At 42.9% G+C, this 243089-nt stretch overlaps 10 protein-coding genes across 21 annotated transcripts in view; 5 read left to right on the forward strand and 5 right to left on the reverse strand.

The window, feature by feature from the left end:
• Positions 1 to 15185: 15185 nt before the first annotated feature.
• LOC129860657 (adipolin-like) lies at positions 15186 to 43335 on the reverse strand. 2 transcript variants are annotated; one of them, XM_055931277.1, is made up of 8 exons: positions 42135 to 43335; positions 27175 to 27279; positions 26669 to 26780; positions 26147 to 26334; positions 25011 to 25119; positions 24682 to 24775; positions 18273 to 18351; positions 15186 to 16525 (listed from the first exon to the last, which is right to left on the reverse strand). In XM_055931277.1, exons 1-8 carry the CDS (start codon positions 42306 to 42308, stop codon positions 16427 to 16429), a joined length of 960 nt encoding a protein of 319 aa, XP_055787252.1. In that variant the 5' UTR covers positions 42309 to 43335; the 3' UTR covers positions 15186 to 16426. The 2 variants fall into 2 exon arrangements, with proteins under 2 accessions (XP_055787252.1, XP_055787251.1); XM_055931276.1 differs by having other exon boundaries at positions 26147 to 26337.
• A 2723-nt stretch (positions 43336 to 46058) lies between these two features.
• Positions 46059 to 61219, forward strand: LOC129860659 (45 kDa calcium-binding protein-like). 2 transcript variants are annotated; one of them, XM_055931286.1, is made up of 7 exons: positions 46059 to 46253; positions 55913 to 56287; positions 57169 to 57305; positions 58119 to 58232; positions 58466 to 58624; positions 58856 to 59031; positions 59576 to 61219. In XM_055931286.1, the coding sequence occupies exons 2-7, from the start codon at positions 55968 to 55970 to the stop codon at positions 59750 to 59752; spliced, it is 1083 nt and encodes a 360-aa protein (XP_055787261.1). In that variant the 5' UTR covers positions 46059 to 46253; positions 55913 to 55967; the 3' UTR covers positions 59753 to 61219. The 2 variants fall into 2 exon arrangements, with proteins under 2 accessions (XP_055787261.1, XP_055787260.1); XM_055931285.1 differs by lacking the exon at positions 46059 to 46253 and adding an exon at positions 46852 to 47188.
• Positions 61220 to 61996: 777 nt separating this feature from the next.
• On the forward strand, positions 61997 to 63865 carry LOC129860660 (coiled-coil domain-containing protein 42-like). The gene is made up of 3 exons (XM_055931287.1): positions 61997 to 62184; positions 62302 to 62502; positions 63145 to 63865. Exons 1-3 carry the CDS (start codon positions 62047 to 62049, stop codon positions 63316 to 63318), a joined length of 513 nt encoding a protein of 170 aa, XP_055787262.1. The 5' UTR covers positions 61997 to 62046; the 3' UTR covers positions 63319 to 63865.
• Positions 63866 to 63910: 45 nt separating this feature from the next.
• On the reverse strand, positions 63911 to 87599 carry LOC129860658 (homeodomain-interacting protein kinase 1-like). 7 transcript variants are annotated; one of them, XM_055931284.1, is made up of 18 exons: positions 87285 to 87599; positions 86033 to 86799; positions 85713 to 85904; positions 82266 to 82447; positions 81923 to 82046; positions 81605 to 81724; positions 81296 to 81382; positions 80909 to 81090; positions 70686 to 70836; positions 70360 to 70564; positions 69931 to 70049; positions 69548 to 69676; positions 68437 to 68603; positions 67850 to 67987; positions 67509 to 67670; positions 67076 to 67278; positions 66781 to 66914; positions 63911 to 66495 (listed from the first exon to the last, which is right to left on the reverse strand). In XM_055931284.1, exons 2-18 carry the CDS (start codon positions 86795 to 86797, stop codon positions 66112 to 66114), a joined length of 3444 nt encoding a protein of 1147 aa, XP_055787259.1. In that variant the 5' UTR covers positions 86798 to 86799; positions 87285 to 87599; the 3' UTR covers positions 63911 to 66111. The 7 variants fall into 7 exon arrangements, with proteins under 7 accessions (XP_055787259.1, XP_055787255.1, XP_055787254.1 ...); XM_055931280.1 differs by having other exon boundaries at positions 68437 to 68606; XM_055931279.1 differs by having other exon boundaries at positions 81290 to 81382.
• A 7477-nt stretch (positions 87600 to 95076) lies between these two features.
• On the reverse strand, positions 95077 to 163486 carry LOC129860661 (arf-GAP with coiled-coil, ANK repeat and PH domain-containing protein 3-like). Its single transcript, XM_055931288.1, has 23 exons — positions 163278 to 163486; positions 130941 to 130998; positions 125285 to 125404; positions 124183 to 124236; positions 115648 to 115706; positions 114377 to 114560; positions 113487 to 113531; positions 113265 to 113360; positions 112589 to 112663; positions 110362 to 110373; positions 103344 to 103459; positions 102945 to 102996; positions 102387 to 102487; positions 102032 to 102143; positions 101608 to 101816; positions 100062 to 100226; positions 99640 to 99857; positions 99389 to 99490; positions 99159 to 99251; positions 98714 to 98943; positions 98194 to 98303; positions 97801 to 97911; positions 95077 to 97596 (listed from the first exon to the last, which is right to left on the reverse strand). The coding sequence occupies exons 1-23, from the start codon at positions 163322 to 163324 to the stop codon at positions 97449 to 97451; spliced, it is 2517 nt and encodes an 838-aa protein (XP_055787263.1). The 5' UTR covers positions 163325 to 163486; the 3' UTR covers positions 95077 to 97448.
• Positions 163487 to 205312: 41826 nt separating this feature from the next.
• LOC129860663 (lysophosphatidic acid receptor 6-like) lies at positions 205313 to 209332 on the forward strand. Its single transcript, XM_055931291.1, has one exon. It carries the CDS (start codon positions 205950 to 205952, stop codon positions 207084 to 207086), a length of 1137 nt encoding a protein of 378 aa, XP_055787266.1. The 5' UTR covers positions 205313 to 205949; the 3' UTR covers positions 207087 to 209332.
• Positions 209333 to 212939: 3607 nt separating this feature from the next.
• Positions 212940 to 231632, reverse strand: LOC129860667 (uncharacterized). 2 transcript variants are annotated; one of them, XM_055931295.1, is made up of 5 exons: positions 231491 to 231632; positions 227155 to 227247; positions 213672 to 213817; positions 213518 to 213582; positions 212941 to 213367 (listed from the first exon to the last, which is right to left on the reverse strand). In XM_055931295.1, the coding sequence occupies exons 1-5, from the start codon at positions 231580 to 231582 to the stop codon at positions 213122 to 213124; spliced, it is 642 nt and encodes a 213-aa protein (XP_055787270.1). In that variant the 5' UTR covers positions 231583 to 231632; the 3' UTR covers positions 212941 to 213121. The 2 variants fall into 2 exon arrangements, with proteins under 2 accessions (XP_055787271.1, XP_055787270.1); XM_055931296.1 differs by lacking the exon at positions 227155 to 227247 and having other exon boundaries at positions 212940 to 213367.
• Positions 230231 to 236708, forward strand: LOC129860665 (ceramide-1-phosphate transfer protein-like). 2 transcript variants are annotated; one of them, XM_055931294.1, is made up of 3 exons: positions 230231 to 230348; positions 231156 to 231291; positions 232980 to 236708. In XM_055931294.1, exons 2-3 carry the CDS (start codon positions 231158 to 231160, stop codon positions 233500 to 233502), a joined length of 657 nt encoding a protein of 218 aa, XP_055787269.1. In that variant the 5' UTR covers positions 230231 to 230348; positions 231156 to 231157; the 3' UTR covers positions 233503 to 236708. The 2 variants fall into 2 exon arrangements, with proteins under 2 accessions (XP_055787269.1, XP_055787268.1); XM_055931293.1 differs by lacking the exon at positions 230231 to 230348 and adding an exon at positions 230356 to 230996.
• Positions 236709 to 236791: 83 nt separating this feature from the next.
• LOC129860664 (UBX domain-containing protein 10-like) lies at positions 236792 to 238820 on the forward strand. The gene is made up of 2 exons (XM_055931292.1): positions 236792 to 237251; positions 237694 to 238820. Exon 2 carries the CDS (start codon positions 237735 to 237737, stop codon positions 238584 to 238586), a length of 852 nt encoding a protein of 283 aa, XP_055787267.1. The 5' UTR covers positions 236792 to 237251; positions 237694 to 237734; the 3' UTR covers positions 238587 to 238820.
• Positions 238797 to 243089, reverse strand: part of LOC129860662 (ATP-dependent RNA helicase DDX19B-like) — a 4941-nt gene continuing 648 nt past the window's right edge. Inside the window, exons 2-12 of one of the 2 annotated variants that reach the window (XM_055931289.1) lie at positions 243082 to 243089; positions 242929 to 242979; positions 242697 to 242832; positions 242405 to 242497; positions 242051 to 242177; positions 241703 to 241817; positions 241267 to 241444; positions 240796 to 241033; positions 240524 to 240686; positions 240179 to 240370; positions 238797 to 240086 (exon numbers count right to left, since the gene is read on the reverse strand). The exon at positions 243082 to 243089 is cut by the window's right edge and continues 59 nt beyond it. In XM_055931289.1, coding sequence (XP_055787264.1) covers positions 240025 to 240086; positions 240179 to 240370; positions 240524 to 240686; positions 240796 to 241033; positions 241267 to 241444; positions 241703 to 241817; positions 242051 to 242177; positions 242405 to 242497; positions 242697 to 242832; positions 242929 to 242979; positions 243082 to 243089 — 1363 coding nt within the window. In that variant the 3' untranslated portion in view covers positions 238797 to 240024. The remainder of the gene's footprint in view (positions 240087 to 240178; positions 240371 to 240523; positions 240687 to 240795; positions 241034 to 241266; positions 241445 to 241702; positions 241818 to 242050; positions 242178 to 242404; positions 242498 to 242696; positions 242833 to 242928; positions 242980 to 243081) is intronic. The other variant, XM_055931290.1, reaches the window with a different exon arrangement.

The raw sequence follows: 243089 nt of genomic DNA on the forward strand, positions 1-243089 counted from the left end.
TTAACAGGGTTGTATATTTATGGGCAAGGCTGCCTCTTCCTGTAAGCAGAATGTTACGTGCAGAAAGGTCTTGAGAGGTCCAAATCCTGAGAGAGGTTAGTCTTGCTTGCCAGACTGCATGTTGTCAATGTCTTTCTCCTGAGCTACGGCTGGGCCTAGGTAGGAATCTCTTATCTGAACACCAGTGTCACAACAACAGCATCCCTGTAGACTGGTCTGGAGTAGAAGACGCGGCGAGAGAGAGACTTGTCAGCAGCTGCTTTAGCCTGTTGGACAGTGTGGAATACCTCTGTCATAGCCTACCTAATGGTAATTGCCAGGAGCGCTAAGAGCCCAGTGTCTTGTCTGTCTTGTCTGTTTATAGGGGACAGATCATCTCTATAGGGGACACATCATCCTTAAAGGGGACACATATTTATAGGGGACACATCATCTCTATAGGGGACACATTCCTTAAAGGGGACACATATTTATAGGGGACACATCATCTCAACGATGGGTGTGATTGTGGAGAGACAGACAGAAGCTTGGTTTCTCCTGCTAGGGTTCAGACTGCTTTAGCATATGGGAGCTACGTAGATCAGAGTGCTGCAAACTAAGTGAGCAAAAGAGAGAGAGAGAGAGAGAGAGAGAGAGAGAGAGAGACTGGGAAAGAGAGAGAGAGTCGGGGAGAAAGAGAGAGAGAGAAAGTGTTAGGGAGAGATGCCGCCCGCCCGCCACAGCCAGTCAGACTGTCTGGCTGCACAAGGATCTCCAGCACTCAGCGTCATATGATTCCCGGGTCAAAGGTTATCCCTACTGATGAATATCGGTCTGAAGCCAGTCTCTTGCTCCTCGCACACAAAAGAAAGGGAGTTGTTTTCACTCCCAGGGTCTGGAAAGTTTATTTCAGGAATTCATTCTGCCAGCATGAGACTGTAAACCTGTCTGAAGCTAGGAGAGTTATGTCCACAAATATTATATTATTTTCTAAAGTTTTATCATCCTGCCAAGAGATCTAGACAGTCTTTTTCATATAAATACATCGATTTATATCCAAAAGGATTCATCCCACACCCTATTGCACTAGAGTTCATGTCTTAGCCATACAGATACTGTATGTAAACCGCTACGAACAGAATAATCACAAGGGTATTTAAAAAACACTGTCAATAGGATTTCAACTAAAAGCTTCTGAAAGATTACAGCGTCTCCGCAAGTGACTTCTGATGTATGGGATAAGACATGTAAAAATGGATGGTAGAGCAGCTAGGGCATTTATGGGGCTAGATCAGACTCAGGTTGGACATACAGTATATACAATCACGACAACTTTGATTTTTAGGACTGAAATAGTATTGCTGATTCATTACCCCCTCTGGACTAGAGTGAAAATGGTGGTATTCATTTGGGCAAACGTATCAACATTTTGTGCAACGGAAAACAAGTGTTTCTTAATGGACAAGTTCAGATAGTACCTCCATGTTTCAGCCCATTTTCTTCTGTTTCGTGCCTAGTGAACACAACCCTGTTCTCTTCCGACTCTAGGCCCAGGATGATGGGAGCTCCCTATGGACTAGTTTCAGATTCCCCCATCTCCATCTCTCCATTCCTTCTCCCATCCCATTAGAGGCAGAAGCATCGCCATCACATAGCATAGGTTAGCCTTTCCCCCCGGCCCAAAATCAAACCTGAGAAGGAATGAATGGTGCTCACAAATTTTAACGAGGCAGAGTGTTGCCAGGTTTAACGTTTGTAGTTTATTAACACGGTAACAAGGAGAGGAGTGAGTGATGGCGGGTTGAGGGAGATGGCAGGAAGGCTGTACAAATCCACGCCAAGCCCAGTCCACATTCCATCACCATCCGGAGAAGGAGAACTCTAGTTGGATTGTTGACAGTGAACTTTCTGGAGGAGTGTAGTGGCAACATATCAACCAGCTCATATAACTTTCACTCACTTTTGCCCTCTTTCCTGTAGCTGCTCAGTGATTCTGTCATTTACACCAAAATATAATAGGAAATCGGCCCAATATAGGTACTATATTGTGTATTGTGTATTATAGGTATTGTGTATTATGTATTATAGGTAAAGAACAGAAATACCTTATTTACATAAGTATTCAGATTTTCGAACTTGAGCTCAGGTGCATCCTGTTTCCATTGATCATCCTTGAGATGTTTTCAAAAACTTGATTGGAGTCCACCTGTGGTAAATTCAATTGATTGGACTGGATTTGGAAAGGCACACACCTGTCTATATAAGGTCCCACAATTGACAGTGCATGTCAGAGGAAAAACGAAGCCACGAGGTCAAAGGAATTGTCCGTAAAGCTCTGAGACAGGATTGTGTCGAGGCACAAATCTGGAGAAGGGTCCGAAAAAAAGTCTGCAGAATTGAAGGTCCCCAAGAACACAGTGGCCTCCATCGTTCTTAATTGGAAGAAGTTTGAGAGCTGGCCGCCCGCCCAAACTGAGGGAGGTGACCAAGAACCCGATGGTCACTCTGAAAGAGCTCCAGAGTTCCTCTGTGGAGATGAGGGAACCTTCCAAAAGGAAAACCATCTATCTCTGCAGCACACCACCAATCAGGCCTTTATGGTAGACTGTCCAGATGGAAGCCACTCCTCAGTAAAAGGCACATAACAGTCTACTTGGAGTTTCTCCTAGTCTGAGAGCACCTAAAGGACTCTCAGACCAGGAGAAACAAGAGTCTCTGGTCTGATGAAACAAAGATTGAACTATTTGGCCTGAATGCCAAGTGTCACATCTGGAGGAAACCTGGCACCATCCCTATGCTGAAGCATGCTGGTGGCATCATCATGCTGTGGGGATGTTTTTCAGTGGCAGGGACTGGCAGACTAGATGAACAGAGAAAAGTACAGCGATATCCTTGATGAAAACCTTCTCCAGAGCGCTCAGGACCTAAGACTGGGGCGGAGGTTCACTTTCCAACAGGACAACGACACTAAGCACACAACCAAGACAATACAGGAGTGTCTTCGAGACAAGTCTCTGAATGTCCTTGACTAGCCCAGCCAGAGCCCAGACTTGAATCCGATCGAACAAATAGCTGTGCATCAACGCTCCCCATCCAACCTGATAGAGCTTGAGAGGATCTGCAGAGAAGAATGGAAGATACTCCCCAAATACAGGTGTGCCAAGCTTGTAGTGTCATACCCAAGAAGACTTGAGTCTGTAATCGCTGCCAAAGGTGCTTCAACAAAGTACTGAGTAAAGGGTCTGAATACTTACTTTTTAATTTAATACATTTGCAAACATTTCTAAAAACCAGTTTTTGCTTTGTCATTATAGGGTATTGTGTGTATATTGCTGAGGGTAAAAAAACAATTTAATCCATTTTCGAAGAAGGCTGTAAAGTAAAAAAATGTGGAAAAAGTCAAGGGGTCTGAATACTTTGCAAATGCACTGTACATGAGTACATTGTGCATGTTCATTTGTACAGTACGTATTATTCAACATGTTCTCACCTTTGATTTGAACTCACAGCCTCTTGGTTCATGGTTGCAATCTTCCTGCTACACCACCAGGCCCGTGTCAATGCCTGAGCGCACCTGTACTGCTACACTTTGGAATTGAACTCAGTTCTGTTACAAATACACCCAAGAAAAACAATGTTATTGATCATAGTGATTAAGGAGTAACATAAAAACAGAGTAAAATGCCCCACCAACGTTAGACAACTATACAGAAAAGCCTCAAATTGCTGGGATAATGATGAGAGAATAGTCAGATTAACTGATAAATAGAATAGCAGTACCGACAGCACTATTTTTCTAAGGGCAGATATATATTCTAGGTAATAAATGTGTTGGGGACTTCTGAGAACGCTACAGACTATGTGGCACTGCAGAACGATCAGCATTCAGTTCAAAGCCCATGTGAGGGTCATATTAAAAAGTCAGTATTAAAAAAGTGTCATTGTCCCACCTACCTAAAACCCCCAATTCCATTCTATTACTTATAAAACAAATGTCCCGAGAATGTCTTAAAAATGTCCTGACATTGTCCTCAACGACGTCCTGGAAACGTACAGTGAACTAGACAAAGCTCCCCCAGAGAATCTTCCCAGAGGACCATCATGCGATGATGTCCTGATGACTGGTAAAACAAATGTCATGAAAACGGCTTAAAGATGTCCTCACATGGTCTTCATCAACATCCTGGTAACTTACAGGGAAGTAGACAAAGGTACCCCAGAGAACGTTCCCTTGGGACTAGAAACATTTATGTCCTGAGAGTTCCCCTTGAGAATCATGACAGAACATCCTGGCTAAAGCAAACTAGGACATGTCTGGAACATCCTTTTGTGCTCGTTGAATGACATGAGGAGAACGTCCTGTCAAAGCCAAACAGTGTCTTGGCCTCCCGAGTGGTGCAGTGGTCTAAGGTACTGCATCGCAGTGCTAGCTGTGCCACTAGAGATTCTGGGTTCGAGTCCAGGCTCTGTTGCAGCTGGCCGCGACCGGGAGACCATTGCAGCGGCGCACAATTGCAGCGTTGTCCTGGTTAGGTGAGCGTTTGGCCGGCAGGGATGTTCTTGTCCAATCGTGCACTATTGACTCCTGTGGGCGTGTACGGGAGTGCACGCGGACACGGTCGCCAGGTGTACCGTGTTTCCTCCGACACATTGGTGCTGCTGGCTTCCGGGTTAAGTGGGCTTTGTTTCAAGAAGCAGTGCGCCTGGTTGGGTTGTGTTTCTGAGGACGCACGGCTCTCGACCTTCGCCTCTCCCGAGTCTGTACGGGAGTTGCAACGATGAGACAAGATTGCAACTACCAATTGGATACCATAAAATTGGGGAGAAAAAAGAGGTAAAAAAAAGTTAAACAGGGTCGTTCCCTAACGGTCATTCAAAAACCTTATTGTACCATACTGCCAGTAGTAAACCAGGACCTGTACTGGTAGTCCCCTTGTGTTTGCTGAATGTCCTGTCTAAAACATCTCCTTGTGATCAATGAGGACAACTTTATGTCAAATCTACCAAGTTTCAATACCAGGAATAATTTGTATTTGTCCAGAGAGTACCAGGAAATAGAGCAAAAATTGGCAGCTCTCTAGGCCCTCTAATCTTTTATTAGGGATCCTAATAAATCAAAATCAAATTAAAGTGTTTCAAACCAAGATATGGTCACTCTGCCAGGGTTCTACCTAAATAAGAAGCCGCTGCGCCACTATGTAAAGATTTCAGAGCAAATTAAACTGATACTTAGTAATAATAAAGTAACTATCTTCGAAAAAATACATATTTATCAAAAACGACTGCTTTCAGCACCTAAAGAATAGTAGGCCACAATTACACAGAACAATGTCGTATTTTTTATAAAACGTAATTTTATCTGACGTCGGAGCTCCAGTCTGCCCACACTCGTCGCCACTCAACTCCATCGTAAATCGTGGAGTATAGCGTTGTCGAATCATACAAACTTTGTAAACGCAGTTAAAGAAAAGTCAAGTGACCAAAGTCGCTAAGCTTGCTAGATAACCTCCTTCAACAAATGACAGAATATGTCCTATATTTGGCTAAATTGAATGGATGATTATAGGCCTATAGATAGCAGACCAGCGCATGGATAACATTCAGGGAGATGAAGAGTCTAAATAGTTTAAATATCAAAGTATCTTAACTGGGACCAACACTGTTAAAAATATCCATATCTATTCTCATACCGTTTGTTAATCACACATTCTCTAATGAAGCTCTCATATGGGCAGCAAGTACGAGACAGCACAGAGAAGCAGAGGAAATGGTATAGCGGTATTTTGACATGCATAAGATGTGCTTTGATAATGCAATCTATGGATCACAGAATTTTCATGTGAGACAGGAGTTGGGATTTTGGGTTTCAGTGGGATTGGGACTGGATAGGAAAATAACCTAGGCTCTAGGACAGGAGAAAATCCATTTTCCCCTCATGCATCTCTGAATTGTTAACAGACTTCATGTCTGTGACAGACATGCCTCTGTAGTGAATTGTGCATTGGCCTATCAAATTACAGCTCAAAGAGGCACAAGTTATTTTATAGGCTAAACTTTATGGGTTTCCTGTAGGGTTTATTAACTGCATTCGGGTCGCGTGTGCAGTCCGGCAGTGTCAATTATGCGTGTGCTTTGAATTCATGGCGACTTTGTGTGCAGTAAATAAGCTAGGCTAGAAGCTTCCATCCAACAACCTGTTTGGATTTTTTGCTAATCTGCTGCTGTGCATGTTGTGTATTTTGTGGAATTGGGAATTTTGTTTGTAATTTTCAGTGTCTTCTCATTTTATTTCAAACATTCACTAGTGAACATCAAAATACTTTATCATAGCGTTTTACTGCGACTAAACCGGGACCTGTACTGAACGTTCCTTTATGGTCCTGAGGTGAACGTGTTATTTTAATTATCCTAGAACATTCTCAGAACAGTGGGATAACATATTGCCACAACCATAAAAGGGACATAATGGGAATGTTGCCTAATGTTCTTAGGACATCCCCTGTTTGCTGGGGGAGCACCTATGCTTCCATGTCTGTTTTTCATGGCCAGGGATTATCACTGAGTCTGTAAACTCATCTTGGTCCAGACGAGGTCCAGACCAGGACACTTCCATCCACACCAGCCCAGCCCCTCTCTACTGCTACCCCAGTCCCACTCCCTATTCCCAGCCACCCAGCCCCCCTACCACATAACATAATCCCAACCCCCTACCCAAGTCTCAGTCCCAGCCTCTCTACCCCCAGCCCCTCTACATCCCTTATCAGTCAGGGGAGACATAATGAGGGGGAGATTTAGCCTTTTTAGTGCCATTAGTTCTATTCCCTGTCTAGTCATAATCAGACCAGTGAAGATGCTTGACATGTTTTTCATTACGACATAGCTTAGTGGCGCTGTCGAATTAGGTAATCAGCTGGTGCCAGGCACACAGGTACACCACACATGCACGCATGCACATACTGTATAAACACACACACACACACTGAGCGAGGGTGAACAAAAACTCAGCCCAGCCAGGTTCCAAACAGGGCACATTGTCTCATGTCTGTGTGCTGCGTCTGCAATTGTCTCTAATTCAGAAATTCTGACATTGATTCAAGGAACTCTACATTCCATTGGCTCTTATGGTTTTTCCCGCTATGTGTCTTGGAGCCTTGGCCCCCATTAACACGATACCAATCTCACCAATGGCTCCAGTCAGTACGGGTCTCTAGCTCTCCCATGGGCTCCTCAATGCAACCTTTCCAACTACAGTCTAGGAGGATCCAAACATCCCCCACCATCCCCTTCCACTCCCCAAGGAGGTGGGCATCAGAACAAACAATCAATGTCAGTGACAGATCCACGTCAGACAGATGAGATGGAGGGTAGGAGGATAATTATGGCAATGTTCTGAAAGACACTCTCTGTGTCATTATGACATTGTCCACCGTCTCCAGTCTAAACCCAGGACAGGAACTTTGTCTCGACCTGGGTTAAGAGAGTCGGGGACAAATTACCTTGTTTTGTTGTGCTTCTGTAATATATTTGGCTTTGTGTCCCACAATTTGTGGATAGTTAAACCCAGAACCATAGTGTAGAGAAGCTGGGAGCTGGGAGCTGGGACGGATGGTTTGATTTGTTGTGCTGTTGTAATGTCTTACAATACAGATGGGGATGATTTCGAGATTGTTTTGTGTCCTTCCACTGTTTAGTACATAGTAGTGGCATGTTGCATTTGAAAAAATATAAGGAGACTGAAGATAATTTGATGTGGGAAGGCCAGAAACAGGCACGGATGGAGCATGTGTGTGAAAGTACGAAACTATAAATGCACTTGACAGCTGTGTAATTTTAGAATAAAATGACAGGAAATTACTCTATTATTGCTGTCTGCTCATAAAGAAAACATTTCCTCAGAAAGGCCGATGTAAAACAGATTAGCTAAATGAAGATACGAGAGATAGGATGGACAGTTTGAATTGACTATATCATGGAGGGGATGAGTGTGCAGTTTGCAAATATTTTGCAGGTATGAGTGGCCAGATATAATTACCAGTACTTCCCCTAATAAGCCACATAAACCTTTGGAAAAGCAAAGGACAAGAATGAATGATAATGAACTTGCAGTTAGTTGGGTAGGTTTCTTTGACAGACTGTAAAAAGAAGTGTAACCTAGGCAAGGTATCTATATCTATCTAGGAGCTATGGTTACTGTAAATAAGTGACCAACATGTACACCAACAATCTCTACCTTTCTGTCTAACTCTTTACATGGACTGATATGGACAGACAGGGGGGGTTGGGTACTGTTAGCGGAAAAACGTCTCCCACTCCTCCTGGCAAGGTGTGGATGCTTTCTTGGAGCCTCCAGGTATGAAAAACAACCCCTGCTTCTGCATCTAGAGCACAATTTATAGAAAAATCTAGTGTTGCTCACTGGCTGTGTACTTTGATCATTCCAAATCTTCACTGAGCTGCATGTCGTAATGTAAGCTTTGACTAGGGGATAATTTACCAGCCCGTCCGACTAAAGAGAAAGAAAGAAGTGACGGGGGAGAGAGAGAGAGAGACTCCCCAAAGAGAAAGATAGTAGAAAAGCTTAAGGAATGCCACACATGACCCCTCCGTTGCATTTTCTTTCACCTTCTTTCTTTTCCGACAGAGAGTCAAAAGAAAGGACTTAGATACCAAGCTGGTATCACAGCAACAGTTGTGTTTAGAGCACAGGAGGTTGGTGGCACCTAAATTAAGGAGGACAGGCTCATGATAATGGCTGCAGTGGAATTAGTGGAATGGTATCAAATAACTCATTACGTAGGGAAGACCCGTAGAATCCTTAAGACCCAGATCAGTAAGCACCACAGCAATATACGGACAGGTGAAACACAACATCTGGGTCTTAAATTGTCAAAATGATTGTGCTTTTTATCCTAATTGAATAATGTGTGTATATACATTACCAGTCAAAAGTTTGGACACACATACTCATTCAAGGGTTTTTATTTATTTGTACTATTCTCTACATTGTAGAATAATTGTTGGCTGCTTTTCCTTTACTCTGCGGTCCAACTCATCCCAAACCCTCTCAATTTGGTTGAGGTCAGGTGATTTTGGAGGACAGGTCATCTGATGCAGCACTCCATCACTCTCCTTCTTGGTAAAATAGCCCTTACACAGCCTGGAGGTGTGTTGGGTCATTGTCCTGTTGAAAAACCAATGATAGTCCCACTAAGCGCAAACCAGATGGGATGGCGTATTGCTGCAAAATGCTGTGGTAGCAATGCTGGTTAAGTGTGCCTTCAATTGTAAATAAATCACAGACAGTGTCACCAGCAAAGCACCCCCACACCATCACACCTTCTCCTCCATGCTTCACGTTGGGAATCACACATGCGGAGATCATCCGTTCACCTACCCAGTGTCTCACAAAGACACGGTGGTTGGAACCAGAAATCTATAATTTGGACTCATCAGACCAAAGGACAGATTTCCACTGGTCTAATGTCCATTGCTCATGTTTCTTGGCCAAAGCATGTCTCTTCTTATTAATGGTGTCCTTTAGTAGTGTTTTTTTGCAGCAATTCGACCATGAAGGCCTGATTCACGCAGTTTCCTCTGTACAGTTGATGTTGATGTGTCTGTTACTTGAACTCTGTGAAGCTGCAATCTGAGGTGTAGTTAACTCTAATGAACTTATCCTCTGCAGCAGAGGTAACTCTGCTTCTTCCTTTCCTGTAGCGGTCCTCATGAGAGCCAATTTCATCATAGCGCTTGATGGTTTATGCGACTGCACTTGAATAAACTTTCAAAGTTCCTGAAACTTTACTGATTGACTGACCTTCGTGTCTTAAAGTAACGATGGACTGTCATTTCTCTTTGCTTATTTGAGCTGTTCTTACCATAATATGGACTTAGTATTTTACCAAATAGGGCTATCTTCTGTATAAAACCCCTACCTTGTCACAACACAACTGTTTGGCTCAAACGCATTTGGAAGGAAAGAAATACCACAAATTGACTTTTAACAAGGCACACCTGTTAATTGAAATGCCTTCCAGGTGACTACCTCATGAAGCTGGTTGAGAGAATGCCAAGAGTGTGCAAAGCTGTCATCAAGGCAAAGGGTGGCTACTTTGAAGAATCTCAAATAAAATGTATTTTGATTTGTTTTACACTTTTTGGTTACTACATGATTCCATATGTGTTATTTCATAGTTTGATGTCTTCACTATTATTCTACAATGTAGAAAATAGTAAAAAAGAAAGAATCAGTAGGTGTGTCCAAACTTTTGATTGAGATACAGCTTACTGTATATTACTGTAAATACTGATCACATTTCTTGTGTATGATCATATATTTTGATACACTGAATGTCAAATAATATTGTTAATATTATTTGTACCTCCTGTTTCAGGAAGTGATGTCACTGAGTACTGCCCCTATATACAGTGGCTTGCAAAAGTATTCACCCCCCGTGGCATTTTTCCTATTTTGTTGCCTTACAACCTGGAATTAAAATAGATTTTTGGGGGGTTTGTATCATTTGATTTGCACAACATGCCTACCACTTTGAAGATGCAAAATATTTTTTATTGTGAAACAAACAGGAAATAAGACAAAAAACAGAAAACATGAGCATGCATAACTATTCAACCCCCCCCCCCCCCCAAAAAAAAAGTCAATATTTTGTAGAGCCACCTTTTGCAGAATTTACAGCTGCACGTCTCTTGGATATGCCTCTAGCCTCTAGCCTCTAGCCACTGGGATTTTTGCCCATTCTTCAAGGCAAATCTGCTCCAGCTCCTTCAAGTTGGATGGGTTCTGTTGGTGTACAGCAATCTTTAAGTCATACCACAGATTCTCAATTGGATTGAGGTCTGGGCTTTGACTAGGCCATTCCAAGACATTTAAATGTTTCCCCTTAAACCACTCGAGTGTTGTTTAGCAGTATGCTTAGGGTCATTGTCCTGCTGGAAGGGGAACCTCTGTCCCAGTCTCAAATCTCTGGAAGACTGAAACAGGTTTCCCTCAAGAATTTCCCTGTATTTAGTGTCATCCATCAATCCTTCAATTCTGACCAGTTTCCCAGTCCCTGCCGATGAAAAACATCCCCACAACATGAAGCTACCACCACCATGCTTCACTGTGGTGTGATGAGGGTGATGAGTGGTGTTGGGTTTGCGCCAGACATAGCGTTTTCCTTGATGGCCAAAAAGCTCAATTTTAGTCTCATCTGACCAGAGTACCTTCTTCCATATGTTTGGGGAGTCTCCCACATGCCTTTTGGCGAACACCAAAAGTGTTTGCTTATTTTTTTCTTTTAGCAATAGCTTTTTTTTTTCTGGCCACTCTTACGTAAAGCCCAGCTTTGTGGAGTGTACGGCTTAAAGTGGTCTTATGGACAGATACTTCAATCTCCGCAGTGGAGCTTTGCAGCTCGTTCAGGCTGGATTTAATGGTGCTCCGTGGGATGTTCAAAGTTTCAGATATTTGTTTAGAATCCAACCCTGATCTGTACTTCTCCACAACTTTATCCCTGACCTGTTTGGAGAGCTCCTTGGTCTGCATGATGGCGCTTGCTTGGTGGTGCCTCTTGCTTAGTGGTGTTGCAGACTCTGGGGCCTTTCAGAACAGGTGTATATATACTGAGATCATGCGACAGATCATGTGACACTTAGATTGCACACATGTGGACTTCATTTAACTAATGATATGACTCCTGAAGGTAATTGGTTGCACCAGATCTTATTTAGGGGCTTCATAGCAAAGGGAGTGAATACATATACACACACCACTTTTCCATTTCAAAAAAACATTTTTTAAGAAGTTATTTTCTTCATTTCACTTGTCCAATTTGGACTATTTTGTGTATGTCCATTCAAATAAAAATCCATTTAAATTGCAGGCTGTAATGCAATAAAATATGAAAAACGCCAAGGGGGATGAATACTTTTGCAAGGCACTGTATAGGACCTTCCACCCCCATCTGGGATATGGATGCCTGATGAAGACCTAAGGGTCGAAACGTTGTTATAAATAAAATCCCCTCGGAGCATGAGTAACAGCGTTTTCCTTTCTGTTTTCCATCAAATACATCAAACTCATGGTTTCCTTGTGTTTGATGCCATCCCATTTGCACCATTCTGGACATTATTATGAGCCGTCCTCCCCTCAGCAGCCTCCTGTAGTTTAGAGTACCCTGCCTAGGTATCAGTGGGTCTTGGGCTGAGTAACTGTTTGGAGAAACTTGGGTTGCTATGAAAAAAATCAAAGCATGCGCAAAACATAATATACAGGAGCTTGGCGTGCTTCTCCAAGGGAGAGACAGTCTCTCTGACTGTGTCCCAAATGGAACCCTACGCCCTTTCTATATGTAGAGAAGTGGGTGACATTTAGGACACAGGCTCTGTCTGCTCTGCTCTCTGCAGGTAGCCTTGTTTGGAAGTGCTGACAAATAGGAGAGCGAGACAGAAAGCCACCTCTCATCCAAACAACATCCCCTCTTTATTGTTCAGCTGCAATCTAGTTTTTGAAAAATTCCTATCTGTATTGTATGATTGGGAGAAAAAAGGTTTTACTGCATTGTATGTTACAATGAAGGGAGAACAGAGGAAGCACTCTGTCTAAAAAGCAGGTTGGCTTTTATTGGGATGATTCATGTACTAGGGGCAGCTCTGCAGAGTAGTCCCTTCCCTAGCTTGCACAGTCAAGAAATCATAAAATTGTATTTTAAACCTAACCCTAACCTAAACCCTAACTTTAACCACACTGCTAACATTATGCCTAACCCTAACCCTAACCCTCACCTTAAAATAAGACCAAAAGCAATGGTTTGTTGTCAAGAATTTTTACGATATATAGGGGGCTCCCGAGTGAACGGGGCTCCCGTGTGGCACAGGTCTAAGGTACTGTATCTCGGTGCTAGAGGCGTCACTACAGGCCCTGGTTCGATTCCAGGCTGTATCACAACCGACTGTGATTGGGAGTCCCATAGGGCGGGGCACAGTTGGTCCAGCATCGTCCGGGGTTTGGCCGGGGTAGGCCATCAGTTAAAAAATCATTTGTTCTTAACTAACTTGCCTAGTTAAATAACTCTGCCTCCAGGACAGGATTCATCCCAATAAACATCAACCTGTGTTTTAAAAAGGCAAGCTACTTCACCAGATAAGACACAACCCATTAGTGCTTCGCTTCTACAAAACCTGTCTTGATTTATTCCTTGCAGAGACAATAATGCACAACACTGATAATGTTGCATTTGTACTTGGCACAAGAGTAGGTAACCATTGTCACGAGCTGCCATAGCCTTCTGGTGGGAATCATTGCCCACTATGGGAGGTACTCTGCTAAAGCCGTCACACCATCACCCCACAGACCCCAGTAAGTTTCTAAACAGGGAGGAATCGTGCTAGCTAACTAAAGCCTCATTAAAGCTATACAGGCTTGTTTACATAACCCTGAACCAGTCAGACAGCCAGACAGAAAGACAGAAACCTCACAATTTCACAATGGGCCCATTCATAAACTCAACCTCTCCTCTCTGGGATAGGATAGGAGGTGGAAAAGGAGGAAAAACGGTTGCTCTTAGCATTTGGGCAGATGTAATTGCGATCACTCAGCTCGTCTGATGCTGATAATGGGGCGATGGGAAATTCCTGTCAGGGAGTCTCAGTCGAAGACGTGGTTTTGCAACCGCTTTGGCAGGCAGGCTCTTTCGGGGGGGGGTTTGTGTGTGTGTGTGTGTGTGTGCGTGCGTGCGTGCGTGTGTGCGTGCGTGCGTGCGTGCGTGCCGTGCGTGTGTGCGTATGTTAGATGCCAGGACAGAGAATGAGTCGCGGCATGCTCACAAAGCTGTCATTAAACACATTTTAGGGAAACATAAGACAATCAAAACTCTCAAGTATGTGCCTGGCATGGCCTTCAACTCTCAAGCAATAAGGAGGAAATGTATTGTTGAAATAGAGTGCCTTTCTCTTGCCCCATTTCTTGGAACCCTATGGTATGGTAGTTAAAAGATGTATGAGTTTTGGGAATTGTCCCTCCCTCTCGTGACATCATTTTAAATACGGTAAGTCATTTGTATACCGATCCAGTCTTCATTCCTGTCCCAAACACACTAAAAGTAATGTCTGATTCACCTGTATAAGAAATGACAGGTTAGTGGTTAGTCTAACACAATTAACACAGGCAGTATAAATACTGGTAGAAGGGTCTGATACAGTCCAAATCCAGGCTTTAGATGCAGCCGAAATGGAATTTAAAGGGCTTTCCCTTGGATCAGCAGATTACTGTTGTAGTTTGACTGGTGTAGATAAAGTCTTTGTGTTTGGTGTGTGTGGGTACAGTGTATGGCACTTTGGGCTCAACAATGCTTCCATGAGCAGAACTCTCTTATTAAGGCATTCATGACTTGATGCTAACAAGCTCGTACAAGTGGCTGGACTGACATTTGTGCAATGGAGGCTAAAAGCTGCTTATTAGGGCCTTGTGATACACAGACCACCCAAGATATTTATATTTTAAAGAATTATTCATACCCCCATTATAACTCCATTATATGACTGGTCGAGGCGGTAAAAAGGCTCGCAATCCTCTGTAAAATGCATTGATTATTGATACTTTTAGTCTTTGCCAATATACACTGAGTGTACAAAACTTTAGGAACACCTGCTCTTTCCATGACATAGACTGACAATGTGAATCCAGGTGAAACCTATGATCCTTTATTGATGTCACTTGTTAAATTCACTTCAATCAGTGTAGATGAAGGGGAGGAGACAGGTTAAAGAAAGATTTTGAAGCCTTGAGACAATTGAGACATGGAATGTGAATGGGCAGAGGGTGAATGGGCAAGACAAAATATTTAAGTGCCTTTGAACAGGGTATGGTAGTAGGTGCCAGGCGAACTGGTTTGAGTTTGTTAAGAACTGTAACACTGCTGGGTTTTTCCCTCTCAACAGTTTCCTGTGTGTATCAAGAATGGTCCACCACCCAAAGGATATCCAGCCAACTTGACACAACTGTGGAGAGCATTGGAGTCAACATGGGCCCCCCATCCCTGTGGAACGCTTTAGACACATTGTAGAGTCCATCCCCCTGGCGAATTGAGGCGGTTCTGAGGGCAAAACAGGATGCAACTCAATATCTGGAAGATCTTTACACTCAGTGTAAATGTTAAGCTTTTTTCAGCACTAATATGTATTTAGTAAAGACAGAAATAACATAATATTTGACCATAGTTTAATTTTGATCTCATTACAATCTATCATACTGTATTAGTTATTAAAAAGCAAATCAGTATAAAACATAATGGTACTCCAATCTGTGCTAGTCTTGAAACTTTATATAAGGGTGAGAAAAAATATGAATATCCATTTGTGGTTACATTTGAACATAAACTCCATGTACGTCCAAATTCAATTCTTAACAATGTGTATTAATTAAATATTATAATAATTTACAGAAAACTTAATCAGCTATATGACGAAAAAAACGTATAGATACACAACACAAATCTATATGTGAGTATTTTCTAATTGAATAGATAACATGATCAGTCTCTTTTGCTGAAACAACTGGCATTTTATAAAACAATATTTAACATCTTTTCTGCTTGACCGTGGCAGTTATATAATTTGGCATAAGCGTAACTTGGAAACACTGTATATTAAATACATCGGTATAAAACAGAATGGCCAACACACTCGCATTTCATTTAAACCCTCTAACCAAATAGGTTAGTTTGGATTTGAATCCCACAAAATAGTTCCAGACAGAAACTATTCTCTGTTAACCCAAGTAAAATGTTGTGTAAATTTGGTCAGCTGCGTGATTAACTTTTGTGTTCATACGTGTTAGAAATTGAGAGTTACAGCAAAAATGAAGTCTCCACCCTCACAAAAGGAAACCCTCAGCCAACCCTCCCCCCCTTTCTGATCCATGTGGGCACACGCACGAAGCACTCGAGGCGAAACAGTTTAAGCACCGCCTTCGCCCAATCGTGATAAGTCCAAATAACCAGTGACGAAAACCCCAAAACCGGAACTAATGTTGCTCTCATGCATCTCGTACAATGCATCTGAGCATCTTTGCAACATCCAGTGTATATACACACTCACAGGTCTATGTACTGTACTTACTTACTGCCATACAAATGAATAGATTGACATAAAAACCTTTCAAATAAAAACATTTCATTGAGTGATTTGAAGTCTTGTCTATTAGGATTTGTCTGTTGGAATGTACTTAATGTCTTTCTTGGCCCATGGGAGTGCTTGCTTTCATGGTGTCTGTGGAGAGACAAAGTCCTAAAGCTTTCAAAACGGTCCTTTCTCCTCCATGGATGGTGATAGGCCAGAAGCATCTGTTAGTAGTCCAATTAGATACAGATGCCTTGCGTGGCCAGGGCCCTGGTGTCCAATGGGAAGAGGTAAGGTATACCCCCAGCTCCAAGGCCAGGACGTAAGGCTATACACCCAGCAACATGCCCATGAAGTCAGAGCCATTCTGTATTATGATGGATGCCCCAGCTCCATTGTCCACAAATATTGAGGTGTACTGTCCAACCTGAGGAGATACAATAACATTTTAAATACAATAATATGATTACTATTTGTTTTGTTATAGTGATAATACAACTCATTATACAGTCGTGGCCAAAAGTTTTGAGAATGACACAACTATACATTTTCTGTCTGCTGCCTTAATTTGTATGATGGCAATTTGCATATACTCCAGAATGTTATGAAGAGTGATTAGATGAATTGCAATTAATTGCAAAGTCCCTCTTTGCCATGCAAAGGAACTGAATCCCCAAAAAACATTTCCACTGCATTTCAGCCCTGCCACAAAAGGACCAGCTGACATCATGTCAGTGATTCTCTCGTTAACACAGGTGTGTGTTGACTAGGACAAGGCTGGAGATCACTCTGTCATGCTGATTGAGTTCAAATAACAGACTGGAAGCTTCAAAAGGAGAGTGGTGCTTAGAATCATTGTTCTTCCTCTGTCAACCATGGTTACCTGCAAGGAAACACGTGCCGCCGTCATCATTGCTTTGCACAAAAAGGGCTTCACAGGCAAGGATATTGCTGCCAGTAAGAGTGCACCTAAATCAACCATTTATCGGATCATCAAGAACTTCAAGGAGAGCGGTTCAATGGTTTTGAAGAAGGCTTCAGGGTGCCCAAGAAAGTCCAGCAAGCGCCAGGACCATCTCCTAAAGTTGATTCAGCTGCGGGATCGGGGCACCACCAGTACAGAGCTTGCTCAGGAATGCCAGCAGGCAGGTGTGAGTGCATCTGCACGCACAGTGAGGCGAAGACATTTGGAGGATGGCCTGGTGTCAAGAAGGGCAGCAAAGAAGCCACTTCTCTCCAGGAAAAACATCAGGGGCAGACTGATATTCTGCAAAAGGTACAGGGATTGGACTGCTGAGGACTAAGGTAAAGTCATTTTCTCTGATGAATCCCCTTTCCGATTGTTTGGGGCATCCAGAAAAAAGCTTGTCCGAAGAAGACAAGGTGAGCGCTACCATCAGTCCTGTGTCATGCCAACAGTAAAGCATCCTGAGACCATTCATGTGTGGGGTTGCTTCTCAGCCAAGGGAGTGGGCTCACTCACAATTTTGCCTAAGAACACAGACACGAATAAAGAATGGTACCAACACATCCTCCGATAGCAACTTCTCCCAACCATCCAGGAACAGTTTGGTGACGAACAATGCCTTTTCAAGCATGATGGAGCACCTTGCCATAAGGCAAAAGTGATATCTAAGTGGCTCGGGAACAAAACATCGATATTTTGGATCCATGGCCTGGAAACTCCCCAGACCTTAATCCCATTGAAAACTTGTGGTCAATCCTCAAGAGGCGGGTGGACAAACAAAACCCCACAAATTCTGATAAACTCCAAGCATTGATCATGCAAGAATGGGCTGCCATCAGTCAGAATGTGGCCCAGAAGTTAATTGACAGCATGCCTGTCCGGATTGCAGAGGTCTTGAAAAATTAGGGTCAACACTGCAAATATTGACTCTTGCATCAACTTCATGGAATTGTCAATAAAAGCTTTTGACACTTATGAAATGCTTGTAAATATACTTCAGTATTCCATAGTAACATTTGACAAAAATATCTAAAGACACTGAAGCAATCAACTTTGCGGAAATTAATATTTGTGTCATTCTCAAAACTTTTGGCCATGACTGTACAATAGTAATTATACTTCTCAACCCTTCTTAAAGGCGTTTTATTCAGCTCAACCCTACTGGAGAATCTAAATGGTGAGCGTGGTTTGATAAATATGAGCCTACCTGTAGCTCTAGTAACCCTTGCACATTCACTGTGAAGATCTTGCTGTTACTTTCCAATCCAACAATCATCTCTAATGACCTGCAATGACAAAGAAAACAAAAAATGATTGACAATTAATCATCATCTTTTTTCCTGAACTTTATATTTGTTCTAAATAACTTCACTTAATCTATGCACACCTAACATGTTCTGAAACTAAATCATCTAATTGCATGATACTTCACGCAAAATGTGTTTTTGTACACATTAAATTAACATGCCATTGCTTCATTTTGAGTCTTGAATCATCATAATCATTACAGTGAGTCTTTAATGAAGTCTGCAGTGCAGAGAGTAATATGTAATATAGCAGGCGTGGAGTCTAGTCGTACAACGCTTGCTGAGACCACTGGCTCCTGTTTAGTGGAAAACGCAACATTTTTATGGTGAATCAATCATGTTTGTCTTCACTTTAACTGCCATCGCAATGAGCCTCATTTCACATTCTCTGCATTTTCATGTGTGGGAGAGCGAGACAGGCTGGAGGCATAGGGGTGGAAAGGCAAAAGAAATGAGCCCACTTTTTCGGATAACAATATTATTTATACATTTCTTTCATAATACCAGGTTGTGAAGCAAGGTTGTTGGCCTGTATATATGGAGGAAATCTTGGGTACCGTTTGTTTCAACATTTCAGATTTTGCTTACTTTATATAAACAAAAAAGGCCAAAGTATGTGAACAACAGTACTCATATCACCGAAAATGGGTGTGTAATATTCTGGTATTTACAAATGAGTGTGTAAAATTCATCCTTCACACTTCCCAAAAAGGGCATTTCTCTATTCAGGGTCATATTCAATAGGCAACTAATTAAAAAAAAAATAGGACTGAAACAGGGAGGGACTACCTGAACCTTTCCAATATGACATTTTCCTTTTCTTCATTGCAAAATGTTTTGCTATGATGATAAACGACCCTGGCCTGTGGTGTTGGTAGCAGCAGCAGGGTTTCTCAGGTGTCAAAGGTGAGTCTAGAACGATTTTGGAGGCGAAAGGGACCAAGGGAAGAAGTGAGAGGACATTTCATATAAAGACGTTCTTCACTTTTACACAGGAAATGCCTAACTTGCTCCACACAACGTGTTTAACAGCTCATAAAACTGGCATTAAACTCTGATTATCACGCATGGATTCAATGACTGCTGTCAATATAGAGCCTCATGAACACAACAAGAAAGGCTGCCCTGGCAGACAATAGAATGGATTAGCTAACTCTTTTGGGGGTGAAGCAAAAATAGTTTTGATGTTGTTTTGTTTTTACTACACTCCAAGTATGTTGCAAAAGCCAGAACAAATCAGAACCATATGGTCATATGTTGAAAGGGTTTGGAGTGGGATGACTAGATATTGAAGGCATTTTCAATCAGGATTTCAGCGATCACTGCCTCATTGCCTATATCCGCTATGGGTCCACGGTCAAACGACCACCCCTCATCACTGTCAAACGCTCCCTAAAACACTTCTGCGAGCAGGCCTTTCTAATCGACCTGGACCGGGGATCCTGGAAGGATATTGGTTCACCAACTACTTCGCAGACAGAGTTCAGTGTGTCAAATCGGAGGGCCTGTTGTCCGGACCTCGGGCAGTCTCTATGGGGGTACCGCAGGGTTCAATTCTCGGGCCAACTCTTTTCTCTGTATATATCAATGATGTTGCTCTTGCTGCGGGTGATTCCCTGATCCACCTCTACGCAGACGACGCCATTCTGTATACATCTGGCCCAACAAGCTTCAATGCCCTACAACACTCCTTCCGTGGCCTCCAACTGCTCTTAAATGCTAGTAAAACCAAATGCATGCTTTTCAACCGTTCGCTGCCCGCACCCGCCCACCCGACTAGCATCACTACCCTGGAAGGTTCTGACCTAGAATATGTGGATATTTACAAATACCTAGGTGTCTGGCTAGACTGTAAACTCTCCTTCCAGACTCATATTAAACATCTCCAATACAAAATCAAATCTAGAATCAGCTTTCTATTTTGCAACAAAGTCTCCTTCACTCACGCAGCCAAACTTACCCTAGTAAAACTGACTATCCTATCAATCCTCGACTTCGGCGATGTCATCTACAAAATAGCTTCCAATACAGTAATCCCTCGTTTATCGCGGGGGTTACGTTCCGAAAATGACCCGCGATAAGTGAAATCCGCGAAATAGAAAACTTTTTTTTTTTTACAATTAGCAACTATTACATGTATACAAATACAGTGACTCACGTGTAGGCCGTTTCACTGCTCTTCAGAGCGTTTCGTCGACATTATGGGTTAAGGAGATGTTCGAAATTACAAGATAATTTGGCCAATTTAATGTAAATTTGCCAAGCTGTTTTATGTACGTACACATAACTGCACGAGACGACAAAATGATAGCACAATTCGTAGCATGTTTTGATACAAGAAGCGGGAGTGAGTTTTTAGCGAATCAGAATGCAGAGCACAATGCACCAAAAAAAAAAAAAAAATGCATTATGAAAATCCGCGAAATAGCGAATCCGCGATAAGTGAACCGCGAAGTGGCGAGGGATCACTGTACTCTACTCAGCAAACTGGATGCAGTCTATCACAGTGCCATCCGTTTTGTCACCAAAGCCGCTTATACCTCCCACCACTGCGACCTGTATGCTCTAGTCGGCTGGCCCTCACTACATATTTATCGCCAGACCCACTGGCTCCAGGTCATCTATAAGTCTATGCTAGGTAAAGCTTCGCCTTATCTCAGCTCATTGGTCACGATAACAACACCCACACGTAGCACGCGCTCCAGCAGGTATATCTCACTGGTCATCCCCAAAGCCAACACCTCCTTTGGTCGCCTTTCCTTCCAGTTCTCTGCTGCCAGTGACTGGAACGAATTGCAAAAATCGCTGAAGCTGGAGACTTATATTTCCCTCTCTAACTTTAAACATCAGCTATCTGAGCAGCTAACCGATCGCTGCAGCTGTACGTAGTCCATCTGTATATAACCCACCCAATCTACCTACCTCATCCCCATATTGTTTTTATTAACTTTTCTGCTCTTTTTCACACCAGTATCTCTACTTGCACATCATCATCTGCTCATTTATCACTCCAGTGTTAATCTGCTAAATTGTAATTACTTCGCTACTATGGCCTATTTATTGCCTACCTCCTCACGCCATTTGCACACACTGTATGTAGACTTTTTTTCTATTGTGTTATTGACTGTATGCTTGTTTATTCCATGTGCAACTCTGTGTCATTGTTTGTGTCGCTCTGCTTTGCTTTATCTTGGCCAGGTCGCAGTTGTAAATGAGAACTTGTTCTCAACTAGCTTACCTGGTTAAATAAAGGTGAAATAAATAAAATAAAATAAACTTTATCATACTGATTTGTTGATAGATGATCAACAGACTGAGACGGTAACAATTCACTGTAGGTGTCCTTATGAATGCATTCATAAAGCCTTTACAACAGCTATATAGCACATACCATTTGTCCATAAGCTTCCATAAGTAGTTCTAAATAGTTATGAGTAACGGCATAAGCTGTAATTAAACTATTTTTAATGGGTGTTAGAGATGACTGTTCATCCTGTTGTCATATACTCTGTCAACTGTTAATAACAATTGCTTTTACACCATCTGCATGACAACTTATGTCATATGTTATTGCATGCTACATAAGAGTCTACATACCATGTGTTATAACAGGGTGTTATGTAATTTACCAACCTCTGTGTACCATTATTACATTTCATGGAATGATCGATGTCATAACCATGTGATCTGCCCTTAATACAATGTGCAAAGAAACCATAAGTAAAGTGACATTAATTTGAAGTGTTTGACAATGAGACAATAAACTGGTCTGAGCTGTACAAAATGGACCACGTCCTGGTATAAAAAATATAAAATGTAACATGCAACAATTTCAAAGATTTTACTTAGTTTCAGTTCAAATAAGGAAATCGGTCAATTTAAATAAATGTGTTAGGCCCTAATCTATGGATTCCACATGACTGGGAATGCAGATATGCATCTGTTGGTCACAGGTATATTAGAAAAAAAGATAGAGGCGTGGATCAGAAAACCAGTCAGTGTCTGGTGTGACCACCATTTACCTCATGCAGCGCGACACATCTCCTTCACATAGAGTTGATCAGGCTGTAGATTGTGGCCTTTTGAACGTTTTCTCACTCCTCTTCAATGGCTGTGCGAAGTTGCTGGATATTGGCGAGAACTGGAACACGCTGTCGTATACGTCAATCCAGAGCATCCCAAACATGCTCAATGGGTGATACGTCTGGTGAGTATGCAGGTCATGGAAGAACTGGGACATTTTCAGCTTCCAGGAATTGTGTACAGATCCTTGTGACATGGGGCTGTGCATTATCATGCTGAAACATGATAATGATGGCGGCGGATGAATGGCACGACAATGCACCTCAGGATCTCATCACAGTATCTCTGTGCATTAAAATTGCCATCAATAAAATGCAATTGTGTTCGTTGTCCGTAGCTTATGCCTGCCAATACCATAACCCCACCGCCACCATGGGGCACTCTGTTTACAAGGTTGACATCAGCAAACCGCTCACCCACACAACGCCATACATGTGGTTTGCGGTTGTGAGGCCGGTTGGACGTCCTGCCAAAGTCAAGGGGTATGAATACTTTCTGAAGGCACTGTATATTATGAAAAAATGGCTTGTTAGTTAAAGTAACTAAGTAATAAGTAGTTGACGTTGCAATTGCGTTACTTTTACGACCCACGGATGGCAGTGGGGAACCGTCAAGGCAATCTATACGTTCAGAGAAGGCCCAATTATAAAATAATTGTTGTATTTTTTAAATATAAATGTCGTTTTAATTTAAATTTGATCTTTTGAATAATATTTCAATGGTATTCTGATTATATTCTTCTTTACAATTACATTCTGATTTAATCTCTTCCGTTTGTGTTGGAAAGGGTTAAAACTGAGGAGAAAAAATATCTAATCAGGATTTTTCTTTGGTGGTTTCTGTTGAGATAAATCTAGCTAGATAGCTCACCAGGCGCTAAGCCCTCAGAAGCTTGATAGAAGACATCTGCCATTCAACTGAGCAGAATTTTATAGTGACAGTGGAATCAACCAATCACATTTTGACTTGTAATGGGTGGGAACAGTTTTTTTATTGCAGCTCACTTGCTGTTGTTAGCTATCTCTGAAAATAATGCATTATGTGTGTGAAACGTTGTTTCATTTAAACTTTAGATCACTGGTTACTTTATGTTCTGAACTGTTGTCACTTTTGGTAATAGTGTTATATTGATGGCGTTAGGTGGGTTACCATAAGTTAATGTAAGCAATGTGGTTGTTGTTACTGGTAATGTTAGTGCGGGTTCTGTCTCTGTGATTTTCTTGATTATTTAATTTGGTACAAAGAAATTTCCCCCACTGAAAGGCAAGGTTCAATAGCCACGGTTCGAAGCTGACGGACGGCTTTAGCTATCTAGCTAACGTTAGCTATCTGCTAGCACTAGCTAGCTAACTTCACTAGCTACAGGTGGAATAAAAAAAACATACTCTTTGTCACGTTACACATTTACATCCTATTTTACTTGCACAATTACCTTTTCATCTTAACAAATCTTCTTTAACTCAACATAACTGGGTCGTTATTACTCAGATTATTTACTGAATCCTGCTGTGCCCCAGCAACCTTGATTTTGTTGTAAAAATTCTATTTGATTCCATTTCGTTTAAAAGTGTTTGTGTATTTTTTTGCAAGTTGATGGCATTATAATGTGTCCTTTTCATACCAGGACGTGGTCTAATTTGTTCAACTCAGAGCTGTTTATTGTCTCTTTGTCAAAAGAAAGAAAATCCTAAGTACATATGTGCTCCCATTTGCCCATGTTTGTTGGAGATCCTTTGAATTGTAAAGTTTTATGATAGTTTCAACTCATCTTGTGGTATAAGCACACTCATAACTGTTTTATAACATTTCAAATTAATGTCACTTTATTAAGTGCATATGACATGGTTATGACATCAGTCATTCCATGAAATGTAATAATGTGACACAGAGGTTGGTAAATGACATAACACCCTGCTCTAACACATGGTATGTAGACTCTTATGTAGCATGCAATAACATATGGCATAAGTTGTCATGTAGACTGTTTAATAGCAGTTGTTATTAACAGTTGACATTAGAGCATATGACAACAGGATGAACAGTTATCTGTAACACTCATCAAAACAAGTTTAATTACATATTATGCCGTTACAACTATTTAAAACTACTTACGACAGCTTATGACAAATGGTAGATTGTGCTATATAGCTGTAATAAATGCTTTATGAATACATTCCAAAGGACACTTACAGTAAAGTGTTACTGACTGAGACTGATGGTACTCACGTATATCGATGACACAGGGATTCGATGCAGATCAGCACTCGCACATTGTCCCTGGCTCTCAGCTGACTCTTACTCCTCTTCACCTCATTGTGGTCTTCAGGGAGAAAACAGGGAGAAAACATCTGAGGTCAGACATTATCCTGCTTAGAAACACCTCTGAATAAAAGGTCACAGAGTCCTCTGAAAATATAGCATATTTTAGCAAAATATCTGTATAAATGGGGCCTCATTCATTGTCTTGATATTGAATTCCAACTTCCAAATCAATATATTTCCCAAGATGATTCCCTGTTAATTAGATTTCCTTATTGTAGAGAAGCATTCCCTACCGATATGAACATTAGCAGAGAACTGGTAGATCCCTGTGACGGGAGCCGTGAATCGTCCTGTGGATTGGTCCATTCCTGTCCCTCTGAGGAAGGCACCTTTAGCAAGAGGCTGGAAGGAGAAATACAATGTGACATGTGGAATGGAGTTATACAATGACTGACAGATAAAAAATACCAAATTTTACATCTCAATTTTGGGCTCAATTGATATCTGTACGTCTGCCAAAGTGAACACCCGAGCAATCAATCCAAACTTTTCCAACTGACATTTCTTTAACTTGGTATATGTCTACTCTTAAAGGACCAATCAGCAGTTGAAACAATAACAAAGCGTATCCCTGCCCCTGTTTTGGTAAAATGCTGAGGGATGGGGCTGGAGAAATGTAATCACTCTCAAATTCATAGATAGAGCTATGGATTCAAGGACTGACCATCCATGGTATCAAAGTTATAGTTTTAACCATGTTTTGAGGCTATACAGTGTTTGTTTACATTTACTTTGTTAACAAACATTGGAGTAAAACAAGCTTATACTTTGGGTTCTGATGGGGTACGACAGTTAAACTAAGCTCATGAGAACTGTATAAGATATATTCTTCAAGAATCAATGGGTACATATCATTCATTTATAAATCCAAAAATGGATGTAGCAACTGCTGATTGCCCCTTTAACCTCCCGCCTCAGAATGTCCCTGGGCATAGTTCTTCCACTACAGCATGCTAATTTAAACAGAGTATAAATTTGTCCTCTCCACACCATATTCCAAGTCACAGACAGAGTGCCTTTTGTGTGCCGACCCAGAAAGTGATGTGGAGCATTGCATTTTTGACTAAGGAGCCAGTCTGAGCTCCAGCCTGGTACTGCTTTGTCAGACTCTAGGGAAGGAGTGATTCTTATACATCAAGTGGTTATAACCAGAATCATTGCTAGTTCAAATCCAATATTCAAACATGGCTAAAAGAAAGAAAATTGAAAGATAGAAACCTGATTGTGAATATTAACATGGACTTGATATTGTGTACTGAATGGTTTAGAGTAAGACAAGAGGATACAAAAGATGTTCAAGGGGGTGACCAAATACTTCACAAGCGTCTACATCCTTTACAAACTTCTCGATTGTTCCTCCAAAACGTACCGTCTGAAAGTTCTGTAACTCCATCAGTGTCTTCTTGTCGATAACCACAGGTCCTTTGAGTTTACAGTGGAAGGCTTCCTCTATCCTCCTGTAAGAGGTCATTCCTTCCAGGGTGATGTGGGCCGTGGGTATCTGACTAGGACTGGTACTGGTCTGCCTATCCACTGCAGCAGTTCTCCTCTCTGTAGCTTCTGATTAAAACACAGAAGGAATATGAGATAATCTAAAGAAATAATAAAGAAAGATGACACGAATATGGACTTAACTTTAAACTATAAAAAAAACTTTCTCTGGCACTACAGTACACCAATAGAGTAGTGAGCTTGCTGACCCAATATCTACCGTGGATGGTCAGGTACTTATGAAATACTTCCGCCTTCACTGAGACAATGATCCATCAGTAGTAACAATCAATCACCAATGTCTTGAAATCAAGTCCTCCTATACACAGCGAAGGACCAGATGCGACTTTATCACATGTTGTGTCTTTATATGACATTTTAAGACTTTATATGATGTCACCTTTTATCATCTTTTTGAACTCCTGGAGGAGGACTTCCTGGGTGACCTCTGCCCCGGGAGATCCAGGTGGTCCCTGGGGGCCTGGGGGGCCAGGAGGACCTGGTGGCCCGGGCTGACAGAGACCAGGAAATAATAACACATTACATAATAATATAGGATCATATGAATAAGAAGATAATCTACTGTACAGCAGTGGAGGCTGCTGAGGGGAGGAAGGCTCATAATAATGGCTGGAATGGAGTCAATGGAACGGTATCAAACATGTGGTTTCCATGTGGTTGATAACATTCCATTGACTCCATTCCAGCCATTATTATGAGCCGTCCTCCACTCAGCAGCCTCCACTGCTGTGAACACGATTTGAAACAGAAACTTGTTTCAATATTCAAACAACCAATATTCTACTTATGTATCGTACTAGATGCTTCGTGACCAATGTAATGAACAAACCAGTGCTTGATCAGCTAGCTTCTTTGAACCACCACTGAAGCCATTGTTATATTTACCAGTGGCCTTTTGCGTTTGCGGCACTTCCCAGGGAAGTTGCCTACAGGTCGTTTCACAAAGTCCATCCATGATCCCAGGGGATCCACTCTCTGGTTGTCAGGATTCTATAGGATACATGAGACAGAGAAACCCATGAGACATTTTTCATTCAACATCAATAGGTAAGTAGGTAGGTACACATACATTTATGTAGGTACACACATTTATGTGTACCTACATAAACCTGGCTGATTGATGGTGAGCATTAAACAAGTGCCCAGTGAAATAAAGTATGATTAAGGGTTTTGCCAGAATGTACTTACAATCAAGCTAGTCCCAAACTGTTGCATTTTGTTCTTATTCCTCAATCAAAATGGCTCTTTAAGGAGAACAGTGCTAATTGCAAGATTCATCAGATATTTCAGTCTGGAATCATTTCGCCCACTGGCACACAATGCAAAGTATTGTAACTATGTAACTGAATCCAATGAGTCATAATTTCTGCTTACCCTCCATTGGAAAATCTTGCTTTAAGATACTATTAAATGGTGCCAGACATCAAGGCAGGTCACACTGTTAAGCGAACTCTCTTTCATTCTTTCTCTCTCTCTCCGTGTCTCCTTGCCGATCTACTGCCATTCCAGAGAGAGGGAAGAAGGCTTTTTGTGTCGTATCTTTCACTTTGCCAATTATGTTCAGTCACTTTTTCTTTCCAAGACTCTCCCTGTTTGCTTGTTTTTTCTCTCCAGATAACTCACTCAGGTGCCACGTCAATTCTTATTTGCCTAATAGGGTCAAAGGAAAGTAAACAAGACTTCTGAAGTGATTTTTTTCAACACAAACATTTCCATGAGCATACTGTGCATTCAGGACTCCCTGAAAAATTACTCTATCCATAGGATATTTTAGTGACCAATTAGACTACGACAAGATTTCTAAACATCCAACAACACTTTCACCTATACCTAGCTACAAACATACCAGCAATGAAATGTTTTTTTGGCCCACAATTGAAAATGTAAGCTATAACAGGAAGAAAATGACCGAAACGAACTTGATGAACATAATAATAGATATGGTGGCATACCATAAAAGTCAACAGAGGCTGTTGAAGAAGTGCATGGACGTACATGATTTCTAAGCGGAAACTCCCTCATGATACTCATGATACTACTTCCGGCGCCGACCGAGATGGCCGCCTCGCTTCGCGTTCTTAGCAAACTATGCAGTATTTTATTTTTTATGTGTTATTCCTTACATTGGTACCCCAGGTAATCTTAGGTTTCATTACATACAGTCGGGAGGAACTACTGAATATAAGAGCAACATCAACTCACCATCGTTACAACCAGGAATATGACTCTCCCGAAGCGGATCTTGTGTTTTGCCTTCCACCCAATACAATGGATCTGATCCCAGCCGGTGACCCTAAACAACGACGCCGTAAAAGGGGCAAAGGAAGCGGTCTCCTGGTCAGACTTCGGAGACACATCGCGCTCCACTCCCTAGCATACTACTCGCCAATGTCCAGTCTCTTGACAATAAGGTTGATGAAATCCGAGCAAGGGTAACATTCCAGAGAGACATCAGGGATTGTAACGTTCTTTGCTTCACGGAAACATGGCTCACTTGAGAGACGCTAACGGAGTCGGTGCAGCCAGCTGGTTTCTTCACGCATCGCGCCGACAGAAACAAACATCTTTCTGGTAAGAAGAGGGGAGGGGGTGTATGCCTTATGATCAACGAGACGTGGTGTGATCATAACAACATACAGGAACTCAAGTCATTCTGTTCACCAGATTTAGAATTCCTCACAATCAAATGTCGACCGCATTATCTACCAAGGGAATTCTCTTCGATTATAATCACAGCCGTATAAATTCCCCCCCAAGCAGACACATCGATGGCCCTGAACGAACTTTATCTGACTCTTTGTAAACTTGAAACCACACACCCTGAGGCTGCATTCATCGTAGCTGGGGATTTTAACAAGGCTAATCTGAAAACAAAACTCCCTAAATTCTATCAGCATATCGATTGTGCTACCAGGGCTGGTAAAACCTTGGATCATTGTTATACTAACTTCCGCGACGCATATAAGGCCCTCCCCCGCCCTCCTTTCGGAAAAGCTGACCACGACTCCATTTTGTTGCTTCCAGCCTACAAACAGAAACTAAAACAACAAGCTCCCGTGCTCAGGTCTGTTCAACGCTGGTCCGACCAATCTGATTCCACGCTTCAAGACTGCTTCGATCACGTGGATTGGGATATGTTCCGCATTGCGTCCAACAACAACATTGACGAATACGCTGATTCGGTGAGCGAGTTCATTAGAAAGTGCATTGACGATGTCGTACCCACAGCAACGATTAAAACATTACCAAACCAGAAACCGTGGATTGATGGCAACATTCGCGTGAAACTGAAAGCGCGAACCACTGATTTTAACCAGGGCAAGGTGACCGGAAACATGACCGAATACAAACAGTGTAGCTATTCCCTCCGCAAGGCAATCAAACAAGCTAAGTCCCAGTATAGAGACAAAATAGAGTCGCAATTCAACAGCTCAGACACAAGAGGTATGTGGCAGGGTCTACAGTCAATCGCGGATTACAAAAAGAAAACCAGCCCCGTCGCGGACCAGGATGTCTTGCTCCCAGACAGACTAAATAACTTTTTTGCTCGCTTTGAGGACAATACAGTGCCACTGACACGGCCCGCTACCAAAACCTGCGGGCTCTCCTTCACTGCAGTCGAGGTGAGTAAAACATTTGAACGTGTTAACCCTCGCAGGGCTGCAGGCCCAGACGGCATTCCCAGCCGCGTCCTCAGAGCATGCGCAGACCAGCTGGCTGGTGTGTTTAAGGACATATTCAATCAATCCTTATCCCAGTATGCTGTTCCCACATGCTTCAAGAGGGCCACCATTGTTCCTGTTCCCAAGAAAGCTAAGTTAACTGAGCTAAACGACTACCGCCCCGTAGCACTCACTTCCGTCATCATGAAGTGCTTTGAGAGACTAGTCAAGGACCATATCACCTCCACCCTACCTGACACCCTAGACCCACTCCAATTTGCTTACCGACCCAATAGGTCCACAGACGACGCAATCGTAACCACACTGCACACTGCCCTAACTCATCTGGACAAGAGGATTACCTATGTGAGAATGCTGTTCATCGACTACAGCTCAGCATTTAACACCATAGTACCCTCCAAACTCGTCATCAAGCTCGAGACCCTGGGTCTCGACCCCGCCCTGTGCAACTGGGTCCTGGACTTCCTGACGGGCCGCCCCCAGGTGGTGAGGGTAGGTAACAACATCTCCACCCCGCTGATCCTCAACACTGGGGCCCCACAAGGGTGCGTTCTGAGCCCTCTCCTGTACTCCCTGTTCACCCACGACTGCGTGGCCATGCACGCCTCCAACTCAATCATCAAGTTTGCAGACGACACTACAGTGGTAGGCTTGATTACCAACAACGACGAGACGGCCTACAGGTAGGAGGGGAGGGCCCTCGGAGTGTGGTGTCAGGAAAATAACCTCACACTCAACGTCAACAAAACAGAGGAGATGATTGTGGACTTCAGGAAACAGCAGAAGGAGCACCCCCCTATCCACATCGACGGGACAGTAGTGGAGAAGGTGGAGGCTCAGGAGGCTGAAGAAATTCGTCTTGTCACCAAAAGCACTCACAAACTTCTACAGATGCACAATCGAGAGCATCCTGTCGGGCTGTATCACCGCCTGGTACGGCAACTGCTCCGCCCACAACCATAAGGCTCTCCAGAGGGTAGTGAGGTCTGCACAACACATCACCGGGGGCAAACTACCTGCCCTCCAGGACACCTACACCCCCCGATGTCACAGGAAGGCCATAAAGATCATCAAGGACAACAACCACCCGAGCCACTGCCTGTTCACCCCGCTATCATCCAGAAGGCGAGGTCAGTACAGGTGCATCAAAGCAGGGACCGAGAGACTGAAAAACAGCTTCTATCTCGAGGCCATCAGACTGTTAAACAGCCACCACTAACATTTAGTGGCCGCTGCCAACATACTGACTCAACTCCAGCCACTTTAATAATGGGAATTGATGGAAATTATGTAAAAATGTATCACTAGCCACTTTAAACAATGCCACTTAATATAATGTTTACATACCCTACATTACTCATCTCATATGTATATGTATATACTGTATATCATCCACTGCATCTTGCCATCTTTATGTAATACATGTATCACTAGCCACTTTAAACTATGCCACTTTATGTTTACATACCCTACATTACTCATCTCATATGTATAGACTGTACACTATACCATCTACTGCATCTTGCCTATGCCGTTCTGTACCATCACTCATTCATATATCTTTATGTACATATTCTTTATCCCTTTACACTTGTGTGTATAAAGTAGTAGTTGTGGAATTGTTAGGTTAGATTACTTGTTGGTTATTACTGCATTGTCGGAACTAGAAGCACAAGCATTTCGCTACACTCGCATTAACATCTGCTAACCATGTGTATGTGACAAATAACATTTGATTTGATTTGATAGTGGTGATGATTGTAGACCTTTGATTGACATGCAAGGATTCTGGATGTGTGGTGATGTTATACTTTTGTTGAAGAAAAACACCCTCACATATCTCATTTATCAAAATGAAAGGCCTCTGCCACCAAATAATTCTAACCCTAACCCACCCTGGCTGACGTTATTTCATTTGGGTGAAAAGCGATGCTGTATGAATTCCAATAACCACAAAATGCCTTGAATCCTCCCCAAGCAAAGGCCTTCTTCCTCCTCCCAAAACATCAAGTGACTGTGGTGGAGATAAAAGAGGAGATTAAGACGAGCCATGAAGGTGAGCTGTCTGAAATGTTATTTATTTAGGTTTGGCAGGAGGACACGGATCACTTATCTGCATAACTAACATGCCTCCTTTTCTTGACAGAAAGAGAGAATCGCCTCTTGTTCTGTTCAAAAGCAACAAAGTAACCCCTTGTTTGTCTTGTCTTCAATATACTGGAATAAAAAAAGGTTTTATATTTGGGGTTTGTTTTTCTCTCCGTCTTCTCTCTTCTCTCTTTTCTTGTGACGGCAGACAAAATAAACAAGTTAAGTAACACAGTGGCTTGTGCATGTTAGACGTCTGTGGGTTTTTGTTGTGTTTTTGAAGCCTGGAGACAGATAAACGGCAGACAGATTTTGTCAAGCCTAAGATATTGTTACTGCATAATCCACCACATCTTTTCCATAACACTGCAACACTGCCCGGGCCATTTAATTGGTTATACTGAACCTTTTTTTCTTTCTACAGCTCATGCTGCATAGGAATTATCTCTAATTATACCTCTCACTTTCATACCAACCTTAAAAGCTCCTAGGAAAAATTATTTGCGCTTGAGACGCCGAAAAAATCTGAAAGAGCTGCCTGCAACTCTATTCCTAAACCACACGTTTGATTTAAACACCGACAATAATCACTGAGGACCCTCTCTGACAACTCTGTTTGATTGAAGTGATGCACACTGAACATTGACAGCAGGTGAAAGGCAAAACAAGGACCTTAACGCGACGCCTGACGGTTCATCCTGCACGTCTCAAAATAACTGCACCTCTCCTCTCACATTGATGTCATACATAGATCATCATACTGTATGTCAGATGTTTTTAGACCACCTCAAGTCAGCCCACACATGCAACTTATAATTATATATGCTACCATAGCTATTCCCTGCATAATAATAGCACTGCTAGGACAGGAGGCCTCTCTTTCTGCTTGTTATCGTCTTGTATTGTTAGCACACGCATTTGTAATTAAACGCGTAAAACTGTGCCCTAAAGGATTTTCGATATTTTAGGAAGTTGGCCTGTAACCAAGGTAATTATAACTGTTATTCAAACTGCAAAATGGGGCAAATCACTTTTTGACACTTTTATACCATGTGTAACACAACATATCATGAGAATTGCTATTTGGTGTCAGGAGTGCATCAATCAAACATTAAGTCATGAGGATTTTAAGATCTGTTCAAGTCTTTTATCTTTCTAGTATGGACACACATTACTCACTTTCATTGATCGTGCTGTACATCACTCAGCATAATATTTTTGCTACCATGACATCCAATAGTGATAGATGGTGGCGCTTCCCATAGCTGGCAAGAAATTATGATTCAATGCACCTCAGTGAAACTATCTTCAATATTCCCCAGATGAAGGACTGAGTCCATACACAGAGAACTTAAAATCCCATTGCATGACGAAATAGAAAAAATGTCAGTTACTGTATGTTTAATTCAGTTCCTATTGAGTGTGGCGCAAATTAAACAATGTTCTCACTCACATACCTTTATATCAGCGCGTACAGCACATGAACAAAGTGAACAGAGGATAGATACAGGTATCAATCTGTATTCCCTTTGATCCCGGCTGTTGTATGAGTGCCATCCAATGGCCGTGTCTTTCAACAGCTGTGAGAGCACACCACTCCAGTGGTGATTTGGAAAATGTGTCAGACATTCTTAAGGTGTCAAACTAAAAGGTATCCCTCAGAACATCAAACACTGTTTGTTTGGCTCATCGGTGGGGGCTTTATTCATACTGAAGGGATGGTGTATATTGCTACATGCCCCGATCCTTATAGTGCAATGAACTTTACTTACAAATATGTGACCACTATATATGATGGACATCCCAGTTTGTATGCATGATGTACAATATCATGACACTTTTGCAACACTATGTTGTTGAACATTGCATGTAAGGTTGCAAATATGTAATAGCCTACCTACAATGTATGCGATTCACCAATTTAATTACTGCTTCATTATATCCATGATCATTCAGGAAACAGTTGCTAGAGTCGTGATGAATAATCCCTTTACATGCATCTCTTTATTAAAGTGACTAGTGTTCCGTTATTAAAGTGGCCAGTCATTTCAAGTCTATGTATATGCTGCCCTATATACATAGACTTGAAGTCACTGGCCACTTTAATAATGGAACACTAGTCACTTTAATAATGTTTACATATTTTTGCTTTACTCATCTCTCATGTATATACTGTATTCTATTCTACTGTATTTAGTCTATACCACTCCGACATTGTTCATCCTAATATTTATATATTCCTTAATTCCCTTATTTTACTTGTAGGTTGTGTGTATTGTGTGTATTGTTGTGAATTGTTAGAAATTACTGCACTGTTGGAGCTAGAAACACAAGCATTTCGCTACACCCGCAAAAACATCTGCTAAACACGTGTATGTGACAAATACAATTTGATTTGATTTGTATGTTTGGGGAAATTAGGTAGAATTATATTTGAAGCAATAAAGGGAGGGAAATATGTCCCTGGGGCAGCATGCCATCAAAAACACATGTGCGTTCCAAATGACCAGAGTTGGTCAAAAGTAGTACACTATGTAGGGAATAGGGTGCCATATGGCCATGGATCCTGATTAAAAGTAGTACACTATGTAGGGAATAGGGTGTCATTTGGAATGCAACCACAGACATAACTGTTAAAACTTGTCTATTTGGCTGCAATAGATACTCAACCAGAACAGCACTCTACATAGCAGGTAGTTTCTGAATCATTAAGAATAAGAAGCATTGCCGCCTCCTCTGTAGACATAACAGTATAGCCCATAACTCTTAGCTTGTTTTAATTGAAATGTCCTTATTAACTTGTTACTAAGTATCCATAATTTACTGCTTAAAATGCACCAACTAGTACAGAAAAAATACCTACACCGTGCAAACAATATCTTGTAATGTTAACTGACTGGTCCGTGACAAAGCTCTTAAAATAAAATGTTTGGAATGGACTTTTGTTTGGTAAAAACAGTAGGATAAAAACACATGTAAACGTGAGAGCAGGGTGCACCAGCCACACCAAAAAATAAGCTTGTAAGATTATGTCTAATGTATGTTTTGTGAACAGGTACATATTTAGTTTGACGTGGGATAGGATGATGTAGAGGCGTCCCTAATCCCTTGTTTTTATATCGTTATAGTCCTTTCGCAGTCATCCATGCATGCGTGTAGGAGGCTAACTAAGGGAGGGCCTATCGCATCCTGGGAGGCAGGGATCCCCAGGCTACAGTAGGGCTGGGCTAGGGGGTACCCACATGCTTCCCCACCGTCACGCATCCACCCGTTCCCCCCTAATGAGCGTCCAATCCACCGCAGTTCTCCCCCGATGCACCTCATAGACAGAGGATTTACCACCACAACACTAAATATGGTGAGACATGCAACCTGTGCAACTGGTGCACCCTGCACGCAACGCTGCACTTTAACTTTGTAGAGATGTCACATAAAAGTTGTTGAGGATATGAGAAAAGTGTAGGCCTTCGCATATTAACCACATGAAACATAGACACCATTTTAATCTCTAGAGTGCTAACAAATTATCAACTGATATGACTGTAAAGGATCAAGCCAGTTTCAAGTCACACTATTTGTGGGTATGCTGCACGTACACATATTCCTATGGTGTAGCCGTCATATCTTCTTTCTTTTCTTTCCACAAAACAACTGCTGCAGTGTCAACATGCCGTAGATATTTATGCAAACATTGAATGTGCATTCCTTTCCAGTGAAGACATGTAAGAGCTACTAAAGCAATCAAATGTATTCATGAAACCTCCTAGGGAATAATAACTGTGCTTTAGTCAAAAAATCTGCAGAGAGTCTGATTGCTGACACACCTGCTTTGTGTTCAAATTATAGTCTTCAAATTGCTCAAATGGGGCCTATTTCCCCCTGTATCTGTGGTAGGTAAGAGGATCCATTAAAAATGACTCTGGCTCCACTTCCATATCAAACTGAAAACTCGACAGTTTTTCCAAACCTAGTTTCAAAAACTATTTGATATACTTAATTTGTAGAGCACAAAGTTCTGAAAAACTTTTTGTGCTTGATTGAACTTGCAATGGTGTCACGACTTCCACCGAAGTCGGTCCCTCTCCTTGTTCGGGTGGCGTTCAGCGGTCGACGTCACCGGTCTTCTAGCCATCGCCGATCCAACTTTCATTTTCCATTTTTTTTGTCTTGTCTTCCCACACACCTGGTTTCAATTCCATCATTACATGTTGTGTATTTTACCCTCTGTTCCCCCCATGTCCTTGTCCGGGAATTGTTTATTGTAATGCTTGTGCACGTTATGCTGGTGTGTAACGGGTTTTGTTTACCCATTGATTTATTGTTCTGTTTACAGTGGTTTTATTTATTAAACTGCGCCGTTGTAAATCAGTTTTTGCTCTTCTGCGCCTGACTTCTCTGCCGCCAGTACGCACCCCCTACAAATGGAACTAATAGAGAAGTCCCAAGCATGCAAATCATGCCCACCAGGCACTCCAGACAGGGTAAAGCAAACACTCAAAGTATTTTAAAATTGTTCAAATAGTATTTGATCCCAGGTCTGAGTTATGCTCCATGGTTTTATTCACTGTGGAATGCACCAGGTAGATACTGTAGACACTCATGAGATCTTTTCTTCTCTTATGTGCTCCATAGCCTCCATTTGTGGTTCCACTCTACCACATAAGTGCAGAGTCCTCCGTTCTGTTAGGTTTAAGCACTTTTATTGTGTAAGTACTGTGCTCACTTACTTTATGAGGTATTAAAAACATGTTGTAAGTAGAAAAGCACAAAATATAAGAGGGAAATAAAAATTTAATTCATCGTTCATCTGAAAGGCAAATTTGAATACATGCCAAATTCTCCCTGGCTTCAACACCCATCAAATGCAGGTCTGATATAAATATCACAGCAAAAAAAGAAATACATAACTCTTTTCTACAAACAACAATGGCTCTGAAAACGATTCAAGGATTGCCAACATTTTAACAATCATTTGCACGGCAGTAGGCGTATACACCCCCATATTATTCTTTACTTTCAAGACTCCAGTCCAATGTGAATCTGAGGTAGAGGAACATGACCAGCACATGATACGTATCAGGCAAGATTAAGGGATTTCTATAAATCTGGCATCAATTAGAAGTTACTAAAATAAGAGGTAATCCAAATAAAACAGGACCTCTTTGCCTAATATATATATAAAAAAAAGTTTTATTTCAAGGGGAATATCGTCCTAACAGTTTATTTTACTTGTAGATTGTAGATATAATGACAAAGGGCTGCTTATTGTTATTAAAGCGGTCTGTCAGGATTTCAATGAGTGCATAAATTGATTGTGCAATGTGTAACTAAACAATGGTCATTACGACATGTTATAAATGTCATACTCTCACTATGGCATCCTTGTTCTCACTGTTTCCAATCTTTTGGTTGGATATGTTGATGGGCAAGCTTAGTGGGCTATACTTCCTTTACCTGTGTGTGTGTGTGTGTGTGTGTGTGTGTGTGTGTGTGTGTGTGTGTGTGTGTGTGTGTGTGTGCGTGCGTGCGTGCGTGCGTGCATTCCCAGCCCGGTCCCCTGTCTGTGGGGCGATTCAAACAGTGCCACACACCCCTTCATTAATCATGGTGTTGGGATAAGAGAGGGGAAACTCAAGCCCTCCCCCAGGGCACTGCTTAGCCATTACTCAACACGCTAGGTGTGATGTTCGATTTGACTGCCTCAATTACTGACTTCACTGACCGAGCCCTTTGCTGCTCAACACTGACAGATTTCACTGCACTTTGGAAAGAAATGAAATACAAATGTATATATTGTTGTTTATATTGGGCAGTTCTGCCCTCACAGTGTATTTACGGTGCTAGTCAGTGAAATCATGATAGAATGGACTGTGAATCATTACCCATCTATGTTATTACTTTGACACATGCCCAGAAAGAATGGTAGAAGAAAATAAATGTGTAGTGCTGTCAGCGATTTTAGCAGACATAATGTTGATTTTGGTGCAAAAAAAATTACTGCTTGGTACAAAAGGTTACTGCTTTGTATCATCTCACCAAATTTCACAAAGTGCACCACTCCACACCTCAATTGTGATCAATTTCAAATGGAAAATCTCTGATGGAATGTGGTCTGCTGCACCCTGCCAACAGCTCTCACTGGGGTTGGGCCAGATACGAAATGAATGCCATCACAAGAAGACTTTCCACTGCTTGAGCGAAAAGAAAAACATGCAAATGTATAAACTGTTTGGCTTGTTTGAAGATACAAGCCGGTGTTCTCCTGCCAACATCACTTTAATAAGGAGGTTGTTTTCTCCAAAACATTACAGGTAGGGGAGAGTGGGGCAAGTTGAACCAAAGGGGTTAGTTGAGCCAACCATACACAAAATTAATCATTTGACCAAATATTTAGGAAGAGGTCATCATTTCATGAAGTCTGTGAAGGAAGAAACCACATGGAAAAAGTGGTTAGCAAGTTAGGTCCAAAAAACTGATTTTCACAAAGTCAAATGAATGTATTGTGTTAGAGGTTTCATCTAAACCAAAGTAGATAGTTTTAAGACTCTTCTATACATCGGTTGAGGTTTCTATAAGCTTCAATATGAGGTCCTAAACCCAGCATGAAATTGTGTCCTTGTAGCTGTGTGCTAATATGGTCTAAATGTTTGCCTTAGTATAAGTTGAGCCAATGGTTGAGCAGATGTAAGTGTTTTCTTCCCAGTTGTAATGCAAGGCATTATCGCTGGGATATGAGGTAACAACAGAGCCTGTGATAAAAGTGTTTAAAAAGTACAAAGTCTGTGTTAAGGTGTAAATCCTGTGTTAAATGATTCAAAAGATGGAAAAAAAAGTGATTGTGGTTGTGGTGAATTGTGTTTGGGAAATAAAGATAGGCGTGGTTTTAAAATGGTAGTGGTAATATTTCATTCAGTACAGAAATGTGTAGGCGGCTTAACTTACCCTGTCCCTCTGCTTAACTTACCCTGTCCCGCAGCTCAACTTACCCCATACCCGGGGGAAGTTGTGCTAAGAGACCCCTTTTTTTGGACAAGCTATGTTTTCAAAAACTGTAATGCTTATATGAATTTGGATTATCTCCAGGGATACACCGCATCCTGAAATATATGTAGATATCTTTGTGAGAAAGAATTCTATATTTCCCTTGACTGTTTGAATGTAAAAATGCTGAATGTAAAAAATGGCTCAACTTACCCCACTCTCCCCTACAGGTGTGAGGATTAAGTGATAAAACCTGAACAAACTAAAATTCCATCATGAAATAAAGCTACCAAGCACTGCTTGCAGACATTATCTGTTTTTTACTGGATACATTTTCATTGAACTCTGGATGATATAGCATTCCATTTTGCTGTGGTATTGTCCATATAAAATGCATAGTAAGCAGCCTGGCCTCAGAGCCAATACGAAATATACTTTACGTATTTCTGAGCATCCCCAAGACATATGATACCTACTAATGGTCTAGTTACTTCAGACAGAAACTAATGTAGGGAGGTTGGTCGGCGAGGATGGGTGGGCATAATCCGCAACACTCTAGCAATCTAAAGGCACACTCTAGCAATCCAAAGGTTGAATGTTTGAGTCGTGTCGGGGAAAACTGAACCTTTTAGCTAACGCTTCAGTTAACCCTTATTCTAAAAGTAAATTCACCTAACCTTTGTCATTTTAGTTCTCCTAATCTTTGTTCTTAGTTCCCATAACCGCCAACGTAAATTCTCCCAGTAATTCTCCGTTGTTGTTACAGCGCAACAAGCAACCTGGTATCAGATAAAGATGTGCAATACTATACGTCCTCCAGGATGTATGATGTCACATCATTCAATTCATATGCTATTGTACGACCAGGTAAGATGTATGATACTATACATCCTACGACCAATATTGCATTCATTATGTAACATAATATAACGTAACCTAACGTAATGTAATTTATCATACCAAATTGAATGTCACAGATTTACGTACAGAATTAGACAAATATCCCTGAGACCACGTTACAATAAGAAGTGCTCAATTTCTGTAGCCTTAATGAGTCTTCTGTTGCCTAAATGAGTCTTATGTAGCCTAAATTAGTTTTGTTGCATTGTCTAACCTTCAACATCTCCACTCTTTAACTGTAGCTGTAAAGTCTAAACCCCAGGGTCCTCAACTAGAGGTGACAGTATTTGGGCGAGACACTATCTGCCATAACACAGGGTCTTAGGAGTGATTATGTCATTACCCTCAGATTGTGGGAGACAAGATGAAAAGAATGTAAGTGAGGGGGGCACAGGGGGCTAATCCTTGTCGAGGTGTCCTCTTTCAGGACCCTTTCTATGGGGCTTTGTGAGGGGCTTACACGGCACGCTGCCCCAGTTTTTCTGGGCCGCACCGCCCCTATCGGATGTCCCAGACACAGCGGAGTCAGACTGGCCCTGTGAATGACAGCATCAATGGGCTGGGAACAGTACTGCCAAAGCTCTTTAAATATCTGCCCACCTAACTTTCCCAGGAATTACATCATGGCAGTCTGCCTGTGGCCTGTTGCTGGACCATGGGGGGAGATGGAGGGGGGCGGAGGGGGGCTACGGAGACAGAGACACCCTGGGCTCAGTGAGATAGATGGGAGAGAGAACTGAACAGATATATCCCAGTGGGGTGCAGAAATCCTCAGTCTTCAGCAACCTGGGGGTTGACACAAGGTCATCCTTCAGAGCCTTCTGCTTTTACAGGGCAAACCAAGTCAAATAAACACAGCCAGATCACAATGAGACAGGCTAGGGCTGAATAATGTGTTCTTCTTCTTGAGAATACAGAAACAAATCCTCACTCTATCTATGGCAAATAAAAATCATACGCTAACCAACCAACAGGGCAGAGAGGCCACCTGGTAGAGCTTGGACTGGGAGGAAGGGCTGGTATTGAGCGGATGGGGCAGCGAGGGTTATTTCAGAATGCCAACACAATGGGTGGGCTCAAGGCAAAACAAATACCTCATTGGAAACTCCAGGAAATATGTAATACCAGCAATAAACCAATAAATAAGAATGTGAAAGGTCAAATGCTGTTTTTGGACAGGGAAACATAAATGAAAAGTAGATGTATGAATCAGTGGCAACGGAGCATTTTGTGTTTACCCGAGTACCACATGGTGTATTTTCAACAGAAAACAACTTTTACTACACTTTTTTCATATTGTACTTTTGGTGTAAAAATACAAGTTTCTATCTGTTTGCCAATTACTGTCCATATTTTATATTTAAATAAATACTATACTTTGGCTACACATTTAGAGAATGTAGACTAAACTGTCACATCTTCTTATCCCTAATTCACGTTGATTCAAACCCTCTTGAGCCCCGATTTGTCAATATACAATCCTTAAATCTGATAGGCTGGGAAATCGGTGTTAGCCCCCCATAGTGAGAACTAATTGGTGCATTGATCATCCCACATTCCACACATTCTTCAGGAAGTCATCCATTTAGGTTTGCACACATTTCAGACACAACTCACTTTCTCAGGCTTGACCCAGTAGGGCAAACCTGTTCTATGCGGTCTATTGCCACTACACCACTACACCACTACACTAATTCTCTCTATAAAACACTTTGACATGAATTATACATTCATAAAGCCTGAATCAAGTCCAGATAAATTTGTCAGAGCATGTTACCTGCCATAGCCAGTCATTGCAATTCATAATTGAACAAGTTAATTATCAGCTCAAGTATATATCTCAGAATAGATTCCAAGGTTAAGAGAATGCGATCAGATAATTGAGCAGGTTGTTTGAATTTAGGTGGCACTACCACAATGTTATTTTCTATGAGGTTTGTACTTTGATATTCATCAGATAAGGTTATCAAAATCAAAAGTCACAATCCAAATCCGCTAATAAAGTTCATTACATATTCCACATACTAATCGTAAACATTCTTCTGATGTTCAGCACTCGTAGGATCAGACCAAATATACACATTTCAGACATAAAGTTTGAAATACACCAGCAGATCAACAGAGCAAAGAGGTTGGAGGCAGCCGCTGGTGACTTCAAAACCACATTTTAGTCAGTTTCAAATCAAACATTACCTTGGTGCTCCCGCCGACCTCTTCGCTGTTGGAGAGGGTAGTGTTGTATGCCTCTGTGTGCTGTGGGGGGGTCTCCTGCGTCCTCTTCCGCTCCTTCTTGGCATCCACCCCTTCCAGCAGAACAAACTGGGTCCAGAACACCACAGCCATCACGGCCAGCGGCCCACACCACATCTTCAACAAACACTAAATCAACCCAAAGATCCCTGAAACTTCGATCAACTGTCCCAGTGGTCTGTCCAAACTGTCCAACGATTAGGAAGAATAAAGTTATTGCCCGGTTTCAAAAATGCAAGGACCCCAACCAAGATGATTGGACCTCAGACTGGAGGACTACAACAACTCTGACTCCTGGTTTGGCTGCCTGCTGCTGCTCTCTTCCTGATGATCTTTGAGCCAGACAGCAGTGTGTTGCATGAGCTGGAGCACAGCTAACTCTAGCCAGAAAGCCAGGCGGCTTACTCAACTATGAAATGTGGTCCCGGGGAATGACAGATCGGCACAGATCTGACAGCAAATAAACCCATTAGTGAGATTTTTCACGCTTTCTGCTCTGTGGGGGGGAGGAGGGGGATGCAGGGGGCAAGAGAGGCAGAGAGGAGGGGTGATTGAAGCTGGGGGAGGGAGGGAACCCTTGGGTAGAAGTGGATGGTAGAGTTCTTTATCACTCTCTTTCTTGCTCTTTTTCTCACACTGAGCAATGGATCTTCCTCATAGTATTTCGATAGTTGAGTAAAGTAGAAGTCCCATAATAGCTGGGATTTTCTTCAGAGAATACGGCTTGGCATTCAATCCCTCAGTCCTCCTCACACGTGCTTCCCTCAGGAGTAGACAGAGAATGAAAAAAAGTCCAAGGGGAGTTGGAGATGGTCCAATTTTTTTAGCCTTTGGCCTTCCTTCTTCTTTTCTCCTTAAAGGGTATAAAATTGGTCCCCCGCAGCAGCAAATCCAGAGAGAAAACTTCAAAGTGGTGTTAAAAACACTTTGAGGGTTATTAGCAACACAGTCTCTGCTGTCCAGTACACCCAGCTGTACATAACTCACTACTGCTCATTCATCAACCCAGTCCGTCTGCTCTGGGGTGACAAAAACATGTGCAATTTCACCTCAGAGAGCACTGTGTTTGTGTCTGTGTGTGTGGTAGGTCCCTGTTGCTTGCTTGCCTCGTTACACACTCTCACTCTCTCTCCTTCTCTGTTGCTCTCTGTGACTGAGCTTACAGGAGTGCTCACAGTGGAGTTTTATCGTCACTCTCCCTCCCTCTCTCTCTTCTTCCTTCCCCTAGCTGCCTCTATTTTTCTCATCAGTGAATTGGCAACCCCACTGGTTTGTTCAGTCTCTGTTTTATCTCATAGATGAAATGCTTGACTCCTTTTTGGAAAACTGAGGAGGTTCTTTGGCAGACAAACTACAGTGTGTGTGTAGCTCTGTGTTTGGATCCAAATCATATTTAGGAATTTATATACGTACCTTGTGTAATCTGTTGTTTGACAAATTGCCAAATCTGACTGCCCCATGTTGGTGGGGGGCACATAGGCTACATGTACTTGTTCTCATGTTTTTAATAAGTGTTGAAATAGGATCTGCTTTTACAAGGAGTCGCCTCATACAATAGCCTGTCTGGAATGTTCTGGGATGTATTGTTCCTCACTTACATTTGATTGTTACAAAAACAAATACAGTATATAAAGAGTAAGACATGGTTTATAGTAAATCTCTTGATGCTGAACCCTTTTTCAAACAAATTTATGTGGAGACCAGTTCAAATAAGGAATTATTCTCTTGAGAGCAATGTTAAATGTTTACAAAAGAAATGTTTATTTTTATGCCAAGAGCAGAAATGTTTTAATTTCAAACAAATTCATCTCATGCATGGGATTCACACATACCTACTGTACATGCATTAAAGCTAGAATCCTTAATTGAAACAATAACAAATCGGACACCCTGCCTCAGTTTTGGTAAAAAGCTGATGGATGGGCCTGGAGAAATTTAACCACTCTCAAATTCGTAGACAGAGGTATGGATGCAAGGACTGACCATCCATGATCTCAAAATGATCGTTCTAACCATGTTTTGAGGCTATAGGCCTACAGTGTTTGTTTACATTTACATTGTTTGCAAATATTGGAGTAAAATAAGCTTAAATGTTGGGTTCTGTTGTGGTACGGCAATTGAACTAAGCTCATGAGGCATTTATAAGTTACATTCTTCAAGAATCAATGGGTATACAGTGAGCTCCAAACGTATTGGGACAGTGACACATTTTTTATTGCTTTTGCCCTGTACTCCAGCACTTTCGATTTGAAATGATACAATAGTACTATGAGGTTAAAGTGCAGACTGCTTTAATTTGAGGGTAATTTCATCCATATCGAGTGAACTGTTTAGAAATTAAAGCAATTTTTGTACATAGTCCCCCCCATTTTAGGGGACCAAAAGTATTGTGACAAATTCACTTATATGTGTATTTAAGTAGTAAACAGTTAAGTATTTGGTCCTACATTGATAGCACGCAATGACTACATCAAGCTTGTGACTCTACACATTTGTTGGATGCATTTGCTGTTTGTTTAAGGTTGTGTTTCAGACTATTTTGTGCGCAATAGAAATGAATGGTGAATAATATTGTGTCATTTTGGAGTCACTTTTATTGGAAATAAGACTAGAATATTGTTCTAAACACTTCTACATTAATGTGATTCATGTGGATGCTGCCATGACTGGATAATGGATAATCCTGAATGAATCATGAATAATGCTGAATGAGAAGGTTTTCACAACTTCAATAAACATAAGTGAATTTGTCCCAATACTTTTGGTCCCCTAAAATGGAGGGACTATGTACAAAATGTACTGTAATTTCTAAACAGTTCACCCGATATGAATGAAATGAAAGTTGACAGTCTGCACGTTAACCTCATATTTACTGTATAATTTCAAATCCAAAGTGCTGGAGTACAGAGCCAAAACAACAACAACAAATGTGTCACTGTCCCAATACTTTTGAAACTGACTGTATATCATTAAAGGTAGACTCAGCGAAATGATGTTGCCGCGAGCAGCACAGCAAATATTGAGATGAGCGAGATGTGAGACATCGCTCTCACATAGTCCCACACAGTATCTGAGCATGTGCATGGGTTAGCTTCATGCTGTTCACAGCTTGGTAGCCAGGACACCAAAATAGTGGTGAAGCTTCGCGCTTCAATGCTCTTAGTTGTTGCAGAAATGGACCCACTATGCTGTTTACTTTCTGTATCTATGTCATATCGCTGAGTCTACCTTTAATTTACAAGTCCAAAAATGTATGTAGCAACTAAGGATTTTATTGCTTGTTTAATATTTCTATATTTCTTCATTTCTTTATTTTAATTTGGGGGGTTTGTGTGTATTGTTAGGTATTACTGCACTGTTGGACCTAGGGACATAAGCATTTCGCAATAACATCTGCAAAATATGTGAACCCTACCAATACATTTTCAAAAATAACATTTCTCAGAATTTCTTATTAACCACTGAGTGGTCAAAGTCTGCCTAAATAAAATCTGCATAGCCTAGTTACAGTTACACATACTGTACTTTAGAGGTGATGATATGGATGGAGCCTCATCACTTATGTTTTGTGTAGAAATATAACTTTTGTGCACAGTGCCACCCAGAGGTGAAGTTCTTGTTTTAAAGTGCACCAAACAATCGTACCTCCAAAATCAGTATTGTTGTCCTCCTAACTTAAGCATTACAGATTTATAGTAATCAAGCATTATTTGCATGTGAAATGTAATTGGGTGCATTACATTTTATTAGTGACCAACTTGCACATCGACAATGTGGCTTTAAATGTGACAACTTCTAACTCCCCCGCTAGTGGTCAGTCTACTGTAGAATGGTGGTTTTCAAATGCCATCTTTGTAGACTGGGTAACGCTCGTTATGCCTCGGCCGGTTCCCCTGATGCGTGGAGAATTCTTTGTAGAATGGCCGTGAGTAAAGTCAATACCCCAGGGCACCGAGCGATACAAAAACGAACGGCCCCAATTTCATCAGGAAGGACGAAATCACAACAGAGAGAAATAGGAAGAGAGGCCAACTAGGCAGAACATTTGTCTCCCTCCAGCAGGTAGCGTTTGTTCGTTGTTCCGCCGCCAAGCAAGGAGTTTTTGTATGGAGATCAATGAGAGTTTTGAATTGGGGCAACAGAAAAAATAATGGCTTATTTACTGCGTGAGATATAAGTAGGGCACGTGACATCCCGGCAACTCTTTAATATAACACTTATTATCGGTTGTAAGATGGCTATGCATATTCATGAGATGAGGCTAGTCGCGTAGCCTCTCTCTCAAATCAATTTAAAGGGCTTTATTGGCATAGGAAACATATGTTTACATTGCCAAAGCAAGTGAAATAGATTATAAACAATACAAAATTAAGATTAAAAAGTACACTCACAAGTTTTAAAGTAATAGACATTTCAAGTGTTATATTATGGCTATGTATAGCGTTCTCTCTCGCTCCCTCAACATTGAATACAGGCGGTTGACGTCAACAACCCTCATCGAATATATAAAATAAAAAAAGGATTAGAATGATGACACGTATCCACCAGGATAGGCGAGAGTTAGACATCCTGCCGTGCCGCTTTGTGCACAACGACTGCCATGGTAAGGGCGGAGACATGTGTCTTGTCAGTATATCCATAATCTTTGGTCAAATGTACCGCACGGCAACGTGATGACGCAATCTGTGTACACACTGCGTGAGTGGCAGCTTGTTTCCTGAGAATAGAAATCCCCCCCAAGTCATCTAATCAAACATTTTCTGTGTATGCGGATTGATTCAGTTACAGTTAGACGTTTGCTCCTGCGTGAAGTTCGTAGTGGCAGCCACGTGTACATGAAATATAACCTAGCTAACAGTTTTGTTTTGCTCGTACGACGATGTATTCTCACCATTGCTAGGTGGGCTAGCTAACTAGTCAGTGCCTTATCTCTTCAATTTCCTGCTATTTATTTTGAGCAGCGTTCCAGATTTTGTGTCGTTGGAGCTCAACACTAGGTAGGTCATCAAGCCTTGTCCTCTCATCGGCTAACGTTGCCGGCTTGTTAGATATGCTGGGGTGTATTCATTAGTCGGATTCCGTTGCAAAACGTTTAGTTTGTTGTGAAATATTTTGCAACTGAAACCGTTTACTCCAAACGAAAACGAGAGTTTCTATTGGACAAATTCAGGTAGGACCCTCCCCGTTTCGTTCATTTTTTTTCCTAGAGTAAAAGGTTTAGTTGTATTTATTTAATCAGGTACGTTGACCGAGAACACGTTCTCATTTACAGCAATGACCTGGGGAATAGTTACAGGGGATGAATGAGCCAATTGTAAGCTGGTGATGATTAGGTGACCATGATGGTATGAGGGACAGCTTGGGAATTTAGCCAGGACACCGGGGTTAACACCCCTACTCTTACGATAAGTGCCATGGGCTCTTTAGTGACCACAGAGAGTCAGGACACCTGTTTAACACCCCACCCGAAAGACAGCACCCTACACAGGGCAGTGTCCCAATATCACTGCCCTGGGGCATTGGAATATATATATATATATATATATTAAGACCAGAGGAAAGAGTGCTGGCCCTCCAACACCACTTCCAGTAGCATCTGGTCTCCCATCCAGGGACTGACCAGGACCAACCCTGCTTAGCTTCAGAAGCAAGCAGGGTGGTATGCTGCTGGCTCGTATAATGTTTTGAAGCTATACAGAGTTGGTTACGATTCCAATTTCATCCTCCAGGTGGCTAAACTCCAATGTACTGATAGAGGAAAGACCAATTTTCTTAGAAAAAATGTATAAGGAAGGTATCATGTTTAAGGCTGCAATATGTGACTTTTTGGGCAACCTGACCAAATTCACATAGACATGTGAGTTCTAGATGTAATTTTATTGAATGCAGTTCTGAGTGGTAGATGTGGTCTATGTGCACTATTTCTATGTTTCCCGTTAAGTTTAGTTTTTGCTTCTTACTTTTGGTTTTGTACACCAGCTGAAAATACAATATTTTTGGTTATTGAAAATATATTTTACATCAGTTTAGATGGTACAATGATTCGCTACACTTAACATTGCTTGTTTTGTCACAAACTGAAACTGTTACAATTTTAGCAACCAGGAAATGGTAGTGCGATTTCTGCATTTTGCACCTTTTTAATATAATGCAACTTTGGATTTTACCCCCATCTCAAAAGCAAATAGTTTAGACCATTTGGCATTTTAGAGAGCTTGGTCCTTGTAACGCTTATCAGTCTAATGATCTAATACACTTGTTCAACTTGAATAATAGAATATAAGTATCAAATTCTGAAGTTCTACATTTTCTGATCCACTCATGCAGGGTGGATTAGTGTTGCCTACACTATAAAATAAAGTGGTGTATTTAATGTGGTCCTTGGAGGCACACACTCACACACACACCAGATATCCCCAAAGCAATGCTATACCATTCTAACAGCCATGGTGCATTGTCAGGACACCTAATGGAGTTAACTCTCTTGGTACTGTCACAGACCGCAAAGACATGGAGTTGTGCGCATCAGACCCTGCAGGCTGCCCTTCAAATTCGCTACAACGTTATCCTCAATCCCCTGCGTATGGCAACACCTTGCATAGATTCTAACAGCTAGCCTATATGTCGAATGTCCAGTGGCGACCCGTCATTTTTTGGGGGGTGCCTGTTTTACATGTTATTTTGGAATTAATACGTGTCACATATTAGTTTGCAGACAATGTATATATCTTTTTTAATTAAGTTAATAAATCTGCATATAAACTTGATCTCTCTTTTGCTTTCTTGAGTAAGGCAGCTCCAAAATGCAGGTGTTTCAGCCTAGCTCAGTGCCATCAGACTGTTAAATAGCCTTCACTAACACAGAGAGGCTGCTGCCTACATACAGACTCAAATCATTGGCCACTTTAATAAATGGATCATGAGTCACTTTAAATAATGCCACTTTAATAATGTTTACATATCTAACATTACTCATCTCACATGTGTATATACTGTATTTTATACCATCTATTGCATCTTGCCTATGCCGCTCGGTCATCGTGCATCCATATATTTATATGTACATATTCTTATTCCATCACTTTAGATTTGTGTGTATTAGGTAGTTGTTGTGGAATTGTTAGATAATACTGCACTGTCGGAACTAGAAGCAAAAGCATTTCGCAACACTCGCATTAACATCTGCTAACCATGTGTATGTGACCGATAACATTTTATTTGGGGTTGGTAATGTTTTCTAGTTGTGCCGTGATTGGCTCAGTGTTCTATCACTCATAGGGACTCTACGTCACCGCCAAATGGTAGAGCTCAAAAATTCAAGCCCCTTGGGTGCTGCCACATTAGAAATGCCCATCCAAGAAAGGTCATTGGCCACAGATAAAATGACGTCAAATCACGTTATATCTTCCGCAGCTTTGATTGGACTGATAATTCTTTCAAAATATTAGCTAGCAAGCTAGCAGTCATCATCATGAATCAAGTCGACAATCTACTGGCAAGTCCTTTTTAATTCTTGTCATATGACGAGAAATAATGAAGAGAAATTATAGATAAAACGTATCGGTGCTCATCGGCCATTGGACATAAACATTACACAACAAGTTGGAAATCGCAAATTTAACAATGAGTGGTTTGGAAGGAATCAGTGGCTAACTGCAAGCATTGCAAAGCAATCACTAGCCTGCTATTCAGTGGACTGGGTGTGTGGTCCCAGGTCTGGGTTTAAGGGTCTTTTTTCCAAGCTTGAAAGGATAAACATTCTACATTGGTCATGGGGACAATCCAGCATTACTTCTGCCGCACTCAAAACATCTGGGAAATCTGATTTTAATGAGTTCAAGATAGAGGTCGACCGATTATGATTTTTCAACGCCGATACTGATTATTGGATGACCAAAAAAAGCCGATACCGATTATTGGAGGACCAAAAAAAGCCGATACCGATTAATCGGACGATTTTATTTATTTGTAATAATGACAATTACAACAATACTGAACGAACACTTATTTTAACTTAATATAATACATCAATAAAATCAATTTAGTCTCAAATAAATAATGAAACATGTTCAATTTGGTTTAAATAATGCAACAAAGTGTTGGAGAAGAAAGTAAAAGTGCAATATGTGCCATGTAAAAAAGATACGGTTTTAGTTCCTTGCTCAGCACATGAGAACATATGAAAGCTGGTGGTTCCTTTTTAACACGAGTCTTCAATATTCCCAGGTAAGAAGTTTTAGGTTATAGTTATTATAGGACTATTTCTCTCTATACCGTTTGTATTTCATATACCTTTGACTATTGGATGTTCTGATAGGTACTTTAGTATTGCCAGCCTAATCTCGGGAGTTGATAGGCTTGAAGTCATAAACAGCGCAATGCTTGAAGCACAGTGAAGAGCTGCTGGCAAATGCAGGAAAGTGCTGTTTGAATGAATGCTTACGAGCCTGCTGCTGCCTACCACCGCTCAGTCAGACTCCTCTATCAAATCATAGACTTAATTATAATATAATAACACACAGAAATAAGAGCCTTAGGTCATTAATATGGTCAAATCCGGAAACTATCATTTAAAAAACAAAACGTTTATTCTTTCAATGAAATACGGAACCGTTCTGTATTTTATCCAAAGGGTGGCATCCATAAGTCTAAATATTGCTGTTTCATTGCACAACCTTCAATGTTATGTCATAATTATGTAAAATTCTGGCAAATTAATTACGGTTTTTGTTAGGAAGAAATGGTCTTCACGCAGTTCGCAACGAGCCAGGCGGCCCAAACTGCTGCATATACCCTGACTCTGCTGCTTGCACAGAACACAAGAAAAGTGACACAATTTCCCTAGTTAAAAGAAATTCATGTTAGCAGGCAATATTAACTAAATATGCAGGTTTAAATATATATACTTGTGTATTGATTTTAAGAATGGCATTGATGTTTATGGTTAGGTACACATTGATGCAACGACAGTGCTTTTTTTTCGCAAATGCGCTTGTTAAATCATCACCCGTTTGGCGAAGTAGGCTGTGATTCAATGACAAATTAACAGGCACGACATCGATTATATGCAACACAGGACAAGCTAGATAAACTAGTAATATCATCAACCGTGTGTAGTTAACTAGTGATTGTTAAGATGTATTGTTTTTTATAAGATAAGTTTAATGCTAGCTAGCACCTTACCTTGGCTCCTTGCTGCACTTGCATAACAGGTAGTCAGCCTGCCACGCAGTCTCCTCATGGAGTGCAATGTAATCGGCCATAATCGGTGTCCAAAAATGCAGATTACCGATTGTTATGAAAACTTGAAATCGGGCCTAATTAATCAGCCATTCAGATTAATCGGTCGACCTCTAGTTCAAGACAACTGGGTACTGGGAAAATACATTTTGAACAGTCATCCAACTCGGAATTTCTCTTTCTAGAGCTACGACTTGAAGATCACTGTTGTCTTGAAAGCACCATAAATCCAGAGAATGCCAGACTTTTATGACAAAGTTTGATGACAAAATTTTCCCACGAAGGACCGCCACACCACCTTCCTGTTCAAGTGAGCAGAGCACAACAAGGGAGAGTCCAAAAATGTATTGTATGCTGCTGCATAAATTATGTAATATGCCAGGGAGATATGTATACTGTAGCTAAGAAGGTAATGCTAAGTGAATGTTGTGTAGTAAGCTTGCCTTTAAGATTGCCTTTTATCCACGTATCGTCCCCTTTTGCCATAGTTTGTACATCTCAATTGTCAGTAGAAACCACATTTGTTTAAGAAAGTCAGCCATATCAGCTATGTATTTTTTTTTTTAAAGGCAGTAAATGAGGCAGAATTAAGTATTTTGCTCCATGACGGGGCTCCCATAATAGCCAGGTGTAGCGGTGGTAAGGTGTCAGGACTGCTGTTAGGGCAGCTTTATGTAGGCCTTAACAGTTTGTGGGCACTGTTTGCCACCGTTATAGTGCAATTCATGTATTGTGTTGTGTAGTGGGTTTGCTGGCCTGCATCTTAAGACATTTTCTTTTGCCCCACCAAGATTTACATGCTAAAATCGCCACTGTGAATGTCGAAACCCAAGGTTAACTTACAAATCAGTGTGTAATGGCATGGTGCTTTATGTACACTTATCTTGTGAATGTAGGCTAATGCACGGCTTGCGTGTCCCTGTCGGGCTCATAGGCTTCCCCCGAACACCTGTGATGGATGTGGCGTGGGGTCGGTTAAAGCGCTATCTTGAGACAGCAATTTTAAGGTCGATTATTCTAACCTATTACAGGTCTAGATTAGACACTAGCCTCTATGTTGAACAAGTAACCGTTAGCAGTATAGCACAAACAAATGCATAACCGATGCCCCTGTTTTGGGATAATCTATGCATCCTTCATTCCTCCCATCCTTGAAGACATCACCGACGGATGTGTGAAAGGAGATTTTACACTAGGCAACCAAGTCATGTCAGTTTAGTGAAAATGTCTATAGCCTATGATTATTGATCTAATATCAAATCAAAGTTTATTTGTCTCGTGAAATGCTTACTTACAGGCTCTAACCAATAGTGCAAAAAAGGTGTTAGGTGAACAATGCCTGTTATATGTGCACAGTGGAGATTTTAGCTTGTAAATCTTGGAGGGGCAAACTCAACATATTTATATTTTATGCATGCCAGCAAACCCACAACACTAAACAATACATTAATAGCACTATAACGGTGACAAACGGTGCCCATAAACTGTTAGGGCCTACATAAAGCTGTCCCAACAGCAGAGCTTTCTTTTCAACACCATGGAGGGAATCCTTACCACAGCTACACCTGGCTATCAGCGGAGCTTTGTCTGGCAGCAAACCAGTTCATTCAACCTCATTTACTGTGTTTTTAAAAAAGATAGCTGATATGGCTGACTTGCTTCAACAAATGTGGAGTCTACTGACAATTGAGATGTACAAACTATAGCACAAGGGAACGATGAGCGGATAAGAGGCAAATCCGTCATTTCGATTAAGACATCTTAATCTTTTTAAATTTTACCTTTATTTAGCTAGGCAAGTCAGTTAAGAACAAATTCTTATTTTCAATAATGGCCTAGGAACAGCGGGTTAATTGACTTGTTCAGGGGCAGAACGACACATTTGTACCTTGTCTGCTCGGCGATTTGAACTTGCAACCTTTCAGTTACTAGTCCAACGCTCTAACCACTAGGCTACGCTGACGAGTGAGCTAACACGGACGTAGTCAATATAACTAACTGGATTGTCATTTCTCTTTGCTTATTTGAGCTATTCTTGCCATATAATGGACTTGGTCTATCTTCTGTATAACACCCCTACCGTGTCACAAAACAACTGATTGGCTTAAACGCATTAAGAAGGAAAGAAATTCCACAAATTAACTTTTAACAAGGCCCACCTGTTAATTTAAATGTATTCCAGGTGACTACCTAATGAAGCTGGTTGAGAGAATGCCAAGCGTGTGCAAAGCTGTCATCAAGGCAAAGGGTGGCTACTTTGAAGAAGTTTATATTTTAGATTCTTCAAAGTAGCCACCCTTTGCCTTGATGACAGCTTTGCACACTCTTGGCATTCTCTCAAACAGCTTCACCTGGAATGCTTTTCCAACAGTCTTGAAGAAGTTCCCACATATGCTAAGCATTTATTGGCTGCTTTTCCTTCACTCTGCGGTCCAACTCATCCTAAACCACCTCAATTGGGTTGAGGTCGAGTGATTGTGGAGGCCAGTTCATCTGATGCAGCACTCCATCACTTTCCTTCTTGGTCAAATAACCCGTGCACAGCCTGGAGATGTGTTAGGTCATTGTCCTGTTGAAAAACAAATGATAGTCCCACTAAGCCCAAACCAGATGGGATGGCGTATCGCTGCAGAATGCTGTGGTAGCCATGCTGGATAAGTGTGCCTTAAATTATAAATAAATCACGACAGTGTCACCAGCAAAGCACCATCACACCACCACTATGCTTCACGTTGGGAACTACACATGCAGAGATCATCTGTTTACCTACTCTGCATCTCACAAAGACAGGCAGTTGGAACCAAAAATCTCAAATTGATGAAATTAGCCTGTTCATGTAAAAATGGCCAAATACACCGTTTACACTAAAACTACCAAAACTAGTTATTATGGTGAACCTGAAAAAATAGAATCTGAATGATTTGAAAACCCCAATCAGCAGTTGGATGCGAGTTGTGCGTCTCCTCCGGTAAAACACCAGCGCATTTGGTAACAATGAACCAGCTAATTACATTGGCTTTCACTCAACTAATAAAGCCTATGCTTTACTAATGAAGCCTACGCAAAGCTATGCATGGCAAAGGCCATTTTACAAGCATATGAATGATGAAGGTGAATATCCTATAATATGGATAGATAGGCCTTGTAGACTAAACTCCACTCCATGGTGAAGGAAGTTAACCAAAGGCATACAGCCAAGACCAGGCTTTGTGGAATCTAGCTCCGACTACATCGATTCGCCCAAGGTTAATACTTTAAAATTAAAATAAATAATGAAATGCCAACCGTGTACCTATATTTGTCCTCTGTAGTTGGGTGCTTTTCTTTGCTGAAATCCGTACTTTTTCAATAAATGTTAATAAAATACACTCACTGACTGGTTGCTCGTTGCTGTTGCTCGGTAGTGGTATTTAAAATAACACGGTGGGCGTTTTCATGATTCACATTATTTAAATATTGGTCTTCTGCAAATCGACGTAGTCGGAGCTAGATTCCACAAAGCCTGGTGTCGGCTCCAGCCTTTGGTAAAGTTCATCAGAAACTTCCTTCACCATGAAGTGGAGTTTAGTCCGCTAGGATAGGCCTACCTCTCGTGTCTCCCGCACTGTTGTTATCTGACAGTCGTAGTCATTTACATGCATAAAAGTTCAATAGGCAATGAGCTGGACGTATCAATTCAGACACAACAGAGAAGGTATTTTCGGAATAAAACCATAAGTAAAAAAAACATTACTGAATGGTTATTCTTAACGGTTTAATCGGTTTTCTGACCGACGCTTGCTTAATTTGAATCAGTTTGGGCTCCCTCGGACTGATGCTCTCGTATCTTAGGCACCAGTCCCCGGTTTAAATGTTTATTGGTGAACGTTACATCCCTAATGTGCATCTTTCCCTTTCAAGAAGATTTGATATGTATCTAGATATATGGGGTCCATATGTCACATAAACACATTTTCCATTCAAAATGTAAATAGCTGCTGATGGAGCTCATGAGCTGGGCCTCTCTGAGCTGTGTGTGTGTGTGTGTGTGTGTGTGTGTGTGTGTGTGTGTGTGTGTGTGTGCGCACAAATGATGTATGTGTCTATGGTATACGGAGGCACCTGAGCTGAATCATAAGGGAAACTAGGCAATTACCCCCCCCCCTCCCCCCCAACACACACATATTTGATCTAAAATCAGCATCACCCGTTAATTAATTGTTATAACTAGTAATGATCAATATTTATCTTTTAAAAAATTTGCTATGACATAGCCAATGAATAGGCACAACTTTTGATTTCACCTCAGTCTCATAATCAAATGGTTTAAACCGTTTGGAAGTTTTGATGGACTCCAAGTGAGCTCCTCTTCTTCTCCCACTTCGACCATGCCGTGCTGGTGGCAAAAATTATTGCTGTTCTTGTTATGACTAGCTAGCCAAGAACAACACTATTATAGTCAGTGATGAGGCTATCCACCTTACCCAGTGTTGTTGTTGTAGACAGGTGTGTTCATCAGTCCGTGAGCAAGCAAGGACACTGAACTTGGAAGAAGCCATGGCTAACTACTGGAGAACGGCTTGGTGCAGACACCTTCTGGCTGTGTCCATGGCCCTGTTCTGCCTGCTCCACAACACCATGGACGTCCATGCCCGACCAGCTAACATGTCATCCCTGAAGGACAAGAACAACCCCACCAGTAAAGAGGAGAATGAGATCCTTCCCCCAGACCATCTGAACGGGATGAAGCTGGAGATGGATGGTCACATCAACAAGGACTTCCATCAGGAGGTGTTCCTGGGTAAGGAGATGGAGGAGTTTGAAGAGGACTCTGAGCCCAGGAGGAACAGGAACAAGCTCATTGACATCTTCAGCAAGTAAGTGGGGATGACTGGCTTTCAATTTCTTGACTCATGAGTCGTATACATACTCTCTGTGTTGAGTACATCCACCAAATGTTTCCAGTTTTAGCTTTGTAGAGTGTCTGCGTTGTATTTCTATCATTTTGTGTGGGCCAAATTGTGAAATGGTGTGTAGATGCAAGGTTGTAATTACGATAAATCCACATTTCTTAGTTGGGTGTTTGGATCATGTCTATGTAGCCTATACCCATCCAGTTAATGTGTACACCGTTCATGGTCCGGTTCCTATTTTAAAGAATAGGGGGCATGAACAAATGAGGCTAGATTATCTCTTATGATAAACAAAGCAGTGTTCCTGAGAATGGAGACGTGAGTGCATCGAATAGGTCAACCACAGCAGTCTAAGTAAATATCTGGCCTTATCCACCCCATACTGGGTAAGCTAGGTGTCAAGTAGTAAAAGCTAGGAGTCTGATTTTATAAATACCGTTGAAGCAAAACAGTCCAGATATTTTAGTCCTACTTGTCACCCTTGCCAAATGTCAAGGTTCCTTGACAAATCCTCACTACCGTTCCATTATTTTGACCCTATATGGCGAAGGAATGACTGTGTTGGAAAAGCATGAAAGCTGAAACATTTTAAAAGCATATTTTGAGCTAAGGTTACATCTTACTTAGTTAGAAAACTATCCAAAATAATCTGGGTTTATGGCTAAAGCAGATATATGATAGTGGATTTGAATAAACTACTTGAACTTGATATTCCATTTGAGTGTTTGTTTGAAAATGCTGACTGTAAGTCGCTGTGGATAAGAGCGTCTTCTAGCTAAATGACCTAAATGTAAAACTGTAGATCGACAAGGTCTTAACACTAGCCCCCCCCTCTTCGTCTTCAGGGTGGACTTTAATAAAGATAAGAGCGTCAGTGCCAAGGAGATGCAGCGCTGGATCGTGGAGAAGACAGAGGAACACTTCCAGGAGGCTGTGAGAGAGAACAAGATGAGCTTCCATGCTGTGGACCCAGATGGAGATGGTAAGCGAGAGGACAGTCGTATCTGGATGAAAACAGACTGAAACAAGCAGGGACTACCTCGACTTGTCCAACAATAACCAATATATTTCATTTTCTGTAGCTGTGGACTAATGAATACAACCCTGATACATATCCATGATGGTGACCTATTCATTGAGAGCAATGCGTTTGTTACCGACACTGATGTCCTACTGTTAGGCCTCAGACCTGAAATGTGTGGGCCACAATACATCTCAGACCTGAAATGTGTGGGCCACAATACATCCCAGACCTGAAATGTGTGGGCCACAATACATCCCAGACCTGAAATGTGTGGGCCACAATACATCTCAGACCTGAAATGTGTGGGCCACAATACATCTCAGACCTGAAATGTGTGGGCCACAATACATCTCAGACCTGAAATGTGTGGGCCACAATACATCTCAGACCTGAAATGTGTGGGCCACAATACATCTCAGACCTGAAATGTGTGGGCCACAATACATCTCAGACCTGAAATGTGTGGGCCACAATACATCTCAGACCTGAAATGTGTGGGCCACAATATATCTCAGACCTGAAATGTGTGGGCCACAATATATCTCAGACCTGGAATGTGTGGGCCACAATACATCTCAGACCTGGAATGTGTGAGCCACAATATATCTCAGACCTGAAATGTGTGAGCCACAATACATCTCAGACCTGGAATGTGTGAGCCACAATATATCTCAGACCTGATGACAATACAGCACTGTTTACCAAAACTGCCTCAAAATCCTTCCTAAACGGTCTAGCCCCAATCCCTAAACCGTTATATTCTCTTCATAGGCCATGTGACATGGGATGAATACCGGGTAAAGTTTCTGGCCAGCAAAGGATTCAACAAGAAGGAAATGGCTGACAAGATAAAGAACAGTGAAGAACTGAAGGTAGACGAGGAGAGTAAGTTCATCCACAGTAATACAACCTGCACAACACTATTTTGGTTGTAGTCCGTGCATTTCTACTGATTAATCAGGAATTCTGGCTTTTCTGACTATCCTTTTTTCATACACATTGAAACTGACCAAACCAATATCATTTTTTCCCCCCTAAGTTTTCCTGATCACATCCCCGATAGTAGCCTATTGCCCCTAGCTCTGCCAGTAATGCTTGTACTTACTGTCTCTTTGCAGCCCAGGAGGTGCTGGAGAGTCTGAAGGACCGCTGGTTCCAGGCTGATAACCCCCCAGCTGACCAGCTGCTGAACGAGGAAGAGTTCCTCTCCTTCCTGCACCCGGAGCACAGCAAAGGAATGCTCAAATACATGGTCAAGGAGATTGTTCGCGACCTAGGTATGGTCTTCTCTACTCGCTCACATTTAGTTTTGATTTGAATTCAGTTTATTGTTTCTATGTATCATGCTATACGTTTTAGTGTAAGTGATAGTTAGAGTATGAAAACGTGAATGAATTAAAGGACAAACATGCAGAATGAATACATAACTTGTGGATGACCATGATCAATCATGAAAAGTGTTACAATAAAGCTATCTGTGTGATGTGTATTTTGTGTTGTTTTTACAGACCAGGACAGTGACAAGAAGCTGACTCTTTCAGAGTTCATCTCCCTTCCAATGGGCACTGTGGAGAACCAGCAGGCTCAGGACATCGATGATGACTGGGTACGAGAGAGGAAGAAGGAGTTTGAGGAGGTCATCGATGGCAACCATGACGGCATCGTAACCATGGAGGAACTACAGGTGGGTGCCGTGTGTGCTGGTTATACTGCAGGACCTGATGGCATGGTCTTTCTAATAAAAAAGGGGTTTGGGTGGGCGTGGCGACATTTTACAGAACCCGCACCATCTTGGCACTGTAGAATCTTTTTATACACTTTTTTTTCTGAAGTTCTACACATTTTTCCATGGAGCTGAGAGAAACTTTAGCAACTTTTGCAGTTTTAAAAGCAAATTTCCTACAAACAACACATTGCCTCCCATTCCATGCATTTTGCCATGGCTACTGCTGGGTTTTTTTAAATAACAAACAAATACTACTAAATTCATTGTTTTTGGAAATCTCAATTCTCCCTCACTGTGTAGTTCATATTTTGGTGCTTGTTAGTTCTCAAAGATATTATTAAAAAATAGATATGTATATAGCTCCATTATCCATACTTTGTATATGATTTTAGTAGTTTAAGTTTACACAAAGTGTTTTTCCATCCCGAAAATGTATTACATTTTTTTTTACACTGTTTCCTTCTTCCCCCGTCTTTCCCCCCGTGCTCTCTCTGCTCTCCAGGAGTACATGGACCCGATGAATGAGTACAACGCGCTGAACGAGGCTAAGCAGATGATTGCTGTGGCCGACGAGAACCAGAACCACAACTTGGAACTGGAGGAGATTCTCAAGTACAGTGAATACTTCACTGGCAGCAAGCTCATGGACTATGCCCGGAATGTTCACGAGGAGTTCTAAGCTCTAAAGACAAACTGTCCTACAAAATCCTTCCCTTTCCCTTCTAATGGGGGCGTCCTGGTAAGTCTGCTCTAACGACAGGTCTGTCTTAAAAAAAAAGCTTAATGTTGGGATGTTTTAGTGTGCAATTGTGTTTAAATCCTAGTCCCAGCCGACTGACCCGCCCTGGCCTCCTCTACTGACTCTTAAAGTAAGGCCTAAAACATCCTTCATTTCTGGACTGTCTGCCTCTTCTAAACATCCAATCAGAATTAACCATAGCCGAGGTCTGCCTTCTGTCTACAGTGGTACTCAAGTTGCATTGTCTTACCTATATGTATTGGTCTTTTTCAGTGCATTCTAGACACTACGTCACCTTCATGGTTCATTTGTGTGGATGCTATATTGTGAAATGTATGTATATGAGGGATTCAAACAAGATTCCTTTTTTTTAATCCCCTCTATCGAAGTAGTCTAAGTTGAGGAGGATTACACAATCAAACCTATTATTTGTAGCAGGGTCTCTAATTTTACTCCAAACATGTTGATTTTAAACTCGCACAACAATGGTAAATCCAAATAAAGAAGGTATTTACATCACGTATTTTCATTGCCATTTCAAAATGAGTTATAGCCTACGTACGTACCACAATGTTGCTTGGGAGTAACTGGTCTTTACGAAGTTAGCAATCATGTTGATGATTGAGCTGAACCACAGTAACCATTCTCCACACTCACTGACTCCATAATGTGCTTGCTGCCCTTGTGAACAGTTATTTTACATTTTTCTATTTGGTAATGGGAGTACTAAGGGTTACACTGGTACATTTTTAATAGGTGTTTATGATTCTCTGTCCTGTTCTTTACAACTAGTGCTTATGTGTGATAATTATGTTTTAACTCCCTGCTGCAATAGGTCATATTGTTTTCCATACATTTGTTTGCTTTTGTATCTATAATTCCAAATGGGATTGTGCATTTAAGCATCTCCAAAATGCTAGAGTCAATCGTCAACATCTCAGTTTAATGTTTGAAACTGGTGTAAGAAATTAACTTATTTATTTATTTGTTGTTGGTCTGCATTTTTGTTTTTGTTTTCTCTTAAAGCAATTATATAAATCTGTAAAAATAATATTCAGTATTTCCCCAGTGTTGTACTTTGTTGTTCAATACTTATGTTTTATTCAGGTTATGCTAATTACATATTTTCCATACATTTCTGATGAATATGACTTAATTGTCATTAAGAAATCCCATATTACCCCTTGTCATGCTTTGCCAAAGCTCTATAATATATGTATAATATGCATTCATCAATTGTTTTCCTGCTTCAAGGACAATATCCTGTGGAAATATCAGTAATTTGAATCCCTCTGAGCTCCTGTCATCTCATTAAATTTATTAAAGAGCTCATACTATCAGAATGTGACAAAGCTTTATACATTGTATTCCCGATTTACTTGTAAACCAATAAATATTTCTCATCAATCTCTGACCATACTTTGTACCCTAATGTGTTATGCATCCATAAATGTTTCATCATTTTAGCACACTAACATGATGGCCAATAGTTTTCCACTAGGCTTTTTAAATTGTACTTTTTAGAGCTTGCCATGAGTGGAGCTTGCCAGAACAGGCAATTCATGTCCCTCATTCTGTTTTTATTTGTAGTAGTTGCTATGAGACCATTGTTATTTTCTGACTCAAAATTCTGTGAACCGCATTGGCTTTCTACAGCCACCCACAGAAATAGTAAAAACAATAACATTAGGCCTTGAATGATCAATTATCTTATTTATGACCAAATATTATTAGTAGATTATAAACATGTCTGTAAATTTGTCAGACTATTTCAAAAGCTATTTTGGCGAGAACCTTCGAGACCAGCTATTGTGAGTAGAAATATGACATTTAACCTTGACGTTAGGAACTTTTTGTCCTAAAATGTTAGCAGCTTCTATCTGTTCCATTAATGTATTACTTTCCTCTCCCTACCCAAACACAACATTATCAGTAGCAGAAGGCTCATGGTTTATGTTAAGAAGAAATAAGATAGTCAATCCCCACTGACCATTTTGACAGGAAGGCCACGTCCGCAGCAGATGAGATGCTGGCCCCTTCCTCCCGTCTCCTGCAGAAGAGACGGGAGGCCATGGAGGTCAACAATGCTATGACGCTGCAAAGAGAGGTGAAATACATATGTATTTTTTTAATTGTCTCATTGTACCTCAAACCAACAATTCCTGGCAATAAAATTAAATGACGAATTAGTACAATCCTCTTAGTCAAGTCTCCACACAATCCTCCTGTATGATATGGTCTCACTTTACATTCTGTTTGGGTTTCAGGATTTTGAGTCAACTCTCAGAGCCCTGAGAATCCGCAAGGATGAGCTCATAGAGAAGAAGGGCCAGATGAAGGAATATCTGCAGAAATTTGACAACTTTCTGAAGGTACCGTCATAGCTTCTGAACATCACTTTAGACTAAACTATTGACCCCGTCCTGTAGTCTGCCCATCAGTCAGACTTTGAGATGAATTGCTCATGCTCTTTCGTGACCTCATTTCAGGAGAACGAGGTGAAACGATGTCGAGCTGTTAGGAAGGCCGGCCGAGAGAAGGAACTGACCAATCAGAAGCAGGTGGACCTGCTCACTCTCCAGGAGGAGATGAAAGCTCTCGTCAAAGAGAGGGACCGTCTGGAGAAACGAGTGCAGAAGAATGCCATATATCCCCATTACCTTGATAAAGTGGTACAGGCCAGTGAACAGGTAGGTCATAGTGAGGATTAGAACTCTGAGGTAGTGTGTGATTTGACTGGCCTTCACAGACAAACCAATCCCTAGCCACTTGTATCTGACCAGATTGGATAGCTCTAAGCAATATATTGGTGGCGTCATCTTGCTGACACCTGTCCCATCCTCTTAGGTCTACACAAGAGCCTAAACCGTAGGGGTTAGGGGTTGATTTGGAATTCCTATTGTGCATCTCAGTTTCAGGAGGCCAGACAGGTGATGTCTCGCTACGACACGTTGATGCTGACCCGGGAGGACCTGGTGCGGACCACCCAGCAGAACCAGGACAGCACGGAGAACGCCCGAGCCCAGCTGGCCCGCTTCACAGAGCAGAGCAATGACACCCTGCTGCACTACAACAACACTCTGGCCCAGCTACAGAGCCAGCTGGACAAGGCCCGCGCTGAGGGCATGACCTGGGTGAGACATGAGATGATCACGCTCCCTATGGGTATTTTACAGTGATTGATCTCTGAGGGACAGTTTCCCAGACACAGCTTAATAAAGCTAGTCCTGGACCTCCCATGTTCAGTTTGTGTTCGGGACACCAGCCCTGAGTGTCCTCAAAGGGAACTAAGAGTCTGATCAAAGGATGACCATTTCTCTCTTGATATACAGGAATCGAGATGGGCCCACATTCAGAACACAGCTGCAAAGAAGACACTGCTGTTGGGCACAATCAAGATGGCCACTCTTAATCTGTACCAGTGTGTGTGCAAGAGGGCGAAAGACACTGGAGAATCACCTATTTCCCCAGAGGACACTGTTAAGCAGCTGGAGAAGGTACTTTAGGGTACTGTTAACTCACGACTCATTACTCATGAAATCACAGCACATAGTGCATCATAGGGCATAAATCATAGGGGGGTAGAAATGATTCGCATCCTGATATGTGACCATTGTGCTCTGATGCATAATTTACCGGTCTCTGATCACAGGGATTTCTTTCATCTGCCAGAATATATAGCGGATATCATATCATATTGACTAGACATTTGCATAAATTGTGAATCCTCTATTACTCATTCATCAACTCTGTCAGGTATTCAGAGGGCATTTCCACTAGACCAGCGTGTTCATATAACTAATATGACTTATTTTGACAGATCCAGACCTTCCTAGCTGATCTGATCTGCATTTGGGAGGAGGTGAACAAGCCAGATCAGCCAGGGCCAACCGGACACAAATAGATGATCCGCATCAATCAATATAGCTGTTTTTGAAAGTTTAGATGCTATACTATATTGTCATTGCCCTTTGCTTGTCAACAAAAAGTATTATTGCACTGATCAGATCAAAAATAAAGATCTTTTGAGACACGGATAGTGTATTTTGGGGGGGGGGGGGGGGGGGGTGATTTGGGATTGACCAGTTGGCAATAATACAATATCCATCTAAATATATTGATTAAAGTGTGTTCCATGTAGCACTTCACATAGTAAGATTGTATGAACGACCATGTCACAAACCATTCACTCTTATATCCAACAGCTATTCATATACTCATGTCTCATCATTGGATTCAACACAATTCAAGGTTGACTGAATATCAACATTTGCAATGCGGTCTAATGGACTGGGGTTACTTAGTGTGAGATACCCAGTCGGATTTCTACTTTACACATTAACAAGTTCACATACACCATCATTCCACATGACAAGATCCTAACTATCAACAACACTATTGACTTATAAGGCCTAGACAGCCTACTTAACGGATCCTTAAGAATGACTTAAACACATAGGGCTGGTTTCCTGGACGTGGAGGCGTTCTCCATTGAACATACTTTTCAGTCCAAGAGTAAGCTTAACCAGGTTACAGGGGCCTATCAATAGGCCTAAAGTGGTGATGAGATGAACACGTGATTGGTGTGTGGAATCGCGTGTTAAAGGGCCTTTGACAAGCGCTTCGGTGACATGCTGGAGAAAATGCACTCCTCCACGTCTTTATATGGACAGTGAAGCTGACACTTTTAATATGGCTTTATTCTCTAGCATTTTGGATTTGATCAAATGTTTATCAGGCAACATTGTCACCTTTTATTTGAGAGTATTTTCATACATCTGTTTTTCTGTTTAGAAATGAAAGCACTTTATATATGTAGTCCCATTTGAACAAAGATAATGCCCCCAAACCACAGAGGAATAGCATTTTTTTGGGGGGGGGGGGTATGATTTTACGCCTCAACTTCACTTGTCATTATTCACAATTCATTAATGATTGTCCTTAATCACGGTAGCATCCACATTACTGTAGAAGTGTTCAGAAACATTCTATTATTTACAATAAAAGTGACTCAAATGGCACAATACATTACTTACCATTCATTTCTATTGAGGGCACAACATAACACAATACATTATTTACCATTCATTTCTATTGGTTGTACAACATAACACAATACATTATTTACCATTCATTTCTATTGGGTGCACAACATAACACAATACATTATTTACCATTCATTTCTATTGGGTGCACAACATAACCAAAACAAACTGCAAATGCATACAAGGTTGATGTAATCATTGTGTGCTAGAAATACGGGACCAAATACTAAACTTGACATGTAATTTGAACCTTTATTTAACTAGGCAAGTCAGTTAATAACAAATTTTTATTTACAATGACGGCGTAGGAAAACTGGGTTAACTGCCTTGTTCAACGGCAGAACGACAGATTTAACCTTGTCAGCTAGGGGATTTGATCTAGCAACCTTTTGGCTACTGGCCCAACACTAACCACTAGGGTAACTGCCGCCCATTAATACACTTATGACATCTTCAAATGGGGGGGGGACTAGATATATAAAGTGCATTCATTTCTAAAGAGTTAAACAGATATGAAAATACCCTGGTGACGTTCTGTACTGTCACCTCATATACAACATTTGATCTCAAATGCTGGAGTATAGAACCAAAGCAACAGTTTTAGCTTCACTGACCAAATAAATGCGTAGAGGAGTGTACATGTGTAGGGAAGTGTTTCAGGTAAGGTGACATTTAGTCGACAAACTTATTATTTTATCTGTATTCTTTTACAACAGACACGGGAAACAGAGAAACTCTGTTCAGCGTTATTTGCAATACGTAGACATTCAAAATAATGATAAAAACAAATAAATAAAAAGGGACCATCTTATAATTCTAGTACAATTTGATTAGCTGCAGTACATGGAAATAAAATGTCATGATAACGACAAAGGACACACGGTTAGTGCTTTTATAAGCTTAATATTCTAAAAACAAAGATAGCAAAATACTGGCTTTACATAGGAGAAATGTTTAAAGGACTTTCTTGCACATAAGCGCATTTCATTTAAGTAACAGGGAATGAAAAATATTTACCACTTCAAATCAGGACATTGCGAACAAAGCTATTAAAATAATTCTAAACGAGGCCTTACTAAATTGCACATTTAAAAATATCAGTGGTATTTAAGTATCATAGTGCCTGTGCTAAACTTGTGCAGTGCTGTGCCTTTATAGTCTTGGTCTCCATTTGGTCTTCCGCTGGACTAGATGGCTGTTCTTTCCACAGAAATAGAATCTAGGATATTCTATTTCTATGGCAGCCTCTATTCCTCACAGGTAGGGGTACTGACTGAGCTTCCTCTGGCTGAGCTGGTAGGCCGCTGTGCTGGACCGGGGGATGGGGTAAGGCTGGGCCGCCAGCTGCTGCTGCTGGTGGTACTGTCCCTGGGCATGAAGGAGCCCCAGGGAGGAGTAGGGCCCGCTGGGCCGGGCGTGTCTAGAAGAGCCCCCGGCGTGGAGCTGGTCCATGGCCTGAGAGACAGAAGCCAGGGCGGCAGAGGCAGGGTAGGCGTACAGGTTAGGGGTAGAGGTGAAGATGGAGGAAGCCTCTTGCAAGCGGTAGGAGGAGACTGGAGGAGGGTAGGTGGGCTGACGACGCAAGGAGCTGCTGTTGCCTCCTGTTCTGTCTTGTGATGATATCATTGACTGCTGCACCTGGGGAGGAATATATGACATCAGAGACTGCTGCACCTGGGGAGGAATATATGACATCAGAGACTGCTGCACCTGGGGAGGAATATATGACATCAGAGACTGCTGCACCTGGGGAGGAATATATGACATCAGAGACTGCTGCACCTGGGGAGGAATATAATTCTACATTATAATACGCTCCTCGCATTTAGATCCTTTCTGCCCCCGAGACTAAACTTGAAATAACAAGAGGATAAACAAAAACCCTAAGACATGACAAGTGAGGTCAACCATATCGCTTTATACCTGACTCAGGTTGAGAGGTTGAGATCTGCTAGTTGTGGCCCTCTGATGGCGATCAGAGCTGGAGGCCCCTCCTGCCCTGCTGGACTGCTGAGCTGTCACCTTCTTGGACTTACCAGAAACATTAACATGTTGATCTGAGAAACAAAAACAAATTAAAAAAAACATCCCACATACTTAATGCTGTGAGAATAGTTTAGTGTGAGACGTTGCAGGATAGTTCCCAAAGCAACAAAGCTAGAGGCCGTCCCACCTATACAATAGTAGGGGAAACACTAGGCTGGAGGTGTGTGCCAACCTGATTTGTGGGTCCCGCTCTCCCCAGACTGAGTCTTCACTGAGGGCAGGATGATGGCAAGGGACTTGGAGGAGGACTGGGACGAGGAGGAGTTGGTGGCAAGGCGCTTGGGGCTCAGGGGACTGCTGATCGACGAGTCAGAGTCATGCGAGTCGTGCACCGTCACACAGCTGATCACATTGGCTCGCTGGTTAACACCAGAGCTGTGACAGAAAAGAGAAAGATTACTTTAGAATTGTATTTTCAGAAAACAAATATTCATCTTTTGCTTTCAACCCAAAACCCCTTGAGAGACAAGACACACATACCCGAAGGGGTTGAAAGCCAGGGTCATACACAGTGCTGGTTTCAGCTACTCAAAACAGCAGCGTCTCATGAATTAGATGGATGCACATTAGATGGATGCATGAGATTACACAGGACGTGACCTCACCCGGCAGCAGGGAACTTCCTGTCATCTTCATCCTCTGTGTCGCTGTGGATGGTGATAATGCTGGCAGCGGGGCTGGGAGTATCGGAGATGACGATTGGATCACCATTGAAGGCAGGGGTGTTGTAGACCACAGAGGCAGCTTGCTCCAGTGACAACACAGGCCTGCAAAGGGGCAGCACTCCTTTTTCATGTAAAGTATACTGAGATGTTTCAATGTAATTAAAACATGTAAAGATTTAAAAGTGGTCAATCATAAAGCTCTCACTGATTCACATAAATTACATACATGGTGAGGAAGGGAACAATACAGTATAAAAGTGTCTTTTGGGTTTGAAAGTTACCTGGCCCTACTGTCAGCATGTCGAGCCTTACACCCTTTCCCCTGCTGGGGTCTTGCTTGGGAGAGGGCCGTGGGTGCTTGACGCCCCAGTGCAAGGTCCTGCTGCGTGATGCCATCGTAATGACTGCCATGACGACCCCTGGCATCACAACAAGTTGGAATTAGCTTCCCTAGCATATTGGAATCAGTACAACACACTGGCATAAGTGGGTAGTTATCTGAACCAACTAATGTCTCCACATACTGTAACCTAGATACCAAAAAAATGGCCTAAATATCAAATAATGGCTTCCTCTGAAATTACTCTAACTGTCTGCTGTTTGGTCAGTGATATGGTGCGGCAGGAAGCCTAGTGGTTAGAGCATTGGACTAGTAACCGAAAGGTTGCAAGATCGAATCCCCAAGCTGACCAGGTACAAATCTGTCGTTCTGCCCCTGAAAAAGGCAGTTAACCCACTGTTTCTAGGCTGTCATTGAAAATAAGAATTTGTTCTTAACTGACTTGCCTAGTTAAATAAAGGTTAAAAAAAAAATCTGTAAATTTGTCCTTAGTGACTGAGCCCAGAGGGACAGCACTGCACTACTCACCTCCGGTGTGAGGCCTGTTGTCCTGAGCTGTCTCCACCAGAGAGAGGGGCTCCCATGGGAGAGTCAGGGACCAGTGTCTGGTTCTGGCTGGGATTGTGAAGGGCCATGCCTGGCATCTGCTGCCACGTGGAGGGGATAAGGATCTGCTGGGTCCCTGCTGGCCAGCCCTGCTGTACACACACACACGTACAGACATTAACAGAGTTATTGTAGGTTTGCTTCTCGAACAACTAATACTGAAATCAATTGCAAGTTGAACAGTCTGTTTTGAGAGAAATTGAAAAATGCTGTGCTAAACGTGAGTATGACAGTCAGACCACCACAGAATGCAGGTGCATGACGAGCACATGCAGTTTGTAGACAGACATGATTCGGTGTCTGCTCCTGTCACACCTGAAAAGTTATAGGCATCCAGCACGCCCCCACTGAGTCAAGATCAAATTCAGAATAGAAAGATACACTGAAAAAAATATAATAAACATCCATTGACCGGTCTCTGTTCCCCAGACTTCCAAAGCATGACCTAAACAATAGTTACTGCCGAGGAAAGAAATAGGATTGAAAATCAAAACACTATTAAAATGGGAACTCCAACTGGCAGAGGAGAAAACAGTTCATGCTCTCAAGCCAAGCACACATGTCCTGGAAGGCAGTCCTGTAGAACTGAGAAAGTACGTTCAAAACACTGGTTTAAGACCTGGAACTCAGACGAATCTATTAAGAGAAACATGACAGATAAGCAAGCGGCAGCATTCCAGCTGGCATTTCTCATGTCTGCTGCACGATTCCAGGACCAAAGCAACGGCATTAATAATTTGAATCAACAGCAGGTTCCCAAGGTTGCAGCGATGAAGGGCACATTTACATTTGGTTGAATTTATTTACATTTCAGCAAAACTTCCGGAAACTTCAGCTGTCACTGTATAATAATGCAAAAGCCTTATTTTTGGAAAGGGAAGAGAAAGGGAGAGATGAGACGCTGCAAGCAAAAGCGCAGACTATAGTAAGCAACAGCACATGCATCCCATGCTCTGCACACCCCTGAAATGTGTCAGGGGGAGAAAGGGGTACAGGGAAGACGGGGGCAACAGGAGTGGTGTTGGTGCTTTACCAGCATGGTGGAGCTCTGATCCAGCAGGCCAGGCCTTCCAGCCCCACAGCCCAGGGGCAGCGAATACAGAGGGGCCATTCCTGCCACAGGGGTGTGCAGAGTGGCTACCATCAAAGGATTGCAGGAGGCCTGGTGGGGAGGAGGTTTGAGGGACGGGTGTAGGGGTTAGATAACTAGACATGGGGGACAGATCTGATCGCCACATCCCTTCACCAGAGTCTGAGATTGATTCCCAAAGAAAGGAGAGGACGTTAAAACAGGTTTAACACGTCGTGATGAATCCTGTCTTTACTCTGGTGAGATACACCTAAGTTACTCATAGGATTCCAAACATGGAGTCAGGCTGTGGGTGGGTGGTCATGCAGCAGTCAGTCTTGCTGTACCTGTGTGAGCATTCCAGGCTGGAGATGTAGAGGCTGAGTGGACTGGGTCTGGGGCCCCATGGGAACAGCGTTGTCCATCCTCACTGGGAAACCAGAGTGTTTACCGGACGTCTGGAGGCCTACAAAGAAATGAAGGAGGTAGATTAGTTACAATGTAATGAATATACAGCTTTGCAGAAGCAGATTACAGACATTACAGCTAATTTAAGACAATTGGGCGGAATCAAAATTATGAAGTTCAGATCATCCCGTGTTAATAGATCACATAAGGCTACGACAACATGTTCCACTGAAAGTTGTCTCCCACATTACAACATATTTACTTAGCTGCGACATGAATTTGGTCTTCATACGAGCGCAACAAGAGAGGCAAACAAACTATTGTTCTAACATTGTAACCCTGCTCCATACGGTTCCTTCTCTGCTCACCCTGGATGGTGGGTGGGCAGACGATGAGAGTCTGCTGGAAAGGCTCAGCCTGGCCACATAGCTGGGTGGGTCTGGTCTGCAGAGGGACACTCTGCTGGGGGAGACCTGGGATGTTGATAGTAGCCTGCTGATACAGGCCCGGCTGGTAGTTCAGCAGAGGGACGTTGCTGCTCACTGACAGTGACTGGCCACCGGTGGACGCCATCTGACACGGTGGGGATAACACGACATAACCAACCATTCATCACAATGTATTGTCCAATATTATTTACGTGTTGAAAGGACATCCTGAGAAAGTCTGACAATACAAGGCATTCGTTTCTCACCTGGTTATGCTGGTTGAGCTGGCTGCTAAATGTAACAGTGAGGTTTGTAGCTGCACTGGGATTGTTGTTGCTAGAAAACAGATTCTTTCCACTCTCGAAAGCGCTGACCCTGCGCTTGCATATGTCCATGTTCTGGAAGCATGACTTCACACTGAAAAATAATAATATTTATCAAGGCACATGTAACTCTAAAGGAGCAAGGTAAACAGGAGGCCTGGAAAAATCATAAAAGAGAACAAGATTTGCAAAGCTGCCCTAATCCTGGACTGTTGTGTGTAAGAGCTCTATGCCAAAATGTTTTATATTAAATCAAATAGAACGTAAAGGTTGAGTAAGTTAGAATGTTGTCCACAAATGTACCCACATTTATATTGGCTGAAATCTTTTCTTTATTTTCACAGCCATTTTAACGTTGTCATTAGTTACCACAGCCACAAAGTCAAAATTATGGCTTAACCCCCCCCTTCTAAAATGTATCTTAAAAATCTGATTTTAAACCTAACCAAAACCTTAACCACACTGCTAACATTATGCCTAGTCTCACGTTGCAATACCTCCAAAATCAAGTTGTTGTCACGTCTCCCTTGGAGGTCTAGAGAATTTTGTATCGCAAAAACAGTTTGAATGGTCCACTGGAAGAGGAAGATTTAGATTGGATCTTACATTTCAAGAACCCTCCCCCAAAACGCTTATAGAAGGGGTGCTGTGCGTAATGTGCGTCACTGTTTTCTGTCCAGGTAGTTGTTGCTATGCTAGTTTCAAGTGGTCGTTTTCAAGTTAGCAAGTGTTGCCAACAGTCTGCGATTTATATTTATTGAAAGTAGATGACGCAGGTAAAGTCAAACGTCACAACATGTTCTAAAATGTTCTGGTGACAAACCCTTTTTTCCTTGTCTCCATTCAGGACGTCCACATGGCTGCTGGCTGTGCTTTGCTACCACTGAAGATATCTTGAAGAGGGGTAGAGCACCTTTAATACTGCAGATAGATTGTAGCTTCCATCAATGTAATTGTCTGCCTCATTTCCAATCCCCCTTTTTTTTTTACATTTTCCTTTATTACCTTCCCCTAACCCCTTGTTATTGGAGTAAACTAATGGACAACACCACTTATGTTTATAATGTGTCGAGAAGTCTTTTACGGACACAATGTATTTTACAATAGTTGTTTTTAAATGCCACCCTTCGGCTACCCTCAACCCATCCCATTTATCTCTGAAGATCATCCAGTTCTATTTGCCATATATAATTTTAACTGTGCTGTTTCACAAAAGGTATGAACCTATATACACTTTACGGACACAGTATTGTACATTAGTTGTTGTTTTTAGTCGAACTTTGTATAATAATTTACATGGCTCAAAACACTCTAGTGACTCCTGACCTCGGGTCGTCAGTTGAACGGTGTTTCCTCAGACACATTGGTGCGGCTGGCTTCCGGGTCATAAAGCATGGTTTGGCGGGTTTCGGAGGATGCATGACTCGACCTTCGCCTCCCAAGCCCGTTGGGGAGTTGCAGCGATGAGACAAGATCGAAAAAGGGGGTAAAAATATATACACACTAATTGATAAAAAAATACATTTGAGTTTGAGCATAATATGTTGTAGTAAGATTTGTTCTGTCTTTTCTGGTAGATTAAACTGCAACCAACTTCCTATGGTTTGTTTTAAAATTGTGATATTTTGGAGATTTCATTTTCAAATAACCAGAGCTTGTAATCAGAACAAAGGGAAAAAAAACATTCTTGAACATGGGGTGAGGCATTCTAACTAATCTGCTAGAGAACAAGTTTGGATTTAAGTATAACTTTTGAATGACTGATGCCTTTAGTGAGAGGTCTAATGCTTTAATATTGAATCATTTCTGCCCTCCGAATTCATATTTATCATATAAATATGCACGTTTAATTTTGTCTGGCTTGCCGTTCCTAATAAAAGGGAATATTGTTTGCTCATATAATTTAAAAAACACAAGTCGCTAGGTGTAGACAAGGCCATAAGCAAATAGGTAAACTGGGATATGACTGAAGAGTTGAATCACAAATAAACAGGTATTTTCCTTTCCACGGTAGCAAGATCTTATCGATTTTTGCTAACTTTCTATAAAAATGTATTGTAATGAGATCATGTCTTTCTTTCGGGATATGAATACAGAGTATGTCCACATCACCGTCAGACCATTTTACTGGTAAACTACACAACAATATAAAAGTTATTGATCCAACATGTAATATAGTACACATCATCATTTGGTATTCTAAAATAGATTTTTTTAAATGATATGCAATCTACACACAATACCTCAATGACAAAGCGAAAACAGGGTTTTCAAAATGTTTGCAAATTTATTACAAATAATTTGGAAAGGCACAGACCCGTCTATGTAAGGTCCCACAGTTGACAGTGCATGTCAGAGCAAAAACCAAGCCATGAAACCAAAAAGGAATTGTCCGTAGAGCGCCGAGACAGGATTGTGTCGAGGCACAGATATGGGGAAGGGTACCAAAAAATGTATGCAGCATTGAAGGTCCCCAAAAACAATCATTCTTTAATGAAAGAAGTTTGGTACCAACAAGACTCTTCCGAGAGCTGGCCACCCAGCAAAACTCTGCTAGACACTAACAAAAGACCCATCATATCTGGCCCTGTGCCTTCTTTGAATCGTGTCATAGAATCCTGCTAAAGCGTTCATTCTCTTCACAGCTGGCTACGGGACAATTGCAGCTCAATGGGTTTAACTTTTGTTGACAATCTTTCGATACCTTTTGGAAACAAAACACGTTATATAAAGAGGATGGGATCCACTCAAATAATGCGGGTTCCTGGATCCTTTCAAAGCCCAGCTCAGCTAATCCCTACCATTGTGACGCAGAGTTGTCATAATGCTTCAGCAAATGTACATTACACCAGGGGCGTTGGTAGACACAAAGTAAGTAACCTAAATCATGTCCCTCTAACTGCCCTGAATGCCTCTGCTGATCCTGTATGTAGTAATCATGTGCCTATGAACCATATTTATACTGTTAGCACTGAGGCAGTGTGCCCTAGGAGGAAGTCCACTGTGTGCAGCTCACCCTGCAATAACATGAGCATATCTTCTTCTGCTAAGCTTCCCAGTATAGCAATGTAAACAAGTAAGCATCCCAGAAGAAAAGTGCTCAAAATTACTTGGAGTAACCCTGGATTGTACACAGGCAAAACATATTTCGATACAACAGTAGCTAAGATGGGGAGAAGTATGCCCATAATAAAGTGCTGTGCTACCTTCTTAACAGCACTATCAACAAGGCAGGTCCTACAGGCCCTTTGTTTTGTTGCACCAGGACTACTGTTAAGTTGTGTGGTCAGGTGTCACAAAAAGGGACTTGACCACATTGCAATTGGCTCAGAACAGGGCAGCGCAGCTGACACTTGGATGTACAAAGAGAGCTAATATTAATAATACGCATGTCAATCTCTCCTGGCTCAAAGTGGAGGAGAGATTGACTTCATCACTACTTGTATGTGTGAGAGGTATTAACATGTTGAATGCACCGAGCTGTCTCTTTGAACTACTGGCACACAGCTCGGACACCCACGCATACCCCACAAGACATGCCACAAGAGGTCTCTTCACAGTCCCCAAGTCCAAACCAGACTATGGGAGGCGCACAGTACTAAATAGAGCCATGACTACATGGAACTCTATTCCACATCAAGTAACTGATGCAAGTAGTAAAATTGGATTCAAAAAAAAAAAAGATAAAAATGCACCTTATGGAACAGCGGGGACTGTGAAGCAACACAAACATAGGCACAGACACATGCATACACATGGATTTTGTACTGTAGATATGTGGTAGTGGTGGAGTAGGGGCCTAAGGTCACACAGTGTGTTGTGAAATCTGTGAATGTATTGTAAAGTTTAAAAAAATATAAACTGCCTTAATTTTGCTGGACCCCAGGAAGAGTAGCTGCTTCCTTGACAGCAGCTAATGGGGATCCATAATAAATACAAATGAGCTATGTGAATCCATTTTGCAGCTTATCTAATGGCATGCATCGCCAATGCATCCGGAGGCCTACAGTATGATGGCATTACTGGCCATCTGTCATCTAAAGCAGAGAACAGCTAAACTCACGTTGTTTACATGTTGAGCTATACACGAAGTGAACAAAACATTAACGACATCTGCTCTTTCCATGACATAGCCTTCACCTTGTCAGCCTATAATCCCGTATTGATGTCACTTGTTAAATCCACTTCAAATCAGTGTAGATTAAGGTGAGGAGACAGGTTAAAGAAAGATTTTTAAGCCTGGAGACGATTGAGACATGGACTGTGTAAGTATGCCATTCAGACAAAATATTTAAGTGCCTTAGAACAGGGCATGGTAGTAGATGCCAGTCGCAACAGTTTGCTTCAAGAACTGCAATGCTGCTGGGTTTTTCACACTCAACAGTTTCCCGTGTGTATCAAGAATGGTCCACCACCCAAAGGACATCCAGCCAACTTGACAACTGTTGGAAGCATTGGAGTCAACATGGGCCAGCATCCCTGTCCAACGCTTTGACACCTCGTAAAAGTCCATGCACCGACGAATTGAGACTGTTCTTAATGTTTTACACACTCAGTATGTTCTCAATAGAAAATGATACCAGTAGACACTGTATGACGCAAAGCATATACAGTGGCAAGAAAAAGTATGTGAACCCTTTGGAATTACCTGGATTTCTGCATAAATTGGTCATAAAATTGTATCTGATCTTCATCTAAGTCGCAACAAAAAATTATTGTATTTTTCTTGTCTATATTGAATACATAATTTAAACAATCAGTGTAGGTTGGAAAAACGATGTGAACCCCTAGGCTAATGACTTCTCGGAAAGCTATTTGGAGTCAGCTAACCTGGAGTCCAATCAATGAGACGAGATTGGAGATGTTGGTTAGAGCTGCCTTGCCCTATAAAAACACTCACAAAATATGAGTTTGCTATTCACAAGAAACATTGCCTGATGTGAACAATGCCTCGAACAAAAGAGATAGAAGACTTAAGCTTACCAAATGTTGACTTGCATAAAGCTGGAAAGGGTTACAAAAGTACCTTGAAAAGCCTTGATGTTAATCAGTCCACAGTAAGACCCATTGTCTATAAATGGAAAAAGTTCAGCACTGTTGCTACTCTCCCTAGGAGTGGCCATCCTGCAAAGATGACTGCAAGAGCACAGTGCAGAATCCTCAGTGAGGTTAAGAAGAATCCTAGACTGTCAGCTAAAGACTTACAGAAATCTCTGGAACATGCTAACATCGGTGTTGATGAGTCTACGATACGTAAAACACTAAACAAGAATGGTGTTCATGGGAGGACACCACAGCAGAAGCCACTGCTGTCCCGAAAAAACATTGCTGCTCGTCTGAAGTTTGCAAAAGTGCACCTGGATGTTCCACAGCGCTTCTGGCAAAATATTCTGTGGACAGATTAAACTACAGTTGAGTTGTCTGGGAGGTTCACACAAAACTATATGGTGGGGGAAAAAGAAACATCCCACGAACATCAAAATCTCATCCCAAATGTAAAGTATGGTGGAGGGAGCATCATGGTTTGGGGCTGCTTTGCTGCCTCGGGGCCTGGACAGCTTGCTATCATCGACGGAAAAATGAACTCAAATTTATCAAGACATTTTTCAGGAGAATGTTATGCTATCTGTCGGACAACGACCCAAAACACAGAAGTAAATCAACAACAGAATGGCTTCAACAGAAGAAAATACACCTTCTGGAGTGGCCCGGTCAGAGTCCTGACCTCAACCCAATTGAGATGCTGTGGCATGACCTCAGAGAGCGGTTTACACCAGACATCCCATGAATATTGCTGAACTGAAACAGTTTTGTAAAGATGAATGGTCCAAAATGCCTCCTGACCGTTGTGCAGGTCTGATCCGCAATTCCAGAAAACGTTTGGTTGAGGTTATTGCTGCCAAAGGAGGGTCAACCAGTTATTAAAGCCAAGGGTTCACATACTTTTCCCACCCTGCACTGTGAATGTTTACACGGTGTACTTCAATAAAGACATATAATGAAAACATAATTGTTGGTGTGTTATTAGTTTAAGCAGACTGTTTGTCTATTGTTGTGACCTAGATGAAGATCAGATCAAATGTTATGACCAATTTATGCAGAAATACAGGCATTTCCAAAGAGTTCACATACTTTTTCTTGCCACTGTACCAGATTTTGAACATGCCTTTTAAGTGCTGACGTACAATTCTGCACAAATCCAACCCTTGTAAATTAGGTACAGTATGAAAATAAGGAGATGACAATTAGGCTACAGGAGATGCCCAATACAGGTAACATTTTATTTCATTCATTCTAGCAATGTTAGCAACATTATTGCAGTTCCCATAGATAGAGACATATAGAGCAAGCCTGTGCTGTATCACAGACCCTGGATAAGATAGCGACAGGGCTAACATGGCTAACCTTTTAGGTCAATAATATGCTAGCTAGTTAGTTATACCTAGGTAGCTAACAAGGTTAGCTGACTTTTCTCAAAACAAACCTCATTGTGGATAGCTACTTGTCCCTCGTGCTACCCTTTACAGCCAAATATCAATTCATAAACGTCAAAATAAACAATATCGATAGGGCCAACATTGTAGACCATTTCTCCGCTCTTGCTGCAGCTCATCTCTAAATAATACAGAAATGCTGTGAAAACCAATGTGCTGCAAACATTCTAAAATGTTTTTTCACATCCTTGTTTTGTTTACATTTTTAGTCTCACGTACTGTTGCTCCTACAGCACTAATCTGGTGAGCACCTTTGGAGCTCCACCCAAGCAAGGCATTTGAATGGTTGTTGCGAGGCATCACTGATTTACATCGGGATCGGACTGATTGCTGATGATTTCTGCCATTGAACTTCCCCAGGCTTCCTGTTTTAGGGAAGCCTGGTTCGCAACGAGGCCACCTTATGCCTAACCTTAAATTGAGACAACAAAAATGTGCTTTTTGTTCATAAATGTTTATTGTATGGTCATTGACTTTCTGGCTGTGGTAACTAGTGACAGGCCCATTTTAGCTGTCGCACTAGCTGTTTGGTCCGAACCTAGCATTGAATCATGGGAATTTCAATGCAGACATTGCCTCCCTCAGAGGCACGTGTTGCTAGGGAATCCCCTGGACTTTCCCGGGCAGGCCTGTAGGTAACTTGCTTGAAAACGTTTGTGCTACGAAACTAAAATACTGCACTCTGACCCTCAAAACTTCTTTGCCAGATTCATGATAGTGTTGTTAGACAAAGCTAGCTTCAAAAAGTAATGTAGTTTTATTGGGATTTTCAGCTGTTGGTAAGTAATGAATCTTACAGCTTCTGAAGTAAAATTGCATTTGAAATAAATGCCTTTTGCGGCGCGGAGTGCTGCGTTGTGCCCTTCTCCCTGAGTGTGCTGCGCAATCGAAGTGTCTCTCACTCACACGGCTCTCCATCACGTGATCGGGTCTTTCTCACAGGCTACAAGTTAAGACAGACACATCGGGGACGCAACTGCGCTCATCCTTATCTAATTCCGAGGTGCATATTGAAGATATTGGATGAACTGTCCACATTTACTTTTCGTCAGCCAACAATATGAGTCGGCCTAACAAACAGCAAAAGCACTAGTCTATGTCAATCTACTATTCCCCATAGTACAAAAGTCAACCTATTCTATTCTGTGCAAGAAATAAATATTCCAAACAGCCTGGGCCAGTTGTGGGATGCGATAGATCCCAAATGAATACAATCAATAGCATTCCCCCAAAAATGTTTATGCAATGTGGCTGACGCAACAGATCAGAACATTTAGCTTAAAATGTTGATAAACTATTAAGCTATTTCTTCACATTATAAGCGCAGCAATGCGCACATGGTAGTAGGCTATAAGTGCAAATGTTCCAATAGCAGGAAAACACCATTATCAAAAGTGACCACAAATGCAATTATGCATGTAATGATTTTATTATAAACGTGTATTTTTATAGTTTAAATTAGCTTCCCCAAACCTGAAACTCACGCGCTGCTTATAACTCAGTAAAAAAAGAAACATCCCTTTTTCAGGACCCTGTCTTGCAAAGATAATTTGTAAAAATCCAAATAACTTCCAAAGACCCTCTTTGTAAAGGGTTTAAACACTGTTTTCCATTCTTGTTCAATTAACCATAAACAAACAATTAATGAACATGCACCTTTGGAGACGGTCGTTAAGACACTAACAGCTTACAGACGGTAGGCAATTAAGGTCACAGTTATGAATACTTAGGCCACTAAAGAGGCCTTTCTAGTGACTCTGAAAAACACCAAAAGAAAGATGCCCAGGGTCTGTGCTCATCTGCGTGAACGTGCCTTAGGCATGCTGCAAGGAGGCATGAGGACTGCAGATGTGGCCAGGGCAATACATTGCAATGTCCGTACTGTGAGACACCCAAGACAGCGCTACAGGGAGACAGGACGAACAGCTGATCGTCCTCGCAGTGGCAGACCACGTGTAACAACACCTGCACAGGATCGGTACATCCGAACATCACACCTGCGGGACAGGTACAGGATGGCAACAACAACTGTTCGCAATAGGCCTACAAGCCCTCAGACCAGCCTGTTGTAAGGCAGGTCCTCACCAGACATCACCGGCAACAACGTCACCTATGGGCACAAACCCACTGTCGCTGGACCAGACAGGACTTGCAAAAAGTGCTCTTCACTGACAAGTCTCAGTTTTGTCTCACCAGGGGTGACGGTTGGATTCACGTTTATCGTGGAAGGAATGAGCATTACACCGAGGCCTGTACTCTGGAGCGGGATCGAGGTGGAGAGTCTGTCATGGTCTGGGGCGGTGTGTCACAGCATCATCGGACTGAGCTTGTTGTCATTGCAGACAATCTAAACGCAGTGCGTTACAGGGAAGACATCTTCCTCCCTCATGTGGTACCCTTCAGCATGACAATGCCACCAGCCATACCGCTCGTTTTGTGCATGATTTCATGCAAGACAGGAATGTCAGTGTTCTGCCGTGGCCAGCGAAGAGCCCGGATCTCAATCCCACTGAGGTTGGATTAGAGGGTGAGAGCTAGGGCCATTCCCCCCAGAAATGTCCGGGAACTTGCAGGTGCCTTGGTGGAAAAGTGGGGTAACATCTCACAGCAAGAACTGGCAAATCTGGTACAGTCCATGAGGAGATGCACTGCAGTACTTAATGCAGCTGGTGGCCACACCATATACTGATTGTTACTTTTGATTTTGACCCCCCCCCCTTGTTCAGGGACACATTATTCCATTTCTGGTAGTCACATGTCTGTGGAACTTGTTCAGTTTATGTCTCAGTTGTTGAATATTGTTATGTTCATACAAGTATTTACACATGTTAAGTATGCTGAAAATAAACGCAGTTGACAGTGAGAGGATGTTTCTTTTTTTGCTGAGTTTATATGCCAGTTAGGATCTACACCGGTTGTAAAGCGGATTAATGTGCTTAATTTTAAGAAGTTATTTTGCCATTTTAGTTGTGATACAAACCTTATTAAAACATATAGGCCTATGGGCTAGGTGTGCAACTATAATTCAAACAATATATATATTTTTTTAAAGGCATTGTTTCTTATGCTGGGCATCATTCACAAGTGATAATATATAATTCACAAGTCTTAGGCTAATAGTCCCCCATCAGACTATTTTATTTAAAATGTTGTCATTACATATACTAAATAATATGTGTGTGATATTTGTTTTGATTTAGAAGACCATTATCATGCACCTGTATCAAAATAGGGGCAGCGTGGAAAAAAAATGCATGTTATCTATGCACTTAAATAGCGAATGGAGGACGCTTTTCCCCGTGGTTTATTTTCATGCCAACCAGGTGGGCTATACTCCTGTTGTAAATAAGCAATGTGCTTAATATTAGGAAAGTTGAGAAATAAATATAGTAGGCCTAGCCAATAGAAGGCTGATGGGATCCTCCTCTTTTTATTAGCGGCCATCACTCGGTTTTCTCCCGCAATTGCATAGCCTATAGAAATATAGCACATGCGCTCATGGGCTCTCATTAAGTGTTTGATTAGATTTTCGAATACATTTGCATTGATGTCAGAGTGATTAGAGGGAAAATAGAGTGCTGAATACCAGAATTTGACTGCCTTCATGACTCGTGACCACCGGTGTGGCGGTAATACGGTCACCGCAACAGCCCTAGTTCTGACTCTACTTACTGTGAGCTGTGAGGGAAGTGCAGCAGGTGTGTCATGGTGACGAAGGGGTGGTTGAGGGTCTTCATGGGGGTAATGCGTTTGTCTGCGTCCAGCGTTAGCATTTTCTTTAGCAGATCAATAAACTCTCTCCGGTCAGACTTCTCTGCCAGGACGTCAGTCCCCACCAGACTAGTCATGTTCACCTGCAACAAAACACAGAAAGTTGCCTTCTCTGGCTAAGAATGTCTGCTAAATTACTCAAATTTAAACATTAAGTCTCCTCTGAAGAAATCAAATACATTTATGACATGAAACAAACCAATTTATTAGCATAATACGAAAACATTAAGACATCAAATACAGGAGTGAGTTATTTAATAGAATGAATGGTAACCTGCTCACCCTCACCTGCATCATGTCATCCAAACAGTTGAAAATGTATTTCCTCGCCTCCTTTGACTTTATCCCCAGCTCTGCCTCATGCTCTGAAGGTGTCTACAGACAAAAGCAAAATACAGCAGAAAACTATTATGTACAGTAGCACTACACATTACTGCACGGAATAAGGGAGTAATAATATGGTAATAAATTGGAAACTAGTTACAACCAGTAATAACATGCAACTAAAAGTACAGTATCATACAGGCCTAGCTACACTCATGAACAAAGTATGTACATATCAACAACCCTGAGATGTTCTGTTGCCATATACTGTACCTTGAGCCTCCAGAGGGGGTAACTGGAGTCAGGGCCTCTGTTGAAAAAGCGGCTGGTCTTAGTGCCTGCACTCAGGAGGTACTCAGCAGGCAGGCCCTGGGTCTGGGAAATGTACCGGATCTGATGCAACCAAGGGAAATGCAAATCAGAGATTGTATTATGAGCGCTGCTTTTTTAATACAAACAATCGCACATTGCATTAAAGACAATACTGTATAAAATGCTAGATACTATAACTACAAAATGAAAGAAACAAATACATGTCAACGATGGATGACAGTGTATTGTCTCACTGACAGTAGAATAATTGCTGCTGACCTGACCATACTCTGAGGCACCGGGATAAAGGGGCCAACCCAAGAACAGCTCAGCCATGACACAGCCCAGAGACCACATGTCGATCGCTTCACAGAAGGGAAGGCCCAGGATGATCTCTGGCGCCCTGTAATAACACACACAAACCATTGGACATGTCCATAGTTGTACATTGAGCCTGCAATACATCCTCCAGGGCTACTGGGACTCAGATTGTGCCCATAGAAATATAATTACTAAAACTAATATCCCCATTTAAGTAAATTGCAGTGGTCTGATGGGCTTTGCCTGTTCCAGTAATTCTATTTCTATGCTTGTGCCTCCCATGAGACAGTCAGACACTCACCGGTAGTAGCGGGACTGCAGGTAGGTGGAACACACGGCCTTGGAGACGTGGCTGGCAGAGCCAAAGTCGATGACCTTGACCCTGTAGGGCTGTCTGAGAGGATCTACAAGCATGATGTTCTCTGGCTTCAGGTCAGCATGGATCAGACCTAGGCTCTTCAGCTTCATCAGGGCCGTGGCCACCTGATGACACACAAGAGAGTAAAATATACACTCCCTACATATTTATTCCAGGCTGCATGACATCCGGCTGTGATTGAGACTCCCATAGGGCGGCGCACAATTGGTCCAGCGTCGTCCGGGTTTGGCCAGGGTAGGCCGTCATTGTAAAGAATTTGTTCTTAACTGACTTGCCTAGTAAAATAAAGGTTAAATAAAAAGAAATATTCAGACAGTGAAGCATAACTTTTTATTTGGCTCTATACTCCAGCATCTTGGATTTGAGACAAAATGTTTCATAGGAGGCGGCAGTACAGAATGACACCTTTTATTTAGGGTATTTTCATACATATCTGTTTAACTTTTAGAAATGAACGCACTTTATATATCTAGTCATTGCTGAACTGTTCTTGGGTTGGCCTCATTATATACCTGCAGTCCCGTGTGTAAGAATGGCGCCGGAGGGGATGGCTGCCGTTTTATGTGCTCCTAACCAACTGTGCTATTTTGTGATTTTTTTCACGTTGTTTGTAACTTATTTTGTACATAATGTTGCCGCTACCGTCACTTATGACCGAAAATAACTTCTGGACATAAGGACAGTGATTACTCACTTCGAAATGGATGAAGATTTTTTCTTTAACGAGTCCGACACGAAGGATATACTGTTTCTCGGGAACGGGCCCGAATCCCCATCATTTGTGTGAAGAAAAGACGGAGAAAAGGGGGGCGGGGTGCATTCTGAAAATTCGTAGGCGAGTGAGTAAACCCCCTCTAGCATCAGTCGTATTAGCCAAGGTGCAATCCTTGGATAACAAAATGGATGAGCTCCGATCAAGGATATTCTACCAACGGGACATTAAAAACTGTAATAACTTATGTTTCACTGAGTTGTGGCTGAACGACGACATGGATAACATACAGCTGGCTGGGTTTTCGGTCCATCTGCAAGATAGAACAGCTGCCTCCGGTAAGACAAGGGTGATTTGAAAAGCCCTAGTCAATCAATCAATAATATAATTATTATTTTAGCAAAAATGTTTATTTTTAAATGTACAATCTGTAGAAGCTATGAGAATAGAAAGGTTCAGGACTTTTGTGATACATCACAGCACAGTTGAATAAAAATATATGGCAAATAGAAATCCAAAATAGATGATGTTGAGAAATAGATGGGAGGTGTTGAATGGAGCTGAAGGGTGGGACTAATAACAAGATAACCAATGTAAAACATACGGGGTCTGTAAAATGTATATAGGTTCAGAGATTTTGTGAAATAGCACAGTTACAAATAGAAATCAAAGTGGATGGACATCAGAAATAGGACTAAAAACAAACAAAATGTAACTATTGTAAAATAGATTGTGTCTGTAAAATGTGTATAAGATGTATAAACTGAAGGTAGAAGCCTAAGTGTTTATTAGTTTACTCCAATTGGGGGAAGGGTGGTAGGGTTTGCAGGGAATAATAAAGGTATATTCTTTAAAAGTATGTATGTCTATATAAGTATGTGTATTTATATTTTTTATTTATTTATTTTTATTTTACCGTTATTTTACCAGGTAAGTTGACTGAGAACACGTTCTCATTTGCAGCAACGACCTGGGGAATAGTTACAGGGGAGAGGAGAGGGATGAATGAGCCAATTGTAAACTGTGGGGAGTGCACAATGCAGTTTTAAGACATATATAATAAAAAAAATATATATCTTAAAACTGCATTGTGCATTGTTGGTTAAGGGCTTGTAAGCATTTCACTGTAAGGCCTACACCGGTTGTATTCGGCGCATGTGACAAATACAATTTGATTTGGTCCCATATTCCCATCTCGCAATGACTACATCAAGCTTGTGACTCTACAAACTTTTTGGATGCTTAAAGTTTGTTTTGTTTGTTTCGGATTATGTTGTGGCCAATAGAAATGAATAACATATAATGCATTGTGTCATTTCGGAGTCACTTCTACTTTAAATAAGAACACAATATATATTTCTGAACAGTTCTACATTAATGTGGATGCTACCATTATTATGTATAATCCTGAATAAACTGCAAATGCATCCAAGCGTCACAAGCTTGATGTAGTCATTGCGTGCTATAAAATACAAATACTAAACTTTTATTTTGTATTTTTTTATGATAGCAAATTGGAAGCTAGTCTTGTCCCATCGCAGCAACTCCCGTACGGACACGGGAGAGGCGAAAGTCGAGAGCCATGCGTCCTCCGAAACACAACCCTGCCAAGCCGCACTCCTTCTTGACACACTGCTCGCTTAACCCGGAAGCCTGCCGCAACAATGTGTTGAAGGAAACACCGTACAATTGGCTGTAGTGACGCCTTAAGCACTGCAATTCGCCACTTGGGAGGAAAAATACAAAACTTTTGACGAAATTTAATACACTTTAAGTGAATTTGTCCAAATACTTATGACACCTTCAAATGGGGGGGACTAGATACCTAAAGTGCACTCATTTTTAAACACTAAAACAGGTATGGGAAAAAAATGGGGGAAAAGGGGGTAACATTCTGTACTGTAGCCTCCTATAAAAACACTAAATCTAAAATGCTGAAGTATAGAGCCAAATTAAAATGTATAGCTTCACTGCATACCACTGCTGGCTTGCTTCTGAAGCTAAGCAGGGTTGGTCCTGGTCAGTCCCTGGATGGGAGACCAGATGCTGCTGGAAGTGGTGTTGGAGGGCCAGTAGGAGGCACTCTTTCCTCTGGTCTAAAAAATATCCCAATGCCCCAGGGCAGTGATTGGGGACACTGCCCTGTGTAGGGTGCCGTCTTTCGGATGGGACGTTAAACGGGTGTCCTGACTCTCTGAGGTCATTAAAGATCCCATGGCACTTATCGTAAGAGTAGGGGTGTTAACCCCGGTGTCCTGGCTAAATTCCCAATCTGGCCCTCAAACCATCATGGTCACCTAATAATCCCCAGTTTACAATTGGCTCATTCATCCCCCTCCTCTCCCCTGTAACTATTCCCCAGGTCGTTGCTGCAAATGAGAACGTTTTCTCAGTCAACTTACCTGGTAAAATAACGGTAAAATAAATAAATAAAAACTGTCAAAATAAATACATAGGAGAGTGTATATATTATGTATGTGGCTGTATGATAGATGTATGATATGGGTAACGTGCAATATATGTATCAATGTGTGTGTCAAGTGGGTAATGCAAAATGTATTGTGTTATTTTGCATACAGTCAACAGCAGTACTGAAAAAGTGTTCAAGACTATTTTCCCCATATGGATAATAAAGCATATAATGGACTGTATGGTACCTGCTGCAGCACAGGCCGGATGGACTTGAGTAGCAGCGGGCTGAACTTGCTGTGCTTCAGGAAGTCATAGAGGTTCTGCTCCAGCATCTCAAACACCAGGCAGGTGTGGTTCTTGTGTTGGAAACACTCGTAGGAACGCACAAAGTTGAACTCGTCTGCATTCTCTGTGCTCAGTCTGCTCAGGATACTCACCTGGCGAGTGGAGAAGGGCAGATGTGTTCTATTATATTTCTAATTATTCTTTCTCCTCCCAAACTTTTACAAAATGTTTGGTTAAAGCTTACAAGAAAGTCACTTTTGCTTAGTGATACAACACTAACCTCAATTTGACCTTGCCGGACATATGAGGGATGATTCTTCAAGATCTTGATGGCCACAATCTCATTAGTGCCACGCTTCCAGCATTTAGCCACCTGACCAAATGTACCTCTCCCTAGGAACTCCAGCACCTCATAACTGTTGGACACAGAGCACAGGATCTCATGCTGCACTAGCTGGTAGTCCCCCTCACTGTGGGAGGTACTACTCTTAGTGGTGGAGGTGGAATGTGCTATGGACTGGGCTGTGGTGGTCCCCCCGCCAGCAGCTGTGCGGTTGGAGAGCACAGGGGCCGAGAGCTCCTCCAGGATCTGAACACTGTCACTGCTGTCTACCTCCTCACTCTTCCTCTTCAGGCTGTTACCGTACTGATTTTGGTATAGGTCGCCTGGCTGGGAGGATGATGCGGCATCTTTGACAAGGCAACTGGTGGAAGAGGAGGAAGATGAAGAGGAAGGTGGTCCTCGGACGCTGCCGGTGCTGTCTGCCGCCCGTACGACCGTCTGCTCCCGGGAGCCTGCCCCCGTTGATGGATACCCCTGGTTGGAGTTGGAGGAGTTGTATGCTGGGTTGAAACTTGATAAAGAGGGGGAGGATGTGTTTCCATTGCCCTGGCTGGGGCCCTGCTGCTGGTAGTAACTGTTGTTGTTGTCTCCCACTTGGCTGCTCACATCCCACACACTGTTCTCTACCTTCAGTTTCTTGGAGCGAGTGTAGGCGCTGGAGGAGATTGAGGGAGAGGAGAACACCTGGAGCTCGGAAGACATGTCTACACAAAATGGGAGGCAAATAGAGATGATTGCATTTTACATTTACATTTTAGTCATTTGACAGACGCTCTTATCCAGAGTGAATTACAGTAGTGAGTGCATAAATGTGTCATGCTGGTCCCCCGTGTGAATCGAACCCACAACCCTGGCGTTGTAAGCGTCTTGCTCTACCAACTGAACCACACGGGACAATCACCATAAACTGACAGCTGGTGTTAAGTAGCTAGTTGTCTTACATAGTTGTAATAGATCAAACAGTTGAAATCAATTTAAATGAAATCACCTTGACAACTCATACCAAGTGAACTACATTTACAAACTGTAGTAGAGCATCAGTATTCTGCTAGCGGCGCCAGCCATTTTATTGCGGAACAAAGCAGCAGCCAAGCAGCCTAGGAAGCTATAGCTAGCTAAATGTTATGGAAAACTGGTTGTCAACAGCCGGAAAATAACATAATGTAAAACAAAAACAGATTAACGTCACCTGTGTTTGGTTTAGTCCCACAGTTCCGATCGTTTTCCCGAAACAGCAGGCCACATTGTTCTTGGTCTAATGAAGTGTTAGCTAGCTGCAGCTACGGCGAGATTCATGCAGAAGATCTCTCCTCTGACGCGACATCATTCACACCATCAACCGGAACATCATAGTTACATTAGCTACGGAGATATCACACGACATCATATAATTTGGAGGTACCTAGCTAGCTAGAAAATGACAAACTAATTCCAAAAACACCAGGAGAGACCATGATCCATCACTAGTATTACTATGCCAGCAGCACAAATGATGACGCCACTTTGTATAGTAATGAGGAAACCTTCAAAATAAAAGCCCACATTCTTTAGTCCAAATCAAAGAAAACCTTTCTCTAACTCTGCCAAATCACGAGGTTTCGGCTTTGTGACACGCTGCACACATGCTCTGATGTTGCTCAGTAATCATGTTCCCATCCTTTTTATGAGCGTAAAGTAACTTTTATGTCGGTTCTACAGTTTCATACCTTTCAGACCGTCAGTGTGGTTGAAAGTATGGATTATTGCCGCGTTCTATACAACTGCGAACTCAGAAAAAAACGAGTTCAAATTATGACGTCAGTGATTTTCAGGTCGGAAAGTCGTTGCTCTAGAAAGAGGTTTTAGTTGGATGACTGTTCAAATAGATTTTTCCCAGTTGGAGCAAAAATTTTCCCAATTGTTTTAAACGCTCGGAAGTCGGAGATTTCCGGTTCCCAGCTGTGAGTTCCCCGTTTTGAACGAGGGATATGTCCCTCACGCTCCTCGCAGGTTGAGTAATAATAAAAGCAAAGTCATGCCGCCATGGTTCATATAAAACCTTAGGTCAGACCATGTCTCCTATTTCTACTTGCAAGATACACTACATGACCAAAAGGATGTGGACACCTGCTCTCGAACATCATTCCAAAATCATTGGCATTAATCTGGAGTTGGTCCCCCCTTTGCTGATATAACAGCCTCCACTCTTCTGGGAAGGCTTTCCACTAGATGCTGGAACATTGCTGCGGGGACTTGCTTCCATTCAGCCACAAGAGCATTAGTGAGGGGGCAGAAACTGAATGGCAGGGGTCGGCCATTGGCCAGTTTACCCAGCAGAACCTGGCCTACTGTGCATCATACTCCTCAGACCCATGGTGAGGACCCTCTCACAAGGGTACAAGCTGCAGTTCTGACGCCAATCCCCACCATTCTCAGGGGTAAGAATGACCTCAGTCACAGACCCCCTGAAAGTTTTCACCCTCAGCCAGGAAATTACATATCTCTTAGAGAAGGGCGTGATCACTAGAGTAAAAGCATCAGAACAGCAAGATGTCTTTTACTCAACCTATTTCCTGGTTCTGAAGAAAGACTGAGGCATCCATCCAGTTCTCCTCTTTCATATGTTTCGGAAAGTCAACGTTCTCCAGACTAGCTACAAGGGAATGGTTCACGTCCCTGGACTTATTAAAGGACACTTACTTCCACGTCCCTGTGTTACCTGAACACAGACGTTTTCTTGCGGTTCACCTTCGAAGGCCAGGCATACCAGTTTGTAGTATTACCCTAGCCTCTCCCTGGCTCCTCCGGTCTTCACAAGATGCATGAATGCAGCCCTGAGCTTCCTCCACCTACAGGGGATTAAGATCCTTTCTTACCTTGACGACTGGCTCATCTGCGCCCCCTCTCACGAACGTGTGGCCGAGAGCACAGCACTGACCCACATCAATACACTGGGTCTTACTGTGATCAACGAAAAGTGCAACTTCACACCAAACCAAAAGGTCACCTTTAACTCCTCAGTGCTTGGACAGCATTCTTCTTCTCCTGCAACAATTCCAGTTGAAAGCATTGGTGAAAGTATGAACATTCCAACAACTGATGGGCATGCTCGCAACAGCCTCCGGGGTGACACAGTAAGGCCTGCTGTCTGTAAGACCACTTCAAGTGTGGTTCAACAAAATCCGCTTGGACCCCAAGCAGGACAGAAACACCAAAATCCGAGTGACAAGGGCGTGCTACTCTACTCTGTGGCCGTGGAAAAAGAGAACCTACCTGACTACAGGTATCCCTCTCAGATCAATTCCATCAAGGCGGGAAGTAGTAACGACCGATGTTTCACTAACAGGCTGGGGAGCAGTGTGGCAACACAGGACTGTACGTGGAGAGGGGTTCCCCCGCTGGAGGAAAGAGCATACCAACATGCTAGAACATCGGATAGTTTACCTAGCTTTGAAACACTTTCTGCCTGTTCTCAAACACAAACATGTCTTGATGCGATCAGAGATAGGTCTGTACGGTCCCTACAGGTGGCCCAACAACTCCTGACATGGGCCCTACCACAACTGGCCAACCTACGAGACATTCATCTGCCAGGCAAGGTGAACGAGGTGGCGTATTTCTTGTTGGGACAGAAACCGCCCCCGGGGGAATGGAGATTTCACCCACAAGTAGTGAAGATGATATGGCAGCAGTTAAGAACAGCAGATATGTACCTGTTCGCCTCAGAGCAAACATCCCACTGCTCACTCTGGTTCTCCATGGCAGAGACAAACAGCCCCCTGGGCATGGATGCCTTAGCGCACACATGGCCAGAGGGCCTGCTGTATGCTTTCCCTCCGACTACCCATGATCTTAGAAACCCTGCACAGGCCCTGGTTTCCAACCCTCCTCAGTCTTCTGGAGGGAGAGCCCTGGCAGCTGCCACCTAGACAATACTTGCTCTCAAAGTTGGACCACAGGATATGGCATCCCAGCCCAGACCAACTACATCTATGGTTGTAGCCTCTGAAGAGCCCAACCCTCTACTGATCGGCTGCAATCCCACTGTCATCGAGACTTTACAGAACGCCAGAGCACTATCAACCAGGATGATGTATGCTGGTCCCTGGAACCTGTTTACCAAATGGAGCTCTACCAGGGCGGAGGACCCGGTGTCTTGCTCCGTACCTGTCATACTGAGCTCCCTCCAGTCACTATTGGCCACAGGTAGCTCTAATTCTACCTTGAAGGTGAATGTCTCAGTCATACCGGCAAACCATTTACGCATCAATGGTAAAGCGACGGGTCCACGGCCTCATCGGCAAATTCTTACAAGGTGTTTCCCTGGGCTTCAGTGGGAAATCAAAAGGCCTTGTATTGTCCAAGCAGAGGCTTTCACATTGGATTGTTGATGTCCCCTGCACGTTCTCAAGATTTTACAAGGTCAACGTCGCATCCTGCCAAACAATGGTGTCTACCATTCTCCCAGTGGCATCGGCGCATTAATCAGAGATTAGTGGTTCTATTCCTCGAGACCTTGTTGGTATGAGTCCTCCATACTTTCAACTGTACTGATGGTCTGAAAGGTATGAAATAGAACGGAAAGTTATGAATGTAACTATGCTTCAGCGAATACCTGGTAGACCATCAGTACTTTCCTGTTGCGCTGAGTCTTATTGATGTATGGTTTTATATGAAAAGCAGAGGCACATCCTCCCAATCTGTCACATCACCGGCATGACTTTGTTGTTATTATTGCTCAACCTTGTGCACTTTAGCCAACAGCCTGCAGATACAGTGTGGGTATAGCCTACATGTAACGGCAGTCCTCCTCCTCTTCATCTGAAGAGGAGGAGTATTGAGGGAACCAAGGCGCAGCGTAGTGAAATGACATATTTTATTTACGAAAACACGAACTTGACTAAACTAACAAAAACAACAAACGGTGTAGACAGACCTAGACGACATACTTACATAAAACAAGAAGAATGCACGAATAGGAAACATTGGCTACACAAACCGAACAAACCGTAAACAGTCCCGCGTGGTGTACAGCCACAGACACGGAAGACATTCACCCACCACGAACACTGTGACAACGCCTACCTAAATATGACTCTTAATTAGAGGAACGCCAAACATCTGCCTCTAATTAAGAGCCATACCAGGCAACCCAATAAACCAACACAGAAACAGAAAACATAGAATGCCCACCCAAACTCACGTCCTGACCAACTAACACATATAACAAACTAACAGAAAATAGGTCAGGAACGTGACACTACATGATGAGATTATTATTGGCAAAAGAGCAAGATCATTTTTATTTGTCAAATGGCAGCCAAGCATTGATCATCATATTACCAGAATAAGAGTTTAAGACCCTCAATATTTATTGGAAAGGAGCATCAAGCGCATCACCGTGTACTTTCACCACACTGTGAAGTTCATTATAATTTATTACTGAGTCGTAGTGGGAGGATCACACAGCATATCATCACGTAACCACAAGTTTACTTCGATATGATGGTTAGGCTATATCAATATATGTGCATCGGGGCATTTCCACTGCTATTTCTTGCATAATTTATTTTACTGTCACAAAAAGATCCCTCCACGTTGAACTAAATAATGATCTATCGGCATTTATAAAATTGTACCAACACTTCCAGTTTCTATCACAGCTGTCATGATTTTTTAAATATGGTATGGTACTCGCATAAAAACTGTGGATGGAAACATGGTTAGTATCTCAAACTGCCTTTCTATGCCGTGTTCTTCTGACTCTCAATCTCATCAGAGTGCTGCCAGCCAATGGTCATATTTTTAAGAATCATATTATATATACTTTTACCAGTTGAATATAGACACATCTAATTATTTTTGGAATAAAAGAAACTGAAATATTTTATTAAAATATGCAAATGAGGAAATACTTCATTAAATATGTGCATATTTGCGTATTGCGTAAATCAATTTTTCTGGACAATGTATGAAGCCAGTCACAATATTTTGGTTTCGGACTTATCCAGAGCAGATTGTGGATAAATACTTTTATCATCTTTCTATTTGTAAAATAGTAAAGACATGCTTGTAAAATTTTTGGCAAATTCTTCCAAAGAAAATGTTATCTAGAAAAAAGAATTGACAACATATCAACAATTCCATCTGGGCAAGTCTGGAGAATATTTCTAAGGATAACCATGCACAATTTGGTGAATGCAGATGTGTCTGAAGCTGAGAAAATGTTTCAGGAAATGGCAGTTAGACAAGTACACTGAATTTAAACTACTGAACTAGACCCAATCACCATCTCTTCAAAATAAGTTACTAAATATATTCCAGTTTGTAACATTCTCTCTGAAATGGGCTTTTAAATTATGTGTAATTTAATGTCATGAGCTTTGAAATGATTGAACATTGATGACGGTAGTATGATGAACTAAAGAAAATATATACATTTTCATCAAGTTTTTAAAAATTGTATGTTTACTTTTTGAAAAAACTAATATTGATGGACCAAAATACCATAAAATCGCAAAATTGGTAGGTAGGTAGATGCAAAAATGTAATTTCAGCCTGTGGCGTCTGGCCTTAAATATAATTAGTTTCAGAAATATGGACACATCAGTCTTGTGTAATTTGATTAACTGCCAGTCAGGCAACAAACCATTGGATCAACAAAAAAACAGTCAGATTTAAGAGACTTTCTTTATTTTCACCCTTCAAGAGGCATACATCTTCCAAAAATATTCATGACAAAATAACTTTCCTTTCAGATATATTAGCATTTTGCCTCTACAGCGTTTATATACAATATCTGCATTGAAATTCATAGTGGTATGAATATAAAGAGATTTTTCATTACATTTCATCAAAAATTAAGACTATACCAGCATAGTCAAAATCAAAAATCACCTTCCATATAGTTCCAGGATAAAAACAAAATGTATTTTAAAAATAAAACTGACATTATAACACATTTTAAAGAACTGGATGGTATACACAGTAAACAACCCTATCCATTTAGCCTATAGGCTGTAGTGTAGAGGCATTGTTGCTTAATTCAAGTTTGTTTATGTGTAAGAAATATAAAATGGACCAAAGGCATGCATTACACACACAGCGGAATACAAAAAAACTAAACATTTTGCAATGTAAATAATATGCTTATATTCCTTCTATAGTGAGTCAGGTACATTGAACAAAATAATAAAGCTGATCTGAGCACACAAATAAGAAAACGTATAATGCTTAAAGACTCTTAACATCTATCTAGAACACAGGATGAGAAACTGTTAAGTGCTTGGATTTATCTAAAGTTAACGTTTAACAACAACACTTAAAAACGATGTCATACGGCAAATAAGAGAGGACAAGTCCAGCAAATCCTCATAAAGCGAGTACAGGCTACATTACAAAAAGTTATCAAAACAAAGGATTGATTTGATAACAGAATATGCATCTCACACATTTGTAACATACAGCATTCTCCAACAACATACACTTCTCAATTGCTGAAAAGCATCAGCATCTTCTGTCAAAGAAGTAATACATGAACATCATCTAAGAATCGACAGATGTTTGTAGCACAGTGACAATAATTCTTGATAGCATCTCCCTATGTTTTCAGAGGCAACATTTCTAGGCATCTTCCATATACTGTAGTGCATGTTGACAAAAGTGGTTTTACCATTAAGATGATCAGAGTAATTTAGTGTGAGGTGGTATTGGGATTATCAGTAGAGATAATAGCTGTTGTGGGGCAATTTGGAAGAGGGCAATAGTGGTTCTCATTTGTGAAGAACATTTATGAGTTGAGGATCGGAGAGGATTAGTGAAGTCAGGTTCTGAATATGAGGGGGCTTGATTCACTATGCAAATCTGTAATGATGTAAGGAAAGTGACTGTTGCACTCTTCAAGTATGACTTCCCAAACATCTCATCCCTCCGTGGGCTACCTGAAAGAGTGTCTGAAATGCACACTCCTCCGCTTCAGTTTCTCTGGGTTGTGTGAGGCCATGTGAGAAAACTCTCGGAAGATATCCAGGTAAGTAGTGTCTCCTGAAAAAGGATAGCAATGTAACAGAACATTATCATCAAAAATTGCATTACATGTAAATCGATCTGGTAAATAACAGTAGGCCTACCATACAATAATGTTGAATTTGTGTAAAAAAAAAAACATGAAATCGATTGTTCAAAACCTGAAATGATTTTCAAAAACGACAGAGCCTCTAATCTAGATAAATCAACAGAGGAACAAAACCAGTCTAGGCACCAAGATGCTCGGCTTCACTCTATTTCTAAATTCTCAAGCTTTAGTTTTCTGGTGACCATGGTTACAGTCTGTCGAACTCCTTTCGACCTCCTGAGAAATTCTCAGCTTGACTAATTAAAAATAACATTCCAGTCTCTTCCTGTGTGTGTCTATGATCAATGGCTCATACGAGAGAAGACATCCTTCCGAGTTATGACATCGCCAGTATTGAAATCTGACATGATAGATGTTTTCGCGATCTAAAAGTCATATTCCTATTAACTTCCAGTGTAATGAGAGCGGCTTTGTCATGGTGCTACGTCATATCAGCCAGATCTCTGCCTACTTGAACGCCAATAACTCAGATACACATGAAATGACCCCGGGAATCAATAGAACATCCCTCAGAGATGCACAAAAACAATATAACATTCAAAATGGGGGACCCTTTTCTCTAAGCAGCACACCACCTACAAGTGAGAAATTGAAAACAAAGTGCTGAAACAAGTAGGGTTTTGTAAATCATTAATGTTATAGGGGCAAACTGGATTCATCATATAACTCATTTGAATCCATACTCGAGTTAAATGTCAGAGGACAACGTTTCTTAATCTCTGAAAATGTGTTGACAAAAAAAACGTGTTGACTAATAGGTACAGTGCCAGTTCAGGTTAATGCGGTTAGTTGTAGTGACAGAGGGAAAGTGTTATAACGGTGATATATAAAAGAACAGAATAAATGAAGCAAGAAGCAGTGGGAGAAGTCAGGCTTTGAATCACATCTTTCATTTATTTTCAGTATTTTCTCATGTTAGAAGATATTAGGAAAAGGAAATGAACAGAAACGGTAGCAGTAGTGTAACTTGCACAAAGATATTCAGAGACACGTGTTCTCTCACAATATACAAAGAAAATGTACACATTTAAGTCAGAAACACAAAAATGAAAATACAGAAGATAGAAGCAAGAAGTTTTAAGTGTTAATAGTTTTTAGCATATTTACAGCATAACAGTCACCTAGTCAACCTATGGTTTAATCAATCCACTGACTCATACACTGTACAACATGTAAACCTTTAGTGGCTTGATGCAAATCATCGGCATTGTTTAGTCATAACATTGTTTCCCAGATATTTCATTAGAGTCACTACTCTTGGTCTCGTCTTCTTTTTTACTCATTATTTTCTCCTCAAATGACTTGAACTTTGTGTGGTCTTTGGCTTGAAGTAAACTCAAGCAACACAAACGCAATGCCAAACATAAGTTGTTACTAGCCTTAAGCGAGGACAACTAATTACATTTCCTGTTTAAGATTATTTCAAAATGGCAGTAAGCAACTGCACAGTATCAAATTAAACCTGGGCACTGTGGTCACCCTCTCACTATGTACACACGGCATGTATAGTGTGTACACAGGCAGTGATTACAGAGAAGGGGGTATTCTGTTGGTATTCAGAGGAGCTAGAGGGAAAGCTGGCATATTTACATGGACCAAGCTTTCTCTCCTGTTCTCATAGGCCTGTAGAAGTCAATGGGAAACTATGCCTGTATATTATGGGGTATTCTATCCAATATATCTGTTTTAGTTTGATTATAGACCACAGATCTAACTGATCTGTAATGTATTTTTATGTACAGTTCTCATGATTTGGCAGCACATCACGCAGTTATTTTCTTTTAACAATATATAAAATATTACCATACACAGATTAATGAAGTAAACAAAACCAACATGGCTTTGAAAGACCTGGGCACCGGCAACCCATGCACTATTTAACCAAGAAACCCAGAACTAATCTAATACTGTATAGCCATGATACATCAGAATACCATAAGAAGTCAATATGTTCGACAAACATATACAAATACTGTACCCAATACATTTTAGTTTTCATATTATATAAAAAAACTTCCATCTCATCGCAGTTTAAGGTAAATCCCGGTCATTTTCTATTATAAGATTGTGAGTTGTGGTTGTCTTTTCCAAGAAGAGAGGTGAAGAAATGACAGTAAAGGTTAACTGTGCTCAGGAAAATAAAAATCTAACAAAATATATCCAGTTAAAAAAATACCATCTGCATCGTATTGATAAAATTAATACAAAAAAATACAGAGTATCTGTATTTAAATTATCATTGCACTATTGCTCTGGGCAGTTCATCATAAATTAAGGTGAAAACCTACACTACTAAATGAAAATACCGAAAAGTAACTAAATTAAATTCAAATCATTGTTGGTAGGAAAAGTGCATAATGTTGCTTTAAAATCTATGAAATGATAAATAATCCACATCATCTACACTCAATCACAGTTTTCCTTAGCTTCATTGTTATCCTGTCTAATCACCATAATGAGATTCATAAGTACCTGCCTCTTTTCACACAACGTGCGTGTACTAAAGAACCACCTCATGCCACAACACAACACAGCTGGAGCAGAACTGACAAGATATAAAGACAACAACTTACAGGCCTTGAAATGGTCTGTTTTTATACCCTTGACAAGACTACCGTATGCTGCTTTGTTATTGTTACATGAGCAGGTAGAGTAGCTTGATGAAAGTATTGTGCAGCATATTGGTCTGATCTGGTCTTTGGTTCGGAGCACACTACCCTACCTTGAAAACCACAAGCAAACACCTGTCCCCTCTCCAAATGAATAAAGAGCAGCTGAATTAATTCACTTGACATGGTTATTAGGTAGGGTACATTATGATTTAAATTAACTTAGAAAGTCGATTATAAAGTTGGTCCCTAACCATTTGTTGACAAATGATCTAACTCTGAACTAATGTTGCCAGTCCAAGTCAACAGTACAGTTTGACATCATGATAAGAGTTAACGATACTGACATCCTATACCGTTGATAAGGAATAGTAGTTGGCATATTCTGGTCTGGTCTCGTTTGAACAATGTTAGTCTACAGCACTGGGTTAAACAGGTCTTTAAGAGAAGAACCATAAATCTGGGAGGGACAGCAGCGTGTAGGGAATCTGGTAGAGAAATGTGTGTATTGGACTACGTTCCTTCCTGCACAAGATTCCCGACAGGCCTGTCCTGCCACAGTCCTGGTATGCTATTGGCTTCCCCTCCAACCATGACCAGAAGGGAAAGCCTGAACTAGTGTGACTGACTTCTAGCACTCAGCTATGTTGAGACAGATAAACTCTTGTATGCATTTCTTATACTGCTGTTCAGTGGGGCTGCTGGTGGGGTATTGACCTGGCTGGCCGAACGGTCCCTCAGACTCCCGCATCTCCTCGTTCATCCTGGCCAGACGCAACCTTGGGGGAAAAAGGGAGGTGGGAGAGAGAAGGAAAGAGGGAGGGATGGAACATAACATGTTAGATGAATCCACTCATACTTGCCAGAAGTGAGGAGCTACAGTAGTCTAGCAAGCTAACCCCCGGTCATAACATGTATTTCAAAGGATCGTGTGAGGCTGAGTAAGTTGAGGGACAAGGGTGTTGTGTCCCACTGAAACTCACAAGGTGACGATGTCTGCGTTGGCTGCCTGCACAGCGATACTCAGAGGGTCCTGGCCATCCTCGTCCCCGTCGTTCTGCGTGGCTCCTCTCTTCAGGAACAGACACACCTGCCTGTAGAGGGCAGCATGGAGACAGATCAGACGGGAACATGTACTGAACGCTCCCACATCGAATCAGCGTAAAAAGAACTGGACCCAGCAGCTTTGTCCCTTATGCCATCTAGTCCGAGGAACAATATGAATGTAAAAAAGAACTGAACAATAATCTGCTTTGCAAGCTGCATCATTGTCCATGAAAACTATTCTTTAAACATTTTCACTAGTGACTCAAAAAGAACATTTGACAATAGTAAGCAAAGAAACAGGGAACGTGTTATGCCTTGGCACTACTCACCCTGTGTGTCCCAGATATGTGGCGTGGTGTAGTGGCCCCCTCCCCTTTGCGTCTCTTTGGTTGACGTCAGCTGCATTCTGGAGCAGGAACTCACAGGCTATCAAAGAGCCCTGGAATGGAACACACACACACGTTGTGAGGCTCTCTCCATGTGGCCAAATAAAGCGCATATAAAATGTGACAGAATATTGTGGTCAGTAAAAAGCACAAGCTGACGCACACCCAAAAATGTTCGTAGAGGTGCTGACTAACGGAAGGTAAACTGTATAAAAATAATTACATAAAGTCGCACACTCTAAATATGCTCCCAATACGTTGTGCATATTTAGAATGTTGTGATCATGCATAGACATGCTGTATGGATAGATGCACACATTCATGTATGTTGCAGTGCTGTCAGTTGAGGCTACTGAAGAAGAATATTTCAGCAAGATGCCTCCAGCACTATTCATCGTGAATGACAAGGACTGCCTTTGCCAGTGTACTAAGAACAAGCCTGCCTGTTATTACAATGGCTCACCCCAATCACAGCCTGTATGAGTGGGCTCTTGCCATCATCCTCGTCGTTGACGGAGTTGACGTCAGCCCCGTGGGCCAGCGCCTCGGCCATGACGGGCAGGTTGCGTGCCTGGGAGGCCTTGTAGAGCAGCGCCCCAGGGTGGAGCTCACGCCTATCCTCTGGGTCAGACTGGGTCTCAGGCTCCGGCTCCATCTCAGCCTCTCCGCTAGAGTCCTCTGACACCTCACGCTCTGCAGAGAGACAGAAGCAGCAGAGTTACAAAACCAGAACAACAACCGTGACAACTAGGATTCAATACAACTTTATTTATCCCCTCAAGGGCAATTAAGGATAATTGAGATCAATTGTCAGGTTTTCTGAAAATGGCATTTCAAAACGATGGCTGAACATGTATGTTGCACATTTTATTACCATTCCATCAGTTACCCGTATGCGTTTCTCTTACCCTCCTCTGTGACACTGTCCACCACTGAGCCGAACACCAGGATGTCGGTGCTGCCGTCTGTACTGCCGCCCAGGCCACTGTCACTGCTCAGACCTGCAGGGCCAATAGGAGCCAAGCCATGGGCACGTTAGTGTTGCTTCTAGTTATTTCACTTCACTCACCACAATGGATTCAAGTATCTCTGTAGTTTAGGGTGTCGTGTTTCTATATTAGATGGGTAGGTAACTTACTACGAGGCCCAGATCCTGTGTCGAAGTAAGAGAAGAGATTGTCCAGCTCATCTGGACAAAACAGTGACTCCCGTCGGAACTTCCTCTCTAGAGCTGATGCCGCTGTTAAGCACAAGGAGGAAATGTGTAAATGTTAAATGTCTTATGTACTGGGTTGTCATTGTCAACTGATGGTTTAACACCATTGGGAATATGAATACAAAGGTAAATAAGGGGTCCTTTCTCTAGTGGCAGGAGAGCAATTAGAGTACCCGAGGAGAGGGTGGCAGGGGAGGCGCTACCCAGCTCCTGGCGATATTTCCGTCGGGTCTTGGGCACTGTGGTGGCACTGTTGTGTCTCCGGCACTTCTTCACACTCCACCGGCGCGCTGACTTTCGCCCGCCGTTCACCAGCACCTCGGTGGCCCCCAACTTCTTCAGGAACTTCTTCTCCACGTACTTAGATTTGATCCACGCCTCCTTCTCTTGCCTGCAGAAGATGGCATGGAATATTGATTGATGACAATGACCCTAGCATCTAACCATCAAATATACACAGTTGCTCAGAGGACATTCCCAGTCTCCACCAATAATCTGGGGGGAAATAATTGATCATCTAAATATTCAAAGGGGGATTTTTTTAAATATTTTAAAATCAGGTAGAGGCATTTGAATAGGGTGTGGCAGTTCTTACCTGGAACTTGAGGGCCCTGGTTTCTTCAGGCCCTGCTCCTCACATGCTCCCTCATAGATGTGGTTGATGACACTGTTTCCCAGCTCGCACATTAACTTGAGTAACTCAGGTTCCCATGAGTCCAACGTTAGAGAGCGCACCTTGGAGCAGTGAACCCCCAAACTCCTGCAACAGAGACCGAGACACAACAAGACTTAAAGTGATGGCATTTGAATCCTGCATGTCTTCAAGTTCCGTGGCTAGAATTATTATTGGGCAAGAAGCATTTGAAGTTAGTGTTGCTAACAATATGACGCACATATTTTTTTCCTTGCTTTGCTTATAACAACATTAAGAAGGCAGACGTAATAGCCTCCCCTAATAAGCAACACAGGAAGCTCTATGACAGTTGAAAAGCTGCAGTAGAGGTTTCAAATCACACGGGCGTTATCCCCTTGGAAACAGAGTAGCTGCCCTCAATGTCATGCAAATCTCCACTCCACCAACAAAACCTTTTGGTATCTAGGCAACTGCTGCGCGGCATGCCAAAATAAAAACTGTGTGAGATAGTGTCTCTGTATCCCTCCGCCACACTAATGGGAAACCTCATGTGATCTCATCTCAACACTGTGAGAAGACAGGCTCTAAGAGAAACAGATCATGAATATTCAGCAGATGGTCCAGAGGAGGTGGTGATTACATAAGCAATGATAATTGCTGCATCTCTGCAGTAAACCGTAAATGGAGGAGAACTTTCCCCATCTAGCCTAATGCTTGACAAATACCCTAGCGGGGTACAGCTCCGATGAATGCAGTTCTAGAGTCAACAGAGCTACAGTATTAAGAACAGACAGGTATTAGACAGGAATCTTCGGCTTGCTTTGGCCTGGTTAGTCAACAATTGGGTACTTTCACCATTAAAGGGATGCCATTATATTCAGAGTGTCTCAGTGCTGTGGTGCTTATCGTCTAACTCCCACCCTGTCTACTCACTCAATGAGCTCTCCCAATCAAACACAGCATGATCCCATAAGTAGAGTTAAGCAGCCCAGCCGCATAGTAAACCCAGCGGGGGGTGTGGCAGAACGTTCCCTATACTAGCAGATGACAAGGTAAGTCTAAGGCACCCTTTTGGTCATTGGGACTCGTTCATATTCTCAGAGCCAAGAGACCAGCACAAAGTAAGAAACATGGTCTGAAACAGTCACAAGTGACCCCTTAAAAATCACCCCTCGCTACAATCTGCTGCTACTACATTACATCCATTGATCTACAACCAAAAGTAGCTTAGGTCTAGAGTAGACCATACAACAGTATGCGTGGCCAGTGTAGTATGCCTTTATGTAGTCGCTCTCGGCAGGCCAAGCTAGCTATGCTAAACTTATACTAGCTAATATATAGCTATACTTTTTCGAGCTAATATATTTTGAATATAACTCTACTAAGACTATAGCTTTAATTATGCTCTATATAAACTGATGTGACCCAGATGTCTCCAGTCCATCCAGACACAGGTCCTGTGGATGCCAGAGCAGGATGCCCTGGCCAAAATACAAACTGACATTACCTGTGGATGCCGGAGCACTCGATGCAAAGCAGGATGCCCAGGTTGATGGAAGCCCAGCGCGGGTCAGCCTGGCCACAGTCACAGCAATACTCATTGCCCGGGAGACACTGGATGCGGTGCAGAATACTCTCCCCCCTCACGCTACGCTCCCGAGGCTCACTGGCCGAGTCGATACTGCTGACAGACGGCGAGGCGGTCCTGTCCAGGCGCTAGTGGTGAGAAGAGACACGCGCACATGGTAAACAGCATAACCAGAGGCATGCATTATTCTCTGAGGCATGAGACTCTTGATTTTAGATATCTCACAAATGACTATCACTTCATGCAAGCATATAAGCTTATAAATGACGTGTCGTGATGAAAAAGTGAAGAGAATATCATTGTTTGTTTGACAGTTATGTTTAAGATAGATGGACCAACTGACCTCGACATAATGGTAGTCTGGGCTCTCCCTGTATGCTGAGGCAATGCTGGCCTGCACTGCTTGAATCCAGGCTAGCCGAAGCTTCTCTGACTCCGCCTGGAGCATACAGCTTCTGTAGAATGGAAAGACAGCCCCATATTACAACACGCAGTCTCTCAACAGTACAAAACTATAGCCCATTGGCCCTCTTAGAAGAAGGAGAAAGATTTAGAAGAAATCTTATTGGACATTTTCTTAAAATTTCACCTCAAGGGATTTAAATAAATTGAATGCATGTGTAAGACAAATCCCTTGGAACAATGGTGAATTGAGTTACAGTTCATTCCTTAATATAAGGGCACTAAGAAGAACATACTTGCTGGGGGAGACAACCTCGAAGCAGAACCTCCTCTCGATGTCCTCACAGGGCTTGACAGAGCAAAGCCTGAGGTCCTCCACCACCACCGTCAGGGAATCCTATTGGTCAGTAACAGTGAAAAAGGCCCGGTCAGTCAATCAGTTCAATTATTCATCACACCAACATGATGTCCAATGTGTCCTGGAGTAAGTAAGACATGTCGTTTGGATTCCCAAGTTGAGCACCTTTTCCCTTTTAAACCAATGTGCACATGGGTACACTGAAGCTCCCATTCTATATTCCACTATGGATTAATGTGAGGGTCTATGTAAGGCCATAGGATGGGGTTAACAAACACAGCCATCCATCGTAGTCTTTGGACAGGACTCTGAGGAGTATGTTGTAACGGTCCATCGCCCTAATGCAGTCAGTGTTAAATGAGGGAGGGTTGCATTTCGCCAATGTAGATCACTGTGACTTTCAGAGCAGCTCTATACACCATTAAAGTTGCACTTAACCCCCCCCCCCCTCCCCAGGGACCTATAGAGATGATAGCTGGTGGTTATGTGGACTAGCCTTCAGCTTCTTCTGATAGACCAGCTGACTGTTCTGGATTGAAAACCACCGCCTGAAAAACAAGAAATGAATAACAGATGGATGTTAAATGGATTTGTTTCTACAGGCAGTATATATTATAGATCTCCACTATTTCCTACGATGTGAACTCACTGGAAATGGGGGTCTCTCTCTAACCAAGGTAACTCAATGCTAGCAAGTATGGCCATTGGTTTCCTAGCGAGTAGACTATTTCTTTAGTTCCCTATGGTATGTCTTGATATCCTATACAATATCCACAAAACATACCATTGCCACGGTAGAGATCAAATCAACAGGACTACTGTAATACTGCATATATAGATTTGAAGCCAGAGTGTGGCTGGTTTAGTGATGGCTACTTGTCAGTCATCTAGTTACCTGTTCCAGGTCTTGAAAGCATTGCTGGCCCTCTTGAACAGGTACCCCTCCATCACCACGCCATTGGGAGCGTCCACATTGAACAACTCCACCTTTGAGTCGTCATACGAGAAGTCCTGTCAGAGTTGAGAGAGACAAAAGGGGACCCCAAGTTAACCCTGTTGCCACTCGACATAGGAAAAAATGAGGGTATTTCACTGGTCAGTGAGGTAACACATTTGAGAGGGACAGTGACTGAAGCAGTGGTTCTCAAACTCGTCCTCGGGGACCCTAGCCATTCCATGTATTTGATTATTCCAGAGCTGGTACACCTGATTCAATTCGTCAACTATTCAACAATCCTTTTATAAAAGGGGAATCAGGTGAGATAGTTCAGGGCTACAACAACATTGTGAAAAGTCTGGGGGTCCAAAGGAGAGGTTTGAGAACCACTAAAGTGGAGTCTCTTCTGCGCTTTGTTGAACTATGACATCACATAAGATCAGCATGTGATATAAGCCCTCCATGAAAGATGCATAGATTGTGCAGTCATGTTAAGACAATTCACGTGTGTGCGCATGTGATGGGAAAAGTGTGCCGTGCATCCTCACAGAGCGATTCACTGTGCCCTTTAGGAACTCCCATCTGAGATGTTCACTGTGACGCAAATGGTTGTGTAAGCATCTTCTGGCTGAAGAGAATTACTACCCCCCCTACCCTTTTCACAGATTCTTCATTCACACCAACTACACAGTGAAAGGCAGCTACTTGAGGTTCAGTGTCCTAGTGCAGTCCGTCGGTTCAAGTCTCAGCTGAATCATGAATCATTGTGCCAAGTCAGACAGTAATTTGGTTTCATTTAGATAGTAGTAGCTATGATGTGCATCATTCTTGAAAAAAAGGCATCTCACACAACACAGACCAACATGTACAAAACAGTTACCATGCCGTCAACAGAAATACAGAAACATTTGTGCCTGTGTTTTGTCTGGCCCATTTACCACATTACATCACAGTGGTAAAGCTTCCTCTGCCAAGACACAATTGTCTCAATAGTGAATAGAGTCTTGATGAAAGAGTTCTCAGAGGCGGTCCTTTGTGAGACGAACGTTAAGAAAGAATCTAAGTATTAGATTAGAATCATTTGATGTCCTGAAACTTTGCCTGTGACACTCACCCATGGACAGGTGAATAGGTACAGAACATTAATCTAGCTTCAGTTTGGGTTATTTTTCATGACAAATACACAAACAACCTATTGAACACAATCTTCCCATCGTGGTCAAGTTCCATCTGAATAATGAGTTCTCTAATGAAATGCAATAAAACGGTGAAGGTTTGACGACTCTGTCCAATCTGTCATTTCTTTATTTTAGGATGATTCAGAATAGCTCCATAGCTGACCTAGATAAACGAACGCCAGTGACGGTGCACACAGTCAGATCCCATCAGACACTGTGATCAGTTGAGTTTCATAACGGGGTATTAGCAGCACTGAGCAGGGCAGCACGCCATTAACTACTAGTCACTCCATGTTTGAATAATACAACTACTTCTTAAAAATCGCTCATTTTGACATGCACAAATATGCGTTGTACAATTTGTTGTTACAGTCTGAGCTGCAAAGTGTTGCTGTTTACTATAAACTAGGTTATTTCTAATATGCTGTTTAATACTCCCAAGTCATGACACAAATGAAAAACATTCATATTTTTATGACACACAAAAATATCCGTATTCAAATGATGAGTCTCCTCTCTTCACAAAAGGTCAACTCTCCATAAAGCAACATCATGCAAATGCAATCAAAACAATACAAAGTAGAAGTGAAATAAATGATTAATAGACCACAAAATAAAGCTCAACCCACCAGAGTGTGGTCCAACCTTCCAAATATCTTCATTTTCAAACGTTTTAAATTATCCAGCATTGGACATGTAAATAGGCAAACAGAAATATAACAGGAAATGTAGGAACTCTAATCAAATGCTCAGTGAATAGGCATCTCTGTTGAGCTGCAAACGAAACGTCCGTTAAGTCCTCTGATCGCTGAACACTGAACAATTCTGGGACTGTTAGTACCGCATCGTGAATAACTACCCTATACAGACATGTGCGCTCCACAATAGCACCTGCCTGCTGCCGTCGCTGTGTGGGTCTTTGGATTAGATCTTATTATCATACAGCTGCCAGTTTATTCGCGGAACCCCGAACTTCCAAACCAGAGTTGCCTTCAGTCGCTCAAGACCCAAAGACGTGCAGTTTGTTAAAGTGACACCAGAATCCACGCTGCGCTGTTTGGACACTTTTACGACTCCTCAACACTCGGACCCCGTGAGTGTTCTGCAGCGCGCAATAAATGGAGCCCGGCCCACGTCCCCATGATTCCATCTGGCAACCAGCCCAGTTAATCAAGCAATCACCACTGAGAAGCTATGAGACTTTGCCATCGACCCGAACAAAGAGTAAACTAACTAAATGCAAGCCACTACAGAAAACATGTCAGTAGAAGCACATTTACCACATAGTGTAGTCTACACAAATATGCACTTATCAATTAGTCCAGTACCCTCCAAGAATGTTTATCCTTACTATAAACATAATGCCCTTAGAGTAACCCAACACATGTTATGAAAAAGGGAAGCAAATATTTCCTGTATGCAGGCTAACCCGAACAATAAAGGCCATTCATTATTCATGATCTGGCATCATGCAGAGGGGAAATGACTGGCAGTAAATAATTCAACAAGAATAGAAACAGAGCATCTTGTTAGCAATGTAGTCAGGTGGGCCACCGTGTTAAAAAACCAAGAGACACCAAATGGTTCACAATAAAGGCTACTTTAACTTCATTTTATTTATTTATTTACTGTTAGAGCTTTGTTGTGTCCCCTAACTTAGCACCCTAAACTTAGGTTATATGAGCTGAACCTTGCCTGGCTGCTAGCAGCAGCGGAGCTGTGCCAGATGAGGGGAATTGGAAGCTGTGGAATGTGATAGGACATCCAAGGGGCAACGGCAGCCTGTGAGATAGTCAGACATAGAGTTGTGTATCATGGCTCTGGTCAGACATATTACACCAATTAGTAGGCGCAGAGAACTCAAAACGAATCTAACTATTTACTGGTGCAATCCCATTTGTGCTTTATTTGATAAGTCAATTATTGAAAGGAGACTAGAATGGATGTTGCATGGATGTTGCAATCCATGATGGTGAAAACCGTTAATTCCAGCAGCCATGTTCCCCAGAGGACAGAGGTCAGAGGCTACTGAGTACAGAGCTGTGGAGGGCTTATGACGATGTTTTGCTCTCCATTCTAAGAAGTTATAGGACAAACTAAGGACATATTTATGTAACTTTGAGAAGGAACCCCTCAACACTCCAATATCAAAGACCTGGGTCTCCATCGGTCAGAGCAAAGCAACGTGGGTGTCTGACTCTCCACAGGCTTTCCTCCCGACCGACAACAAGGCCCACTATTGATGTACTCTGCCATTACCACTCCCTTGGATATTGGATAGAGAGAGACTCTGCTTGGCTGAAATGTGAGTGTGTAAGATATTAAGATCTCATTCTCATCATGAGCATCCTAGGGTCTGTTGGTTAAGTATGTGCTAAGTTCCCTTGGAAAACCCCTCTCTGATATTGTTCCAAATATGACTAAAGGGGAGAGAATTTCAGGACGATCAAGGAGTGGCAGTTAGCGGCTGAATGGGTAATAAAATGTGCCCTTAAGCCTCCTGAGTGTGTTCTTGCCCTAAGCCATTTGAGACAGTTTACACAGAAATAAGTTGCCACTTTTATCAACGGTTATTTATTCATGTCCAAGTACTCATTCACCTCAGCAGTATATATGCCATTTAACGGTCCAGTCTCAACAGCAATCACAGCAGTGTGTGTGGCCTACATCATGCAGCTGATAAAAAATACACATAGATACTACAAGATGGAGATTTTGATCAGGATCAGCCGAAGCTCATGTCAAATGAGGCAAGAACACACTAAAGTCGACTACACTAAACTAAACAGACTGGGGAGGAATGTCCTGATATCTCATCCACCTGGTAAAGGGAAAGGGGGATTCCTAGTCAGTTGTACAACTGAACGTATTCAACTGAATGTGTCTTCCGCATTTAACCCAGCCGCTCTGAGACACATATGCCCCCTCACTCTTTGCCACATGGGCCCTGGCCAGGACAGGACAGTTGATGGCACTGATTAGCCAGTCTGTCTGCAGTGACATACTACACCACTATTGTCTGCAGCCAGCAAGGATCCTCTTGTCCCCTCATACCCGAGGTGTCATCTACCACTGACTAACCTGGCACCTTGCCTTACCAGCCCTAGCCTCAGCCCCACCCACAACACAACAGCCTGTCTGACCTAATCCGGAGCCCCACCTGGTTTATTTAGCTCTCCCTTCGCTGTTGCCACGAGAAACAGTTACCATGGAACCGAACCCATCTTGAGTGTGTGGACACTGTACAACACTGGTGAAAAAGAACTCCCACATTCTCATTCCCCCAACCAAGACCTTCAAAGACAAATGAGCCGATTAAGTATTTGAAATCACAATCCTGCAATATACTCCTAATGCTTGTAAAAGCCTAAAATATAAACGAGATTGTGTATAGAAACCTCAGGACTCCTGAAATCTGAAAATTAAAGCACTGAAAAGGTTTTTTTATAATCAAAATGTATATATTTTTATCAGCCTAATTCTTAGGGCTGCAATCCCGTTAACGGGATCGATATGACAACAGCCAGTGAAAGTGCAGAAATCTCATAATTAAAATTCCTCAAGCATACAAGTATTTCACACCATTTTAAAGATACACTTCTTGTTAATCCCACCACAGTGTCCGATTTCAAAAAGGCTTTACAGCGAAAGCACCACAAACGATTAGGTTAGGTCACCGCAAAATCACAGAAAAACACAGCCATTTTTCCAGCCAAAGACAGGAGTCACAAAAAGCAGAAATAGAGATAAAATTAATCACTAACCTTTGATGATCTTCATCAGATGACACTCATAGGACTTCATGTTACACAATACATATATGTTTTGTTCGATAAAGTTCATATTTATATCCAAAAACCTCAGTTTACATTGGCGCCATGTTCAGAAATGCCTCCAAAATATCCGGAGAAATTGCAGAGAGCCACATCAAATAACAGAAATACTCATCATAAACTTTGATGAAAGATACATGTTTTTCATAGAATTAAAGATAAACTTGTTCTTAATGCAACCGCTGTGTCAGATTTCAAAAAAGCTTTACGGCAAAAGCACAATATTCAATAATCTGAGAACAGCATTCAGCCACAAAAGGAAGCCATACAGTTACCCGCCAAATTGTGGAGTCAACAAAAGTCATAAATAGCATTATAAATCTTCACTTACCTTCACTGATCTTCGTCGGAATGCACTCCCAGGACTCCCACTTCCACAAGAAATGTTCGTTTTGTTCGGTAATGTCCATCATTTATGTCCAAATAGCTATTTTTGTTAGAGTGTTTGGTAAACAAATCCAAAGTCAGGAAGCGCGTTCACTAAAAGCAGACGAAATGTCAAAAAGTTCCGTAACAGTCAGTAGAAACATGTCAATGATATATTGAATCAATCTTTAGGATGTTTTTAACATAAATCTTCAATAATGTTCCAACCGGAGAATTCCATTGTCTTCAGAAGTGCGATGGAACAGAGCTCGCTCTCACATGAACGCGCATGGTCAGCTCATGGCAGACTCATTCTCCTCTCTTTCGGCCCCACTTCAAAGTAGAAGCATCAGACAAGGTTCTAAAGACTGTTGACACCAAGGGGAATCCGTAGGAAGTGCAAACTGACCCAAAGCCCACTGTGTATTCGATAGGCGAATACACAGTAAACCTACAAACCTCAGATTTCCCACTTCCTGGTTGGATTTTTTTCTCAGGTTTTTGCCTGCCATATGAGTTCTGTTATACTCACAGACATCCGTCAAACTGTTTTAGAAACTTCAGAGTGTTTTATATCAAATACTACTAATAATATGCATATATTAGCAACTGGGACTGAGGAGCAGGCAGTTTACTCTGGGCACCTCTGGGCACCTTTTCATCCAAGCTACTCAATACTGCACCTGCAGCCATAAGAAGTTTTAACAAGCTGTGTGCTAGAGGAACAGTAGCCCAGAATGTTGTGATGGTACTGTATTAGTGTTGATCTGGAGAGATCAAACTTGGCCGAGGACAGAATTCCTCTATTAAACCCACAGTTAGAAATGAATAAGACCTCTCAGGAGGTTGACATTTACAGGCTTTCTCTGCTCTGTTTACCATAGAGCTCCGGTCACACTTGGTGGCAGCACTTTATTCTCATATCTCTGCTGGTAATGTCAGGGGTGCCCCATTGTCCCATGTACCTTTACACAAGGGTTATTTCTCATGTCCAGATGTGATGAGAAGAACCATCAAATCCCTATGATATTTAACCAGCTCAGAGCGGAGTATGACTTTAGGGAGTGGAGGGGGAAGGGAACACAAAATTGTGCCCGTTGTAATAAGGCCACTACTGATTTATCAAATGCCGTAGCTGAGCTAGAAGGTGATGCTTGAAGTGGTGTGATAACAAACACATTTCCCAATAGTATGAAATTAAGAACAAATATCCATCAAAAAGTCCATTAATAAGATTCAACCTTTCTTTGCCTCGGAATCTACAAAACACCCAGAGAATCATTCAGCAGAACACTTCTGAACAGAAGAGAAGAAATGAGAACAGAGCCATCCACTTCAGAACAAACGACTGTATATGCTATACTATCCTATGCTATGCCTATAGCAGTCAGCGCTGAGGATCTGATTGCGTCATATAAATGATTCACAGAGTACTGTTGTATGCCTCTGCAGCCCCACACACTAGTGCTTAAGATAACTTCAAAGGGGTTGGCTAATGTTCTCCAGAGGCACTTCTGAGCTGTGCTGTACGTCTGCATCAGTCTCTCACAAGAAGCAGACAAGCATGCTTATTGCATGTGAAGTATAAAATGTACTCACCTGCATGAGAGTCTGGTAGAGCAGATCGCAGCATGGTTAGAGAGAGAGGGGGAGAGAGAGATAAAGAGAGAGAGAGAGTGTGAGAAAGAGAGATAGAGAGAGAGAGAGAGAAATAAAGAGGGCAGCATTATAACATGCAAGAGGACATAGCAGACCAATTGTGGGGTGATAATACAATAATTTCAACTGCTTCATTGCACCTCAGATTATAATTCTATTTATTGGCCTTCCAGCATCTCATAATCTGACTCTAGAAGACCGTGTCCCTGATCTTTGAGCTCCTCTTTAAAATGACCAGCCCTATAAAAACATAGCCTACATTTTATTTGTGACCAGATGCTGACATTATGCTCACTGGCTAACATGCTCACAAATTACCACTTTCCAATGGAGTGTGTTAGTTTGACGCTTGCATGAAAAAAACACTGGTTTTCAGGCATAAACAGATAAAAAACTGCTAGGCCTTTATCCAATCTGTCACCTCCTGTTTCTCTGTCTGTGTCCAGACTACAGGCAGTGGCCTGGTGATAAATAGGGTGTCCAGGGCTGCCTGTCTAGCTGCCTGCATGACTGTCTGCATGGCTGTCTCCCTGGCTGTCTGCAGGCGGATGGACAGATGGCCACTGATCCTTCCTGAGGTAAGTAAGTATTGTTCCTGGGGCTCAGTACCCTGAGACTGGAGACTGCAGTGTCTCATTCATATGGAGATCGTGAGGACCTCAGGAAGTCCCACTCAACAAGCCAGGGATTATTCATTCACAACCAGAACAGGACTAGCCTGGTCCCAGATCTGTTTGTGATTACCTTGCCAACTCACGGTAATTGTCGTAGAAGTTGGGAGGATAGCACCAATTTTGTTACTTCTAATTTCAACTCGCCCCAAATGTATCTGTCTGTTTTCTGCCAGTTTCACAGCAAACTGACAGCCCACAGACGGATACATTTGTGTCAGTAAATATAGCATGGCACAGTGGACCTGCATGTGAGACCTAAATTATCCATTAAAGCACTAAAATAACATCAGAGGCACTATGGCTACGTTTACGCCCTAACTGTGTGTTTATGTTTATGTGGGTTCTCTCCGTTCTGTACTCCTAGGCTGCGTTTACACACGCAGCCCCATTTCGGATATTTTTCTCCACTAATGGGTGTTTTGACCAATCACATCAAATCTTTTCACATCCGATCTTTTTCGGAGCTGAACGGATTGGTCAAAAGACCAATTCGTGGGGAAAAAAATACCCGAATTTGGCCGCCTGTGTAAACGTGTACGGAACGGAGAGAACCCACATTTCAAATGTCAGCAAAAAAACAACAACACACAGTTCAGGCCACAAATCTCAATGATTAGCTAGCCTGGCATACAGCAAAATTGCTGAACATTCTTATTTACAGTGGACAACACTGGGATTAGCCTCTTAAAAACACTTAATTCCACTTGGTTTAACGGTTAAACCAACGACTGGCCTTTCTGAGGCAGACTAATCAAACGCTGACCAGTCTCCTCCCTAATCCCCCAGTCATAACAGTAGCCAGGTGGTGAACTCCGGATTGGAGGGAGCTCTGATGTGTTTCCTAAACCACAGCCAAACTCCCAGCCTAGTCCCAACACAGACATGGCCAACTCACAGAAGACTATCCTAGCCCTGGTCCCCTGCAACTCTTCCATCATTAACAAGCACAGGAGGCTGCTGAGTGGAGAATGGCGCATAACGGAAGGCCATCAAACACCTGCAAACCATGTGTTTGATGTATTTGATCAAATCAAATCACATTTTATTGGTCACATACAGGCGTTTGGTAGATGTTTTTGCGGGTGTAGCGAATTGCTTGTGTTTCTAGCTCCAACAGTGCAGTAATATCTAGCAAGTAATATCTAACAATTTCACAACACTACACACAATATACACAAATCTAAGTAAAGGAATGAAATTAAGAATATATAAATATATGGACGAGCAACGTCAGAGCGGCATAGACCAAGATACAGTAGAATAGAATACAGCATATGCATTCTATATTCATTTACACAAGCCCGCTCTCCCCAATTTAAGGTGCCACCAACTTCCTGTGTCATCAAGCCATACATGCGCGGTGCATGGCAACGATAGAGAAGTCATGGCTATGGCACATACAATATGGGAACAGGCTAGCAAACTCAAGATTCCCCAGACCCGGGCAACTTCCAGAGGAGAAGCAGAAAGAGTGAAATAGCTGCTTGCTTTACCCTCTGCTGTATGGTGGCGTGCTTGTGTTCCATATCCCTCTTCTCCATGGCCGAGTCAATCACCAACTGATCCAACTGGAAACAAGATTTACAAAACACACATGACGTTGATCATATAGCTGAGATTTGTGGGTAGAAGAGAGGTTAAGCCAAGGAATGTCCACAGAAGCGCCTCATTTTAAACATAGGTTATTCCAACGTGAAAGAATAGCCGTCAGACAGAGTGGAGCTCAGAAACGGACTGCAACACTTTGAACTAGCAGTGTCCAAACACGGGGACGTGCGAGAGGTCAATGTTTTGTCATGAAGCGTCTGATCAAGTTTGTCTCACTCTTCTGCATACTGGACATGTGAGAGGACACCATGCTGCTGAGGTCTTTGGCAAACACTACTACAGTATATCTGCTACATCTACCACCCAACACATTCAGGGATTTTCAACAGATAATGTCCCTGGTTTCACACAGTCAAATCAGAAGGCTAATGCACTGTTATGTTAACAGACAGCACAACAGCGGACAGAGCATCGGTGACGCAACTCTGCCTGGGTCGATATTTTCAATCGGAACCAATCCAATACCAATCAGGAACCAGGGTTTAGGGCCTGACGGAACAGCAAAGCGGTAGGCTGGCCGTGGCTCTGGATGAGGGCGGTGAGGGTGATAGTGATGCTCACCTCAGCAGCCAGCTTCTTCATGTAGGGGTCAATCTCATCCAGCAGGTTGTAGCCCTGCTGAAAGAGGGAGTACTGGGCATGCATGAAGGACAGCATCTGCAGGGGAAACAGAGACAGACAGAGGAATACAAGCAATCTATTATTGGTATGTTTTTAACAACAGCAAAACACTTTACATAGCTGTACTCCATGTTGTTGGGACTGATCGTTAAGGGCACTTACAGCATCTAGGATCTCAAACTTCTTCTTGGCTTGAAGGACGTTAATCTGCAGGATGGGAGAGAAGTGGGTAACAGTGAGTAGTAATATGGTATGTTACAACACCACCAGAATCAGCCTGATCTGATATTACTGTACTGTGTATTGAAACATCTCCCTCTAGTGGACAATAGTTACATTTCACTAATGTCAGAACAGTGACCAACCGTTTACGACACCCGAGAGCTGTGCTGCATGTGTCCTGCAGTCCTGCCTGTCTCTCAGCTTTCATTTATGTTATGAACAAAATAACATCAACATGATACTGTAATGACCTTTATATGAACCAATTATGGTCATCATGTTGGCATTTAAGAAGAAAAAACATTCATTCAGCTCATTGGCTATCTTAATGAATGATGCAAACCTAAATTAGATCTTGCGCTACATTTGAGAGGTCACTGCAATACATCTCCAGACACAACCGTGACCTTCTCTGCCTTCAGCTAATTAAAACCAAACAGGGTCACAAACACACACACACACTGCAAAATTAGAGCAGAGAGGACGTTAGTGCCGGGAGACATACTATAGACAGAGGGAGCCACAGAGATCACACCACATCAGTTCTCTTTTCCTAAAGATAGACATTGTAGCTGTCTAGAGACTGAGTGGAGAGGAGACAACATGTGTGCATGCAGAGCTAAAACCATGCTGAACCACAATATGTGACTACAATTTCATAACTGAGTACAATGCCATACCTACTGTGCCACCATCTTTAAAGGCCTGCCATTGAATTCACTAATCCAATTGGTATTTTATTCTATTCTAGACCTACAGAATTCAAAGGCATCTAATCTGTCTAAATTCCTGTTGTCATATATCCCTGGTTACGGTTCTCTATCGCTGACCTGAAGTACGTAGTCGAGGGCCAGGTGTCGGAAGCACTTCCTGGTGATGCTGAGTGTTCCGGTGGCCTCTTCCACCTCGTGAGGTTTGTTCCTGGGGGCCTGGGCGTTCTTCACCTGGGCTATCTCCAAGTCCTCACGCACACGGTCAAAGTGCTTCTTGGTCTCCTTGAATTTACGGACATCCCTGAGAATGAGAAATTGGGGACACTGAGATTGGGTCCTGGAAACAACAGATACTTCATGTGATTTCTATAGTTGTACCTGAGCAGGTAACAGGAGTAAAGGTGTCTGCTTGCTTCCGAGTCGAAACAGTTCAGAAGAGTTTGCGCATATATTGTTACAACATTTTGGGATGCTTTTGTTCGTTTTGGACTTCGGGAAACTCGAGAAACATCTACACCCCTTCGACAATGATTGGTCAACTGTAGGGATTCTTCAATAAAGTCTTTGTTGTCATTCAATGAGACACGTCTCGTTTTCATGCACATTATTTCTTTGAGATATACTGCACCAAACATCTTAGATGTAAAATTGCGAGACTAAGATCTTCTTGGCACAAACTTCAAAATTAATGGCAGATTTCTTGAGTTAGCTTAGATTAATTATGACTATTTTGAGGAAGTGGATACTGGCTACGGTATCTCAAAAGTGACAAAAAGTACTTGTTTCTACTTTTTCAAGCAAAGGTATTTTAAGGGAATATGCGAACACACTCGTTGGCTAGACACCAGCCGAACTGAAGCATGCTGATGTCTTCTACATGGTTGAAAATGACAATACTGTATAATATTATGATTGACAGATTCACTAAGGACTGGTATGTTGAATACATGGTTGAAAACAGCAATACTGTTTGTGATTGGAGGATTCAATAAGAACAATTCAGTTTGATTGATACATGTTCCTTATTCTCCCACCCAGATCACCCCAGTTCACCTTCCTATTGGTAGTGGGTAATAAATCCTTGAACTGTGGTTTCAGTCTGTTGTCAGACTAGGGGTTGCCCCGGGAAGTTGTAGTTAAGACAACATCAAGGGCAGGGTCATGATCCCTGACCTTTCTCAGGTAAAAGGCCCTGAGCCTCAGGATAGTTTTTCTGCTTCCCGTTCTCTAATGCGGAGCACTAACATCAAAAATGAGTAAAGTTTCATTCCCCTCAGTTAGGTCCCAGTCCACACAACGAGAGGCGGTGTCGGGGGGATCGTCTCAAGCTACCTAGCTATACAGGGGTGACAGTATGTGACAATGGAAGGAAGTTGTCTTAAACTTACTCTTTTACAAAGGTGTGTAACTGCTGCTTCACAGATCTCTGGGCTTGATCGAACAGTATCTGAAACACAAAATTAGTTTCCATTAACCTGTGCTGATCAGGAGTGTGGAGTGAGATGTTCTGAGCTGGTATGTAACTTATTTTGTGCCCACAAACGTAGATACTGAGAGGTTTCTGATTTTTCAAGGCTGTTGATGGTCCTTTAGTAAAATACGATCTCAACCAACAGGGGGCGATAAAGGACTGCCTTTATAACACTTGAATTCTCATTTGATTCAAAGCAAAAAAATACAACAACACAAAATTGAGATCACCCTTTCCATGCATACAAATACTGTGAGATGAATAACATTCATGTGCACACAAACACACTCAGACATGAACACACACTTCAACTCATTCAAAATCCCCCCCCTTTCCTCTCTTCTTCTGAGGACATTCACATTGATTGCTTCTGCCACACTGCGTCTGCAGTAAAATAGGTCACTGGGGCAGAGAGGGAGGGAGGAAGGGAGCAAGAGAGGGAGGGGGGAAGAGGGAGGGCGGGGAGGAGGCTTTCGGTATAAATTTGACAGCACTGCAGATACAGAATCTATACCAGAGCTACAGAACAGTACATGGTGAAAAGACATGCAATCAAACAATTTGTTTTTCTCTGGTTTTGTTCATAAAACAATTGAATTTGATGTCGGTGTTTAGCAATTAGCAGGGTTAGGTCAGAGGTAGGGAGGATTTGGAGGATTTTTGGGAGACCATGTAAAGTGGTTCGACCAAAGCAAAGGCTCTCTTTTTGGACATGTTTCAACCCCCCAGGGTTCCAAAACCTGTTGCCGTCATGCTGAACCATGGTAGGATAGCTTTGGGCGTTTTTCATGACACAGTCTATCACTCATGTTAAAACCACCAGGCAATGTGGTCGTGATCGGGTGCATATTTTAGATAACTCTCTCTCTTATTAGTGTATACTACATCCTCATCACAACTGAAGAGAAACCACATACAGTACTGTAGCTATGGCACATGCATTGAACAGAGCGTTGACTGATTTTATTACATGGAAAAGAACATGACTGGGTATCAACATACAATTACAATGACGCCACAAGATGACCTTGTTAAGACTTCTAAGACTGCATACGTCGTCACAGTAAACCTGACACCACCATGAGACAAACCGGCGCATGTAAAAACATGTCATTTTGTTTAATTAAGACCAGAAGTTGTGACCACAATGCTACAAAGTGTGTACAGGTGTAATTAACAAGGTATAAGCTGTGTATTTTCACGGTTAGTTGTATTGCTCTATAAACATCACTGGGTCCAAATAAGGCAATTCATGAGAGAGAGAGAGACAGAGAGAGAGAGACAGAGAGGGGGAGACAGAGAGAGAGAGAGAGAGAGAGAGAGAGAGAGAGAGAGAGAGAGAGAGAGAGAGAGAGAGAGAGAGAGAGAGAGAGAGAGAGAGAGAGAGAGAGAGAGAGAGAGAGAGAGAGAGAGAGAGAGAGGGAGACATAGAGAGAGAGAGAGAGAGAGGGAGAGAGAGAGAGTGAAAGAGACAGGGAGAGAGAGAGAGAGTGAGAGAGAGAGAGTGAGAGAGAGAGAATGAGAGAGAATGAGAGAGAGAGAGAGAGAGAGAGAGAGAGAGAGACAGAAGGGCAACAGAACAGTCGTTCCTTTTGGAAGAGTAGTGTTTCTCCCACCATAACAGGACCCAGCGCCCCTCTTGATTAACAACGAGTCTGCCTCATTCAACCAGCCATAAATATGCTAATCCGAAGGTTACACCTCACTGTGTCCAGTAAATATACTGCCTTTGATGCTTCTGGCCTTTCTAAAGGTTTGTGGGATCGCTCTCAAATGAAGCGTCGTGTTAGGAGGCGGACGTCGACCACCCTTTGTCACTGTAAATCAGCAGAGCTTGGCAAAGCAGAGGGAAAACACTAAACATCAACGTCTTTCGCTCTCTTTCTCTCAGTCTCTTCGCCTCTCGCTGTGTGTGGTCGATTCATTTGCTTTGCCTGGTCCAAGTTAATAAGCCACAAAACAGCAAGTGATAATTGAAATCTTGTGTGACATTTCAGACACACGGACAAGCAAAATGCAATCAACAGGGCCTGGCAACAAACACCACTGTGTAAGTAAGGTGGGCTTGTCAGATTGGAAACTCTGATACGTTTGACATGTTGGCGTACGTTTGACATGTTGGTGTATAGTTGGGGGAGGTTTGAGGTGGATAACGTATTCTACAGAGTTTTAAATAGAGAGGTTTGTAGTTAACATCCCTACAGGTTGCTCCATGTGTGTGTGTGTGTGTGTGTGTGTGTGGGTGCGCGTGATGGAGACAGAAAAGTGCTGAGGGGTTTCCAAGCCCAACCCAGCCCGGCGGTTTGTGGTTTGTGCAGCCTGTGACATTCCTGAGCTGCTTTGTGGTGACAGCAGCCTGTGTGTGTGGAGGCAGAGCGGCTGGAGATACATTGCCTTAATTAGGCCAAGATGCCACAGGTGCTCCCTGTTTGCGGAAAGAGAGCGAGAGACTGCCTGCTGGTTCACTGATCTCCAAAGACAGAAACACGGGGATGTGGATCGTTTCTATGGACTAGAAGAACAGGGAAATGTGAAACACATATCCTCTATGTCCTGAGGGTAGACCTCTAGAATGAGGGTGGGATCACAACTGCACTTATATAGGCATGTTGGGACAGGGGGATATTTGATGCAATCAAAAGATTAGATATCACCAATCCACTCAGCACCAAGCAATCCGATCCCTACTGTACTTATAGTAGATGGCTTTATCTATTTTGTAGTGAAATGCTGTATAGATGTGGTAAAGAGGTCAATGGAACTCAACCAACACGATGGAAATGCCATGGAAACGTGTGGGGGAATGATGCCCTGGGCGGAAAAGATACCGAATCTCCTCATTGCCCCCCTGCAAAATTAGCTTACATTTAGGCTGTTGTTTATATGTGTATTTCACACTATGTTGAGGCAAAAATCAGAGTATAATGCCTTATATGTCACGGCTGTTGAAAGGAGAGGACCAAGGTGCAGCGTGGTCAGCGTACATTTTCTTTATTCCATCAAAATGACGCCGAACAAAACAATAAACACTACAAAAACAAACCGTGAAGCTCAAAGGCTATGTGCCCCAAACAAAGTCAACTTCCCACAAAGACAGGTGGAAAAAAGGGTTACCTAAGTATGGTTCTCAATCAGAGACAACGATAGACAGCTCGCTCTGATTGAGAACCACACCCGGCCAAACACAAAGAAATAGAAAACATAGAAATAAAGAAACTAGAATGCCCAGCCTAGTCACACCCTGGCCTAACCAAAACAGAGAATAAAAGCCTCTCTGTGGCCAGGGCGTGACAGTATAGATGTCAGCCCAAACACATGTTCATGGCATCATCACCAATCAACTGCATTACAGTTAAAGAAGACTTTGACGACCGCCACAGATTTCTCTATGCTAGCTATGCTACCAGTTTATACAAACGGGAGTTAGCATTTAGCAGTCAATTCTTCTAAACCGGATAAAGGACAACTTCTAAATGTTATCCAGTGAAAACAGCCAAATATATCAACAACTGACTTTAGTAACTACATTGTGGGCCTCTAATTATACATCAATCATGACTGACTTGACAAATATCCACATGGTTAGATCAGATTTGTTGAATGTGCGCCTTTCCGGCGTCCTTCTTCTATCCCCCACGGTCTGCGGTCCATTGACCCCATCACCACATCTATAGGCTAACCTTAGCCCTAACTCACTGCATGGAAAGGTTGCTGGAATGCTCTTGGTGGAACGCTAGATACCCACTCTGTCCTCTCATCAGTTAGCATGGCCAAGAAACCAGAACTTGGCATCCCACTGCAGAATTCTACTAATGTAGAGAATCCAGTCGAATCCAATCCCACTCCCCTGGACCAGTATCCAGAGAATCCCTACTGGCTGATCCTAACTTGAACATGATGGGAATCCTGCATGCCACTTCAGAATTTTACTAACGTAGAGAATTCAATATAAATGTAGCAGAACCCCATTCCCCTGCCCTGGAACAGTATCCAGAGAATCCCTAGTGGCTGATCCTAACTGGAAATGTGATGGGGATTGGAATGGGAATCCTGCCCATCACATCCTCATGCTTTGTCTACAGCTTCCAGCTCCAAAGCTCTGGATGGTCACGTTGCTGTACCCCCCGCTGATAATCCAGGGATTGTGTGTAAATAAATAGTGTTCAGTAACTGTTTTATTACATTAAGACTTGGCAATAAGCCCCCACATCCCCCAGTCACTCCCCCAGTCTCTCCCCTAGTCTCTCCCTTTCCTCACCCACATCGCTACCATTACCCCATTTCTAAAATAATGGATGTTAAGAGAGACAAAAGTACATAAATAATTAATCAAAAACTCAAATGTACTTTCACGCTTGAATGAAACAGTGACTATTTAACAATTGGCCCAGTTTTCCTTGATGATTGTTGTTCTAGAAGACAGAGAAATATATTGTGAATCCCCCAGAGAAGAACAAACAGGCCTAGTTTCTGAGCTTAGAAGGGAGCTATACTTGGCTTGCTTGTGTCTTACTTCCAAGCAAACATATCTTGTTTGTTCTGTTGTGGTGGTTGGCCTGGCCTGGCATAGTAACTGAATTAGCAGGAAGTGGAGAGAGAAGAGTGCCATGGCGCTCCCTTTAGAGATGTGTGCCTCCTTCAAGTGTATGTGTCTGTCTACCCACATGTGTATGACTGTGAATATGGGTTATGAATATGGGTTATGAGGGCACAAGGGGTTGGCTGTGACCGGGGCAGTTGGCACTCAATGGTCCCATTTGTATGGGTCTTTTAGTAGTCTGGAGGGGTTCCCACAGTGGCAGCTGCCATGCCCCTCCCCACACATACACACACACACACACACACACACACACACACACACACACACACACACACACACACACACACACACACACACACACACACACACACACACACACACACACACACACACACACACACACACACACACACACTTCATAGGGGATTGAGCGGCATGTCATAAACTACAGATGTACCCCTCATCATTTCTTATTCATTAATCTCTTGCAACACTACTGAATGGACACATGGAGACTCAAGGCCACTTCAAAATGTTGCTCCTTTGTCGATAAGAAACCAAAGATGTAGCTAAAAGATGAAAACCTACAGTAGTTTTACAATGATGCTTCAGATGATAAAAACTGCAAAGCCCTTATCGTCAGATCAGAAAGGGGACATGGCTACTTTGACTGGGGATCTGTGTAAAGATCATTATGTTAAAGGTGCCATATGCAGAAATGTCCCGGGTGCTAAAATTCGAATAGTTCGCCTAACTTCAGTTTATGTGACAAAACAAGGCAAAGAATCATTGTACCATCTAAACCGCTGTGAAATAGGTATATATTCAATAACCAAAAATATTGTATTTTCAGCTGTTTGAACCTGGTGTACAAAACCGAAAGTAAAAGATGCAAAAAACTAAAACTTAAGAACAGGAAGCAGAATAGAGCACACATACTGAACAATAATATAAACGCAACACGCAACCATTTTTACCATTTTACTGAGTTACAGTTCATATAAGGAAATCAGTCAGTTGAAATAAATAAATTAGGCTCTAATCTATGGATTTCACATGACTGGGCAGGGGCGCGGGCAGGGGCGCAGCCTTTGGTGGGCCTGGGAGAGCATAGGCCCACCCACTTGGGAGCCAGGCCCAGCCAATCAGAATGATTTTTTTCTCACAAAAGGGCTTGATTACAGACAGAAATACTCCTCAGTTTCATCAGCTGTCCGGGTGGCTGATGTCAGACGATCACACAGGTAAAGAAGCCGGACGTGGAGGTCCTGAGCTGGCGTGGATACACGTGGTCTGTGGTTGTGAGGCCAGTTGGACGTACTGCCAAATTCTCTAAAACGATGTTGGAGGTGGCTTATGGTAAGATAAATTAACATTCAATTCTCTGGCAACAGCTCTGTTGGACATTCCTGCAGTCAGCATGCCAATTGCATGCTCCCTCAACACTAGAGACATTGTTTTCTGACAAAACTGCACATTTTAGAGTGGCCTTTGATTGTCCCCAGCACAAGGTGCTCCTGTGTAATGATCATGCTGTTTAATCAGCTTCTTGATATGCCACACTTATCAGGTGGATATATTATCTTGACAAAGGACAAATGCTCACTAACAGAGATGTAAACAAACGTGTGCACATCATTTGAGAGAAAGAAGCTTTATGTGCGTATGGAAAATGTCTGGGATCTTTTATTTCAGCTCATGAAACATGGGACCAACACTTCACATGTTGCATTTATATTTTTGCTCAGTATTAGAACAGATCTACTGCCTCTTAAACTTGCTTTTAATGAGAATGACAGCGCTATAACTCACATTTCTATGTGAATTTGGTCAAAAAGTTACACATGTCAGATAATGTTACAGACCAAAGAGAGATTCCCCCTGATTCCTTTCATAGCATACATACTGTATCACTATCAATCCTGTCTGTGTCCTTGGTCTGCTCCTCCTCATTCAAGACATCAAAACAACACAAAGCACGACTGAGACTCACGCTATTAGAAACAAATTGTGCTCTCTAGAAACTAAAACTATTATTTGTCTGTCCCCATAGGAGAACCCTTTGAAGAACCCTATTTGGTTCCAGCTAGAACTCTTTTTTGTTTATAGATGGAACCTAAAAGGGTTTTACTTTGAACCAAAAAGGGTTCTCCTATGGGGACAGCCAAAGAGTCCTTTTGGAACCCTTTTTTCTAAGAGTGCAGTAATGCTAATGTACAGCAAGCTGGCTTTCATGTGGACTAGAGGGAGCAGAGAGGGGAGATAGAGAGGGGAGGAGAAGGAGAGCAGGGAGTGGAGAAGAGACTAAGAGTGGATGGAGCGAGGGGAGACAAGAGGGAGAAGGGTGCTCCCAGCTGGGTGTTCATCAGACTGTCCAACACTCTCTCTCAGGTGAAGGGCAGCACCCTCCAGTCTCTACCAGACAGACAGTAATGCCACTGGCTTTACCAGTTACACAAGGCCAAGAGTGAAGATATGAATGATGAACCTACAGTCAACCAGTGTTTCCCAACTCCAGTCCTCGAGTACCCCCAACAGTAAACATTTTTGCTGTAGCCCTGGACAAGCACTGTGATGAACTGTATCAATTTTACTCATCACTTCACTGATCCTCTGACCAATTCAGGTCTTGCTGGCTTCTCTGAATCACATTGCACCGAGGCCTGCATGATGAAAGCAGGGGCAGACAGGGTCATCCCTGTAGCTCCTACACTCTTAATTCACTCTGGCCTCAGTGACCTCACCCATTAACATCCCATTTATAGCGCTGCTCTTTCTCCCTAGATATAGTCTCCTGATAGAAAAGGCAATGGTGATTTGCTTTTCCTGGCCTCAGAAGGAATGTGAAGCTCACGCTCCTCTAACAGAAACATCAAACATGCGCCAGGGTTTTAGACTAATGGACTTCAAAGAAGCTATAGAGAGCAGAGGGTCTGAGTTTGGAGGGAGGTGGTGAAACAACACAGCAATACATTACAGGGCTTTGGGTTCCAGGAAGGAGCTAAGTCTGTGCTAGTCTGTGTAGACGCTCCCTTAGCCTCCACATGTCCAAAAATACAGCCGACGCAGTGATTTTTCTATTCAAAGTTGTTATTGCAATTTGTGACTCTGCCTTGATGCTTCTCGTGTAGCCAACTGAACAGGTATAACTTCTGCAAAAACCTCTCCAAGTAAAGGAAACGTGTATTTTTAACTGTAAAACCTGTGGGAAACGGTTTTCATTAAACATTACGCAGTCATAGCGTTCCCGTCAGATAACTGGCTGCGTCTCTCCACTGTCACATTTTCCAGACTGCACACGTTCCAAAAGCAACTAAAGGAGTCTAAGACAGCTGCTATGCCGTATCCAACCCTCTCGTGCCCTCTGATCTACTGTGGCAGTGTGCTGATTGGCAGATGGTGATAGTTACACGACCACATACAGAGTCAGGACAGAGCCATCACATAACTGAGAACAATGAGAAAAAGAAACATTGAATGATTTGTGAATTAAATGTTACTACATGTTGAATCATTTAAAGACAGATCAGACCCCCACCCCCAGCCATGTGTTAAAGGGAATAAGAGACCATTGCGAGGCCTAAATGTCTGTCCATGTTAGCATTTCAAGATGTTATGATACTGTATCATTGTGCTCAGTGCTACCTGGTCTCTATGGACTTTCAGTACTGTATCAGGATTTGAGTATGTGGGTACAGTTTGGGGAACAGAGAGAAGGAGTAGGGAGAGAGAGAGAGAGAGAGAAAAGGAGAGAGAGAGAGAGAAAAGGAGAGAGAGAGAGAGAGAGAGAGAGAGAGAAAGAGAGATAGATAGAGAGAGAGAGAGAGGGGGAGAGGGAGAGGGAGAGAGAGAAAGAGAAAGAGAAAGAGAGAGAGAGAGAGAGAGAGAGGGAAGGAAGGAGGAGAGACTTACCATGTGGTAGTTGACTATTTCCTGGAGGCTCTCCCCGCACTTTTCCAGGCACTCCTGCAAGGAAAACAAGCCACAATAGCTTCAGTATATTGTATTACAGCATTTTAACAAGATTAGAGACAGAGAGGGATCCTGTTCCCTTCGCTAATGCTGCCATGCCAAGTCTAATTTTATTTATATTTTACAAATAGTAAAATTAAGTTAACATTTTTCTATTTTACAGATTTATTTTGTCACCCATATTGTACAAGACTAAGACAGAATGGAAACATAATTGCAGGCCTAACTCTTTTCAATTTTTTCAATGGAAAATACAAATAAGAGCAGCGTTTAACAAGATCCTCAGAATTAGACTTGAGGGTGAAGCAATTGGAGAGCCATGCACTAGCAGGCCTTTAATACCACTTAATGTTAGCGGCAACGAGTCTACTACTTCTGGCGTGAACTCAGCTCTTATGGAGAAAGTACTGGAGGACGCTGGTGCTGGAACCCTGACCAAGACGTAGGCCTGCCGTCGTAAGCCTCCACTCCAGGCCTGATCCTTCCACTGACACTGACTAATCCATTAGTAGAGTAATCAGGTTCACACACAGACTGACTCAGGCACGCGGTCAGAGAGCAGGAAAGTACTACTTCCAAGATTAAGCACTATGCAGAGCTTGGCCCCAAGACATTCAAGCGTGTTTTACTACATACCAAAAGGCTAGCTTGTGCTTTGTAGGAATACATTTTATGTGACGGACATAGATATTATTACATTTACATTTGAGTCATTTAGCAGATGTTCTTATCCAGAGAGATTTACAAGGAGAAATTAGGATTAAGTGCCTTGCTTAAAGTCACATCGGCAGATTTTTTTACCTAGTTGGCTCGGGGATTCGAACAAACGACTTTTCCGTTACTGATCCAACGCTCCTAATCGCTAGGCTACCTGCAGAAAGTCTAGGTGTGTTGTGTATGATTAATATCCAGTAAATAGTGATAAGTGCATAATACAGTATAACAAGGTTATGAGGCTGTAACCTAACACATAGAAGACAACTTATTACACCTTACATTAGACATTCCGGAATATGCCATTCCGGATCCAACTGAACCTCACCGATATCATCTCATCCTTCTTGCATTGTTGGGACAGGTCCCGGATCCCGTTCACAAAGAGTTTGTTGGCGCTGACATATGCCTTCCCTGCCTCGATCATCCCACTGCATAGCTTCACCAACTAGGGGAGGCGAGAAGAGAGAAAGAGGTGCAGCGAATGAGGTAGGGAGAGGAAAGTAGGGCACGCATACAGGGTAGCAAATTATATACCTCTCTACGTACAGTACAAATCGATTCCAATCTTAAATACTGTGTACAGTAGAGGGACTTTCTCTGGCCTATAAATGGACTGGTGAAATAAAAACCTTGAATGGGCCATCCATGTGATTATATCACTGAGATGAAACCTATGATTGAATACGGAGAACAGCCACTTGATTTGTACCCCCTCAGATTCGAGAGCGTATGTAAGGACAGAGCTCTTGTAGCATACTGTAGTTTCCCCCTTTCCACAGCAAATACCTACATCATATTCCCACACGGAGATTCCCAACCTAACCATTTTGTACATTTAAACACATGCTCGCCACACTTGGCGATTACGCGTGTCCTATGGTTGCATGTTAGTTTTAGCCCCTCAATTATCACCAATGATAATGTGTGGTGTGGTGGAGCACATTCTCATGTGGCTTGTTATGTTACCCCATGACATAAGCATGCAACTAACACACATGCCACTAATGAGGGGGGAAATGCGGTCCAGGACTGGGGAATTAACGGTGTAGATTTCAGTGTAAAGACTTGTTGGTTACAACCACAAAGATTCATCTATAAACTGATTTATCTACTCTAGGGTTGCAACATGGACATTTTGGATAGGACAGAATCGAACTGTCGAAAGAGCTCTTCCAATCCACACACAGACAAATACAGAGCAAGATGACAAGTCACATTTCTAAGTTCATAGGAATCTAAAGAGAGGTGGAAGACTTGACTCTAAGGGGTCACCAAAGGCCTGTCACAATGTTTACCTTCTGACAGCTGAACTTCTGCCACATAGCCTGATTTATGGTTCACTACAATGTGTGTTGTTTCTTTCTACATTTGCAAGACATTGAATCAAGGCCAGCCCCTCTCTCTCTCTCACCCTTCTCAAGCAAACGGCCATTTCCTCACAGCCCCTAGCCAGACTCAACTCAGGGCCGGCCGACCATATCCTCTCATGCTAATTCCTAGGGAGAGAACTAGAAATGGGCTGCCAGTGTTTTCTGTTGAGAGGAGAGTCCCACCTGTTTCCCTACTGAGGGATAAGACAAGGCGGCAGAGCCAGGATTAGTGGTTTGACAGTAGGTTCATGTTCGGGTAGAGTAATGCCCTTCTGTGTATTGTGATAGTACGCTAGTGGATTTGGGCTTCTGGTGAGAGTTAACATGGGTGAGTCAAATTCAAACCCAAACAGTATGAGTAACCTGGAAAACCCTTGGGCATAACACTTGATACATGGTCTCACATATGTTTTTTATTCAACAATTAATACCAAAAGATGTAAGTTAAGTACAGGTAACAACCTAAATAAAGAAACACCTACATAAAGTGTCTTAATAGGACGGTGGGACACCACAAGCCAGAACAGCTTCAAGGCATCTTGGCAGAGTTTCTACATCTGCCTGGAACTCTATTGGAGGGATGCAACACCATTCTTCCACAAGAAATTCCATCATCTGGTGTTTTGTTGATGGTGGTGGAAAACCCTGTCTCAGACGCCACTCCAGAATCTCACCTAAGTGTTCGATTGGGTTGAGATCTGGTGACTGAGACACTCCATGGTATATGGTTTACATAGTTTTCATGCTCATCAAACCGTTCAGGGACCACTCGTGCCCTGTGGATGGGGAGCATTGTCATCCTGTGGGGGCATAGCCATGGGAGCCAAAATAATGGCCTGCCCAGCATTTTTATACATGACCCTAAGCATGATGGGGATCTTAATTGCTTAATTAACTCAGGAACCATACCTGTGTGGCAGCACCTGCTTTCAATATACACTGCTCAAAAAAATAAAGGGAACACTTAAACAACACAATGTAACTCCAAGTCAATCACACTTCTGTGAAATCAAACTGTCCACTTAGGAAGCAACACTAATTGACAATAAATTTCACATGCTGTTGTGCAAATGGAATAGACAAAAGGTGGAAATTATAGGCAATTAGCAAGACACCCCCCAAAACAGGAGTGATTCTGCAGGTGGTGACCACAGACCACTTCTCAGTTCCTATGCTTCCTGGCTGATGTTTTGGTCACTTTTGAATGCTGGCGGTGCTCTCACTCTAGTGGTAGCATGAGACGGAGTCTACAACCCACACAAGTGGCTCAGGTAGTGCAGTTCATCCAGAATGGCACATCAATGCGAGCTGTGGCAAAAAGGTTTGCTGTGTCTGTCAGCGTAGTGTCCAGAGCATGGAGGCGCTACCAGGAGACAGGCCAGTACATCAGGAGACGTGGAGGAGGCCGTAAGAGGGCAACAACCCAGCAACAGGACCGGTACCTCCACCTTAGTGCAAGGAGGTGCACTGCCAGAGCCCTGCAAAATGACCTCCAGCAGGCCACAAATGTGCATGTGTCAGCATATGGTCTCACAAGGGGTCTGAGGATATCATCTCGGTACCTAATGGCAGTCAGGCTACCTCTGGCGAGCACATGGAGGGCTGTGCGGCCCCACAAAGAAATTCCACCCCACACCATGACTGACCCATCGCCAAACCGGTCATGCTGGAGGATGTTGCAGGCAGCAGAACGTTCTCCACGGCGTCTCCAGACTCTGTCATGTCTGTCACATGTGCTCATGTGCTCAGTGTGAACCTGCTTTCATCTGTGAAGAGCACAGGGCGCCAGTGGCGAATTTGCCAATCTTGGTGTTCTCTGGCAAATGCCAAACGTCCTGCACGGTGTTGGGCTGTAAGCACAACCCCCACCTGTGGACGTCGGGCCCTCATACCACCCTCATGGAGTCTGTTTCTGACCGTTTGAGCAGACACATGCACATTTGTGGCCTGCTGGAGGTCATTTTGCAGGGCGCTGGCAGTGCACCTCCTTGCACAAAGGCGGAGGTAGCAGTCCTGCTGCTGGGTTGTTGCCCTCCTACGGCCTCCTCCACGTCTCCTGATGTACTGGCCTGTCTCCTGGTAGCACCTGCATGCTCTGGACACTACGCTGACAGACACAGCAAACCTTTTTGCCACAGTTCGCATTGATGTGCCATCCTGGATGAACTGCACTACCTGAGCCACTTGTGTGGGTTGTAGACTCCGTCTCATGCTACCACTAGAGTGAGAGCACCGCCAGCATTCAAAAGTGACCAAAACATCAGCCAGGAAGCATAGGAACTGAGAAGTGGTCTGTGGTTACCACCTGCAGAATCACTCCTGTTTTGGGGGGTGTCTTGCTAATTGCCTATAATTTCCACCTTTTGTCCATTCCATTTGCACAACAGCATGTGAAATGTATTGTCAATCAGTGTTGCTTCCTAAGTGGACAGTTTGATTTCACAGAAGTGTGATTGACTTGGAGTTACATTGTGTTGTTTAAGTGTTCCCTTTATTTTTTTGAGCAGTGTACTTTGTATCCCTCATTTACATTTTAGTCATTTAGCAGATGTTCTTGTCCAGAGCGACTTACAGAAGCAATTAAGGTGAAGTGCCTTGTTCAAGGGCACATCGACAAATTTTTCACCTAGTCGGCTCAGGGATTCAAACCAGCGACCTTTCGGTTACTGGCCCAACGCTCTTAACCACTAGGCTACCTGCCGACCAAAGTTTATTTTTTATTTTTTAACTCAAGTGTTTCCATTATTTGTACAGTACGTACAGTATATTAACACCCAAATCATGACATCTGACGAGCCAAAGAGCCGCATACCCTCACATAATGTCAAACTGAGACATTGTGCACTTTTCACGGTCATTGCTCATGCCAACAGTGATGATAGTGAAGGGAGAGCGAAGCAGCAGAACAACCTCCACAGACACATAACTCACATAATTCACGGTCAAATGGAACAGATGGACTGGTGACATCATGAGCATTTACCACAAAGCATCAGGCTTCCTCGTTAGAGGGTAACCCGATGCTTTGAAAGGCAGTCTAATGCATTCTAATGTTGTCAGTCCTCGTCCCTATCCCCCCTGCCCTGCCACGTCACGTTTAGCCCACACAAACCTGAGCTGCTGAAACATTAAGCAAGTCGACTGTGTGAGATTATGCTTTCCTTTTTAATCGCCTCAGTACTCAGTGGTTTAAGTCAGGCCATCCCATTACAAGCATACAGTGTTATACTGATGGGTGTAAATGTACAGTAGTAGGACTCCGCAACTAGCCTACTTGTCCTACTCAGGTTGTCTAGATAGGAGGGCTGCATGCCACTTTGCTAATCAGTGTGTGTGTGTGTGTGTGTGTGTGTGTGTGTGTGTGTGTGTGTGTGTGTGTGTGTGTGTGTGTGTGTGTGTGTGTGTGTGTGTGTGTGTGTGTGTGTGTGTGTGTGTGTGTGTGTGTGTGTGTGTGTGTGTGTGTGTACGGGGAACTCCAGTGTAGCAGGTTAACTGGTTTAAATTGGTAGCTGCTATCACCATCATCCTTTAATCCTGCAATATACAGTACTGTACACTGACTATACCAAACATTAGTATCCTACTATTGAGGTCCCCCCCCTGTTTTGTCCTCAGAACAGCCTCAATTCGTTGAGGCATGGACTCTACACGGTGTCGAAAGCATTCGAAAGGGACGCTGGCCCATGTTGACTATAATGCTTCCCACAATTGTGTCAAGTTGGCTGGACGGTGGACCATTCTTTATACACACGGGAAGCTGTTGAGCATGAAAAACCCAGCAGCGTTGCAGTTCTTGACACAAACCGGTTCACATGGCATCTACTACCATACCCCATTCAAAGGCACTTAAGTCTTTTGTATTGCCCATTTACCCTGTGAATGGGCATACATACACAATCCATGTCTCAATTGTCTCAAGGATTAAAAATCCTTCTATAACATGTCCCCTCCCCTTCGTCTACACTGATTGAAGTGGATTTCAACAAGCGACATCAATCAGGCGTCATCGCTTTCACCTGGATTCACCTGGTCAGTCTATGTTATGGAAAGAGCAATGTTTTGCATACTCAGTGTATACGCCTGGACTCTCATTCCATTATCGGTGTAGTAGTAGATGGGATGTACAGTAAGCTCAAAAGGTACTCCTAAATATGCTCTAATGGATATATCACATCCTTTCTATCAAAATAAAACCACTGAACACTTGAAGCCAAAAGTTAGAAGGAGAACAGTGGTTTAGTTAAGCAATAAGGCCCTAGGGGGTGTGGTATATGGCCAAGGGCTGTTCTTATGCACGACACGAATCGGAGTGCCTGGATACAGCCCTGAGCCGTGGTATATTGGCCACATACCACGAACCCCCACGGTGCCTTATTGCTATTATAAACTGGTTAACAACATAAATAGAACAGTAAACACGTTTTTCTGGGTCATACCAGGGGTATTGTCTGATATACACACGGCTGAAATGCCGTTTCAGCCAAAGAGCATCAGGGACCTAAATGACCCAGTTTATACTATTGCTTATATTACAGGGATAGTAGGATATAGAGGCTAGTTGAAAAGGCTTCCTGAGGAGGATAAAGGGTTATTAAAACAAAGGTTTCTTACCTTATCTAGTTTCACTTCAATCTCTACCACCTCCGTCTCCACTTCATTAATGTTTGCCCTGCAAGATCAAAAAAAAGGTTTTATCAGTACAGAGAAGAGTTATATTGCATTTATCATAGTGATTTTTTCGCTCCATACACCGTGACTGTACCACACATTTCCCATGTCCTTGGAAAGAGAAGGGAAAGTAACATTAATCTTAGACTGACAGTGATGTTCTTGGATCTGAACACAGACATGTTCAAGCTGAAACAGGCCTAGTTTGGGAGTTCTCTGGGGAAGTGTTAACAAGTTAAGTGACAGAGCGAGACGCTGGAAACAATTGAGCTCAGACATAACAGAGTGACAAGATGTTCAGCTGTGGTACAGTCACACCCCGAAAAACTCTTCATCTAGTCACTGCCACCACCCCACGCCAAAGCATATGGGACCTCTACCTATGTCCTGCTCTTAGGGAGTGGGTTACACAGTGGCCCACCGCTGTCCCTGCCCTAGCCACTAGCTCACACCACTGTTTATACAAGCCTCAGCTGTGGGTGTGCACGGTGGCGGCTTCCTCAGATGGCTTGGAGACCATATGAAAGGGTGAGATGGCTTCAAAACCATATGAAAGGGTGATGTGATGTAGGGATATGAAGGTGAAGGGCTGTAACATAATTAGAACAACTCAATGAAACAGGTACAAATTCATCTCTAGCCATATATTCTCAACATCCTCCCATACTTTCTCACTACCCTGTGGGACTGGGAAGGTCACACTTGACTTGAGTCAGTCAGTGTAAATCAAAAAACACATCATCGATTCTTCTTGCCTCTTAGCTCATACAGTCACCTCCAAAAGGAATTGGCACCCTTGATAAAGATGAGCAAAAAAGAGAGTATGAAATAAATAATACAAATACGGATGTGAATCTGAGTGGCTGGACACAGCCCCTACATGGGCCAGCCCCCTAGCAATTCAAGTTCCAGCCAATAAACTTTAGCTCCTAGCCATTTGAGTGACAGCTAATAGATGCACACACAGCAGAGAGAAAGAGAAAGAGAAAGAGAAAGAGAGAGAGAGAGAGAGAGAGAGAGAGAGAGAGAGAGAGAGAGAGAGAGAGAGAGAGGGCGCAATGATGTGGTACACATACTGTATCTACACATATGTGACATAGTAAGCCATTTTTGGGTGACCACTTTTGGCTTGTGAGCGCTAAATTCAGAACTACAGTACTAGCTAAAAAGTATGCAAAAGTACCAGAGAAAGATGAGATTCACTCTAAAAAGTAGAATGTTAATGCAGATTACATTTTGTTTGATTTAATTTATAAGAATCTTTAGGGGTGTCAATATTTTTGACAACTATCTTGTTTTAGATTTTTTTTTTACTTGTTAAAAAAAATCTCTTACTCTGAGCAATTGTATTAGTTTAAAAGTAAATAATTTTCCCATTTTATTGAGCATACAATATAGCTCAGTATTTGTATTATTTATTTTATACTGTCTTTTTTGCTCATTTATTTATGAAGGGTGCCAATACTTTTGGAGGGTAACTGTACAGCTCCATATTAGCAGAAAGCAGCAGAAAATCTCTCACATGTTTTATATTGGAACGAGAGGAGATAGAGGCCGCAGCGCACAACAGTGCTCTCTCTCTCTTTTACTCTCTCCTCTCTCCACCCTTCTCGCAATCCTCCCTCTCTCCTCTTCCCTTCTTCTCTCTCACCCTCTCCTACTCGCTCCCTTTCCCTCTCCTTCCCTTTGCTCTCTCCATCCCTCTGGCCATGGGTACTGTAGATTAGGCCGGTTGGCTGGCACAGGCCGCAGTATGCAGGCTCAGGGGAGGAAGGACGCCACGTGCTCTTGTCTTCCGCTCTGCCACAGCCTTTACTCTTACTACTGTTAGTCAACAGGAGCATGCCTGAATACTATGAACAGGGAATATCGGAAGGTCAGACTTAGATTTGGATTCCAACCATACTACTGCCTAATCAATACCAAACATATGGCTCTATGTTTTATAACCTAAACTGATTCCCCTTTTTATAACCTAAACTGATTCCCCTTTTTATAACCTAAACTGATTCCCCCTTTTATAACCTAAACTGATTCCCCTTTTTATAACCTAAACTGATTCCCCTTTTTATAACCTAAACTGATTTCCCTTGTTATAACCTAAACCGACTCCCCTTTTATAACCTAAACTGATTCCCCTTTTTATAACCTAAACTGACTCCCCTTTTATAACCTAAACGGATTCCCCTTTTTATAACCTAAACTGATTCCCCTTTTTATAACCTAAACTGATTCCCCTTTTTATAACCTAAACTGATTCCCCTTTTTATAACCTAAACTGATTCCCCTTTTTATAACCTAAACTGATTTCCCTTGTTATAACCTAAACTGATTCCCCTTTTTATAACCTAAACTGATTCCCCTTTTTATAACCTAAACGGACTCCCCTTTTATAACCTAAACGGATTCCCCTTTTTATAACCTAAACTGATTCCCCTTTTTATAACCTAAACTGATTCCCCTTTTTATAACCTAAACTGATTCCCCTTTTTATAACCTAAACTGATTCCCCTTTTTATAACCTAAACTGATTCCCCTTTTTATGACCTAAACTGATTCCCCTCTTTCTGACCTAAACTGATTCCCCTTTTTGTAACCTAAACGGATTCCCCTTTTTGTAACCTAAACGGATTCCCCTTTTTATAACCTAAACGGATTCCCCTTTTTATAACCTAAACTGACTCTCGTTTTTATAACCTCAACTAATTCTCCTTTTTATAACCTAAACGGATTCCCCTTTTTATAACCTAAACCGATTCCCCTTTTTATAACCTAAACTGATTCCCCTTTTTATAACCTAAACTGACTCCCCTTTTTATAACCTAAACTGATTCCCCTTTTTATAACCTAAACTGATTCCCCTTTTTATGACCTTACCTGATTCCCATTTGAGACGTTTAGGCCTACTGACCGCACCCACCAGTAGGCACCAGAGGCAGCATGACAGTGAGTGTTCTTGAAATGCCATGTTTCTTTCACTCTCCCATGTGTCTGCAATGCGTGATGCTGAAACGGTGACCCATTTATAATAGCAGATTATTCTCTCTGCAAAGTTACTTCCAAAAGGAGTTGTTCTTCTTGTGACTGTGAGCACAGAAGAACGGTAAACACTCCTCCTAGTTCCTACAGTATCTAATCAATAGTGTTGCTATTGATTAACAATTGGTATTGGCAATAAAGGACAACAGTGAAGCACAGACAAGCTAGATAGGAAAGGGCTTTAGTTTAAAAACTCCTGTATAGAAGGCGGGGCTAGCCTCTCCTGTCAATTGTCCAGTATTAGAGCACTGTCCCCCTGCAGGCAACACATCTCTCCTCTACAGTAGCCTAGTGGAGCTAACATGGATTGGAACCCCTGCAGCTGTTAGCCTTCCAGATGTTTCTCCCGTGTGGTCGGGGGCTGGCTTGGGGGACAGCTGCTCCCCCATGCCCTCACTCCCATCGCCCCGTCTCACTGCACGTGACTTCCATAATGGATGCACACGGCGCCCCCTAGGCCCGTTGCCATGGTAACCACCCTCCCGAAGTGGGCTGCGGTGGATCCCATTGTGGAAGTCCGTCAGTCGACCCCTACTCTACACACAGTCACACCACAGGGAGTGGATAGGTTATATGACACAACAGCCTTGACCACAGCCTGTGTAGCCCAATCAATGGATCAACAGACCTTTACTGCCACTCAATATCAATAAACATGTCTTTAGTTCCTTTACTCCATGCCACAAAGAAGTGCTATGTCCACCTTATTGACCTATTTGACTGGACACTTTAATGGCGTGTCCTGATGTCTGATGAAATATGAACAAACTCACACGAGAGAGTGCAGTAGCAGCCACTAACAGATTTGGGCAGCTGAATGCTGTAGTGCTGGAGGTACTAGCTTGGCCTAGCAGGCAGAATCTGGGAGTGTTTTTTTCTGACATGGAACATTGCAGATCTGGAGCAGTGTGCGTGTGTGTGTGTTATGTGTGTGTGTGTTATGTGTGTGTGTGTGTGTGTGTGTGTGTGTGTGTGTGTGTGTGTGTGTGTGTGTGTGTGTGTGTGTGTGTGTGTGTGTGTAGTTGAAAAATAATAAACAGCACTATTGTGCTGAATAAGCGCTTCTCTGGCTGCTGTTGGCCCATTGACATGCTGACTGAGCTTCCCCAGGGTAAAGGAAGGGAAGGGCTGAGGTGATGTTTACTACGCCAAACTAACGACTCCAAACACAAAACGCCTTTTGTTTTCCCTTGCTTCTTTCATGGTCCACTTCTCATTCCAACTGGATACACACGGCAGCTACCCTGGAGAGAGTTGAGGTTCTTGGCAGGAGTTGTATTGTGGTGCTGAACATTTGCATTAAGCCTATATGCATAAGAACACCCATACACAGCCAAACTTCCAAATGTATTCTGCAGCTCTGTCATGGTCATTAGTAAGCAGGCAGGGCCAGACTGCTATGGACTTGATGGAGGAGAAGAGAGGACAGACCGCTGAGCCAGAGGCCCCTGAGAGTTGAGGGTTGGGAGAGCCAGCACCACCCAGCCTTGCCTGGTGCAGAGCTGACTGGTGGCTGGTGGCCTGGCCTGCCCTGTGTGTGTAATGAGCAGGGGGTCTGCTGAGGAGAGGAACGAGCCAGAGACAGGACCAAGAACTGAGGTACTGACCCCTGAACACTGACTGAACACCTGAGCCACAACCAAACCAAACGCCAGCTGAGACGCACCAACCTACTGGAAGCCAAACCCGCCCCCCAATGGGGGACCCAATCAACCAATGAACACCCGCAGACAGCCCAGCATACAAATGAGAGAGAGAACAGCTGTGAAACTGAACAGAGCAGTAGCTTCAGGTGATCCTTTGTAATCACTAACTGGACTGTTTGATCAATCGTGAGTATACTTGTATGCTGCCCATTGCCCAGTTTATTTTATTGCTCTAGAAATGGAGCCAATAAGCCATCATCAATATTTCACCTTTGATAGCTCTAAAAACCATCATGTAGAAAGAAGGGGACATTAGGGGAACATTATCTGACAGGGTTAACATCATCTGATACGACAGGGGACAGAGAGGGTGTTTCCAGTCAGTTAGTGGGGAGGAGAGTGGGCTATTTGGGGGGAAAGGGGGGTGGGAGGGGGTCTGGGGACGGCGGGTCCCTGGTCTGTCTGAGGGCCCTATTGTGTCGAAGGCACTTCCTCTCTGGGGGTCGGCAGCATTTTGTCGGAATATTGATTGCATTAGAGCTCTGATTGAGACCCTTGTGCATGGCTGAATGGGTGGTTGATGGGGGGGGTGTCTCTGTCCCTGAGTGTATTGCCTGTACTCCCTTCCCTTTGGCCTTAAATTGTATCCAGGGTTATTCTTAGCTAGCTGCTTGTCTCCTTATACCTCATCACCCCATGCCCTGCCCAGACCTCTGCTCAGCCACTGTGTGATGCAGGGTCAGACAGATGCCCCCAACTATGTCAACTATGCCATTCTTAAACAAATTCATCCTAACCTATTTTCAGAGCAGAACAAAATAGTTGCCTCGAATGCAAACAAAATACCTTACTACCCCAACACATGCAGTAGCTACAGTATCTTCAGCATGTTATCTCAATCTTACAAACCCTCAAGTTACCGAGTTCTCATGTAACTCGTGTTCTTTCCTCTTGAAGGCTTATATTTCTACCTCTGGCCGCAACGGCTTTCTTTTCTGAGAGTGCTGCGATAAAAACCCACTGTAAAACATTGCTCACTTCAGTGCACTAGACTACATTATAGTGCTGCTGCGTTACCCTCAGACGGCCCTGAACACACACTTCTGCACTAATGGCCTCGTAGACCTGACACATCTGCAAAGCGAGAATTACTCTATGCTTTGATTACACCGTACTGGGAGACAGAGCGTGCTACTGTCTTTCGAGGCATTGATTCTACCGCGTGTAGCCTAAGCCCTGACCGCATTTTTGTCACATGGTTACAATGGCTCATGGTGTGTAAGGTGTCAACCATGTGTGTGTCCCCACCATGTCACACTGCTGTAGGTCTACATACAGGACACAGCACAACGTAGAATCCCTCTACGCCCCTTTTGCCCCTCTCTCCTTAGCTGTGAGACACAGAGAGAAAAGGTTACTGTTGGTCAAGGGAATGAACTATGTGTTTAAAAAAACACACTACAACACTGCAATAAACAACATTTGGATTTCTTTGTCAGACTGCATCATATGAGAGCAGATTGCATAAGAGTGAGAAATTATGCTCATTTTGAGTCCACATAAACAGTACATTCCGTCTCACATTCTAAAATTGGCACTGAGTCGTTGGATTCATCTGGGCAGCGCCATCATCTAATAGACCAGTTAACTTCCTGGCCGGGAGACAAGCCGCACGGGCATTCTCTACCAACCACGTCTGGTCTGTCTGTCTTCCACTGCAGAGGGGAGGGAGGACACTAGGCCAGACGTGCCACAAAAGTTGCCATGCTATGCCCAGCCGGCAATCTATGGCCACTGTGCCTAGCTAGCACAAATGCCTGTGCAGGATTTGGAAGTTGGCACACCTATTGAGACTGACAGATTGGACACAGCAAGCAGTCAGTCTACTGTCCACCAAACCTGAGTGGTGCGTGTGAATATATGTGAAAACAACACAGCATGTGCTGTATTTTCCCCCACACGGATTCCCCATAGACACGCACTGGGATGTGAGGCTTATTCGCATGCAAAGACCAGCTGAGCTCACTTTGGCCTGACAGAGAAGCTCTAAACAGTGATATCTCATCTCTTCTCTGGAACTGGAATTAGAAGTGGTTTGGTGTGCTAAGGACAAGTTCTTTTCCCAACCTTGCTAATCCAGAATGTTGTCTGGATTGGGATGGCAGGCTGGAGGAAAGAGGATGAGGAGTGTAGAGACGGGGGCTCGTTTTTTGGCTCCTGGTAATGTTTTCCTCGCCTGACTGCACACTGACCTCTCCAAAATCAACAGGGTTTTACTGAAGATATCATGGCGTCCCCTCCAATGGGCTGGCCTGTGTCTGACCTAGACGACCAACTTGCTGAGGATGAACTTCTGACCGTCTGCTTTCTGCGCCTCCGCCCTTCTCATTGCTGCCTCCCTGCTGACTACCATTCCCCTGGACAACAGCCCATACACATGCATACTGGATTAGCCCAGCATTAGGATACCGCCCATACCCATCATCTCATCTATGACGCTTCCCTATAAGCCCCATAACTCAAACCATGGCAATGACTCAAACACATAAAGCTTTACAAAAGGCTCCACCTAGGACTGGTTGAGCACACTCAGACAATATGCTGCATTTGAAGCTAAATGATGAGTTAGTGTTTACACTGGCAAACACAATCATCTAAGAAAGTCCAATATCTTCAAAGTTTTTAGTTTTCTTTTGAACTTCATAGTGCATTCATTGGGTGTCAGAGAGGACCCAGGGTGCTGGCTAGCACTGTCCTGTAACAATTTAGCAATGTCCTATTGGATAAGAAGCTGTGAATCTGTTGGGACCGCCTCCTTTTTTAAACCAAAACAAGGTGCTCCGGACGCCGTTAGTCAGAGAACCGTTACAAAGTAACACATGGAACTCCAAGTAACTTGCTGAGCCTTGAACAACACGTGGCATGCACATACTTTCTGTTCCTCCCTGGGAGAAAGAGAGACGTTAGCTCTGGTCGCGTCCAACAACAACCGATGTTTCACAGGCAGCTCCAGAGCTGAGCTGAGGAGAACATTCTCATTTAATCTGACCACATGCATCCCACCTCCTCCAAATATGCCCATAGAGAGAACAGACACACATTCTTCCACAGAGACATTCAAACCAAATAAGCCCCCTCTGGCCCGTGAGAACTCTGTTCCGTTCCTGGCCTTACTGCCATACTGCTGCCAAAGCTGTCTGGTTATTGTTCAAACTCTACAAAACAGTCCAAGAAATTCAGAAAACAACACTCAACTCCAGCAGTTCATTTGCACATGGCTAGTCAGTAGACAGTGAGCATTTATAGATTCATAAATTCGTCTGTAAGGAGACTCTCTCAACTGAGATCAATTTGAAAATCTATGAAAATGCAACAGTGACATTTAGTCTTTACCCAAGCCCTACATGAATAATAAATTGCAAGCTTTGTTCAGCTTAGCAGGTGTGTGGAGGAGGGCTATGCTGTTTACATCCACAGTAAATTCTTAATGACTTCAATGCCGAAAGGTCTCTAAATCAATAATCTCGGCACCCAGAGCCAACAAGAGAATACTAAATGAACTGTCTTACTGCTTGGCATGGGGTTGTACTTCAAGAAACACAGACAGGTAATGCCTCACTAACTCCCCAGGCTCCTCATTGTCCTTCCCACGCAGTCCATCAATGCACAAAGCAAGGTATCATTTAGCATGAATCAATAACGATACATTTTAATCACACACCAATCAATTACCTCCTATAATCTGGAGGAACTACAGCTAATAAATCTCTGGCATTTAATAGCCTAATTAGTCACAGTGTAACTGTTGCTGTGACCCGGATGTAAACCTGAAAGGGTGTCCTAACCCCTGGGGATAGAGCAGCTTCCCCTGGCCTGCCAGAGGGCTCAGACCACACAAACTCATGAACCGCCATGCAAATGGACTGGCTGGGTGACTGGGATAGCCCCATCACACAGAAGGCTCAGACCTCACGAAAACCAACCAAAGAGAAGGCCTCGCTGGGTGAGTGAGGCTGAGCTAAATAGCTGCCAAAGAACACAAAGCCATCCTGTATGTCTCCACAGATCCACTGAGCGAGTCCGAGAGACAAAGCACTGTTGTTATGACTGGCAGCAAAAGTTGAGGGAAGCTACGGTACAGAAGCTACTTTCCCGCTCTTTTCAGAATATGTCTGTCTTGACTTCCTGGTCTAGTACATGACCACCAAGACTGCAGAGACAAGCCTCTGTTCAGAGAGGGAACATATTTTTATGAAGATTTACTGTAGTACAACAAATGACAGCACTAAACTGTCAATAATATCATAAAACTAAATCTTATTATGTCAAAGAAATAGGAAGAGAGTCAGAAGAAAGAGCTGTACCATTTTGACTGAGATCAAAAGATAGAGCTCAAGTTTTATACAAGGGCTACTTCATTGCTTTTCCAAACAATGTGAAGTCGCCCGTTACGCTTTTGGAGATTTTGTGATGCCTGAATAATGGAAGTAGCATCATGGCCAACTCTAACCTAGCCGAGGGAACTGTAAGCCATACAAATAGGCAAAACATCTGGATTATCTAATTTTAGCAGCTGTTCAAGACAAAGACAATGTCTAACAGACATATTCATAGGGCAAATGACCTATGCAGTTGCAGTACCACACTTTAACAATTAATGATTGATGCAGTGCTACAATAATATGTGAAACACTATTATTATACTGAAATATGGTTTAAAATCTCAACCAAAATGTTACAGGCCTAAGCATTCTTTTTTTATTGAAAAAGGTCTTATGAAAAGACCATGTTTCATTCTCTTATCCGAGCGGGATCTTGAAAAATGTTCTTTCCTGTGTCAGCCTTTTCCGCTAATATTTCAAAGCTGTAACTTGGGGACAGCTTTCAGGCAGATGTCTATATATTACTGCTACTTGGCAGATACATACTCTACGATATTTCAGAGAAAATAACCAAAGATCCATTCAGACTCACAAAATCCCCAACCTTTCCATGTCTAACTTGTTGTGAAAGACCACATTTCTTTCTTCAGTTGTTGTTCCATTGTTACTTTTACAAGCATCTTTTCTGACCGCCTGAACTGTTTGGATAATCTGATAGGCAGCCATTCTTCTCTTGTCCCTGAGGGATTTGACTGCTAACACAGGGCTGTCAGTTTCACTGAGGGGGAATAAACACTGGGGAGTGCCTGTCGGACAGGACAGCACCAGAGCACCAGGGCTTATCTGGGAATCTGCTGGGATTTGTGGCCGTGTGGCTGGTAGGCGTCCGTGATAAGCCTCTGGCTAAGGCCTCAGGAGGGCAGGAGAAGGCCAGGGGAGATGTTGAGGCTGGGGCATAGAAATGGAATGACTAGAACTGGAGAAGCCCCTCAGACAATGGCAATTACATTCAATGAGTTTGCCGGTCAATGCATCACAAAACATTAACTTGAATGGGAATGTCCATTCTAGTAATTCAATTATATTCTATGGGGTGGGGGCTAGTAGCACTAGCAGGCCGTCAGAGCACTGACCTGTGGGATCCTTCCTTCCTGAGAAAGAAGTGATTGGTCAGGGCAGGTGTGTCAGTTTCCTGCTTTCAGAGAAGCATCATCAACATCATTGATGGAGCCTGTGGCTCCATGTTTTGGTCACTAAGCAGCATCAGCAGCAGGACAATTTGTAATTATAGTAAGTTTTCATTGTTTCTACAACTTTTAAGCTATTTCTTGAGAGTTTGACACCTCCGGCTACCATTAGAGCTTGTCCACCAACCCAGTATCACAGATTATTGTGAAATATATTGTTTATTGGAAATTTGTGACAGGCACACAGAAAAAATTGTGCAGTACACGCTTTTGTATACAATGAATTTCAATCACAGATAAAATATGTTACTTGAGACAGAAACGATATGAGGGAGTTTGGTCTGGGAGGATAGGTGGGTGTATAATGCAAATGTCTAGCAACCCAAAGGTTGCGTGTTCAAATGTCTTCATGGACAACTTTAGCAACTTTGCAACTACTTACTACTTTTTAGCTACTTTGCAACTACTTAGTATGTTAGCCAGCCCTTCCCTTAACCCTAACCTTAACTCTTTAACCTAACTCCTAACCCTAACTTTAATCATTTAACTACTTATCTAGCATGTTACCTAACCTTAACCCTAACTTTAATCTCTAGCCTAGCTAACATTTGCCACCTAGCTAGCCTAGCTAATGTTAGCCACAACAAACTGGAATTCACGTAATACACACGAAATGTGTTGTGATGAAAATTCTGTAACCCACACGAAAAAGTTTCCTTTTTTTGTGTGCCTGTCACGAATTTCAAATAAGTAATTTGTGTCTAAGCTGTGATAGCGTGTTGCACATACAGCAACACATATGAAGTTGCACAGGGACACTGTGGTCTGCTTCCTGTAGAATAATTGACGGATCAGATTTGCATGGATTAAGCTAATGGTTGTAAATCACAACAACTCTAATTTCTCTGAAGTTCTCTAGTCAACCACGTGTCCAGTCCAGGTCTGGTCAGCACAGTCCGTCCCCTGTCCTCTTCACTGAACACCAGGATACCAGGCCACTGGAGATTTATGGGATTATCTGACAATAACTGATGACATACACTCAAGCATACATAATGGATCCACTTACTATAATGCTCGGAGGGGAATATGTCATGCATATTTATTGATTCAAAAGCCTGCCTGAATCTGGTTGTTACTCCAATTGCTATCCTATGTGTTAGGCTTAGCCTGGTCCCAGATCGGTTTGGGCTGACTTGACAACTTCTATGGTCATGCATTGTCACAATGTTTGGTGTGAAATATGACCCTAAGAGTTGACAAAACAGCACAAACAGATCTGGGACCAGGCTAGCTATGTGTTGCCCACTCACTCTCCTGAACATCCTGTCAACAGTATGTTTAATTGGCAGTTGGAGTGGAACACAGCACAGAACTGACCGAGAAACAATGATTGGGAATATTGCCAGCATACACCAAGAGTTCACAACACTAGCCACATGACCTTGGTATTATGTCATAATGGTGGTGAAGTCATGTTGGAAATCCCACAGAGCATGGTGGTGGTGCTGACTATGGGAGAATGTGTCCATCCTGTTGCCCCTCACACTATAATGTTATATCATGTAATGTTAGATAGTGTGAGGGGCAACAGGATGGACACATTCTCCCATGAATTAATGGACATTGTGTGCCAAAATTCCACTTTATTACAGATGTATTACAGTATGAATCATCAGGCAACAGCTTGTAACTGAACAATGAAAATATGTCATATTCTCATCTCAACATGGACACAGTACAATATCTTCCCATACATCTCGGCGAATGGCAAGATTGCTCAACGGCTCCATATTACCAACCAGATGACCAATTAGTGTAGTATGCTGTCCTCATTAGCCAGGGCCAGTTTCACTGAATGTGTGTGTGTGTGTGTGCGTGTGTGGGTGTGCGAGAGCAGAAAAAACAAAGAAACACAGCAGATGGCAACATCCCTGCAATTTACATTCAAGAAAATAAATAACTTGCCATAGCTCTGACATAACCTCAAACCTCTAATGTTAACTGGTTAGAGATCCATAAATCTCATCTCAATATGCTGAATCCTTCCTGTATAATCAAGGCAACAGAGGTCCTTATCATTGGCTATCATTATTTGAGGCAGCTGCTGGGTGTCAAAAGCTATGCATTATGCAGCTAGTGCTGCTAACCCCCCTCCCCAGTCACTGTTGGGGTCGTGCAATTAGGCCACAGCCCATGGGGAAACGCCACTTCAGACAGGGAGCAGAGCTGGGCAACAAAGGCTGTCAGCACATCGCTTTGTGTCATTACACACACGGACCATTAAGAAGCCTCTCTCTCTCAGCATGTAGTGGTTGTGAAGTAGCCTATTTCCGAATAGCATTCAAATATGTCTGTTACCGTGCAGGATGGTTAGTCTGACTGTGGCAGACACCACACTGTATTCTTAAGAGTCTGGATTTTATAGTTAGTCTAATTTCAGTTTATGTGTCAAAACAAGCAAGAGAATGATTGTACCATCTAAAACGCTGTGGAATATTTTTTCAATAACCAAAAATATTGTATTTTCAGCTATTCGAAGCTTGTATACAAAACCGAAAGTAAGACACAAAAAATAAATGTAAGAACGGGAATCATAGAAATTGAGCACATAAAACAGATCTATCGCTTCTTAGACTTGCTTTCAATGAGAATGACAGATCTATAGCTCACATTTCTATGTGAATTTGATCAGGTCGCCCAAAAAATGACATATTGCAGCGTTAATTGTCTGCACATGCTTGTGGACTGTTGCATTATTCAAGTGTGTAATATGGTTTGGTTGCATTATTCATATTGAAATATGTTCTAGTACAAAAGTTGCTTGGATTGTTAAATAGTTTGTGCTTACTGGCTAGTGGCTACTGTGATATTTACAGGGAATTTGATATAAGGACCAAGAATGTTGCGTTGCCAGCCATAACAATGGGAAGGCAAGAATGTAAGGTGAATTGAAAAGTACAAATCTCTATCGCCACTCTGCTCCTCAGACTCTCCTTCATCTCTGGTAGCGGGAATAGGGCCCTAGAAAATGTTCCGTTGTGGAGTGGGAGACAATGAGGTACACAGACAAACAAGGCAGCAGCCCTCCTCGAGTCTGAGCCTTATTCTGGGCAGCAGCCCACCAAACCCGTCTCTCTCTCTCTGAGTGAATGGACTGGATGAACTGCAGAAAGAAATGAAAGGAGCACTGGTCTGTCTGGTCCAAGTATCTGAGCTGATCCTCACATCCTAACTCCTGACATTTGAGTGAAAACATTTAAGAAAAATCCTGATATTTCAGTGAAATTACTGACTGAATTCCCCCAGTGAAAATCCCTTCCTAGACACCCACCATGATGTCCAGTCAGTGCTGCCTAGCGGGGCTGAGTCTGAGCTGGCCTGGGCCTGCGAGTCTTCCCAGCATTTTTGTGGGCTAAACATGCAGCTTGGCTCGCACTAGAAAGACATACCAGACGTGTGAAGTATTCAGCTCTTTCCTGTCTGAGAAGTCGGAGATGTGGCTCGCAGAAACAAAAGACTAAGTGTCTGTGCTTCAGAGAGTTGTCCTCACAAAGAGTCATATTATGTCTGATTATTGTTGGCCATTTCTTACTGAGCAGATTTGTAATAGCGAAAACGAAGGTTTGTACAGGTCCAGTTCTTAAGGGATAGGAACGAAATGCTCAAAATACATTGCATTTGGAAACTAATTCCAACACTAACAACAGTCTTATGCAGTTTATGTCATACAGATTGTGTAAATATGTTCATTCACTGTATGCTTCCCGCCTCAGAGAAGAACTGTGAGAAGAACTCACGTGAGAAGAACTGTTTACACACACAGACACAGAGTTAACAGTGGAGGTGACTGGTGGGTCTGGGCCATGTCAATCTGTCCCCTCTTTCCCCCAGGTGTTTCCTCCAACCCTGTAGTCAGCACTTTCCCCCTGACGTCACCATATGTCCTGCGTCTCTCCATGCCATGACTCCATCCCTCCCTCCCCAGTGGGCGGGGGACCAGGTTGTTGATCAAGCCCCTGTGTGAACTGTGAACTCACACATGCCTGGTCCTGGTAAGACCCTGGCTGACTGCCACCGTAAGTGTGAAAGCTCTGAGGCAGGACTTTGTTTGTTGTTTATTTCTCGAGAGAGAAGGGGAGCATTGCACCATTGTTGATTTTTCTAGTCAGTAGCGGTTTCTTCAGAAACATGTTCTGGAGTAGTCTATTGAGAGGAAGCCTAACTTGAGGCAAATGGGGAGCATTTACAATAGAACCAATTACCTTGACACTTGGCATCACAATCATGGAATGAAAGAGAATGGAAGATCTATTTCCTCAGTTAACAATGCTGGAAAATAGCATTGAATAGTTCTCTCTGTAGCATTCCTGCTAGTCCCAGTGGAGCCTAAATGAACAAGGAGCAGAGCAGCAACGGAGCATCAGTTTACAAACAGAGAGGCAGGCTTCAGTCAGTCATGGCTCGCTGGGCTCCACTACAAACCACAGCCTCTAGAGACCAGGGGTCTCATTTATAACAGTTGCGTAAATTTCACACTAAATATCTGCGTGCGCCATTTCTGAATAGTTGACGCACATACAAAAATATTGAGATCTATAAACTTGGCGCATGCAATACATACGCATGTTTCCCTTTATAAATCAGACCTGTCATAAAACTGTGCGGGCGTGAATGAGCATAAACACTCCACCTGGAAAACGACTCCATTCACTTTTTTTATGGGGACAACAACGCCCTTTATTTGCTGAATAACTTGGAACTATTGGCCACGGCATGCAAAAGACACATTTCAGTTCAGTATTTAGTTTATCAATAGATTATTGAATTTCTATGTCCTGCCTTGATATAGGCTCTAAGATTAAATAGACAATGATGTCGCGCTCCTGTCACACGTACAGTAATACTGTAGCCTACCCATAATGTAAAATATTTTACATAAACTACCAGTCTATTTACTGTATTAGCAGAATGTTTTCATCTCTTATCTGTAATTTATGCTTTATTTGGCAAGGGAATTAGCTAGCTGCATTAGCTCAAATAAGTAAAAAGGGAAAATACATGTAAATATAGCTTGCTAGCTCTCTCTCTCCCTCTCTGCTGCATCTCCTTAATTTTTGAAGAAATGTATTTGTTAAAAACTGTTCAACTATTCTTTCTCTCTCTTTGAGTAGAATGGTCTTCCCCTTCCCCCTCTGAGGAGCCTCCACTGGTGAGCACATTCTCACGTCAAGTTATATTTTTATGTATTTAGTACGTACGCACGGTTTTTAAATGAGGCCCCTGACCAATAAAGAGCATCAACAAAGACGGAGAAAACAACAGCTAATGACTTCACTGAAGGACAAAGCTGACACTTAGCCAATGAAGGGTCAATAAACAAGTAAATTGATTGTAGGCTATAGTGTGATAGTCAACTCATCCATCACACTAAACTAAAAAAGATATTCTATGAGTAAAACAGACCCACCCAGTAGCCCTTTCCCGCAGTCAATGACCAAAAGCACCCTCTTTGGCCTCATGGGTGGAATGTTATGAATATTTTTCATAATTTCATCATCATTAATAAATATTCTTTCAAAAACCCAGACAAAAATCCGATGTTTCTATGTCAAACAGTTTTGTCAAGTTTCAGTCTTCTGTGATGTACACTACCGTTCAAAAGTTTGGGGTCACAGAAATGTCCTTGTTTTTGAAAGAAAAGCACATTTTTTGTCCATTAAAATAACATGAAATTGATCAGAAATATAGTGTAGACATTGTTCATGTTGTAAATTACTATTGTAGCTGCAAACGGAAGATTTTCTATTTTCCAACGTGCCATTGGAACACAGGAGTGATGGTTGCTGATAATGGGCCCGTGTACGCCTGTGTAGATATTCCATAAAAAATATTCTGTTTCCAGCTACAATAGTAATTTACAACATGAACAATGTCTACACTATATTTCTGATCAATTTTATGTTATTTTAATGTACACAAAGTATTATTTCAAAAACAAGGACATTGCTAAGTGACCCCAAACATTTGAATGGTAATGTATATAAAGTGTAATTCTATATCTGACATGGTACAGGTGTCTTCTTTTTTTAAGCCCATCACCATGTGTGTGAGGTGTATACTTTTGTTTCAAAGTAGATTTGTTTAAGAGTACCAAGACTCACTCGTGTGATCCTGATTCAGCCCACTGCAGTAAAATATTAATATATATTGTATACTGTGTTGGTGAACTCACTATAACATACTATCTGATTTAACGTAATTCAACCTGACCCCAGATATGTGATTTCCAGAGCCAGGATCCAGTAGTGAATCAGTTCCCAGAGAGGAGGCTCCAGGGCTGGGCGTTGGGAGGTTCCGGTCAGCCACCTCAGCACGGGCCATATCCCTCGATGGCCTTTACTCAACATCCTCTTTAATATTTCAGTAGACTGACGCATTTCCTGATGCTTCCCCAGCTCCAGCCCGGCCCTGTGAGGGATGAGAACCGGGAAGTCTGCTACCCCCGCTCCCATCGCCTGCCTAGCAGGACGACAGAGAGGAGGAGGAGAGGGGAGTAAAAGTGTGTGAGTGGGATGGGCCAAATCAGAAACAGATGCCTGGTGCCTGGTCTGGGTTACATATGATTCAGCATTCTAGAACCAGAACGCCCAGAGTGCCTGTGGACCAGAACCCATCCAGTTCCAGTAAGATCTCTCTCCTTTACTGTTGAGTCAACAGCTAAACATCACATTGAGTCCTCCTTGGACATGTTTAGCTACTCCAACTTCATCCTTAAAATGTCTCTCTTGTCATGCCACACAGTTATTGGATGAATCAATGTTATTTGAGTAACTCTCACAGCAGGTCTGTGACAGTATGGAGACTTCAGTCCATGATTGAAATCTCCACTGCTATCGGTGACCATTAGGGACACAACCCCAGCCTCCCATTTCCTGATCCACTTGGTAATAAATCCAGACAATACGACGTGAAGGTGCTAGTGGGTGGGCAATTTTGACGCACCTGGAACTGCTGTGTCCAGGGCAAGATACAGTACGTTCTTGGGAACATTTGAGCAGTCCGGTTGTCAGGGGAGACATTTCACTTCAGACACATTCCATAAAACTGCAGCAATCTGTCACTCATAAGTCTCATGTCAACCTGATACAACTGTCAAGTCTGTACACAAAGACACAGCTCAAAGAAGACGCAACCCTTAATGACTTTAAGCGTGACACGTTTTATGTCACCTCCATAGGCCCTCTCGTTTATAGTTTTAGCATGTCACGTGATATCAATGAACCAATATCAAAGATCTTAGTTATCATCGCTATAACACTGCTGTAGTTGTGAGAGAGAGCCGGTTGATTGAATGTTGGGATAGAGGATCTGTTGGAGGCAAAATCACACTAGACCTCCTGTGCAGCACAGGTCTCCATACCTCCCACTAATCCAACTAGTCTTCTCTCAGTGGGCATGGCAAACATCTGCTGGAAGATGACTAATTCAGAGCCTACAGGCACAGGGCCAGAGAGCCTGGTCCAAGTATGTTCCCCTGAGAGAGGCCAGTCCCTTCTGTTCTCTGCATTTGCTCTGGTCTGGAGTGACCAGTACTTCAGATGACGCCTCTGCTCTGCCTCTGCTCTGCTCTGTTCTACTACGCTGGACCTAAGCAGAGCAGGCATATTATCTGGTGTGCCGCAGGAAAACATGCCATTTTCCAATGTGTTTTTACATCCTTTTCAAAGCTTGCATGTTGAAATAGGGGGCCGCAAAATAGCGTCATGGAGGGGCACATGAAACAGTATGCGGTCAAAGAGAGACTTGACATCTTCATTAGATTGCCTCCTATGTTTTACCATCCTCTAGCTTCCTATACTAAATCACACAGCTCCAATATAGCCTATGGTTAATCCACTAGGGGCTTTAGGCAGACTATTTATATGAACTCTGAGTTATAGCTTATTTCAAATGCATCGCCATAACCTCAATGGACGGAGTCACGTGGCAGCGGCTGCTTAACTCTTTGCGAACAGAAGGTCAGAGAGAGGGGAATGTTGACAGTACACAGATGATGCGAATCCTATGGTTATTCCAGCAACCTGTTAGCTCTGCTGTGTTTCCCAGCAAAATCATCTGGGTTGTGCACCGTACATCCCCTTACTGTACCATGACTCAAAGACGATCGTTATTACTAGATGATAAGGTATAAGTAACAGTGATACACTGTATTTTTCAGATGACTAGTCCTACTGCTCAGTAGGTCTTCAGCACACATGACTGTTCCCTGACAGAAACTGGAGCCGTTCGGATATAGCTCAAGAGAAAAGTGGATTTTCTCCCCAAACGGTTGACAGAAATCCGATAGCTCTATCGAATTGAGATCAGATGTTGGGTTGCCCAACCAAAAATCCAATCTGGTGGGGAAAACACAGCACGTAATGTTTTGAGGCAGACAGACTGTGACAAAACAAAGACCAAAGTACATCATTAAGAAAGCGGTCCATGTGATTCATGTTATTACACATCAAAGTGAACCTTCGTCTGTGGGTTCTGCCTCCCTATCTTATTAGTCATTTACTGTGGGCTGTGATAGGAATAATAATGTCTGTATAACCCTATGCATCATTTAGCCTATCTCTGTGAATACTACCATCGTTACCATGGTGCTGATTCAATGACTTCAACGCAGCATGCACATCCTGTGGTAATACTGTCCGATCGCGTTGAAAGAGAGGGCGCCAGTAGTAAAAAAAGGAGTGACAGTAATACGGTTCGACAATTAGATTTCCCCACACTTAATAAAGTGTTCACACACTCTGGTTGTGCCCTTAAGATCTGGGCAAGACAGGTTTCTGTTTGTGATAGGCTGCTGGCCCAAATCCCAGTTCTCTTTGTCATCTTGCAGAATGTCCTATAAAAGTGGATTACCACACACACACACACACACACACACACACACACACACACACACACACCACCACCCTGTTCAGTATGCAGCGCCTTGCACCACAGCCCTTTGTGTGGAGTTGTGTGAATGGCATCTTGCTATTCATCAGACAGAAATGAGAGGGACAGCCAGGACTCTCCAACACAAAGACTTGGATGACATCATCCCTGTGCTGTGTCCCCAGCCACTCAAGCAGGCTAAATCCAGACCCCTCCAGTCCGTTAGCAAGACTCATCACTAGTCTACATTAGTACCAATAACTCATAGAACAAACAGGAAATTAAAGGACTGCTTTGTAACATTCGCATGGAAGGAAATAATTTGTACAAATGTCACAGCATCATTTCTACAGAGAACCTGTTGCAGTTCGAATTATACATTAAATCAGATATATCTAGATGGTTTCTGTTTTGAACTTTCTGGTAAATCTTTTGTGGTGACTCCAGTGTTAATATCTGGTTGTATCAGTGTTTCTGATTTCCCCCATTTAGAAATCTCAGTGAAAACAGTCAAGCGACTGAAGCCGTCCTTGCTTCATCTTGAGTTCTATCACAGAGTCTCCGCAATCATCACACATCCCCTTTGGCTTCGGCTTTGGGCATTTCCATGTAAAAGGACCCATGAGCACCAACATGTGAAGTTTATAGGCGCATATGAAATTTGGTATCAAATGAAAGCTAAGTATTCATATTTTGGGGAAATGAAAGCATAGATATATTTTTCAACCATTTTCCATCTTAAAAAACAGACATAAGTAAAGGCTTTGTTATCTGGATAAACAGGTGGAAAAGGAGTCTTAGAAAACATCTACCAGGAAAAGTATTAAAAGGTATCAAAAATACAACATGTCACTACAATGTTGACATAAAGACCCCTGCCAACTAATATCAATACATATATTTAGTTTTGAAGAAATTGTTTACCTTCTGTAAGTTTAACAAATATTGCCTTGTGCTTTGTAATTCCGTTATCAAAAACCCACATATCTTTAAAATATTAAAACATTTCGCTCCTGAGGACAATGAACGTTCACAGAAGTAACAAGTAATGGTAGACCTACCAATTAGTTATATCAATTTTGTTTATGAATTATTAAGTGATTCAATGGAATTACCCCCCCCCCCCAACTGAATTGGCTACAATGGGAAATCATAATAGTCACAAACCAGTTGGGTCACCTGCTACTGTCCTTTCTTCCACTGGCATACTGTTATGTTCAGCTCAGAATGGTTCTCTTAGTCTTTCTGTTATCTGGTGGTCAAACCAGGAGTGTTAAAACAGTCTGGACAACCCTCCCTCTCTCTCTCTCTGCTTCCCTCTTTCACTCTCCAGTTAATGTCACTTCTCCCAGCTCTTACTGGCACCTACCCATGAGCCTCCTCTCTTTCCATTTACTGTAACCAGCATCCTGACCGACACCGGACATCCATGAATGTTGAAAGTATACTGAACATTTTTTCCATACAGACAAAAAGCTTCTTTCTCTAAAATGTTGTGCACAATTTAAGTTCACAATCCTGTTAGTATTTCTCATTTGTCAAGATAATCCATCCACCTGTCAGGTGTGGCATATCAAGAAGCTGATTAAACAACATGATCATTACTCAGGTGCACCTTGTGCTGGAGACAATGAAAGGCCACTCTAAAATATGCAGTTTTGTCAGACAGATGTCTCAAATTTTGAGGGAGCATGCAATTGGCATGCTGACTGCAGGAATGTCCACCAGAGCTGTTGCCAGAGAATTGAAAGTACATTTCTATACCATAAGCCACCTCCAACATCGTTTTTGAGAATTTGGCAGTATGTACTTCCGGCCTCACAACCGCAGACCATGTGTATGGCGGCTTGTGGGCGAGCGATTTGCTGATGTCCCATGGTGGCGGTGGGGCTATGGTATAGACAGGCAAAAGCTCCGGACAACAAACACAATTGCATTTTATTGATGGCAATTTGAATGCACAGATATACAGTGACGAGGTCCTGAGGCCCATTGTCCTGCCATTCATCGGCGGCCATTACCTCATGTTTCAGCATGACAATGCACAGCCTCATGTTGCAAGGTTCTGCACACAATTCCTGGAAGCTGAAAATGTTCTTCCACGGCCTGCGTACTCACCAGGCATGTCACTCATTGAGCACGTTTGGGATGCTCTGGATTTATGTGTACGACAGTGTGTTCCAGTTCCCTCCAATATCCACCAACTTCACACACCCATTGAAGAGGAGTGGGACAACATTCCACAGGCCACAATCAACAGCCTGATCAACTCTATGTGAAGATGATGTGTCGCACTGCATTAGGCAAATGGTGGTCACACCAGATACTGACTGGTATTCTGATCCACGCCACTACCTTTTTTTAAAGGTATCTGTGACCAACAGACGCATATCTGTGTCAGTCATGAGAAATCCATAGATTAGGGCCTAATTTATTTATTTCACTTAACTCAGTAAAATCTTTGAAATTTGTTGCATGTTGCATTTATATTTTTGTTCAGTATAATAGATTTTTTGTCAGGCCACCATGGCCTTGATGTTAAGGTCCACAGACGGACCGGACTGGACCAAGTCGGAACCTATCATAGACATATGTTTCACAAGTTTGGATAGCACAGCACAGTACAGTGAGTAGAGCACAGTAGAGTACAGTACAATACAGTACAGAAAAGTAGAGTATAGTACTGTACTGAACTCTACTGTACTCTGCCGTTCTGTATTGTACTCTACTGTGCGATGCTGTGCTGTGCTATGATGTCCAAACTTATAAACATGAAGATAATGACATTCATATATATAGTTATGCATTTCTGTGTAGTACACAAAAGTTATGTAATTCCGTTACCATAAATGTTCCCTCTAAGCTGCACGCTGGCGTGCAGTAGCCCCAAGACTGCTCAGAGTGCAGAAGAACTATCAGCCCACAGAGAGAAGCACGTGATTGAACTTTCCTTAACTTTCTAGAGTTTTCCCTGTTAGTTAACACTATCAACGTTTCCCTTTACTGTGGCAGTTGTGATCGAATCAACGCAATATTAGCCACTTTCAATGCAACACACCGAAACAAAATGAACTATGCAAGAGACTTTGTTGTAGGATTCTATTGCATTGACATGCACAACTCAGCCTGTACTCTACACAGACCGGTGTGGCATGGCCAATCAGAGCTGCAGTAGGCCTATATGCAAATACACCATTGCCATATATGGATTTGTGCCATTTACTTTGAACTGAACTGTGTTCACAGCTGTGGTCGTGAGTAGATGCCCTTGTTTTGAGATCAAAGCAAGAGCTGCATGTAGCCACTGTGCACATTTTGTTCATATCCTTTGCTAGTTAGTGAGTTATTAACCCAGTTATAGATCATGTGTAGTCATAAATAAGGGAGTGATTGCTTCCTACAAGAGAAAAACATTTTGAAAATTGAAAAAAATTGAAAATTGAAAAACAAGTCAGGTAAAGAGCTTTCTTTGTCTTTGAAGGGCAGTGTATTTTGAGACAGGCTTGAAAAAGCTAAGTAGCCAATAAGCAGAGGGAAGTATTACGTATTCTCTGTAATAATAGTATGGGAATAATAATGCATTTTATTTTGTAAAGTGGTTCCTTGCATCAAACACAACAACATTTTCAGTCACCTCCTTGTCTGAAGGACAAGTGGATAAGCAGGTTAATGTCAAGCCCTGCATGTTTTTTTTTCAAAAGCCTCATGGAATGTACTATAGGCCTACAGTACATTGAACACCACACATTGGCTGCTACTGTAGGCTGAATGATAGAATCAAATCAAAGTTTATTTGTCACGTGCGCCGAATACAACATGTGTAGACCTTACAGTGAAATGTTTACTTATAGGCTCTAACCAATAGTGTAAAAAAGGTATTAGGTGAACAATAGGTAAGTAAAGAAATAAAAACAACAGTAAAAAGACAGTGAAAAACAGTAGCGAGGCTATATACAGTAGCGAGGCTATAAAAGTAGCGAGGCTACATACAGACACCGGTTAGTCAGGCTGATTGAGGTAGTATGTACATGTAGATATGGTTAAAGTGACTATGCATACATGATAAACAGAGAGTAGCAGTAGTGTAGAGGGGTTCGCGGGTGGTGGGTGGTGGGACACAATGCAGATAGCCCGGTTAGCCAATGTGCGGGAGCACTGGTTGAGGTAGTATGTACATGTAGATATAGTTAAAGTGACTGTGCATATATGATAAACAGAGAGTAGCAGAAGCGTAAAAGAGAGGTTGGGGAGGGGGGGGGGGGGGGGGGGGGCACAATGCAAATAGTCCGGGTAGCCATTTCATTACCTGTTCAGGAGTCTTATGGCTTGGGGGTAAAAACTGTTGAGAAGCCTTTTTGTCCTAGACTTGGCACTCCGGTACCGCTTGCCATGCGGTATTAGAGAGAACAATCTATGACTGGGGTGGCTGGGGTCTTTGACAATTTCTAGGGCCTTCCTCTGACACCGCCTGGTGTAGAGGTCCTGGATGGCAGGCAGCTTAGCCCCAGTGATGTACTGGGCCGTACGCACTACCCTCTGTAGTGCCTTGCGGTCGGAGGCCGAGCAATTGCCGTACCATGCAGTGATGCAACCAGTCAGGATGCTCTCGATGTTACAGCTGTAGAACCTTTTGAGGATCTCAGGACCCATGCCAAATCTTTTTAGTTTCCTGAGGGGGAATAGGCTTTGTCGTGCCCTCTTCACGACTGTCTTGGTGTGTTTGGACCATTCTAGTTTGTTGGTGATGTGGACACCAAGGAACCTGCTCCACTTCAGCCCCGTTGATGAGAATGGTCCTCGGTCCTCCTGATAGAATAGCTATTTCCATGTTAAAATGTTATGGTATGCATTGTTATGAAGATGCACAGAATTTTCACAATGTTCAAGTTTGCGCTCAGCAGACCTGAAATCTGCTCAATGCCGTTGAAAATTTGAGGGAACATTGGTTACCATAATTCTGTTACCGGGTCTAAATCCACTTCACTTACTGTAGTTCAATAACCAAAAGATAACCAAGATATGCTTTTCAAACTCAAGGTGCCATGTCATAGCTGACACCGCCTGGAATTGCGCCCTTTGTTGTGAAGACGTCCCTACTCCTCGGGACGTAGATCTTTCAAACAGTACAGTAATCAAGTTGAAGGCCTGGGTTCTCCAATGACTGCCCTACATTGGCTGGCTGCCTGGCTGGCTGGCTGACTGACTGGCTGGCTGGCTGGCTGGAGGAGACACTGCCTGGTGAGACTGGGTTCTAAGTGGCAAAAGAGTTTAATCTCATCTCGTTTCTTGAAGAAAGAAAGCCTTTCTTTTTGCCTGCATGCAATGGCTTCAGTTTCAAAGGGGGAAAACCAATGCTGGCTTCTGCTGAGGTGAAGGTTGTTTAATAGATTGTAAAATGAAACAGAGTGCTTCTTTGGCAATAGGTGTCCAATGAGAGGTGCACTTTGAGAATAGGGAACAATTTGCTTCTCTAATAGACTGATTTGAATAGTATTCACCCACCAGTGTGACATTGCACCAGCAGCACAATGTGTTTGTTTGGAAGTGAGATGAAACACCTTGACGTTCTCCTCTCCTGGGATTGAACAGAACAGAGAGCGGGAGAATGTGGGCTAATCCCTGATTAGGAAAGAGAGACTGGGCCCCCTGAGAGGTGCAGTGGTCTAAGGCACTGCATCGCAGTGCTAGCTGTGCCACTAGAGATCCTGGTTCGAGTCCAGGCTCTGTCTCAGCCATCCGTGACCGGGAGACCCATGGGGCAGCGCACAATTGGCCCAGCGTCGTCTGGGTTAGGCCGGCAGAGATGTTCTTATCCCATTGCGCTCTAGCGACTCCTGTGGCGGGCCGGGTGCAATGCACGCTGACACGGTCGCCAGGTGTACGGTGTTTCCTCTGACACATTGGTGCGGCTGGCTTCCAGGTTAAGCAAGCATTGTGTCAAGAAGCAGTGCTGCCCAGCTGGCTCTCGACCTTCGCCTCCTGAGTCCGTACGGGAGTTGCAGCGATGGGACAAGACTGTAACTACCAATTGGATACCACAAAATTGGGGAGAAAACAAAAATTTTAAAAGGAAAGAGTGACTGACAAACTGCTGACTTAATCCCTGTCACCCGTTTTCCTCACCTGGAGTTGTCAGCTCCACTCCGCTGCACAGTATCACTGACACCCTCAATGGTGAGAATGCCCGTAGGCCTGCCCGATGTTGGAAAGCCATTAAATCAAGGAGGCTAAAACAGCCCCAAAAACCTGGAAGCGGTGAGAGGGAGAGAAAGGCGGCAGAGCCAAAACTGCATTTTGTCTAATGTGGGATTCAAAATGGGACAATCATGTGAGAAACATAAAACAGTTCAGGCACCACCATTCCATAAAATTCCACCACATTCCATCCATGACCTAAAACAGTATCCGATCTCTTTCACTATGAGATTGCATGACTCACAATTCGTCACAGCTTCACCACACGACTATGGGTATCAGTTGCAGTCATAGCTGTGTGGTCGAATGCACTTGATGGGCATCTTGCGGTTAGGACAATGACTTCCCCCCCAATAGACTAATACAGTATCCCCCCTCCTGTTGACCAAGGTCAGGGTGTCTTGGGAGGAGCACTGTTAAGTTAAGGGAACAGAAGGGCGGCTCACTCACAGATTCAAAATGGAAGAAGCAGGTCAGTATGAAATAGAGCAGAAGCAACAAGACCAAGCGCAGCAGGAAGGAATCTCTTCCAGCTCAGAGCAGCTGTGGCCGAAGCAGATCTTCGAGAAGGATAACTACCGTGCAAATGTCCGAGAAGCAACGAAATCTCTTGATTACCCGAATGGCTTGTTGCTATGAGAAAAACTGTCATTTAAAAAGGTCTCTAAAATAGGTGATGTGGATAAAATGACATGGAAGCAACATCATGCATATCTCTTCTTCTATACAGAACAATTGGAGAGGTTTCTCAACATGTGTCATGTCTCCACTCCAACATCATAGCAACAACATCAACCCCTGAGGTTGTGAAAACCTGTGGGCAAGGACAGTGCACCACTTATGCAGATCTTGGATGACGGCCATCTAAATATTTAAAAAGACCCACTTCATCCTCTCCAACATAAGTGCTTCAGTTTTCATTCTGAGGAACAGAATGGGAATATACTTCCCTAGTAGTTACTGGCAGAGATAAACTAATGCTCGGCAGGTCTTCTCCTAGAGCAGTCCACTGGATTAATCCAGGGTGATTCTTTGCAGCAACAAGTGTGTTTCTCTTGAAGAATACACTAAGAATTTGAGGTTAGCTAATCTCACTGTAAATACTTGTCACATGATGATTTGTGAAAGGAGAGGTTGCTTGAGGTTATGTCCTGAAATTGCAATTTAACTACAGTCAATTCATGGCTGATTGAAAACAATTATTGCAAGTAAAAGCTCAACTAAATAGCAAAATGATATACAAGCCACATTCCCCTGAGCCTCAAAATGGATAGTTGGTGATTAAACCCTGTGATGCTCTCTGAGAACCGAATAAAATACAAAATGACACTAAATGTATCCTCAGGGTAGAGTTGTCATCTTTTACGGAGCAGGACATTGTGTCACATGCTCAGCATTCCTCCAATGCAGGCCATATCCTGGAATCTGACACATTTATGATTTTCCACCCAGGTATCTGACTGTGGGTCATGTATAAAGTCATTCATTCTCTCAAAGACAGACACGCACACACACACAGTGGAGGTCAAAGGTTAGTGACCTTGAATTCCCTGGCTGTCCTCCTTGAATCTGTCAGAGCTCATCATGACAACCAGGCCGGCAGGCTGTCAGCTTCAAGGCAGCCTCACATTACACACTGGCCTCAGATGTTTCCTAGAATGGGGAAGGAGGATCCATGCTTATGCATAACAGCCTAGGTTGAAAAAATACAGGATAAGACAATAGGATTCTAATATCCCATTAGTCTTTGCATAAATGCAGAAGAATTCTAAACAATATCTCCCAAGTGGCGCAGAGGTCTAAGGCACTGCATCTCAGTGCTAGAGGCGTCACTACAGACCATGGCTCGATCCTGGGCTGTATCACAACCGGCCGTGATCGGGAATCCCATTGTCACGCCCTGATCTGTTTCACCTGTCCTTGTGATTGTCTCCACCCCCTCCAGGTGTTGCTTATTTTCCCCAGTGAATTTATCCCTGTGTTTCCTGTCTCTCTGTGCCAGTTCGTCTTGTATGTTTCCAAGTCAACCAGCAGTTTTCCCGTTCTCCTGCTTTTTGCATTCTCCTTTTTCTAGTCCTCCCGGTTTTGACCCTTGCCTGTTTCTGGACTTTGTACCCGCCTGCCTGACCATTCTGCCTGCCTTGACCACGAGCCTGTCTGCCACTCTGTACCTCCTGGACTCTAGTCTTGACCTTTTTGCGTGTCCACAATCATTCTCTTGCCTACCCCTTTGGATTAATAAACATTGTAAGACTCCAACTATCTGCCTCATGTGTCTGCATTTGGGTCTCGCCTTTTGCCTTGATACCCATAGGGCGGCGCACAATTGGCCCAGCGTCATCCGGGTGAGGGGAGGGTTTGGCCGGAGTAGGCCGTCATTGTAAAATAAGAATTTGTTCTTAACTGACTTGCCAAGTTAAATAAAGGTTAAAAAAATTATAATGTTAAATGGACCAACAATGCGAGCAAAAATGACAAAGCGAATTTAGCAGTACAGCCCTTAAAGTGGAAAATAAACACAATCGTAGTGAATTTCATCTAACTACATAGCATAACTGTTTAAAGTCATTCTATACATTTAACGTTTTTGCAAATGATCTACAGCCACTTTATTACTTGATTTCCTGACCGCTGGTCACGTTTTCAATGCTAATCCTGTAGAATCAGCAAAGGCGCTCGTCCAATGAATTTGTTTATTATCAAACACTCCCGCATGGAACTTTTATGTTGTCTTAACTTCTGTTATTTTAAACCTACACTAACAGCTCAATGCCTGAAGCCAGTCAGCTCCAATTAAAAAGTCTGTATTGTCACGGCGGAAGCATGGAACTCGGGAACTGGGCGAACAATGCTCACATTCTGCTTACAAACTGAGGAGGAGACAATGCAAGATGTTGGACAGAGCAGGGACAGAAGGGGCTATAGTGCCAGCAGTCACATTAATTGACAGGAGGCTGGTTGTAAACTGACTGTTCTCTCCAGCCGCACTGCACATCTCAGCTTCATAAATACTCAGTACTCACCCACAAACACAGGCAGTATTATTTAAAGTGTGCTGTAATTTCATAATTAACAGGAGAAAATGGGTCAGTGGGAAAATAGGCCTACATGCTATCATGTTAGCTACTGTGGATATATGTCACTGTTTGTTGTTACATTACACATGGTTTACAGGCAGAGCAGCACCAGTGAGATACAGCAATGTGTGTGATGTATACTGTTGGCCTATGTGGGACTGCTTCATAAGTGAAAGTGAGGCCACAGATAGACAACACATGTTTTACAAGCACGTGAGTGCGACCTCAAACTAACATCTCAGTAAGGGAGAAACAGCACCAATGTTACTGTATGTTGCCAATGTTGTGCTGCAGCAAACACAAACACATGCATCCCTGCGGCTGAGTGACCATTATAAACCTCTCTCGAAACAGATGTGGATTGGAGTGCCATGGCTGCAGTCTCACATCCGTCCAAACGGTGTATCCATAGAGACCAAACACGGGGTATACACAGTCATGGAGGACAATGTAGACATTTTCACAATTTCGGAGCTACACGGTGGCCACTTAATGCACCATATAATTTGGCTTCTTGGTAATCTAGAATCCAAGAGTGTAAGAACACAACTGAAGAAGGTGTAAAGAGCATTGTCCTATGGAAACAAAAGAGGTGTAGAAAGGCTACATCAATCATACTAAATAGCCCGTTAAATATGACAACTGTATTTTAAATTGTATTGACGAGGATTGTAATGGTGAACCGCAGCCGTCTTAGCTCATAATGCTCACAATGCGAACCCCAACATGCCGAGCGTGAAGACAGCCAGGCAGAATTGATGGACTGCATGTTATTATACGTGTGGGAAGTAGCCCACTAGGCCTAGTATGCCTTTCAAATATCAAATGTGAAAAAGCTTGATTCCCTCTATTCTGGTTTTGACTGTTTCCTCCCAGTCAGTCAGTCAGTCAGTCAGTCAGTCAGTCCAGCTCCAGGGTTTCTTACGTAATACCTCCACTGTTTCTAACTGCCACCAAAGGCCCATTTGAATATGGACTCAATGCCCTGTCACCGACAGGATTCAGTGGGAAGAATATGCTTCAGAAGTGTGCATCTTTTGGTGTCTGCGCTGGTCATTTCGGGATACAAAACAGCCTCGTCATTCCATTAGAATTTAGTTATAGAGTTGGCATAGCTATCGCTCAACCTTGCTCAAAAGTCTGCACATGATAAGAACTATTTTATGTGATTTTACAGGTCAGTAGCTCTTGCCAACTTTTGCATTAAAGGAGTGTTATTTTCATTCCAAATGGAAAGCAATGGAAAAAAACAAAGATATATCTTCTTATTATTACATTGCGTCTCTCTCTTGAGGCATTCAAGGAAGAAACTCTGAGAAGCTCTGAGAGATGGGCTAACCAACGTCTGCCTAGTGCGAGATGATCCACTCTGGTTGCTACAGTACAGCCGTGCTCTTTTAGCACATAAACACGGAGAGAGTGGTTTCTGTAAATACCCTTCACTCAGCGCTTCCTGAGACCTGCCTGCCTCTCCTCTCTCTCAGGCCCAGATGGCAGTCATTAAGGTGCTGCTGCCAAGTCTGGAAGTCTTTGATTTGGAGAGCAGATTATATCCGTGGGAGCTTTACTGTGGCAGTGGTGCACACACATGTAAAAAGACCCAGGCATGCAGGCGGACACCCCACACAGCCTGCCTGACAGCCCCTCCAGTTCCTTCCACACATAGGCAGGGGAGGTAGGAATCTATGGGAGGAATGAGATCCAAGGCTGGGAAGGGGATTGGGAAGGGATGTGGGTGTAAAGGAATGCCTCCTTTATTTACCTAACTTTTGGTGCTATGTGTGCTTCGCAGCAACCGCAGCAGCCGTAGTACGAGGAGCATGAGGCAGTGCGTGAGACCTTTTAGTTTCCCTCAGATCCACTGTTTGAAGTGCTTCCTTTTGTGACTGTGCCGTTTTGTCAGGAAAACAGTTCATTAAAAAGGAAGAGACTTTGGATTTGGGAGAGTTCCTGCCATATAACATCCCAGCTAATCAGTCCCAGTCATGGGACCCATATCTCTAGATCCTCCAAATAATTTTCCAATATCTAGTGGAGACAAGGGATGGACATGTGTTTCGGGAATGGACAATAGGCCTATTTTTCATTAACAATAAGTATTGTGTTTTCTAAAGAACAAGTAGAAGATCAAAGGGTCATTCAAATTCTACATTCCTACCAACATGTGTACAGACAGCGACCATGCAGTTGAACACAAGCTCAGTGTATGACACATGTATGACACATGATGGTTCCCAAAAACGTTTTTCTTGAGGAAGCCTGCTAAGGATTCTAAATACATGTGATCTATGAATGTTCATGTGTCATGGAACGGTTAGGGGAGAAATTGCATGGCGTGTGTCCCATGGATGTGCTCATCACCCGAGGAACGGAATGTAGCAGACACTAGTCGAGATATTAACACTAATGACAATATAACATTATAGGATTTTCATCTGTAACACTTTTAGTGATAGGAAATCCCCTCCCCACACACACACAAAATGACACATGATCCGCGCCAAACCTTCACGCACCTGTTAACCCTGTGCAAAAATGCAACGCTCCTAAATTGCATCCATTACAGGTTCTAAACTAAATCAATAATGTCAAACACTACCCAGTGCAGCTCCTTAGACTGAGATGTATCTCTTAGTAGTATGTGTTGTGTGTCAGTATAATTATTGTGGCATCAGTAGCCTCTGAAACACAAGTACGATGTAGTGATTATGTAGAAAAAAATGATTGAGAAACCAACATTCTGAGACAGAACTAGAGGTAGTTTTGTAAGTGTTGCAAAAAGGAAAGCTTTGTCTTAAGTTTGCCATCATTGGTTTCCAGACTGAGGCATAGGGCCACATTCATATTGATGGACAAGTTAGAGAGGTTGCTTCCCTTGCAAATTCTGCAAATTCCGCAGATACTTCAAGAGTAACTTTGATGTTCCCTCTACGCAATAAAAGAACAAAAATGATTATATATATTTTTCTTATGTGATTTATGAGGTCAGAATACTGCCATTGACAACCTTCGTTTTATGGTAAAGAAGCAAGAAATTAGGTTATGTCAAGTTAAGTCAGAAAGGTAACCAAATATTACAAAAAACAATACATAGAAAACCCACTAAATAGTTGATTCTTTCAAAAAATATGTGTTTTTGATGGAAACATACAAACATTTGGATTTGTCAGGTTGATAAAGTTAGCTATTTCAGGACAAATATGACTTAATTTCAGGTTAATATACCATTACACAATATGTTCTATCACATGTCAATGCTTTTGATATCATTTCTGTTTTCTTACAACAAAATGTTGCATTTGTTCAACATTTCCAGAATATTTTTCCACAAAATTGAAATTTTTAAAAATGATTATTTTAATAATCAGAGGTCTATTACAAGTATTTCTGAAGGGTAATATTTAGTTTTCCTTATTTGGAGCCATGCTGGGTCTCACACAGGGTTAATTCACCATGCGCTCACTGTCCATTCATCCAAGGTTGTCCTATGATAAGCAATGGACATTTTTACGCATTTCTTTGAAAAATGGCAAATATATGTATTAATAGTAAATAGCCATGTCCAGCCTTATGCAATTCACTGCAATAATTGCCTTGCAATGGAAATATAGGATAAATGAATTGAAATTAGGCAAAAAAAATCACTCTGACAGCAATTTACCATAGCTTATTTACAATATGATGTAAATGAAAGGCTATGCTGTTCAACTATTTGCAGATTCATGGCGTTTTGGAATGTTTGAATCCTGGCAATCGTCTTCCTCGATAGGGCGAATCCCTGAAGAATTCAACAAGCGAGCAGAAGATCTGCGCAAATTCTTACCTGAACCTGGGTGAATCTTTCACACATTCTTCAAAATCCACCGTCATTTTGGCTGGATTTAGTCTTCAAGCTTAATTAATAAATTTCATTTCCCGAAAGTTATAAACGACAGAAGAGTGTAGATATGTAGGCTATTCCGATGTGCAGCGATAGCTAACTCTCCCCGTCTTCACTGTGCTACTACGCTGAAACAAGAGCCTGGCATATTTGAACCGCTAGACCGCTGCAAAAATAGGGACTATCGTCATAGTTCATTCTCAACAAAAAGCGCACTCAAATTTAGGGATCGTATCCTGACTGAAATCACCTCGCATATGATAGCCTACAACACACATCATTTGTGTATAAGGGCATGATGTCAATATCAATTAAACAAATGTATTTATAGGTATTACGCAGTTACTGCAGAGACAGTATAAGTGCACATAGCCTGCAGTTTGCCCTAACCCTAGCAGTTCATGGATGCTTATCACACAGTGTGTGTGTGTGTGTGTGTGTGTGTGTGCGTGTGTGTGTGTGTGTGTGTGTGTGTGTGTGTGTGTGTGTGTGCGTGCGTGCGTGCGTGCGTGCGTGCGTGCGTGCGTGCGTGCATGCATGAATGGTACTAAAGTCAGTATACTTGAGAGTGTATCAGAGTGAATTAACTGTTTTGAGCTTGGAGTTTCCTCTCTAGTCTCAGTCAGTCAGATGACCTTTGGCCTCTCATCACAGCTGGCAGTCCTTGACTGAAGCACAACTAAATTCCTCTTTTCCCCAGTGCCCATCTCTGTTGAGATCTGGAGGCAACACATTCACACAGGCAAACAGATTCTCACAGAGAAACATGATATTAAAAAGGATTTCTGCCCTGGCAGCCCAATGTGATAACTGATACAGCGAAGATGCTAACATCTGGCGTGGCTCTGGTTCAAGAAGGAGTTGAGGAGCTCTAGAGCTGTGCAGAAATCTCCACTATTAATCTGGAATTTATTACCCCTACTCGCCTCTCACACATGCAATGGGTCGGTTTTTTGTCATCACCAAATCTGTCCCTTTAGAATCACAAATCTGAGATTCTAAAGTCACATACAGCCTAACTCTCCAGTCTGTGAAATGGTCTTCAATTGCTATGTGATACAATAACTAACACTATAGACACCCACACCCAAGCAACATCATGATGGACATTATAACCCAGGTAGTTTGGGCCGTGTATGCTGATTGGCTGAAACAGCATTCTAGCCGTGTGTATATCAGACAATATACCTGATGCCAAACTACTTTATTTACTGTTATATTTATGTTGGTAACCAGTTTATAACAGCAGTAAGGCACTAACAACCTATGGAAATGATGGGGAAGAAATTCATGACAGGTGTATTAATTAGCTAAGATGAAGAGAGAGAAACATCTACCTGCCAGCTGTTCAATGAACCCCATAAATATAGAATACCATATTTCAAGTGCATCCTCCATTCCCCTCCCCATCCCCGTACGTAAGGCCAAAAAGAGAGAATATGATTAATTCACAGGAAATGGGAAAGCTGGAGGGAGCGAGTGCTAGAGATTTCACAGCAGGCTTTTACAGAACACTATTGTTCCTTCTTATCCCTGCTTTCAGAGGCTAGCTGTGCCACTGAATAGGAATGATCTCACCGCCCGGCCCTCGCCTCACTACTCTGCTGATGGGGAGATGTCTTGACTAGCTGGATGCAATGCTGCTAGTCAAGACTTGGCCCGACTAACTCGTTTTTTTTCATGGAGATGTAAGCATGAAGTCACAAGAACTAAATAAACTAAATGATAAGGGGTGAAGCAAAGGATGCACACATTCCGATCATGGGATAGACCCTGGAAACCATAACATTGCGGTTTATTTCATTGATGTCATTCAATGACACCACTGCTGGCTCAACTCTCAAGACCATTTCATTTTAAAAGTGTGATTACATTTGGAGTGGGATTATACATGACAGGTTTTAATATGTATGAAAGGAAATATAGAGGGCAGGCATTTGTTTAAATTATGATGTAAAGATATAGTTATTTATTAGAGCTTTGCAAAATGTAACCCATTGAATAATCGTAATTGAAATTTGGGGACTGACTCTCTAACACAGGTGCCAAACCTGTGCCAAAAACACACACTCAAATCTTTTTTGGTGTTGTAACGTTTGTTTGAAGAACAGGACCAAGGTGCAGCATGGTACGTGTTCATGATTTTTAATAAACCTGAACACTAGAACAAAAAATAACAAAGCGGAACAAACGAAACAGTTCTGTCTGGTGCAGACACACAAAACAGAAAATAACTACCCACAAAACACAGGTGGGAAAAGGCTACCTAAGTATGGTTTTCAATCAGAGACAACGATAGACAGCTGCCTCTGATTGAGAACCACACCCGGCCAAACACACAGAAATAGAAAACATAGAACACAAAACATAGAATGCCCACCCCAACTCAAGCCCTGACCAAACCAAAATAGAGACATAAAAAAGGAACTAAGGTCAGGGCGTGACAGGTGTCAGCAAATTACATTTCCTAACTACATCCTTTCCCTTTCCTTCTTGAAGTGCTAAAGTTTACTCAGAAAACTCCTCTCTTTCCCATTAAAATACTGTGTTTCAGTCTATGTATCTGACAGACAGCCATTGATCCATAAGCCTTCATTACAGTGAGCCGAGGCAGTGGGCCAACTGTCCTTGAGGCAGGAAGAGGATAGAGGAATGTGTTCTACTGGAGCAGGTGTTGTGGAGTTTGTTAGTCTATCACAAAAGCAGCATCCCAGCATCCCAAAGTCTCTCTTACATAAACATCCTTCATCTCTTCAGGCCCTAAAATTAGACTTGCTTAAATGAAGGCCTCTCTCTCTCTCTCTCATCTCTTGCTCCCTTTCTTCCTCCGAGATCAAAGCCTTTCTTCTCGTTCCACATTCACAGCTTTTTGAACGCTATTGAGTCAGCAGACTGATCTGAACATGCTGGGTGAGATATTTGAAGGAAACTTCTCGCGTAATGCTACCATGCAGAGAGAAAGAGAGAGAGAGAGAGAGACAGAGAGAGAGAGAGAGTGTGTGTGTGAGAGAGAGAGATAGAGAGAGAGAGAGAGGCCACCACTCCACCAATGAACATACAGTGCATTCGGAAAGTATTCAGACACATAGATTTTTTCCACATTTTGTTATGTTACATCCTTATTCTAAAATGTATTAAATCGTTTTTTCCTCTCATCAATCTACACACAGTACCCCATAATGACAAAGCTAAAAGTGATTATCTGATCCACCTCTACGCAGACGACACCATTTTGTATACATCTGGCCCTTCTTTGGACACTGTGTTAACAAACCTCCAAACGAGCTTCAATAAATGCTAGTAAAACTAAATGCATGCTCTTCAACCAATTGCTGCCCGCACCCGCCCGCCCGACTAGCATCACTACTCGGGACGGTTCTGACTTAGAATATGTGGACAACTACAAATACCTAGGTGTCTGGTTAGACTGTAAACTCTCCTTCCAGACTCACATTAAGCATCTCCAATCCAAAATGAAATCTAGAATTGGCTTCCTACTTCGCAACAAAGCCTCCTTCACTCATGCTGCCAAACATACCCTCGTAAATCTGACTATCCTACCGATCTTTGACTTTGGCGATGTCATTTACAAAATAGCCTCCAACACTCTACTCAGCAAACTGGATGTAGTCTATCACAGTGCCATCCGTTTTGTCACCAAAGTCCCATATACTACCCACTGCTGCGACCTATATGCTCTCGCTGGCTGGCCCTCACTACATATTGTCGCCAAACCCACTGGATCCAGGTCACCTATAAGTCTTTGCTAGGTAAAGCCCCACCTTATCTCAGCTCACTGGTCACCATAGCAACACCCACCCATAGCACGCACTCCAGCAGGAATATTTCACTGGACATCCCCAAAGCCAACACTTACTTTGGCCGCCTTTCCTTCCAGTTCTCTGCTGCCAATGATTTTTCTATTGTGTTATTGACTGTACGTTTGTTTATGTGTCACTCTGTGTTGTTGTTTTTGTCGCACTGCTTTACTTTGTCTTGGCCACGTCGCAGTTGTAAATTATAACTTGTTCTCAACTGGCCTACCTGGTTAAATAAAGGTGAAATAAAATAAATAAAATAAAAAAATGGTTTTTAGAAATTATTGCAAATTTATTAAAAATAAAAAACTTAAATATCACATTTACATAAGTATTCAGACCCTTTACTCAGTACTTTGTTGAAGCACCTTTGGCAGTGATTACAGTCTTGAGTCACACTACAAGCTTGGCACATCTGTATTTGAGGAGTTTCTCCCATTCTTCTCTGCAGATCCATTCAAGCTCTGTCAGGTTGGATGGGGAGCATCACTGCACAGCTATTTTCAGGTCTCTCCAGAGATGTTCGATCGGGTTCAAGTCCAGGCTCTGGCTGGGCCACTCAAGGACATTCAGAGACTTGTCCTGAAGCCACTCCCGCGTTGTCTTGGCAATGTGGTTAGGATCGTTGTCCTGTTGCAAGATGAACCTTCGCCCCAGTCTGAGGTCCTGAGCGCTCTGGAGCATGTTTTCATCAAGAATCTCTCTGTACTTTGCTCGGTTCATCTTTCCCTCGATCCTGACTAGTCTCCCAGTCCCTGCCGCTGAAAAACATCCTCACAGCATGATCCTGCCACCACCATGCTTCACCATACAGATGGTGCCAGGTTTCCTCCAGACGTGACGCTTGGCATTCAGGCCAAAGAGTTCAATCTTGGTTTCATCAGACCAGATAATCTTGTTTCTCATGGTCTGAGAGTCCTTTAGGTGTCTTTTGGCAAACTCCAAGCGGGCTGTCATGTGCTTTTTACTGAGGAGTGGCTTCTGTCTGGCCACTCTACCATAAAGGCCTGATTGGTGGAGTGCTGCAGAGATGAGTCTTGGTGGTTCAAATTTCTTCCATTTAAGGATGATGGAGGCCACTGTGCTTGCTTTCGCTCTCTCGCTCGCTTTCGCTCTCTCGCTCTCGCTCGCTCTCGCTCGCTCTCGCTCTCGCTTTTGCTCTCACTCTCGCTCTCTCTCTCTCTCTGTCTCTTGCAGTGCATGCTGGGAGTTTTTGGGAGTTTGAGTGTTTGGTGTGAAGGGCTCTGTCCTAACTAATTTTCTGGACTTTGTCTTGGTCTTTTCTTTCAATTTTTATTTTATATGGTGGAGGGTTAATGCACTATTTGTTTTAGCGGTATCCACAGGTCTTTTCAAAGTTAGGGTGGAAGAGGACAGAGTTAGTTTCCTGGGGTTTGGAAGGTGTGGTGTCTACGATGGCTTCTAAGCATAGCGCGGAGGAGACGCTGTCGTTACAGCATGGATTCAGGTGTGTTCCTGAGAACTGAGTTAAGGTGGAGGAGGTTCTGCTCGCAGTCGGTGAACAGGTAGGAGCTGAATTTATACATTCCGCTTCCAGAATGAACAAAGCTGTCATTGTGTTCATGAAAAGAGCAAATTTGTTTGGTAGGCTAATTGCTAGTGGAATATTTGTAAGGGGTGTGTTGGTGCCAATTTTGCCTCTTTCTACCCCTTCAACAAGGGTAGTAGTTGAAATTATTTGCCTCCGTTTATTATGGATAAACAAATCAGGAAAGAGCTGAGTCGTTTTGGTAAGTTTGCTAGCGGGTTTTGTCTACTGTCGGCAGGTTTTCAGGCAGATGCCGTTAAGCACGTTGTTTCGTTCCGGAGGCATGTGTTCATGTTTCTGAATAACAATGAGCAACAGCTAAATGTGCATTTTAAAGTGAGGCATGGGGAGGGGCTCTATGCAGGGTTTGCCAGCACATATAGTCTACAGTGTTTTAAGTGTGGGGATTTGGGGCATAAGAGCTTTGCGTGCCCACATAAAGGCCGTAAACAAGGTGAGGGTACAAGCGCCAGTGGGGGAAATCGAGGTCAACGTGCAGGGGGCAATGAGATGCAGACAGCAGAGGCTGGGCCTAGTCATGCCAGGGATGGTGGTGTAGATGAGGCTGGGCCTAGTCATGCCAGAGATGGTGGGGTAGCTGAGGCTGGGCCTAGTCATGCCAGAGATGGTGGGGTAGCTGATGCTGGGCCTAGTCATGCTATGGATGGTGGTATAGCTGAGGCTGGGCCTAGTCATGTTATGGATGGTGGTGTAGCTGAGGCTGGGACTAGTCAGGCTAGAGATGGTGGGGTAGATGAGGCTGGGCATAGTCAGGTTATGCTAGTGGATAAGGAGAGTATAGTGGGGAAGTGTAAGAGACTAGGGGGGAGGAGGAGGGTGTCAAGTAGAAAAGGAAAAAGGGGGAGAAGAAAGGAGGTGGGAGGGGAGAGGATGGTGTGGTCAAAGGCACCAAAGAACCTTTGCCTGGTGCTGGGGGGAGGCCCTGACCAGAGAGGAAGGGCAGGTGGTCAGGATGGGATATGGAGATGAAGAGGAAAGTGAGTCTGAGGAAGAGCATGATGAGGAGGCTATTTTTTCAGACTCCTCTTCAATGGTTCCGGAGCTGACAGCCAGTCAAGCAGAGGGGTCAAAGTACACGTTGAGAGAACTGACAAGGTTCCTGAATGAGACTAAGGGGGGAAAAGTTAATATTGAGGCTTTTTCTCTGATCTGAGAAAGTTTGTAAGATCTGTACAACATGCTATGAAAAATGAGGGGCATGGTGTCCTCTCACCCAAGAAACGGTTTGGGTCTACCGTCAGACACTTTGTAAGGCGTCTAGGTGTAGCAGGTAAGGTGGAGTCACACGCAGGACACAGAGATGAGTAATTCACGTAACATTACTCAAAATAACGAATATTCCAAGAAGGAAAAATATTCAAGCTCACAAATACAGACCAACTTACAACGAACAAACACGCACAAACCATGGGGAAACTAGAGGGTTAAATAAGGAACATATAATTATGGGAATGGAAACCAGGTGTGTACAATGAAGACAAAACAAATGGAAAATGAAAAGTGGATCGGTGGTGGCTAGAAAACCAGTGACGTCGACCGCCGAACACTGCCCGAACAAGGAAAGGGACCAACTTCGGCGGAAGTCATGACCCACTGTTTAGATGTATAGTTTCTTTCTGACACTGGGGCTTTTTGAGATTTGCAATTGGTCTCTTTCTTTGCTGGCTTTTCTCTGTCACGGCTCCTCCTCTGCAGTGCAGGGGGCGGTTCCTCCTGCAGGCAGAGGAGGGTCGTTAAGTGATTGGAGCCACCTGGGCTCAGGGTATAAAACTGCTTACTAATCACCTCTCTCTTGCTCTCTCTCTCTCTGCTCCTCCAGGTATGCTCATGATTTGTTTGTTCCTTTTTAGTTTTGCATAGTTTTCACTCAGTCATGTTCACACACACATATTCACACATCCATGCACTTTACATACACCTTACATCATGATACTTCCACACCTCATTCCTTTTTCTTAGTTTAAGTTAATAGTTTGTTTATAATAAAGAACACTTTTAAATTGGCCTATACCTGTTGTTCGTGTCCCCTCATTTTTGTCACAGGCTATGAGCCGGCTTGTGACAAGTGGGGGCTCATCCGGGATAGTAGTTAACTTGGGTTAGTTTAGTTCAGATTGACAATTTTTTTTTGTTTGAGTGGATGTTTTGGTTGGGCCAATTTTGTTTAAGAGAGTTGAGAACCATGTGTTCTTTTGGTTCAGTTAGCTTGGTAGCTAAGCAATTCACTTTGTGTTTTTCTGGGTTTTGTTCAGGTGGGAGTCATCTCCTGTTCAGGCATATCAGCAAGTGTCCATAGGAGGCTTGTGGTGTTTTTGTTTTAGGTGGCAGTGAACGTGGGTAGAGCATCCCTTTCCCTTTTCCCCTACATCGGCTCGGGAGCACCTCCGTGGTTATGGGAGGGCCGCCAGTTTCTGGTTGTCTTTTCCACTCCACTGGTTTTGTGTGCATAAAACCCCACCACATGTGACTGCACGAAGACCAGGGCCAGTTAGTTAGTAGTTTTGGAGGATAGTGGGGTGTGGCTCCTGTCCTTGAACCCAGATTGACAGCAGGTGAGTTGTGTTTTTTTGAGCATTTGTAATAGTTGTATTGGTTGAGGAAAATGTCTTCCATTTTGTGTAGTTTTGTTCAAGCTCCTTCAGAGGTAGCCTTAGAGTTGTGTACTAAGGAGCAGTTAATTGAAATTGCTGAACATTATCAGATTGAGATTGTTGATAAAAAAATTAAAGAGACTGTTAAAACTAGCTTAAAGCAGGGTCTTAGGGAAATGGGTGTTTTTGGCGGTCAGTCTGCTAGTAGTGAGGGTGCAAGTTTTCAGTCTAGCCCTTCATTAACTTTTGAGCAGCAGAGGGAACTGTTGCAAATGCAATTAGAGATAGAGCGATTGAGAAATGCTAATAGACCGGAAAGACTACCACAGTTTGATGTTTCACAGAATCTTCGTTTGTTGCCTAAATTTGATGAGTCAGATCCAGACACATACTTTACTTTATTTGAGCGTATTGCGGAAGCTAGAGCTTGGTCAGATTTGGACATGACTATGTTGTTGCAATGTGTACTTACAGGTAAAGCACGTGAGGCTTTTGCAGCACTGAGTGTAGCTGACAGTAAAGTTTATGCTAAAGTTAAATCAGCAGTTCTGAAGGTCTACGAGCTTGTGCCAGAGGCATATCGTCAACGTTTTCGTTACAGGAAAAAGTTAGATTCACAAACCTATTCTGAGTTTGTTTGTGATTTGACTTCTGCATTTAATCGTTGGTGTACAGCTTCTGAAGTTAGTACTTTTGAGGGTCTGTCTAATTTGATTGTGTTAGAACAGTTCAAAAATTCTGTGTCTGACCAGGTTGCTACATACATGAATGAACGTAAAGTTAAGTCTCCAAGTGATGCAGCCATCCTTGCAGATGAGTACAGGCTAACACATAAAAGCCATTTTGAGTCAAACAGTGACATGTACCATAAAAATAACTTTACTCCTAGGAATAGGAGGTCACCTTTTTTTGGAGATTCTTTCAAAAGGCCTCGGCAGAAGTTTAAGTCTGGAGGACTTAAAGGACCGGTTAATGCTAATACCTGTCGCTACTGTTTAGTTGAAGGACATTGGAAGAAAGATTGTCCTCGGCTTCATTCAAAACAGTCAGGTCAAGCTAAACCTGCTATGATGGTAGCTCCTGTTACAGCCTCTGACCACCAGGGTGAGCTGTTTCAGCCACTAGTTGAGTTTGATTCTCAGTTTTCCCGCTGTGATTTTTCAGCCTTTATTTCAGATGGTGTAGTGTCCCTGGTAGATGGCAACCAGAATGTTAAAATCAAGATCCTAAGAGACACTGGAGCTTTAGATTCTTTTATTCTGGAATCTGTTTTGCCGTTCTCTAAAGAGTCTGATACTGGGCGTTGTGTAATGGTATGTGGTATGGGTTTAGTTCCATTCTCTTGTCCTTTACATGAAGTTACCCTAAAATGTGGTCTGGTAGAGGGTGATGTAGATGTTGGGGTTAGACCTCAGTTGCCAGTAGAGGGAGTACACATGATTTTGGGGAATGACTTGGCAGGTAGTAAGGTGTGGGCAGATGGCAAACTAAACATCTGTATGAAGCAACCTTCAGTGCCACCTGCAAGGGAATCTCCGGATCAGAACTGTGTGTCTCCTGAGGTATTTCCAGTTTGTGCGGTTACCCGCGCAGCCTCTCGTAAGGAGATTGAGAGTAAGCCAGAAAGTCTTGAGTTGCCAGTCAAACTCCAGACAGAACAGTTGACTAGTTCTAGAGATTCATTGATGGCTGAGCAAAAAGCCGATACTACTTTGGCTGATCTGTTTGATAAAGTGGTTCCTGATTCAGTGGTGAGGAATAGTGCTCAGTGTTATTTTCTTCTTGATGGGCTGTTGGTCAGGAAATGGGTTCCACACTATGATAAGGGTTTAGGAGAACCAGTCTTTCAAATAGTTGTACCTACTACTTTGCGAAATAAAGTGTTGCAAACTTCACATGGTGATGTGGCAGGTCATATGGGTGTTCGTAAAACTTATGATCGCATACTTCGTTATTTTTTATGGCCACGTTTAAAGCGGGATGTATCTCAGTTTATTAAAACTTGTGATACGTGTCAGCGCACAAGCAAGCCAAATCAGGTTGTAAAGCCTGCACCGTTGTATCCAATACCAGCCGTAGGGCAACCTTTTGAGCATCTTATTATCGATTGTGTTGGGCCATTACCAAGGTCCAAGTCAGGTCATAGCTACTTATTAACTGTTATGTGTCAAGCAACCAGATATCCGTCAGCTTTTTCCTTGCGTACCATAACTTCAAAATCAGTAGTTAAAGCTTTAACTCAATTTATTTCAACATTTGGGATTCCAAAAACCATCCAGTCAGATCAGGGGTCTAACTTTACCTCTCATTTATTTGCTCAGGTTCTCAAACAGCTTAAAGTTAAACACAACAAGTCTACTGCGTTCCATGCCCAGAGCCAGGGAGCTTTGGAACGTTTTCATCAAACTTTAAAATCCTTGCTTCGTGCATATTGTACGGAACTGTCTGCCGACTGGGAGGAGGGGTTACCTTGGCTGTTACTAGCTGCTCGTGAAGTAGTGCAGGAAAGCACAGGGTTTAGCCCAAATGACTTAGTGTTTGGCCATAAGGTGCGTGGGCCTTTAGCAGTGTTGCAGGATGGTTGTTTGCCTGAGGAACCACCTCGGAACCTTATTGACTATGTAAATGGCTTTAGGTTGAAGTTGTATAGGGCTGGTGAACTAGCGAAAGAAAAACTAAAATGTTCTCAACGGAAAATGAAACTGAAATATGACGGACAGGCTGAGCTGCGTGAGTTTAGTCCCGGTGATCGGGTACTTGCTCTTCTGCCTCTTGTAAGTTCACCTTTTCAGGCAAAATACTGTGGTCCTTTCACTGTGTTGCGTAAAGTGTCAGATTTGAACTATCTTATTGAAACCCCTAGGCATAGGAAGTCCTCTAAATTATGCCATGTGAACCTGTTAAAATGTTATCACTCCCGTGATATAAGCAAAGTTGAAGGCACTCCAGCAGTGAGGTCAGTGTTGACTGCTGCCCCAGTCCCTGCATCTTGTGGCTTTAATTTGGTGGAGGGGGGAGAAGAGGAAGTTAAAGTTTCAGATGAGGTCTTACAAGGACGGTTGAAAAACTCCCAGACTTTGCAAAACCTTGGGGTTTTGGTAGATCATTTAGACTCTGAGAAACGTGATGAATTGGTAGCTCTTATTAGAAACTACCCTGTTTTGTTTTCTGACACTCCATCACAAACCCACTTAATTGAACATGATATAGACATCGGAGATGCTAAGCCTATCAAACACAGATTTGATCGTGTATCTGAGGAGAAGAGACTAAAACTGGAAACAGAGATGCAGTCTATGTTGGACACAGGTATTAATTTGGAAAAATGTGAGTTTGCCAAAGCTACAGTCACATACCTAGGCAAGGTTGTGGGTCAGGGATTTGTCTGTCCCGTGGAAGCCAAGGTTCAGGCTGTAAGGCAGTTCCCACAGCCCTCTACAAAGAAAGAACTGATGCGCTTCCTGGGAATGGCGGGGTACTACCGTGCTTTTTGTAAAAACTTTTCGGTAGTAGTGTCCCCACTGACCAATCTGAAGGCCAAGGCTGAGTTTATCTGGTCCACCCAGTGTCAAGAGGCATTTGATGCAGTTAAGGCTCTTTTGTGTTTGACACCTGTGTTGGCAGCACCAAATTTTGGGAAACCTTTCAAATTGCAGGTAGACGCCAGTCAAATCGGTGCTGGGGCTGTGCTTCTCCAGGAGAATGACGACAAGGTTGAGTGTCCAGTCAGTTTCTTCTCCCGAAAATTTAATAAGTATCAGAAAAACTATTCTGTAATTGAAAAGGAGGCTTTAGGTCTCATTTGGGCTTTACAGCACTTCGAGGTCTATGTTGGTTCTGGTTTGACCCCTTTAACTGTGTTCACTGACCACAACCCACTTGTTTTTCTGAGGTCTCTGCAAAACCCAAACCAGCGCCTGATGCGTTGGGCTTTGTTCTTGCAACCATTCAACCTTGATATTAGGCACATTAGTGGTAAGGATAATATCATTGCTGATGCTCTGTCCCGTGCTCCTTTAACCTAGCTTGTATCTTTTCTCTGCTGACCCCTACGGGCTGTCTGCGCCTCTTTTCTCTTAAATTGCTCCCCAGGTACCAGGGCTGCTGAGTTTGAGGGGCGGACAGTCAGCTGGGGGACACGGGGCTACTGCTAGGAGCCGGGATTGGTATTTTTGTTGTTTATTTGTTTTTGGGAAATTTGAATTATTTTGAATATGTTGGAGGAAGTTGGGTTGAGGGTGGGACCCTCATTTTAAGGAGGGGGGTGTCACGGCTCCTCCTCTGCAGTGCAGGGGGCGGTTCCTCCTGCAGGCAGAGGAGGGTCGTTAAGTGATTGGAGCCACCTGGGCTCAGGGTATAAAACTGCTTACTAATCACCTCTCTCTTGCTCTCTCTCTCTCTGCTCCTCCAGGTATGCTCATGATTTGTTTGTTCCTTTTTAGTTTTGCATAGTTTTCACTCAGTCATGTTCACACACACATATTCACACATCCATGCACTTTACATACACCTTACATCATGATACTTCCACACCTCATTCCTTTTTCTTAGTTTAAGTTAATAGTTTGTTTATAATAAAGAACACTTTTAAATTGGCCTATACCTGTTGTTCGTGTCCCCTCATTTTTGTCACAGGCTATGAGCCGGCTTGTGACATCTCCCACTTCTTATGGAGACTCTTCGGGTAGGCTCGCTCAATATAAATGGCGCCAGAGATGCGGGTAAGAGGAGTGTGTTGGGTGAATATGTAAAAAAAATAAAAAAATACAGGTGTTGTTTCTGCAGGACACGCATAGTGATGTGGTGAGTGAAGTCGATTGGGGGCTCTGGTGTAAAGGGGAAAGTATGTTGAGCCATGGGACAAATTTTAGTGCAGGGTTGGCAGTCCTTTTTGTACCGGTTCTGTCTGTAAAAATGTGTTCCTCAAAGGAGGCGTGTAGGGGTAGGCTGCTTGTTGTAAAAGCAGAAGTTAACAACAGGGGTTTAGTCTTTATAAATGTGTGTGCGCCTAACACAGGGAGAGAGAGGGGTGTTCTATTTGGGATTCTTAGACAGGAACTCTCACAGGTAGCGCCTGAGGAGGCGCTGGTGGTCGGCAGGGACTGGAACTGTACAATGGATTTTACGAAAGACCGAAATGGGGAAAAGCCTCATTCAGGGTCAGCGGGAGTGTTAAGGGACATCATTAATCAGTTCGACCTAGTGGATGTTTGGAGAACTAAATAGCCCAACACAAGACAGTATACATGGGTGAAGGTTTTTGGGGCTAGGGTGAGTGCAGTCCGACTTGATCGTTTTTACATGTCCAGGAATCAAAGCAATAGGCTGTTGGGCGCTACCATTCTCCCTGTGGGTTTTTTGGATCACCTTATAACCATGGCTCGGCTGTCTATTTCACCAGGGCCTCGGCAGGCATCCTATTGGAAGTTTAATGTAAAGCTCTTACAGGATGCCACTTTTTGCTCAGGTTTCCAGACTTTTTGGGAAAGGTGGGGGTAGCGAAGAGAGGAGTATGAGTCTCTGAGTCAATGGTGGGATGTGGGGAAAGTACAAATTCGGCTTTTCTGTCAACAGTATACAGCTCTCTCATCCTCAGGGGCTAGGAGAGTATTGGGGGAACTAGAGCGTAGTATTAGTGAGATGGAGGTAGAGATGGTGGGGCAAGGCAATGTAGGCCTCCAGGCTAATTTAGCTGAATTACGTAGGGACCTGGGCAGTTTTTTCCAGGTTAAAGCAAGGGGAGCACTTGTAAGAGCTAGGTTCTCCATGCTCAAGGAGATGGATGCTCCCAGCTCCTTCGTCTTGGGTTTGGAAAGACAGAGCGGTGAAGCCAAGGGTATGCATTGTCTACGGCTGTCTGATGGGCGGGTGACCTCTGTGGTGGGGGAGATGCGAGAGCGAACTGTGGAGTTTTATACTGAGTTGTATAGGGCAGAAATGTGTGATCCTACGTGTGCTCAGGTCTTGTTCGCAGAACTCCCTAAGCTCTCTCTGGCACAGAGGGATGAAATGGACATTCCTCTGTTGTCCCATGAACTGGCAGAGGCCGTAACCCAGATGTCCCCCGGTCAAGCACCGGGGGTCGATGGACTCCCAATGAGGTTCTACAATAATAATTGGACTGGACTTCATTTGCGTGTTGCATGAATGTGTCGAGGTAGGAGAGTTGCCGATGAGCTGCTGTCGGGCGGCTCTGACTTTCCTGCCCAAAAAAGGGGACTTGTGTGAACTTAAGAACTGGAGGCCTGTGGCATTGCTCTGTGCATTCTGCAAGATATTTGCCAAGGTCCTCTCTAACAGACTGAAGTCCCATCTGGACTCGATAGTACATAAGGACCAAACATACTGTGTACCGGGACGCTCAATCACGGACAACTTGTTCTTAATCAGGGACATGTTGGCCTTGTTGAGAGGTTCTAATGTGAACTTTGGACTGGTCTCTATAGATCAAGAGAAGGCTTTTGATATAGTGGACCATGAGTATCTGTTTAATGTGATGTCTTTGTTTGGGTTTGGGAAGAGTTTTTTTGACCTGTGTGAAGCTGTTGTATGCTGGGGTGTCATGAATGGTCAAGGTGGGAGGGAGGCTCAGTAGGCCAGTCTGGGTGAGACGGGGCATTAGACAAGGATGCCCTCTATCGGGGCAGTTATATACACTAGCCAGTGAGCCTTTTTTGGGCCTGCTACGCAGGAGACTGCAGGGAGTGTGCTGGACAGGCATGGGTGTATTGACAGGCATAGCAGTGTCAGCGTATGCAGATGGTGTTTCTGTGATGGTCAGGGAAGGGGCAGGATATGCAGGCACTAGAGACAGGTCTGAAGGTGTACGAGGGAGCTTCGTCAGCTAAGGTAAATTGGGGCAAGAGCAAAGCTCTGTTATGTGGGGCATGGGGGGATAGGGCCCCTCTGCTTCCAGGGGGTTTGCAGTGGGGTTGTGAAGGGCTTAAAATGTTGGGGGTGTACCTGGGCTCGGAGAGGTGGGTCAGGAAGAACTGGGAGAGGCTGTCACAGGCAGCGGTGTCAAGACTGGCCAGGTGGAGGTGGCTCCTGTCCCAAGTGTCATATAGAGGGAGGGTGCTGATAATCAACAACCTGTTGGCATCTTCCCTGTGGCATAAACTGGCTGTCCTCAACCCCCCCCGCTGGTCTACTCGCAGACCTGCAATGCAAGTTGCTGGACTTTTTCTGGTCGGGCCATCACTGGCTGAGGGCGGCAGTGTTGTACTTGACCGTCCACGAAGGAGGACAGGGCCTGGTGGAACTGGAGAGCAGTGTGGCTGTATTCCGACTAAAGGCGGCGCAGAGACTGCTATACCACACTGATGCTGGCTGGAGGGAACCAGCATGCGCACTGCTGAGGAGAGCTGGTGGATTACGGTTGGACCGGCAGATGTTCCTCATGAGGCTGGAGAGGCTGAGTACAGCAGGTCTCTCTGATTTTTACTCTGCAGTGCTGAGGACCTGGCAGCTGCTAAGGCCCACACGAGATGGGTGTGTGGAGCCTGGGCTGTGAGTGTGAGAGGAGCCTATCTTCCAAAACGCAGCCATCCCTTTAAGATCGGTTCAGTCGGTCACCCTGCAGAGGCGACTGATGGCAGCGGGCTTACTAAGGCTGGGTGACCTGTGACTGCAGGGAGAGGAGAGGTGGAAAACCCCGGAAGTCCTGGCACAACAAACAGGAATAACGTCTCTTAGGCTGCTGGAGAGGTTCCTGGAGGAGGTCCGGGAGGCACTGTCTAAGCCGGTAAGGGGGGGGGGGGGGGGGGGGGTTTGAGCGGCCAAAGGGGGAGGGGCCACCAATGTTTCTGCCATTGCAGGTGACGGCAGAGACTGGGGACTGGCAAGGGGATCTGGAGGACTTGTTAGATTTGAACACTCCGAGCCTGGGGGGGAGGTAAAGCCCTCTACAACCTCTGCATTAAGGTGAGGAACATTAGGATCCTAACAGGAGTGAAGGCACATCAGTGGCAGGGGGTATGTGGGGAGGAGAGTATGGTGGGTTTTAGATGGAGGGGGCTCTACAAACCCCCAGCACCAAAGAGGTCAGGGGACCTCCAGTGGAGGGTTCTACATGGAGCCCTGGCCACTAACAGCTGGTTGGCACAGGTTGAACCGGGAGTCGGGCAGGGGTGTCTTTTCTGTGTTATGAGAGAAACTGTGTTTTCTGTGTGCGCCAGGTTAATGCCATTAATGTCTCTGTTGGAATGTCTGTGTGAGAGGTTGGGGGTGTTTTTTACTGTTGGGATGTTTATAATGGGGTACAGGTATTCAAATAAGGAAAAGGCCCAATGTGCTTTGTTGAATTTTCTGTTTGCTCAGGCAAAGTTGCCTATTTGGATAACAAGGAGGAACAGGGTCAAAGGTGGGGGGATAACAGACTCTTTACTATTATTTAATGGGATGGTCTCTGCGTGCCTTAGGGTAGAAATTGAGTTCTATAAAATGATAAATCATGTCCAATCAATAGAATTGACCTCCAATCAAGTGGTAGAAACATCTCAAGGATGATCAATGGAAACAGAATGCACCTGAGCTCAATTTATAGTCTCATAGCAAAGGGTCTAAACAAGTATTTCTGTTTTTTTTTCAAATTCAACAAACCTGTTTTTACTTTGTCATTATGGGTTACTGTGTGTAGATTCATTTTTTTTTTTTTTTAAATTTCATCAATATTAGAATAGTTAGCCAATTGACAGTCCAGTAAAACATTGGTGCCCAAAGACCCATAAAAGAATACACAAATCGTCGTACCTTGACATGAATGGTATATGGCAGCCGACGACCTTACACAGTTCCTCTTCTTTCAGCAAAAAACAAGAAACTGTGATTACAGTGGACTACGGACACTGGATTGATTAATCCCGGTTCCTGCTGTTTCACGCTGATGGGAGGACACTAGGGTATGGAGAAAACCACATGAGTACATGCATTCATCATGCCGCTTGTCAACATCGCAGGCTGGTGGTTGTGTGATGGTGTGCGGTGTGTTTTCGTGGCACACATTGGGCCCCTTGATAAAAGTGGAGCAACGTTTGAATGCCACAGCATATCTGAAAATCACTGCCAATCAGGTGCATCCCTTCATGACAGCAGTGTTTCCATCTGTGAATTGATTTTTTTTCACCAGGAAAATGCCCCATTCCACAAGGCAAGGATTGTCCAGGAATGGTTTCGGAGTAGAGATCCACTATCAACCAACTTGACACAACTGTGGGAAACATTGGAGTCAACATGGGCCAGCATCTCTATGGAACGCTTTCGACACCTTGTAGAGTCCATGCCCCAACGAATTGAGGTTGTTCTGAGGACAAAAGGGGATGCATCTCTATATTAGGAAGGTGTTCCTAATGTTTTGTACACTCAGTGTAGATCCATAGGCCCTTCACTAAAACAATGACAAAGGATCAAAGTGAGCCGTCATTACTTTTATTCAGACAATAGTAAGACAAAGTGGTCAAACATAAACCAGTTAAAGGCAGATATTCATCATGAAATCTTGGCCTCTGAGTGTGGTGGAAGACTGATACAGTATGTGTAAATGTCTAAACATGGGTTGACTGCCACTAGCCTATACTGCCCTACTCATGACCTGTCCCCTGCTGCGTGGCATCCACCACAGAGAGTGCAGATGTAAAATGTCAGCCTCTGAATCGTGAGAAGGGGTTGAGTGTGTTGATGCTGTCGGCTCCAATTTTTGGGACAGCCCTTTCACGGCTGACACAAGCACTGCTGCAGAAGCGTGGAAATATCGGGAGAGGTGGGTCTCTAGGAAGGTGACCTAGTTTTGCTCCCTTCCACTATCCTAGTATGCATTCCACTCTCTCCCTTTTTTGGTCTGCTGGTGCGGGGGGCGAGCTTAGAGTGAGTCACATCACTGAGCACAAAGCTTGTAACATTATCCCATCTGACTGCAGTTGCAGGGGTTGACGAAGAACCTCGAGTGGCTCGGGTGTTGTTATGAACATTTCATATTATGCATGTGTGTGTTCGCACTACTTCCCTACTCAAACATTTATTCCCCATGATGTCAGCTTTTTGACCTAACCGTTTTTATCTCCTACAGAGTGAAAGGGAATGTGAAGAATAACGGAGTACTAAAATAATGATTGGCTGCCTTCATTATCCATTCACAGTTCATTGGAGCAGAGTAGACTCTAATTCTTCTTAAAGGAATAATGAGTCATTGTTTGACCTTTCAACTGTCAACTTTCAACTATCAAATGTCAAAACGGAAGTATCCAAGTGCACCATAGTGTGAGGGATCAAGACACCATTGCATGCCAGATGTTATACTCTACTCTTTGGATAACAGAGGGAATCTCTCCAAGGATGATCAATGGCTGGAACGGAGCAAATGGAATGGCATTAAACACATGGAAACCATGTGTTTGATATATTTAATACCATTCCACCTATTCCGCTCTAGCCATTACCTCGAGCCCGTCCTCCCCAATTAAGGTGCCACCAACTTCCTGTGCCTCAGACAGCCGACAGCATCTAGCTTGGTGAATGCTGTGTAAAACTCAATGGGGTTACTGAGGATGCTACAGATAATACATGTTGCTGTTCTAATGGGAGGTGCTTTCCCACTGGGCACAGACGTCAGTTCAACCTACATTTTTTATTCACATTTGGTTGAGTTGTCAACTAACCATAGCCGCGGGAAGTAGTTTGGGGGTGGGGGTGCTACGATTGTTTTGCCGATGGGTAATGCAGATTTTTATGTTGTTGCCTGAATTGAAGATGGCTATATATCGGTATATATATCCACTAATACAGGACTAGTAAAGGCCCAGTGCTTTTGTGATTTAAAAAATAAATAAAAGTATTTTAGTGTTTACCAGTGTTCGTAACTTGAGTCTGATAATTATCTGTACAAAACAGTTAATCTGATAACACTTGTGGAATATAAAAACACTTGTCTGATATGTTTTTCAGTTTCTTGAAATACTTTGAAAACAACTTATTTCTATGTGAAAACTGAAATGGTCTAGTCATTCCATTTCCATTTTTGCAGATGCTCTTATACAAAGCAACTTACAGTAGTGAGTTGCTTATCTTCGTACTGGTCCCCCATGGGAATCAAACCCACAACCACAGCATTGCAAGCACCATGCTCTACCAACTGAGCCACATCATCACATCACATCATCACAAACCACTTGATGTCTCAGTGTACATAATTACTGTATTGTCCATTGTTTTCCTTCATGTGATGAAAAATCTACAGGTACAAACCTAGATGACCCCCCTATGTACAATACAGTAATGTATGTTTACATTAAGTGGTTTGTAAGGATGGTAAATTAATACTGCAAAATTTTTATTAAAAATGTCATGCTTTTTGATCAAGAAAAATATTTTATTTGATGTGGATGTTTTGAGTCTTTGCTCATAACTTTGCACCTTTTGATGTAAATGTTTGAGGACAGGGTTATGTTCTTTCTGGATTCAATTAGAATAACAATCGCAGAGAAAGAGCAACAAGTCTTACAATTCCAACTATTGAATCCTGCAAGATTCTTATTTTATGAGGTAAGTTGACTGAGAACACATTCTTATTCACAGCAACAACCCGGGGAATAGTTATAGGGGATGAATGAGCCAATTGGAAACTAGGGATGACTAGGTGGCCATGATGGTATGAGGGCCAGATTGGGAACTTCACCAGGACACAGCGGTTAACACCCCTAGTCTTATGATAGGTGCCATGGGATCTTTAGTGACCACAGAGAGTCAGGACTCCAGTTTAACATCCCATCCAAAAGACAGCACCCTACACAGGGCAATGTCCTCAATCACTCATTATTTATCATCATACAATACAGTTATTGTGAAATTATAATGATTAGTGAGACTTTACTATGAAGACTCAGCATCCGACGACATTGGAGAATAACCTGAGCGTGAGCACCTTATCAATAATTGAAATGGTAATGATAAACATCATCACACATACACATTGGGGTATACAACATTTTTATAAGACGTGTCTCATGCCCTCGTGGCCTTTGTAGGTCAAGCTAGTACGATGCTGTTTCCTTTACCAGAGAGGTATGAGACCAGCCCGAGGCACTTAGCCAACATGCTAACAGCAGCCATGATTAATTCAAGAGCCCCTGTTAACGTTGATTACCAAGTCTTTCAGCCCTACTGCTCCCTCCATTCTATCTGCAGCTGAGGGCACTAGATGTAGCATTGGCTACAGGAGGAAAGCCAGCAAAGAGCCTTCCCTATGTGCAAAATATGTCTCTCACTGAGATACATCAAGGCCAGCACCTATAGGGACTAAATGAAAACATCAGGTGTACATGTTTGTTGCCCAGACAACTTTGGGAATTGCTGGTAGTGTCTATTGTGTGCACACCTTACATCTGGCTCTCTCAATTCCTGGGTGCTGCAATGTACTGACATTAATCTATTTTTGTGTGATCGATCTACACTATATCGCTACCGACACTGTGAGCTTGTACAAGGTAATGCCAATCAAATGTAAAATAAATAAGTAATGTTGAAGAGAGCGGATGATAAATTATACTTTAGTTAGATCTCCATCACAGTCCTTCATGTACGTGATATAATATGTTCACTCAGTCCTTTGCATTAAATATGACTCTGTCAAAACATGTTGATGATGTTGGGTGACAAGTAAATGTGATGATCATCTAGTGCATATGACTCATATGCAGTACTGGTTCTGTAATGCACTTCTTCGGGGTACATGTAATGTAGTGGCATGTCTCTTTAAATATACTTTTAAAGGGGCAATCTGCAGTTGCTACATCCATGATTGGACTGATAAATGAATGACATGTACCCATTGATTTTTGAAGAATATAACTTCTAAATGCCTCATGAGCTTAGTTCAACTGTCGTACCCATTAATAAGCTTTTTTTTACTCCGTTTGCAAACCAAGTTAATTTAAACAAACAATATATAGCCCCAAAACATGGTTCAACTATCATTTTGATATCATGGATGGTAAGTCTCTGAATTTGAGAGAGGTTACATTTCTTCAGACCCATCCCTAGGCTTTTTACCGAAACAGGGGCAGGAAGAACGCTATGTTTTTGTTTCACCTGCTGCCCCTTTAAATGGATATTCATCCATATGTTTAACCTAGAAAGTAGTTTACATTATATAAACCCAGGGAGGGACCCAGACATTAATCACAACTCTGTTGAGGAGCCTTCAGTATGTCAACATCCATTAAGAAAAGTATGTAAAAGCAACCAGGCTAAAATATGTTCAGTAGTAAGAGTCATTAAAAGTTTTGACCTTGGCTCCATTGTGTGTTAATCGTGTTAGCCTGGGTAAGCCTAATTACTTAAGGAGTCTCGGACTGACAGCCAAAGCTAGGCAGGCAAAGCCCCTTTGCTTCCGACAAGGTCTTTGTGCTGCAGAGGAAGCACTGTTTCAAAGTCAATAGCAGCCTGAGTGCTGTCGTAATCATAATTGAAGTCTTCAGCCAAGACAACAAGAGTAGAGTATCCTTATGAATCCAAGGCTGGCTAACATGAATCAGGGTCATAGCCAGACCCGCTGGAACAGGTACAAAGGAAAGTACTGTTCATTTCAAACTGCCAGCTGCTCTGAAGAAGAGGGATACAGAACATCAAACCCCAAGTGGAAGGTCTTGGAATGCCATTTTTATGACACCGGAATGTAACAGTTCTTCACAAAATGTGATGATCATACTCAGAGATGGACAAAACAACAAAATACATGGACACACTGAGCTTTGTGAAAGTACATAGATATATAGTATTGAATGTATGATTTCTGGGACATTCTTAAGACCTGAACTAATAGTTAGTTGCTGAGCATCTTCCATGATATTGTAAACAAATATTCCCTTATCTCTATACCCTCCCCTCTATTTCTGAGCTAAAAAAGCAAATTTCAAATGCACATGGCTCCTTTGAACAGGAAGTAGTACGCTGGCACGCTTTCTCCAAAGTAGGCTTGTCAAATTCCATGCTTGAATAGTCCCTTGAATAACTGAAAAGTATCAGTCATTTTCAGAGAGGACAAAAAAACAATTAACTGAACATTCACCAATAATACAAGGGAACTGCTCTGGGATGAGTGAGTGAAGCAGTGAAGATTAGCATTAAGCTGATTACCCAGGAAAGTGTTAACAAACATGAGAGAGTGAGTGCTTTATTGTGTAGACTCAAAGCTATCACTATAAGAGTTCTGAAAGCCATTGTCTCTGACTGTCAAGACATTACGTTTATTTCAGTAATTCCGACAAGATATGACTCAGATGATGAATGTATGTGATGCACTTAGTTTTTTTGGAAAGGTAGGGCAAGATGAGCTGCAGGCTTTACTCAGCTGCTAGTCTGCACCCCCTCAAGCCTAACACCCCCCTACGTATTTATTTGGACAATGAAAGTAAAACTATTCATTTGGCTCACTACTCCAGTATTTTGGATTTGAGATCAAATGTTTCATGAGGCTACAGTAGGGGAGAGTGGGGTACGTTGAGCCATTTTTTTACATTCAGCATCACTACGTCAAGGGAAATATAGTATTCTTTCTAACAAAGATATCTACTTTTTTTTTGGGGGGGGGGGGGGGGGGTGTTGTGTATCCCTGGAAATAATCAGAATTGATGTAAACATAACAGCTTTAAAAACATAGCTTGTTTTCCGGTATGGGTATGGGGTAAGTTGAGCATCGGGACAGGGTAAGTTGAGCCACCTTGGGGTAAGTGTAAGGGCTGTTGTCCTCCTCTTCCTCGGACGAGGAGAGGAGAGAAGGATCAGTGGACCAATACGCAGCATTAGGGAAATAAGCCATCTCTTTATTTTAAACGACGGCAACACGAAAACAAAACACTTACAAAATTACAAAAACAAGAAAACGACGTAGACGAAAACCTGAACATGAACTTACATAACTAACGTAAAACTCACGGACAGGAACAGACTACATCAAAACGAAACGAACAGCCAAACAGTCCCGTATGGTATAGACATGAACGAAACAGGAGACAATCACCCACAAACAAACAGTGAGAACACCCTACCTAAATATGACTCTTAATTAGAGGAAAACGCAAAACACCTGCCTCTAATTAAGAGCCATACCAGGCAACCAAAACCAACATAGAAACAGAAAACATAGACTGCCCACCCAAAACTCACGCCCTGACCATATACACATACAAAAACAACATAAAACAGGTCAGGAACGTTACAGAACCCCCCCCTCAAGGTGCGAACGCCGGGCGCACCAGCACAAAGTCCAGGGGAGGGTCTGGGTGGGCAGTTGACCACGGTGGTGGCTCAGGCTCCGGACGCTGTCCCCACACCACCATAGTCACTCCCCGCTTCTGTCTTCCCCTCCCAATGACCACCCTCAAACTAACATCCCCTAAATGAACGGCCAGCACCGGGAGAAGGGGCAGCACCGGGAGAAGGGGCAGCACCGGGACAAGGGGCAGCACCGGGACAAGGGGCAGCACCGGGACAAGGGTCAGCACCGGGACAAGGGGCAGCACCGGGACAAGGGGCAGCACCGGGACAAGGGGCAGCACCGGGACAAGGGGCAGCACCGGGACAAGGGGCAGCACCGGGATAAGGGAAAGCACCGGGACAAGGGGCAGCACCGGGACAAGGGGCAGCACCGGGACAAGGGGCAGCACCGGGACAAGGGGCAGCACCGGGACAAGGGGCAGGTCCCGGCTGATATACTCAGGCAGATCCTGACTGAACGGCTCTCGACGCTCATGGCTGGCTGACGGCTCTCTACGCTCATGGCTGGCTGACGGCTCTCGACGCTCATGGCAGGCTGACGGCTCTCGACGCTCATGGCAGGCTGACGGCTCTCGACGCTCATGGCAGGCTGACGGCTCTCATGGCAGGCTGACGGCTCTCGACGCTCATGGCAGGCTGACGGCTCTCGACGCTCATGGCAGGCTGATGGCTCTCGACGCTCATGGCAGGCTGAAGGCTCTCGACGCTCATGGCAGGCTGACGGCTCTCGACGCTCATGGCAGGCTGACGGCTCTCGACGCTCATGGCAGGCTGACGGCTCTCGACGCTCATGGCTCTCTGACGGCTCTGGCTGCTCATGGCTCGCTGGCGGCTCTGGCAGATCCTGTCTGGTTGGCGGCTCTGGCAGATCCTGTCTGGTTGGCGGCTCTGGCAGATCCTGTCTGGTTGGCGGCTCTGGCAGATCCTGTCTGGTTGGCGGCTCTGGCAGATCCTGTCTGGTTGGCGGCTCTGGCAGATCCTGTCTGGTTGGCGGCTCTGGCGGATCCTGTCTGGTTGGCGGCTCTGGCGGCTCCTGTCTGGCGGGCGGCTCTAGCGGCTCCTGTCTGGCGGACGGCTCTAGCGGCTCCTGTCTGGCGGACGGCTCTAGCGGCTCCTGTCTGGCGGGCGGCTCTGTAGGCTCATGGCAGACGGGCGGCTTTGCAGGCTCATGGCAGACGGGCGGCTTTGCAGGCTCATGGCAGACGGATGGCTCAGACGGCGCTGGGGAGACGGATGGCTCAGATGGCGCTGGGGAGACGGATGGCTGAGATGGCGCTGGGGAGACGGATGGCTCAGATGGCGCTGGGGAGACGGATGGCTCTGGCCGGATAAGGCGCACTGTAGACCTGGTGCGTGGTGCCGGAACTGGAGGCACCGGGCTAAGGATACGCACCTTCCTACTAGTGCGGGGATCAGGGACAGGGCACACTATACTCTCAAAGCCCACTCTATACCTGATGCGAGGTACCGGCACTGGTGACACCGGGCTGAGGACAAGCACATCAGGATTAGTAGGGGGAGAAGATACAGTGTGTACAAGGCTCTGGAGACGCACAGGAGGCTTAGTGCGTGGTGCCGGAACTGGAGGCACCGAACTGGATACACGCACTACAGAGAGAGTGCGTGGAGGAGGAACTGGGCTCAGGAGACGCACTGGTAGCCTAGTGAGTAGTGTAGGCACTGTAGGTACTAGGCTGGGGCGGGGAGGTGGCGCCGGAAATACCGGACCGTGGAGGCGTACTGGCACTCTTGAGCATTGAGCCTGCCCAACCCTACCTGGTTGAATGCTCCCGGTCACCAGACCAGTGCGGGGAGGTGGAATAACCCGCACCGGCCTATGTAGGCGAACCGGGGAAACCATGCGTAAGGCAGGTGCCATGTATGCCGGCCCGAGGAGACACACTGGAGACCAGACGCGTTGAGCCGGCCTCATGACACCTGGCTCAATACCCAATCTAGCCCTGCCAGTGCGGGGAGGTGGAATAACCCGCACTGGGCTATGCACTCGTACAGGAGACACCGTGCGCTCTACTGCGTAACACGGCGCCTGCCCGTACTCCCGCTCTCCACGGTAAGCCTGGGAAGTGGGCGCAGGTCTCCTACCTGCCCTTGGCCCACTACCTCTTAGCCCCCCCCCAAGAAATTTTTGGGTGTTACTTACGGGCTTTTTGGGCTTCCGTACCAGACTCGTTCCCTCATAACTCCGGTTCCTCTCTCCGGTAGCCTCTGCTCTCCTCAGTGCCTCCAGCTGTTCCCATGGGAGGCGATCCCTACCAGCCAGGATCTCCTCCCATGTGTAGCAACCTTTCCCGTCCAAAATATCGTCCCAAGTCCAGGAGTCCTTGTTGCTCTGTCGAGCTTTCCCTTGCCGCTTGGTCCTAGCGTGGTGGGTGATTCTGTAAGGGCTGTTGTCCTCCTCTTCCTCGGACGAGGAGAGGAGAGAATGATCAGTGGACCAATACGCAGCATTAGGGAAATAAGCCATCTCTTTATTTTAAACGACGACAACACGAAAACAAAACACTTACAAAATTACAAAAACAAGAAAACGACGTAGACGAAAACCTGAACATGAACTTACATAACTAACGTAAAACTCACGGACAGGAACAGACTACATCAAAACGAAACGAACAGCCAAACAGTCCCGTATGGTATAGACATGAACGAAACAGGAGACCTATCACCCACAAACAAACAGTGAGAACACCCTACCTAAATATGACTCTTAATTAGAGGAAAACGCAAAACACCTGCCTCTAATTAAGAGCCATACCAGGCAACCAAAACCAACATAGAAACAGAAAACATAGACTGCCCACCCAAAACTCACGCCCTGACCATATACACATACAAAAACAACATAAAACAGGTCAGGAACGTTACAGTAAGTGGGTGATGGTGTCTTGTGACAAGTGTTTGGTGGTGTCCTGTGACAGTGCTTGATGGTGGCCTGTGACAAGTGCTTGGTGGTGCTGGTAGGTCAAAGTTTAATTCATGGTATGGGGTGTGGTATATTGTAATCTTAAATGTATGCCTACATTCAGATATACAGTGATCTCCAAAAGTATTGGGACAGTGACAAATGTGTTGTTGTACTCCAGCACCTTGGATTTGAAATGATAAAATTACTATGAGGTTAAATTGCAGACTGTCAGCTTTAATATATCGGGTGAACCATTTATGATATTAATGTCTCTGTAACTATCTCACTCATCAATATTCACGATTCATTCAGTATTATTCATAATCATGGTAGATTCCACATTCATTTAGAAGTGTTTAGAAACATATCCTAGTCTTATTTACAATAAAAGTTACTCCAAAATGACCCCATACATTATTTACCATTAATTTCTGTTCTGTAATCTGAAACATAACCAAAACAAACAGCAAATGCATCCAACAAATTTGTAGACACAAGCTTGATGTAATCATTGTGTGCTAGGAATATTGGACGAAATAGTAAACATTGAATTACTTTAATACACATATACAGTACCAGTCAAACATTTGGACACACATACTCATTCAAGGGTTTTTCTTTATTTTTTACTATTTTCTACATTGTAGAATAATAGTGAAGACATCAAAACTATGAAACAACACATATGGAATCATGTAGTTACCCAAAAAGTGTTAAAACAAATCAAAATATATTTTATGTTTGAAATTCTTCAAAGTAGCCACCCTTTGCCTTGATGACAGCTTTGCACATGCTTGGCATTTTCTCAACCAGCTTAACCTGGAATGCTTTTCCAACAGTCTTGAGGGAGTTTCCACATATGCTGAGCACTTGTTGGCTGCTTTTAAAAAACACTTTTTTGGTTACTACATGATTCCAAGTGTTATTTCATAGTTTTGATGTCTTCACTATACTTCTACAATGTAGACAATAGTAAAAAATAAAGAAAAACCTTTGAATAAGTATGTGTGTCCAAACCTTTGACTGGTACTGTAAGTGAATTTGTCCCAACACCTTTGAACTATGTTCAAAAAGTGCTGTAATTTCTAAACTGTTATGGATAAAAACATCCTCAGTCTGCACTTTAACCTCACAGTCATTGTATCATTTGAAATCCAAAGTGCCAGAATACAGAGCCAAAACAACAAAAAATGTATCAATGTCTCAACATTTTTGGTCATAGGCAAGTTCTCTGCATTTGAGGCTACTAAGCCCATGAAACTGCTCTGTGAGATTCTTGCTATGTCTAGCAAGCTCAGACTCCATGTCTATCATAGCCTCTCATTCACACAGGTACATGTTCATTTTATTTTATATCAATGTACCCCTTCAGTGTCATTAACCATGTTTCCATCCAGTCATACGTAAAGTGCATTCGGAAAGTATTCACATCCCTTGACTTTTTCAACCTTTTGTTACATTACAGCCTTATTCTAAAATGGATTAAATAAAATAAATAACTCACCAATCTACACACAATACCCCATAATGACAAAGTAAAAACAGGTTTGTGTGAATTTTTGCAAAAAAATATATAGAAATACTTATTTACATAAGTATTCAGACCCTTTGCTATGAGATTCAAAATTGAGCTCAGGTGTATCCTGTTTCAATTGATCATCCTTGAGAGGTTTCCACAACTTGATTGGAGTCCACATGTGGTAAATTCAATTAATTAGACATGATGTGGAAAGGCACACACCTGTCTACAGTGGGGCAAAAAAGTATTTAGTCAGCCACCAGTTGTGCAAGTTCTCCCACTTAAAAAGATGAGAGAGGCCTGTAATTTTCATCATAGGTACACTTCAACTATGACAGACAAAATTAGAAAACAAAATCCAGGAAATCACATTGTAGAATTTTTTATGAATTTATTTGCAAATTATGGTGGAAAATAAGTATTTGGTCAATAACAAAAGTTTATCTCAATACTTTGTTATATACCCTTTGTTGTCAATGACAGAGGTCAAACGTTTTCTGTAAGTCTTCACAAGGTTTTCACACACTGTTGCTGGTATTTTGGCCCATTCCTCCATGCAGATCTCCTCTAGAGCAGTGATGTTTTGGGGCTGTTGCTGGGCAACACGGACTTTCAACTCCCTCCAAAGATTTTCTATGGGGTTGAGATCTGGAGACTGGCTAGGCCACTCCAGGACCTTGAAATGCTTCTTACGAAGCCACTCCTTCGTTGCCCGGGCAATGTGTTTGGGATCATTGTCATGCTGAAAGACCCAGCCACGTTTCATCTTCAATGCCCTTGCTGATGAAAGGAGGTTTTTACTCAAAATCTCACGATACATGGCCCCGTTCATTCTTTCCTTTACACGGATCAGTCGTCCTGGTCCCTTTGCAGAAAAACAGCCCCAAAGCATGATGTTTCCACCCCCATGCTTCACAGTAGGTATGGTGTTCTTTGGATGCAACTCAGCATTCTTTGTCCTCCAAACATGACGAGTTGAGTTTTTACCAAAAAGTTATATTTTGGTTTCATCTGACCATATGATATTCTCCCAATCTTCTTCTGGATCATCCAAATGCTCTCTAGCAAACTTCAGACGGGCCTGGACATGTACTGGCTTAAGCAGGGGGACACGTCTGGCACTGCAGGATTTGAGTCCCTGGCGGCGTAGTGTGTTACTGATGGTAGGCTTTGTTACTTTGGTCCCAGCTCTCTGCAGGTCATTCACTAGGTCCCCCTGTGTGGTTCTGGGATTTTTGCTCACCGTTCTTGTGATCATTTTGACCCCACGGGGTGAGATCTTGCGTGGAGCCCCAGATCGAGGGAGATTATCAGTGGTCTTGTATGTCTTCCATTTCCTAATAATTGCTCCCACAGTTGATTTCTTCAAACCAAGCTGCTTACCTATTGTAGATTCAGTCTTCCCAGCCTGGTGCAGGTCTACAATTTTGTTTCTGGTGTCCTTTGACAGCTCTTAGGTCTTGGCCATAGTGGAGTTTGGAGTGTGACTGTTTGAGGTTGTGGACAGGTGTCTTTTATACTGATAACAAGTTCCAACAGGTGCCATTAATACAGGTAACGAGTGGAGGACAGAGGAGCCTCTTAAAGAAGAAGTTACAGGTCTGTGAGAGCCAGAAATCTTGCTTGTTTGTTATTGACCAAATACTTATTTTCCACCATAATTTGCAAATAAATTCATAAAAAATTTTCTTCCTAATTTTGGCTGTCAGTGTACCTATGATGAAAATTATAGGCCTCTCTCATCTTTTTAAGTGGGAGAACTTGCACAATTGGTGGCTGACTAAATACTTTTTTGCCCCACTGTATATAAGGTCCCACAGTTGACAGTACATGTCAGAGAAAAAAGCAAGCCGTAGAGTTTTGAGACAGGATTGTGTCTAGGCACAGATCTGGGGAAGGGTACCAAAAAATGTCTGCAGCATTGAAGGTCCCCAAGAACACAGTGGCCTCCATCATTCTTAAATGGAAGAAATTTAGAACCACCAAGACAATTCTTAGAGCTGACCGCCCGGCCAAACTGAGCAATCGGGGGATAAGTGCCTTGGTCAGGGATGTCACATCTGGAGGAAACCTGGCACCATCCCTACAGTGAAGCATGGTGATGCAGCATCATGCTGTGGGATATTTTTCAGCGACATGGACTGGGCGACTAGTCAGGATCGAGGGAAAGATGAATGGAGCAAAGTACAGAGAGATCAATCAAGAAAACTTGCTCCTGAGCGCTCAGGACCTCAGACTGGGGAGAAGGTTTACTTCCCAACAGGACAATGACCCTAAGCACACAGCCAAGACAAAGCAGGAGTGGCTTCGGGACAAGTCTCTGAATGTCCTTGAGTGGCCCAGCCAGACCCTGGACTTGAACCTGATCGAACATCTCTGGAGAGACCTGAAAATAGTTGTGCAGCGATGCTCCCCATCCAACCTGATAGAGCTTTAGAGGATCTGCATAGAAGAATGTGAGAAACTCCCCAAACACAGGTGTGCCAAGCTTGTAGCATCATACCCAAGAAAAAGTGCTTCAACAAAGTACTGAGGAAAGGGTCTGAATAATTATGTAAATGTGATATTAGTTATTCCATTTTTTTTTCTCGATATTTGCAAAAAATTCGAAGAACCTGTTTTTGCTTTGTTATTATGCGTTATTGTGTGTAGATTGATAAGGGGGGAAACGATCTATCAATTTTAGAATAAGGCTATAATTTCACAAAATGCGAAAAAAGTCAAGGGGTCTGAATACTTTCCGAATGCACTATAATAATACAAATCTTGACAGCTATGACGGAAACTGGAAGTTTCTGTACAATTTTATAAATGCCGACAGATAATTTGTTAGTTCGACATGGTGGGATCTTTTTGTCTCTTTAAAATGAATGTACGAGAAATTATGGTGGAAATGCCTTTATGCGCAAATATTGATACAATAACCATCATATCGAAGTAAACCTGGAGTCATGCGATGATATGGTGTGTGGTCCTCCGACTCCTCCCACTATGACTCATGACACTATGCAGTTTATTAGGCTACAGATTAAATAAATGATGATGAATTTCACAGGGTGGTGAAAGTGCACGGTGATGAGCTTGATTCTCCTTTCCAATAAATATCAAGGGCCTTATTCTGGTGAGTGACATGATGATAGATGCTTGACTGCTGTTTGACAAATGAAAATATTCTCGCTCTTATCAATAATAATCTCATCAAGTAGACTAGTCTACCCCCACAGTATTTTTGCGAGCTGTTAGAAACTGCGCACATGCCAACACCAGAGGAGGCACATTTGCTATGTAACGCAATGGTGTGTGGCAAAACTATCCGTAGAGTTGAAAATGCGATGGAAACACATTGATCTTTAGATTTTTATTCAGTACATGAAAACTTAAGCGAAAAAGTTCATTTTGTGTGCACTGTTATCACACACTGATTTTTGTTTGCAACAACAAGAGTAACACCACTGGTGGGAAAATCCGCATATTTTCTTTATGCAGATTTCAGAATACTTGCAGGAAAATCAGGCCAATTGGATGGAAACCTAGCTATTCAGTCAATGTTTTTATCCTTTGCTGCTGCTCGAATGGACTTATTCCCTTCTCCCACTTCCTTGTCTGCTCTCTCAAGAACCTCAAGGGGGGCTAGACCCCTGCTTGTTTTATGTTTGTATGCACAGGGCATGATGATATCTGCTCTATAACAACAATAATGCCCTATTTTGAGTTCATATGCATTACACATTGCAAAAATACTATACATATAATGCTTAAAACAGATAAAATATAATCATAATTTGTGTAAGGGCTGTTGTCCTCCTCTTCCTCAGATGAGGAGAGGAGAGAAGGATCAGTGGACCAATACGCAGCAGTAGGAAAATAAGCCATCTCTTTATTTGAATACGACGGCAAAACGAAAACAAAACACTTGGAAAATTACAAAATAAGAAAACGACGTAGACGAAACCTGAACATGAACTTACATAACTACACGTAGAACTCACGGACAGGAACAGACTACATCAAACAAACGAACAGCCAAACAGTCCCGTATGGTACAGACATGGACGACACAGGAGACAATCACCCACAAACAAACAGTGAGAACACCCTACCTAAATATGACTCTCAATTAGAGGAAAACGCAAAACACCTGCCTCTAATTAAGAGCCATACCAGGCAACCCAAAACCAACATAGAAACAGAAAACATAGACTGCCCACCCAAAACTCACGCCCTGACCATCATACACATACAAAAACAACAGAAAACAGGTCAGGAACGTGACAATTTGTATAGGTTTTGGTGGCCATTGGCTCAATTTACACCAAGGCAAAAATGTTTACTTTAGTTGCACACAGCTACAAGGATGCACTTTCATGCTCGTTTTAGGACCTCATATTGAAGCTTATAAAGATCCCAACTGATTTATAGAACAATATTAAAACGGTATAATTTGGTTTGGTTAAAGCATAATGAAACCTATAACACACATTTGACTTGGTGAAACTCCGTTTTATGGACCTAACTTACTTACCTCTTTTTCCATGTGGTTTATTCCTTCACAAACTCCATGAAATGATGACCTCTTCCTAAATATTTGGTCGCATTATTCATTTTGTATATGGTTTTGTAGAAACAAGGGGTGGCTCAACTAACCATTTGGCTCAACTTACCCCACTCTCCGCTACAGAATGTCCCCTTTTATTTGAGGGTATTTTCAAACATATCTGTTTTACCGTTTAGAAATGAAAACACTATGTATCTAGGCCCCCCATTTGAAGGTGTCAAGTATTTGTACAAATTCAGATTTTGCAGTCACTTTTATTGTAAATAAGAATAGTTCTACATTAATGTGGATGCTACCATGACTACGGATAAACATGAATGAATCGTGAATAATAATGCGTTTGAAAGTAACAGATGCACAAAGATCATATCCTCAAAACATACTAACCTTTCGCTATTGGCGATAACAGGGGAGGTAAGCATTATACACTGTTCATTGCTGATTGTCTGTAATCATAGTAGCATCCACATGAATTTAGGTGTTTGAATACACTATAAGTGAATTTGTCCAAATACTTATGGAGTAGAGCCAAATTAAACTGTTTTAGCTTCATGTCCAAATTAACACGTAGAGGAGTGTACATGCAGATACAGTGTGATATGCAGATACAAATATTCATACCCCTTGACTTATTCCACATTTAGTTGTGTTACAGCCTGAATTCTAAATGGATTGAAGATATTTGATTTCTCACGCATCTACACACAAAAATGACAAAGTGAAAACGTGTTTTTTGTTGTGAAAATGAAATACAGAAGTATCTCATTTACAAAAGTATTCATACCCCTGAGTTTATACTTTGTAGAAGCACCTTTGGCAATGATTACAGCAGTGAGTCTTTCTGGGTAAGTCTCTAAGAGCTTTCGACATCTGGATTGTGAAACATTTCCTATTATTATTTTCAAAATTCTTCAAGCTCTGTCAAATTGTTTGTTGATCATTGCTAGACAACAATTTTCAGTTCTTGCCATAGATTTTCAAGCAGATTTACGTCAAAAATGTAACTGGGCCACTCAGGAATATTCACTGTCTTCTTGGTAAGCAGCTCATTGGGTAGATTTGGCCTTGTGTTTTAGGTTATTGTTCTTCTGAAAGGTGAATTAATTTCCCAGTGTCTGGTGGAAAGCTGACTGAACAAGGTTTTCCTCTGCTAAGACCGTTCCGTAAATTTTTTATCCTGAAAAACTCCCCAATTCCTAATGATTACAAGCATACCCTTAACATGATGCAGCCACCACTATGTCTGAAAATATGTGGTACTCATATAAAACTTTGTATTCAGGACAAAAGTGAATATCTTGCAAAAAACTTCCAAACAGGATGCATATTTTGGAAATGTTTTATTTTGTACAGGAGTATGTAACTACAATCAATCAATCAATCAAGTTTATTTTATATAGCCCTTCGTACATCAGCTAATATCTCGAAGTGCTGTACAGAGACCCAGCCTAAAACCCCAAACAGCTAGAATGCAGGTGTAGAAGCACGGTGGCTAGGAAAAACTCCCTAGAAAGGCCAAAACCTAGGAAGAAACCTAGAGAGGAACCAGGCTATGAGGGGTGGCCAGTCCTCTTCTGGCTGTGCCGGGTAGAGATTATAACAGAACTATGCCAAGATGTTCAAAAATGTTCATAAGTGACAAGCATGGTCAAATAATAATCATGAATAATTTTCAGTTGGCTTTTCATAGCCGATCATTAAGAGTTGAAAAACAACAGGTCTGGGACAGGTGGCGGTTCCATAACCGCAGGCAGAACAGCTGAAACCGGAACAGCAGCAAGGCCAGGCGGACTGGGGACAGCAAGGAGCCACCACGCCCGGCAGTCCCGACGTATGGTCCCAGGGCTCAGGTCCTCCGAGAGAAAGAAAGAGAGAAGGAGAAAATTAGAGAGAGCCAAGATTTTCAAAATGTTCATAAATGACAAGCATGGTCAAATAATAATCAGGAATAAATCTGTTGGCTTTTCATAGCCGATCATTAAGAGTTGAAAACAGCAGGTCTGGGACAGGTAGGGGATCCGTAACCGCAGGCAGAACAGTTGAAACTGGAATAGCAACAAGGCCAGGCGGACTGGGGGCAGCAGGGAGTCGTCATGCCCGGTAGTCCTGACGTATGGTCCTAGGGCTCAGGTTCTCAGAGAGAGAGAAAGAAAGAGAGAACGAGAGAATTAGAGAAAGCATACTTAAATTCACACAGGACACTGGATAAGACAGGAGAAGTACTCCAGGTATAACCAACAGACCCCAGCCCCCCGACACAAACTACTGCAGCATAAATACTGGAGGCTGAGACAGGAGCGGTCAGGAGACACTGTGGCCCCATCCGAAGATACCCCCGGACAGGGCCAAATAGGAAGGATATAACCCCACCCACTTTGCCAAAGCACAGCCCCCGCACCACTGGAGGGATACCTTCAACCACCAACTTATAATCCTGAGACAACGCAGAGTATAGCCAACAAAGATCTCCACCACAGCACAAACCAAGGGGGGGGGGGGGGGGGGGGACGCCAACCCAGACAGGAAGATCACGTCAGTAACTCAACCCACTCAAGTGACGCACCCCTCCCAGGGACGGCATGAAAGAGCACCAGTAAGCCAGTGACTCAGCCCCTGTAATAGGGTAAGAGGCAGAGAATCCCAGTGGAGAGAGAGGAACCGGCCAGGCAGAGACAGCAAGGGCGGTTCGTTGCTCCAGAGCCTTTCCGTTCACCTTCACACTCCTGGGCCAGACTACACTCAATCATATGACCTACTGAAGAGATAAGTCTTCAGTAAAGACTTAAAGGTTGAGACCGAGTCTGCGTCTCTCACATGGGTAGGCAGACTGTTCCATAAAAATGGAGATCTATAGGAGAAAGCCCTGCCTCCCGCTGTTTGCTTAGAAATTCTAGGGACAATTAGGAGGCCTGCGTCTTGTGACCGTAGCGTACGTATTGGTATGTACGGCAGGACCAACTCGGAAAGATAGGTAGGAGCAAGCCCATGTAAGGCTTTATAGGTTAACAGTAAAACCTTGAAATCAGCCCTTGCCTTAACAGGAAGCCAGTGTAGGGAAGCTAGCACTGGAGTAATATGATCAAATTTCTTGGTTCTAGTCAGGATTCTAGCAGTCGTATTTAGCACTAACTGAAGTTTATTTAGTGCTTTATCCGGGTAGCCGGAAAGTAGAGCATTGCAGTAGTCTAACCTAGAAGTAACAAATGCATGGATTAATTTTTCTGCATCATTTTTGGACAGAAAATTTCTGATTTTTGCAATGTTACGTAGATGGAAAAAAGCTGTCCTTGAAACAGTCTTGATATGTTCGTCAAAAGAGAGATCAGGGTCAAGAGTAACGCCGAGGTCCTTCACAGTTTTATTTGAGACGACTTTACAACCATCAAGATGAATTTTCAGATTTAACAGAAGATCTCTTTGTTTCTTGGGACGTAGAACAAGCATCTCTGTTTTGTCCGAGTTTAAAAGTAGAAAGTTTTCAGCCATCCACTTCCTTATGTCTGAAACACAGGCTTCTAGCGAGGGCAATTTTGGGGCTTCACCATGTTTCATTGAAATGTACAGCTGTGTGTCATCCGCATAGCAGTGAAAGTTAACATTATGTTTTCGAATAACATCCCCAAGAGGTAAAATATATAGTGAAAACAATAGTGGTCCTAAAACGGAACCTTGAGGAACACCGAAATGCACAGTTGATTTGTCAGAGGACAAACCATTCACAGAGACAAACTGATATCTTTCCGACAGGTAAGATCTAAACCAGGCCAGAACTGGTCCGTGTAGACCAATTTGGGTTTCCAGTCTCTCCAAAAGAATGTGGTGATCGATGGTGTCAAAGGCAGCACTAAGGTCTAGTAGCACGAGGACAGATGCAGAGCCTCGGTCTGACGCCATTAAAAGGTAATTTACCACCTTCACAAGTGCAGTCTCAGTGCTATGATGGGGTCTAAAACCAGACTGAAGCATTTCGTATACATTGTTTGTCTTCAGAAAGGCAGTGAGTTGCTGCGCAACAGCTTTTTCAATTTTTTTTGAGAGGAATGGAAGATTCGATATAGGCCGATAGTTTTTTATATTTTCCGGGTCAAGGTTTGGCTTTTTCAAGAGAGGCTTTATCACTCCCACTTTTAGTGAGTTTGGTACACATCCGGTGGATAGAGAGCTGTTTATTATTACATTTACATTTAAGTCATTTAGCAGACGCTCTTATCCAGAGCGACTTACAAATTGGAAAGTTCATACATATTCATCCTGGTCCCCCCGTGGGAATTGAACCCTGGTCCCCCCGTGGGAATTGAACCCACAACCCTGGCGTTGCAAGCGCCATGCTCTACCAACTGAGCCACACAGGACCGTGTTGTTATGTTGTGGGTTCATGTATTATGTTCAACATAGGAGGGCCAAGCACAGGAAGCAGCTCTTTCAGCAGTTTAGTAGGAATAGGATCCAGTATGCAGCTTGAAGGTTTAGAGACCATGATTATTTTCATCATTGTGTCAAGAGATATAGTACTAAAACACCTAAGTGTCTCTCCCGATCCCAGGCCCTGGCAGAGCTGTGCAGATCCAGGACAGCTAAGCCCTGGAGGAATACGCAGATTCAAAGAGGAGTCCGTAATTTGCTTTCTAATGGTCATGATCTTTTCCTCAAAGAAGTTCATGAATTTATTACTGCTGAAGTGAAAGCCATCCTCTCTTGGGGAATGCTGCTTTTTCGTTAGCTTTGCAACAGTATCAAAAATAAATTTTGGATTGTTCTTATTTTCCTCGATTAAGTTGGAAAAGTAGGATGATCGAGCAGCAGTGAGGGCTCTTCGGTACTGCACGGTACTGTCTTTCCAAGCTAGTCGGAAGACTTCCAGTTTGGTGTGGCGCCATTTCCGTTCCAATTTCCTGGAAGCTTGCTTCAAAGCTCGGGTATTTTCTGTATACCAGGGAGCTAGTTTCTTATGACAAATGTTTTTCGTTTTTAGGGGTGCAACTGCATCTAGGGTATTGCGCAAGGTTAAATTGAGTTCCTCAGTTAAGTGGTTAACTGATTTTTGTCCTCCGACGTCCTTGGGTAGGCAGAAGGAGTCTGGAAGGGCATCAAGGAATTTTTGTGTTGTCTGAGAATTTATAGCACGACCTTTGATGCTCCTTGGTTGGGGTCTGAGCAGATTATTTGTTGCGATTGCAAACGTAATAAAATGGTGGTCCGATAGTCCAGGATTATGTGGGAAAACATTAAGATCTACAACATTTATTCCATGGGACAAAACTAGGTCCAGAGTATGACTGTGGCAGTGAGTAGGTCCAGAGACATGTTGGACAAAACCCACTGAGTCGATGATGGCTCCGAAAGACTTTTGGAGTGGGTCTGTGGACTTCTCCATATGAATATTAAAATCACCAAAAATTAGAATATGATCTGCTATGACTACAAGGTCTGATAGGAATTCAGGGAACTCAGAGAGGAACGCTGTATATGGCCCAGGAGGCCTGTAAACAGTAGCTATAAAAAGTGATTGAGTAGGCTGCATAGATTTCATGACTAGAAGCTCAAAAGACGAAAACGTCATTTTTTTTTGTTGTAAATTGAAATTTGCTATCATAAATGTTAGCAACACCTCCGCCTTTGCGGGATGCACGGGGGATATGGTCACTAGTGTAACCAGGAGGTGAGGCCTCATTTAACACAGTAAATTCATCAGGCTTAAGCCATGTTTCAGTCAGGCCAATCACATCAAGATTATGATCAGTGATTAGTTCATTGACTATGACTGCCTTTGAAGTGAGGGATCTAACATTAAGTAACCCTATTTTGAGATGTGAGGTATCATGATCTCTTTCAATAATGGCAGGAATGGAGGAGGTCTTTATCCTAATAAGATTGCTAAGGCGAACACTGCCATGTTTAGTTTTGCCCAACCTAGGTCGAGGCACAGACACAGTCTCAATGGGTATGGGTATGGCTGAGCTGACTACACTGACTGTGCTATTGGCAGACTCCACTAAGCTGTCAGGTTGGCTAACAGCCTGCTGCCTGGCCTGCACCCTATTTCATTGTGGGGCTAAAGGAGTTAGAGCCCTATCTTTGTAGATAAGATGAGAGCACCCCTCCAGCTAGGATGGAGTCCGTCACTCCTCAGCAGGTCAGGCTTGGTCCTGTTTGTGGGTGAGTCCCAGAAAGAGGGCCAATTATCTACAAATTCTATCTTTTGGGAGAGGCAGAAAACAGTTTTCAACCAGCGATTGAGTGCAGAGACTCTGCTGTAGAGCTCGTCACTCCCCCTAACTGGGAGGGGGCCAGAGACAATTACTCGATGCCGACACATCTTTCTAGCTGATTTACACGCTGAAGCTATGTTGCACTTGGTGACCTCTGACTGTTTCATCCTAACATCGTTGGTGCCGACGTGGATAACAATATCTCTATACTCTCTACACTCCCCAGATTTAGCTTTAGCCAGCACCATCTTTAGATTAGCCTTAACGTCGGTAGCCCTGCCCCCTGGTAAACAGTGTATGATCGCTGGGTGATTCGTTTTAAGTCTAATACTGCGGGTAATGGAGTCGCCAATGACTAGGGTTTTCAATTTGTCAGAGCTAATGGTTGGAGCCTTCGGCGTCTCAGACCCCGTAGCGGGAGGAGTAGAGACAAGAGAAGACTCAGCCTCAGACTCCGACTCGCTACATAATGGGGAAAACCGGTTGAAAGTTTCTGTCGGCTGAATGAGCGACACCAGTTCAGCATTCCTACAGCATTTCCCTCCAGAAGCCATGAGAAAGTTGTCCGGCTGCGGGGACTGTGCAGGGGGGTTTATACTAACGTTACCATCTGTACTTACTGGTGGCACAGACGCTGTTTCTTCCTTTCCTACACTGAAATTACCCTTGCCTAACGATTGCGTCTGAAGCTGGGCTTGCAGCACAGCTATTCTTGCCGTAAGGCGATCGTTCTCCTGTATATCATGAGTACAGCGACTGCAATTAGAAGACATCATGTTAATGTTACTACTTAGCTTCGGCTGTTGAAGGTGCTGACGAACCATGTCCAGATAAAGCATCCGGAGTGAAAAAGTTGAATGAGGGGAAAAAAAAGTTGCTATGGAAAAACTAAAAATATAAACGGTAATTAAAAACAAAAACAAAAACAAAACGTAAAGTTGTCAGCTAGCAAAGTAAAGTTGGCAGCAAAACGCACAGCAACAAAACGCACAGCAGACACGTCTGCAAATTCAACAACAATGTTGTTGATCCATCCTCAGTTTGCTCCTATCACAGCTGTTAAACTCTGTAACTGTTTTCAAGTCATCATTGGCCTTATGGTACTATTTCCTGAGTGGTTTCCTTCCTCTCTGGCATCTGAGTTTGGAAGAACAACCTGTATCTTTCTAGTGACTGGGTGTATTCATACACCATCTAAAGTATAATTTCACCATGCTCAAAGGGATATTCAATGTCAGTTTTTTCCCCCTCTCTTCTTTGTGAGGCATTGGAAAACCTCCATGGTCTTTGTAGTTGAATCTGTGTTTGAAATTCACTGCTCGACTGAGGGAATGTACAGATAATTGTATGTGTGGGGTACAGAGATGAGGTAAACATTAAAAAATCATGTTAAACACGGTTATCGCACACAGAGTGAGTGCACATTTTTACTCCTGAACATATTTTGGATTGCCATAACATATTGACTCAAGACATTTCAGCTTTTCATTTTTTATTAATTTGTAAAAAAAAATATATATATTATTTAACATAATTTCATTCGACATTATGGGGATTGTGTGTAGGCTAGTGACCAAAAAATCTCAATTTAATCCATTTTAAATTCAGGCTGTAACAAAAAGTCAAAGTGTGTGAATACTTTCTGAAGGCACGCTTTGTGTCTCTCCACAATGATTGTCTCCTCACACCATCAGTAAGTATGTATGGTTTCTGACCCTCATCTGAATGCAGAGATTCCATAGTAAACACTACTTGTCAGCTCTCAACCCACTTTTCACACGGATTAATTACTAAACCCTCACATAGGCTACTTTAGACATATATACCTCTTGGGAAATTACAGTGTATAGAGTTACCATGAAATGAGCAGCTACAAAATATATTTTAGCCCTCGCTCGTGTCTTGTGGCTGTGGTAAAATGTGTCTAACACTGATAGAGGCAGTGTTCTTCCCCGGGCGCCGAAGACATGGATGTTGATTAAGGCAGCCCCCCGCACCTCTCTGATTCAGACGGGCTGGGTTAAATGCGGAAGACACATTTCAGTTGAGTACATTCAGTTGGGCAACTGACTAGGTATCCCCCTTTCTCTTTCCCTCCTCTTGGGGAGGGTGGGATTGGATGTTGTGAAAGACTGGTGAGTACAGCAGCAGCGTTGCTAGGCGATGGCACAGCGGAGAGGGGGGTGGGCTAGAGAGTGAGGGTAGGATGAGAGAGAGAGCTACTTCCTGGCTCTAGCCATCATCTAACTTGATTCTGTGACTTATCAGCCGTGTATTGTGAGTGTGACTGTGTGTGTCAGCCATCCATCATGCTGTGCTTGGCCAAGTAGACTACAGTACATCTGGCCGGTGATTGCTGCCTGTGTCTAACCGACTCTGGCTGTGTTGGATTCTCCCTGGTGGTGATGGAGGGGGTTTCCCATCTGTTCTTATAACCAGGTCCAAAACAGTTAAGGTTTTCAGGAATAGTTCACAACATGAACAGTACCTGATTAAGCCCTTTGAACAACCCTTACAGTACAAATCAATAACGGATTTCAGTAACATTCCAGTCATCCAAGATGAATGAAAGATATGCATTGCTGGATATTCCATGATGGTATTGTATTGTTGTGTATAATTTAGCATTATTTTAGAGAATAACTCAAAACAATGAACCAAATAATGATTTGAATGTCAACGTCAAAACATCCTATTTTGCATGAAATATTTGAATAACATTTAAGCATCAGCACATCGACAAAGCCATAAAGCCCTGACAGCAAATATATGGATCAAAATCCCTTTCAATAATTATGCTTTCGAATTTTGCTTTTACTATCAGCGGTATGGCTTGTTGCTGTGCTGCAGACAATGACATGACCGGCAGTAAAGGACGTTTGATTTGTGTTAAACGCCCTCCAGTGTTGAAGAAGAGTCAAGACACCCAGAATAGCATATCAAATGCACTGACAAGTGCCACCAATTTGACAAGCTTAGCATCATTTAGTGAGGACACAACCCCCAGGGAAGTATCAAGGATCCAATAAACTATCATGCAAGTTAAGTAGAAGATGCAAGTTAAGTAGAAGATGCAAGTTAAGTAGAAGATGCAAGTTAAGTAGAAGATGCAAGTTCAGTAGAAGATACAAGTTCAGTAGAAGATGCTAGTTCAGTAGAAGATGCTAGTTCAGTAGAAGATGCAAGTTCAGTAGAAGATGCAAGTTAAGTAGAAGATGCAAGTTAAGTAGAAGATGAAAGTTCAGTAGAAGATGCAAGTTCAGTAGAAGATGCAAGTTCAGTAGAAGATGCAAGTTCAGTAGAAGATGCAAGTTCAGTAGAAGATGCAAGTTCAGTAGAAGATACAAGTTCAGTAGAAGATGCAAGTTCAGTAGAAGATGCAAGTTAAGTAGAAGATACAAGGTCAGTAGAAGATGCAAGTTCAGTAGAAGATGCAAGTTCAGTAGAAGATGCAAGTTAAGTAGAAGATGCAAGTTAAGTAGAAGATTAAATAGTCGGTCAATTATAAAGTAAGTCAATCTTAAACTGACCTTGTGGCAATGGCATGGCTTGCTTGTGTTGACAGCTAGTCCTGTACTGTTATTAATTAGGTCTAGCACCTTCAACAAAAAATAACGAGGCAACAACTTGACAGGATGGTGGGTGTCTGACACAACCCACACACTGAGGAGCACAGTACACGCACTGAAGGTTTCCTGTGTAGCTTGATATAGCACTGAGCACCACCCACTCACACGACAGAGCTCACAAAGAAATTTCCAAGCCCATGACACCAAGCTCATATGAAGGTGTGGGGGAAAACAGACAATGCATGTGTTTAGTGCTCATGTTTATTAGCCTACTGTGTAATCATTCGCTGACTCTTTTTTTGGTGGATTTGTGGATCCAGCAAGTGTTCTTCAGAAACGCAAGTACTTTTTTCTTTAAAGATACTTTATCTTTTACCAACACAGTTTACTTTATTTAGTCATAGTTAAGAATTGTAGCCTATAGTCACAGAATACACATGGTGTTCATAAGTGGAAAAATATCTTGATAGTTTCAATTCGATGACTTAAATGTAAATCAGATAAAGAAATTCAAACAGCAACTTTTTACAATGGAAGCTATGATTGTATTGCTGAATTACGGCATGATAAGTCAAGCAAGCAGAGGATAGGATGAGAAATCTCTTCTGTAAAACATCAACAGTGATAATATCTGACTGTGAACACTTTCACCATAGGTTCCATAATCAGCAAAGGAAAGCAGAAGTAAACTCTCCAACTGGCTCTGTCACCTACAAGCTCATTTTGATTATCCGACCTGAAACAATGAATACATCTGTTGGAGATTTACCTGGCAACTGCAGTACCCCAGCAGACTACCAGTTATACCTCTTCCCAGCCGTCTACAGTCTGGTGATGGCACTGGGCCTGCCAGGAAACGTGGGAGCCCTCTACATGTTCATCTTCAAGATCACTCCCCGCACGTCCTCTAACGTGTACGTGATCAACCTGGCCCTAGCCGACACAGCCATCCTCTGCACCCTGCCCTTCAAGATCCACTACTTCCTCAACAGAAACGACTGGGTATTCGGAGACATGGCTTGCCGCATTACAGGAACACTGTTCTTCGCCAACATCTACATCAGCATCGCCTTCATGACCTGTATCTGTGTGGATCGATACACGGCCGTCGCCCATCCTCACATCTATCTGAGGCTCCGGAACTCGTGGTATACTGTAGTGGTGAGTGTGGCGGTGTGGGTGGTGGCGGGGGTGGCTGTTCTGTCTTTCATCCGAGTGGGACCTCTGGACAGCAAGCCTGGCGGAGGTCTCCCCCATCGCCGTAGCTGCTTTGAGAACTTTTCAAAGCACGAGTGGGACAGGCGTGTGGCGCCGTACAGCTTATTCAGTCTCGTCTTCGGCTCGCTACTGCCCTCTGTGGTCATCCTGGTGTGTTACCCTCTGGTGGCACGGCGCATCGCTCTCATCCGGACCAACATGGCCCGCGGAGCCCTGAGGGTCATCTACACCATCCTGGCTATCACCCTGCTCTGCTTCATGCCGTACCATGTGGTTCACTTCCTGCACCTGCTCCGCCGTCAAGGGGCCATCCATCACTGTCCCCATGCCAATGCCATCTACAATGCCCGGCAGGTGACCCTGGCTCTGGTCAGCCTCAACAGCTGTCTGGACCCCCTGCTCTACTACTTCACCACTAGTCGCTGTAAGTGGAGTCCCTCCATGGCCAGATTCAGATGGATTTGGGCCAGGAGGAATAGGGGGCTCTACACCATTGCTGTAGGACAGTGAATGGTTTGGATAAACTGGCTCCAACTGTATCCTATCAACTAATGTAATTGTATGCTTTATATATTCTACTCACAAACTCTGAAGCCAATTGGTGAAGCAATTTTTGCCATCGTAAACCACCAACCTTTGCAAACATGTACAGTTGGAGTTGGAAGTTTACATACACCTTAGCCAAATATATTTAAACTCAGTTTTTCACAATTCGTGACATTTAATCCTAGTAAAATTTCCTGTCTTAGGTCAGTTAGGATCACCACTTTATTTTAAGAATGTGAAATTTCAGAATAATAGTAGAGAGAATGATTTATTTCAGATTTTATTTCTTTCATCACATTCCCAGTGGGTCAGAAGTTTACATGCACTCAATGAATTCCTCCTGACAGAGCTGGTGTAACTGAGGCAGGTTTGTAGGCCTCCTTGCTCGCACACGCTTTTTCAGTTCTGCCCACAAATCTTCTATAGGATTGAGGTCAGGGCTTTGTGATGGCCACTCCAATACCTTTACTTTGTTGTCCTTAAGCCACAACGTTGGAAGTATGCTTGGGGTCATTGTCCATTTGGAAGACTCATTTGCGACCAAGCTTTAACTTCCTGACTGATGTCTTGAGATGTTGCTTCAATATATCCACATAATTTTCCATCTATTTTGTGAAGTGCACCAGTCCCTCCTGCAGTAAAGCACCCCCACAACATGATGCTGACACCCCTGTGCTTCACGGTTGGGATGGTGTTCTTCGGCTTGCAAGCCTCCCCCTTTTTCCTCCAAACATAACGATGGTCATTATGGCCAAACAGTTATATTTTTGTTTCATCAGACCAAAGGACATTTCTCCAAAAAGTACGACCTTTGTCCCCATGTGCAGTTGCAAACCGTAGTCTGGCCTTTTTGAAGGTAGGCCTTGAAATGCATCCACAGGTACACCTCCTATTGACTCAAATGATGTCAATTAGCCTATCAGAAGCTTCTAAAGCCATGACATCGTTTTCTGGAATTTTACAAGCTGTTTAAAGGCACAACTTAAAGGTCAACTTAAACTTTAAAGGTCAACTTATTGTCTGTAAACCTCCGACCCACTGAAATTGTGATACAGTGAATTATGAGTGAAATAATCTGTCTGTAAACAATTGTTGGAAAAATGTCTTGTGTCATGCACAAAGTAGATGTCCTAACCAACTTGCCAAAACTATAGTTTGTTAACAAGAAATTTGTGGAGTGGTTGAACAACGAGTTTTAATGACTCCAACGTAAGTGTATGTAAACTTCCGACTTCAACTGTATCTATTCAAGCTTTGTACAACAGACATACTGACCTTTACAGAAAGCTACACTGAACAATGGGATTATATTGAAGACGATCCCGATGGAAGTCATTTCTTCAGCAGAGTAGACAGAAAGCTCCCCAGACTGTCATCCTACAAATAAAACCAGTTTGACATCATTTGGATTGAAATAAACCATCTGAGAATGTGATGGAGTAGTTTGACTTGTGATTAGTAAATCTGATCTATCAAACATACTAACCTAAAGTGTATTTTGATCATATCATTGACATTTACATAGTGTTTATCTAAAAAGGGTTAGATTCGAAAAGGTTATGGCTTGTGGTGGCTACATGTACTGCTGTAGCTAGATGTTTTTGGTCAAATAAATAGATGTGCATCACAGGATATGGCGACGGTGACTCAAGCAACAAGGTATAGAAACCACAGGACTCTTTAAGGTTGTGGGCTGCGCCATAATGTGTATAGTACAACATGGTTCAAATAGTACCGTAAGCACACTCCTAAGCTTGAACTGCCTCCAATCACATCGCTTTCCAGTGGCGCAACTGGCTAGTACGTTGTCAAACAGACGGTCACGCGTGTTTGCGATGCAGACCCTGGTTCGAGCCATGAATGGACAGTGTACCCAGACATACTGTTAAGCAGACACTGTGGTCTGGCACAATAACACTCATTTCCAACACCCGTCCTCCTTACCTGATAGCTCCAGGAGAGCAATAACACCTTGGTGTTGGGGTCTTCAGCTGAAGAGCCTGGGAGGTGCTGGATGGTGTAACCTTTCAGTAGACTAGAACAGAGGCAATACAGAGAGAAATGGGAGAATGAATCATTCATATTAGTCCTTTTACTGTAACTCCTTTTTTGTGATACATATATACTTTCTTTTGCTCAAGACATAGAACAAACTTTGTACATTTTATGCCCAAGCTTTGCCCAAATAAGAATAAAAATGGTCAACTTTGTCTTACTGTACCCATTGAGGTGTGTGTAGATCCTGATGAGGGTGTCGGGGTCCCTGTGCGCGTCATGGGGCTGCACTCGTCAAGTGAAGCGGAGCTGGTGCACGTTGAGGCCCAGCTCATTGAGAGCTTGCTCTGGAGAGACCAGGCGAACACTCTACACCCAGGGAGAGCAGGGGAACAAATGGGGGAGAAGTGAACCAAGGGCAATAATAGAACAAAACTTGCAAGGCCAAAGGCAAAGAATAAAAAACCCTGAATTACAAACACTAGCAACTGGTCATCTAAATTGTTAAGGTTTTAAAAACAATTGTAATAAATGCAACATTCTTGGACAATGCATGAAAAAACTCCAAACTATTCACAATTTTGTCATCTATCAGATATCGACTGAATTATAGCACATAAAACATTTTACTGGTAAGTACAAATAATGAATGGAATTCTGTGATTCGGGTGGGAATTCAGGTATTCAATTCACTGTCAAATGTCACTTCTTTTTGTATACTTTTTCTTATTGAATCAGGTCTTTTTTGTGTGTGTGTTAGAAATCAGGATATTGTGTCTCATCTGAATAAATACATTGGGACCATTTGTATATATGAATAAATTAACATAAAGGGGAGGAACATGGCTACAAACACCAAACAACATTTGCTCTGTCTACACTACCTGCACTCGCATGTGCGGTCTTGACTGGCTCATTAATTACTGTTGTTGTCACATTCTCTTGCATAATTCAACAAGTGTGTCAATAACAGGATACCCTCCGATTAAAATTCAGCACACGTGGCTCTAGGTTACACCTATCTAAACATATTTTACATTATTTGTGAGATCAGACATAATATCACTATAATCCAAGTGTTCATTTTCGGACGTTTCATTTCAGTGCATCGACTGTATTAAATTACTTTTTACACATCCACAAACAATGAACACCGATCAAAATAAAGTTATCTTTCGTCTTTCTTGTGATGTAAGTGTCGAGACGGTGCATTAATTCCCAGACAAAGCTTTAGCTTTCTTATAGATTTAATGAAAAGTCAAAGAATCCCACTGAGCCCATTTCAGCCATTAACAGGGTGTGTTAAATTAGCAAGGCAAGGCCCTGGTTTAACGTTTTATATCATAAACAATAGAGAAAGCAGAATATTTATTTTGTATGCATGGCAGTTGATGGAATTCAGAACTTACTTTATCCTTCATGATCAGGGTCCCATGCATGGTATGAGACTTCTTCGGGTCAGGTAAGGGGCCTCTGAAACATCACAGTGAATAACACACACATTAACTGAGAGTGACATAGATCGAGACTGACTCAGGTGTACTGAAAAATACCTCTAAGGGCCATCTCCCTCTTGAGCAGGTTGAGTGAGATGTCCACCGGGACACTGGGGTTGGTGATCACAGTGGTCGTCTCACCGTTGGCTGGAATGAATCAGTTGATGCCTGTATTCACATAGAATGACTGATGATGGTAATACCAGGGCTGTTCAGTGGGGAGAAAAACCTTTCAAATGGAATAAAACGAGGGAGGTGGAAATGTGAACTTGTCTAATAAGAAGACTGTTGTTTTCTGTCGCAAAACATTTAGCTGTGCCCTACTACTAAACACTACCCAGTGCTCCTCAAACATGTGGCACACACTACAATTCTATATCCTTTTCTCTAAACCCCTGACATTCTTGAAACAGATAGGGTTACAAGGACATCCTGGTGTCACTCCCTGAACTGCTCAATCTTGTCCTTGAAGAACTCCATCTTCTTGGCCTCTCCGTGCACCAGCAGCATGTTGTATGGCTCTGCCATGCGGATGAGCTGCATGATGCCCTTAGCGTCTGCATGGGCGCTGAACGACATGTATTCCACGTGCAGCTTCACCTCCAACTGTAGGGGTCACAGACAGAGGACAAACTCAGCAGGTTGGCTCACCGATCTCAATTTCAACGTATCCACTTGATATCTATTACTGCAGTAACATCATGATTATACATAAAGTTCAATATAATCTCATCTTGCATTACAGTTTGTCTATTTTCCATCTCCAGTTTATTTTGACCATTCAGGATCTTGTGTCTGATGGTGCCTTGCACACAATACCCAGTCATGATGATCTGATAAACATAAAATGAAAAGTAGAATTGTCCCCAACTTTGCAGAAATGGCTATTTACTTCAGCTCTGTAATCTACATAAAACTCAAATTAATAGCCCAGGCATTTATTTGCTTAAATCACTGAACACAACAGGCACTTACTAGAGAGAGGCTTCTATTTCCTTAATGTGCACAGCTTTTTCTCCTTTGTGTAGTAATTATTTTAATTCCAGCATCCACTTCCAGCATTTTAATACATTTATTCATATCCTGCACTAATGTGTTCTTATTTACACACTTTGTCATGTTTGTCTTAGTATGGCTAAAACATATATATTTTTAAAACATCACTTTCCATGACAGAAAATTATTCTTTACTTTCACTGTGCATTTTTTGGCAGTTCTTACTTTTGCCAGTAGAGGGTGATTGGCCAATTTCTGGGGATCTTTACTCCCAAAATAGGCTTTTTGTGTTTGCCAGTTAGTTAGAAAGATCTGTCATTCTCATTGAAATCAAGTCTAAGAAGCGGTACATCTGTTTTATGTGTGCTATGTCTATGCTTTCCGTTCTTAAGTTTCGGATTTGCATCTTTTACTTTCGGTTTTGTAAACCAGCTTCAAACAAATTAATAAAAATATATTTCACACCGGTGTAGATGGTACAAAGATTCTCTACACTGTACATGCATAATTTGTCACAAACTGAAATTAGGCAAACTATTAGAATTTTTGCAACCAGGAAATGGCGGAGCATTTCTGCATAGGGCACCTTTAACGTAACAAATCAAACATTAAACCAATTCATTGTAATTCATGATAACCTCGTAAACAATTCATTTAGACCTGGTGGCTATTTGAGACTCGCCATTTAATTGAAGTTTTATGGTATAAATTTTATTTATTTTTTTAATTTTATTTTTTACCCCTTTTTCTCCCCAATTTCGTGGTATCCAATTGGCAGTTACAGTCTTGTCTCATCGCTGCAACTGCCGTACGGACTCGGGAGAGGCGAAGGTCGAGAGCCATGCATCCTCCGAAACACAACCTAACCAAGCTGCACTGCTTCTTAACACAATGCCCGCTTAACCCGGAAGCCAGCCGCACCAATGTGTCGGAGGAAACACCGTACACCTGGCGACCGTGTCAGCATGCATGCGCCCGGCCCGCCACAGGAGTCGCTAGAGCGCAATGGGACAAGGACATCCCTGCCGGCCAAACCCTCCCCTAACTCGGACGACGCTGGGCCAATTGTGCGCCGCCCCATGGGTCTCCCGGGCGTGGCCAGCTGCGACAGAGCCTGGACTCGAACCAGGATCTCTAGTGGCACAGCTAGCAACTGCGATGCAGTGCCTTAGACCACTGCACCTCTCGGGAGGCTTATGGTATAGATCTTAAATGGGACTCTCCATATTCTTCTCGTTGCCAGCACACTTCTTGAAAATCTGTAGAGACTGACCAGCATGCAACATTCCTGAAAAGCATGAAACACACACATTTTTCAGTAGTGATATTTCAATCATTTAATTTAGAAAGTCGCACACTATCTGCTCCAACACAATTTCATGGATAAACCTAATAATAACGGGTCTACAGTGACTATGTAGAATATTCACTGGGGTAAGAAGTATAGTATCTATAATGGACAAATTATTGGAATTGTCTGTATCTAAAGCATATCAATGCCTAAACATACATTCAACTGTAAAGTAATGTTATAGCAGTAGCATACAAAAGTATGATGTTTCTGCACCATTGGTCCTTGGTTGTCTGCATAGGAGCGATCAAAGGCCTTGATGTGTTTGAACTCAAACATGTTTCTCTGTACAAAGGTTTTTCTGATCTTCTGATTGGTCCAGGTGATGAAGAGTTTGTGGAGGTGATTGGCTTCCTCTGTGAGCCCTGTGGAGAAGTAGATGGGGGGCCTTTGTGTTCATCTGCTCCCTGTGGAAGGAGAGGAGAGTGTTACTGTGAAATCCTTCTCTGAATTGCCCAACACCAAATCAACACAAAATGAATAGCATCTTAACAAATGGACACTATGATCACAATACTAATTGAACTCGGAAATTAAACTCGGAATTACAACCTTACCAGAATGTTTCCAATAGAATGCACAGTTCCTGAGCTCTTCCCAGGGCAAAAACTGGAATCAGAACCTGAGAGCACAACATTTCCTCCATTAGGCACAAGTTCTAGAGACAGAATTAGCTAAAGGGACAGAAGAAACCTGTGTGGTGGTCTTCACCTCTCCTCCTCTCTCCTCTCTCCACTGTCTCATGTACATTCTTCAGGAAGTCCCTTTCCCTGCACCTCTTTGAGTCACGGATGGTGGTGGCGGAGGTAGACTCTAAGATGAGGATGTCAGGCCGATACTTATCAATCCATGCAGCCCTATGACAACACAGAATAAAAATGGTTTATTATAGAACACATAAGCATGGATTTAAATCATTTTACACACTAGGGATGTGACAAATGGACAATTTTGCTTAACATTTGTTTAACAGACAGCTCAACCGAGCGGTTGACCAAGTCTTTACAACCAATGTTAATAGAAATTAAACCCACATTTTGTTTTGGATATTTTATCATCTCAACAAATACTATTTTGTAAAATGATCATATGGATTTCATTATCGAACTCCCATATTTTTTGAAGAAGGCATTCCAAGTTGCTAGGACGTGAACATGAGCAAAACCAAACCTAATTTACATAAGTATTCAGACCCTTTGCTATGAGATGTCTCTACAACTTGATTGGAGTCCACCTGCGGTAAATTTAATTGATTGGACATGATTTGGAAATGCACACACCTGTCTAGATAAGGTCCCACAGTTGACAGTGTATGTCAGCACAAAAACCAAGCCATGAGGTTGAAGGAAACATCTGTAGAGCTCCGAGACAGGATTGTGTCAAGGCACAGATCCTGGGAAGGGTACCAATAAATGTCTGCAGCATTGAAGGTCCCCAAGAACACAGTGGCCTCCATCATTCTTAAATGTAAGAAGTTTGGAACCACCAAGACTCTTCCTAGAGCCGGTCGCCCAGCCAAACTGAGCAATTGAATGGCCAGAATGGCCTTGGTCAGGGAGGTAAACCAAGAACCCGATGGTCACTCTGACAGAGCTCCAGAGTTCCTCTGTGGAGATGGGAAAACCTTCCAGATCCACCTCTGCAGCACTCCACCAATCAGGCCTTTATGGTAGAGTGGCCAGATGGAAGCCATTCCTCAGTAAAAGGCACATTACAGCCCGCTTGGAGTTTGCCAAAAGGCACCTAAAGGACTCTCAGACCATGAGAAACAAGATTCTCCGGTCTGATGAAACGAAGATCGAACTCTTTGGCCTGAATGCCAAGGGTCACGTCTGATGGAAATCTGTTACCATCCCTATGTTGAAGCATGGTGCTGGCAGCATCATGCTGTGGGGATGTTTATCAGCGGCAGGGACTGGGAGACTAGTCAGGATCGAGGCAAAGATGAACAGAGCAAAGTACAGAGAGATCCTTCATGAAAACCTGCTCCAGAGCACCCAGGACCTCAGACTGGGGCAAAGGTTCACCTTCGGGACAAGTCTTAATATCCTTGAATGTCCTAGCCAGAGCCCGGACTTGAACCCTATCTAACACCTCTGGAGAGACCTGAAAAATAGCTGTGCAGCGACGCTCCCCATCCAACCTGACAGAGCTTGAGAGGATCTGCAGAGAAGAATGGGAGAAACTCTCCAAATGCAGGTGTGCCAAGAAGACTGGAGGCTGTAATCGCTGCCAAAGGTGCTTCAAGAAATACTGAGTAAAGGGTCTGAATGGGGTATTGTGTAGATTGATAACGAAAAAAACGATGTAATCCATTTTACGATAAGGCTGTAATGTAACAAGATGTGGAAAAAGTCAAGGGGTCTGAATACTTTCCGAATGCACTGTATTCCATATTTTGTTATAGTCTGAATAAAAAATGTATTAAAAGATAATCCCCCACCCATCTACCGACAATACCCCACAATGACAAAGTGAAAACATGTTTTAGAAAAAAAATCTAATTTATTGAAAGTTAAATACAGAAATCTCTAATTTACTTAAGCATTCATACCCCTGAGTCAACCTTTGGCAGCGATTACAACTGTGAGTATTTGTGGGTAAGTCTCTAAGAGCTGGGCTGTACAATATTTGCACATTCTTAAAATAATTATTCAAGCTCTATCTAGTTGGTTGTTGATCATTGCAAGACAGCCATTTTCAAGTCTTGCTATAGATTTTCAGACCGTTTGAAGTCAAAACTTTAACTAGGCCACTCAGATACATTCAATGTCATCTTGGTAATCTACTCCGGTGTATATTTGGAATTGTGTTTTAGGTTATTGTCCTGCGGAAAGGTGAATTTGTCTCCCAGTGTCTGTTGGTATGCAGACTGAACCAGGTTTTCCTCTAGGATTTTGCCTATATTTAGCTCTATTCCGTATATATTTTTATCCCCCCAAAAACCCCAGTCCTTCCCGATGACAAGCACACCCCTAACATGATGCAGCCACCATCATGCTTGAAAATATGAAGAGTAATACTAAGTGACGTGTTGTGTTGGATTTGCCCCAAACATAACACTTTGTATTCAGGAAATAAAGTTAATTTCTTTGCCGCATTCTTTGCAGTTTTCTTTAGTGCCTTATTGCAAACAAGATGCATGTTCTGGAATATTTGTATTATGTACAGACTTCCTTCTTTTCACTCTGTCATTTATACTGTAGAAAAATATAAATACAACATGTAAAGTGTTGGTCCCATGTTTCATGAGCTGAAATAAAGATCTCATACAAAAAGCTTATTTCTCTCAAATTTTAAGCACAAATTTGTTTACATCCCCGTTAGTGAGCATTTCTCCTTTGCCAAGATAATTCCCCCACCTGACAGGTGTGGTACAGTGGCTTGCAAAAGTATTCACCCCCCTCCAATTTTGTTGCCTTACATCCTGGAATAAAAATTGATTGTTTGGGGGTTTGAATCATTTGATGTACACAACATGCCTACCACTTTGAAGACTGTCATGGAAAATTGCAAGATTATGTTATAATGCTTGTATTGCATTATAATGGTTGTTTTATTCGACAGAATAGATTATTCTGTTAACTATTGTGTGTGTGTGTTCCACTGAGGATGGGCCTCTATGAGATAGCACTGACAGAGGAGATTTACAATGTCTTTGGGTGATAAAACCTAAAGAGCATTCCAGAAAACATGAGGCAATGTTTTTGTGCTATGAAGTACCAGGAACGAGATTAGAACCTCGTCTTAGGGACCAAACTGAACGATAATTTATAATTTATAATTTATAGTGAATGCTAATGGGATACTCCTCTCTCTCAAGTAAAAGTCTTTCTTTGTGAACAGTTCCTAAGATCTGTGGTTCGTCATGTAAGTTGAGAGGGGTGTATCTTGGCTATAAAAGATCTTTGTACTTTTCTGTTAACACTTTCAATGGTTCATTAGAGATAGCACATCATTGAAAGTCAAAGGCTATTGCAAAGCTCTTATTATTAAAGATGTAGTTTAAGTATAACTCTGACTGGTGTGTGAAGTTTGTAACTCTCCTCATTTGGTAAAGCAGAAATAGGCCACCACAAGACACACATTTTTTTTTGGGGGGGGGGGGGGGTGAAACAAACAAGAAAACAACAGAAAACTTGAGCGTGCATTAACTATTCACGCCCCCCAAAGTCAATACTTTGCAGAGCCACATTGTTCAGCAATTACAGCTGCAAGTCTCTTGGGGCATGTCTCTATAAGCTTGGCACATATAGCCACTGGGATATTTGCCCATTCTTCAAGGCAAAACTGCTCCAGCCCCTTCAAGTTGGATGGGTTCTGCTGGTGTACAGCTTTTACTGGATTGAGGTCTGGGCTTTGACTAGGCCATCCCAAGACATTTAAATGTTTTCCCTTAAACCACTTGAGTGTTGTTTTAGCAGTATGCTTAGGGTCATTGTCCTGCTGGAAGGTGAACATCTGTCCCAGTCTCAAATCTCTGGAATACTGAAACAGGTTTCACTCAAGAATTTCCCTGTATTTAGCGCCATACATCATTCCTTCAATTCTGACAAGTTAACCAGTCCCTGCTGATGAAAAACATCCCCACAGCATGATGCTGCCACCACCATGCTTCACTGTGGGGATGGTGATCTCGGGGTGATGAGAGGTGTTGGGTTTCGCCAGACATAGTGTTTTCCTTGATGGCCAAAAAGCTCAATTTTAGTCTCATCTGACCAGAGTACCTTCTTCTTTTTGTAATTTTTTTTCATTTCACTTCACCAATTTGGACTATTTTGTGTATGTCCATTACATGAAATCCAATTTAAATTACAGGTTGTAATGCAACAAAATAGGAAAAACACCAAGGGGGTGAATACTTTTGCAAGTCACTGTATATCAAAAAGCTGATTAAACAGCAGGATCATTATACAGGTACACCTTGTACTGGGGACAAATTAATAAAGAAGGTTTAATATTTTGGGTAGATGTTCCTAAAACAGATAATAACTATATATGGACATATTATAAAGTATGAAAAGGCTTATTCATTCACTTTTAAATGTTTCATCATATTATATTTTTTTGTGTACTAGATCATGTGGGTTGAAAAGGGTATTGCCCTCTTGCTAGCTTGATGACTAAAGCCATAGCTAAACAGTGCAAAAAAAGCTGTCAGCTCAACTGTTAAGGTATCTGTGACAAATAGATGCATATCTGTATTCCCAGTCATTTGAAATCCATAGATTAGGGCCAAATATATTTTTTTCAATTGACTAATTTCCTTATATGAACTGTAACTCGGTAAAATCTTTGAAATGTTTGTATGTTGAGTTTACATTTCTGTTCAGTGTAGGCTAGTATTGTGGAGTAACTACAATGTTGTTGATCCATCCTCAGTTTTCTTTTATCCCAGCCATTAAACGCTGTAACTGTTTTAAAGTCACCATTGGTCTCATGGAGATATCCCTGAGTGGTTTCCTTCCTCTCCGGCAACTGAGTTAGGAAGGACGCCTGTATCTTTGTCGTGACTGAGTGTATTGATACACCATCCAAAGTGTAACTAATAACTTCACCATACTCCAAAATAATATTAAATGTCTTTACCCATCTATTGGTACCCTTCTTTGCGAAGCATTGGAAAACCTCCCTGATGTTTATGGTTGAATCTGTGCTTGAAATTCACTGCTCGACTGAGGGACCTTACAGATAATTGTATGTGTGAGGTACAGACATTAGGTAGTCATTCCAAAATCATGTTAAACCTTATTATTGCACACTGAGTGAGTCCATGCAACTTATTATGCGACTTGTTAAAGATGCACTACGAAGAAATTGTTCCACAATTTCCTGGGTGCTAAAATTTTAATAGTTTGCCTAATTTCACTTTATGTGACAAAACAAGCAAGTATAGCGTTGTACCATCTAAACAGCTGTGAAATATCTTGTCCATAGGCAAAAGTATTGTATTTTCTAAACTTAAAAACGGGATCATAGAAATAGCACACATAGAACAGATCTAACACTTCTTAGACTTGCTTCAATAAGAATGACAGATCTATAACTCACATTCAATGTCAATTTTGTCAGGTCACCCAAAAAGTTACATACATTTCAACTTTAAGCAAATGATTTATGCTTGCCATAACAAAGGTGTTGAATACTTAGTGACTCAAGACATTTCAGCTTTATATTTATAATTCATTTATAAAAGTTTCTAAAAACATTATTCCACTTGGACATTATGGGGTATTGTGTGTGGGCCAGTGAAACATATCAATGTAATGATTTTAAAATTCAGCCTGTAACGCAACAAAATGTGGAAAAATGAAAGTGATCTGAATACTTTCTGCAGGCACTGTATTTTAATATTTCTAAGGAAGTAGGTAAAGAGCCACAGTCGAGTCTCAGTTCCTGGTAAGGTCAGGTGAGTTTCTTAGGAACTAGGGTAGGGAGATACGTGGCATTCATCACCGAGGTAAGGACAAAGTTGAAGAGAGAAGAAATCTCTAGGAGGGGGACTAGAACGGCACATCCTAACCATGCGCCAACTGTAGACTTATCTAAAATCAAAGCAAGCTTTATTTATATTGCACATTTCAGACATGAATGCAATGCACAGGAAAAATCAGATAAAACTATGAAAAAAACAGATTTACTACACAACAAACATAAGAGGATAAAAAACAAAAGTAAACAATAAAACTGAAAGACTAAAAAAGCACCCTAAGGAAAAGCAAAGCTAAAAAGTTGTGTTTTAAGAGCTATTTTAAATATGTCCACAGATTCTGTCCCACTCAGGTTCTCTGGCAGACTATTCCAGAGTCTGGGGGCATAGTAACTAAAGGCTGCCTCTCTGTCACGCCCTGGCCTTAGTATTCTTTGTTTTCTTTATTATTTTAGTTAGGTCAAGGTGTGACATGGGGAATGTTTGTGTTTTGTCGGTTTTGGGTGGTTATATGGTAAAGGGGGTGTTGGGTGTAGTGTATGGGTTTGTGTTGAGTGAATGTGTCTAGCTGTGTCTATGGTTGAGTGTAGGTTCTAGGAAAGTCTATGGTTCCCTGAATTGGGTCTCAATTAGAGACAGCTGGTTATTGTTGTCTCTGATTGGGAGCCATATTTAAGGCAACCATAGGCTTTAGCTGTTTGTGGGGAATTGTCTATGTCGAAGTGTTTTGTGTCAGCACTTATGTTTGTATAGCTTCACGGTCATCTGTTTTGTATAGTGTTCGTTTCGTTTTTTCGTCTTCTTCCTTTAAATTAAAGAAGATGTACTTTCCACGTGCTGCATGTTGGTCCTCACTCTCTCCTATTGACGATCGTGACAGAATTCCCCACCAATGCGGGATCAAGCAGCGCGAAAAGCGGCAACAGGAGCAGCGCAAGGAGGAATGGAAATGGGAGCATAATCTGGACTACACCACGTGGGAGGAGATCGACAGGTGGGCGATGGACCCAGGGCGAGTGCCGGAGCCAGCCTGGGATTCTCTGGCGCAGTGCGAGGAGGGATACCGGCGTATGGAGGCAGCACGAAGACGCGGTAGGAAGCCTGTGAGAAAACCCCAAAAATGTCTTGGGGGGGGGGGGGGGGGGGGGCTTAAAGGGAGAGTGGAGACGTCAGGTAGGAAACCTGCGCCTACTCCCTGTACTTACCGTGGAGAGCGAGAGTAAGGGCAGACACCGTGTTATGCAGTAGAGCGCACGGTGTCTCCTGTAGGTGTGCATAGCCCGGTGCGGGTTATTCCACCTCCCCGCACTGGAAGGGCTAGATTGACTATTGAACGGGATGTCATGAAGCCGGCCCTACATATCTGGCCACCAGTGTGTCTCCTCGGGCCGGCTTACATGGCACCAGCCTTACGCATGGTGTCCCCGGTTTGCCTACATAGCCCGGTGCGGGTTATTCCACCTCCCCGCACTGGTCGGGCAACGGGGAGCATTCAACCAGGTAAGGTTGGGCAGGCTCAATGCTCAAGGGAGCCAGTACGCCTACACGGTCCGGTATTTCCGGCGCCACCTTCCCGCCCCAGTCCAGTTTCACCAGTGCCTACACCACGCACCAGGCTTCCAGTGTGTCTCCAGAGCCCTGTTCCTCCTCCACGCACTCTCCTGTGTGTCTCCAGAGTCCTGTGCATCCTGTTGCTGCTCCCCGCATTATCCCTGAGATGCGTGTCCCCAGCCCGGTACCACCAGTTCCGGCACCACGCACTAGGCCTAATGTGCGTCCCCAGGGTCCAGTATGCCCTGTTCCTTCTCCCCGCACTAGCCTGAAGGTGCGTGTCCTTAGCCCGGTGCCTCCAGTTCCAGCACCACGCACCAGGCCTACAGTGCGCCTATTCCGGCCAGAGCCATCCGTCTGCCCAGCGCCATCTGAGTCATCCGTCTCCCCAGCGCCATTTGAGTCATCCGTCTCCCCAGCGCCATCTGAGCCATCCGTCTCCCCAGCGCCATCTGAGCCATCCGTCTCCCAAGCGTCATCTGAGCCATCCGTCTCCCCAGCGCCGTCTGAGCCATCTGTCTCCCCAGCGCCGTCTGAGCCATCTGTCTCCCCAGCGCCGTCTGAGCCATCCATCTCCCCAGCGCCGTCTGAGCCATCCGTCTGTCCCGAGCCATTATAGCCGCCCGTCTGTCCCGAGCCGTCAGAGCCGTTAGTCAGTCAGGAGCCGCTAGAGCCATTCGTCAGTCAGGATCTGCCAGAGCCGCCAACCAGACAGGATCTGCCAGAGCCGCCAACCAGACAGGATCTGCCAGAACCGCCAACCAGACAGGATCTGCCAGAGCCGCCAACCAGACAGGATCTGCCAGAGCCGCCAACCAGACAGGATCTGCCAGAGCCGCCAACCAGACAGGATCTGCCAGAGCCGCCAACCAGACAGGATCTGCCAGAGCCGCCAACCAGACAGGATCTGCCAGAGCCGCCAACCAGACAGGATCTGCCAGAGCCACCAACCAGACAGGATCTGCCAGAGCCGCCAACCAGACAGGATCTGCCAGAGCCGCCAACCAGACAGGATCTGCCAGAGCCGTCAGCCAGCCATGAGCGTCCAGAGCCGTCAGCCAGCCATGAGCGTCCAGCGCCGTCAGCCAGCCATGAGCGTCCAGAGCCGTCAGCCAGTCATGAGCTGCCCCTCAGCCCAGAGCGGCCATTAATCCAGAACTGCCCCTCAGTCCAGAGCTGTCTCTCTGTCCGGAGCTGCCTTTCAGTCCGGAGTTGCCCCTCTATCCTGACCTACCTCTCTGTCCTTAGCTATATCTCTGTCCTGAGCTACCTTATCCCGGTACTTCCCCTTACCCTGGTGCTGCCCCTTACCCTGGTGCTGCCCCTTACCCTGGTGCTGCCCCTTACCCTGGTGCTGCCCCTTAGTCCGGTGCTGCCCCTTAGTCCGGTGCTGCCCCTTAGTCCGGTGCTGCCCCTTAGTCCGGTGCTGCCCCTTAGTCCGGTGCTGCCCCTTAATCCAGTGGGGTTGAGGTGGAGGGTGGCCATTTGGAGGAGGCTACGTAAGCAGGTAGTGACTATGGTGGGGTGGGGACCACGACCAGTGCCGGAGCCGCCGCCGTGGAGGGACGCCCACCCAGACCCTCCCCTAGACTATGTGCTGGTGCGCCCGGAGTTCGCACCTTAAGGGGGGGGTTATGTCACGCCCTGGCCTTAGTATTCTTTGTTTTCTTTATTATTTTAGTTAGGTCAGGGTGTGACATGGGGAATGTTTGTGTTTTGTCGGTTTTGGGTGGTTATATGGTAAAGGGGGTGTTGGGTGTAGTGTATGGGTTTGTGTTGAGTGAATGTGTCTAGCTGTGTCTATGGTTGAGTGTAGGTTCTAGGAAAGTCTATGGTTGCCTGAATTGGGTCTCAATTAGAGACAGCTGGTTATTGTTGTCTCTGATTGGGAGCCATATTTAAGGCAACCATAGGCTTTAGCTGTTTGTGGGGAATTGTCTATGTCGAAGTGTTTTGTGTCAGCACTTATGTTTGTATAGCTTCACGGTCGTCTGTTTTGTATAGTGTTCGTTTCGTTTTTTCGTCTTCTTCCTTTAAATTAAAGAAGATGTACTTTCCACGCGCTGCATGTTGGTCCTCACTCTCTCCTATTGACGATCGTGACACTCTCCATGCCTCTTTGCCATAGGCTTTGAGATAGTTAAAAGGCCAGTGCCAGAGGACTTGAAGGACCTACTGGGTACATAACTCAAAAGCATGTCTGATATGTATTTGGGGTGCACAATCGTGGATTGATTTAAAAACCAATGGAAGAATCTTAAAATGTACTCTAAAACTCACAGGCAGCCAGTGCAGAGACTTTTAAACAAGTGTAATGTGTGCTCTTTGTTAGGTCTTGGCCAGTACCCGTGCTGCAGCATTCTGTATGTTTTGCAGTTGACCAATGGCTTTCTTGGGTAGACCAGACATGAGAGCATTAAAGTAGTCAAGTCTGCTTGTAAAAAAAGCGTGGATGAGTCCCTCTGTACCAGCCTGAGAGAGAAACATCCGCACCTTGGCAATGTTCATCAGGTGGTAAAAAGCTATTTTGTGTCTTATCACACACACATCCCTGCCCACGAAGGTTCTGGACACGCTAACAACAATAGGAGGAACAGACTCAAGTTCTTGCCTAGCAACAGAGACTGATTGTTTATCCTAGAAATACAAGGACTCCGCCTAATAGGAAGGTATAAACATATGCTTGTGTGAATTGTATGTGTGCTTTTGCAGCTGCAACACTCAGTGTGGTGAATACATCTACATTGAACTTTGCAGCTCAGAATCTCCTAAGGGAGGTGATTCCATAATGGCAGAATCAATGTTGTCATACTATCAGACAAGGACCCATGCCTTGCAGTGTGTGTATTCACAGGTAAAAAACGGAACCCCAGGAGATAACCGCGAGCACGGCCTGAGTCTGGGGGACCGAGTGTACATCAAAGTCCACCAAGCCGGTGTGTTTGGAAAATAAACGCTGTTTCGGACCCCAAACGGTACCCCTGACTGTGCCTACAGCGGTGAAAACCACAGCCTCTCCCTGGTGGGTCCATACTTCTCATGTGAAATGAGATCCGGCTGACTAATGGGTAAGCTGGAAGAAGCGCTGGAGAAAAGGAGACTGGAGAGTAGGCGTTATGTTAAGAATAGTGTTGTCATAACAGCCTCCGTGTAGTGATAACCGTATTCCTAGCAGTAGTGATTTAGGGGAACAATGATAATGACCGCATTTCAATGCCAGTACAATGGATAGGAGAGTGGACAGATGAGAGGGTGCATTGGGTGAGAAGTGCTGTTAATGTCACAGGTGCGAAACAGAAAATGATTCACTGTGGACATGTTGTGTGGGTTGTACTAGGAGAGTAAAAAAAAACAGTACTCTGAGGGTGGGTTCTGCCACGGGTGGAGTAATTGTGTTGCAGAAATGGATCTGGAGAGAGCAGAACGGCACTTCACGTCTGAAGAACTAGACGAGACTGTCCCTCCTACTGTACCTGCGACAACACCGCCCCTGTGTGGAGGAAGCGGTGAAAATGATACTCTTAAAACCATATGCTTTCACATCCTCCCAGAGAAAAGGGAGCAGGAAACCCACCCCAGACACTTCACAGATGTTCAGCCTTCTGAGAGTAGCTCAGGGCTGAGTAGTCAAAAGAATGTTTGTTCCCCAAATGCCGATAGTGTATCAAGTTAAAGATGGAAACACAGACTCTCTTTGGGGGGAAAGCTTCTCCTACCCGATACAATTCTGTGCTGGGATAACACAACTTTAAGAAACATGTTAACCAAGCAATACGCTAACAAAACTACAATTGTAGTGAAACGCGTTGATCAAATCAAGTTTTATTAGTCATATGCACCAAATACAACAGGTGTAGTAGACCTTACAGTGAAATGCTTACTTACGAGCCCCTAAACAAGCCCCTTACGAGCCCCTAAATTGAGCAATATGTGCGAGCAAAACACTACTGGCAGCATAATTTTGGAACAGACGGTTATCTAATGGAAGAGCCTAGAAGCAGATAAACAATATTATGGGGTGTTAGAATCAGACACGGGTGAACAGGCGATAACAGCACCTTCCAACCATGGTGGTGTTCACCAAGGCACTAGTGGTGAATGACACACCTATAAGAGAAGTGAATGTCACTCAAATTGACTTCATTACAAGTTTCGACTAGCAGCGTGAATAGATTCACCATGTCATTGATAGTGACTGCAGTTGTGGAGGGTGGAAGTGTAAAAAGGGGTAGCCAAATCTGTTCGAGATGCAGTAGTAACCACATGGTCATGGACTATGGGACAAATTATGTGGATAGTTGAATATGCTCCTTGTGCAATGCTATACAAAATTGTTATCTTGATGATAGGGGCCTTATTTTACTATGCCATCAAACCTTAATGTTGAAGTGCATTAATACATATGTCTGGCCGGACTACACGGTGCAATTAAGTAATTACAAAGCTCGTAGTTTGCTATGACACCCAAGTATGAGGATGAAGGAGAGGGAGCGAGTGTGTTCTCTCTGATGATCTGAAGCCAATGTGGGAAGTCTGGGGTAACGTGTGAGGGAAACCAATAGGGTCCCATTTTCACAGAGCCCAGCAGAAGAACTAACATCCCATTGGCATGGAACAGATTAGGTAGATGGTCCTTGTCCCAAACTAACTCTCATCAAGGGTGGTGTGAAATTATTAGGACACATTTTCTTTCTCTGCTCAAGTCATTGTGTTTTATAGGTGGTGTGGAACATGTGAGTGATCGCTGGTCCAGAGGGAGGACTTTTGAGCCCGTTTTAAGTTGGGTGTATGCTACGTGATTTTGGCCCTGGTTTCGCTGTCCCAGACAAGCTTTTGATTAAAATGAAGTTGTTTTTTTGGGTATCTGTACTTTACTATTAATATTTTTTACAACTTTTACTTCACTCCATTCCTAATGAAAATAATGCACTTTTTACTCCACACATTTTCCCTGACACCCAAAAGTACTCGTTACATTTCCAATGCTTAGCAGAACAGAAAAATGGTTCAATTCACGCACTTATCAAGAGAACATCCCTGGTCCTCCCTACTGCCTCTGATCTGGCGGACTCACTAATCACACGTTTCGTTTGTAAATTATGTCTGAGTGTTGGAGTGTGCCCATGTCTATCCGGAAGAAAAAAAACAATAGTGCAAATCCTGTCTCTACCATAGATGGTTCACAAGTTACTCAGAGAATTTAGCATGATTAGAGTGAATAGAATGTCAATATGACCGTGGTCAAAAAGTGGTCGCTGCTCAATATAACTCTGCCACTGCTCTGCGGCCAGAACAGTGCTAACTTCAAAAATCAACTGACAAGCAAGCTAGTGGCTGCAGGTTCCTGTGTGATAACATTGGGTTTTCCTAAATTATATCTGCAGAATACAAAACAAATTGGGTCTATGTATTTATTGATTTATAAAGCTAAACAGTCTGAATTTCAATATCTACCCTCCCCGAAGACAATCGGTCCAGTTGATTGGTCCAAACTGCGGAAACGCCTCATAATGTGACTCCGCCTAATTGGAAGGTATGAATATATGCTTGTGTGAATTGTATGTGTGTTTTTGCAGCTGCAACACCCAGTGTGGTGAATACATCTATAATGAACCAAAACTATTTTACTGAGTTACAGTTCACATAAGGAAATCAGTTAATTGAATTAAATTAATTTAGCCCTAATCTATGGATTTCACATGACTGGAAATAGAGATATGCATCTGTTGGTTAAAGATACCTTAGAAAAAAGGTCAGTGGATCAGAAAACCAGACAGTATCTGGTGTGATCACCACTTGCCTCATGCATTGCAACACATCTGCTTTGAACAGAGTTGATCAGGCTGTTGATTGTGGTCTGTGGAATGTTGTCCGACTCCTCTTCAATGGGTGTGCGAAGTTGCTGGATATTGCCGGGAACTAGAACACGCTGTCGTACACATCAATCCAGAGCATCCCAAACATGCTTAATGGGTGATGTCTGGTGAGTATGCAGGCCATGGAAGAACTGGGACATTTTCAGCTTCCAGGAATTGTGTACAGATCCTTGAGACATGGGGCCGTGCATTATCATGCTGTCCTTGTGTTATGTAGAAATCTGGGAATCGTCTCTTGAAAGACATCAATGGCACAATAATGGAACACCATAAGGACCAAAAGATGATCTGAATTACATAATGGGACAGTGACATTGAAAATCATGCAGCTACTTACATCATCATTGAAACCCATGTGCATCCCACAATCAAGCATAATATTTTTGCCCCCAATCGAGACAAGGATGCAGCTGCGGCCAACATCCAGCACCTGAGTAGGGACAGATGGACGAGGTACAAACATCTCATCCATAATGTTACTGATTTCTTAAACGTGATGGCAACTGACCATTAAGATTGAAAGTCCAGAGCACATGCATAGGATAATCTGCACTACGAACCAAAATTAGCAGTCATTGCATTTTAGTACACCAGAGGTACATTCATTTCCAATGGAACGTTGCATTTGCCTCGCAGCATTGCATTGCTTTGTGGTGCATACGTTGGATTTGTTGAATATATGCGTCAAACTGTACGTGAATGTTGAACTTCAGTTGCACTTATACAGATAATGCTGCGTACCATTTTGCGCAAAAAACGCTGTAGGTGTGATCAAGGCGAAAGGAACGTAAACTGCATGTGCTTCCAACGCATGCGCATTAACCAAATCTAGCTAGCTCTAGCCAGAGAGAAAGAGGCTTCAAGCTTCACGCCTCGATCACACCGACAGTGTTTATGCGGAAAGTGGTACAGCATCATCTGTATGTGTGCAACAAAAGTTACACATTCACCTTCTCCTACCATTTCTGTCAAGCCATCTATGCATATGTTCGATACATCCAATCTGTGCACCACACAAGACGTACTGCAACTGCCTCTGCAACGTTCAATTGGAAATGGATGTACTTCTGGTGTACCAAAATGCAATAACACTGTCGGTACTTAGGTAAAAATACTTTAAAGGTACTCGTTTTTCGGGGGGTATTTATAATGGACTACTTTTACTTCACTACATTCCTGATGAAAAGGTGTTTATTGAACTTTTGTTGCACACATTTCTAGATTATGAAAAGTACTCTTTTGCGAAAAGACACTGTTGGCGTGGTGTAACTGGATCCACAATTGGTCTTTTCCAGCAGGTTGCGTTTTTTCTGCACACCAAGCGATGAGTTTTTGTATGGAGCTCAATGAGAGTTGTTTGGATGTTAAATGACGAGTCAGAGTCCTTGATGACAGTAACCAGTCTTGTTCGTGCCATCTTACACCCAAAACAAGAGTGTCTAATTTAGTTTAAAAAAATGGAATGGCTTATTTGCTCGAATATACATTTTGTAACGATTTGGTTGTTAGGAGTGTACCGATATAAGTAGGACACATGACATCCTGGTAACTTTGAGGAAAAAAACACTGTCGGAGTTGTGCCTGATCGTCACTAATTACCACGACCATAGTCATAAACCCAACCCATTTCTGCAATTTATCTTCTTAAAATGTGATTTTATACCTAACCTTAGGACCAAAAAGCAAATGTAGATTTCATGGCAACTAGTGGAAACAGTTGTGCCTGTTGTTCCTGCCCTCTCATTGGTTAGAATGGTCTTCTGTTTTGGAAGAAAGGTATTTCCATTGTTAGAGCGGCCACTAGGACGGCATGAAGCGAGACGGTGGATGGAAGAGCGCGCTTTGAAATGGAAAAGTGTTGCGGTAGTGTCACGCCCTGACCATAGAGAGCTGTTTATTCTCTATGTTGGTTAGGTCGGTGTGTGATTAAGGGTGGGTTATCTAGGGTAATTATATATCTATGTTGGCCTGGTATGGTTCCCAATCAGAGGCAGCTGTTTATTGTTTTCTCTGATTGCTGATCATATTTAGGTAGCCATTTCCCCATTGTGCTATGTGGGATCTTGTCTAGGTACAGTTGCCTGTGAGCACCCGTTTGAGCTTCACAGTTCGTTTGTTCGCTTTATTGTTTTTCCCCTTTGAGTTTTCTATTCCAAATAAAAGGATGGAAACATACCACGCTGCGCTTTGGTCCAATCATACTGCATTGTCAGAACTAGAAGCACAAGCATTTCACTACACTCGCATTAACATCTGCTAACCATGTGTATGTGACAAATAAAATTAAATTTGATTTTGATCATTATGACGAACGTGACAGGTAGCTTTTGATAAAGAATAACATCAAGTGAGATGCAGTGTTGAGCGCCACATCCCGAGGGGTTCGAGCTGATTGTGACAGACCGTTAAATGGCGTCCCTCGAGAAGACAAGAACAATATGTATGTCAGAAGTGCAGTATTATCATAAGGAGACGTATACTTGGAATACGGAGGAGGAATGAAGGTCTAAGAGAGAGAGGGGGAGTATGAGTCGGTTAAAAAAGGGAGATGGTTTATTAAAATAGAATGGTAGAAAGCCTTCCAATTTCTCGCATGGAATAGCCTTCATTTCTCAGCACAAGAATAGACTGACGAGTTTCAGAAGAAAGGTATTTGTTTCTGGCCATTTTGAGCCTGTAATCGAACCCACAAATGCTGATGCTCCAAATACTCAACTAGTCTAAAGAAGGCATTTTTGTTTTGCTTCTTTAATAAGCACAACAGTTTTCAGCTGTGCTAACATAATTGTAAAGGGTTTTCTAATGATCAATTAGCCTTTTAAAATTATAAACTTGGATTAGCTAACACAATGTGCCATTGAAACACAGGAGTGATGGTTGCTGATAATGGGCCTCTGTATGCCCACCCGACTAGCATCACTACCCTGAATGGTTCTGACTTAACTACAAATACCTAGGTGTCTGGCTAGACTGTAAACTCAACTTCCAGACTCATATTAAACATCTCCAATCCAAAATTAAATCTAGAATTGGCTTCCTATTTCGCAACAAAGCCTCCTTCACTCACGCCGCCAAACATGCCCTCATAAAACTGAGGGAGACTTGACATCAGAAGAGTTACAGAATGTGTTAAGTGGTGGTGTCCCATCCTTTCAGGTTGTTGGCCTGAGGTAGGACTAAATAGATTTAAATAGTAGAGTAGGGTGGTGTAATTTTGTATTTTTTTTGTGAGTAGTGTTAGATGGTAGGGTATTTACTTATTTTTTCATTCAAAGTATATGAGAGTTGTACTCCAGTCTAGCAGGTGGCGGTAATGCAACATTTTATTGGATGCCAACCGCCGTTAAAGCTCAGCTAAGAAGTAGAGAGCGGCCACTAGAGTATCTGGTCAATATAATATATAAATATATAAAATATTATCTGTGTTCCGTCTCTTTAATGAGTGTGAAATCAAAGACGGTTTAGAAACTCTGGTGGAATCACAGGCTATAGGAGAGTTAGCTAATCTGGCGGTAAACAACGTGCTCAAAAGTTCGTAGCTAGCTATATTTCTGTATTTTGAAGAATTGTCGATTTACCCAGTGGTGTCACTTAACTTAGGCGTCCTGGCTGGGTGTTCAAACTAGAATGAGTCTAAAAGTAGCTGACTAGCTAGCTAATGTAGACTGATTTGCCAGCTAGTAGTTAACCCTAGCGGCTAAATTATGATGGACAAAGCCTTCCCTGCAAACAAATTATTTAGCTCGCTAGATGGCTGCAAGAAGCAGTTTTGTTTTAGAAAGATTGGTTAGCAGCGTGTGTTGTTGCTAGCTAGCATTGGCCCTTATACCAAAGATGGTCTCATGAGCTTATCTGTGTTTATACTGTTTGTTCCAACGCGCTTCACCCATCATTATCGCCACCAATTAACAAGGATGTGCAACTGTACTGCAGTCCCCACGAACTTCGGACCTGCGCAGGGCCGTTCGCAGTGTTTTGGTCTTAAATAGCTTCATAAACCCCGCACATTTCTACAATTTCTCTTTTTAAAATGTGATTTAAACCTAACTACACTGCTAACCGTATACTTTGTTTTTTGTTATTGCAATTTTTGCTATTTTGTGGCTGTGGAATCTGACTTTGTTGCTAGAAGCTAGTGGAAACCTAGCTAGTACTTCGGTGGGACGACAGAGTTTGCAAGTACGATATCAGAATGCAGTTAATTTGTTAGCAATTCTAATAACAGGTTTTTAAGGATGCCCACAGGTTGAATATAAAACATTCATATGAAGATCTGTATTGGCAAGTAAACAATATTGTATAATTGCTGCACTCATATCATTTTTCACTTCCGTGTAGCCATGGCCGATTCTGTAGCAGTAGAGGACCCGAAATTCACTTTACAAGAGGTTCTTGACACTTTTAAGTCATGCCTATCTGAAAACAAAGAAGTATTCCTCGAACATTATGTAGCAGGATGGCTTGGTCTTGTAAGGTAAGTCGTTTAAATCTATGCTAGCCTAGATTCTTAGCTAACTAGGTAGCCCTGGGCTAACATTAAACATACAGCTGGCAAATCATTGTGTGCACATATTCTAGTTATATGTACTAAAAGGAAATCTGCTATGTACATTACAGGGATTAACATTAAAGTTAGAATCCTTAGTTGAAACAATAAAAAAGCGTAACCCCACCTTTGTTTTGATAAAAAGCTGAGAGATTGGCCTGGAGAAGTGTTACCACAATCAAATTCGTAGAAAGAGCTATTTATGCAAGGACTGACCATCCCTGATATCAAAATTATAGTTTGAACAATGTTTTGGGCCTATAGCTACAGTGTTTGTTTACATTGTTTACAAATAAAGTAAAACTAGCTCATGTTTAGGTTCTGATGGGGTACAACAGTTGAACTAAGCTCAGGAGGCATTTATAAATTATATTCTTCAAGAATCAATGGGTATACATCGTAATTGAATTATAAAATTAAAAAAATGGATGTAGCAACTAAGGACTCTAGCTTTAAGTGTTGCCCCATTGCCTGGGGCAAGTGAAGGGAGTAGTCGCACAAGTTGAGACTGCTCTGAGAGTGCACCATTGTGCATGTTAATTTAAAAAAAGACAAACAACCAAACTGCAAAGAATTCCATTAGCCTAAAACTGATCTTTCTAGATCCTCAACATTGTTTAAGTGAACGTCAGACAATGTATGGTATTTATAGACAGGTTGGTTGTAACAGACGGGGTTGACGTAGACTGTTGATAACATGTAAACTGTATTTAGTCTCCACGTTTATTGAAAACATACATTTTGACAATGAGCAGTTGTTTCTCAAATATATCTTTACAGTTGTTGGTTAGCTAGCAAATTTGAGCCACATTGGCATATACATGACATCAGTCAAAACAAGACATGGTATCAATAACAAGCTACGAGCTGAAACGAGCCATCTACGATTTCCCACATGGCAGCTTTTTGTCATTGATGCTTGCTATCTGACCGTTCAGAACCATAAGAACGCACGCCACATCAATGCGCACACGTCATTTTCGTGATGTCAGCCAACCCGGGCAAGTTAAGTTCAGGCTCTGATCAGGCCCTACACCCAAACAAGGGCACTGCGTTCATCCACCTCTGGCCTGCTCGCCTCCCTACCTCTGAGGAAGTACAGTTCCCGCTCAGCCCAGTCAAAACTGTTCGCTGCTCTGGCACCCCAATGGTGGAACAAACTCCCTCACGACGCCAGGTCAGCGGAGTCAATCACCACCTTCCGGAGACACCTGAAACCCCACCTCTTTAAGGAATACCTAGGATAGGATAAAGTAATCCTAACCCCCCCCCCCTTAAAAGAGTTAGATGCACTATTGTAAAGTGGTTGTTCCACTGGATATCATAAGGTGAATGCACCAATTTGTAAGTCGCTCTGGATAAGAGCGTCTGCTAAATGACTTAAATGTAATGTAAATGTAAATGTAAGTTGAGCCTGCACTGAGTTTTTTATTTACTGATAAAAACACACAAATACAAAATCCCAGTACTGATCTTAATGGTTCCTTGATGTCAACCCCTGAAATGATTCTGGTTGTCTCAATATAGAGCCATTTAGCATAAGGAAACATTTGGAGACTCTTCCAATAAAAAAGCTTTCATGTTGTATTAATGTGTTTATTGTCCTTTGTATCCAGATTCATGAACAGCTTGGGGAGTGTGTTCTCCTTCATCGCCAAGGATGCTGTCAACAAGATCCAAATCCTGATCAACCATCTGAACGGTAAGAATGGGGCCCACTACGTCACCGTCCAGTCTATGGTCAAATACGAACTGGACAACCAACTGGTGGACCTGACTAAGAGAGGCAGCTTCCCTGAGTCCGGCTGCCGCACCCTTCTGAGGCTGCACCGTGCCCTGCGCTGGCTGGAGCTTTTTCTTGAACGTCTGCGCACCAGCACTGAGGAAAGCAAGACCTCCGTCATGTGCTCTGAGGCCTATAATGAGTCCCTCTCCCAACACCATGCATGGATCATCCGCAAGGCTGCCGGTACAGCTTTCTGGGCTCTCCCAGGGCGTGCTACGTTCTTTGATGTGATGAATGTAGGTACCCCAGAGCAGGTAGTGGCCATGCTAGGGGATGCCCTGCCGCTCATCTCTGAGGTGTACCAAGTGACAGAGGACCTCTATGCCCAGAACAATATACTGGACTTGCCCTAGTAGGCAGGAAATACTGTAGTAGTAGTAGTTGCCTGGTGGTCCCAGATCTGTGTGTGTCATCTTGCCAACTCCAATGGAATTGTTTATAAGAGTTGGCAAGACAGCATAAATAGATCTGAGACCACCAGGCTACTGTAGGCCTCGTAGTCCAACCAGCACATCAATGCTGGCAAGCCGTGCTGCTCCTTATTGTTTCTTGGTGACAATTTCTGGTGTATAGAGATGGGTGAATTACTGTATGTACATTACATTATTATGTAATAAGGCAGCATTACCCATATATTTAGTTCTAATTAGATTTGTGAAATGGGATTTCTATGGCATTCAGTGCTGTTTTTGTGCAACACATCTTTTTGCATTTAAGTCTCTCCTTAATTTGTTTAAGTATGCATCAGTTTTTATCGCTCAAAGTAGGTTTTGTGTTACGAGAACAGTATGATTTCATTGCGAATGCAATAGCATATTTTTAGGTTGTATGTCTGTCTTGTCTAATCTAAAGATATACATGTCCTTAATTGTCCCCCCACAATGAAATTGGGGGAGGGGGTACTGTGGATCTGTCTCTGTCCCTTAATACGTTCGTTCGTCACACGTGATATCTCGGACCGCACTGGCCCAATTTTGACAAATCGACAGCAATTTTGTAGAATGATGCATCTTGCCATAGAAATCAGGCATTTACAAAATTACAGTGATTATTCAGATGGCGTGACAAAGGAACTGCAGCCCATTGTTCAGATGGGTTAAATGGAAACTGAAATCTGGAGACTGACTGTAGGTCTATAACCTTAAACGTAGTCTTAATATTAACTCCTGCAGAATTAAGCATTTCTTGAAGTAAACTGATACACCAAGTTTTACTCTGGAACAGGAGTGGAGAAATATGATTGGTTTATTTCAGCATCTTGAGAGAATGCAAATGTGCAGTCTGTAGAGGTGCTATCTTTATCAGTGTCATAAAAGCTGATAGATGTATATTTTATGTGGTTGAAATACTAAGTCGAATGGAAATCTTATCAGAAATATGTTGGGTTGTTTTCACAGCTTTCTATTTCCTTACAACCGGTTAAACTGATGTCATTTGGACATTCTGCACAGAAAATCTTTCCCATTTTCTTTTGTTCTTGCATTTTCTCCCCGGTCCCTAAATGTCTTTGCTCTGTGAAGCAGAGATGACAGGGGAACTTTACCGTTGTCAACTAAATTTAAGCAATCATTCTATCATTTATACAATTCTGGTAAACAAGGGTTTATTTAGGGTGTGTTTGTAAATTCACTGGCAGTGCCAGAGTGCGCTCTGGGCAATCTTAAATTCAGAGCATTGTCAGATAGTCGGTTCACAAATTCAGAGCGTTTCCCTCTCGGAGCGTTCAGAGTGCAAAAACGTATTCTGCGGTATGACTGTAGCCTACAAGGCATTTTCTATATTTGCTGGTTAGGGTCAGGTGCGGGCCTCAGATTTTAACTTTAACACAGTGGTTGCGGATGGGTTATTAGCAATTGCGGGTAGGTACGTGACAGGTGAACAAACTTCTGAATCGTGCACCACTATCAGACAAGACTGGCTGATTTTTGAGGAAATTTGGGTGAATGATGAGTCTTGCCCAGTGGCGTTCAGTGCCGTTTAAGATGAGGGACAACAATTATTTTTCATGAGCATGGCCTTATTTCTATTACAGCATATTGGATGACTCTAATTCATATTCCATTCACCTAGTTCAATGTAACAGCGATAGGTTTAGACTACTACATGATACTCAAATTTTCCCTATACCCTATTTCCCTAGGTTGCTACAACCTAGCCTATGAATGAAAGTTTACAACTTAGGTGCGTGCACACTTCGAAAGACAGGGTGTCTTAATTAGTCCAACAGTTGCAAACAAGAGTTTCTATTGGACAAATTCAGGTATGTTTGTTTCATTTGATTCCATGTAAGAAACGTTTTTCAACAGAATTGGCTGAATGAATACACCTCTGATAATGTGTAAACACCGTTCACTTTCATAACAGCCACGTTGTATTCCTTCTCGCATCTCCTCTCACCTCTTCCCTCTGTTGTGGACTTCAATGCACAACACATCAGCTGTATGTGACCAGGCAGAAAAAACCTTTCCAAGCCAAACCGCTACACACAGCCTACATCATTGTCACCATATTAGCTAAAGTAATGTCATAGTCAGCATAGATAATAGAACTAAAGCGTTAGTAAACCCGCTAGAGTAATTCAGTAACGCTACAGTGTACGGTCAGTAAGAAGTTACATCAAAGAGGCCCCGGTGGCAATAAATTAGTAATACCAAAAGCTTACCTTGGAGAAAAAAGAAAAAACAACTTGGAGTTCCAGTGTTAGGTTGGAAAGTCATAGCCAGCTAGCTAGCATAGCATCCCTCTGTTTGAGAAGGGTGTTTCAGTAGGCTAAACTAGCCAGCTGCATTTGCTAGCTAAGTGAAACTGAAAGTGGGGAAAAAGGACAATCTCTATTTCTCTCTTGCTTCCCCTTAATTTGTTAAAAACTGTTCCAACTATTGTCTTTCTCTTTGAGTCAACTACTCACCCCATTAAATACACTGCAGTGCTAGCTAGCTGTAGCTTATGCTTTCAGTACTAGATTCATTCTCTGATCCTTTGATTGGGTGGACAACATGTCCTGTTCATGCTGCAAGAGCTCTGATAGGCTGGTGGACGTCCTCTGGGAGTTGTCATAATTACTGTGTAAGTCTATGGAAGGGGGTGAGAACCATGAGCCTCCTAGGTTTTGTATTGAAGTCAATGTACCCAGAGGAGCACGGAAGCTAGCTGTACACCGGCTATACCATGGAATTATACTACAGAGTGCTGTTGAGGCTACTGTAGACCTTCATTGCAAAATAGTGTTTTAATCAATTATTTGGTGATGTGATTATATTTAGTATAGGTTTATCTAAAAAGGATAACTTTTTTAATGTTTTACAAATTAAATTTTTCTGAAATTCACTGAGGAGGATGGTCCTCCCGTTCATCCTCTGAGGAGCCTCCTCTGTTTTTGCCTTAAAAATCTGTCATTTACAAAATTACACTGATTGGCCCTGGGGGGGCTGCATCATTCGTGGGGGATGACATGTTTACTGTTGCCTTGTTTGTTTAAAATATGTACCACTTGATCTTACAGTTTGGCATTTTTTCTGTTGACTATGAATGAATGAAATTTAACACTGAGACCTGATAAGTCTAGACTTTGTCTTTGTTCTATTTCTGCAATGATTTATGTTTCTTCATAATTGTGTCATGGTATTATATAACCTAAGAATGAAGATGGATATTAGCGTTAAATCTGGTGCAATGTTTCAAACACAGTTTGCATAATGCAAAACATCTCTGTCTGGAGTACAGTTCCAAAATTACAGAAACTTTCAATAAATTCTCTGGTATTCCCTAAATCTCAGTTGGAGGGAATCAGGAGGGAATACACAGGAAATCCAGAATCCTCTAATCAGGATTTACGAAAAAACAGGGAATTTATTGAAAGTTCCTGAAATCTTGCAACCCTAGTCTGGAGCAGTGTGATTAGAAATGAAATAGATACGACTGATGCTGCACGCTCCTTGACTTGCACCAGGGGGCAGCTTTGTTGATGTGTTAGGCAAGCAGCGTTGTCAAGGTAACTATAGCTGTGTCGGTAACTGTTACGCTGCCTGCTGAAAAAGCTTGAAAACTTCCCTCGAGTGTTGACAAGCAAAAAAAGAGACTGATCTATCAGCTGAAATGCAAGGTATGGTGCATATGTTTGTTAGTGCACGATAAGAATACTATCTGTAATTCTAGTGGCAAGTATGTCCCCTCTTTGTCACCTACTTGGATCGGACAGCTTAGTTAGCGAACGTTAATTTGGTAACGTTAACTGGTCAACAAGGAAATCAAATGGAAGACATTTTCTGTCATTTGCATGTCAAGATTAGTAAACTTTCAAGCTGGCTAGTGCTCTCAAAAAGGGTGGCCAGTCTCCTCAACAGCTACTGGGCATGAAGACTTTTGCGCCAACCCTGATGAGCAGACCGTAACATAACTTTCAGCAGGGATGTAACAAAAGCCTGCACACCCAGTGGCTCTTCGCAAGAATGCCATTCACAGTGTGACTATGATGAGACAGAATGTCACAGAATAGCTATTACATTTATATTTCAGTTCTCTCTTAACTATCTTCCATCTTTTAGAGTTGAGTCACATCTAAAACACTTGACTGCTGTGGAGAAGAATGCATTTGACCAGGCCAAAGTCCTCGAAAGGGCGTAGTCGACCCAACCTGAGCCACACGCCAAACATGGATGTGGCTGAGAGCTTCCACAACACACCTCTGATCCCGAAGCCTCCTTCAATGGGCTACGACAGGTCCGGTCGTTGCCTCCACTCCCACTCTCGCTCTCAATCCCTCTTCAGGCAGAGCAGCCAGCTGAGCGTGAAACAAGACCCAGACTACCTAGATACGGTTCCCGAGGTACCCTCTCTTCCCTTCCCTTGGAACAAATACAAGCCCCTCCCCTCCATTGAGAAGAAGCCGTCAGAGGAGGGTGTCTCTTTGAGGGGCATGGAGGAGAAGACATCCAAGCTCAGCCTGTCCGACAGCCTCATTGTCCAGGCTCGGCAAGGGGAGCATCAGCTGTCCTCAGTGAGGACCCGATCAGTATCCCGGTGCAACCCGGAGATAGGCAACATGTCAGAGGTGCTTTGCAAGGTCTGCCCCACTCCCAACCCTCCGGGCCTCAGCGTGATGGCCACAACCCCAGAGGCAGAAAGCCCACCAGTATTCTCCCCTGGCACTCCTGATCCTTTGAGCTTACTCCTTGCCATCCGGGCTCCGTGTGGTAGGAGGTTTGAGTACCACTTCCTACCCACAGACACCCTACTGACAGTGCTTGCCAGTGCAGAGGCCAGATATGGGGCCAGATATGAGCATGGTTACATTGAGATCGTGGATGGCTACGTTAAGAGTGGTGTGGATAGACCCCTCCGAAGGACATTCATAGACCTGAACATGACTTTGGCCCAATGTGGCATCTTAAATAGATCAGTACTGTGCATCTTTCAGGAGGATATGGACTCTGCCTGAACTCAAGATAGATGACACAGTATAACAAACATTAAAGTAATCTGACAAATAGGCCTATATATATTAACAATGAAGCCATATGTTTTTAGAGGAAAGAGTGCTTGTTTCCATTGTAAAGAGGAGCTTAGGAAGGTGTGTTTTGTATTTAAGGTAAAACAAAACTAGCCTTTTCTCACAGCCACTGTGCCACAGAATAAGCCCAGACAGACATACTTTAGGTAAGTAATCTTTATTACAACCACCATTTAGAAGTGACAAAACCAAAAAAGTGCAGAAAGTATAAGAGAATAGATTCAGCAGAGGCTATTTTAGCTTTCATAGCCAAGGTAAACACTCTAAACTCGTTTAGTTCAAGCAGTCCAAATATAAATCATATTCACCGAGGTACAAAATAAAACAATTCAATGGTGTTTTGCTCAATAAAGCTTTTCCTCTTGAAATAGATCTATTATTTATTCCTAACAACTTAGGTATATTCCATACAATCTTATTTTACTTGGTAAAAGTGACCAACTTCTGTCAGTTGACAGAATAAGCTTGAATGTGACTGAACAAAACTTGTTTCCACTGAAACAACCTCCCGCAATAGAGATTTGCAGAACCTATTGGTAAAAAAAAAAGAAGAGCAACTGCTCCAATACTTGCAGTATTAATACAATGGAATCTTTGGATTATTGTGAAGCACACATCTAAATTATCAAGAATGTATTTAGTGTTGTGATCCTGAAATGCTTTATATCACTTGAGGATTGTTAGTCTAGACTGATCATGAGTTGCCTGCCTTCTCATTAATAAGGAATGGACATTTCTCCAGTTTGATTACTACTTCCCATTCACTCAACTTCAAATCACATTACCTTCCACTCATATTATTCTATAAGAAAAGGGGTTTTAAGACCAATCAGCACAGCAAACTTCCCCCATTCTAACAATTGCAAAGTCTTGTTTGATTCAATATATTGTATATTGCTAACAACCAATGGCTACCTATATATGCCTCAGAGAGACTTCAAGATCTAGAGGGTCAAATATTAGTTTAGTGCAACCACTCAATAAAAAAAATATATATAGCAACTGAACACCAACCGTAATGCTAATAGTATCAATGAAGTTATCCTGCTTTTGTCAGATTTTACTTTTCATAGCAGGTTATGAGAATTAGGTTAAGGTTAGGGTTCGCTAAAATACAAAAAAATGTCAACTTTTGACATTCATTTGAAAAAAGCTGGATCCCTCCTAGCCTTGACCTCTCTTTGGCATGAACTTTTGTCCTGAAAATGCTAAAATGCTTTGCATTTAAGGCATGGCTAACATCTGTAATTTAATGTAAACATTCAAATAAATCCTTAAAGTGACAAGTCCAAAAGCCCAAATGAGTTAATAGTCCAAACTGCATAAATAGTTGCATTAAATGATTAGTGATCAAGGTTAGCAGCATCTAGTTGCTGATTTTCTCGATTTCATCGAGATCATCAGTGTCAAGCTTGTTGATCTTCTTATCTATGGAAAAAAAAACAGGAAATTATTAGAACATTGTCTTATAGATCAAAATGTACAACCTTGTGAAGACTTCTAGAAACAGAGTGACGTACTGAAATGTTCCTCGATTTGGTTGAGAATGTTCATGCTGTGTTTGCTGTCAATCATATTGACTGCAAGGCCCCTCTTGCCAAAACGTCCTGTGCGACCAATCCGGTGAAGGTATGTCTCGTTGTCAGCGTTTCCGTCTTTGTCCATGGGCAGGTCAAAATTTATCACCACAGAAACTTGCTCAACATCAATGCCTAGCAATAGAAAGAGAGAAAAAAACATGCCCGCCCTTAGGCCTATTCAATGTAAAAAAATATATAATTAAAATTGAATTAAACACTCATCCTCACCCTCCTACATGGGATAAATGGTACCATTAATCTAGCTTTCAATGACAGTCTTTATACCTCTGGAGCATACGTTGGTGGTCACCAGGACTTTCTCTTTGCCCTCCCTGAAGCGTTCGATGATGGCCGCTCTCTGTTCCACAGTCATCTCCCCACTCAGCAGCGCCACCACATGGCCCTCCTTGGTCAGCTCTGCAGCCAGCCAGCTAGCTGTCCTTCGGGTCTAGAGGCAAAGAAGCCTACTTTATTTCTTTACTTCATTAGTTTATGTACCGTATCAAATCAAATCCCTCAGAATTCCTTCAATCCTAGGATAAGTTGAGGACACTCACGTGACAGAAGATCATAGCTTGGGCGATGGTGATGGCGCCGTAGATATTACAGAGTGCTGTAAACTTTTCCTCCTTGTCGCTGCAAAGCACGTAATACTGCTTGATGGTGTCCAGAGTCTCCTCTTCACGTTTCAGCTTGATGACGTTGGGGTCTGGCACAACCCTCTCAGCAAACTTCCACACGGAGTCCTCAAAGGTGGCAGAGAACAGCAGCATCTGACATTCCTTTGGCAACATTCTGAATGGGGGAAAGAAAAGTCCTTAGATAACTAGACTGTTACACTGTTATTGAGTCAAATAGCATCTGAAAATCATCAGTGGTCATTAAGAGCCCTTTTACAGGTGTCTGTGAACAAAGTTAAATGGCAGCACTCGTGATTACTGGCCTGCAAGATGAACTTGTCTCGTATCACTTAAGTTCTGCTAGATGAGAGTACTGTGCATTTACAACTTTCTATATGGAAAACTCACCTTTGGATCCGGATGCTCTGGTCCTGGTGACCCTGTGTGGCGATCATGACATCAGCCTCGTCCAGGACAAAGACGCTGATCTTCTTGGGGTTGATGATCTTCAGTTTAGAGCACCAGTCCAAGACCGTGCCAGGTGTCCCGATGACAATCTGCTCCTGAAGCTTCGCCCCTCGGTCCACTGCTCAGCACCCAGAGACAAACAGGACAGTTAATGATATTGTTACAATGATGCTTTTCATCAGCATCTTATATTTACAGAACATCAACTCTATAATACACGTGTGGCATTTTCTTCATTGACAGTTATGCTTTCGACATGAAATTTGTGAGAGAGCACTGGCAGTGACAGCATAGGCCTACCATTTCCCCAGTGAAATTAGGCACCCAAACATTACAGGTTGTATTCAAAATAAAAGAGGAATGTTTTGAGACTTACATTTATTGCCACGAATGGCATATGCCAATTTGACCTCAGGATAGAATTTCCCCATCTGCTCAATGACTTTACCAGTCTGCAAAGCTAGCTCGTACGTTGGGGCAATGCAAAGACACTGAGGGGGGAAAATAAGAAGCAACACATTGTGATAGATGTTCTCTAAACTAAGACAATTTCCTGTAACTCTGATCTGTAGGTGCTTTTAATAAAACAACCCATACAAATCCACCTAAAGAGCAAACTCTTTCTGACCTCACTGATTACCTGACCTCTTGAGGTCTAACCTCTCTCATAGCCTGAGTAATGCTAATGGACCATAGCATTGCTGAAGATGGAGATGCCACTCACCTGTGCCCATTTGTTAGTTGGGTCGACATGGCTGAGCATGGCCAGCACGAAGGCAGCTGTTTTACCTGTGCCGGACTGTGATTGGGCAATCAGGTTCTGAGGTCTGGAACCAGAGGGATAATACACGCTGAAGAGAGATTAATTGGGGACTAAAAGGTAGATTCCATTAATTTCACAAATTCAATCAAACAACTATATTACTGTGTACATAAACAATGGTTAATAACTAGTTTGACTACATCTGACTGAAAGTTGAAATTAAATGTGTAACCTCAGAACACACATCACAACAACACCTTCAAATGTCCAGAATATCTAGGCTATTTCCTCTATTATTGATAAATGGGTACTCACGGCTCTGCCAGCATCATGGGCAGGGCATTCTCCTGGATCTTAGAGGGTCTGTTGAAGCCCATGTCATACACTCCCTTTAGCAGCTTATCTTTCCTGAGATGGATGTACAATAAAAAAAAGCATTGAGGCCATGAAAAGGACAAAATATAATAAAAAGGCTGACCAAACACCACATGATGCCACAAAAAAAAGCAGTGTTGCGGATCCTAACTCAGCAGTTGAAATACACTGTATAATCTAGGCTTCATGTGAGGTGTAAGCAATGGTGAATTTGAAATCGGATATCACTTACAGTCTCAGCTCTTCAAATGTTTTGACTGAGTAAAGAGGAGAGTTGGGATCCCTCTGAAGAACCTCTACTTGATTGGTAGTGTTCACAAGGCTGGTGTGGATCATCTTATTCAACAATGACTGGGCCGCTTTGTCCTCTAAAAGACAAGAGTGACAGGTGAATGACCTGTCCGACTACACTAATTGAATGGAGACATGACAGGGAGATGAGAATAAACCCTAAGAATTCACACCTTTTTCTTCCCCTTCTACATTGGTGCCATTCTCCACTTGCTTTGTGGTACCTGGCAGAAAAACTAAAACTCATCACTGTATCACAAAAATGTAATGGACAATACATAGAAGAATATCAAGAGCAAATGTTTGATTGACATCAGTGATTTTACCCTTTGAC

The sequence above is a fragment of the Salvelinus fontinalis genome, chromosome 8 (genome assembly GCF_029448725.1).
Source record: "Salvelinus fontinalis isolate EN_2023a chromosome 8, ASM2944872v1, whole genome shotgun sequence".
Classification (NCBI taxonomy): Eukaryota; Metazoa; Chordata; class Actinopteri; order Salmoniformes; family Salmonidae; genus Salvelinus; species Salvelinus fontinalis.

Bases quoted from the DNA above. Each gene is read 5' to 3' on its own strand.
- LOC129860657 (XM_055931276.1), bottom strand. From the start codon at position 42,308: ATGTGGTGTGGGCCGCTGGCCGTGATGGCTGTGGTGTTCTGGACCCAG. The intron at 26,781-27,174 runs GTAAATATAACA...GGTCTCTGTCAG, and splicing joins GCAAACGCAAAAGGCCACTG to CCCGGGCCACCAGGTCCTCC. The intron at 25,120-26,146 runs GTACGTTTTGGA...TTCTCCTTCCAG, and splicing joins AGTTACAGAACTTTCAGACG to CCTCTTGCTAAAGGTGCCTT.
- LOC129860659 (XM_055931286.1), top strand. From the start codon at position 55,968: ATGGCTAACTACTGGAGAACGGCTTGGTGCAGACACCTTCTGGCTGTG. The intron at 57,306-58,118 runs GTAAGCGAGAGG...TTCTCTTCATAG, and splicing joins TGTGGACCCAGATGGAGATG to GCCATGTGACATGGGATGAA. The intron at 58,625-58,855 runs GTATGGTCTTCT...TTGTTTTTACAG, and splicing joins GGAGATTGTTCGCGACCTAG to ACCAGGACAGTGACAAGAAG.
- LOC129860660 (XM_055931287.1), top strand. From the start codon at position 62,047: ATGGTCTCACTTTACATTCTGTTTGGGTTTCAGGATTTTGAGTCAACT. The intron at 62,185-62,301 runs GTACCGTCATAG...ACCTCATTTCAG, and splicing joins AATTTGACAACTTTCTGAAG to GAGAACGAGGTGAAACGATG. The intron at 62,503-63,144 runs GTAGGTCATAGT...CTTGATATACAG, and splicing joins TGGTACAGGCCAGTGAACAG to GAATCGAGATGGGCCCACAT.
- LOC129860658 (XM_055931278.1), bottom strand. From the start codon at position 86,797: ATGTCTTCCGAGCTCCAGGTGTTCTCCTCTCCCTCAATCTCCTCCAGC. The intron at 70,837-80,908 runs GTAAGTAGAGTC...ATTATTTTTCAG, and splicing joins CACTTCCCTCACAGCTCACA to TGTGAAGTCATGCTTCCAGA. The intron at 70,050-70,359 runs GTGAGCAGAGAA...ATTTCTTTGTAG, and splicing joins CTGCCCACCCACCATCCAGG to GCCTCCAGACGTCCGGTAAA.
- LOC129860661 (XM_055931288.1), bottom strand. From the start codon at position 163,324: ATGACGGTGGATTTTGAAGAATGTGTGAAAGATTCACCCAGGTTCAG. The intron at 115,707-124,182 runs GTAAGTCTCTCC...TTTGTGTTTCAG, and splicing joins AAATAGTCAACTACCACATG to ATACTGTTCGATCAAGCCCA. The intron at 113,361-113,486 runs GTAAGTGCCCTT...TTTCCCCTGCAG, and splicing joins AGTTTGAGATCCTAGATGCT to ATGCTGTCCTTCATGCATGC.
- LOC129860663 (XM_055931291.1), top strand. From the start codon at position 205,950: ATGAGAAATCTCTTCTGTAAAACATCAACAGTGATAATATCTGACTGT.
- LOC129860665 (XM_055931294.1), top strand. From the start codon at position 231,158: ATGGCCGATTCTGTAGCAGTAGAGGACCCGAAATTCACTTTACAAGAG. The intron at 231,292-232,979 runs GTAAGTCGTTTA...CTTTGTATCCAG, and splicing joins GGATGGCTTGGTCTTGTAAG to ATTCATGAACAGCTTGGGGA.
- LOC129860667 (XM_055931295.1), bottom strand. From the start codon at position 231,582: ATGGTCAGTCCTTGCATAAATAGCTCTTTCTACGAATTTGATTGTGGT. The intron at 227,248-231,490 runs GTGGGGTTACGC...GTCCCTACTCAG, and splicing joins AGCTTTTTATCAAAACAAAG to GTGCTGGATGTTGGCCGCAG. The intron at 213,368-213,517 runs GTAAGGTTGTAA...CTCCTTCCACAG, and splicing joins ATTCTATTGGAAACATTCTG to GGAGCAGATGAACACAAAGG.
- LOC129860664 (XM_055931292.1), top strand. From the start codon at position 237,735: ATGCATTTGACCAGGCCAAAGTCCTCGAAAGGGCGTAGTCGACCCAAC.